Genomic DNA, 243,790 nt, shown 5'->3' with positions numbered 1-243,790 from the left:
GACTGTAAACCAGCTTGTATCCAGCCTTACCAATCTGTAGCACTTCAGTGGTGGTTAAATTAAATGTTTTATGCTTCAGCACTAAAAGTCGTTCTTCTGCTTCTTAAACCCGCTTCAGTGCTGGGTGGACACTGGTTCATGGAGTCCAACAACGAGACCCCGGTGGCATTCAGGATGTCACTTTTCAGCCAGATGCCCAGGAGCAAGAGGCGCTCAGAATTGAGACTGAATCTCAGCTACAAATTGGAATTTACATTAGCCAAGCCACAGCAGAGCAAAGGAGTCACCTCCTTCCATCAAAGAAGACTCTTGAACCTTGGTGAGGTTCCAGTTGTGGCTTGAGCAGGTTACCAAGCAGGAATATCATGTGTCTCCTGTCCTGGGGGCAGTGCAATGCTCTGTGGCAGAGCCTGGCTGAAGTTAGCACAGAACTTCAAAGCCTTGTCTACACTAGGGAATTTTACCCCAAAAGTGTTCACCTGAGCAATCACTGACTGTGCTGAACTGGCAGATTTAGGGTCGGGTTTTGAAAGGGGCCTAAATGAGTTCGGCACCCAAATCCCATTGAATTTCAATGGGAGTTTGGCACTGAACCCCCTTAGGCTATTTTGAAATTAGTTTAATTTACAGGGTGTTAAAAATGCCCAGAGGAGAGGCCACCAGAGCCTTGTCTACACTGTCTCCTACCATTGCTACTATCAGTTCAGCTGCAGAATTGTGTTGTAAAATTCCCTAATGTAGACACAGACTTAAGCGAGGTGAATCCTGGCAGTAAACTGTTAGGAAAGAATCTGAGAGAATTTCAGTACTTTTTCATACATGTATGGGCTTAGAAAAGACAGGTGATTTACACAGCGTACCCTGAAAGTAGCCTTGCTTTTGTTTTTGTACAACATTTGGAAACACATTCTGCACTTCAGGAAGAGACCAACAACACTTTGCACTTCTATAGCACGGCTCATCTGGGGACGCGAATAGCTTTGGAAACGCTACCGAAGCCTCAACATCTCAACGTGGCAGGTAAATATTACAATACCCTGTGTTATAAGTGGGGAAACTGATGCTTGGAGAGATTAAAGGTGATGGGCCACAGGGACAAAATTAGATGTGTGCATGTCTTTTTCTGCTTTTTTCTGTATAGAGGCCTGAAAAGCTTTTATTTTATTTTTTTGTTTTAAAAGGGATTTGTTTCTTCTTTCATTTTACCTTTGAAGTATTAGGAATACACCATCTTTTCTCCCTTGTTTTTGCTAGAGGACTCCTTCTAGCCCCTGTAGGAATGTCTAGCTCTGAATTGTAAGGAGTATTGGTCTTTAACAATGATATCTTTTCTCCCAACTGTTTGTCAGGCATTGGAGTTATAGGTGTTAACAAAAGAGAACAGTTTTAACTAAAAATCCCTTCCCCTCTCAGTTGTTCAGGTTTCAGTTCCTTGGTACTTGTGATGTTGTAATTTTGCTAGTTCTCCAGTCATTCATAGTCTTCCAGGAAAAATAGGGTAGACCAGACTGGAATATCTAATGTGTAAAAAACCAAGCAGTGAAAAGGAAACCTTTCATTCACAGGCTGCTTTTATTCATCGGAAAGGAGCAGGAAAGGGCACAAACCCAATTTTTCCCTTTTCTTGTCACCTTGACTGCCCAAGGTTACACAGCACATTAGTGACAGAGCCAGCAGTGGGCCCTCTGGGTGGGCCTGAGCCTGACCTCTCACTGGCGTAACTTGGGAGCAATTCAGTTGAATCCAGTAGGGTTACAGTGATGTAAGAAGAGAATCAATCCCTTGCGCTCTGTACGGTGTTTTCCAGCAGCTAGGAGTTACCTCCAGCTTCACAAACAAACATACAGGGCTGTCAGTTTGGAGGGAAGTCTCTTTTACAAAGCTGAGCAGGTTTTACCATAATAATGTCAGGAATGGCCCTCTTTGTAATCCCAGTGGACAGGACAGGCCACCCAGCTTTCAGCTGCAAATGAAGCAAATGGGGAAGTGTTTACAAAGAAAGCTTTGTCCCTGTCTGGCTTCACCCCCTGCCGTACTGCTGCCGCAGTTCCTTGAGCTGGACTCAGTGGGTCGGTTTAGGTTGGACGTTACGAAAAACGTCCTAACTGTCAGGGTGGTGAAGCACTGGAATAAATTGCCTAAGGCGGTTGTGGAATCTCCATCACTGGGGATTTTTAAGAGCAGGTTGGACAAACACCTGTCAGGGATGATCTAGATAATACTTAGTCCTGCCTTGAGTGCAGGGGACTGGACTAGATGAGGTCTCAAGGTCCCTTCCAGTCCTATGATTCTACTCACAGCCAGTGTTGGCAACTCACCCGTCTTGACTCCCATCTAGAAAGTGCTGAAAATGGCTTCCACTGCTCCTGAAGCTGGGCTGGAGCAAGTGCAGTTGGGCCAGGTGGTGCATGCTCTGTAATAGGGCTGTTAATGGTTTTGCTCTGCTTACTCTAGCAGTTAAGCCGTTCTCAACCCCAGCTGAGGGAGAGCCGGGGGCGCCGCTGCTGACAATGGTGATCAGCAATGGGCTATTTTCCAGGCGCGGGTGAACCCACCTTGTGTAAAGATTGCAGTTTGCACTGCTCTCTGCCCAATATAGTGAGACATGTAGGGCCCCACTGTCCACGGAGACACTGGGCTTCAGATCAAAAGAGTGTTTGGCAAATAGAGTAAGACCAAAGAGATGTGATTGTCAGGATTCTAAGATGGTTTTCAAATCATGTGGCATAGCACCAGAGCTGGCCTTGCGAGCTGGGGGCGCTGCCAGCTACGGAAGTAGAGACAAGGCCAAGACAAAGCGTGGATGCCAATGCCCCAGAACTTTGGGAAGCTCAGAAATGGAAGGCTCAGGCAGGCCCATTTCCAGCCAGAAAGGAGGGGATGCAGCAGAGTTATTTCCTTCCTTTGGTCCCATTGCCAGAGGGGGAATTTGGGCCCTCCTGTGGGTCGCTGAGTCAGATCTAATAACTGGACTATAAAGTACTTGACAGTGTCCCATCAGTGGCCTGGCCTATTAATCCTGTGGAGGGAGGGATATAGTCATGATACAGTTGATTGCCTTTCACCATCCCAGTGAAAGTTTACCATAGAGTGGAGAGGAGAGTCTTGCTTGGAGGAAGTGGTATCTCGTGGTTAGAGAGCACAGTGCTGGGAGTCAGGGATTCCTGTTCCATCGCTGCCCCTGACTCGGTGTCTCTCATATGGGGATGATGAATGCATGGCTCACCTGGGTGTTGGATGTGCACGTTATTTGTAAATGGGAGCTTTGCCCACGGAGAGGATTCTGAGCCAGTTATTTCTGGCTGTTTGCCGTCTGGGAATACTGCCATCCCAGATGTGGATCGTTTTCCAGGGCCAGTGTCAATAATGGCCGGTTCCCTTTAGGAAACATTGAGCTGCGGATGGAGAGCCAGGAGGCCCGCAGTGGTCACCAACCTGTCACTCGCGATCGGCTGGTCGATCCTAGGGACTCTCCCAGTCGATCACGATCTCTGGGAGTGTAGCAGGGCTGCCACTAAGGAAGCGGCTGCCAGGGGGGAGGAGGGGTCTCTGTGCGCTGCTCCTGCCCACGAGCACCGCCCCCGCACCTCCCATTGGCTGGAAACGGGGAACTATTGCCAATGGGAGCTTTGGGGGCTGTGCCTGCAGAGAGGGGCAGCACACAGCTGTCCCCCCCTGGGGCCGCAGAGGTGCATTGGCCCCTTCCGGGAGCGGTGTGGGGCAGGGGTAGGCAGGGAGCCTGCCTTAACCTTGCTGTGCTGCCAACCGGGAGCTCCCCACAATAAGTGCCACCTGGTGGGAGGCTGCACCCTGGCCCTGACCCCTGCTCCCAGAGCCTTCACCCCAACTCCCTGCCCCAGCCCTGACCCCTCCCCAGAACCAGCACCCTGCATCCTTCCTGCACCCTAACCCTCAGCCCTGACCTTAGAGCCCACACCCCTTCCTATACTCCAACACTCAGCCCCAGCCTGGAGCCCCCTCCTGCACACAAACACCCTCCCAGAACTTGCACCTCTCATCCCCTCCTGCACCCCAATCCTCTGCCCCAGGCTCATCCCAGAACCGCCTCCCACACTGCGAACCCCTTGGCCCCAGCCCAGAGCCCGCACCCCCTCCTGAACCCCAACCCCCTGCCCCAGCCTGGTGAAAGTGAGTTGGGGGCGGGGGCTGGAGTGGATGGTGCTTTTGGAAGGCGGGGGCTGGATCCTGGGTTGCCCTTAAATTAAAAAAATGATCTTAGGCGTAAAAGGGTTGGAGACCACTGCAGGAGGGGAATGAAACCTTCTCACTTGCTCCTCATAAGGCATGGGGAAAAGTCACTCAAGTGACTAGAAAAGGAGTACTTGTGGCACTTTAGAGACTAACCAATTTATTTGAGCAGAAGCTTTCGTGAGCTACAGCTCACTTCATTGGATGCATACCGTGGAAACTGCAGAAGACATTATATACACACAGAGACCATGAAACAATACCTCCTCCCACCCCACTCTCCTGCTGGTAATAGCTTATCTGTAAGGAGAGTGATCACTTTAGATAAGCTATTACCAGCAGGAGGGTGGGGTGGGAGGAGGTATTGTTTCATGGTCTCTGTGTATATAATGTCTTCTGCAGTTTCCACGGTATGCATCCGATGAAGTGAGCTGTAGCTCACGAAAGCTCATGCTCAAATAAATTGGTTAGTCTCTAAGGTGCCACAAGTACTCCTTTTCTTTTTGCAAATACAGACTAACACGGCTGTTACTCTGAAACCAATCAAGTGACTGATTGCAATGATGTACTGCCACCTGGTGGTCATATGGCACCTGTGGGAACCTCTGGGATTTAAAGGGAAACTCCACTGTAACCAGGGAGTCACGGTGATGTCTCCATAATTCAGGACACAACCATCGTTCCATTCTTGGGCATACTTGTGACCTTTCTTTCCTTTAAATTTTCTCCAAGCAAACTTCCTTAGGCCTGAAAATTCTAATGCAGAGCCTCAGGGCAGTATTAGTTGTTGTTTTTTTCCTTTGTTTTGAAATAATCTAGCCTAATCATTTTTTGAGATATAAAACTATAAAAACAAAGAGGTTTCCTGCATTGTCACAGGGTGTTTCTGGTCACTCGTTAGCTTCAAAATGGTTTCTGTTTTACAAGGTTAGTCTCGTTCAGACATTACCAAGCATTTGTGCCTTTTACAAGTTTGAACAAAGCAGTCTCAGGTTTGAAAAGAGATTCTGACTGCATCAAACTGAACTGAGAAATTAATCACTCTAAAGAGATTTATTCTTCTGCTTACTAATACAAACTGAGTGAAAGACTTGGCTTTCCGATTTAAAAAATAATACTGGAAAGCACTTCAGGATTGCAATATTGATATAAATTTGTTGAGTTAGTGTAATAGTTATTAAACCAAATAGTACTTGTCTGTCAAGAGCATTAAAACACTCTGATCTCTAATGAGAAAACTGATTTTTTTTCAGTCAGACACTATCCGTCTGGGCTGCAGAAGTAGTCAGTGCTGTCCTTAGCAAGACACTTTGATTCCATTCATGGAATGGAGATACTGATACAGAGACATAGATTTCTGAAATCTGTTTAGTAAATTCCTGTTATCAGTCTAGTTGCTATCTTTCTGCCATGAATTAGTAAAGATTTATTAGCTGTTCTGTTCAGGTTCTTATCCCTCACCTATTGCTGTGCAATCTGAGAATGTATGTAAGCTCGTTAGAGTTTTCCGTGGAAGAAACACTGCCATTTAGTACAGGAGAAGGTTTCCAGATACCAAAATGGGTGGCAGCATTGTTTAATGGACTGAGCACATGATTAGGCATTAGGAGCTTCTGATGTCTGATCCTGACTCTGTCACTGACTTGCTTTGTGACCTTGGAAATGTAATTTTCCGGTTGGTGCCTTCTCTGTTTATGAGGATAATATCTTCCTCCGGAGGTGTTTGAGAGTTAAGGTTTGTACAGGGTTTTGAAGATGTAAATCACTATATATAACTGCTAAGAATTTTGTTAGCTGAACCACTTTTGAGAAACTGTAGATCCTCTGAAAACTGCCTGTTGACTTCAGGGTAGGGGACATGTGTCACATTGATTTCCCTATATCATATAGCTGAACATATCCTGGTTTCTGTTATTCAGCTGCCTTTTAAATGTTAAATGAATGCCCCGAGAGGAGGGTGAGGTAGTATCTTCTATTGGACCAACTTCTGTTGGTGAAAGAGACAAGCTTTCATGCTTCAGGGTCTGGGTAGCTCATAAGCTTGTCTCTTTCACCAATAGAAGCTGGTCCAATAAAAGATATTACCCCACCCACCTTGTGTCTCTCATATCCTGGGACCAACATGGCTACCACAACAGTTCAAATAGTGAATGCCCTGATATGTTTCCAGAAGGAACTCTCTTCAGATGAAATGCAAAGCCAAGGTCCTGATTGTGATGAATGGAGCTGTTGGCAGGAAGAAGGTGAGAGAGGTGGTTAATTCTGCCACCTTAAATTCCCTTTGCAGTTTCAAGCAGACAACATTCTTTGGCTTCTTCAATTCCTGGCCCAGCCTGCCTGGTGTACAGGATGGCTGTGTGCTGCTGAACAGCTGCTGCTTTATAGTGGGAGGATAAGTGATCCCTGTGTGCTCGCAGATGGAAGCTGTGGATCATTAGAATCCTGTCATTGAGATCTGTACCTTGTCATTCCTAAAATCTAGTCCCAAGTATCAGTTTTGTCTCGAGTAAGGCTCTGGCTCCAGTGTTCTCATGTAGTGTCCATATTATGGTGTCCAGTTTCACCGTTGGGTGCTGAAATACCCTGCTCTAGGCATGTAAGTGGCAAAATGAGAACCCCAGCTTAGGTCTCCAGCTTGAATAATTGAGCTCTTCAGGGGAGGAACCCTCTGTGTTTTCTCATGTCCTGTAAAACAGCAGTTCTCAACAGGGGCGTCCGCAAACCCTTACAGGCTAAAACCCAGAGCCCGAGCCCCAGCACTTCCTGTGGGGTTGAAGCCAGGAGCCACAAGGTTGAAGCCCCGATACCCCCTACGGGGCTGAAGCCAGAAGCAGCTTGGCTGAATTCCAGAGCCCCGAGCCCCAGTGCTCCCCATGGGGCAGAAGCCCTGAGCCCACGGGCAGCGTTGGGAGGACACTGGGGTGTTGCGCCCCCCCCCCCAAAGCTACAGTGAAAAAACAGGGCAGCTCCACACACACCCCCGTCCACCACCTTCTCTCCTCATCCCCTGGCCAGGTTGGAGCCGGGAAGCCAGAGCTGGGCAATGCCAGACAGCTGCTGCTCTTTGGCTGGTGCTATGGCTGCTGTGCTATATGCTGTGGTGTTTCCTCATCTGCTGCTGGTGCAGGGAGTTGAAGCTGCTCCTCAGCTCCCAGCTGCCTTTGCTCACACAACCAGCCACCTGGACATGGGGACCCGGCTCCGTGGCAGAGCTCTTGGGGAACAGGGACCGCAGGAGAACCCTCCTGGCACACAGCCCCTAGCTACCCCCTCCCTGTACCCCGAGCTGCCCTCCTGCCCGCACACAGCCCTGAGCTACTCCCTTCCTGCACCCTGAGCTATCCCCCTGTCTGCACACAGCCCCTAGCTACTCCCTCCCTGCACCCTGAGCTGTTCTCAGACTTTGAGCTGAGCCTCCCACCTTTTAGTTATAATTTTTGGTTGCACACATGCTCCTCCCTCCCCCCCCAACCCAGACAGGTGGGTGGCCTGCTGAGGTGAGTCGGGGGTGGCGCTCCCTCCCCAGACCCCACTGTGCTGAGCTGGCTCAAGCCCCCTGGTCTCTGCCCACCCCAAATAGAAGTCAAACTACACCTGTGCCCGAGGGCCCCCCCCCCCCGACCCAGAGCCACCCCTCTCCCGCTGGGTCCTGGCGTTTTTACAGCCTGTTGTGGGGGCCCCCAGAAAGAATAAGGTTGAGACCCCCTGCTGTAAAAGATCTAAATAATCCCACCACAGTCATTCTGTGTGTAGAGCATGTAGGTTAATGCAAGGCAGCTTACGCAGATCTAACTCTGTAAGCCTCTGCACTACAACAGCTCCCACCGATGCGTACCGCCCACTACATGGACTTGAGAATGCCACCTGTGTGAGAGGCACAGTGGTTAGGGCGATGCAGCGGCTGGGTAGACGCTGCGTTATGTACATTGCCTCGAGGCAGTGAGCCCTGCACGCGGGGCTCCAGCTGTCAGTGCCCCGCATCCTCCTGGTGAGGGTGCGTGGTGCTGACAGGTGGGGGATTGCATGGACGTGAAACGTGGCTTTAATTATTGCAGGGCCTGGGTGTCAACTTAAGTGGATTTAATTTTGTAGTGCAGATGTGCCCAGTCCCATAGGTCTGATCAGTGTCCTCTGGGCTTCACATTTTAACACAATCCCAGATGCAAGACAACTTCAAGGGTTCCACTAGTGGGTTCCATGTCCACATTTCTGGTGGTGTCGTGTTTTGTTAATTTTAGACTGGGTCCTGTGAAGTACTGAGCACCCACAATTCCCTTTGAAGTCAGTGGCAGCTGATGGTGCTCAGGTCCTTGCAGGATCCAGCCCTTTAATACATTAATAAGAATTATTCAGGCGAATTTATTTGTATTCGGATGGGTGCCCAGTAGGTATTATAGTTTTGTATATGCACACTAACGTTTATTGTAGACTTGGGGCTAGATATGACCGTGAGTCTTTCATCAGACGATTTACCCTAGTTAAAAGGAGAAATTCTCTTCAGTGTCAGCAGATCAGAGATGTCATTGCTCAGGAGGTGAGCGAGATGAAGTAATGGTTTTGTGAATGGATAAAGCACCTAAGACACAAAACAAGAGCCACCTGGAGTCCATTGTAACCAAACAGCTTTTCCCTGTGAATGAACATCCGTTATGAAAAACAGCTGGGACTCAACAACTGTAGAACTCTGGACACACACACACACACACACACACACACACACACCCTTTACTGGCTGTAGCTGATCTGTGTCTACTTGAGTAATAGCAAATAAATGCACAAGTCAGACATTTCCTTCTTTTATTACAAGATCTATTTAACAGTAACACCGCGCTCTAGGCGAATTCTGCGGGATTCTCACATCTCTAGTGGTCACTGTCCCCCGGCCTTTGGTGTGACTGCCTTACAAGGAAGGGAGAGCATGGTGTGCTGGGTTGAACAGGGCGTGCCAGGAGTTCTAAATCTGCTTCTGCCACTGACTCACTATTATTAACTATTCCTTAGGGCCAAACTTTTAAAACCGTGTGCGCTCCCTTTTTGCTCCCCCCACCCCTCTGACTTGTGTGTGCACAGATCCTGGTTCTCTCGTACATGCAGGTAGGTAGGTCTTTGTACCAGTCAGGGCTGCTGCATGGATGCTGGAGCAGTCTGGGTCTGCATGAGTCAGGGGTGTGCAGAACTGCATACGTAATTCAGTGTTCATGCTTGTGAAAATCCAGCCCTATGTAATCTTTCTGTCTCAACCTTCCTGTCTGTGAAATGCACGGATGACAGTTACTGACTTTGGGAGAGTGGATTAGAGTCGATACTGATAATGTGCTGTGATGCTGCAGGTATGAAGTATGAAGCATGCCAAAAATCACTGAGCCGATGCCCTGTGCCGTGCCGTAGGGCTTAATTACTAGACCAAATGCAAGACTAAAAGTGGAAGATTTTTCAGAGCAGAGGAGCTGTCTTTCAATCGTCCTTGTGCAGAGCAGACAGGATGTGCAATGGCTGATGAGGTTCAGACCAGGAATTTGTTCTCTAAGGATACCCCAGGTATACCTCATTGCAAGGTGCTTTAGTTCTTGGTTAGGTTAATAACTTGTGCTGTGGGGGTTCTGGTTACAGAATGTTCCCATTCTGTGTGCAACAGAGTAAGCAGATGCTAAGGAGGTTAGCTGAGCAGATGGCTGCAATTGTTCTCCTTCGCACACCCACATTTGGCTTCCGGAGGGGATTCCCTCTGCCCTGCTGAAAGGGGGAAGATCAGCTTTGAATTAATCATCAGCTCCTGACCTGTGCAGCTGGTCTGGATATGAACCCTGGTGAAAAGTAAAGTTGGACCTGAGTTGTAATGGTTGAATCTGAACTTAACTTAAAGTTTGGAGCTGTTCATATCCAGGGTTTTGGTTTGGGCCTGTGGTGGTGGCCAGCTTACCAAATTAAGCTAAATTGATTTGTCAGGTGTAAACTGATGTGTGTCCACAGGAGAGGTTTGCACTAAATCAATTTAAAATCACACCATTATTAAACTGGGGCAACTTAATCCTGCAGATAAACCCTAATGTGCAGGGTGCAAGCGAAACTGCTGTGAGCCAGGTTTAAACTCTCCACAATAGGGATTTGGATCAGTGTAACTACAATGGTTTTTAAACTGGTTTAATTTAACTGGTACAACTTTGTGTATAGACAGGTCCTGAATTTAGAGACTCTTGCTCTGAATTTGGCCGTTAAGTCCAGCAGGGTTTATATCTGCATATCATTGGTTTATTTGCTCTCACGCTCTCTCTCTCTCTCGCCTTCTGCCAAATAAACTTCTGCTTTTATTGGATGTGGTGATCGTCAAGAAGGGGTCGCTGCTGCTGGCAAAAACTCTGAACCCACAGGCTGAATCAGTGCAGGAACAGAGCAATAGGGCAGTGCTGCTCTTACTGCTCCTTCCCCTAACACAGGGGTGGGCAAACTTTTTGGGCCGAGGGCCACATCGGGGTTGCGACACAATATGGAGGGCTGGGTAGGGAAGGCTGTGCCTCCCCAAACAGCCTGGTCCCCGCCCCCTATTTGCCCCCTCCCACTTCCTGCCCCCTGACTGCCCCCCTCAGAATCCCCAACCCATCCAACCCCTCCTGCTCCTTGTCCCCTGACCGCCCCCTCCTGGGACCCCTCAGGACCCCACCCCCATTCAACCCCCCTGTCCCCTGACTGCCCTGACCCCATCCACACCCCCGCCCCCTGACAGGCCACCCGGGACCCCCGACCAATCCATCCCCCCCACTCCTTGTCCCCTGACCTACCCCTCCTGGGACCCCCGTCGCTAACTTCCCCCCCCAGGACCCCACCCACTATCCAACCCCCCCTGCTCCATGTCTCCTGACAACCCCACTCTGAACCTCTGCCCCATCCAACCACCCCCTGTCCCCTGACTGCCCCGCAGTTGTCCCCCGGGACCTCCTGTCCCTTATCTAACGCCCACTCCCGTCGCCCCCTTACCATGCCACTCAGAGCGGCAAGACAGGCTTATTGGAAAGCCTGGGAGGTGGGCTGGTGCAAACAGCACTGCCTGTGTGGCGGCATGGCTGCGGGGGGAGGGGGGACAGCCTCCCTGGCCGGGAGCTCAGGGGCCAGGCAGGATGGTCCCGCAGGCCGTAGTTTGCCCTCCTCTGCCCTAACAGGAAGTTGTCTTGGGTCAGCATGTGCATAGAGAGAGACCGGCAAACTCCAGGGTAACCACTAACCGAGGCTAGTAGAAAGCATACATTTCTTAGGATCCTTTCTACAGCAGGCGGGCAGCTTGCCACTCCAGCAGACGGTCACAAGTTGTGGTCCCTTGCACCCAGTCTTGGCACAGTTCTGCTCGCTGTCAACCAAGCTCCCAACTCGGATACCGTTCCCAATTCTTCTGGAAGAGCTTTGAGCGTAGATAAATAATTTCACCTTAATACTACCAGTCAAAATAACCAAATCCTGGTGCAGCTGGTAGATGGTGCGTTTCTAGGATACGAGGGACACTAAATGGGGATAACCTGGGATTTGTGGCCTCACAAGAGGCTGGTGAATGTCTTTGCTTGTCCACCTGGACACAGGCTGTTCCCAGCCTTGTAGAATTAACTTCGTTTTTACGTAAGCGATGCCAGTGATTTCTGCCATAACGATGTTTCCAGGAGATTGTGTTCTTAAACTGACAGATGTTCCCAGCTGCTGTGTTTTAGTGAAATATTTATAATTTGCAAGGCAGGCTGGGTAGAGAATCAGGGCACTTTTCAGTGTCATTACAAGGAAGGGATTCAGCAGAGACATTTATCATCAAAACAGGAGCAGATGGAGAAATAGGCAGCCCATGTGGATTTATCTGGGAGGAATGGCTGATATGCAATTACCAGTTTTCAGAGCAGCAGCAGTGCAGGAAACAGCTGTATGTGTGGCTGTGATAGCATAATTCAAGCAGTAACTCTGGAGGAAAGGGCATTTCTTTATCTAGGAGCAGATAAAGATAACCGTATAATAAAGCATAGCTGTGAAGGCCTGGATATCTTAGGGGAGTGGTCATTATGAGATGTGGAGTCTTTCTAGTTACTAAAAAGAAAAGGAGTACTTGTGGCACCTTAGAGACTAACCAGTTTATTTGAGCATGAGCTTGAATCCAATGAAGTGAGCTGTAGCTCACGAACGCTTATGCTCAAATAAATTGGTTAGTCTCTAAGGTGCCACAAGTCCTCCTTTTCTTTTCGCAAATACAGACTAACAGGAATGCTACTCTTTCTAGTTACTAGTTCACTTGCTCAGATTTGTGGAAAATTAGTTTGTTGCTCCATCCAAGAGACCAACATCCATGTCACTAACGCAATTGGCATTATCTTTACAGATCAAGATTTAAATAGGATGGAGGATAGTACAAAAATCAAGGTGGGTAGATGAGCGGAATCTTTGATTCCAGACAAGAATGAAGTATATTGACAAAACAAGATGAGGACGCTCACGCTTCCACTGTCCATGGAGCTGTTCTAGGTATTGATGGTGGTGGTCAGTCCTGTTGCATGTTTTAACTTAATCTACAGGGGGAAATGATAAGCCAGGCTTTTGTGGGTGTTACCTCTGCAGAACAGGAGAGAGAAGTCTTGCTACATTATTTCTGAAGGAATAGATTGATAGACTTTAAGGCCAGAAAGGACCATTATGAACTTCTAGTCTGTAGTTCTGCATAGAACAGGCCATAGAATTCTGCCCAGCAATTCCTACATCAAGCCCATAACTTTTGTTGGTGCTATAACATGTCTTTTTAGAAAGACATCCTGGCTAGATTCAAGGGATGGAGAACTCACAACATCCCTTGGTAAATTAATTCCGTGGGTAATTACCCTCAAAGTTGTTAATGTGCCCCTCGTTTCTAGTCTGAACTTGTCTAAATTCAGTTTTCAGATACTGGATTTTGTTGTGCCTTTGTTTGTTAGATTAAAGAGCCCTCTGCTATCAAAAATCTTCTCCCTACATAGTTATTTATAGACCATTATCAAGTCACCTCTTAACCTTCAAACTAAATAGACTGAGCTTTTTTCTTTTTTAGCCTCTCACTATAAGACATGATTTCCAAACCTCTAATTACATAGCTTCTTTTCTGAACCCTTTTTGTCAACATCTTTGTTGAAGTGTGAGAACTAGACACTGTGCTAGTAGTCTTGCTAACAGAGAACACAGTGTTGGTAATACCACCTCCCTGCTCCTGCTTACACATTTAAGGGTGGTGGTAATTCTTTGTTGTTGCTAACCACTAGAAGCTTAGGTTGCATTGGTTATCCAGCTAAGTCCCTTTTAGAGTTGCTGCTGTCCAGCATACTCTCTCCAGTCATGTAAGTGTGACCCATTCTTTGTTTCTAGACATGCATTTGGCTGTATTTAGTAGATAATTTGTTCTAGTAAGCCCACCTTCCCAATCACTCGGCAGAACTGATCTGTCTGATTTACCACTCCCTCAACTGTTGTCGCCTGCAAACCTTACCAGCAATAATTTTAGCTTGGGGTTTGAACCTGTTTTGCCTTAAATATGCACAAGAGAGATGTTGTTCTGTTTGATACCAATAAGCATGTACTTATAAACACACGTCCACCTCTGAAATCCTCACAGTATTAGTTTGTCTGGGGACTCAGCTGAACAGAAAGCAAGTGTCTCTGGCCATGGGAGAGCAGGGAGGATGTCTGTCGGGGGTTAGGCCAATAGGACATAGAATCTCATGGCACTATAGAGAGATGAGTCCAGGAAGACAGTTTCCTACATGCCTAATCCATTAGCTTGCTCTCAAGAAAGGAGTTCTAGTAGAAGCTAGTCACCGGATTGTCTTACATCTATGTAATCACTAACAAAATAAACAACTCTGCCTTCTGCTGGAAAGGATGCAGTCGGTTAGGTTCAGTTGTGTTGGCTGAAGATATGCAAAGAGATGCATCTTACACTTGTTTGATTTGATAAATCCCATTTCTTGCATCCTAAGCCATATTCCTCCACTTAGATAAATAACAGAGGAAGACAATTGCTGGCAATAGCTGTATACTTAGGCCCTGGTCATGCCAGGAAAGAGACCCATTGCTAATGGCTGTCAGCAATGGATTTCTTTGAATCAGTTCTGCAGATATTTTAAATTGATGTACAGAGGGAAAAACTGTTCTCAGCACCATTATGGACAAGTTACACACAAGTATACTTTCTGTAATGGTATATATTGGTGCTGAAAAGTTTTGTCCTGTCTACACCATCAGTTACACCACTTACCTCATCAGTCTGAGTAGACTTGTTGCTGACATGTTTTCAGCAACAGATTAATTGCCTAGACAGAGACTTCAGACTCTGAGGAAACTTGAAATGCATGTGCATTAGCCCACCTTGGCTGTTAACACTATATAGCTCTAGGGCCCCCTTTCCCACATATACCACGTCTTTTCGTCAGTAATTTGTTTTCATACCCTTTTATGTAAATTAGAATCCCACAGCACATATCCGTTCCGGTCACTTGGGAGCAACCCATCGTGAGCACTATTGGACATGGAAGGTCAGGCAGCAGGAAGAGCAAACTTTGTATCTCCATCAGCTATTTCTTGATGATTGACACTCTGGATGTATTGACACATGGCCTTTACTCTTGACTAGCATCTTTCTTTGACTGATTTTATGTGAATGATGAAAATCACACTTCACCTGACTATCATGAGCATGGGGGCCTTACTGGAAGAGGCATTTTCTTATGATGAGAATTTGTGTTGCTGTGATATAGTTCCCCTGTTGAACAGCTTTTAGCTCCCAGGGGGTGTCTCAGTGCACCTTGCCTGGCACAGAGATTTGTGGAATTTTCACAGGGTCGGGAGCATTGAGAAACAGAAGTCCGGGGCAGGAAACACCTCACAGGGAAAGAGGAACACATTATTTTCATCTGAACGTTGGCAAAAGAGGTACGTAGCATGATCACAGGTCCATTAGGTTGTTTGGTGCTGAAATAGTAAGATACCAAGTTCACGTTTGTTGACCTGTATGAGGTTCGTGACTGGCACAGGAAACTTCAGATTGTTTGCCTACATGCTGCTTGGCTCTAGCCAGTGATGCAATGTTTGTTTTGTACATTTATTGATCATGAAAGTGAGAACTATTTAATAATATTCATTGCTACAGTTTCTCATGAGCTCTCTTTGATCATATTTAATAATTCTAAGGTCAGAAAGGACTGAGATCATCTAGTCTGACCTCCTGTATAACACAAGCCATGTAATTTCGCTGAAATAATTCCTGTTTGAATGTAGGAGGTTTTTTATAAAAAACCCCCTCTCTTGATTTTAAAAATTGCCAATGTTGAAGAATCCATCACAACCCTTGGTAAATTGATGTAATATGTAATTACTCTAATTGTTACATATTTACAACTTATTTCCCATCTGAATTTGTCTAGCTTCATCCTGCAGCTTTTGGATCTTATGCCTTTGTCTGCTAGTTTGAAGAACTCATTATCAAATATTTGTTCCCCATGTAGGTACTTCTAGGCTGTAAGTCAACCCTTAAACTTCTTCTCTTTGTGAAGCTAGTGGAGTATCACTATAATCCCCTCCAGTTTTTCAATATCCTCTTTGAATTGTGGACACCAGAACTGGACAGATTCCAGTAACAGTGGCACTAATGCCAAATAGAGGAAATACACCTTGAGAGTGACATTTATGCATTCAAGGATTGTATTAGCCCTTTAAAACCATAACATTGCACTGGGAGCTCATGTTTTTTCCAGAGTCACAGCTTCCTTGGATGGAGTCCCCCATTTTGTAAACATGGCTGAATTTTCTTACATTTATATTTGGCCATATTAAAACACATTATTTGCTTGTGCCCAGTTTAGAGCATGATCTGGATCACTTGGTATCTGTGACCTGTTCTCTTATTTACATCTCCCAAACTTTTTGTTATCTGAAAAGGTTGAGGGGGGTGGATTTTATTTTTCTCCATGTCATGGATAAAAATATTTAATAGCATAGAGCCAAGAACCAAACCTCCTTGATGATGGTTCCTGGTTACAATTACATTATGAAATCAGTCAGCCAATTTAATCCATTGAGTAAATGTGGTGTATCAGTCTAGTTTCTTAAATGTTGCATGTTACCAAGTCCAAATGCCTTGTGTGAATTCATTAACCATTCGCATTATCGTATGATGGGACGACATCATTTTCCCCCACCTCCCTTGTGCCACCCAGCAGATAGTTAAATGCACCTGTGAAACAAGTGTTCTCAGAGCTGCTACTCTATCTTCCCCCATGTCATGGTACAGTTCAGGTTTGACTAAACTGCTAATATTCTATTTTAGACTTATTTTTACTACCAAAATTCCATGGATGACTACATAAACATATGTTGAAGCATAAGGATCCAAAGTTAAGGTACTCACTGCACTTCTACTGCAGCCGGAGGAGGACAAAGGGGAACTTACTCCCAGCATCAGCTAACTAAGGTAATTAAAACCTGGACTGGTTGTTAATCAAAAACTGAGGAAAGCCTCTATCATATGGATGGTCTGTTCAAATATTACACTTGCTTATGGGAGCATCTTCAGCAGTCAAGGGCAACTGTTGCCACCATATGCTGCCAAGTTTTAAAAAAGTGTAACTATTGCTGTACACAGCATAAAACAGTTCATCCTTTACTAGGTTTAAGGAAGGCTGCTTATACAGGGAATACTCACTGATGGAGGAAAAGATTTGGACTGGCCCTTAAGGTATCAAGATGTCAGTAGTCCAGAGAGCCAATGAAAATGGTAAAGGAGAAAAGGCTATGGTTAGTGATGTTAAATGTGCTTATTTTCTTTTATGCTCTCTATTGAGGTAGAACCATCTCTAGCTTCTTGTTGAATGGGCCCAGAATAGTTATTCCTTAACTCTCTCCCTCACAACAGCCTACAGGGTGGGGGGGTAGATTATAGAACAGCGAATGCTGTCTCTCACATCTGGCAGGGGAAATAGTTTAAAACATAGACTTGGCCCTTCCCTTGCTGAAGTTTTCCAAGATCACTGGTGTAATTTACATGCCCTAATAATACTGGAGAAAGCTGTACAGACCACAGATAATGTTAAAAGTTTGTTTTTATTTAGACTGTACAAACAGGGCACTAATAACACTGGCTTGATATTGGGACCAGCACTATGAAATAAGTGGAGTAAGAAAATAAAAAGGCACTAGTCTTAAAAAGAGACACTCCATGTATTCTAAGAATATAATTCATTTAATACTGTTAATTTTACAGCACAAAAAATAAAACAAGCTATGATCCCCAAAATAAACTTTAAAAGCTTGCTTATTATTGCCTGAAGTTCATGGTCTTTAAATTACATACTGTTTTAATGTTTACACAGTGAAGAACTGTCTCAAATAGAAGGCCACCTTTCCCACTGCGAAAATTTCCTTTTCCCAGAACACATTTTAAATGAAAAAGTAAACAGAAAATGACAACTACACAGGAACACTTCTACTGGTCCCAAGAGGCTGTCGTTTTAGGCAGCTCTCACTTTTTCAAATGCAGATAGTTGGAAATGCTTGAAAACTTGACTATAAACAAAAAGCCCACTCATTCCCAGGATGTTAATACAATATAAAAAGTTAATTACAGGCACATGAAATGGCACAAAGAATGCATTTTTTTCCCTTTACAAATATAATCAGAGCCCCAACCCAAACAGGATATAGTCCCTTTATATCCCTCTATTTATTCCTGCCTGATCTGTAAACAATTATAAATTGAGTTAGTGCTTATCCAGTGATAGACACTGACCAGTATGAAAAGTTAAAATAAAAACTCTTCTAATCAGAGGCTTCAATGTATATACATGTGTACACCAGAGGAAAAGACAAACAGTAAACCTTTTATGATTAATGGTTTTGACAACACTGCTAGTTTGAAACCCAGACACCTACATAAATGTGGCACATAATCCACTTAATGGTGCATAGATTGAAGCCATCACTTGATAAAATTAAGTATATTTTATACTCCAAACAGCTACACTGACAGTTATCTATCAAGGAACTTTTGAAGATGGGCTGAAAAGCAACAGACGATCAAGAAACCAATCTTTGAAGGAGAAACACAAACTGATCAAATGCAGTCTCCAGAAAATAATGAAGACATTTTGATGTAATTTTAGTAAAAGAGGTGGTGTTAGACACAGGGAGCCATTTAAGTGGTCCAAAACTAGATTCACACTTTTTTAGGTATTCTTCTGTGCTTTCTTGTATTGACACTGGCTGAGATGTTTGCTTCTTTGGGGGAAGCACCAGATTAGTTTACCAGGACAGTGCTTACAGTGGTCCAGGTACACAGTATATGCAATGAGGGAGGGTGTAAGGAAATGCTTATTTTTGATAAATTTTCCAAATCAATCATGTTTAGGGATTTTTTTAAAAATGAAAAACTCTACAGTGATGACAGCTGTCAACAGCTAGGCCAGGGCCAAAATAAGATATCCTTATTGCAGACTGAGTTTAGTGCCATTTAAGTACAAGATAACTTTCAGTAGTATGAGCTTCATAACTTACAGTAGGGTCCAGACACAAACAGGGACACTCGCTTTCTAGAGCTGCATAACTGTTTCCATTGCAAAGAACGGTTATTGCCTACAGCACCACACACTTTTAGTCAATGCTACTCTATTTCACAGTAAGTTTGGTTGGCAGTAAAATGCTTTAAGAAGAGTTTCTCCAGACTGTCAGCCATTTGATGAGCACTACAGAATATTAACAGGTAAGCTGAGATGCTTTTCTAAAAATGAACAGTGGCTGCATTTTTTTTTTTAAACAAACATTCTTCAGTGCCTTTTTCAAGGCACTTCAATACACAGTTCAGAGCAACATATGCTTAGGGCTCAACAGCCCTAAAAGTATTTTTTTCATTTTATGTCAGAACATGTATTCTTTTAAGTGTTAATGTTTCACATAAGTTCCTCTAAATGCTGAAAGCAAAGTTTTGATTTCTGCATCTTTTGCTAAGCTTGAAGGCATCCTTAATACCTAAAGTGGATAAGAATACATTCTTCTGTAGGGAAGATATAAACAGAGCCTCCCAGGGGTTAAAAAAAGCATAATTTTACACATGTATTTTTGTTTATTTAAATTTTTAAATTCATTTAAAAAGAGGCAGGCAGAAGGTCATGGAGTTAGGCTCATCTGCACAAGTTGCTCTGTTTACCTATAAAAGTTTAAAGTGGTACAACCCCCTGGTATGGATGCAATTATACTGATAAGTTATGTCAGTATAAGGCACCTTTATTTCTTCATCCCCTCCCCCAAACCAGGTTGTACTAGTAAAACTGTTAAAAAAAACAAAAAACCTTATACTCCTCCTCAAGAGCTATACCAGTACAAAAGTCTGTAGACCAGGCTTAAGTGTTTCTCTTTTAAAGCTCATTTCTACAGTTCTAGTGCTTGCAAATCATCCAGGAACTTTTATATTTGCATTCAATATTCTGCAGAATTGGTTTTATGTATATGACAAAATGGGCTACCATTTACAATGTCAACTAAAGTTTTTATAAATGTCTTTACTTTAATCACACAAACTTTATTTCTAAGTCAACAGCAAGCTTAGAGTTGTATCAAATAGCTGCACAAGAGTTCCAATTATTGATCTATAAAGAGACTTGTTTTAACTATATTATCTTAGGACAAATTTGATCTCAAATTCAGGTCTTCCCTTCCTCAGCCAAAAAATTGCAGTTGTTTTGTTGTTGCTCTGGGTGGACAGTGATTCAAAAGTTTCATATTTGATCTGAGGATTAGAACTCCCCTCCTACTGAGTAAGTAAAACATGCTGTTCCTGAAAGCCTCAAACAGAAAAGATTATTTTCTTGCTCCTACTTATCTGCCTATATGGTTTGTCCTCTCCAGCTTAAGGGCCAAAATAGTTCTAGAAGTGATACTACAGTCTGGATGATGCAACTATGGTATGGTCAGCGTATGACTTCAGTGGTGTGCATTCCAAATGTGTATAAAAAGAACCATCAAACTGCAGCAAGCTAGAAAAATGGACAATGCTAGCAATGTGCCATTAACAGTCATCATCCCCACCTCAAATGATGCTTATCATAGCCAGAAAAATGAAGCAGCAGTGTAAGCTGGGCAACAGGAATCACTCATTTTCATCTGGGTTTTGAGGGTCAATTATTTTGACGTGCGTGAAAGGGAAGAGCCCTTTTCTGCCATTGACTTCACCTTCCCACTGACCATTTATATTCATCCTTGTAACCTTCACAATGTCTCCAACCTGCATAATAAAAAAAAAGTGTTACTACATTACAGGATTACAGTTGCTAGCATAAAGATATACAATCAAACTGGGGAGAAAGATTTAGAGAAAAATAGCTTGATTAATTTCAAAGTAAGTTACTCTAACTACAAGTTTTTGTAAGGTTTTACATTTATGTACACATTTCCCCCTCCCCTTCATTTTTCTCATGGGGCAAATTAACTGAATTATACAGGAACAACAATGTGTTCCTCTCAGTCTTTCCTCTGGGAGAGAGAGTGTGGTTTATTATTTACTTTAGGTGTACAACAGTATATTTAGCTTACACATACAGTGATACCTCTTTGAAATATAGACATTTCATTAATACTATGTTAGTTTTAATGAAATGTGATGTCTATATTTCAAAGGAATGCAGTATTCACACTGTTAAAGATTCCAACTCTAAGTAGGTCAGTGCTGTTAAACAAGGTTGAATTTCAGAGTTACAGGAAAAATCTTGATTCATTGTATGGTCACATTTATTTTAATTGCTTGAGGGGATGCAGTAGTCAGTTTTCTAAATCAATGCTACCTTTCCTATTAAAGAGAAAAAATACATTTGAAACTAATTCTTTTATCATTTATAAGAGCTAAAATAAAGATTCTAGCTTTTTTCACCATTTCTATCACTGCTATTTGTTAAAGAGCAGGAGCAATGTCAAGACAATGCCTTCCCTTCCTTTATGAAAATAACAAGAACTAAGGAACTTAATGCTAAATAAGCTGGAAGTTAGACTTTTTTGAAAAATGGATACTACCTATAGCTTAGAAAGAGCAGTGCATGAAGCAGAATACCCAGCATCTCTACTACCAACTAGTGTCAAAGTAAGTTGGCTAATATCTTTGAAATATTTCAAATGTTTTAAATACTTCAGAACATTCTCCCATTCAAACTTTACCCCCTGCCTTCCTGTTCTGTTCATAATTACATTGTATCAATATGGGAACTGCAGCAGATGCTTACTTTAACCTCTCTCTTAATGTAACATTTTAGCAGCTCATACAATTCAGTAGTGACACATGAATAGCCGGTGCCGGCTATACTGAATCCAGTCATGGAAAATTCACCACCTTCCTGAGTGAACATGGGGGCCAATTACAATTAATTTGTCAGAATCAAAGCTTTCATTTTAAAGAAAAGCTTCCAGCTGTAATGAATGAAGAACATTTTTTCAAAATTTTCACTGGTGCTGTCTTCCTAATTCTGCAGCCATCTTCAGTGTTTGCTTCTGCTGATGCTTATAGCTCTCCCAAACTACAAAAAAAAGTTGTCAGTTTTCCATTTTGCTTTTCCAAAGTTAGCAGCCATGAAATGGACAAGAATCCAGTTAATTTAACTCTGCTGCTACATGGGAAAGCAACAACTAGCAAAGGCAAACACCAGGTGGATATTAACTAGCAATTGGAAACCAAAAAGAATTTTGCAGGGAATAGAGGCAATCAGTAGAATGAGCAAGGTGCAAAATTGAGCTGCTTGAAAGAACAGTGAAACATTTCAAATTTTGTAACTTACAGGGTTTAAGTTTTTAATATAGTTAAAAAAACCCTCCAAACCTGACCAGCTCTATAGCTGGTTGAAAACCTGTTTTGTTTTAAACAAAAATGTAAATCAAAACGTAGACAATTGACTAGTTTAGTGTGGAATGGCAGAGAACACCATCCTCTGCCATGCTATGGGGAGAAAGTTTTCCAGATGTTAAGTATCACCTGCCCATCCAATGAAGAAACAGCAGCTAAATATTATACAAAGAGTGGTCACCAGGTGCACAGCTTTCCCTTGGTATTTAGTATTTTTTAACAAGTACTTACTAAATGTGGTATTCATAATTCTTTACCCTGTGCATTCCAGTGTATCAGCAAAATCACTAAGTAAATTGTATTTGGCCCTCAGTTTGTAAAAAAAAATCCTGTTCTAGCCTAGTCTCTTCTAATACCACAGTTTAGCCCCAGTCAGACTATTTAGACCAAGTTACCTAAAATGATTGTAATGTTTAAAACTGGTTCATCTAATCTAAAAACGATCTGTGCCAGCATCTTTAAATTGCAGCGAGGACATTGTTTTTACAGGTTTGTATGACACTCCATGTTTATGTCCGTGCTTATTGCTGTTGCAGTCTCTAGTCAAATAAGATTTTTATATCTTTTCAACAAAAGTGTCACATATAAAGAAAATTCCTAAGTATTTTTCACAAAGTTGAATTAGTACCAGATACCCTCAAGCCAGTTGTTTAAATGGACTATTTACGACCATTTGAATAAGACTACTAGGCATATTATTTGTATAAATGACTTGAAAGGCTATATGTAGCTGATGCTCTCTCTTTAAACTTTTATTAAAGGAGCCTTGCTTAAAGTACAATTTAAGTTACCTACAGCAGCAATCTCCTTGCAGCCATTATGAACATGTAAATGCTGAACGTTCTTCAGAAGCAACTTCTTAAAAAAAACTAGTAAACTGCTCTTTACATAGATACTTAAGTAAGCTTTATGCTGTACATAAAAATGTTAAGTTTTTCAACCCCTCCCTGCCGCTTCTAAGGGGAAATACCATAATATATCATAAGAGACTAGTTTAAAATAGGTAACCTTTCAAAAGAAATCAAAATCTCCTTCAAAATTTTACTCACTTATACCCATTTATTTCTCCCAGTTTAAAACGACTACCATTGACAGAAATGCAATTGTACATTTAATACTGACTTTGTTTAAAACAGACAGAGGTTTCAGGTAACAGTTTGCTGGAAATATTCAGCAACTATCATTGGGACTCATGAGTACAGTGGTTGGAGACTAGTGAAACATTTCCTATTTCTGCTCTGTTCAAATTTTCTGCAAGTCAGTTGAAAGCAATTTGCTGTTGTAGTACTTCATTTCCACCTTGTGTATTTCTCAGATTTATCAGACTGAATTTATTGTACTCCAAGCATGTGTACAGCATTTAGAACATTAGACAACAAAACCATATCAGACTAGACTAACAATTTAGGGACTCAAGGTTCTCCTACTCTCCACAGAAGAGAGACCTACCTCACCCTCACATAAGCTTTCTCAGACAGATATGCCTTACTGCCTGCCCCAAAGGTCGAATCCCCACCAGCTGGGAAGAAAATTGAAGAATTCCAGATTTTTACTAAGAATCTCCTGTCTCCATCTCCAAGATGTTTTAACTTAGGACTGATAGTTTGACAGCACTTTGGCTGATCAACTAGTGGGACACTAAGATTTAAACTATATATGGCTTTACTGACCACCACCAGCCCCATTTTAATTGCTCCTAGAATTGAACTGTTTTAGAGTAGCAGCTGTGTTAGTCTGTATTTGCGAAAAGAAAAGGAGTACTTGTGGCATCTTAGAGACTAACAAATTTATTTGAGCATAAGCTTTCGTGAGCTACAGCTCACTTCATCGGCTGCATACCACTGTAGCTCACGAAAGCTTATGCTCAAATAAATTTGTTAGTCTCTAAGGTGCCACAAGTACTCCTTTTCTTTTTAGAATTGAACTGGAAGCCAGTACAAATTATGGAGCAAAAAGGTATATGCAACAGAAGCTGGGGATGTAAATATTGGCAAAAAAGTTAACCAGTTAAACGATCACAATTATATAGTTTAACCTATTAACCAAGGTAGCGGGGGGGGGGGGGGGGGGGGGAGATGACGACACTAGCATGGCAGGGTCCCCGCTTCCTCCTGATGCAGGGACATTGGGGTTAACAGTTAACATTTGTTAACTGGTAAGCCTAATGCTTACCGTAACAGTTTAACCTTTTACCTCCCTAGCAGAAGCGTATTTGTATGCATCTGCATCAGCTGGAGTTTGGATGGTTTTAGCCCCACAGAGGGCACTACCATAATCAAATTTTGGATGTGACAAATACTCATTGAACAGTGACAACACTCTAGCTAACAACCTATTTCAGAACGATTTCCTCTTGCTCCAGCCCAGGTGACTTTTCCCAGAAAGGAAGATTAGAGACAAAACTGTCATGCTCAGCACCAGGAGACTACTAAAGTACTGGCCTAAAATGTATGTTTAGGAAGCTGCTGACAATTTACATAAATAAAAGGACCTAATGGCATGGTGCTAGATTTAAATAACCTGTCAGGGCATAGTTCTAAAATGCAGATTGTGCACTCAACTTGCATCATAGATCTCCAAAGCTCTTACACCCTAAAACCAACCAATTTAATCTGAAGCAGGTGAATTTTATCCATGAAGTGGTAAAACTCCTCACAACAAGAAAACAGTCAACCAAATTTGAGCACTGACAGCAAGGTGAATCCATTTTACCAATCTCCCAGAATATTTATCTGTATACAGTATGGAAGAACGCCACAACACCAATCACCTTTATCGCTTTGTCTGACTTCAAAAAAATTGTATTAAATCACATTCAGAATGTTATTTCTTCTATCTTGCAATAAAGGGCTGCTTAGTAGAGGAGTACTTAGTGTGTAAAATATGATCCTGCTAGTTCACCTTAAGTTTTCCAAACACATGCTCTACACCAAAGTTAATTTAACATGGATTTACTCCAAGAAATAGCTTTTAAGAAAAGTTCTAGTGGCCACAAGTTTCCTAACAAAACATGAACATTTCCTTTTCTTGAATACATTTCTGCTGAGCAGCACTGAAAGAAAAAAGGCTTTAGGAGAGTGGATGTAGAAGCGATGCACCAGAACTCACCACGTATTTCTAAAGAAGATGTTTAACAATTATTATTAGTAGAAGCTTCTGAACATCCTCTCATACTATATCTACAAAAGTAAAGCTGTTTCCTTCAGAAGATTTTATGAAAAGGATTCTGAAACAAGATTTTGAGCAGACATGTTAACGAATGTCAATGCAATGTCAAAAAGAAAAGGAGTACTTGTGGCACCCTGGAGACTAACCAATTTATCTGAGCATAAGCTTTCGTGAGCTACAGCTCACTTCATCAGTATGCATCCGATGAAGTGAGCTGTAGCTCACGAAAGCTTATGCTCAAATAAATTGGTTAGTCTCCAAGGTGCCACAAGTACTCCTTTTCTTTTTGCGAATACAGACTAACATGGCAGTTACTCTGAAAAATGCAATGTCAAGTCACTGTGGGATGTATTTTAGGAGTTTTATATTTTGTTTGAGAATTTAATATATAAACTTCCTATATCTGATTAGTCAGCATACTGAAAATGATTTAAAACAAAATGTTTGTGGAAAAATAAGGTCAACAATGGCAAATTATAGAGGTGTTTCAGATGTTCCCATGCTCTTCTGAATAAAAAACACTAGAGAACAAAATATTTGATCAGAAAGTAATTTAAGCCACTACTAAGGATGGTCATAATTAGGGCCTGGGACAGAGGGTGAGTGGAGGAAGTCAGGAGAATGAGCAAGGTTCAGAATACAGCTTAACCACAGGACAGTCAGAAAACCTGGGGGGTACATTTCCCAGCTCTGCCACAAACTTCTTTTATGACCTGGACAAGTCAGCTTCAAGACCTCATTATCCCCAATTCATAAAAAAAGGTCAATGCTTAGTTATCTCAGATGTTTTGAGGCTAACTTCATTTGCAAAGCATGTTAATATGTCTGGGAGGGAAGAGTAAAATATTGGACTCTTGAAATGAGAAATTCTTTAGAGGTACAGACATTTAGTCCCACCCAATGATAAAATTGGAATGTATTTTAAATTACGTTCCAGTTTCAGCATGAATTCAAAGCCCCAGGAAATATAGCTCTTGCAGTATGCTAGTCAAAGTGTTACTCATGTACTCTAGACTCTTCCATACCTGTGTTTTCCATTTGGAACTGATTCATGCATCATAAAAAGGGAAGAAGTTTGGTGAATATCATTTTATTTATAGAAAATGATAAGATTACATCCAAGTGAATTTTACAGCTACTCATTAACAATTTCATGAAGACACAAGTGATGTGTGTTTGGGGACAGGATTGACCATGGAACACAGGAGATGCAAATCATAACTGTAAATCAGTGGTTCACTGGTAGCTGACTAGGTCAATAGCTGTCAGAAATAATCAAATGACTGTTTGGAATCTATCTGGAGTTGGTAATCTCATTCCAATTCTTAACAGGCAGGTTGTCTGCCTCACAACCGGTAATTCTGCTGAGAGAATCACTGTTGGTGTACAATACTGAATGGATCATGAAGATTTGGCTACCCATTCAAAACCAGGCACAATATGGGGTTGAGAAGAGTATCTGAGGTCCAACTGAACCAGGAAAATAGTGGCTGGGGCTAAACTGCTGCAGTGAAGAGAGGTACAATCTGCAGCAAAGTCCAGCTAAGTGGAAGGAAGAAGCTGGTACTTTGTAGAGGTGGCAGTCATGCTAGGTCACTAGGGGCAGCAGGAGGGATGAAGGGAAGGGTGTCATTGGGAGATTAAAGGAGTCAACAGCAGGGAAATTATGCAAATATTTCCATGTTACATTGGGTGCCAAAGCTAAGGGACAGCAGAGGATGGTAGAGAAATGAGATGCCCAGGCCAAAGAATCTAGCCACTTGGACTAGGGGGCAAGACTGTCATCCATTAAAGTCTCTTCACACCAAGTAAAACCACCAAATTGGCATATAGGGGGCCTAAAAATGACATCCTACAGGAACAGAATTCCCCCAGTGCAGGGACTGAGGAAGACACCATAAGGTTATCTTCCAAGGATCTCTTTGCAATCCCAGTATAGGGAATTACAGTGGTGTACGAACAGCTAGGGAAAGGCTGCCCTGAAGTGGTAGGTGCAAAGGTGGCTTAAAGACCCCTTAGATTCCCCATCTCTTCCAAGGTACAGCACAGAATTTCAACCAGCATCTCCAGCACACCTACATCTTGGGGGAGAAGAGAAATGAAGAGACTCCCAATATAGCTAGATTAAAAATCTCATCCAGAAAAAGCTCTAGCAGTAAGCCAACAACTTTGACAAAGGCACTGAAGTGAGGATTTGGTACACCTCATCTAATAAGGAGACTGGAACAAAAAAATTGGCGCCAGGATTCCTATGATTAATATAGGATGTCTATGGGACTTGTCCTGGTGGTAGTCTCAAAATAAACACTTGGAACTTGTGTGTACGTGTGTAGCTTCAAGTATTATGTAAACAGATGTTGTAGATGTGATGTTTAAAATATTAAGCGTTTTAAATATCTTTACTTACACTGTTTTCTTCCACAAAGGAAATTTACCATTGCTGTATGAACATTAACGAAAAAAGTAGCCTAATTTTTGCCACTCACAGTTTTGTACATCATCATCAGGGGAATCTAACTACTGGCACATTTTGTCCTACTTGTGCCTCAATTTTCCTATACTATTAATTGTTTTCTTTGTAACCTAATTGTAACAAGCCCAAGAGAGAGAGTCTAGAAGTCAGTTATATAATTAAGGTCAACAGATATCTATTTTGGTGAAATAAATACTTCAGTGACATACTCAAAACTTTTCCACAGCTATACATTTGCAGTCAAATGCCACCTGAAAAATGAAATAAGCCACTTCTAAGCTGGTTATAAAGTAGGACTTGAAAAACTGCCCTCCACAGTGAACAGGAATCTTTCCTAAGAAAATGTCATCAAGTTTGCAAAATTTAAGCTTTCATTAAAAACAAAACAAAGCAAAAAACACACTTACGGGGAACTAACTCTTCTGATTGCAAAGATAACCTTCGTAATGTAAACGGTGTTAAACAATGCAGTGATGTCTCTTTAGAATTAAGATGACATTGCCACAGCAAAGAGTTCTGGCTGATGCTACTGGTAGATTGGGGCTACTATTGCTTTGGACGACCCTGTTGGGTGGGGAGGCTTTTGTTAGGAACATAGTACCCCAAGGATAGCTGCCACTCACAGAGGGCACTGTATTAGGCTACCCCCCCACTACCAAGGGACTCTGCCAAGTTAGTAGGTCCTCACCCCAATAAACAAAAAGAGCCTTCTGCCTGGGTTGCAGGAAGACCAGCACAAACTCGAGAGCCCTCTTCTGACATGGTAGGTAAGGGCCTCTTGATTCCTTAGGCAGCAGCTCCATTTCTGTGATGGGCTGAGGTCAGTCTAGTTCAGGACATGGGAACATCAGCGCCGAGTGTGGCTAACAGCATACATTTTATTTAAGGGGGTACCCAGCATTATCTGATCCAACAAGGGTATTTGGCACCATTAACTTGGTGGCAGAGAATTCAGCCAGGAGAGATGAAGCAAAGGAGGCACCCAACCAACAGGAGAGAGCACTGCTTTGGGTACTGGTGTATTTTGGCACAGTCAGGGCTTCATCCTCAGACTAGCAGGTGTCAAGTAAGTTTTTCAAGTCCTGATTATAAGCTCATGTAAATTTAAGACAACCAGTAGAAAGCCATGAAATCCCCAATATTGGGAAACCTAAGGTAGGATGTCCCTTACCCCCAAACTCCTTCCACCAGAGCTTCTGAAAATGTGTGTGGAGGGGAGTAGACCGGGGTGGGGGAATAGTCTTTTGGCTAAAACATAAGATTGAGGATAATAAAATTTGGGCTCTATGCCCAGTTCTTCCACAGAATTCCTATATATCCTTGGGTCTGTTTAAAAGCATCTCGCAGTCTGGACCTGGCCTGCAGGTTGCCTATTGACTACTCTGGCATTAAACTATGACCTTACAGGAACTATTATTTAGTTTATTGATATTAAACCTCTGCCTCTTCAAGGCCCTACATGTTTGGTCAGTGCTTCAGAGGTCCACCTAGGTCCTAGGGAAGCAGAATGAAGACCACAAAAGAATTCCTTGGTAAGTATATCCACTGGAAACACTGGAAAAGATAGTATAGTAGCTGCTGAGATTCTGTATGTAGATGTATGGAAGAGCTGCAGCCACTGTGACTATGAACAGAAGTTGAGCAGCCCCTCCTAACTTCACTTCAGAGGTCCCTGACAAGACACCATGTGACCCCCAATATTAATTCTTAGCTAAAACTGATGATTGGGCAGAAAGATCTCCCTCCCCAAAGAATTGACAAGGCAGAAGCAATGAAAGCGTGCACAAGAAGAAAAGACCACCTTTTAATCAGACTCCAGATATTTGGAGGTTCAACAATCGAGCCCCATTGGTCTGAGGCAGTTAATTCCACAGGAACAGTGGTGAGAGTCTGAAGTGACCACATAGCTAGAGTTACGGAAAAGAAAATTTAAAGTATATTTGGGCAAGTTATCACAGGTTCTCCCCACCCCTCCTTTTCGAGCTTCCATGGCATGCTCTTCCCACCCCAAACTAAGCCTCCTGCCTTGGTTTCAGAAGCAGGAGTAGCTCAGCAGGATGCAATTGTATATTGAACATGGCATTGAAAAATTGTTGCCTATATTATTTGCACAAATATGTTAGCGTAGGGCTTCTTGCAAATAGTGGGCCAATGGCTTTCCCCCCACTCCCAGAGTAGAATCCTTTGGTGCATTTTAATCTTTAGTCTCCTCACAAGAACACATCAAGAATCCTCTCCCTGCCAGTTAAGGTCCAATTTTTGACCCTGACAGTGTCACTTTATGCAGAAGGGACATTTAAATGAATAAAAGGTAGGAAAATTGTTAGACAACATTATTTTAAAAGGTATATAAAATTGCTGGGTCTGTAGACAGGAGGCATCTGCTTTAACAGCCTTAGTTTCTGCCATGTTTTTGAAGCAGAGCACCAATGAAGGTTCAGAAGAGTCTCCTTATGGAGACCATTACTTAATAAAAAGTTTACATACCTAAGAAGTCATATATATAATATCTTTGCTTGCTCTCTTCTTGCATTTTCTCCCTTATCTCCCCACTCCCTGCTGAAAGCAAGTGAGCCACAATTATACAACACTGCATTCAGCATTGCATTCTGTGACAATCCATTGCTTCCAGTGACATTTAGTGGATAGGTTTTTCAGCTTCATTCACATGAGATGTCAAGAACGGGACCTATGTTTAACTTTAGATAATGCGGTGTGGCCAGCCAGCATTGATGGCACCAAATTTACCACATCTAAAAAACACATTAACATGGTTTGTCCCTTTTCAGTGTTTTAAACTAGTTTAGCTATAACCATGCTTAAACATGGCTCACCAAACTATTCAGGGGCTACAAAGCATAGCCATAAATCATTTGTTCAACACACCATACCCAACATATTAGTTCTAATTATCTCTGGAGGATGCTAGAACTAGTTCTCCCAACCAGGATCACTAGTGTGGCCCTCCAGGATTCCCACTGCAAAACAAAGCTCAATGAGCACCACACATAGTTCAAGTGCAGGAGAATAGCCAAGCCAACCAGATTATTATTTCCTTTGCCACTGACAGAGGTGATGGACCCACATGTTTCCAGGGCAGGGTGTGCCCATCCCATTATTCTTACAAACACAACCTAGTAAACAATTCATATTATGGAAAAAGAAAAGAATCTGAATTAGGTACATCTTTTATATGTACTCTAGTCCCTTTCTAAAGGGAAGTGGTATGGATGAAGCAATTCTTTTTGTAGAGCTGTTATGGTATGAAGAAAGACCTTGTTCTCTCAGTTACTTGAGTTAGAGAGTCAGGCGAAGCCCAATCTACTCAAGACAACCACACAAATGAATGACTCAAATGAATTACATAATCAGGTTGCCAACATTTCAACTAAGTTGTGCTCTTATTTTATTAAATTAACTACTGAAAATGTTAGAAACATAGAACTTGATAAAAATCTTACCTCTAGTGCCAAGGCCGTCTTGTCATAAGCACATGGTACTCTTTTTTGAATAGCTTTGGCATAGACTGGTCCATTCTGTGTTGATGGCAGAGGGTTGATCACTGCTCCAGGTGTACTGGATACAGAGGGAAGGGGACTCGTGGTCTGAGGTTGAGCATAAGCGTGGGCAGGTTCTGGAATACCATAGCTGTTGGAATTCCTGTTCCCATGTTTCCCATGAGGGGATGATCTCACCAGCTTCTCTACATAAGGAACAGGGATCATCCCAACACGACCATCTTTGTTTCTGGCACTCCACCACTGGTCTTCAGGCTTCTCTACAATTACCAGTATCTCACCCTTTTTAAATGGCAGATCTTCAGCATCATTCCCAAGAAAGTCATAGAGAGTCCGAACATATTCCAGATTTTCTTCTGCAGTGGGAATGGTAGGGGCTGATCCAGATCCCATTGGTGGACTTGGATACCTGAATATTTAAATAATAAAACTTTTAATAGTAGATATTTACCTTATTCTGTATACTGGGTAACAAAATTTACTCTAATGTTAATGAATAGTCTATTGTTAAAAAGTGATAAAGAGATACTAAGAAATTCAGCTGTTACTAGATTACCAGTTTGATAGCACTTTGAAGCATTTAGTACGACTAGTGCTTACTTGAAGTCTCTAACTAAACAATGAGCTAAAAGCTATATACTGTGTAGTCTCTCAAGAACTCATTTTAAAAAGTCAAATTTTTCATGGAGGCTGGAGAAAAATGGATGAAGGATGTATGTTTTATCTTACTGATTCAATACAGCAAGGTACTTTATTATTTTAATTAACTTAGCACCTGGAAGTCCTAGACATTGTGCTACACACTATACAAACACAGCACAAAAAGACATTCCTGCTCCAAAGGCTTACAATCTAAGTATAAGAGAAGAGACAACAGATGGATATTGTCAAGTTTTTCATAGGCATCACAGCAAAGGAGATTTGAAGGTGAATAATGAGGTAGTTTCACAGAAGTGTGCGTGGCAACATAGGAGAAACAACAAAGGCATTTGTTTGAAAATTTAACAAGTAGGTAGCGGAGGCTTGCGACACAGGACAGAGGCAGGCATCCACAACTTGATATTGAATGAGAGAGGACAGGTAGGGTAGAGATTGACTGTGAAGGGCCTTGAAAGTGAATACAAGCAGCTTACATTTGTCATAAGAGAGAATGGGAAGCCAGTGGAGGAATACAAAAAGAGGGTGACATGGTCAGAGATAGACTTGAAAAATTAATTTATGGCAGCATCCTGAATGGCAACAAGCAGAGCAAGATTGCATTTATCAGGGCCAGAGAAAAGGATATTGCAGTAATCAACATGCAAGATGATGAGAACTTGGAAGAGAGTTTTAGTTGTGTGGATTGATAGAAAGGTTGTATTTTAGAGATGTAATGTAGAAAGAATATAGTCAGGATGTGAAGACCCAAAGAAGTCAGAGTTGAAGCTGACACCCAGGTTACAGGCCTAAGCAACAGGCAGACAGACTATTATCCACAGTGATCAAGAAAAGAGGTAACAGGAAGAGTTTGGGAGAAAAGATTAAGAACTCTGTTTTAACCATGTTTAGCTTGTGTTGGCAGCTGGACATCAGAAAGACAGGACAAGATTTTAGTTTGGACAGAAGGTGACAAGTCTGGAGTAGGGAGGTAGATCTGTCAGTCATCAGTATAAAGACAGTAGTTTAACTTGTGTTTGTGGATGAGATTACCCAGAGATAAAATGGTGTAGAATTAAATTCCACTGTAAAATAGTCTCAATTTGCTGGGTAACGCTAGATAAACTGTCCTTACAAAAAAGGAAATTTAAGACTTAAGTATGCATTCCTCTTTTTACACGTACAATAATCCTATAGTGCAAGGTTTGAAAAATCCACTCCTCCATCACAAGGTGGCAGCTTCCCTGGGCAAGTATGGTGATCTAGTGTCAGTTTCTACAGAATGTAAGTTATTTAAAATGAAAAAGTTTCTAGCTCATATGGTTGCAGACTCCAATCTTGCCTCTCTGACTGCTGCTTTAGAACTTTTCTTAACAGAGTGAAATTAAAAAGCCTGTTCAGATTATTGCCATTATGCAGAACTCTGTATGCAGCACTGAAACAGTCAAGAATCATGGCAGTTTTGTACTGTTACTGCGTGGGAAAGAGATGAGCAGAGGCAGGCAGTGGAGTTATTCAGGAAGACCCAAAATACAAAGAAAAGTAGCGGAGTGTCTCCAGCCCCCTTGCAGCAGCCTGAAAACCCTTGTGGGATATGGGGGTTGCAACAGAAGACAACCCAAGGCATAACTGCTGCTTCAACTGACCTAGCTTCACCCTTAGTACTTCAGAAACAGCAATAAAACTGTATTTAAAAATAAGCTCCCAGTAGCCTAGAACAGTGATTACTTTACAGCAAAAATAATCCGTACAAAACACACACTTTCTTTTGGTGCTCAGCAGTTGCCCCATTCCTTAAAAACGATGGAAAAGAAAAGTATACTAAAATTGAGAACATAAAGGTACCCCATTTAGGTAATTTTCATTTTATTTACTATTCTTCATTTTATTACTATGCCTTCACAGTTTGAGAACACTTCACAATCACACCTCACTACAGCCAACAATGCTAGTGTTTCTTTTGCCCATCATTGATATAGTACAGGTTAACTGGTATTAACAGGGGAAGCACTAATGTAGGCCAGAAATAGATTTACCATGTTGGCTAACCACAATGATAAGAACTTCTATGACTAGTCCATATTAATGCTTCCACTTATGCAGCTACATTGCTGCTATACCAACAGTGGGAAAAGTGCTGTAAAATACCACACACAGAATAAAGACAAGTTTACTGTTAAACTTGTCAAAGCTTAACCCATAACATTCTAGAGGGGGAAAAAAAAAAAAAAAAAAGACTACCCATCAATTTAACAAGCTATTCAGGAAAAAATCATATGGAACAATACTTGTTTAAAATGAACTACTGAAGTCAGAAAGGACAAAAAGAAAAAATACAATACTCTGATATAGTCAAGAGCAAGAGACCAGGTACACTTGCAATTACAGTCAAAACTTGCATCTGATTCAAAGCGTAAGTAACCAACAAACAGCTCAGAATAATCTGTTCACTTAATTGAGTAGAATTGTTAGTTCTTAAATGCAAAAATGCTCCTCTACATAAGTATTTTTAAGCTAAGGGTTGAGCTGATCACTAAGTATGCAACAAGCAGTTTTTTACATTGTTTTTTAAAATTAATAAAGGATGAATAGCATCTTCAAAACACGAGAACCCTGGAATAAGATATTCCACTAAAAAAAATTTGTACCAATGAGTTTACAAGGAGGGAAAAATAATACTATCACCTATTTCCAAGACCATGCAACTGGCTAGTCACGATGCTATCCGAGTCCTATACTACAAGAACACAAGTTGAGAAATGCTGCCGCTGAAAAAAAATTGGTTCCCACCCCATCCCATCGTCTCTTTAAAGAGAAAAGAACTTTAAGATCCTACCATCATGTCACTGAATTTCTACAGCTGTAAATTTTTAACACAAAGGCTGAATTAGGGTAACAATTTAGATAGTTTTGCTTATAGCGTATTTCCTCTTCCTAATCAATCCCATTTGTAGTATTACAACTACTGCTAGGAAGCTTGTCAGTTTGCGTTAACTTAGGGCCCAATTCTGCATTCTTTATGCAGGCAGAATTCCAATTGATTTCTATAGTTTTGCCTGCATCCTGAGTTTGTTCACTGAACTAAATCATCCCTATATGCTCAAGGCCAATAAAAAGATGGCAAATGAGTGAGTGGGTTTGCCTGTGATCAAGTTAGATGGCACCAAGGCCTCAAACGGGTAAAGAAACCAAATTAAATCACTAAAGCACATGACTGAGAATAGAGGCTTAACTTCTAGGAAAGCAATGCAGTATCCAAGTGGAGAAGAATTAAGATAAACAAAAGGACTGTGAAGGAATATCTGCAATAAGCCACAACCCTCCATTGATTGACAATGTGAGATACCAGGCAGTCCTGCTCAACTGCTCCTGCAAATGGGTAAGACCACCTGTTAATTACTAAGCAGCTGTCTTTTCTGCCAAAGCATGATCATTACTACTGAACATTTTTTAGCATTTAGTTTTAAAAATACCAAGTGATGCTGTTTCCACCAGGTCCCAGGCAAAACTATTCCACTGCTTAATAATTCTATCTGGAAGCTTTTCATGACAACAAGTTTTTCTACTCAGTAGAATTTTTTGACAAGCCTATTTGACCCTGAGCTTTGCATTTGACAACTAAGTTTGGAGCTAAATTTAAATTAAGTATCAGTCTAGCTGAAAAGGTTCTTTAAAAAACTGGGGTCACTAATAGGGAGACTTTAAACTGTCTAAATAAATCAAGTGAGCTAAATCTGGTTCTTAAAATACCATTTTGTTTAGCTTTTTAGTATTTTATTTTATTTTCATATAACATCTCAATAGTAGCTGTTTGTGCAGGATTCCAAAGACCTTAAAGCAGGGTGCTGAGAGACTGTATAAATTAAGGATAAAGAACAAGTTCCTCAATCATTTTCTAATGTAGTTTAGTGACACAGGCAAGTACAGTCCTGTGATGGATACAGGACAAAACATTAGCTGGCTGCAGAGTAAGTGATTAATTTCTTTAGCTCATATTCTATAACAGCATTTCCCAAAGTGTGGGGCATGAAAGGCACATACATTAAGATGGGTAGGCCTTTAACATCAGATTGTAGAACTAAGTGGGAAATGCATATATTTTATTTTATTGAATGGAAGGGGGCGGGGGGGTTCCTCAGCTTCTAAGAGTTTAGGAAATGCTGTCCTACATGCTAATGAACACTAAAATCAATGAGTTCACCATAGTCCAACTGAGTCTGTGCATGGGTTCTAAGCAGTTATACAAGTCCGTTGTAATTCACATCAGCACGAGGCACAGGCGTAGGGAGGAATATGGACCCAAGCACAGAGAGTACCACCTCTGCTGGATCTGAGGCAGGCAAGTACAGTCACTCACAGAACAGGCTGGATACAACCTACGACCACTTCCTCACTTAAGGCAATTGCAAGCACGAAGGTGAAGGGGTTGCAGGAGAGCTCCCAGGACGATGCGGCTATACGAGCATTCGGGCGGCGCACGAGTACTACACAGACACAGTCCCCGGGCGCGGGCTGGCCGAAGGGGGCACCTACCTGGGCGCGGGCTCGATGAGCGTGGTGGTGTCCAGGTAGTGGATCTTGTAGAACTCCAGCAGCGCCGGCAAGTGCTCGAACTCCTGGTCGCCGATCTTGAAGCGGCGGCTGGGCAGCGAGTTGATGATGTAGTGGGAGACCCGCGAGTTCTCGGACACCGACAGCACGTAGTCCCCCGGGCAGGTGGACGAGTCCCGCACCAGGAACATGCCGTGCCGCTGCCCCTGCAGCCGCGTCTGCGCCTCCGCCCGCGACAGCGGGCCCACGTACCAGCTGGAGCGGTCCGACGAGTCGAAGCGAGCGGCCGAGGACATGGCAACGGGCGGGGGAGCCCGAAGGCCCGGCCGGAGAGACCCGAAGAGAGAAACGCCTGGCCGGGGAAAGCCAAGCGACGGGAAGCCCGGGCGGGGGACCTAAGGGCACGGCCGGGAAAGGAATCCCTGTGGCCGGGCAGGCGGAGGCCCAGCGTGCAGCCGGGTGGGGCGGGAGCGGCGGTCGGGCCGCTGCTTCTCTCTCAGCGGCGGGGCGTGAGGGGCATCCTTCCCGCCTCGCTCTCCGGCCGGCAGCGGGGCCCGGGGGCGCGCGGAGCGGCGGCGGGCGCAGCCAGGCCCAGGGCGCTGGCGAGGGGCGGCTGCTGTGCCAACGCCGCAGTGAGGAAGCGAAAAACGCTCGGCTCGCGCTTTATCCTATGGGCTCCTGTCCCCAGAGCCAGAGCCAAAATGGCGGCCCGCGCCGGCTGAGGGAGGATTCCGGAGAACCCGCCCCGCGCAGGCGCTCTCCGCGCCTGGGCTCGCGCCCCCAGGGGCAGGGTGCAGCCTGCTGCTCCCCCCCACAGGAGGCATCTCCGGGCAGCGTGAGTCGGTTCGGAGATGCGGTGTCTGACGCGGAGCAGCCGCCCAGCCTGTCTGGCGGCGGGGAGGGGCCGGCTCCCCCGGGCTCTGCGCCTGCCGTGGCAGAAGGAGAAGCGTTCACGTCTCTGCCGCCCGAGCTCCCAGAGTCACGCCGAGCTCTCCCCCGCCCCTCAGCGGCCCGCAGCCGAGCGCGCGCCAGCCACCGCGCCGCGTCCTCGAGGGACTTTCATCCAATCACACCGCGCCCCTCCCGCCGCCCCGGCCAGTCTGCGCTTCGTGCCCGCCTGGTCTTCCAGGAGCTTCCAGGGGGACGGGCTCGCTGGGTTCAAATTAACGGCACATGTAGAAACATAGCGGGGCTGCCAGTGTGCGCCCCCCCTCACCTGGCCCTAAGCTAGGCTAGTCCCCCGTCCCCCCCACTCGCTATATTGCCTCCCTTCCTCCTCAGTCCCCATCCCATTTCCCGTGTTCCCCTCCCTGGGCACATCCCTCACAGGCTTCTGTCCCCACCTCAACCCCAAGCACCATCCTGCTTCCCTGCCTACCCCCTCACAGTTTCCTCCCCCCTTCTCTAGTGACTAGAGGTTTCCTCAGGAGACACTGGCTTCAGGCCTGTTAAGAACAATAGGAAGCCAGGGCTATCTTTGTTGAGGGCAGCCTCACTGCCATCTTGTCGGTGGTTAAAATAGTTTCCCTAGATTTTAGAGCCAGAAGGGGCTACTGTGATAATCTCATCTGATCTGTCTAACACATGGCAAAGAACTTCAAGCAGATCTTAAAATAGCCCATTTTCCTGCCCTTTCCTATTCCTCTTCTCAGCTGAAGCTTTTCAGAAAATAAAAACCCTTCCCCCCACCGCAATATTACCAACCTTCAAAAGCCAAGACTCAGGCCTCCCCAAACGTCAAGACTGATTTAAGTATTTTAAAACAAATTTTGGATTTGTTTATTGGCCTTCAGCTCTTTAAAGCATTCGCATTTGCAATATTTTCTTTAGAAAAAGAAATGAAATTTTTTAAATGAAGGCTGAGAGGCTAACATAGTAACATGACTCCATGAACTGGGGATTTTAGAAAAACACTGAATAGTGCAAGGATCACAAAAAAGTCATATAAGCAGGCAAAACAAGATCTGCTGTGTTCCTCCAAGAGGCAGGCACCCCTTGAAAACAGCTCCTCTTAGCAGCTCCCAACTCAAAGTGCCATTACTATGAGCCACAGAAACTTTCAACATCAAGGTGGTTCTAACAAAAGATAGGGCAAACCAGCCTGACTCATGACATTCTGCCTGAGGTTTGAATAGGAGCAAGAAGAGATTATTAACCAACCAGTATGTTCCCGCTTCAAGTGCAGCCTTTTCTCTCCACTTCCATAGTCCCAGCATATTGCTAGGTGCACCAGCTCCATGGGATTGGCCGCTTCACATTAACTAGACAGTTGTGATGGGCATGCTGGCCTAGCACAACCTCCTATTCTGCACAGTGACAGGAAGGCGCTGATACCAAAACAGAAGCCAGCCCTGGAGAATCCTTGACAGGATCCAAAAATGAGCCATTACAGTTACAGATAAACAAAAATTTAAACAAGTGCTGCCAACACTCACAAGTCTATGCTATTTTGCCTGGGGCTGGAGCCATGCCAGAAGGTTCAGCCCTCTAGTAAATTTCAGCTTTGCCAGAGGGCCAAACACCCCCACTCTAATTAGCTGCCTTCCCCCCTGACCCAACTCCTAGGGAAGAGCAGCTGTTGCAGAAGGCAGACAGAGCTCTTCCCCCTCCCCTTCCGAAGTCAAGAGAATTTTTTGGGTAGGGGATGGACCAGCTGACACCATTATTATTATTTGCATTACTCTAGCACAGAGGCTCTCAAACTTCACTGCACTAAGACCCACTTCCAACAACAAAAATTACTACACAACCTCAGGAGGAGGACTAAGACCTGAGCCTGCCTGAGCCCGTTGCCCCAAGCAGGGGACCCAAGGCCAAAGTCTGAGCCACACTGCCCCAGTGTAGGAGGGCCAAAACCCAGGGGCTTCAGCCCCAGGCAGGGAGCCTGTAGTCCCGCCACCCAGGGCTGAAGCTCTTGGGCTTCGACCCCGGCCCAAAGTGGTGGGGTCAAGCTTCAGCCCCAGCAAGTATAATGCCAGCCTTGGTGACCCCATTAAAACAGGGTCACGACCCATAGTTCGAGCAGCAGTTCTCAAACATCTAGAAGCAAGGAGAAAAGAAAGTCTGGCAACTGAGGACCTTGCTTACTCCTCTCCTGTGAAAAATGGGTTGGCCCTTGTGTTCCTCCCTATAATCAACATCCTCAGAACTGCGAAGAGGAGAGGGGAGTGAAGAACACCTGGAGCTGAAACAAAGGTGGGACTGGACGAACAGGCAGACATGGGGACCACAATTAGAATTTTGGGGAGACGCTGGAAACTCTATACCATCAGATAGATAGAGCTCCTGCAGCAGGAGCCAAAATTACCCTACTCAAATTTAGGAGAGTTGGAAACACTAATCAACACACACACACACGAGAGGGAGTTAAAAAAACCCAAAAGAGACCAAAAACACAATGTAATTCTTTTAAATCTGAAACATTTAAAATGAACAAAGACAGACTTGGGACAATAATTTTGTCGTTCCTACATTGGACCCTTTCTGCAGGACTCACTCCAACGTTAGTATCTTCTTTCTCTCTGAACCCTGCTCCTAAGAACTGGGTTACAACATCTGGCAATTTCACCAAGTGTTTATATCCTACATTGACAAATGGTGCAAAATTTAAAAGTCTGTGATGGGAAATGGGGTTTAAGTTTTAGACCCTTAACATTGTTCACATGGTTTAATATGGAAGATTTAAATCAGGCCTTATTTTAAAAAATATTGTCCAAGAAACGCACTTACAAGGAATGGCCAGATTGTGATATCAAGGTCACAGGTAAAATTGGAGATTTTATTGCAAATTAGACAGAATGTTTCTAGGTACCTAAGGTACAACTGTCAACTTGTAATCGTCCAGGAGGAATTCAAAGCTTACTATTCATACATATAGAATTGCCAGTTTTGTGTAACATGGGGATCATATGTGAAATCCAGAACCTTATTTCAAATATAGAATCACATAACACCTTTAATATGAAATCTTCCCAAAGTACACCACTAACTTTGTGTATTGGTAACACTTCACCAACCACAGAAATACAACCATATCTAGGATAGAAAACAACAGCTGTTTAACGGCGTACAGCAGCATTAACAGAAATGATTAGGCCTGGAAGTGAAAAATGCCATTTTGAAGCTGCCTATACATGCAAAAACATTTCCTACATTTCTAAAAAAAGTTACCTATGTGTCATGCTTCAACTCCTAATGGTTTAAGAGTTCACATTTGTCTATTCAGAATATTTGTTTTATTTATGTACGGATAGTTTAGGTTGGACTGAGAAGCTCATAAAATTGCCTTACACCATTTGAAGATGGGTTTAGTCCTCTCAGTGTGATACAGCTGAAATGGAGATCAGGGGGAAGGGATAGTTCAGTGGTTTGAGCATTGGCCTGCTAAACCCAGGGTTGTGAGCTCAATCCTTGAGGGGGCCATTTAGGGATCTGGGGCAAAAATTGGGGATTGGTCCCGCTTTGAGCAGCGGGTTGGACTAGATGACCTCCTGAGGTCCCTTCCAACCCTGATATTCTATAATTAAACACTATCACATGCTAAATATAATAATTTGTGTAGCTATAAATACTACTATTATATCAATACTTTTGAGACTTTGGGATGAAAAAGAATCAATGAAAGCTGTTTTACAAACATTAATAAATTAAGCTTCATCACTGTAAGGTAGGCAAGTATTAGTAGCCCCATTTAAACAAATGGAGAAAACAACAGAGAATTTAAGTGACTTGTCCAAGGCCACAACAATTTAGCGGTATAGCCTGGAACAGAAAAGACAGCAGTGAAGAGTTCCTATTAAAATTTTACTGGATGTTCTTCCCTTTGTTACAGTTTGATTTACTAGAAAGTAAATTTAGCAAGCCAATTATACAGAGACTGCTCCCGTTTTCTTTGGATACCACCAGGTTAAAAAAGGAACTGAAACAAAGCTGTCAACAGTAAACAGTAAATTTTATTATAACAATTTTTGGTCTAGGTAGTAACATCTTTACTTCGTACAAATGCTGAATGGCTGGGACAGGAACTATGCTACAATTTTAATACTGCAAATAACTGAACAAACTTCTAACTTGCTTCTTTGGAGGAGTTCCAGAGAACACAACTTCCCATACAAAGGAGGATTTAAAAATCTAACAGATTTTAAAGCAATTATAGGTTTCAGAGTAACAGCCGTGTTAGTCTGTATTCACAAAAAGGAGTACTTGTGGCACCTCAGAGACTAACCAATTTATTTGAGCATAAGCTTTCGTGAGCTACAGCTCACTTCATCCGATGAAGTGAGCTGTAGCTCATGAAAGCTTATGCTCAAATAAATTCGTTAGTCTCTAAGGTGCCACAAGTACTCCTTTTCTTAAAGCAATTATGTTCATCTGGTCTGACCTCCTGCATAAACACAGGCCATTGGACTTCCCTTTAAAATAACTCCTGCTTCAAGTCCAATAGCTGTGGCTAAACTAGAGCATATCTTTTTATAAAAGATCCAATCTGGATTTAAACAGAGATAGAGAGGGGATGACTTGTCCAAGATCAGCTAATAGAGCTGGGAGTTAAATCTATGCACTATTATAGCCCTACCACTGTTTGTTGTCTAGGCCTGTCAGCAGGGAGTGAGATGAAATTCACCATTTTGGCAGCAAACACTCAAAACACTTTGGTTTAAAGGAGAGTGGTTGGTTTTAGTTTTTGGTTTTTTTAAACTTTTAAAGTTTTGGTTTTCAGAGACTGAAAAGGGATATTTCAATTTTAAAAGTTGGATTTGGGGGGGGGGGTAAGAAGGGGGAAACAGTTCTTCTGAAACAAACACAGAAGCAGCAACAACCACTTCTCTTCCAAGTATGAACTTCTAAAATAGTTCTGTAAACAAATCCACTAACTGCAAATCCAGCCAAAATGCAAACTGTGGGGCCATAGGTTGTGTTAAGTAACTAGGACTTCAATGAAAGTACCATATAACATTTATGTTACCTACTTTAACATAACAGGAAATATTATTGTTGGGCTTTAGCAGCCTGATCGGCATGACAATACTTACAGTAAATGCATCCATAGGCTCCAGGCTCAGCATCTCCTTGATTTCAAAATCATCTTTTAAAAACCATCCAGTCTCTGTCTTATAGGAACGCGAACAACAGGATGATTAAATCAGCAGCAAAGAAGTTATAAAGGCAGTTCAGCTTCTGTAACAAAGATCCAAACTATTCACCATCCTTTCCTCAATCTTTCAAAGAAAAACTCTACTCTCACCAAGTCACCTCTTCGCTTTCCTGGATCCTACCATTAGCTCCCTCTTATTGCACCAAATGAGCTTGCCATCACCTTCAAGCCCAAATATAATCTTGACTCTGCCCACATCTGTGCTCTTCCTTCCTTCCTACACTCACCTTACTGCTGCCTGTGCATCTTTAGTCCATTCTGCGATTGGTGCCTTCTGTCATGCTACTTCCCACAACTGAACCAGCCTTCCCTTTCCCCCCCTCCACCAAGTATCCTCTTCTGCTTCCTTCAAATTCCTCTTGTAGGAATCCTCCCTCGCACATCTGCCTACTCTAGAATTACCCTTCGCTTCTCCCTGTGCAAGATCCTTTGCAGCCAATTGGAGGAGCCCATGCTTTTCCACATTGTGGGATTGGGCCCATACATTTCCTAGGATTTGAAAGGTACAGAGAAGAGTCTTCTGTGATGGATCATAAGTACTTGAACAACCACTTCCAATTCTGTATTTTCAACATGCTGCAGAGATAGGCATAAGCAAAGCTCTGTTCTTAGCTCATATAGCTTGTGACATGACACTCTGCTCTAGCTGCTATTACGATTACTGTGGCAATGATGGATTTCCTGATATTTTGAGACATCCTTAAAAATACGCAGAAAATGACACTGGGATTCCAAATGGAAATTCTATCTACGGAACTTCATTACTGCGCCAGATACAAATAGACAACCAATGAAGTAACCCAGTTATTATTCTACTAAGCCTTGTAATGTATCAATGAGACGAGCTTTTGTGATTTTAATCACTTGATGCTGATAGAAGTATTGCATTATACTTTTATTAGTCAGAACCATTTTTATAAATTTCCCCATTTCTGGATATTTCTTGTGCTACACCACTGTGTGTAATTATGAATGCACCTCCTTATTGCTCCAAGATACAAGGCTGGCATATTCAGGAAATCAGAGGAATCAAATTTAATCACTGACAACAGGGTCAAACTAAACAACAGAATCCTTACTAGTGCATGCCTTCCCATAGGAAGAGGCAAGGGCTTTTAAAGGCAGGGTTCCTATGCAGTTCCTGGGACACTGTTCTTGATAAGAAACAGCAATAATGATGAGAATATCAATCTGTCCTCTCCTGCAGTTTTTTTGTGAAAGATGCATTATTTCCAGTAAACCAAAGCTACAAAGGACTTTCCATGTTCTCTATTAGATAGCCCTCTGACTTTGAAACTGAGATTTCATTATGAACTCATTCATTTGGAAAGATGCACTTATAACTAAAGTAAACCACTGCTGAATGACTAGCTTGGGTGAAAGTACACTAAACTTCTGTTACCTACTAACACAAAACACACACAGATAAGATGGGTCACACAGTATTACTTTGGATCAGACACAGTATGCACAGCTAAAAAAGGAATCATCATGGACACTGACAAGCATGTTGTCAATCCTCAACATTAAAGAAATAATACCATCACAATATCTAATATGTTTACTTATGCACATGAAAGCTTAAGTCACCTGGCAACATCTAAAATCAGAACTTTTTACCAGCTGCTTCTTTAGCTCAGCTGAGGAACATTCATTTGGAACCTAGTATATTATTATCTCACCTTGACCTCTTCTGTGAAATCCAAGAATTAGTCTGGTTTCAGAGTAACAGCCGTGTTAGTCTGTATTCGCAAAAAGAAAAGGAGTACTTGTGGCACCTTAGAGACTAACCAATTTATTTGAGCATGAGCTTTCGTGAGCTACAGCTCACTTCATCGGATGCTGTAGCTCACGAAAGCTCATGCTCAAATAAATTGGTTAGTCTCTAAAGTGCCACAAGTACTCCTTTTCTTTTTAAGAATTAGTCTGAAGACCTGCTTATTTGCAAATTGTATGCATTGCCCTCTACTGGTATATACAGGTAAATAAAACATGCCTCCACAAGCCTCAAAGAATCATTAACCCCTTTCTATCATAAAAGAAGACAATAATATCACTTAAAAATACATATATAATTAGGATGCCACTGGTAATAATGCTTCTCCATTGAACAGAGAGTTTTTCAAAACTTATCACCTTACTTTACATTACGTCTGAACTTTAAGAGTAGAATTCTATAAGAAGATACTGTAGCAAACCAATTAAAATACAGCACTTATTGGTGCACAGCAGGCAAAATAACAAACAAAAGATCCACGTTTAACTTAGTCCCCTCATTTATTCAAAGCAGCTTTCTAGACACAGAATAAAGAGCCATTAATCTTCAATATTGAAGTTTGCCTATATTTTAAGAGTATGTGTAGGTGTTAGGTTCATTATCTCCTGAAAGGGCCTTTTCTGAACAGGCTCCTCTGTATGGTTTTCCTGGGTCTTCCTGCATAGCCCTCTTGCTTCATGTATTTAGCTGTATAGATCACCCATTTCAGGTTGCAGACAGGGCCACTGACCAGGCTTAGGTCTAGGAGATCAAGGACTCTCAGTTTAAAATGAGTAGAGCTGAAAATTCTGCTCTGACCCAGAAAGTTGATTAGTGTATTGAAAGAACTGCATGGGGGCCTCCTTAATCTTTTCTAGAAATCCTGTTTACCGACGTGGAATCTTCTAGAACTATTTTACAAGTCATCCGTTTCCTTTACAAAGATTCCCTACTTTAAGTTAATGTCCACTGGCTTCCTCCAGTTCTTTATAGTGCCAGTTCTAGGTTCAATCTCCAAAGCCTCTATGTGATGGCATACTTGACTAACATCACATCATTCCAATTGTCTCTTTGATTCTGTCCCTTCCCCTCCTTCCACTTTAACTAGGGTATTATTTTAACACCTGTTTCCTAATGAACTGATAGAATTGGTTACCCTGTGCCTATTTGAAAGCAGGGATTACAAAGTTTTTGGATGTCATAAAGCACTGGTTTCTATGGCAGCTGCTAAAATTATTAATTTAGCATCAAGAAAGCTGTTAAAATCAGAAGTAAATGATTTTACAAACTGCCAATTAATAAAAGGAATGCTCTGTTATACAATACGTGTTTCTTGCTCTGGTGGTCTACCATTGCTTTCCTGGCACTAATCTAGCAAGTCCGGATCCTTGGACCAAGGTCATTTTTAATCCCTTTAGGGTATTTCTATACTGCCCACGTTACAGTGCAGCCACGGCAGCGCTGTGACGTGGGCAGTGTAATCATGCTTTATCGCCAGTGGAGAGCTCTCCCGGATAAAAAATAACCGCCCTGAATGAGGGGTGGTAGCTTTATCGCTGGGAGCTGCGTCAAGCGCTGTCTATAGTGGCGCTTTTCAGTGTTAAAACTTTTGTTGCTCGGGGGGGGGGTGTTTTTTCACACCCCTGAACGACTAAAGCTTTAGCACCGAAAGTGGCAGTGTAGACACAACCGAAGTTACCCTTGATTGAGGTTTTTTTCCTTCTTCCCCTTATGCCATTGCAAAACAATCTCATCTCTTTTTCACTTTCTAAGCATATAAGTGAAGATAAAACAACAACATAACTGGGCCAAATTAGTTACTGGTGTAACTTCACTGACCATAATGAAGCAATGAATTTGGCCCTCCAAGTTTTAGATTACCACATTCTGGTGGGGGAAAAAAAACAATAACCAAAAAAAAATAATAAAAAGTTCCCACAAGGATTTATTATTTCATTTGTGAACAAATGGTATCTGTAAAAGTTCATCTGATTAAAGAGATTACCATAACCAGTACAAAGATCATTTTTCTAGAAGTCTTCCACCTTGTTGACAAAGCCTGCAGTATAGTAATTCAGAAGTGGGAGTCGGATCACAGTTTCTAAGCCTTTTATGAGGATGGCTGCATGCCCAGATGGGAGGAGGGTTTGAACCAACGTTCTTGCTGCGGTCACTGCTACAGCACTCACTCTCACTGTGTGACCTATACAGCGGACTGACAACTGCCACAGGCAGACACTTGGTTGTATCTTCCTGGCCATTAGATTTGATGCTGACAGGGTCATTACAGAGGAACAAGGAAGTGATTTCATGCTGGAAGTTTGAAGCAAAGGAGCTAGCCAAGCTAGGTCTTTTGTGCTTCTTCTGTCCATGCTGTGGGTTGAAAAGAGGCCCCTTCAAAGGGCAAAAACCTCTGCCTTTTTATTGAGAAAAAAAAAAAGAAAGTTCTTTGGTTGCTTTCACACTGCTGCTTTGTGACAAATAGAGAGAATGCAGAAGACCTTTTGTACAGAACGTTTAAGTTTCCAAATGTTTAAATATTGATTCAACGTATGTTATACCAAAGACATTAAAAAGTTTCTAAATAATTTCCCAAGCCTTAATTTTCTTCCCTCCCTGAAAAAAAAAAATCCTCGGGTCCTTAATCTTCACTTGAATTGTCAAATTCCTCCCAGTCTGACACACTCATAACCTCAGAGGCAAAGTCTGGGTGATGCTGTAGTCGCTCTGGGTTCCATTCTGGAGTCCACCTCTCTGTGTCCATTAGAATAGCCCTAGGCAGAGTGAGGACACAGGCAGCCAGCCCAGAAATATCATCCTCCAGCTGGGGACCTTCCTCCCAGCAGTCTCTCTCAGCTTCATAAATATGGACATAGTCCATCCGGATCCCTCGATTGTGGGATCTGCCCCCCAAGACATAGATTCTATTGGCTAAGACAGCAATACCTGGCTCTCCATGCCCTGCAGGTAGAGGGCATACATTTGTCCACTGATCAGTACTTGTGCTATAGCAGGCAACCTAAAAGAATATAAAGATGCAAGGTAACTTATTCCTTTAAAAAACATTTAAAATGTCTACATGTAATGGGTGTCTGCCATAGTGTACAATATTAATATTACATAATGGGTATTATGTGTAAATCTCAAAGATAAATCCCAACATTGCTAACTTTTTCACTGCTGATTCATTTTAGTAGAAATATCTAACAAATGTGTTTCTCACAAATTCTATGCCACTACAAATGCTAAAACTCAATTGCTCCCAATCGAGTGCCAACACCTTCCTCAAGACACTGTCTAGTTATGCATTGCAAATACCAAAGCACTTGACATATCAAAAAAATGAAAGTGTGGGGATAGTGTAAAATAAATTGAATTAAAATCAAAACTATTGGATAATAATTGACTTAATTTCATATTATTCATTTAAAAATACAACAACTTTTTTAGTTTTAATGAAGCTGCTGCAGAGTTTCTAGTCTGCCACACCAGAGTGCTACAGAATTTAGATTTGCCTTGCTGGAAAATACCCAGAGCACTTAGTTGCTATCACCAAGGCACCGCCCAGTTGGATGTTCACCACCCACCACTGATTTTTTCTAAATTACAAGAAGCCAAAAGGATTAAGAGTTTTAATGTTGGTGAAGTCAGAGAGAATGCATGCAGGGGTGGGAGGAGTAAGTAAAGCACTGCAATGTTTGTCAGTTAGACGGAGGAGAGGCAGTCCAATAGTTAGTGTGTGGCTGGTAGTTATGTTTTTATCTCAATGGGAGGAAGGTATGACGACACAATGTGAGTGTCATATGTCCGGGCAGGAAAGAAATAGCCATGACATCTTCTCACCTGGTGAACATCTCTCCTATAGCCAGAGTCATTGTTGCTACCTCCCATCACGTACAGCTTTCCCAGAAGTGCAGCCATCCCATGCCAGGCACGTCTGACTGGACCATCAGCTAAGCTGTCCCAGCGGTCAGCCCCTGGATCATAACAGTGTAGTTCCTTCAAATAATCATCTCCTCTCCTCCCACATGTAATATACATCTTTCCATCCAGTGCTGCTCCAGCATGTGCATACACCTACACCATCACAAAAGAAAAGGCACAGAGGGGAATGACAGTTTTCATTTTTTGTGTTTCCTCCAGTGTCAAGCACAGTAAGTAAGTATGGAATATATATCTCCTGGCAATACATGACATCAGAGATGGTATCTTCCTCTGATTACTTAGATGGCAACATTTGGAAGAATTCTGTGTATGCTGTTATTCCGTAGGTGTGAGGATCAGTCCTTGAACTGAAATTAAGTAGAATTTCTCTGACTCCTCCACAACTGCAGTGCCTTCATGTTTCTTAGTGCTCCTGAATTAGCACCTCTTCAATACCAGTGCTTTCCTCCCTTGCCTTTTTTGAAGCCCTGTGTAGAAATTAAGTCTTACAGAAGTTTTAGCAAGGTTATCAGAAAGGCAGAATAACCTAGTGGATAGAACTTGAGCAAGTCGTAAGACCTGGGTTCTATCCTCAGCACTGATTTGTTATTACTGACCTCAGGCAAGTCATTTCACCTGTCCGTGCCTCCATTCCCCACCTGTAAAATGGGAATAATACTTTCGTGTTTGTAAAGCGACTTGAGGTTTTCAGATAAGAAGCATTGTGAAGTGGTTTTATTTTGTATTGTTAACCTGCTACAAAACTTGTTATAGTAGGATTCAGCATACTTTCTTGAAAAGGTGAATTAGAATTTTACTTCTCTTTCCTAGCCAAAATTGTCATCAAGAACTTTTGCATGCAGTTTTTAATTACGTCCTCCTTGTTTTGTGACTGTCTCTTAGAGACCTAAAAACAACACTTCTTGGCTGGTTAAGTAGAAAACTTAGAAGGATAAATACTATGTAAGTGGCTGTTCAGTGACTTATCTCAAAAGAGCGCAGTGCTCTCAATTTAGTTCACCAAGAGCTGATGGTCACATCACATAAACCTCCACCACCAGCACCCTTGTTTGATGGTCATATCACAAACCTCCACCACTGGCACTTTTGCGTGCAGTCTCACAACAGTGGCCAAGGACTGAATGGGCCATAGAGACTGACTTACCCTATCACCCTAGAGGTGGTCCCTTCAGATCAGGGCTGAGACGGGGGAAGCTTGCACTACTGCTGCCCATGCTGTATCCATTCTGGGAATAAACAGAGGCCTTCATTCTCCAAGGCTATGAAGCAGGCACCTTTCACCAGCATGAAATTAAATTTTAATTTTTTTAAAAAACAATAATAAAGTTAACATTTACGGGGGGAAAACTAGTAAGAAAAGAGGAAGACAAGTATCTAATTTCAATGGGAGGTCATACGAACATTGTCCCTGGTACTCATACACTTAGGGATTTTTTCCCTCTCTGCCCATACCAGTTTTGGGCTTGATCCTGAGACATATTGAGCACCTGCAACTCTGACTAAAACTGATGGGACTTGTAGGTGCTCAGTACCTCTCCGGATCAGACCCTACATTATTTAGGAACTACTTTTCTTTGGAAAGTAGAATACAAACTTCCAACTTCTATGGAGCTGCCATTTGAGAACATACCTCTCAACCGTTCTCACAAAGAGGTATACTGGCTTAATATTACATCCAAACTAACCTCTGTCATGCACATAGGATGTTTACCTTGATGGTGTGCAAATGCAAAATTAATTTCTCAATATGACTTAATTTTTAAGGCCTAACATTTTGATTCAGTTAGAGAGAACATACACAAAGAAGCAGATCCAGTGATATTTTAAGCATCCGTCTTACTATATTTTGTCCCATACACAGAGGCCACTGACAGCCACAAGAATTTTTGCAGATTGAGAGGTATGCTTGAGAAAAGTAGCAAAAAGCATTTAGGAAAGATGACGGCAAATATTAAGGGAGCTTATTAGCGTTTGCTGGCATGTGCATTCCTTACCTCCTTCCTCAGCGGTGCCATGTATTCCCACGTGTTGGTTTTTGGATCATACCTCTCTACTTCCCTTAGGTCTTCATGATAATCTCGCCCTGCGACAGCATATATATATTTGTCCACAACACAGACACAGAGGTCAGCATGCTCTTGCTGCAGGGACTGGATCTGGAACCATTTGTTGTGTCGTGGGTCATACCTTGTAAGGGAATATGATCAAACTGGGTTACCAACACAAATCTACCACAGGGTACTGAGACGTGGACACTATCATTGCTGGAACATGGGTCAGCACCACATACATAGATTGAGACCAATGCATTCTCTTTGGCCCAAATTCAGCTTCGCTGTAAGGAGGTGCAATTCACTAGAGTGAAATTTGGCCATTCATATCAAAATATATTTATCAGCTAAGTTTTTATTGTATTTTGAAGGAGAATGCATAAGCAAATATTATCATGTTGTACACGTCTACTGTTTCCAGTATCCTTTGCACCACTGCCAGTCTACATACCATCAACCTTGTTAATTTGCAATCATTCCACAATGTAAAAATTGGCTAAAAATAGCACAAAGTTTGTACCTGGGAATTCGAGAGGCCAAGAAGGACATGAAAATTTGGAGCTTCTTTGATTTGTTCAGATATCTGCTGGTAAGAGGGTACTGTGACACTCTGCAACCTATATTCTTCATAGTGGTATGAATATAATGTAATTATGACAACATTATGATGCACTTTGTACAGAATGTGTCATGTGAGGTCTCATTGGAAAAGTTATGATTTGCTGAATAGGATTATCCTATTTGTATGCATGTATCATTTTTGTATCTGGAGTTATGAATATTGACTATGTATCTGTACTTCAAAGTGTGGTTACACCTGGTTGACACCCACTAGGCAAGATGCTTCCAGTCTAGACGGTATGAGAGGGGCCGTGTTAATCTGGATCTGTAAAAGCGGCAAAGAGTCCTGTGGCACCTTATAGACTAACAGATGTTTTGGAGCATAAACTTTTGTGGGTGAATATCCACTTCGTCAGACGAAGAACTGGGTATTCACCCACGAAAGCTTATGCTCCAATATGTCTGTTAGTCTATAAGGTGCCACAGGACTCTTTGGCAGTCTAGACAGCTGATTGTGAAGGGCCTATTCAAGGTAATGGGCCATTAAGGAAAACAATAGGCTTTGGGAGAAGCTTATCCCCCACCTGGTGAGCCTTCCTGAGAATGCTGCAGACAGCCTACAGATAAGGGCTGCTATGACTCAGCAAGGCATGCAAGGGCATATGACCAGACCATGAGATAATGAACTCCGTTTTGGTACCTGTATTTTTCCACAAACTGGGCTGCGAACTTAGCTTGGAACAAAGAATTCCTACCATATGGAAAGGCTATAAAAAGATGGGGAGGGACATCACTTCTGGGCCTCACTCTCCACACAAGAGCACACCTGATGAACAAAGACTGAACTGTGAGAGGTACTGGTCCCAGGTTAAAGGGATTCTAGCCTGTGTTTGGCAACTTGGTGGACTACTTGTATCATCAGTGAGGGTGAGATATTGCTGATTCAAATCCTATCTAGTATATTAGGCTTAGTTTGTGTTTTTGTCTAATTTTCCTAGGTAACCAGCTTTAATCAGTTTGTTATCACTTAAAATCTCTCTTTCTGTAGTTAATAAACGTGTTTTAAGTTTTATCATAACCACTGGGTTTCTGAGTGAAGTGTTTGGGAAAAATCTCAGCTTGGTTATAACACAGGCTTGTTGCATATCTTCCTCACAGCAAGAGTGGAGTGAACGCTATTAATGAGCTTGCACTATACAGATCCCTGTGCAGTGCAAGACAGTATAATTCTGGGTTTATACTCCAGTAGGGGTCCAAGGCTGGGGAGCTGGGAAATTGGCTGGTGCTTATATATATTAAATTCTTGAGTAGCTTAGGTAAAGCACTCAGGTAACTCAGTTGGGTGTCTGGCACCACCTGCTGTTGTGTTGGGTGATAACAGTCCCCGGAGAGGCTGGCTGCGTATCACCAGAGCAATGTGAGAAAGGCCAACCTAGCTGAATTGTTAGGGGGCACAGTGGTTCCAGACTGCACCCCAAGGGGTGACAACCCCTTCACCAAGGGAAGGTCATGCCTGACTAATCTAATCGCCTTCTATGATGAGATTACTGGTTCTGTGGATGAAGGGAAAGCAGTGGATGTATTGTTTCTTGACTTTAGCAAAGCTTTCGACACGGTCTCCCACAGTATTCTTGTCAGCAAGTTAAGGAAGTATGGGCTGGATGAACGCACTATAAGGTGGGTAGAAAGTTGGTTAGATTGTCGGGCTCAACGGGTAGTGATCAATGGTTCCATGTCTAGTTGGCAGCCGGTGTCAAGTGGAGTGCCCCAGGGGTCGGTCCTGGGGCCGGTTTTGTTCAATATCTTCATAAATGATCTGGAGGATGGTGTGGATTGCACTCTCAGCAAATTTGCGGATGATACTAAACTGGGAGGAGTGGTAGATACGCTGGAGGGCAGGGATAGGATACAGAGGGACCTAGACAAATTGGAGGATTGGGCCAAAAGAAATCTGATGAGGTTCAATAAGGGTAAGTGCAGAGTCCTGCACTTAGGACGGAAGAACCCAACGCACAGCTACAGACTAGGGACCGAATGGCTAGGCAGCAGTTCTGCGGAAAAGGACCTAGGGGTGACAGTGGACGAGAAGCTGGATATGAGCCAGCAGTGTGCCCTTGTTGCCAAGAAGGCCAATGGCATTTTGGGATGTATAAGTAGGGGCATAGCGAGCAGATCGAGGGACATAATCGTCCCCCTCTATTTGACATTGGTGAGGCCTCATCTGGAGTACTGTGTCCAGTTTTGGGCCCCACACTACAAGAAGGATGTGGATAAATTGGAGAGAGTCCAGCGAAGGGCAACAAAAATTATTAGGGGTCTGGAACACATGAGTTATGAGGAGAGGCTGAGGGAACTGGGATTGTTTAGTCTGCAGAAGAGAAGAATGAGGGGGGATTTGATAGCTGCTTTCAACTACCTGAGAGGTAGTTCCAGAGAGGATGGTTCTAGACTATTTAGTGGTGGAAGAGGACAGGACAAGGAGTAATCGTCTCAAGTTGCAGTGGGGGAGGTTTAGGTTGGATATTAGGAAAAACTTTTTCACTAGGAGGGTGGTGAAACACTGGAATGCGTTGCCTAGGGAGGTGGTGGAATCTCCTTCCTTAGAAGTTTTTAAGGTCAGGCTTGACAAAGCCCTGGCTGGGATGATTTAATTGGGTATGGGTCCTGCTTTTGAGCAGGGGGTTGGACTAGATGACCTCCCGAGGTCCCTTCCAACCCTGATATTCTATGATTCTATGAACCTATCACAGGTACTTCAACCTTTTCAAACTTTAGCTTTCACCCCCTAAATATCAATTCCAGATAAAATACTGAAATCTTAATTACAGGAGCAGCCTGAATGCAATGGCAGGAACTTAAATTCATCTTGCACGTGACAAACACAAGAACTGGACTAAAACCTATAAAAATCACTAGTTTGCAGACAAAAGGATGTTGTCAGACACAGGACTTGTAATACACCTGTTTAGCCACATAATGGGCATTAAAATCTAGAAAGAACGCCTGATCTCAATGGAACTTAAAAAAAACCCCAAAACTGTTACCAGGCTCAACTGTGATTTTCTAACTTAAATTTTAAGACTTTTTTTTACGTTATTTAGTTGTGCTTCAATCTTGGGAAGTAGCAGGATGCTCTTTAATGGCATTATACACACCAATTCAAAATAATCAACTGATGTTACAATTGTGTTTAAAGTGTTTCACAGCTGTGCTCCTTAAATCACTTGCCTTTTATATCAGATTCACATATACTACAACTTTGAATTTTTGATCATCCTAATTCATTGCTGCAGACAATCATTCTGACATTTCCCCTCTGTCTAAGAAGGGATGAAGAGTTCTCTCTTCAGAAACAGTTAACAAGCTTCCATTCCTGCCCTATTCAGGCAAACACACAAGACTTCACGCTTACATACAGTAGCACGGCTGACTTTGAAGCGCTCTACAAACATTAACCTAATAAAGCCTCACAACAACGCTACAGGGTGGTAAATATTATCCCCATTTTACAGATGAGAGAAATTAAGAAAATCAATCGAGGTAACAGAGGAAGTTTGTGTCAGAGCCAAGATCAGGACACAGGAGTTCCTGGCTCCCAGTCCCATGCTCAGAACTCAAGGATAATTTTACCACAACTCAACAGAGCTGTTGTGTAATGTTGCTACATTTGCTTTCCCCCTTGTGGTTGATTAGCAAATGAAACATGCACATACAGAAAGCTTCCTCCTTTACAATCAGGTTGGTCTTCCTTAGTCCTTGCAGTTTCTTTCAATGAGATCTCAGTACAATTCCCAACTTTTCTGGCCAGCTATCATGTGCACTGTGAAAGTGACTGCCCGACTCAGGGAATGGTAATTGGCTGGTAAAAAATAATGATGGCAGAAGTAGTCTCCTCTTACCTCCAACACCTGGACTCTGCTCGGAAACCTCGTACGTTGTTATCTCCCCCAATCAAGTATACAAAGTTGTTGAAAACAGCAATTCCTTGGTTGGACATTCTGGGGGCTAATGCAGCAGTAAAGTGCCTCCATTCTCCCAATATGGGGTTCAAGAACTTGGCTTGGTCACTGAGGGCTGTGGATGGAGTGGAGTGCATCCCTCCAAAGCCCACTACACAGTGGAACTCTGACCTCACCTGTGTCTGTGAGGTTTGAAGCATGGGCTGAAGACATTCATTCTTGTGGTACATTAGTGCATCGGCTACAGTCTCTCTTAATGGACATGGGCTTAATTTGTCATGGAGCCTTTGCAGGATCTGGAGCTCCATCAGGGGGAAGCGGACTGTTTCCAGTAGCTTAGGAGGCTCCATCAGTGAGACCTGATCTGTCTCTACCTGTTCTAGGGTGTAATGATACAGAAGCACCCCTTCATAAACCTCATTCTCACAGTTGACCTCCAAGAGGTTGCTGCTCAGTAGGGAGTAGACCTTCTCCAGGGGTAGCTGGCGGTATATCTCTGTCTTTGAGAAAGCTACAAAGTTCTTGAGAATGTAGGAGTCCAGCTGCTCGCTCAACTGATTCAAGTCAAAGAGGTCAGCTAATTTGTATACATCCAAGATGTTCTCCTCATCCACCCAGGACATGAGAAAATCACAACAGAACTTAATGACTTCTGGAATCTACAAGAGACAAAGCAGATTGTTTGTTTATTTCAGTAAAAAAAATTCTTCTCTTACACTGGAGAGACCAGAGTTATAGGAGTACGGAAGACCCAAGCTGAGGAAGTTGTAATAAATTGCAGGGAACACCTGTCACCAAGAAGGCTGACAGTGGTCTCTGGCTGTTATCAGTACTGCGTGGAAATAAAAACTGATAGATTAATGGAGTACTGTTGACCATAGCTTTCACCAAAGATGACGTGAATATGATCCAATGTGAGTTTGTAGATGAACAGAATATAGTTCTTCTGTTTCCAGACAGATTAACCAGTGTGCGAAAGGCAGACGCACAGAAAGGCACAACAGGATAGTAAATTGGGCTGTATCATTCAAATGTAGAGGAAACCTTTTGCAAGGAAAGCTAATGTATTTTATGTAGTTTACTGAGTACAATATGACATTGCTTCTGGACACCAGGAGATAGCAGGAAAGTTCTTTGCTATACATGACAAACTTCTGTTGACTCCACAAAGGTTAATAGAGTAAATATCTAGTGAGTATGTGATCTAATATCACAGCATGTACAGTGTAGGAAATAAAAGAAGCAAAAACTGTCTTCATGGCAAAACAAGAGCCACTGTAGTTGTATCAACTGGGATCGTAGTTCCACCCATAGTGGGTCTGTGAATCAGCCTTTATACTGTAGATGAGAGCCTGAGAGGCTGCAGCACCAAAACAGTTTCAGAAGAAGGAAGTTAGGTCCTTTAATGTAGATCATAATGTAGGAACTCTTAACAGAATCTCCCCTCAGGAGTCACTAAGCACATCGGGGAAGTCAACCACTATAAAAGAATCACACTCTGGATAAAATGATGAAAAATTATAAATAAAAATATAAAACTACTTATATAAACAACATATCCATCCATCCAAACCCAGTTTATACACATCTCTAGCTACTTACAAAGCCCTGGTCTACACTACAAACTTATGTTGGTATAACTACGTCACTCAGGAGTATGGAAAATCCACATGCCTTAGCAACATGCCTAACCCCCAGTGTAGACGGTGCTATGTCAACAGGAGGGCAGGGGGAGTAGCCCTTTCAGTAAGTGCTGCAGCTGCACCACTGCAAGTGTAGACAAGCCCTTACTCCACAGTTTAGAGCATTCAGAAAAAAGTTCTAGTCAAATCCATATATGTAGACAGAAAAGCCCCTGCCCCTTTACTCCTCCTCTATTGTGTTTGTTCACCTCTTCAACCTCTCCCATTTATTCCCCAGAGTGTCCCCATTCCTTATTTGTCCCATTCCTCCCTGTGTCTTCTTGCTCCATCTCCCAATTCCTCACCTGAAGTTGGCAGGCGGCAGTTAGCGTTTCTTGCACATTGTTCAGGCTGAGTTCCAGTTCAGAGGTGTATATGAAGTTCAGGATTTTACACATAGCATTGTAGGAGACTCCATGAATACGAATCTCTTCCTGTTCCATCTCTCTTAGACCACCAGCAAACATTCCTCTGCAGAAAGAAAAAAGGTACACGCTACACTGGAGACGTACCAAAGCTATGTACAGTTCAACCCAGCTTAGCCATATTGTTCTGGGGACATCCAAAACACTCGGTCAGATGGGTAACTGGACAGATAGCTTTGCAAAGCCTCCATGCCTGTTCCCAAATCCCGTACTCCAGGAAGTACGCTGAGAAAGCATTGCTCTTTCTACAAGCCATTACCCTCTGATCCCACTGAGGGTTACCAAAAGAAACTACACCATTTGCTCAAGAAACTCCCTGAAAAAGCACAAGAACAAATCCGCACAGACACACCCCTGGAACCTGGGGTATTCTATCTGCTACCCAAGATCCATAAACCTGGAAATCCTGGATGCCCCATCATCAGGCATTGGCACCCTGACAGCAGGGTCTGGCTATGTAGTGTTAGGATATAGATATTCAGGCCTGTCTGTAAAGGCCTATACTCTAAGAATTTAGGTGTATTCCTATCACTTGGCTAGTTATAGAGGTACAAAAGAAAGAATCAGAATCACTGTCTGCTGGTGTAAGGGCCTTCTCTTACTGTGACAGTCTGAGGCCCTGTTCTTAGGCTAAGGCCTTTGGCTAAGCAGCAGAGGCAGCCATAAGCTAGGAAGCAAACAGTCACATCCTCACATTCCAAACTAGTCACATTGAAATAAGGTGCTATTGGGCTGTTAGGCACTATCAGGACAGAATTGTATTCCCATCACCTCCAGAGAAAGGGAAGTGCCTAGAAAATGTAAAAGGAAACTTAGTTTGATAGCATCCTGTCTGGCAAGAACTCACTTATCAATAGCTGGGATGTGAAATCCTCACTTCTGTATTGTTTTGTCATTATAGTTCCCACTTTGCTATTGTTTGTCTGTATAATCTCTGTCTGGTTCTGTGATTGTTCCTGTGTGCTGTATAATTAATTTTGCTGGGTGTAAACTATTAAGGTGGTGGGATATAATTGGTTACATAATCATGTTACAATATGTTAGGATTGGTTAGTTAAATTTCAGGAAAATGATTGGTTAAGATATAGCTAAACTGAACTCAAGTTTTACTATATAGTCTGCAGTCAATCAGGAAGGGAGGGGATGGGTGTGTGGGTGGAGAGATGGGAACAGGGAATGGGGGTGTGGAAATTGGAATAATTTTTGCTAAAGAGGGGAAATGGGAATGGGGGTAAGGAAATTGGAATACTGTTTTGCTAAGGGCAGGAATGGGAACAGGGACACAGGTGTAAGGCTCTGTGGTGTCAGAGCTCGGAAGGAGGATACTAAGGAAGGAAACTGGAATCATGCTTGCTGGAAGTTCACCCCAATAAACATCGAATTCTTTGCACCTTTGGACTTCGGGTATTGTTGCTCTTTGTTCATGCGAGAAGGACCAGGGAAGGAAGTGGGTGAAGGAATAAGCCCCCCTAACATGTAGACCCCCTCCTCAGGCCCTACGCTACCACCACTCCCAGCTATTTTTGAGACACCACTGACTTCCTGAGGAAACTACAATCCATCAATGATCTTCCTGACACCACCATCCGGGCCACTATGGATGTAGAAGCCCTCTACACCAACATTCCACACAAAGATGGACTACAAGCCGTCAGGAACTGTATCCCCGATAACGTCACGGCAAACCTGGTGGCTGAACTTTGTGACTTTGTCCTCACCCATAACTATTTCACATTTGGGGACAATGTATACCTTCAGATCAGCGGCACTGCTATGGGTACCCACATGGTCCCACAGTATGCCAACATTTTTATGACTGATTTAGAACAACGCTTCCTCGGCTCTCGTCCCCTAATGCCCCTACTCTACTTGCGCTACATTGATGACATCTTCATCATTTGGACCCATGGAAAAGAAGACCTTGAGGAATTCCACCAGTATGTCAACAATTTCCGTCCCACCATCAACCTCAGCCTGGACCAGTCCACACAAGAGATCCACTTCCTGGACACTACGGTGCTAATAAGCGATGGTCACATAACCACCACCCTATACCGGAAACCTACTGACCGCTATGCCTACCTAAATGCCTCCAGCTTTCATCCAGACCACACCACACAATCCATTGTCTACAGCCAAGCTCTATGATACAACCACATTTGCTCCAACCCCGCAGACAGAGACAAACACCTACAAGATCTCTGTCAAGCATTCTTACAACTACAATACCCACCTGCTCAAGTGAAGAAACAGATGGACAGAGCCAGAAGAGTACCCAGAAGTCACCTACTACAGGACAGGCCCAACAAAGAAAATAACAGAACGCCACTAGTCATCACCGTCAGCCCCCAACTAAAACCTCTCCAACGCATCATCAAGGATCTACAACCTATCCTGAAGGACGACCCATCACTCTCACAGATCTTGGGAGACAGGCCAGTCCTTGCTTACAGACAGCCCCCCAACCTGAAGCAAATACTCACCAGCAACCACACAACAAAAACACTAACCCAGAAACCTATCCTTGCAACAAAGCCCATTGCCAACTGTGTCCACATAACTATTCAGGGGACGCCATCATAGGGCTTAATCACATCAGCCACACTATCAGAGGCTCGTTCACCTGCACATCTACCAATGTGATATATGCCATCATGTGCCAGCAATGCCCCTCTGCCATGTACATTGGTCAAACTGGACAGTCTCTACGTAAAAGAATAAATGGACACAAATCAGACGTCAAGAATTATAACATTCAAAAACCAGTCGGAGAACACTTCAGTCTCTTTGGTCACTCAATTATAGACCTAAAAGTGGCAATTCTTCAACAAAAAAACTTCAAAAACAGACTCTGACGAGAGACTGCTGAATTGGAATTAATTTGCAAACTGGATACAGTTAACTTAGTCTTGAATAGAGACTGGGAGTGGATGGGTCATTACACAAAGTAAAACTATTTTCCCATGTTTATTCCCTCCCTCACCCTCCACTGTTCCTCAGACATTCTTGTCAACTGCTGGAAATGGCCCACCTTGATTATCGCTACAAAAGGTTTTCCCCCCACCCCACCCTGCTCTCCTGCTGGTAATAGCTCACCTTAAGTGATCACTCTTGTTACAGTGTGTATGGAAACACCCATTGTTTCATGTTCTCCATGTATATAAATCTCCCCACTGTATTTTCCACTGAATGCATCCGAAGAAGTGAGCTGTAGCTCACGAAAGCTTATGCTCAAATAAATTTGTTAGTCTCTAAGGTGCCACAAGTACGACTTTTCTTTTTGTGAATACAGACTAACACTGCTGCTACTCTGAAACCTGTCAAAGGTTTTAGAGTTCATGTTATAAGCCTTTGTTTTTAAAGAAGTTTAAAATAGCCGTTGAAGTGTGCTAGCCTAATAACAGTGCTTTATTGCTACAAAGGACCCATGGATTCAGATGCCATTGTGTTCTCTTCCAAAAAGGGGTGGGGTGATAGAGAAGTGAGTGCACTCAGTTCAGCGGTGAACAAGCCCATTAAATGTCTACATTGCAGGTCTAACAGACTCTGAAACATGTTTAAGCCCAATTCCTCCTACCATCCACACAAAGCCCTCAGTCATGTGCCTATATGTTCTCAGCACATGCGTTTGATGGCTCATCCAGGGATACTGGTATAAGCCCTTGTCTCACTGTACCACACATCTCTGCCCTCCCACTTTGTGGCAAAGACACAGCTAAGGGTTCATGTGGCTAGATTCAGATTGAGACAGTCCATCAATGCTATCCCACAATTCCTGGGGCCTGTGTGTTCTGGCCTTTCTAATTCCCAAGCTCCTACTCACCTCCCATTCACCATAAGCAACCCCAGCTTCCAGAAATCAGAACATCAGAAATTTGTCAATGCAGTGACTGTGTGGACAGGGCATGGGGCATTCATACCACTGCAGTATGCACGCTCATAAGCAAGTTTGACAAGCACAGCTTTGCAGGCATGGATGGCTAGACACAGGTACACTATGCAGTGTAGACATACCCTTAGCTGCTAGGAAGGGAAAGGAGTGCTTCACATCATTCAGCTGCAACCTACCCCAAAGCAGTGTCGATGGGGTCTAAGGAAGTCCCATGCAATCCTTGTCTAGAAAGATGATGGCTGTTACATCAGGATTTGTGGGTTGAAGAAGTAGGAGGTGTTTGAAGGAGACAGAATCTTCAAGTGCACCATCAGGAATGCAAAGAAACCAATTTGCTCTAAATGTGCTCAGAGCTGAAATCTGGGAGTGTGTGTTTTGGATCAGTGTGGTATTACTCCAAATAAGACTGGTTAAAACAAAAAGGCTTGTCCCACTTTTGCGTGCCACTCACTAGAACTAATGTGGTTTTGGAACTGAAAACTTCCGGGACATTAAATCTATGATGCGAGACATGACTTTTCAGTATTTTTAATTTTTAGCAACTAAGGGCTGCTGCAACTCCCCTGAAAATCAATAGAAAGACTCCCATTGACTACATCAGGAGTTGGATTGCCCCTCCCAAGTTACATAAACAACAACAGCATGTAGGACCACTACTTCCCACAACATGTTTTATAACTTGCTATGTATTATGAAATTACTGTAACAGGCCAAATCTCATTGGTGCCAATAGAACTTTAACAGCTCTGTAAAATGACTGTGTCATACTTCTAACAAATGGGGCACGTATAAAACAGGGAACACTATGTTCCTCCAGCTACTATGGGTTCTGAGTGAAATGGAGGCACCTAGAAGCAAAACTCAATGTGGAGTAATGAGAGATTAGCTTTATTTTGAAAGTCATACAAAAGAAAAATAAAAAGAGACAAATTAAATATTTTAAATGCATTCAACGCATCTTAAGGGTCTGATTTTAAATGCACAAGGATAAGGATACTCCAAGATACGGCTCAATTTCTATTTCTTTCATTCCTCTGTGGGTAGGCCTCCAGATTGCAATAGGCAGGCATTAAAGTGTTCTGAATAAAGCCTGGTATGCCATATGCAACATAGTACAACTTGGGAAAGGACGAGGAGTCCCAGGGGAAGAAAGATGGAAGTACAGACACAATTTTTTTTTTTTCCTTGTTTGAATCATATTGAGAAAGATGCTGGTTACAGATTCACAGTGACACTGGACTCACCTGAAATAGTCACATGACGCAGCTAGAAGTATCCGATGAGCTTCAATAGGTTTCCCTTCCACTACCAGGACTACATCAAAAAGGATGCCACTATCTCGGAGAGCTACCAGGCCAGTGAGTAAGGACTGGGAGTGCTCTACACTGCGGTAAGTGTTGCTGGTGCACTGCTGGAGGGAGGGCTCCAGGGGAGTCTTGCATGGCTGAGTCAGCTCCTGATCCTCTGCCATCACAAGCAGAAATTCTCAGTACCTCACCAGTTATAGCAAGAGGAATTCTGTGAGACAACAAAAATAGCAAATGTTTGTGTTTGCTGATTAACAGCGTTTTATCTGTTATCACAATCAGCAAAACACACAAACCCTTAAGTACAATGGAGAGACCTTAAAACAGGGTTCTACCCCAATGAGATTATTTTGGATTTACACCAAGAGCAGAGTTTGGTGCAAAATGTCACTTTCATTTACCAAATTCCCAGCTGCACAGTGTTCTTAGATACCTTTGCTGTAACAGAAGCTGTAAATTGAGTCTCCATCTTTAGTTTACCAGAGTACATCAAAGGGCTTGTTTTGTTGTATTTTTTCTTGTCTTTGCCTTTTTACATTAGCTAAGCACATTTCCACAAATGCCCCTTCTTGGCCCAGGGCTAGGGTCCCTACACTCACGGCTAATCAAGGAAAGGAAGGCACTAAGGCATTTGGAGACCATACTGGCCTTTTACAACCTTGGCTATGAATGTTCAGTGCTGTGACAGCATGCTTTTGCTGTCAAAATTAGTAACCTTCTAGAAAAACAGCACTAAAGTAGGAATATAAAGACAACTTTCAGGAAGAACTGAACTTCTAAACAATTTCCAGTCTCTAGAATCAGTGGAACATTTGAAAGGGAGAAATCTCCATGATACAATATTGTCTAAACTACATTTACGCTCACAGCTCTATATTTTACTATATAGTATTCACTGCAAAGTTATGCTGAGAAAATGTTAAAGTTGCAAATTGCATAGCTAGGCAATCAAGAGTCAGGAAATGCCAAAGTTAAAACTGACCATACAACTTCAACTGTCTTGTGCAATACAACAGACATTAATTATCCAATCACAGACTACTCTCAGATGCAAATACATGTTCTTCCTACTCATAAACTGCAACACATATGCTCACATACCCACATTATGCTCATCATCATTTGTAGTATGCTGTAGAGATTATTCTTAGTACAAGTTCTGTTTTCTATATCAGAGGTTCTCAAACTGTGGTCCATGGATAGTGGTTCACCAGTGGTCCACAAGCTCAATTCAGGTGGTCTGCGGATAGTTCCCTCTAAGGTGCGCGCTTGGGCGGCTGCACACGAGAGAATGAAGGGCCACCCACCTAATTAGTGAAGCTGCACAGGCATGGCTCCACTAATTAGGTGTCTGGACCCTGGAGAAGACGCCATATAAAGTGAGGTGGTAGCCTTGGGGGTAATAGGCGGCAGGTGGGAGGGGACAGTTGGATGAGAAGGAGGGGGGTGAATTTGGGATACGCAGGGCTGCGGCAGCCAGAGAAAGAGACGACTTTCCCTGCTCCAGGGCAGCTGCTGGGGAGAGACAGCCCTCCTTCCCAGCCTCAGCTCTGTGGCGGGGGAGAGAGAGGGCACATCCGTCGCATTAGAAAGGTAAGACTACGGATATTAAAATATCAGCTGTGTGCTTTTATTTGTAGAACAAAAAAACGTTAATTATTACGAAGTGTTTTTTTTATATAGCGCTTTTATCCAAAGCGCTTTACAATAGTTAGCTAACGGTACAAACTAAATTTGGAAAGACCATTAAGTGGTCTGCCGAGACCCTCAGCAATTTTCAAGTGGTCCGTGGAAAAAAAAAAAAAGTTAGAGAACCACTGCTAGAGATCATGAGGAAAATCTTGGCTCCAACGAAGTTAATGGCAAAACTTCCACTGAATTTACTAGTGTTTACATTACTATGCGACTTTTCCCTTTTTGTGTGTGTGTGTCTCTCTCTCTCTGAACAGCAATATATTATTGTAATATAGTAGTTCACAAAATGTTTCTCAGAAACACACCATAATGGAGTTACCTTAAAAGTACGAATTTCTTAACAGTGGCTGTTGTACGGAGATGCTTGCCCAATATTTCTCTCTCATGTGACCTTTCCCCAAACTATAAAATTACCATATGATAGTTTGCACTGTGTTCTTGAGCGCTACCTTGTAGGCCACGCACTGGGCATTAATGCATAATAATGGAATTATAAATACAGAAAAAATGCTAAATAAGCAAAAAAGTCTTTCCAAAGCTTTTTCATAAGGCCTCAATGTATCTTTAAGAGTTCAACTGCTTCTGCTATTTATTCCTCCTTACAGGTCACGCTCGCCTGTTGTTTTTAACATTATAATTGTCACAGCTTCTACTTAGGATGTCACATGGATTCTGACAGACAGCGGCCACAGCTGAACTCTGGTATAAAAACAAGCACTTTTTTTTAACCATCTCTTTCATAAAAAAGATGAAAGAATGACAGAGAAAAGTTGAACTTAAAAAGGACCCTAAAGATTCTGTGAGACTGTGCAGGTTTTTAAGCAGTAGGTAATTTAATGCAATGGCTTTCAAATTCTGGTCCACTGAATGATATTTTGTTGGTGTGCAGGTAGCTATCTGGTCAAACGTTGCTTGCTCTCCCCTGTGTTTCCAACTGTTAAATCAGATTAAGACAGGTAAAAATACATAAATGCTTTCTCAATATTCCTTTTCCATTTAAGTCATTGCCGTATTTGCCACAAAGATATCATATAATTGTGAATGAGAGAAAGGTGTCCAGGAGACATTTAAGTTCTGGTCCACCCTTAAAAAATTTGAGAACCCATGATCTAATGGTTTAACTGCCATATGTGGATTCACTGGCACTACTGATACCAATTGCATCTGTTATAAAACATTACTTTCCTTCCCAAAGTAATTCCAGGCCCCAAAGATCTATTACAGGCTCTGTACTATCTTTTATGGGTTAGAAGAAAGGAGCTTTCTTGCAACAAAGTACCTATTCTTTCCAATAACAGGGCAGTTCCAGTTTCCTAATATCACTCCCAATGTCCAGTTCCTAATGTCAACCCACAGATTCCTAATTATGAAAAGGGTATTCCAGGTTACACAAGACTGAAAGATAGTTTCCCAGAAATCAATTTGGGTTCCAAACTAATCAGTTCATGTCCTTTCTCAGGTCAGGCAAGAAAGACAGGTAAAGTCAACTTCCAGTTTTACTCCCAAACTATCCCTTCTAGTTGCTACAATTATTGCTCACGTGGAACTGAAAACACCATCCCAACAGTCATCCCAATCTCAAGATACACGGTCCAAATAAGGCAGGACAGCATAGTTAGCAACCCTATTCCATGACTGCTTTGTCAGGACTCAGTGATGAAACTATAGTGGCCCTTGGGACCACGGGCTAGGTTAGTTTTGGAGCTAGACACTCAAAATAAGAACAGCACGGGGTCAGCAGTCTGACTAAAGAATCTTCTTTCCATTTAGAACAATGGAATCCAGTCTCTGCTCTACCAATAGAGCACTACAGGTGGGACGAAGATTTGACTTCTCAATGAGATTCCCTGCTATATACTGCGGCTTTGCTTTTCCTGACACCTGAAGGACAAGGCTGACCGCTCATTCACCTTTAACCTCTCTGCCTTGATCCTATTTGTGGTTGTAACAGTACTTCTAAAGCTGTGGGAACAGCCCTGCAGAAGACATTTTAGTTTCCAGCGGTCAATTAAAAGGGATCTCAGAATCACGAATGTAAATAACAGAAATGGGGCTGTAAGTGATCGTTTATTTGATCCTGGTTCCCACAGGCAAGACTAGACCGAACCAGTCCTGCTACTGGCTCCCACCAACGCTTTTGAGCGCTACTCGTTCCCTAGAGTCCCGGCTCCAGCGAAATAAGCCGCTGGGTTACACGCCGGCCGAGCGGGCGGACAGGGAAGGATCGCAAGGACAGCTGCACCCCACCTATTCGTGTGTGTCTCCCTCGCCACAAACACACCAAGATGGCTCTCCGACCGCGGCAGCCCCTTACCCAGCAAAGGATGAGGAGGACGGCGAGGGAGGGGACGCGCCAGAAGAAGCGGGCCTAAAATATCCGGGGTGGGCGGATTCCTTGCGCCCTGGGCAGCGCCTCCGTGTAGCCACCGGCACGGGCCAGCAGGCTGGTCAGTCGGGGACTCCGTTGCTGGACAGCGCCGCGGGCCGCTCACGGGCACCAAGCCTTACTCGGCGCCGGGGGGGCCGCACCCCGTGGCGGGGGCCAGGAGCGCGGGCGCCCGCCCCCGGGGAGGGGTGTCTCCCTATCGGTGGGGGCAGGGCGGCAGCTCAGTCGGGGGGAGCTAGTTGTCACTGGTTCTCCCCCCCCCCACCCCCGGCGGGGGCCTTGGAGCCAGCCCCCCCCGCCTGGAAAATCCGGGGAGGGCAGAGGGCGCCCCACTTGGACACAGCCCTGCAGTAACCTACCGGCAGCGGCGACCCCAGCCTCACGCCTGCGCCCCCCGCCCGCCTGCCTTCTTCCGGGTTCATCGTCGCACAACCATAGAGTCTGGCCAGAGCGCCCTTCCCACGTGATTGAACAGAGGGCTCCGCCCACAAGCCCCCCTTAAAGGGGCCCTCACCAATTTCCTCTCTCAGGCTGGCTGCGCATAGATCTGCCTGCTTGCAGAGCTATCGGGACATCTCTCATGTCTTTCGGATAGGCGTCTGGCACATTTGCCCTGCTTAATGCAGTGACCCGGTTCCATCCAAACATACACTTCATCCTAAAAGTGCTGCCAATGCTAACAGGTCAATGGCCAGCAAGAGAGAGAAATTTGGATGATATCTCCGAAATGAAGTATGATGCAGTGTTAAGTGCACCTACATGCACCATAACCCACTTCTTTCCCCCCCGAAGAGCTTTTATTACCGGTAACTTATTTGTAAACGGAGGCAAAGGGTGCAGTGAGTCACAGAAATCTTTCTACTACAAAACTATCAGTCCCTTGGCTCTGACAAACAATAACTTGCCAGCTGTGTAATGTATTTTATCTTCCTGCTCTATATTTTTCAGTGTATTTCCATTGTAAACATATTAGCATGCTGTTGTCCTCCATCCACAGTTTTCATAGCTTCTCCCTGTGTCCTACAGGTGACCAGGTCCACCACATTTTCACAGATGAACGATATGCGTGGCTGCTTATTTCAGAAAATCCACCACTGTGCACTGATGTGCAATTATTAGAGTGGGTTTATTGAGACTGAGGTGATCTACATCTCGAAGGGCTTCTCCATATGGGAGGTTTACTATACACTAATTTTAGTTTGTGCACATTGATTAAAATGACCTTGGTACACACAATACAATTCTTAAAGCATACTAACATGTCAGTTAATATATATCATATAATTTACTTTGAAAGTTAATTAATTGCATGTTGATTTAGTGTGCACTGTTTGTGTGAACACATTGCTTCATCATGCTAGCTTGGCACAGTACTCAACCTTTCCAGACTACTGTAACCCTTTCAGGAGTCTGATCTGTCTTGCATACCCCCATGTTTCACCTCACTTAAAAACTACTTGCTTACAAAATCAGACATAAATATACAAAAGTGTCACAGCACACGAGTACTGAAAAATCACTTACTTTCTCATTTTGTCTGTATGAAATTTTAGTTTGTACTGACTTTGCTAGTGCTTTTTATGTAGGCTGTTGTAAAACTTGGCAAATATCTAGATGAGTTGATGTACCCCCAGAAGAATTCTGTGTATCCTCAAGGATACACATACCCCTGGTTGAGGACCATTGGCTTGGCAGTCATCCAACTTGTATCCCACTGCCAATATTCCCTCTAATTTTTGACAGGCTGTGTGCGCAAAAAATTTCTTCTGTGCAAATATTTGAAGCTGAGTTCAAATTTGTGCACCATGAGGCAAATGTGCCCAAGTGACTAAAATGTGTATATATTTAAAAAGTTTTAATTTGCAATTTGTGTCGACTTATATGGGTTTTCAGATAGAGACATCATAAGTAAAAAACGAAAAACAACAGTTTGTGTTTTAAATTTAAAATTTTCCTAAAAAAATATATCAATAAATGATTATCAGCCAAGAATAAGATATGTAATTACAAATGCATTTTAATTTCCTTATTGGTCGAAATGTCAAAGACTGCTAAACTAACCTGACTGTTTTTCCCTGCAATCTTTTTCTTTTGCCCGTTCAATATAAACTCTGTCCAGATCTATCAATCCTCCATCCAGATGGTAACTCTTAGTACACATCAGCATGTCCAAATGATCTACTCGTAAATGATTCTGTAGTTTGTTTTTTAGAGTGTTCATTAAGTTAAAGCCACGCTCACACTCTGCACTTGATGCTAGGAATGTTCCTCCTATATCCGTCAACTTTGCAAGATCCTGAAACTGTTCATTCTGGTGAGCAAATGTCACCATATCTGGGAAACTTAAAACCAATTGGCTTTTGATTCTTTCAGCTACTGCAAACTTGAAGTCATTGTACTGACTGACTATAACAATCTCTTCAGCAAGGAAGTCTTTGTATTTTGAACATAGGGATTTGACAGATGACGCTTTAAGAAATCCAACTTCCAAACATTGTTCCACATTCTTCCTGTTGAAAATTCTCCTGAAGCTCTAGAATCTCGACAATATACACAAACCACTCCGTTGTCCTCATGATATATAAATATTTCACAAAGTTTAACAAGCATTACACTATGTGACTTCGGTGTAACCGTCTCTATAGTCTCATCCAGCCATCCAGATTTAAATGAAGTCGCTGTTCTTTTACGCTTTAGACCTCTAGACAGTGACATTTTGGAATTGATTTTTTTACCAGATTGGTTTATTTAAAATTAATACTTTTATTATATGGCTACTATTTCAATGCGCTTAACAGCATGACTCGACAAAAGGGCAAATGGGAGATCATACCGATCAGGATACCAGAAGTTTGTGCATAGCTCTGATCACGTCCATGCATCTGTGGCAAAAAAAACGTGGGAAAATGGTAAAACATCACAAATAAATGTATGAAGTCCAATGCCTTTGAAAGATTTCAATCACAGAAACAACACTTACCTTTGTTCATTTCTGGGAAATCTTTGCAGTTCCTTAGCAACTACAGCCAGGCATTTTGACTTATTTGCACGTACTTGAGTTTGTACACAGCCAAATGAATAGACTACAAGGAGATGTGTGGGTCCCGACCGTCCCGACGTGATCAACGTTCCACATTCAAAATGCTGGCAGGGAGGGGTATGATTCATTGCCCTCCTTTCCCCCCCTTGCCAGCTTTTAGAATCTTGCTGTGTTGATAGATGGCGGATGAACAATGTCAAAAGTGGCCTGTAAATAGGCTGACCAGATCGCAAGAGTGAAATATCAGGTCAAACTGGGCGAGTGGGGGGATGAGGGGGTAGCAAGAGAGCCACACAGCTCCCCTGCCCTGCACCCCCTGAACCCACTATGCCCAGAGCCTCCCCACAACTCTCCCCCCACATTTCCACCACAAATGCACAGTGCTGTGCACACCACCACCCCTGGCCAGCGACCCCCCGCCCACAGCCCGCCTACAGCTGCCCAGCACCCCACGCAGAACCCCCCACTTGCTAGTTTCCCAATACACACAGATTTCTCCTCCCTCCTTCCCTCCCAGTGCCCTTCCCCACACTCCCCCCACCACAACTAAACAATGCCCCACGCAGACCTCCACTGCCCAATGCTCTGACACACACAGATCTCCCCCACAGCCCAGCACCCCCCAACAGGCCCCTACTGCCTAGCATCCCAAAACACAGAAACCTCCCGCACTGCCCAGCGCCCTCCACACCCTCACAGCCCAGCACTCCAATCCAGACACTCACTCCATCACGCTCTGCCCCCTTCCTTGGCCGCACTCACCAGCCCTGCTGGGAGGTCTGTGGCTCCTAGGGTCAGAGTGGAGAGGTGGGGTGGGTGGTCTCCAGACTCTCCACGAGCTGTGCCTGCCTCAAGCGTGAGCTCTGTGGCTCCCATTGCCCGGGAAAAGCGCCAATGGGAGCTGCCGGAGCCGCGGAGCAGGGCTTGCAGGCATCGGCCGCGCGCAGAGACCCTAAGAGCCAGCAGGTCCCTCTGACTCCTAGGGTCGGGTGTGGGGGGGGGCAGAGGGCTCTCTGCCCACTGTCTGCACCTGCAAGCCCTGCCCCCGCAGCTCTGATTGGGCAGGAGGGAGCCAATGCAGCACACTGAGACCCCCTCCACCTCTGTGCCTAGCCACCGCCCGCACTGCAGGCTCCTGCCAGCGGGCAGGCGCACAGCCAGGAGCTGCCCCAGGAAGCGCCGCCATGTCAGCCCCAGGACTGTAGCAGTGATTGTGAGTGGTCCCCGATATCGGGACAAAGGGCGTCCCAACCAATGTGCGGTCGGGACGCGGGATAAATGTGTGCGTGGTGTTTCACCGTGTGCTTGGGGTTTAGGATCTGTGTGAGAGCGCGCACACACGCAGAGCTTAGAGGGAACAGTGCCCACTGCCCACACTGCTTTCCATGACACCAGGATCTATCGACTCTGTCTAGTCTTAATTATTGTAATAATCTCCTGTTTGGCCTCCCATTTCTAGTCTGATCAAAACGCTGCTACTTATGCCTTTTGAACATCTTCATTATCTTCCTTCCTTTTACAGCATCATATCAAGTTAGGCACAACTCCCTTAGTCTCCTGTGAAAACCTCACCCCTTACCTATAATTCTATGGTTCTAAGTTCCTCATAAAAAATCTATACTCATCACACTTTTCAGGATCAGTCCCTTAGTGTGAATGTAAGTAATTGCCACATAATTGAGAGATAAGATAGCTTATTAAGAAAGTAACATCAGTACAATATGAGAGAAACCCCTTACCAAATGAGGGAAATGGCAACTTGTGTATAGGGGTTTATAGTGCTAAGAAACTGGCACTTGGGAACATATAAGCACACAGCCTTGCTCTGCCCGTTCTCTCCCCTTGAGAAACCACAGCTGCTGCTGGACTAGAGCATCCCACCTACATGCCTGAATTGGGCCATTCCAGTGCTGCACTCAGCAGAGAGCGAAGTAATACTCACAGTCTCACAAAGGTGTGCTATCCAGTTTCACCTGTGTGGTTTTTTTGACTGCCTCATCACTTGTATTAATGTTTGTCTCACTGTCTGAAATTTCTGAAGCCCTAGACACTACAGTGACTGGTCCTATCCACATGTGTCTTACTCCAAAATGTGCTGCTGTTGCTAAGTGAACGACCAGCAAAGTGAGTACAATTTGGTTGACATTTCCCTTACCAAATATGCTCCTAGGTGTGCCATGTCCCACTCTACTGCCTCAAAGATTAATAATACAGTGTCTTATTTGAGTCAGAGAAATCCCACTACCGCTGTACCTCTAACTTGCCTGCCAGGGAATGTATTTTCATTTCCTTTTCCACATCTTTCTGTGTATTATAATTACAAACCTATTAACAAGCTTCTTCCTGCAGCTATAGCTCTGAAAGCTTTGTGTGGCTTCCTTTGTAATATGCAGGTGCCCATACTTGCCACATTATCACAAGTGCAACATGCATGGCTGCTTGTCTCAGAACATTTGTCATTGTAACTTGGTGTCAGTACAGTGAGTCTACTGACACTGTGATGATTACTCCCCACACTTTAAATTGGCTGTAAATGTCATCCTGATTCTGTTTGAGTCAACTGGAACTTGCATAACTAGATTTTTACTATGAAAAGTATGTGGAACCTGAACTATAGAAATACCACTGATTGCTGCTCCGTAGGAATGTTTCTTAATTGTTAGGTCATCCTTTGGTTCTTTCCTTATACTTTCATTTTCAGTTTTCAATTTAAATGAATTATAGATGTAAAAGTCATATGAAGAAAATAATTTCAATTAACCTGAAGAATTTCTTTCTCTTTAAATCTTTCTGAGGGGCACCTGGTCTGTCTCCATCTAGTCTTAATTTCTGTAACTAGCTTGTCTGGCTTCCATGTCTTTCACCTCTTCCTCCTGTAGTCTGTTAAAAAATGAGGCTGCCCAAAGTAAACTTCCTATCCCATCACTCCATCCCTGTTTCTTGAATCTTTTCATTAGCTACCTGTCTCTTACAGCACCCTATTAATTTTTTTCCTCATCTACATAAAGTCCTCCATAATCTTGCCCCATGTAGTAGACCTCTGCTCCACTTTGCCTGCTTCTGATGCCTTTACTAGATTTATTACTTTAGTCCTCTGTCTCTTCCCATTCTTAATTATGTGCCTCTTCAGGGTGGCCCCACTGATCTATTTAGCAAGGGGGCAAATATGTAGTGCTGTCTAATGCACAAAGTAAACAAACAAAAAAAGAAGTATGTTCCCCTCAGATCTAGCAGTTATAAGAATCATAAACTCTGGTTCTGCAAGCACTTATACAAATGCTAAATGCATGGAGATGAGTAAGAGGTGATGTTATTTGGAACTAAAGACCTGATCCTGTGCTTAACTTTAAGCACGTGTGTAGTTCTCGTGAATTTGGTGATACTACTCGTGCTTAAGCACAGGGGCCTATAGTAGGTACAAAATTGTCAAACAGAATAGTCTCCCATTGTTATTTTTGTAAATTAAAGCATTAAATTCTGAAGCCATTTAGGAGGGCAGCAGCGAAGGGGCAGGGCATGATAATGCCCTGCGGGACTTCACTCTGGCTTTTGGGAGAGAAAGCATTTAATAGACAGACTGGAGGCAATGCTGGCTGTAACCAAGGCCTCATCCGTGCAGGCTGCTCCGCCTGGGCAAGCCCTTACACCACCTGTGTGACGCCCCGCTGAAGTCAATGGAGCTGTGCATACCTGCAGGACGTGAGCTTCCTGGAGCCGCTTGTAGGGCTAAGGCCCAAGCCTCTCGTTCGCCCTTGAGGGACTGAAGACAAAATAAAATTCTCCTAGGAAACTGAATGCATCCGATGAAGTGGGCTGTAGCTCACGAAAGCGGATGCTCAAATAAATTGGTTAGTCTCTCAGGTGCCGCAAGCCCTCCTTTTCTCTTATCCTAGGAAACTGTGCGCACCCCTCAGCTGCCCAGAGCCCCGGGTGGGGCTGCAAGCCCCCCGGGGGCTGCCTCACTGCGGGACCAAGGCCGCCCTGGGGCCACGGGCTCTAAGCAGCGTCCCTTCCGGCGGAGTGCTGCTGAGCAGCCGGGACCGTCCTGCCCGGTGCGCGGTTACCTCTGAGCCGGCTCCACACACAGAACTACATCTCCCACTACGCATCGGGGGGCCGCATGTGACTGTGGAAGCAGCGGGACTACGTTTCCCAACATGCATCGGGGGAAGAACTGCTGGCGAGACCGAGGCCAAAGGAGACTTCATTTTCCAGCGCAGTCGCGCGCGCCCACTGCGCCGGAAGTTGATGTCACTTCCGGGTTAGCCTGTGGCGGATCGTCGTCAGCGGCGGAGGGAACCGCGGCGGCTGGGGTTGGTGGCGGCGGCGGCGGCGGCGGCAGCGGCAAGGGCGGGGATGGACGTGTCTGGGCAGGAGACCGATTGGCGCAGCACGAACTTCCGGCAGAAGCTGGTCAGCCAGATGTGAGTACGGGGCCCCGTGGGGACGCGGGGGCGGAGCAGCCTAGGCCGCAAACGCGCCCTGCTTCGGCTGCCCGCTGCCCGGGCAGGGAGACTGGCTGGCCGGCCACCCGTGACACTCCCCGCCCTGCAGCCGGAGCGTGCGGGGCCCGCTCCCCGCAGTCGCCTGTCTCTGGCGCTGGCAGGCCGCCGCGATGTCTCTCTCTCTCTCTCTCTCCCTCCCTCTCTCCTGCCGTGTTGCACCGCCCCCGTCCTGGTCGGCAGCCGCTTCCTGTGGGGGTGGCCGCAGGGGCGGCCTGCCTCCTTGCTGCCCGCTGGCAGCCTCTAGGGGTGGCGCGCCCCCGCTACCCCACCACTCTCTCTCCCCGCCAGCCCGGTGTGTCTCTGGAGCTGGCTTCCCTGCCCCCGCCTCAGTTATCCGGAGCCAGCCGACCACGCCGCTGCTCTTCTCCCCTGCCAGCGGTCTGTCCGGGGAGGGCGTAGTTCCCCCCACTTCCTTTCCCCACATCGGAGGAGGCTGGTCACGCTGCTTTTTCCCCTGAGCTCCTTTCCAGCCTCTTCTGTGGGCTCTGCTGATCATCCCGTGCGGCTTCCTGACCAACTGGGTAGCCTCTGGGGTTTCAGAACAATGTTAAATAAACCGCAGGCTGTGTGGGCCCTACGCTCTGCTCTGCTGTTTATGGGATGCAAATAATGTCAAACAGGCTTAACGTTTCTTTCAAGATGGTTAGATGTTTCACAATTTAACCACCTGGCCTCATTCCTGTAACCCTTGTTCCCGATCCTATTTTATTTGTTTTGGTCTTCATGGAGGTTCATGTCTGAATTTAGGTTATAAACTATTCAGGGCACGGAGTGGCTTTCTTTGTGCCTGTGAAGTGCCTCGCATGCTTTTTGGGTGCTCAGAGCTAATATGTTACACTTTTAGTTTGTTCTGTGAAGTCACTTGTCTTACACAAAGACAATCCGCAGGGGCAAGGAAACTTGGAGCTAATGCTCAAACTCTTTTTTTCTGTCCGTGCATGTCAATCTATAGCAGTCTTCTGTCAGTGGTATTTAAAAAATGGATGCTGATGAATATGTTCAAGAGAAACTTAAAATAACAGATTAAGTAAATGTATTAGTCTTGGCAAACAAAATCTTAATTAAAAATAAAATAGTTGTATAACAAGGAATGCCACTTAAACATTTAAAATTCTGGAAATTGGAAAATGGATAGTAATAAAAATACCCTCTAAGTTCATAGGCTAGTTTTGTGTTATCATTCTAAGCACTGACAGTTTTCCTCAGGTCCAAAACCTTTTGTGTTCTGCAAGTGATAGTGTTTCCCCTGAACTACATAACACATCTCAGACATAAAAGTAGCCATATATATTATTTTAATTTAAAAAAAATGCTTTTGCTGCTATTGGTAAATCATTATTATAGTGCTTTTATTGAGATTGGGTTCATGTGTCACATCTGAAATTACAGTTTGGCAGTTTGATCTTGTTGCAGTTAGAATAAAATAAGACTTGCCACAACCAGGGGTTATAATAGCCAGAGGTATGCTCGGTGTAATATATAGCAGCAGGGTTGGGAGTTGTTGCCTAGGAATGTTTTGAGGTCTGATCACGCATTGGTTCCTCTTCCTGTGCTTCCGTTTTCACCTTCAGTGACTCATAAGTAACTGAAATGTAAAGGAAATAATTAAAATAATTACTATGTAGATTTCCTTTGGAAAATGTTCTGTAACCATAGAAAGTGTTTAACAAGATCTTGCAAAATAGTCCTGAAAACTCACTAGTCCATGCACAAATCTTCTCGTTCACCTTTACAAGATGATGAAAATTAATGTTACTTGCCATTAACAAATATTCACACTATTAAGAATCATTTAAAATAAATTAAACTTGTATGAAAATATTCAAGTGACCCATCTTTAGACAGAGTCTCTAACCTAACTCTTGGATATGGTATAGCTGCGTAGGTGGTAAATGAGGCAGCTTCTGTTACTGCGACTCAAACATGGATTCACTCTATCAGTCTGATTTTAGGCATTTGCTGGAGATAGCCATGAAATGGTGGTATGGGCACAAGCAAAGCATCCATGCTAGTCTTGTTTCAATTATAAATAGCCTTGGATACTAGTGGCCACTAGGCTTTGCTGACTTTTCTGCAAAGCTTTTGGGAATGGATGTGAAGATGTTTCAGTATGTTTGTTCTTTGGAGAGCTCCAAAGGGTAGTAAGAGATGCTTATTCTTCCCTGCAGGGGGTTGTCTTGTGCAGGGTTCCATCTTATTTATGTGCATGTTTCAACTGGTAGGGGCAGTAGGGTTGTCAATGATGGATGACGCTTAGACCTTATGATTCTTTTTTATTAAACCTGGATTCTAGGTTCTTGTGATCTCCAACTGTTTGAGACAACTGGGGAAGTATATGGTAGAGAATGGCTTAGGCTCATTCTGATGGAAGCTGTGCTCTTAGGTACATGAAAATGTTAGAGGAGTGAGTGGGGGCTGAGAATGTCTTCTGTTTGAGGTGTGTATCCCACACTTGTCAGTGTGATTCAGTCTTTAGATTACTGTTGATCCATTGCTGTTCCTGGTCGTCAGCCGAGAATACCATGATGTGTCATTTTCCATCTATGGCTGCTCAGGAGGCTGAGACAGTTTCTCTGGTGTGTTTCTTGGTACTTGGATCCATGCCCTTGTAACAAGATTATTGCAGTGTGCTCAATTTGGGACAACCCTTGAAACCTTCAAAGCTTCACATAGGGCAGAATTGAATGGGATGAATGTGAACAGAATAGATAAGGGCTCTGCACAGGTGCCCTGTTTGGTTTAATTATATTCACTATTTCTACACTGTAAATACCTAGTTAGAAAGATGCCTGGTACTCATGGATTGCCTCTTGCTCTGTGTCTTCTCATAGGAGTTCTAATTCGTGGGATCCATTCTCACTGTAGATTCCTATCAGACTTCTATGGCCAGCGACAGGGTGTTCCCAGTAGAGAACTCACATCACTAGGCCCTTTACCCTTCAACAGTTTGCTCCAGTCTCGGGGTACTTAACAAAACTTATTTGCTTGCACTTTGTATTGGTCATTAATAATAGCAGCAGGTGATGCTATGGTGGTTGCTAGTAAAGAGTTGTTGAAAGTATATGTTTTATTGATTTAAGGTGCTTATTTTAGTATTATCACATAATATTTTTAAAAGTGCAGATATACAAAAATAATCTTAAATTGTTTACAGAGGGAAGGAAAAGTACTGATCCTTAAACTGTCAGCTGCAAAAACAAACTTATCAATGGGAGCCAGGTAATTGAAAAAGGTAAAATTGTCAGTAGGGAACAAAAAGCAGTAATATTTGCCTGTTAATTCACTAGGGCTTTACCAGTTACACTTACAGGGTGCTCATACCCAAAGGTATCTTTGGGTATATTATATGTTATAGTACATCTAAAATATCTGTTAAGAAAACATTAAGGTTGCAAAATCAAACACTCCAAAGTTAAGAAATGTCAGAATTAAGGGTGACTGTACAACTGGCAGCTAGATTCCACTCTCAGCACATTAAGTGCACCATAGTCCAGGCAGATGCTCCAACAAATGATGTAGATGAAGAGGACAAAGAGAGAGTCTATGCAGAATTGAACAACGTAATGAAAGAAATACCAAACCACAATCTTGTCTTGGTTATGGGAGATTTTAATGCCCAGATCAGAAATGACTGTTTCCTAACCTCTTCTTTCATCGGCCCACATACAACTGGAACAGTGACAGACAATGGCACAAGACTTCTTGTTTTTGGCACAAAATTCAATCTTAGCATCTGCAATTCTTTCTTCCAACATAAAAATGTACACAAAAAGACATGGATTTCACTAGATGACCTTACATAAAATGAGATCGACTATATCTGTGTAAGTCAGAGGTGGAAAACATCTGTGTCAGACACAAGTATTCAGAGGAGCCCATATAGGGAGCGATCACTACTTGCTGAAAGCAAACATCAAATTGAAGTTTAAAGTTCTCAAAAAGAAAGAAGACTCTGATTATTCAATACACAGAATTGTGTATTGAATACACAATACAATATTGCAGGATACGAAAAGAGTACCAGATAGAGGTCAAATACTGGTTTGAGGCCCTTAAAGATCTTGAAGAAAACGAAGTGGAAAAATACTGGAATCTTTCCAAAATAGCTATGCTAGAAGCAGCTGAAAAGATAATTGGTAGAAAGACAGGAAGCAATAAAGATCAGTGGAAGAAGAAACATGGAAAATTATAGACAAAAGAAAAAAACAAAAGGTTCTAGTGCTACAACATGCGACTGAAGAAACAAAACAAATCTACAGAACCTTGACAAAGCAGTAAAGAAACAATGCAAAAAAGATAAGCGGAATTGGATAGAAAATAAGACTAGTGAAGCTGAAGAAGCAGGGGAAAGAAACGATACAAGAACAGTCTACACGATCCTGAAACAGTTAACAGGATATGGATCAAAATTCACAAGTGTCCCAATGAAAGGGAAATCAGGAGAAATTTTGAAAAAAACAGGAGGAACAAGAAAATAAATGGGTGAAACACTTCAAAGAAGTGCTAAACCAACCAGAACCAATTGCAAGAATTTAACAATGATAAATAAACCATTAGACCTAGATATAGACGTATCTGATGTAAAAATCGAAGAAGTAAAAAGAAGCTGAAAAACAACAAGGCACCTGGATTGCACGACATTCATCCTGAGATGCTTAAATATGGAGGCAAAGATGTGGAATCAGTCATCTGTTCTCTGTGCAACAAAATATGGATGCAGGAGAATGTGCCGGAAGAATGGACCCTTGGTATCATCATCAAGTTACCAAAGAAAGGTGATCTAAACAATTGTTCAAATTGGAGGGGAGTATCTGTCACAGGAAAAGTATTAGCAGCAGTCCTCCTGAACAGAATGAAAGGAAAGATGAATACCATCCGACGTGAGCAACAATTTGGATTTAGACAAGGGAGATTGTGTACAGATGCTATTTTCACCCTGAAATGGATTATTGAGAACACAATTGAATTTCAAGGCAGTCTTACCATCACTTTTGTGGATTTTCAAAAGGCATTTGATAGTGTAAACAGAGAAACAATGTGGAAAATTGTGGAACAATATGGAATTCCAATAAAATTAATCAATATTATGAAGGCATTCTGTGTCAACTCAAAATGCTGCATTAAAATGGAAAAGGGGTTGAGTAAGCCATTCAGCATCAAGACAGGTGTAAGGCAGGGGTGCGTTCTGTCTCCTTTTTTTGTTTATGCTAGTCATCAACTATGGATTAAAACAATGCGACAGTGATACATATGGCCAAAAATGGAACAATTCAAGGCTATTTGGTCTAGACTTTGCAGATGACATAGCTCTTATTAATGAAGATGTCAACAGACTACAAAAATACAAAAACCAAGTGAAAAATAATGGAAAAGAAAGATTTAAGATACAATGCAAAGAAATGTAGAGTCATGTTAATGGGGACTACAGAGGCAGAAATCAAAACTGAAGAAGAGAAACTGGAGAAGGTGGACAATTTTATGTATCTTGGAAGTGCCATCAGCCAAGATGGTGCTTGTTCCGAGACAATAACAATTGGGAAGGCAAACATCTGGCAACTCAAAAACATCTCCCTCAAGACAAAACTGAATGTGTACAAAGCAATTGTTGTTGCCATCACAACGTATAGTGGTGAGACATGGCAACTTACCAAGATAGATAAGCAAAAGCTGGATGCATTTCATCACAGATGTTTGAGAAGAATATTGGGAATAACGTATAGAGATAGGAAGACGAATGAAGAAGTCAGAAAAATTACTAGACGAGGCACCCTCTCCCAAATCTATAAAAGAAGACATCAGTGGCTGGGACATGTGCTGAGAATGGAAAAAGAACGCTTACCAAATGCTGCCCTTGAATGAAAGCCAGAAAATGCAAGAAGAAAGACAGTGAATAACATGGAAACGAACAGTTCTGAACGACATCAAGCACCTCAACATGAAATGGGAAGATTTGGAGAGAAGGGCCGTTGACAGGCAAGGATGGCAGTTGTGGGTAGCCCAATGTGCAGCAAAGTATGGGATGGACTCAGGTCTAAGTAAGGTACAACCTTAATCTGGCCCCTTTGTGCATTATGATACAGACTTTATCCTCTGTCATTCAGCGAACTGGTTAGATGGTGGTCATTGAACAGGTAGGCTATTCAATATTTCTTTTTATCATCATTCATCCCGTGCATGATTTTCACACACTATCCAAACCCAGCTCTGAATACAGAATTAGTGCTGTCATTGTAGTATCTTAAATTCATTAGTGTTTGTAAAGAATTATCTTTACAACATCTATGTGAGGTGACTTCATCTTATCTCCATTTTAAAGTGTCAGCTAAATTTTGGTGTCAACTTTGAGAGCCAAGAGTCTGATTTTTCAAAGTAGTACTTTATATATTCAGAGCGGAGCTCTCATTGACCTCAGTTGCAGTTGTGAGTCCTCCGTACTTCTGCAAATCAGATCCCTGGTGTCTCAAGATGACTACCTAAAAAATGAACAGACTGTGGCCACCTGTGAACACCTTGGTTTGTGACTTGCAGAGTATCATGTATGAACTCTCTGGCAGAGGCAGGGATAGAATCTAATTCTTCGGGGTAGTATTCAGCTGCCTGACCCATGAGATCATCTTTTCTCTAATGCAGTGTCTCATTCACTACATATCTTCCACTTTCTCAGCAAATGAGTCAAGGGTCCTACAAATAAACAACTCATTTTCTACACAACCTTGATTTAATCCCTGAGTACTGTCCCACCTGTGCACTGAATGAAGCAGGGGTCCTATGGAAAAAATAGTGATTGTGAGAGATGGCAATTTCCCTGACAAATAGTATTAAATTAAGCTAAATCTTACTGAATCAAGTTTAAGTATCTTAGGAGTTCCTTGTATTAAAAATGCAAATATTAATGTATTAGTGTGGGCTTGTATGAAATGTCTCTGGAGGAAGACCTGAGTAAGGTAAACCAGGGAAAGTATTAGCAGCTTCACAGGACTATTTAACACAATGTGCCAGACAAGACTGAACTTTTAAAGTTAAGTGGGTTTTCCACTAAATCTCTAGGGAGAGGATATGCAAATGTACCCCATCCAGTTATGTAAGAATGTAGCCATTAGAAGCTTTGCCCTGAGGAGGAGACTTTTGTTTGCTGATCATCTGATATGTGAGGACAAGATCAGAGGCCCAAACTGTATAAAGGAGTGACTCACAGATTCATGGGGGTATTTGTTCTGAGCTAACAGCTGTTGTCAACTTGTAACCACAGGAAAACACACTTGGTGGGGTTTTACTCCTGCCAGAGCCCTTGCTGGAGTTGGGGTAATCTACGATAAGCTTATTAGCGTACATGTAGGCTCTTTTATTGTTTTAATATTTTCTCTGTAATGCTTTCACCTTAAGAATAAATGTGCTTGCTTTGGAAAACCTGTGTTGGACCTTAAATTGTGAGCAGTTACACAATTATGCCTCTGAGGAAAAAAACAAAGCAGGCCTGCTTGGGCAGTCTGACTTACTGTGGGGAACTGTGTAGCTTGGAAATATCTGGATCAGAAGGAATGAGGCACAGGTCTCTGTCCAAGCAAGGTGATGGCTGGGGAGCCAGAAGCCAGTGGGTGCCATTGGTGGATTACAGAAGGAACACAGGTGCAGATGCCCTGAACTGTGGCAGTGATTATGTAATTAGACTGTGTCATAATGTATACACACGAGGGTTGAATTACAGTTACATGCATGTGAGAATCAAAGACTAATTAGAGGGAGCTGGTCAAGCTTTTAGGTGTGTTGTGTTTAAATTATTTCAATATAGTGTAGTAAATTTAAGCCTCAATATAGGTTGTCGTCATTTCAAATTTAATTTTAAAATGAAATTTAAAAATCTATTAACAAAAAAACAAAACAGGTTTATCCACCTTGATCACAGCATGGTTCTCCCTTCCCACAAAGAGGAAAGTACCAGCTTTGGGGACACAGGTTAAGCAGCTGAGTGAGAGGATGCAGGAACAGTGCAGTGATCATAATAGTGACGATGTTTTTGAAAGGGAGGGATAGAGTTGAGGCAGTGCAAAAGAGGAAGGATTGTTCACTAGCTAGCATTTGGATCCTGGGAGACCTGGGTTCACTTCCCTGCTCCATGACAGACTTCCTGTGTGACCTAGGGCAAGTTACTTTGTAGTTCTGTCTTAATTCCCCATCTGCAAAAATGGGGCTAATATAGCATGCCCTATCTCACAGGGGTGTTATGAGGATAAATACATTAAATATCATGAGGTGCACTGATACTAGAGTGGTAGGGGCTATAGATGTATCATTGATGGATGTGGAAGTTTTGGGGGGAGAGACTGAAGTTCCCCAACAGCACCCACTGAATAGCTCCACTCTTCCCTGCACAATCCCAACACCTGTCACTGCTGCAACCTGCATATTCTCCCTTCCACTGTTCAGACATCTGTATCATTGCTCCAATGCCACCAACATGTTCTCTGTCATGCCATTGCATCAATGCCGCATGCTTTCCTTTGAGTCCTCCCACGCCAGCTCCATTCTCCTCTTAGTGATTCCATGCCCCTGGTAAGCTTGGAAGGACCATGGGGAGGTGCAAATGTGGTGGGGCTGTGAGCCAGATTGTGTCCTGTACCAGTTGGAGGGAAGAAGGGACAGGAGAGTGGAGATGCTGGGCGTGGTCTACACTTAAAATATATGTCAACAGCTACAGAGCTCAGGGGTGTGAAAAATCTACACTGAGTGCTGTATTTAGCTGTGCGTAACTAACTCCCAGTGTAGATGTAGTTAGGTCGACAAAAGAATGCTTCCATCAACCTAGCTACTGTCTCTTGGGAACATGCAGTTCTTATAGCAGTGGTTCTCAAACTCTGGGTCAAGACCCCAAAGTGAGTCGCTGGGGTCTGGAGCTGAAGATGTAGCCTGAGCTCTGCTGCTTGGGGCTTGGGCTCTGGCCACCCCCACCCAGGGTCATGTAGTAATTTTAGATGGCCGAAGGAGGTTGTAGTGCAATGAAGTTCGACGTCTGCTGTCATACGGCAATAGAAAAACCTCTTTGGTCACTATAGGCTGTATCTATCCTACAGGGCCATCTTTGCATAGCTACAGTCTCCGGAGTGTAGAAAAGGCCAAGATCTAGGCTTAGATTATGGGGAAGGGGCTCTGTGTGCAACTAGGAGGTTCAAAATGGTGTAAACTAGCTCATTCATCTCAATGCTATGTTCTTGTTCAGCTGAGAACACCCCAAGGAGATGAATACAATATGAAAAAATGGCTCTGAGATGTGTGGACTTCTCCATTCTTGTCAGTGTGTGTTTTCCTCCTTCTCCTCAGTGCCAGTGCTTGTGAACCTATGATATGCAGGTGGCATGCCTGTTCTGAGCTCCCAACCCAAAGGGCCCTCAGATACTGGCTCACAAAGGAGTGGGATAAGGGGAAGGGGCATGGCCCCCATATCCTGCTCATGGGAGACAGGGGCTCAGGCCTCCCAGAGGAGCAGCCCCCCCAACCCAGCTAACATGGGGAATAAGGAGAGGGGCTCAGACACTCCCCTACATCAGATCCTGTTTCACATGATAGTGGGGGGCAGGGACAGTGGTGTGGGGCTCCCCAGATTCCAGCACGCACAAAGGAGAGGAGAATGCAGGGTTGATGGGGGAGCCCCCACTCCCTCTACCACTCATCCCCAGGTCCTCCCTCCCAGAGTCCAACCCTTCTCACCCCCCCATCCTCTCCTGCCCTTGAACTCCCTTCCCTTTCTAAAGCCCCCTAATCCCTCCCTCCACACCTTCCTTACTCCCACACATTCACATTTCCCCTCACTGCTTCAACCATCCATATTCCTCATAAGTGTATGAAAAAAAATTAGAATCTAAAAATGTTATCAGGAGCTCATGTTAGGGTGTTGTGTATGAGGAACACCCTGACTTTAAACAAACTGAGGTCCATTGTTCAGGAAACATGACTGTATTATCCTAACTCTTTGATCTTCCTTAGAGTGAATCAAAGCTAATAGATTAATCATTGCTGGTGCTGTGCTATAATAAATTGGGGCCTTATCTTACTGAAGAGGCATGGAGAGGTTCAGGCCTTAGCATGTTTGGTATTGTGCTCAGGTCTAGCCGCTTTCACTTGCTGAAAAGACCCCATCCTAAACAACCCTTACATTTAGTAATGGAATAAATGAGAATTCCATACCAATCTATGGATAGGATCCTCTGAGAAATTGGAGCTGTTTAAAATATAGAGGAACCTGGCAAGAAACAGATGCTGGCCAGCCTGAGAGAAGTTGGAGAGGAACAAAGTCAGGCCTGGTCTACATTACAGAGTTAAGTTGGCATAAGGCAGCTTACCTTGACCTAACTCTGTAAGCGTCTACATTAAAATGTTGCCCACTATCTAAGTCTGTTGCCCACTACATTGACTTAATAACTCCACCTCCATGAGAGGCGTAGTGCTTAAGACGCAGTGTTCGTGTAGACATTGTATTACTCACATCGCCTGTTGGCTATCAGCCCCCCTCCCCCCATGGGGCTTACAGTCAGAGGAGGGTTGCCCCTGCCGCTCGGGGGCTCACTGCCAGAGCATGCTGCCCCTATTTCTGTGGTTATGAATCCAGAGCAGGTGAGGCTTGCACCACTTCCGTTTTTTACAAAAAAGCTTAACCACCCAGCCCATCAATAATGTACTGAATTTATAAAGCTTCAAGTATATACAATATTTATATTCCAGTAACGTTCAAAGTGCGTGCTCAGGATTGGCTGCTATTGACTGGGTGTTGTATAAACCTCATGTGAATACATGGGCCCTGCTTCAAAGGGTTAGTAATCAAAGGAGGCAGGTGATGTCGGAAAGGTGGAAAGAGGGGAACAATCAATGTCCCAAGTTAGTGTCTTTAAATGGCACTGGGCTAAAAGTAGCATGGAAGCCTCATGGCAACCTCCATAGCATGGAAGATGTTTATTTTGGGCCTCTGACAGGAGAAGATGGTCTCCTATGCACCTTGAAATGGAATCAGTTGCTGAATCTCATACCATCTCTGTCTGATGGGAGGTATTTCTTAGTTTCTTCCTTTCTAGCAAGGAGGTAAATGTCTAATTAGAGGAGGAGACTCCTATTGATGTGCTGGCTACCTGGCTATCTGCTATTGACGTTAATCAGATTGTGCATGTAAATCAGTGGAATTGGTTTCCTTTATGTTTTATGTATGCATGTATTTGTCAGTTATTCATTGGTGAAAAGTTGCCATCCATCTGTTCCCTAGGTAGGGAACGGGGTTTCAGCTGCCCTCTGTTAATGTCCTTCGTGAGTTCTGTGTCTTGTTTTGCAGTGATGAGGCCATGAGGAAGGCCGGTGTAGCCCACAATAAATCCAGCAAAGATATGGAGAATCATGTTTTTATGAAGGCCAAAACTCGGGTAAGGCACTTCCATGTATTTCCAATTGTGTGTGTCTTGGTCTGTTGTGAGTAGATGCATTTGGAAACCTGGTGTATCTAGTTGTCTAGCAACATCTGGCCAGGACACCTGCATAAACTATGTTAAATTTATACAGGAGCATTTAATGATGAGGGGGGAGCCAAAGTGCTTTGCACACTCCACAAAAAACAATGTGAAGTGAAATGTTTGGCAAAGACAATATGGTAAATTCCTATTATCACAAAAGATACAACAGGCCCTCCAGTGACCGTGAAGAACACAGGAGTGAGGTTTATAAGGTCTCATCAACCAACATGCAATTAACTGCATGGAACTCGCTTTATCTACAGCTTAGCTTGACTTGTGCTTAATTACATAGAATCATAGAATATCAGGGTTGGAAGGGACCTCAGGAGGTCATCTAGTCCAACCCCCTGCTCAAAGCAGGACCAATCCCCAATTTTTGCCCCAGATCCCTAAATGGCCCCCTCAAGGATTGAACTCACAACCCTGGGTTTAGCAGGCCAATGGTCAAACCACTGAGCTATCCCTCCCCCCATGGTTCAGGAGTGTGGATTTTTCACACCCCAAGCAATGTAGCTGGATTGACTTCACTTTTGAGTGTAGATCTGACTTAAGTAAAGGCGCTGGGTTGATCTATGCTGAAAACTTTTATTTGCATAGCTACAGCTTTCGAATGTGAAAAATTCATCCCACTGAGAGACATAGCTATGCCAACCTAACCCCTGGTGTAGACAGCACTACCGCTTCTCGAGGAGGTAAATTAATTACAGCAATGGGCATGGGCAGTGCGTCTAATAGGCAGGGGAAGGCTGTGCCTACCCAAACAGCCCCACATGGCCCTGCCCACACTCTGTACAGAGGCCCCCTCCTGCTGCTGGTTGGCCCCAGCCCAGGCAGGCTGCTCCTTTCCCGGGAAGGGAAGCCTGCTGGGACTATGGTGGCTGGAATTTGAGGTAGCTGTGGCTACCCGCTGCTGGGGGGGCCCCAGCACTGGGGCCATGCCATCCAGCACTCCAGGGCTGGAGGGGACAGGGGTCCGCGCGCCGCCTACCAATCTGGGGGGGGGGCTGCTTTCTGCCCACCCACCCAATGCTCTGGGGGGGCTGGGAGGGGCTGTGTGCCGCCTGCCTGGTGCTCTGGGGGGCCACCCGCCCGGTGCTCAGTTGGCTGGGGGAAAGGGGTCGTGCGCAGCTCACCCACCTGGTGCTCTGGGGTTGGGGGGCATAGGGGGGTTGGTAGCTGCAGGAGAGGGGGGATTTGGGTTGGGGAGAGGGTCCTCAGCTGGAAGGGGTGAGCCAGGCCAGGGGCTGGCCTCCCTGAGCCTGTGGTTCACCCACCACCCATGGCAATGGGAGAACCCCTCCTGTTGCTGTAGTCAGTGTCTACACTTAAAATGCCACAGTGGCACAGCTGCAGTTGTGCAACTATAGCACTTCAGGTGCAGACATAGCCTTTCTTGGTCTATAAACACATATAGGGTACTACTGGTATGTAGCTGTACTGGCAGTTGTCTACCTCTTCTACCCAGCATTTGCTGTTTCTGCTTCTGTCCTGCACAGTTAAGCACAATGACCTTTTCTTTAGAAAATACCCCGCCCATTTCAGTTCCTGAGCACATCATGAACTGTTATGAAAAGCATACCGGTCCTGAAGGAGGAGGGCCCCTTCTGTTACACGGTGGGAGTGGCAGTGTGAGGAACGGAAACAGTGAGTCATGGAGTGTGTTGCTTCCCCATTCTGTGCTAAGCTGTTTCTTGTTTTCAACTTTAGGAGGAATATCTTTCTCTTGTGGCCAGACTTATTATCCATTTTCGAGACATTCGTAAGTAATCCATGTATTTATTTGTTATAGAAGTTCTAGAAGTGCTAGCTTTCTGGGTGGCTTGAGTCTGCTAGTTCTGACTGGCATTCTCCAAGAGTTGCTTCAGTAGTTTCTGCTGCTGGATATGTGCCCAGCTCTTGAATGTGTAATATTCTTTACAATATCTGTCTAGAACTGAAGAACCCACTAGAAAGTTCTTGATATCTCCACTTTTCATTGCACCAAATGTTTTCTCTGAGGTCATCCTCCCTCTCCATTTCCATCACAACCAGAATGCTGTGAAGACAAATTGGCTGAGCTTCATTTCTTTGTTCTGCTTTGATTTGCAAATGAATTAAAAAGCATTCAGTTATGCAATATTAAAGTACATTTTATCCTCAGCATGGAATCCTGAATTAGGGTATCTGCCCTTCTGTTTAGTGTTATTCCTCCAGAAATAAGTCTCTGGAATGGAACAAACAGTCTCAAAGTGCTTAATGAGTCTTCCTAGGTGTGGAAATACTGGAGGAAGCCACCTGTCATACACTGCACCAGGAAGTGTATAGAGGAGCTGCCTCAGATGCTTGTCCCATTCTGTAGAAAATTTCACAAAGCAAGCATTAATCTTGACGCCTGGGAGTGAAATCTGACTTGCAGAGCTCTTACACTGGCAGAACCGTGTGGGATGTTGCTGGCAATGATTGACATTACAGAGCATGTCTGCAGCAGCATTCCATGGCCAGCTGGGATGCTAAGTTCCTGATCAGGAAGTAACCTAGGAGCTCTCTAGCTTGCTGCCTAGGGTAGGGAATGTGGGTAAAATGTTTGGAGGCACTTTGGCATGGGGCTAACTAATGGGAAGCAATTCTTTGCGCTATTAATGCATTGGTTGTTGGGAATAACAGTTTAAATTGCTGTTCAACAAAATGCAGCAAAATTTATAACTTGTGTATGTATTCACTCTTATTTTCTAGACAATAAGAAATCTCAGGCTTCGGTCAGTGGTAAGAACATTTTTTCAGACTAAATGAAAAATTGTCAGTATTTTTGGTGGCATATGAAGTGGGGAGGGAGGGCTTACTGCCGACTTGCAGCAAAGGAGGGCAACTTAAATTCTTAATAAATCATACTGTGGTGAGGAGGAAAGTTCTAGTGAGCCTTCTAGACTCTTCACATATGGATGTTGTGTGGAACACTCATTTGATTCCACCTCTGTACTGTGTGTTGGTGCTAAATATTATTAAACCTATTCAACAAATGCCAGTGTTGTGAATTGGACTGTCCAGCAGGAAGTAGCTGAGTTCCTCCTTGCTTACCTTCTTGCAGTTCTCATTGGTGTATGAGCTTGATACCTGTTCTGCATTACAAGACTATGGAGTAGTCCTGTCAGCAGAAACTATGTCCTGGTGGACTCTGCATGTGACTGAAGGAATCTCCTCTATAACTGTGTTAATCCCCCTGTAAGAGAGTATAAGGTGAGGCAGCAATTATCTGTTGCCACCTCGTCCCAGCACGGATTAAAGATGTGCTGCACAATATATGTTAATGCCAGTACTCTGGAGTGCTCTAAAGTTATGTCCTCTTTGATCTTTACACTTAAGGAGGAAGGCACATATTACATACTTGATGAACACCAGTATAATAATGTTCCTGAAATGCTTGTAATTCTCTCTCCTTCAGAAGTCTGTTTGCAGTTCCTTTCCCCTTGCCCCAGACCCCAGATTATCAGCCTCTTTCTGACTGAGGAGTGCTGATCATGGGTATTTGAGAAGTGTGTGGTGAAGCTTCAGTGTGCAGTCTAGAGGAAGTATATTGCAAGGTACTTCGTCAGGCTGAACACCTGGTCTCCTGAGCACTCCCACTCCTTAACCTGGGACGGAAGGGGCCTAACTTGGATCCATCACATCAGTGTGCTCTTATTTCCTGGATTCCCATGCAGTAGCACAAAGCTCTGCTGATAGCATGCTGAGCCTGCCAAGTCTTGCCTTTGTACCTGGATATCTGTTTAGAGTAGAGGTGACTGATTATTTCCCTTTTGCTAATATATATTTAGTGTTTTGCATATTTAAAGTAGCGTGACCAGATGTCTCGATTTTATAGGGACAGTCCCAATTTTTGGGTCTTTTTCTTATATAGGCTCCTATTACCCACCACTCCCTGTCCCGATTTTTCACACTTGCTGTCTGGTCACCCTAATTTAAAGCATTTCACAAATCTCTAACTAATCCTCAAACGCTGCTGTCCCCAGTTTATGGGTGGAAAAATGGAGACAGACTTATGTAAAGCCGCTGAGTCAGTGGCAGAATTGTGATTGTAGAACTCAGGGTGGACTCTTAATCCCATGCTGAGTCCACTAGGCCAAAACTTTCTTGTGGCTCCACAGCACAGAGAACAATTTCAGTGGACAGGTCTTCATCTTGTTCTCTTAGTAATGATGTTGTATTCACAGATCCTATGAATGCACTGCAGAATCTAACAGGCGGCCCCCCAGCAGGAGCAGCTGGAATGGGCATGGCTTCACGAGCTCAAGGAGCACCAATGGGTGGGATAAGTGGACTTGGGCCAATGGGCCAGCAGATGAGCCTTCCAGGGCAGCAGCCTCCTGGAACCTCTGGGATGGCCCCCCATGGTATGTCTGGCGTCTCTGCAGCTACTCAACAGAGTAAGTATTCACTATGCTCTCGTCCACTGAAATTAAGTCAGTTTAGGGTTCCAGTGCAGAGCCATTTTCTAGGCTGAAAGGAAGAGAAAGTTACAGAATATTCCCTAGGTCTGTTTTTATTTCTCCTGCCAGGAGGATTGGGGATTATGGTGCATCTCACCCTTTGTCATTGATGTGGGAAACACAGATATGAATCGGGGAGCAAAGGGAGGGTTTGCCTTCAAATACCTCTATCCCCACTATAAATGTCCTCGCTGTGCTTGTATGCAGTGTTATAGCTGTGTTGGTTGCAGAATATTAGAGAGACAAGGTGGGTGAGGTGATATCTTTTATTGGACCGACTCTTCTTCAGCTATTTGAAAGCTTGTCTCTCACCAACAGAAGTTGGTCCAATAAAAGTTATTACCTCGCCCACCTCGTCTCTCATGTCTATACTTAAAATTTGTGGCTTTCCACTTGCTACTTGGTTTTGGACTCATTTGCAACTGCGTTTGAGACTGAGGTGGCGTATTCTGAGCAAGAATCTGGCTCTGACTAGTAGACTCCTTCCTCTCAAAATATTTTAGTTCTTGAACATCCTTAGTGTTTTGGTTCTACCTGCCTTGCATTTTATATCCCCTCATATTGTGGCCTTGTTCTGACAGATAGCTGCTGGATGAGGCTCCTTTCAGAGCCCATTCGAACAGCTCCTCCTTTGACCGAAGAGTTCTTTGTGGAACAATGTGTGAGACCTTTCCTTTCTGTTCCCCTCAGGGCATGAATGAGCCCACCCTCCTCCTCCTCCTCCTCCCTGCGGTTCTTAAGCTGTTCAGTTAGATTGCAGAGTCGGCCAAAGAGCTGAGGCTTAGACGTAAGAGTGATGAGAAATGCCAGGATGATACGAATAACGAGCGTTGTTTAAATGTATATAATGTATACCTGGAAATGGGAGGTTATAATGGCTTTTATGCAATTGCTCCTAGCACAAATGTGGGCTATAAGGTGAGACCCTGGGGTATCTTACGTTTCTGGTCAGAAGAGTTGGTTTGAGCTCCCCAGTCTTGCCTGTCGGATGGCTGGCTAGAGGCCGGTCACGCTGTACAAACACGTTCTGACTTTCAGCCCAGCTCCAGCTGCAACAGATGGCGGCGCAGCAGCAGCAGCAGCAATTTCAGCAGCAGCAGGCTGCTTTGCAGCAGCAGCAGCAGCAGCAGTTCCAGGCACAGCAGTCAGCCATGCAGCAGCAGTTCCAGGTCCAGCAGCAGCAGCAGGCGGCGGCGGCGGCAGCAGCTGCGCAGCAGCAGCAGCAGCAGCTGCAGGCAGCCCAGCAGCAGCAGCAGCAGCACATGCTCAAACTGCAGATGCAGCAACAAAATCAGCAACAGGTAACGAACAGCGAAGCGGTCGCAGGGTGGGCAGCCTGCTCTCAGCCGCTTGTCAAGTGGAGCCATTCCAGAGCTCCGGCTTACCGAGCACTATTACGTGTCGGCCCTCCGCACTAAGGGATTAACATGCTTCTGCTTGTGGGTAAGGCATCATCTTGGGCTGGTCGAGTTCGTTGGCAGCAATGTGCTCTATCCGAGAGAAGACTGATCTTTCCTAGCAAGAAAGAAGCTACGAATTTTGTGCCCTTCTTGTTTGAGTCTAAGAGTCAGGGTGATGTTTGTCTGCTTCGGAGAAGGTCAGGGATGCAGGAGGGGATGGGAGTGGACACCCGACTCTCCTCCCTCCCCCGAGTTTCCTCTAGAAATAGTAACTGTTTTGTCTCAGTTGTGTGAATTACCCATTTGTCACTTAAAAAAATATTGCGGTACAGAAATATGAGGCATGCCTAAAGATGATGTATGCAAGTAGAAGAGGTTGATGCTGTCCTGTTCTTGTGTAGGTAAATGGTGATGCTGACATTAGCTTGATGACAGTTTGGAGAAGTGTGTTGTGATCTTTTATGCCAGAGAAGCTAGAGGGCTGGGTACCTTCACCTTGAAACTCTCTGTTAGTGGTAGCAGATGACTTTGTGCCCGTCTGGAGAGGGAAATTAGAATATAAACTGCATGCAGGTGAGTTGTTTGAAGCCTGAGGCTGGCTTGACGGGTAGGCCTGTTCATTTGGGCTAAATGCTTTAACTCAGTATGATGAGTCGGTGTGCTGCCTGCAGGCCATTGGCTTTCTTTCTAATACTAAAGACACTGTTGCATTGCTGGAAACTTGAGCATCCCGGCTTTTCCTGTTTTAGATGCAGCAGCAGCAGCAACAACTACAGCGAATTGCTCAAATGCAGTTACAGCAGCAGGCAGCTCAGGCTATGCAGGTGCAGCAGCAGCAGCAGCAGCAGCAGCAAATACCACAGCAACAGATACAGCAGCCGCCGTCTCAGCAAGTCATGCAACAGCAGATGCAACAGATGCAGCAGCAGCAGCAGCAGGTTGCTCAGGCCCAACAGTCTCAGCTTCCACCACAGTCACAGCCCCAGCCCATGGTCTCTCAGGGACAGGCAATCTCAGGACAGATCCCTAGTCAGGTCATGTCTGTACCTTTTACCCAGCAGCAGTTAAAAGCCATGCAGGTAAGTGTGTTAAAGACCCAAAACAAATGGTTGTGTATTCCATGAGCCTCTAGGGAAATAGAAAGTCCTCATTGATAAATAAGCCTTGTTAGTGCTAATAGCAGAGATGTGAAATATTGTAACCTGTTAAGAGGTTAGCTGTTAACCTAGTGCTTGCATAACAATGCTAACCACTAACTTGTGTTGCTTTATTGCTTGCCAGCACAGCATAGTGCTTTGCTAAAATCCCAAGGTTTTGTAGCTAGTCTATGAAATCTTTTGGTATGCTGGATAGAGAAGCTAGTGTTTGAGATTCAGTTCCTTTGTTGCTATTGGTGGGACAAGGAGATGAGTGAGATCTTGTTTTATATAGGTATAACATTACATTCTGGTGAATGCTGATTTTGCTAGAACATGAGCAAACTTAATTAAATGCCCTAATACATGTGTGTACACGTCAGCCCTCTCACGCTACTGCAGCGTGAGACCCCTTTGGCATTGCTTCTGCTACTACACTGAAAGGGGTTGGAACCTCAGTGGGTTGGGGAAGGTGCAACAATGACAGCCAAATCTGCCCCTGCTGACTGTATTGTTAGGGTTGAACTAGTCGGGGATGATTGTCACTTGATGCAACTTCTCTTAAAATAGCAGTTCGTAGGTTGAGGACAGGGTAATTTTGATTTTTGTGATTTTCATGGTGGATCTCCTAGTATCGCTTCAGTCTGAGTCAGCTAATGCTGTTAATGGTGCAGATTTTCTTACTGTTGGCTTACTGTTCAGTGCTATGGAAACTGACCTAGTGAGGGCTTAGTGAGAGTGCTGTGCATTACTAAGCAGGAGATCTAAGTTTTAATTGTGAGCTCTACTCTACTTCACCCTTGGCCTTATTGAAGGTTGGGACTTGGTAGCTAATCTAGGAGTAGCTTACATGTGTCGCACTTCTGCAACAGTTACAGAGTGATGCACAATTCTAACCAGCTGTCGCATGCAAGCATCTAATATTGTGTACTTGAGTGAAATTAACAAAGCTAATGGTTTGTCATGGCACAGTCCAAGTGGCCCTTGAGTCTGCCTGTAGGAATGCCAGTGCAGAGAAGATGCCACAAGGAAAAGTCAGTGTTAGAGGTGTAGCACTGGGGAGGCTGATTCAAAGCCAGCTGCTCGTGTTCATGAAGTGAGTCATACACTAGTCCAGTGTAAATGCATAGCCGACAGTCTTGTTTGCTCATAACTGAAGGAGTTAGTAAGATGGTTGATCTAAATGCTGTGGAAAGGTGACATCCACCCTAACCAGTTACTCCTGCTTACCCCCTTCTTTCTTCAAATATTCAAGGTAAGAGCTCAACTGGTGCAGCAGCAGCAGGCAGCGGCGGCAGTCCAAGCAGCTCAGGCCCAGGCTGCTCAGATGGGAGCTTCAGGGCAGGTAAGGGCCCATGGAGCCAGTGTCACTAGGGCAGGCCTGTAGCAAGTGCATGCTAAAACTGAGCATGGAGATGGATTTTTGGTAGCTTTCTGAGGAGGGATTTGACATCAGTTGTCCTTACGAAGGTGGTATGGGTGATTATGCACTGTTTCCCTTTTGCTGTGGGTCAGAGGCAGGATTTCATTGACACCTTCTTTGTGCATGCTTGTCCCTAGTAGGTCAGATACTGCTGCCTGGAGTGACCTAGCAGTGCACGTTAAGACTGTCTACTGTAGTCATGCGATAGGTCTAGCTGTTCCTGGAGTGTTTCACTTCTATTTCCATAACACTTTCTTAGGAGACTGCCTTGTCATATGAACTTCTCTCTGCTATGAACTGGTGACTGCTGGTCTATACTCAGATGCGATCTCCCTTCCATCTCCCAAACACAAAAGTATTAGTGGAGGTATTGACGTTCCCCCCCCCCACTTTTCTCTGTTCCATCATTTCCTCTCCCCTCTCATTGAGTAAAATGGACAGTAGATATAAATAGCTCTCGTTTTGAATGTTAACTCTCAAGATAAATGGCACATGTAAATGAGTCACATATGAAGTGCTGGATGAAGGCTTGTTGTCCGGTGCACAATTCAATTTTTTTTAACTAGCAGTACGCTCTAGCGTCAGACTATGCTCCCGTATGTGCCCAGCACCAAGGCTAGATGGGGAAGACTTGGGCTTGAGTTGAACCATACTTCCGATCCTCCCTAAGGGTCTCATATAATGCTTAGTGCCTTTCATTCGTAGTCTTTTACTAACAGGGGTAAGTATAATTATGGACGTTTTTCAGGGGGGAAACTGAGGTACATAGGTGAAGTGACTTGTCCAGGATCAGTCAGTGGCACATTTGGGAATAGAATCCAGTTCTCCTGACTCCCTGTGCACTATGTCATGCTGCGTCCAGTGAAAAAGTAATGGCCTAGACATCCTGCACCCCTTCAGTGTTTAAAGTTTGTGTGCAGTGTGAATTATAACAATTGGTGGTTCTTCTCACCTGTATCCCTGAGGATCTGTACTAGGAATAGTGGCCTAAGATAACCCAAAGCTACTTCTCTTATTGATGCTGAAGTTCTGCAAGGCCATTACATTCTGTTTCTATACTGGGCATTTTATATTTCTTACATTATGTTCACACCAGATGAAAGATGAGCAATGGTAAGTACAGTGGCAGTGACAAGAACCCATTCATTACAGTTTAAACATGTGCTTTTACAACTATTCTTTTTGTTTTGTTTTGTGAATAATCTCCAGGTGGGAGCTACAGGGAGTTAGGGTGGCTAGCAGGACAGCTGTCATGTCATTAATTTAGTGTTGCTGTCCAGCAAGTGGGTTGTGTTTATATGGGGGCATTCTACTTCTTGCCCTGTTAAGTGAATTTCCCCATACAGGTTGCTTAATACCACAGTGCATCTGGAAAGCTTCTGGTGATGGTGGTTGACAGCTGGTTTTGCATCACAGCTACATTACCATGTGGGATATAAACTAAGGTATAACTCAGTGTCTGTCACAAATTAGAGCTGCTGAAAGCTTTCTAAACTCCACTGGCAGGTTTATTCACTAAACTCCATGTAGGTCCATACTGATACAAGGTAAATCAATTAAAATTCAATTAATTCTCTTCTGTCCAATAACTAAACATGTTTTTTGTACTTTGTGTAATAGTGTTTTATATAGTAAAATGTTTAGTTTTGAGAATATGGAAGTGTACAATGTCAATACAGTTCTGGACATCAGAGCATTGATTGGATTTTCTTGGGTTTATAAAGAACAGCTTCTTTTGGAGAGTAAATGTTACCTCCTATTACTTTTATTCCATTAACACCACTTCCTTAAAATTTTCTGTAAAGCTTCCTTGAATTCTAGATTCTATTCTGAGGAAGTTTTATTATAAGCCTACCCTATCATAACACTTGCCTCATTATATATGAGTTTTATGTCCTGTGGTTGTCAAATGGTCTGGGAGTCTGGATCAATGCTGCTATTATTATTATTTGTATTATCATAGCACCTAGGAGCACCAGTATGTTTGTGTCCTTTTCATTTAAGTCTCTGTTCAGCGTCTTTGGGTACAACTAAAATCATTCCTAAATCCTAACGTGGATGAAGTGTGGAAGCAAGAATTTGACTTTTCTCTGAAGTTGTCATAGTGATTTTGTTCACACACGAGCATTCTGCTGCTTATGTACCAACCTTTTATGAGACTGTAACTGTGCTCAGATTGAGCAGATGAATGAAGTAAGCAGTGTCCTAATGACCAGAGGCTACATAAGATCACTCTGGAAACCACACAAAGATGAATGATGACCTGAACTTAAGTTTAAAGTTTAAGCCATTCTGTTCTGCTTTAACTTATTCCAGATGCTCAGAATGCAGATTTGCTTGTTGCTCTTTGAAAGCCAAGGAGCTAGCCTGGTAATCCCAATGTGATGCTAACTTGGGTATTTGGGAATTCTGAATCCTCAAACGAAGGAATCAGACTTCATCTGGAGCAAATCTGGGTTTTTTTTAAGACTCAAGTTCTTATGTCCTGACTGACTGATACTAACAAATCATGGGATTTATATCTTAGGGGAAGAATCCTTTCTTTATTCCCCTCTTCTTTTAGGATGGATTCTCTCCCTTCTCCCAAACTAATTTGTCCTGATTTTCACAGTGAGGGTATTTCAAACATAGTTTGTTTTGCCTCCAGTATCAGTTTTTCTCCAGAAGCCCCAGAGCAGGGTCACTGGAGCAGCAATGTCTTCCCATTTTTATACAATAAGTCTTGTAAATGTGGTGCTGATGTCCTGTAATTGCTTGCACAAAGCAACAGTAGTCTCTTGAACTCCTTCCCCTCCCTCACATACCAAAGGGGCAGGGGACCCTACTCGCTGGAAATATTGTAATGAACTTTTTGAACACCTGGAAAGGTAGCAAAGGGCAAATTCCTTATTCGAAGGTCATGGAATTGGTATAATTCTAACAGCATATTTCCTTCCTCTCCAGCAGCACATGCTTAAAAAAACAAACTAAACCAAAACAAACGGCCCAGCAGCTGTAAGCCTTTGAATCAGAGTTTGTTCTGTTGCTTCATGGTTAGCCAGACTCCTTAACAGTGAATCTGCATCTAATTTCATTGACTCTGGAAGAGATCTCTAATACACTCACTCTGGTGGTATGGCATGAGAAACAGGACCAAGATGGTACATGCGGTTCAGCATGGCATCCATGGGTTTTCACATACATTACCGGACCCTCATGTGTGCACATGTGAGTCGTGGGATGGGCGGACTAGGCTTTGAGGGACATGTACTCTGCCAGCACTTCCCTTTTTGTTAGGGTCGTGTTCCTCCAGCTCCTCTGTTGACGCTGTAGCTATTCACTGCACTCTGTAGCATCCACCTGCGCTTTGTGCCAGTGCTCGGCGGTTTGCTTGTGACGGCTGCTGCATGCTGTGTTTGTACACGCGCATGTGCGTGGGGCGTCTGAAGTTCTCTCGTTTGTTTACCTTCTGAAATCCTGTCTCTGACATCCCTCACTTCCTGGATGGAAAGAGACCCCATTGCTCTGATGTTGTGAACTAACAGCTGTGCTGAATTTGATGCTGGTTTTTCATCAGTTATTGCTTTCCTTTCTCAGTCTTGCTGTGTTGTAATTTAATTTGATTTATTTTAACAATTGTAAGCACATGCATTCTCTGACTCTCTAGAGACATGTTGCTGGCTGCTTCAACCCATTGACACAGAACACTAAGCAAGAATGCCCACAGTCATTCAAATAAAAGGAGACTTCTTTCACACCTGGATTAGTTAGGTCCTTCTAGCAACAATTAGTAGTGTGCAGATTAGAGAAAGGGGACTTGGAGCTCTCTAGCTGTCATAGAAGTGAAAAGCAATGAAAAGGAGCTCTTCCTAATTGATACGCACAAATGTGCCAAATTCCCTGAATCCCAGTAGCAGAATGTGCCACAATATGCTAATTTTTCACTTGTTGTATCAGACTTCTGATCGATAGCACATTCTGTGTAATTACAGCATTTAAAGCAATTTAAAAAAAACTATGGTTTCTAGACCCAACAGGAGATTTGAATGTTCTGGGACCAGGAGTAGCTCACCCCTAGGACTACTTCTAAAAATAAATCCATTCTACCACTGACCCCTGAAATCTGTTCTAAGCAGTGTTTATATTCCAGCTGATTCTTCCGAGTCCTTATAACTGAAACCAAGTAAAGAGATGAACATTCCTGAGGGAAGGCTACTTTATTGAAGTTAGTACTTTAGTACTTAATTGAAGTTAGTGGCCCTGAGGGCTATTTATTTAGCAGAAGGGATGGGTGTTCACCGAAAGGGAACTCAAACTTTAGTTTTGACCGTACGTTTCACCTATTCTGGGGATTGCAGGAGGAAGGACGGAGTATTTTATCTAAACCATAGAAGTCCTTTCTGTTGGAAGTCTCTTTTTTGGAGTCATACTGCCATAGGTTGGTTGGTTCTGAAGTCTTGTTCACTAAATCACAGGCTTCGTTGGAGGATTCTTATCAGCAGTTACTGTTGAAATGTCCGTCAATTCCATTAATGTGGAAAGATACAATGGTACAAATATTGCTGTGAGTTTCAAATCCTCAGATGAATCCATAGCATGGTAGAGGACATCAGAAACCAAAACTTGTGACAATATATGATTGAAGAAGCTTGTATAAAGCATTCTTGATAAGTCTTAGAGCCGTTAATTCCAATATTAAATTAGAAATTCAAGATGTCAGGCAAAATTTGGGAAACCCTTTCAACCAAATTATACTTCTGTATAATTGGCCTTTTCCATATACTTGAATCTACATATCACCCCACACAATATTTAGAGTTCGCTAGATGCCCTCTACAAATGGAGATATAGGGTATATGAAGCAGGGGGTTGGATCCATAAACTAGCTTATAAGGCTTATCTGGAGAAAAGTTCACTTGAGTCTCATACCGGAGGTTGCATGTGCTTCTCATCCTGCCAGTGCACTGCATTTCTTGTTTTGCGATTACTTTTGTCTGTTGTCCCTCTGTCCTCAAAGATGATCACCGCAACTATGGCCAGAGGTGGGATGCAAATAAGACCACGGTTCCCGCCTACCACCGCTGTATCTGCCACGCCTCCAAGCTCCATTCCTTTGGGCGGACAGCAAATGCCACAGGTATTTACTGAGTCAAAGTGCATTGTGTCAGGAATTGTACAAGGCATTCAGTACTTGGGTTATATTTAGTGCTCATCAAATTAAAAGAAGTTCACTTTTATCTTCATCAAAATACTACGTTCAGATAATTGCTCTTAGCCACTCGTAGTGTTGGGCTGTATTTTTTTAGCAGGACTGTCCAAAGTGTACCCTTCTCCCTTAAATGGAAGCTTTTTGAGAGCTTGAGGTATTGAATAAAGCTTTGAAAAAGTAACACAGTTCACATTATTTGAATGTTTAAAAATTCCATGTTCATATCTGGTTCAGGTCTCAAATGAATCAAATTTTCTGGTCTCTGCTTAATCTTTGCACATATCACAAAACCACTGCATGGCTAGTCTTTGCTCAGGAGAGGCCCCAGGACTCATATATGAAGTGTCATGGGCCAGGAGTGCAGGGCATTGGCTGAGTTGTGTTGGGAATCTTGCCTGACACCTCCCCATGCTATGCATTGCTCTAGCTAGTGTTAGTCCCTCTTTCATGAACAATAAACTTGGCCAATTTCAGTTTCAGTTGATGATTAGGACATGGTGCAGGAGATATGGAGCTAAATGAAATGTCCCTGAACTGAAGAAAAAAATGTTACTACTTTAAGCTCCTAGTAAAGCTGCAAATTATGAACAATCTTTGAATAAAATAAAACACATGATTATGCACCCAAATTACAGTTCTGGATTTCTGCTGCATTTCCTACCCCTCTTTCACTCAGGAAATTGTCCATGTTCTGCCAGTCCTTTCAAAAATATGAAGCAGGAGTCAGCATAGCTGCACTTTGTCTGTGGACCTACCTCAGTGAAAAGGCTGACAGGGCCCTATTCTACATTTGGAAATGTGTTGGATCAGAATATGCCACAGGTTCTGGGTCTATTACAGGAGTGGGTGGGTGAGGTTCTGTGGTCCCTTCTGATCTCTAAGTGTGAGTCTATTATACCTGCCATAACAGAACAGGCCCAGCACTAGCTTTTCTCGCATTTGTATTTCACTTGCGCGGTATGTGCCATCTCAGGAATGAACAGGGAAAACTAGAAGGAAGCAGAAAAGGAGTTTAGTGCCCCTCTACTTATTAGCATTGCCACAATAACAAAGTCCTTCCTCAGCTCTATGAATTGGTTATGAAATCCTCATGCACTACTGTTCTGTAGTGCTCAGCCCTGGGTGAATCTTTTGATTTAAAGCTATCTCATGCAGTGACAGTGACGTGGAGATCAACTCTTCCTGCTGCTCATCCCAGTGCTTGATTGGCTTTGCATGTATAATGAGGGACTCCCTGGGCCTCATGAGCTGCATGTCTTATATGTTCACACTGTCACCTTCACAGCTCATACCTGCCCAGCAGCTCCAGTTTCCATATTGCTTTCTCCTGTTAATGGATGACAAAAGACTTCTGCCATCCTCCCAGTATTGTGTTTTGAGTTTCTTTTGCTAGCAGGCCTTGGAGCTCTGGGAGTATCTGAGATCATAAATCCTGAGTCCTTTGCACGGTGTATTTATTGCTGCTGAAGTGTCGCACTTAGTAGCTACACTTCGTGTTAAAGTAAGGTGTTGGCCAAAGTGGCCTGTGCGGCAGAAAGAGGCAGTGGCCAGAAATACACCACAGGCTCTGGCATATTTATTCAATGCCATTTTTTTCTGGTTGGAACTGGAAAATTCTTTTAATCCTGCTAATTATTCTGTAGTTGGAATTACTTGAGTCAAAGAAGAATTTCCGTAGGCGATGCTACACTGCTAGCCCTGAGTCTCTCATCCATCCAGTCTGTCAGTCCAGCTGCCTGTTCTGTATATTGACCTCTTAGTGCTGTTGTACCAGTGGTTGTTGGGAAGCCTTAACTCTTGACATCAAATGAATTAAGTGCAGATTGTAAGAGTCAATTTCATGAAAATTATGTCCTGTAATATTGGAAAACTGGGGAATCGTAGGCCAGTGAAAGAGGGAAATGTGCACATGTGGCACCAGTTGGAATGAAAATAGCTCCTGGAAAATGTAGTGGGATGAATGGACCATCAGTTAGCAGGGGATGGGAAGAATGTTTTAAAAACTAAATTGACTTGGGTAGGTGTTTGAGTAAAACCAGTCCCCCAAAATTCAATTCAGATTGCAGAGAAATATATAGTTCTGCTTGTCCCATGGATGCTGTGGTTTTGGTCTGTACCCTAGAGAAATGCTTCAATAATGTTGTTTGTTGGATGTGTCGCCATTATCTTGTCTTCAGACATGTTTCTGCTGGGTAGAGCAGCAGTAGAAAATAGCTTATGGCTAGGGCTGTTGATTCATCACAGTTAACTCATGCAATTAACTCAAAAAAATTAATCACGATTTAAAAAATTAATTGCAATTAATCACACTGTTAAACAATAGAATACCAATTGAAATGTATTAAATATTTTTGGATTTTTTCTACATTTTCAAATATATTGATTTCAATTACAACACAGAATACAAAGTGTACACTGCTTACTTTATATAATTTTGATTACAAATATTTGCACTGTGATAAATGATAAACAAAAAATAGTATTTTTCAATTCACCTCATACAAGTACTGTAGTACAATTTCTTTATTGTGAAAGTGTAACTCACAAATGTAGATTTTTTTTTGTTACATAACTTCACTCAAAAACAAAACAATCTAAAACTTCAGAGCCTACAAGTCCACTAATGCTGATGCTTGTTTAAAATTTAAAAAAAAGTATTAATTAAATTTGTGACTGAACTCCTTGGGGGAGAATTGTATGTCTCCTGTTCTGTTTTACCCGCATTCTGCCATATAGTTCATGTTATAGCAGTCTTGGATGATGACCCAGCACTTGTTTGTTTTAAGAACATTCTCACAGCAGATTTGACAAAATGCAAAGAAGGTACCAGTGTGAGATTTCTAAAGATAGCTACAGCACTCGACCCAAGGTTTAAGAATCTGAAGTGCTGTCCAAAATCTGAGGGGGACAAGGTATGGCACATGCTTTCAGAAGTCTTAAAAGAGCAACACTCAGATGCAGAAACTACAGAACCTGAACCACAAAAAAAGAAAATCAACCTTCTGCTGGTGGCATCTGACTCAAAAGATGAAAATGAACGTGCGTCAGTCCATTCTGCTTTGGATCGTTACCGAGCAGAAACCATCATCGATGCATGTCCTCTGGAATGGTGGTTGAAGCATTAAGGGACATACGAATCTTTAGCGCATCTAGCACGTAAATATCTTGCGACGTCAGCTACAATAGTGCCATGAGAATGCCTGTTCTCACTTTCAGGTGATATCGTAAACAAGAAGCGGGCAGCATTATCTCCTGCAAATTGTAACCAAACTTGTTTGTCTGAGCAATTGGCTGAAATAAGACTGAGTGGACTTGTAGGCGCTAAAGTTTTACATTGTTTTATTTTTGAATGCAGTTAGTTGTTTGTACATAGTTCTACATATGTAAGTTGAACTTTCATGATAGAGAGATTGCACTAAGTACTTGTATTAGGTGAATTTAAAAATGCTATTTTTGTTTTTTATAGTGCAAATATTTGTAATAAAAAAAAATATAAAGTGAGCATTGTACACTTTGTATTCTGTGTTGTAATTGAAATCAATATATTTGAAAATGTAGAAAACATCCCAAAATATTTAAATATGGTATTCTGTTATTGTTTAATAGCACGATTAATCATGATTAATTTTTTTAATCGCTTGACAGCCCTAGTTATGGCTGTAGCTGGTTATTGGTAGTCTGCATAAGTCTATCTACTTGATCTCAATAATTGAAAGATCAATTTGGTGATGGTGCTAAATTTAAGAAACTTGGTGTCATATTTGATAACACCTTTTCCAAGAAAGGACCAAATATGGACTTGGTATAAAAATATTGGGTGTCCAGGCTGTGCTTTCGATTTATCCTACATGACAGAAGAGCAGCATGTGCCCCTGTCACCACAAGACTTGATTGTCTCTTTGCAGAGTAGCTTCTGGATCTTGCTAAGAATGCAGCTGCACTGTTAATTGCTGGTAGGGCTTAGGACTCAACAATTTCATGGCTATTGAACTTGCCACCAAATTCAGAACTGAGCTCCATTTTTTTTAAACTTTAATCTAAAAAAAGTTGGTCTTCTAGCCCTTGTGACTGAAGTGCTATGAAGCATGAACTGAATGTCAGTGGGGTCTCGCTAAGTCTAAAACAATAACCAAGAGGAGTGAGCTTCCCTATTTACCTCATTTGGGTTGACTCTGAAGCCTACTGATGGTAATTTAAATGTCAGATTAAATAGTTCTTTTCTATTTTAATAATGTTTAGCCGAGTGTTTCTGCTAAAATAAGAGCCAGTGTACTAATCCCAAATTGTCTGCTACATATTCTTTGGTGTCAAAATCTCCAGCTTCCCCTTCTGATCTGCTACAATCTCCAGTAGCCTTGACTGCTACAATGCCCTTATGAAATGTTGGTACAAAAATTTTGAGCACACTGGAAATATAGGAATAAAGTAAAACTGAATGTAATATCAAATTAATAGACTGGATACAGATCCAACTGCAAATATGAAAACCTGTTTGTTAAGCTTATTGTTTCTGCAGAATTTTCAGTCTTGCCACCAAAGCAGGGGCCCTTGGTGACAAACTTAAATCCAGCTTGCTACAGGGTACACAGGGTTTTGTTCACTGGCTTAAGCATTAAAAAATATAAGTATTGTTAGGTAACTGATTGCTAGAGTTTTCCTTTAGGTCAAAAGTATTTTTACTACTTCGTGAGATTCCCTTAAAGAACATGGCAGGATTATGTGCAACAGCGGGTAGCTTGGATTTGCTGGAGTCTTGCTGGGTGCAAACTGTCAAAACCTAAAGTCCAATTGAGCTGGACTTCACAGAGCTAGTCTGAGCCAGTTGTAAAGATCATATCCTGGAAACTGAGGTTTTGTTTATTGTGTAATCTAATCCTACTCCCTGGGAATAGTGCAGTGTAGGAGTCAGAAGAGTACAAATGTATAAGATGGCCTCTGCTAGGGGAAGATTCGTGAAGCACCAAAGCAGCCTTGGGAAAGGAAGTAATGAGATAACTAAAACTTTGGTGGGGATGGACTGAAGAGGTTGGTGCTCAGCACAAGCCTGACCTGCATCTCCTAATACTCTACTCTCAGCAGAGGGATTGCTGCCAAAAAGGAGGCAGGAGCTTGTTATACAGGAGGTCAGACTAGAAGACGGCCTTGGAATATATGAAACTGTCATAACCACACTGAGTGTCAAGCACCTGACTGCAGCCTCCCCACTTGACTCCTGCAGGGGGTGCAGGCTGGTTTTAAAAGAGGGAACGTGCTCTGTGGATGCTCATACCCAGTGGTGAGCTGGAGCCGGTTTGCACCGGTTCACGCGAACCGGTTGTTAAATTTTGAAGCCGGTTTAGAAGCGGTTGTTAAAGGGGTGGGCAAACTGCGGCTCGCGTCCTGCCTGAGCTCTCGGCTGCGGAGGCTCCTCTGTGAATTTTTACTCACCCGGTGGCACTCTGAGCCTTCGGTGGCGGGTCCTTCACTCGCTTTGGGCCTTCGGCGGCACTTCGGTGGCAGGTCCTTCAGTGCCGCCGAAGACCCGGAGCGACTGAAGGATGTGCCACCGAAGTGCCGCCGAAGACTCGTAGCGACTGAAGGAACCGGTTCTTCAGCTTCTGGCAACTCATCACTGCTCATACCTTGTGGGAATGGGTAGTGCTATGAAAGGAAACAGGATATAAGCATTAATTTAGTTTGCCATTGTGTAGTAGGGGCACTGTACAGTGTGTATTCAATCTTTTAAAGAGAAGGATCCCATACATTGGAGATGAGGGTCTGGTCCTGAGCTAGGAGCACTGCAGATGCAGTCCTTTGCTCTTCAACAGCTCACGCTATTTGATGTGCTCTGAAGGGATACATGCCAAGAAGAGAGGACCTGTGCACTGGGGCAGACTAGGAGTTAAAGCAGGGGGGACTCTCTGAAACGTTTTTCTTCTTCCTCCACTTGAGCTCTTGGGGCACAAAAGTTCCATGGGAGGCAGAATTACGCCATTTAATTCCAAGCATCGTTCTTCAGCTGCTGGGAAGAGAGCGACTGGCAAATATTCCCCTCCCATGAAAACCAGTGAGCACAGCTTATTATGGAGAAAAGCATCTGGAAAGAGAAGTCTTGAAACCATGTATTAAAGTCATGGGGGAGTGGGTGGGAAAGGAATGGTGTTACTGAAAGTAGAAATGAGACCATAACATGTTACATTGCCATGAACCTTAAGCTATACCTTAGTGGATGATCAACTAGAGCAGGGATTCTCAAACTTTTGTACTGGTGACCCCTTTCACATAGCAAGCCTCTGAGTATTCTCCCCCTCCATCAATTGAAAAAACTTTTTAATATATTGAACACCATTATAAATTCTGGAAGCAAAGTGGGGTTTGGGGTGGAGGCTGACAGCTCGCGACCCCCTGAGGGGTCCCGATCCCGTTTGAGAACCCCTGAACTAGCGTGTCTGTTGGTTCAGAGAGGCCCTGGATTTCAATCTAGCTAGATCATTTGGGTTCATTTCTTTTTCTTGCCTAGAATCTCAGTCCCTTCAGTTTTGCTCTTGTCTTTTCTCTGCTATTTTGCTGTGCCCTGTCTGCTGGCTGAGGGGGGCACTCTACTAAAATCTGACTCACTGGAACACCACATGTAGGATTATAGTAACCTGCACGTTATGGCTCATTGTCAGCAGCATAAGAGGTAGAAGAGAATGTAGAGGACAGCCAGTTAGTAAAAGTTTAACTCTTCCTGTACCCTTAAGATGTGTTGTTCCAGGCCAAGGATACCTTGTGATTCTCTGGGTGCATAGGGTAGATCATGCCATGCTTCCTATGTTTGCTGCGTTCATTATGGCCTGTGACAGTAGTGGGCTGGCTCTGAATTAGTGAGGGAAAGGAGCAAATCTACAGAGCACCTGAAGTGTTTGGAAAATAGAATGATCTGGAGGATGGTGTGGATTGCACCCTCAGCAAGTTTGCAGGTGACACTAAACTGGGAGGAGAGGTAGATACACTGGAGGGTAGGGATAGGATACAGAGGGACCTAGACAAATTAGAGGATTGGGCCAAAAGAAATCTGATGAGGTTCAACAAGGACAAGTGCAGAGTCCTGCCCTTAGGACGGAAGAATCCCATGCGCCGCGACAGACTAGGGACCGAATGGCTCGGCAGCAGTTCTGCAAAAAAGGACCTAGGGGTTACAGTGGACGAGAAGCTGGATATGAGTCAACAGTGTGCCCTTGTTGCCAAGAAGGCCAATGGCATTTTGGGATGTATAAGTAGGGGCATTGCCAGCAGCCCCACACTACAAGAAGGATGTGGAAAAATTAGAAAATGTCCAGCGGAGGGCAACAAAAATGATTAGGGGACTGGATCACATGACTTCTGAGGAGAGGCTGAGGGAACTGGGATTGTTTAGTCTGCAGAAGAGAAGAATGAGGGGGGATTTGATAGCTGCTTTCAACTACCTGAAAGGGGGTTCCAAAGAGGATGGACCTAGACTGTTCTCAGTGGTAGCTGATGACAGAACAAGGAGTAATGGTCTCAAGTTGCAGTGTGGGAGGTTTAGGTTGGATAGTAGGAAAAACTTTTTCACTAGGAGGGTGGTGAAACATTGGAATGCGTGACCTAGGGAGGTGGTGGAATCTCCTTGCTTTGAGGTTTTTAAGGTCAGGCTTGACAAAGCCCTGGCTGGGATGATTTAGTTGGGGATTGGTCCTGCTTTGAGCAGGGGGTTGGACTAGATGACCTCCTGAGGTCCCTTCCAACCCTGATATTCTATGATTCTGTGAAAGGAATTTTTGTGGTCTTTGCTTTCCACATGGTAGAAATTAAGTTGGCTGATTATCAAGATCCCATTAGAAGACTCATGGTAAATTCATGGGATACTGTGATGTCATGAGGTGCTGTCTTGTAGACTAGCTCAAATCACCTTTGTTTATCTGAGTTAACACCACAAAATTATAGGAATAAGTTGTTTTATTTCAATCCGCGTCCCTTAATTTTATCTCTTTGATCGCAAGTTGAAGAATAAACTTTATTGTACACAGAATTTCTCCTCTGAAGGGTTGTAGATTTGAAGTCATTGTGGCTTCTTAGAAGACTCTCCCCAGCTTGAGCTTTCTGTCCTTTGGGTTTATGCAACCCCATCCAATCTCTAAAACCAAAATAACTTCCCCTTTCCTCACCCCATCCCAACCACTTGAAAACTTTTCTGGCTCCTCCAGGCTTTCCAATTTGAATATCAAGAGTCTTATATTTCACTCTCCATACATTGTCCTTTCCTTCCCCCTCCTCCTAAAGAAAAGTGATTTGGATGCAGTAGCCAAAAAATAAGAAAAGCGTTTGAAGAATATAAATTGAAAGCAAAAATAAGGAAGGGTTCTTTCACCGTGGTCATAAATTCTCAAGCCAGTCCTCCATGACCTTGTTTACTGTAGTTATAATAAAGGAAATGATAGTTCAGATGAAACACTTGCTATTGTAATCTAAGGAGGAACTCAATAACTGACTCCAAAATAATGCTCATTTTTTGGAGTTTTACCTGTTAGTTAAATCTTGGTGTGAAACATTTCCCCTGAGTACCTCAAGAAAGAAATGCGAGGTACTGGCAGTGATCTCTTTATGGAGGAGTTTAGGAAACTAACACTTTCTGTTTCTTATAGAGTCCAGAGGCTGCTCTTCTCCATAGCCAAAGCCTTTTTAGATTGGTTCCCATTATCAGCTCTCTTCTTTGTTGAATGTATTCTTTCCCGTTTCAGGTCAGCCAGAGCAGCATTACCATGATGTCATCTCCCTCACCTGTCCAGCAAGCGCAGACACCCCAGTCAATGCCACCACCTCCTCAGCCACAGCCATCACCTCAACCAGGGCAGCCAACTTCTCAGCCAAACTCGAATGTCAGGTGAGCCAGAATGTGACCACCTGAGGTGAGTGGCAGCCGCAGATGCTCTCACCAGATGGTGATGAACATGAATGGAGGTTAAACCAAAGTTGTCACAGATGCCTATCCTGGTGCGCTTTCTAGTGGGGAGTCCAACCCTCGTGATGCAGTGAGGTTGACATTGCATGGATTGGGACCTTCAGTAGCACAGCTCTTGGGCTGTCATGTCATAGGAACCTGGAGGAGTCATGCTCATGTTGCTATCCCCTCCCCATTCACCTTCTCTGAGGCTACTCTGTGTTTAGCCACATACAGATACTCCCCTAACTATTGTGGCTTAATGGAAGGTGAGTTAAAGGATTGAATGGGATGTCAGAAGCAGAAGGCCATGGCCCCTAAATCCAAGGCTTCTGCTTGGTTTCCAGAGAAAGGCCCCATCATGCTCCTGGGTTGATGGAGGAGTTATTCAGAGACCTCTGGAGTTAAAGACCTACTAACAAAATTCCGTCTTGCTAGAGTGAGTCTCCCACTAAGTCAAAATTCAGTGGTGTTAGCTTTGGAATCTTTACTGAATGCTGTAATCAGACCTTTCTGGCAGGGATTCTGAATCTTTACCTTGCACGAGTGTTGTTGAAACTGACAAAAAGCTGGGTCAGGCTTAGATTGTAAGCTGTCTGGGGGAAAGACCTGTTCGTGCTGCAGCTAGCGGCACAATGGGCCTGAGCAGTACAGTGACATAAGGGTGGGATTTTCCAAACCGTTCAGCATTGGCCTAACCTTGCTTCCGTCAAAATCCATGAGATTTTTACCAGGAACTTCCCTGGGAGCAGAGCTAGGTCAATGCCGAGCACTTTTGTAAATCCCACTCCCGTGCAGCTGGGTGGAATACACGCTCAAAGACAGTAGCCATCAGTGGGGTTTGCAGAATGCTGCAGCAGCACTCAGTAGAACATACCTGCTCAGACTAACCATTTCTTCTGCTAGCTTCTTACAGGCCACTTTGTCTTCATATTAAGTGTTGAGTTGACTTTCATTTCCATTCTTCAGCTCCGGCCCAGCCCCATCTCCCAGCAGCTTCCTCCCCAGTCCATCTCCTCAACCATCCCAGAGCCCAGCAGCTGCACGAACACCACAGAACTTTAGTGTCCCATCTCCAGGTCCTTTAAACACTCCAGGTAACTCCTATGGTCATCAGTAAGAACTGTACTGCGGAGCATGATCCAGTGATGCATCTTAGTAACTAAAACATACAGAGAGAAATCTGAGGCTGCATAGTTATGCCGTTGGCTCTACGGTGCTCTACCAGTGAGTAGTATTTCAGTGGTGGACTTGCCATCTGCGCTACATGTGCAGCAAGGAGAATATTCGAGTTTTGGAATTGTCTGATCTCATCTTTTTTTGTCATTGAATTACATGAGGGTTTTCATAATTTTCTGACAAAACCAAAATGGTAACCAGAAGGGGATGTAAAGGTCTGTTGACTCTGGGGTTTCATGCAGCTGGAAATCGCTAGCAACAGTTCATAAGCCAATGTCCTGCTTTGCCTGACCCCTCCTGACATGTGGTATATAATCTTCACCTTTTTGCCTGGTGCAGGAAATCCAAACTCTGTCATGAGTCCAGCGAGCTCCAGCCAGTCTGAAGAGCAGCAGTACCTGGAGAAACTCAAACAGCTGTCAAAGTACATCGAGCCACTTCGGAGGATGATCAATAAGATTGATAAAAATGAAGGTGTGGCCCCTCGTATTTTACTGTACGGTTCTCCCTGTCTGCCTGTGTACTGCTCTTTTAGGGGTTCTGGCGGACTAAGCCTGTCTATTGTTTTCCTTGCTCATGGTTGCAAAAACTTAACTCTGAAGCATGACAACATTTTCATCTCCAAATCCCTTTCTTTCAGGACCTCTCTTTTTCTTTACTATATCTAAACTTTTTTGGATACAGACTCTACCTCATGAAAAGATGGAGAATCACAGGTCTTTGCTACTTTCTCCTTAGATGGGTCATGTTTTCAGTTTTCCCAGCCTCCGGTTTTTGTGTTAATGACTGCAGAGCTGGAAGCTCTGCCTGCAATGAGTGCATTTCTCACTAGTCCTTTTTATTTTATTTCAGATAGGAAGAAGGACCTGAGTAAGATGAAGAGCCTCTTGGATATCCTGACTGATCCTTCAAAACGGTAACGTCCTTTTCTGTTTAGCTTGTGCGAGCACCTCCCCAGTGAACTCTCTTCCTCCCAAACCCACTGTCAGGAATATGAGAGAATACATAGGCTACCATGGAGTCCCAGATGAGGAGTGGTGTCCCAGACATTAGTCTATCATCTTGCGGCAACATGTAGTATCTAGACAGTTCTTAACTCTAATCTGAATTTCCTTGTTTTTGAAGACCCTCAATGTTGTTGTTTCACTAACTTTCTTTTATGTTGAGAAATCATGGTGGGCAAGAGGTTTAAATTTCAGAACCCTTTTTTTGCTGATTCATTCTGTGTTGCAACTTCTTTCTAAGAAGTTGTGCAAAATCCTGCCAAAAGATTTTACAATGTGGTGTCCCCTAAGACGCAGTATGGGATCTTTTGTGCACACAGTTTCATAGAAAGCTATTCAGTAAACTGATAAGTCAGGTGTGTTTTCTTCGCTGTAATACAGTCTATTTGAGCTAGTTGAAATGATTGGAGAAATCCACCTGGGTTAACTTCATTTTGCTGAAAACAGTCAGCTCTGTTTCACTTAGACATTGTGGTATTCATTCTTTCTTTCTCTATTAAAGTCCCTCCTTAATGTGCCCTTCAGCAAAGCCATTCAAGGATCCACGTAAGTTATTTAAAAAATCTAAGCATTGGACCTTTATTTGCCAGAATGTTAGGTTTGAACCATGTGATCTAACTTAGAATTTAAGTTCCCTGAGGCAGAGCTACAGTTCCTGTTTTGAACAGCATCCAAGCATATCAGCACTGAAATAATGTGGACGGGAGGCTCAGATATCACAAAGTCCTCATCTTGGACAGCAGAGCAAATTGGGCTAATTCTTTCCTCTTCCTTTTCAGATGCCCTCTGAAGACTCTACAGAAATGTGAAATTGCTCTGGAGAAGCTCAAGAATGACATGGCTGTGGTAAGCAATGGGGTTTACTTTTCATCTTACTGGAGAGTAAGGCTGGCAGTGAATTCCACAGAGGGCACCAGTTTGGCAGAATTTTCCCATCTCTTTGTGTTCACAGTGCTGGACTGAGCAAGTAAACAGAAAACTGGTTAAACACTGGGCCATTCAGCAGGAATGTCCTCGTGTATACCTCTTAAAAATTATTCTGCTTACTGAACTTTCAAGTATTCATGCTTTGTACAAGCACCTAGGAATGGATCCTTGTTCTTGTCTTTAGCAGATGTCACCAAGACAGGATTTCTACATGAAAGATACTGACAGTGTCAGTTTTATTTACTATGGGCTTGTCTACATGGGGACAGTCAGGAAAATTAATCCCAATTATTTAAAGGTGTGAATGCAAAATAGATTAGTTAAACTGCATTAAACCCCTGTATGGACCTTCTCATTCAGAATTAAAGTGCTCTTAATTTCATTTAGCGTAATTCACTTTCAAAATTTAATTATGAATGAGTGTATCCATATATAGCTGTTTGATACAATTTAACCAATCCATTTCAAATTCACAGTTAATTTGAATTTACTTTACTGCGGGTATACGCGGGGATACTGAGGAAGTGTTTCTAGAGTAACACAAAACAGAGGTTAGAGGGATTCTTAAATGTATTGGAAATACTGTAGTGCAAGTTTGCATAATGAATCAAGGTGTCTCGTACAGACTATTTGTGACTGACAGCACATAAAATAAGATGTGCTTCTTTGTGCTTTAGCCCACGCCACCACCTCCACCAGTGCCCCCTACCAAACAGCAGTACTTGTGCCAGCCACTTTTGGATGCTGTCTTGGCAAACATTCGTTCACCAGTCTTCAACCATTCCCTCTACCGTACCTTTGTGCCAGCTATGACTGCGATACATGGCCCTCCAATCACGTATGTATCATTGGCCTTCTGTCTGTTGTCTTAAGAAAAATTAATTGTTTGGTTGAAACGTTGGAAGGATGGGCTGGCGTGATGGATATGTGCATGTTTCCTTGTCATCTGTAAAGTACTTGAGAAATCAATTTTGTTTGAAAAACGTGGACTTGGCATAACATGGTGCCCACTCTGAGTCCCTTTGTGGGTGTATTTTACGCAGGGCCCAGATGGCTTCCCCTCGAAAGCGTAAATACGAAGAGGATGAAAGGCAGACCATACCAAATGTATTACAAGGAGAAGTCGCAAGATTAAATCCTAAATTCCTGGTGAATCTGGATCCCTCCCATTGCAGTAATAATGGCACAGTCCACCTCATATGCAAGCTAGGTAAGCTAAAAAGAAATTAAGACTGTTTTCAAGAGGTGTTGATTTATTTTCTTGTGAATATGTACTGCTGTAAATCTTGCCAGCCTATAATTTCATCATGGTTTTTCTTTAGCTCGCCACAGTTGTGGCAATGCATAATGTACCCCAGATCAAGTAGCTAGATGTTTAAACCACTTACAGCTTTTTTTAGAAAGTGGGGAAATTATCTTAAAGCTAAATTATTCTCCACACCCCACCCCACCCCCCCAATCCCCAGTATCATGGTGTTGCTACTAAAAGAAGGCAGTATTATAGGCTGGTCTCTGAGTAAAATGCTGCTTTTTTAAGCTGAAATATGAGCAGTTTTTGTTGCTCCATGTGTGCATTTAATTGGTTCCCTAAATTGGGATCCAAGCAAACTCTCCAGGTAATCTGAATTCCTGATAGTATGAAGTGGCCTATTTATAAACATAACTACATTTCTCTCTCCTTGTATTTCAAGAAACTTGCTGTCTGGGATGTGAGAAATAAATTGGACTTGTCGGTAATTGTTGCCACTGTGGAAGAATCCCAAGAGTGAAACAGTACAGTATTTAATTGTACAACTGGATCTTGTTAGATTTCTGCTCCGCAGATGAAAAATTCTGCCTCTTGCACTGATGGGTGCAGCTTGCTGATGATAATTCTTCACCCTTAGCTCAAGCTCTGCTGGTGTTAGAAAATGGTTTAATGCCTAGTGTAGTCAGGACAAAAGTTTTCAGCACCCTAAAACATGATATTGGGACATTGAGGAATGGGGCCTGTCTAATTGTATTGAAAATGTTTTCCCAGCTGCACCAGCAGTTGTCACAGCTGGTGGTGTGAATGGGGAAGTGTGTGTAAGTCTTTGCCCTTCTCTCTCAACCAAGCAAGAATAGAGTATACCTTCATAGGAACTTGTTTTGCCCTTGGACAGAAAAAGGTAAAGTGGGTTCATTTTAGTGTGTACCAGACAAAACATGGGAAAGCTCTGGTCCTGGCTTACATGTGTAGTATGAACAGTACCTAGACATTTCATATTTAGGAAACCAAACTCAAATGAAGTACACCTCATGAAAGACGGAGACTGGTGAGATGCGTGGGGTGTGTTGTGGAGCTGGGAGTTCCAGATTGAGCTTCCAGCAAGCAGAGGCCATTTTTAAAGTGAGCTTTTCAGAAATGAAGACTCATAGCCATGGTTCCTCTTAAAGATTAGATCTAGTCCCTCCCTGTCCATTTCAGTATGTAATGTACAGACGTAGGGAAAACACCACACACAACTTACTTTGATGTCCTGATGGAAAATATCTTTTGTTAAAGTAAATGTGTTTGAATTCTAGATGACAAGAACCTTCCAAATGTCCCGCCATTACAGCTCAGTGTTCCAGCTGACTATCCAGATCAGAGCCCTCTGTGGATAGACAACTCTCGACAATATGGTATGGGGACAATAGGATAGCATCACTTTAAAAAGTGAGGGATCAATTTGTGATATTCAGTTGTGCAACTGTGTTTATCTGGGCTGTCTCCTTTTTCTTTTCCAGCAGCCAATCCCTTCTTGCAGTCAGTGTATCAGTACATGACATCAAAATTGCTGCAGCTTCCAGACAAGCATTCAGTCACAGCACTCTTAAACACCTGGGCACAAAGTATCCGTCAAGCCTGCCTCTCTGCTGCATAACTTCCTCCCCTTGTGAAATCATGAAGCAAAGAAGTTGGGTCTCGGCAGCTGGCCTCTCCCACGGCCACTGGAAGAATAACAGGCATTTTGGGAGGGAACTTCAGAAGAAAAAGCCTTATACTGTTTTGTTTCTAGGTGCCAGGTTCAATAGGGAACCTGGTGTTAGATTTAGATTTCATGCTTTTATCTTCTGCCTTTGTGGACTTTGCCAGCATTTTCACATATACAGAACATGTATATATGGTTCTTGAGACTGATGTATTAGGAGGGGCTTTTATTGTCTTCTTAGAGAAGAAATTATTTGTAGACTTCCATCAGGGAGTCTGAATGGTATAGAAGGGAGAGGGGAGAATGTCCTAATTTGCTTCAGACTTTGCCTGATGCCAGTATTCCTCACACTCTGTATGTTGTGTGACTTGATATTGCCCCAAGAATAAATTAGCTGCAGCTAGAATGTGCTCACAAACTTCCCTATGGTTGCAGGAGTCTGGTAATTTAATTTGGAGAAAGGGGAGAAATCGGGGCCTTTTTAGGGCATCCCTAATGCGTCAGATTAATCTGAATAATTATGTTTAGGAGGAAAACCAACCATAGGAAAATTTTTATAGCTTATTTTAAACACTACTTTGTATAAACGGTTTTTGGTTAGCACGGACCATGCATTTCTCACTCTTAGAAAGTCGGATGATCTGAAGGCGGGGTATTCAGTGTGCATGCTAACTGATTTCCCTGTGAGCTCCAAGTGTGTGTGCAGGGAAAATCAATTGATTGAATCATAGCAGCACTGTAAATGAATCCAGCAGGCTGCAGCTACTTATCTGCATTTATATTTACCAGGGGAATTGTATCTTACCTGGCATTTCTCTTGGGTGCTGGCTTCTTTGGGGAGTGATGCAACTCATGGGAAGTGTTTGCATATCCCACTCGCATCTATTTGTTTAAGAAAACTGAACACAGCTCAGGTCTAAGACTGACAATTGACCTTGCGTGCCTCGGGCACCGAGGGACACCCACCTGTAAAAGTATTACTGGTCATCTAAATTAGGATCAGAAGACTGATATCAGCTGCTGTGTTGTGAGGCAATGCAAATGAAGCCACTTGCCATAAGTAACTGGTTCCATACACAATGTGATTACATTTCAATCTGCCCTATCTTTGTAGTTCATTCACTCTTAATTCCTGGGTGTAAGGGAATTTCAGTGTCTCAAGTATTTCCATCACACCCTGCTCCATCCCCCAGTATTGTGCAACAGTCCCTGACAAGTAGCTGGACTCTTACAGTGGTGTCAAGAAATTGCTGTGACCTCTGTAAATCTGTGTGGTGTCATCGGTTTTAGGATGTTTTAAAATGTGGGTACTTAGTAAGCACTGATTGAGGCAGCCGAGTGGTATCAATATTTTGTACATGAACTAATGCATTATCTGTTTGTTTTATCGTAATAAATTTATTATTATTCCTGTGTTTGAAACTAACCTACTATCATTCCAATGTTAGTCCTTGGGCAACGGCTCTGCAGTGACCAAAGGCGGGTGCTTACTTCAGATATCCTATCAGGAGCCGAAATCTCTGCACCCAGAAGTGAGGGAGGAAAAATCACATATGGCACTACATTAGTTATCCTATGCTGCAGAATAGCAGCCAAGTTCATCATCAGCTGGAGGAGAGGTTCAAAAGATTGCTAAGGGAAATGTTATATAGAGGTGAAAGTTTTTTAATTTAGATCTAGCCCAGATCATTACTAACTTAATACCATTAGATGGGTGTCCAGGTGCTTTTGTAAAATGAGCTAGTGGACAGATGTTCATATCATAAAAGCTAACATCTCAGTTTGTTTCCCTGTTGTGCAGTCAGGTGAGAAGACAAGAATTGAACACACACACACCCCACCACCCCTTTTTAGATATTTTTAAGGAGCCTATCACTGTGGTGTTGACAATTGTAGGTCTGCTCCCTTGGAGATAAGGTTGTGATGCAGATCAGGAGCCTGGTATAGGGAATCTTGCATACTTGCTGCACATACAACATTCGTTTTCAGAGCAGTCAACCCACTATGTTGTTGTGAGTTGAATGGAAACTAGCCCATAGCAAAGATGAAACAATGGAATGTTACAGATTCTGAGTAAAGAGTGTGCAGCCTAGAACAGAGTAATATCTGAGCCCCCCATAGTTTCAACTGCCCTTCTGCTGCTGATCAGTGGGTCCTATACCTGCATTCAAAAAAAAATTCTGATACGACTACTGTAAATTCAGCTCCGTTCCCATCTAGCAGCTGTGCAGAGCTGTGAAATCTTGTCCTGCCAGGTAACATGACGTAGTATGTGGCTTCCAGCCTTTCCACTGATGGATTAGCAGTGATCTAGTGTTATCTGTAAAACTGTGCAGCCCATACCTGCATAAAAATAAATGTATGCTGCTTGTAAATAATCTCTGCCGGACTAGAGAAGTTTGTGGGACACTGCATTGACCTGATTAAAAGTGATAAGCATCCAATTTCCTAAACAGTAATCTCTTACAGGCTTTCATCATTAAGTTAACTCATCAAATATACATCCTGAAGAAATAAGGGAAACCACAGAAGGAATGAGGCAAAGCTGCAACAATAGATGCATAAGCTCTTTGTTCCTGAATAGAAGACACGGTGATTTCGTAATTAGTTTTTACTTGAAGTGGGGAGATAATAGCAGCAAACCAATCTAAGCTGAACCTACAATGTAAACTCAAACATATACTGGGAGTGCTGTAGCTACTGGAACGCTTTTAAGGAGAAGAGATCTGGAATGCAGTTGCTGAACAACCAGACTAAAGCACAGTCCGACGAAGACGGCTTCTTTGAATAGCTTGAGTTCTCTTCTGTCTCTCGGCAAAACTGTTTCCCAGTGTTTGCTTCAGTGCTGGCAGAACTGCCCTTTCAGCAGCTGGCAGTGGAGTTATAATCAAACTGGAGATAAGAGTTGGAGACAGAGGAATGATTGGCAATGTGATGATTTTAAATCACTTTCTCTTTACCAAGGTCTACCAGATTAGGGTCACCTTCCACATTAGTCACCCCAGTGATTCTACATGATGGATGGACTAACCTCTGCAGTGCTCTGTCCCACTGATTTAAATTTCTGTAGTAAGAACTCTCCCTAGCCTTCAGAGTGCTTAACAAATTATTTTTCTAGTAAAGTGAGGAAAAGATGACTTTCAGTGCAGTTTCATGGGATGGAAGTGTGTGTGGAGCCCTTCTGGTAGTGAGTACCCCGTCACCATTAGGAGGCATAGCAGCTTTTTTGATAAGTCCCTCAGATAGATATTTCCCCATCTGTAAAATGAAGGTATTGATACTGACCTTTGTAAAATGCTTTGAGATCAACAGATGAAAAGCGCTATTATTTTAAGTGTGAATGGCTCGTTATCTGCCAAGTCCAAGTCCAGGATTCTGTTTTCCTGTTACACTGAGTGCATGAAGCTGGGTTTCTTGCTTTGCTTTTACTAGCTGACATCACATGTTATAGGAGAGACTAGTCCTGTTTTCGGGGGCTAATAAGCAGCTAAAGGAGGGACCTGATTTTTTTTCAGTACAAAAAACTAAACTTCCCTATTTCATGAAAGAAGTGAGATCCTACAGTTTAACTTGCAGAAAAACCTTAATAAACACTTCACTTCAACTTTTAAAGAAACATAGCTGTATCTGTCACCTGTGTTTTGTAAATAGTGTTTGTGTTGTGTTTGCAGCATCTGCATGAAAAGATGTATTAAGGGGGAGAGTTTAGAATCTTTATTCCTCCTATTAGCTCACAGGTGGGGAACTTTGTTAATTGGCTCTGTTATCTTGACAGCATTTTGGCATGGAGGAATGGAGAAAGCCCATCCACAGGATGAATCCTGGGCTGAGCTTTTGCCTTCTTAAAAGGGCTTGTATGACTTATTGTATACTTGTTTGTGTACTTTGAAGATGGCAATAATCATAGTCTAACCCAATGATTTGTCTTTTCTTGTTCAAATGACTGGGTAAGATCAGAGTATTGCTTTCCTATTTCCCTTTTATGCAGTCCTCACAAAATAGAGTACTGCTTTTAAATCCTATTGCAATCTAAAATTCAAATTGCTGTGTGACTGATTCCTCTGTGGCAATGGAAAAGTTACATGTGTGTAATCTCATTATGGATAGAACTTGGCCTTGCATTCAGATCTTAACAAATAATTCTGAGGTGGATGCCAGAAAATCTTAATCCATTCTTCCTTCAGCACTGCAGAGCCACCCTAGCTAATGGCACTAAAATGTTATTAGCAGACTTGACTCTGAAAATATAAAAGGAAGGTCTGAGTAAAGATGATGACTGGCTATTTTTCACAGTGGAACCACACTTTAATGTCCTGCCTCCTTGAGAGAGGTTTTTGTTGCCTCTGACTTAGCATACATATAGGATGTTGCTGAGCTCTGTGATCCTTGGAGAAAAGTGAGTGTCCCAAGGGACTACATCAGCATCAGATGTTTGACAGAGAAGCCACAGGAGGCAATACAGTCCCTATTACCTGAGTCCTGTGTGTAGAACTCTGTGAAAAAGAGGCTGGTAGTGTGAACATGCAAAAGCAACCCTCAAAGAATTAGTGATTAAAACACTTTGTGCAGCTTCCTCTGTGGCTATAGTAAGGCACTGAAAATAAGCTAGATAGCTGCAGTGATCTCATCTGAAATCTGACTATCTCCTGAGCAGGGCATATGGATTGATCTTTAGGCAATCATGACCTTAAGTGGGGAGAGGCTTGTGGCTGATGATAAAGTTGAAGGTGAGATGGGGAGAGGGGGGAAACCAGTAATAGGCTTGTTTTTAACTTCATGATTAATACTTAATTGCTAAAGGTATCACATGCTTGACTCAACAGCTGATTACATTACAGATGTACTAGCATGGGCTTTTTCATGAAGTGTCTTAATCTCTAAAGAAAGTAGAAGTACTTACCATTTCTTAGATGTATCTTTTAGCATTTTGGGTAATCGTGAAACTTCTTGATTCCTAAATCAAAAAAATATTTGCAGATATGATACCTTGGCTACTTCACTCTATAGCATAGTAGCAGAGCATTGATTGATTGTGCTGGCCCTGTGTAACCTGGATTTGAAAACAACATAATAAATCTTGCGGCATATGAATGTTGAACCTAGAGAACAGGAGAAGCTGCACCACCACAGAATCTGGACAGGGCAGTCGTACAGAATGATCTAGCTTATGTGATAAGCTGGGCCCATTCAATCAAAATGCATCTTAACACAGCCAAGTGCATAGTTATACATCTAGGAACAAAGAATGTAAGCCATACCTATGGGGATTGTATCCTAGAAAGCAATTACTCTGAAAAGGAGTTAGAGGTCATACAATTCAACATGGGGTCCCAGTGCAATGCTGTGGAAGATGGCTACAGTGCAATCTTTGGATGTATAAATGGGATTAGATGGCATTGATGAGATATACTGGCATAGTATGTATAGTTCTGGTGTCTGTGAAATAATTGGGAGTGCAGGAAGGAGCCAGTGTATAAATACCTTCACACAGAAAAAATACCGGATACTAAAGGGCTCTTTAATTTAGCAGAGAAAGGCATAACAAGAACCAAAGGCTGGAATCTGAAGTCAGACAAATTTTGTTACAGTGAGGATGATTAACCATTGGAACCAACTACCCAGGGAAGTGGTAGATTCTCCATATGTTGATGCCTTTCTGGAAGACATGTTTTAGTCAAACAAGTTACTGGATTCAATATAGGGGTAATATGGTGAAGTTTAATGGCTTCTGGTATTCAGGCTAGATGATCTTTTGGTACCTTCTGCACCCCTTGTTAGTTGGCTGCTCCAAATGCTACTCCTACAGACCTACTACCCTTCTAGAGTTTTAACTGGAGAACTGTTGTGGCAATAGTACGGGGGATGGGTAAAAGGTAAGGGAAATCTGTGTAACTCATGATTTTTTTGTTGCCCTTGTAATCTCTTGTCTAGACAGCAACAGTTCTTGCCCTGAAGAGCTTACAATATATTTATATACCACCTACTACAATACAGCCCTAAACCCAAAGGGGGTCTGTAAACAGTACCACAATATAAATAAAATCATATTACTTAAAATAAACATAAGCCTTCAAACCATGAATCCCTCTGAATCTTTCAGAAATGCCCATATGTCTGACTTTCAGTTGGATTGAGTAGTCTGTTAACCAGGTGTCTCAACTCCTCGTAGGATGATATCTTAAATGATTGTAAGTGCTCTGAAAGAACAAACTGACAACCTTGTCTACCTGCACCCTAAGTTTATGGACACTTATCTCCTGTTAGGTTAGTGCTGTTAACAACTGTGTGCAGTAGTCTTGTTATAATACAGGATTTTGCTGCTTGTGTGTAGAGGTATATTAAGGCAGATATCGTTTAAATCCTCTCAATTCACATTAACAGATCGCATTCTGGAAAGTTTGAGAGGGGTAGAGGTGGCTCAAAGATAAATCACAAGGGAAAGTTAAGGAAGGAAGCCCTACAAAGTCAAAGCTCGCTAATGACCTCTATATAGGCACCTTGCATATGGCCTCTATTCTGCAAATTCACTCCAATAGAAAGTAGAAAGGGAACTAGCGAACTCAGCTACAATCTGTCTAATACCCGAGCCTTGAACCATAACTCAGAACAGCTTAGCTTACCCAATCTGGCTGGCTAGCAGATAGTCTTCAGGAATCCTTTTGTTCTTGTGGATGTCCTCCAGATACGATTTCAAATACATCAGCTGAAGGACAGAGAGGAGAAAATAACCTTTCTGCTTGCCTCTGAAAATCTATTTCCTATTTCGTCACCACAAATTTACTGTATCTTAAAAGCTGCGAATAAGGTAGACTGAGCTGGGGTCAACAGCCTCACCTCTTGTGCCTGAATGTGGTTGATGTTCCATAGCTGGTGAATGACAATCTCACACTCTTCCAGTGTAGGTGGTTTTCGGATGTGGGAGGGGAGAACATTTACCAGGAAAGGGTTGGAGGAGGCTGGTGGTACCTGAGTGTGCCCAGATCTAATCTGGCTTGGCAGTGAAAGTACTGGAGATGTAATTCTATCAGAGACTTCTCTGTCCTCTCTAGATCACAATTAAGGAATAAAAGAATCACAAGGGAAATGGATTAAATGTCTAAATATTTATTGCATTTACCTTGCCAAAACATTTGTCAAACATTGATTAAGACTCTCAAGAGCGTGGTGGTACAGGTAGGTATTCTACTTATTTCACAAGTGGGAAATGAAGGAAACATGGCAGGTCCAGGAATCTTAACTCTACAAGATCACATCCTTCTCTGTAGCTAAACTACTTTCTGTGTCCTCTGTCTAGAATGGTGCATGGCAGTACACTTTATGCCTGAGTTTTTCCTTTGAATTAATTAGCACTTCTATGCCCACTACAATCACAGAATCATAGAATATCAGGGTTGGAAGGGACCTCAGGGGGTCATCTAGTCCAACCCCCTGCTCAAAGCAGGACCAATCCCCAATTAAATACATAATGACAACTCAATTGAAAACTTTACCCCCAAAGAGCTTCTTAAGTACCCCTGCTAGAATCAGTTGCTCACTGTAATTTATTCTTAACCCTCATAAATTTGTATTTTACATTACTTATATTTCTAAGATATGCAAGGTGCACGTGCACCATCAGTGGGATCCACATGGTCAAAGACTCAAAAAAGAACACACACAGCCCAGAAACCTCAAATGAGCTGCCTACAATTGCTGTATTCGGATAGCTTGCTCATACCTAGAAAAAACCTCCTCTTGTGGCTTCTCCACCTTTGGACAGGGAGGCTCTGGTTCCCCTTGTACCACGTTGATCACCTGTTCTTCTGTATTCAGTTTTTGCTTTTTGGGCTGGTCCATCAGCTGCCTGTTTGTCAGTGAATACCTAGAAACTGCAACAGCAGCAGCTGTTAGACAAAATATGAAGGGGAGAGGGAAGGGGGATGGGTGTGCACGCATTACAGGCCAGGCCAGAGACCTAACAGCTTGCAGATACAAGTTTTAAGTACCCTTATCTCCACAGTAGTTCAAGGTATTCCATGCTCTTAGGCTTTATTTTGTGAGCTATTGAACAGCTTCATTGTAGTTTAGCTTATTTTAATCCTTTAACACAGTGTCAAGAAATCCTACTTTACTATGTTAGCACTAACAACCATAAATTAGAAGCAGCCCAAACGTAGGCTTTGCTCTCCCAATTTCTTAGCAACTCAGTCATAATGTAAAAGGGATTATAAATGTGTGTGCAAGCACACATGATCCAAATAAGTGGAAAACAGTTATACTAGGACTCCTGATCATCATCAAGAGCCGTAAGAAGAGAGATTTGAAACAAATCTGATAGGTATTCAGACTTTTACATTGTTGCCTGTTTCTATATCTAGGCCTAGATATTTTCATTTAATAATAATTTATCTTCCCCTCCTCTAATATATGCAGTTACTAGTCCTGCTACCCCGAAAGTTAAATCTTGCAGTTTTAAGCTATCTTACCTGCTGAACCTTGCCTTGAAAGCAACTTGTCAAACAAGGTGGGAGTTAAATTATCACCTGCAAAGAAGAATAAGTGATGAATTGGGCATTATGATCATAGAACTGACCAGCGAAGAGGCTATATTATCCTCAGTTTAGAATAGGAAACACAGGTAAACTATTTAAAGTCTGCAGAGCCAAGGCTCTCTACATGCAGGATTGCTGAGAGCAGCCTGCAATGTAACTGTTTCCCATAGCACCAGAACAGCTCCTTGGTTTAACCAAGTGGGAGTGTTTTCTGCACTCAACATGGAACACAATGTGATCACAAAGACCTGGATAAAATCACTGAAGGTTGATCTATAAAAGGGAGGGATGCTCAGGGGCAAGGTTAAGCAACTAGGAACACTGAAGACTGACTGCTGCTTATTGGTGGAGTTTGTCCACCCGTGGTCACAGTAGTTGACTATTGCAAGGTACGCCTGGAATCCTGACTGCACTTGTATACTCAGGTAGTAGTGGTGGCTCATTCAGTTCTCTGCAGTTAACTTAGAGGCTGCAGCCTTTCTTTACTAAAACTGATCTCACTATGATCAGCCATGTTTTTTGTCCCCTCTCATCTGGACAACTTCCATCTACTACTTTGGCATACCTTGGAAGCTTCGGCTAAGGCAGAATGTGAGATATCCTATTTGCTTACGTATGAATCAGCAGAAGCATATTAACGTGCAGTGAAATACACCAGTCCCCATCTGCTTCTGAATGAAGTTCAACATGCTTTTTAATCTATAGAGGTTCCGGACAATGATTTTCTAGTCATAGGTCCAGCATTTAAAGTCCTCCAGATGAATGTTGAAGGGTTGTCTTCTGCCAAGCAGGAACTTATTGATGTTCTGGCAAAAGAAGTTCTAGCTGACATTATTTGTTTACAAGAAAATCTCATCATGCTGAATGAAGCACATTGGTTTAAGATAATTGGTTACAATGTTGTCACCATCTTCATGCAAAACATGGTTGAGCCACGTACACCCACAGTGATATATCAGATGTTGTCCATGTTGAATATTCACCTTTTCGTGACACAATTAAAGTTGGTGGGTTTCAAATCACGAATGTATAAGCCACTGGGTGAAACATGGACTCCACATGTTCTCCCAAGGCTTAAGCATGCAGCCGCGTATGTTGGCGACTTTACTAATCATCACAGCAAGTGGGGTTATGCGACTGCAGACCCAAATGGTGAACAACTGTTGGAGTGGGCAACAAATAATGATCTTGCATTGGTCCATGACCCTAAGCAGTATGGTACCTTCCATTCCACATGCTGGAATAGGAACTACTGCCCAGATCTGTGCTGGGTCATATCGTTTGCCAATCACGCATTAGCCAGCGGCGTGTACTGTACTTAATGATTTTCCACATAGCCAATGCTGTCCTCCTTTGATTCAGATGGGAATGCGTCCTCCATCTGCCAACTATAAGGAGTGTACCAAAGCCTAGATGGAACTTCTGGAAGGCACATTGGGGCTCCTTTACAGAGTATTTAAAATGGATCGTCGTAACCATCCCATTAACCATCTCCAAGGAAGATGCAAACCGTTGTTTCTGTTGTCCTTTTTAAAGCTGCAAGTGCAACAATTCCACGTGGCTTCCAACCAGTGTACATTCCATGTTTGAATGAGGGTGTGCAGACTTGCTGATGCAGTTTGAGCAGTCAGGTGATCCGGAGATTGCAGACCATCTTACGGAATCATTGGATGCCGCTTACTGGACTCAAAGAGAGGAAGCGACAGTGGTGCTTGACTTTACGTGGTCAAGCCGGAAGAGCTGGAGTTTAATTCGTTAACTAGGTGCGGCTCAAATGCCCATGTACACAAAGCAGGTCAGCAGTTACTCCAAATCAGAGTGCCAGTCATCTGTTGAGGTTGCCAAAGCTCCTGGTGACAGAGTTGTCAAATGCCAGGTACGTGACAAATGGCAACATTTCCTAAGAAGTAATCCTGCCGATAGTAGGATGGAGCCATTCACTAGTCTGGAATTGGATAAAATGCTGAACGATTTAAAAACCGGTTCATCTCCTGCATATGATAGATTGCACCTGAATTCATGAAAACATCTGGGTCCTCACGCTCAGGAATGGCTTGTTCAGTTTTTCAACAGACTTCTGCAGGAATCCAGACTGCCTAGAATCTGGTGCCAAGTGAAGGTCATTGTCTTGCTGAAATCTGGGAAAGATCCACATTTGCCTTCAAGCCACAGACCAATTTCACTTCTGAGCATCTGTTTTAAGGTGCTTGAGTATCTGATTTCACAAAGAAGGCATAAGTGGAAGGCATGCTGGGACCAGAGCAGGCTGTTTTTTGCTGTGGTACTAGTACATGTGATCAAGTAATCGAAAATGGCTTCCAACATCAGCTGAAGACTGTTCAGTTTTTCTTGAACTGACCACGGCATACGATACGGTTTGCACATTGGCCTTTTGGTGAAATTGTCCAGAACTATGCCAAGTTGGTTTGTATGTGCAATGGCTCTGTTTTTGAGAAATCACCATTTCCATGTGCATATTGGTGATAGAACAAGTACTTGGATGCACCAGAAGAATTGGCTCCCGCAAGGATCAGTATTATCTCCTACATTATTCAACTTATATTCGAATGACCTACCATATACCGGCTCTTGTAAGTTTGTTTATGCAGACAATATATGTCTCGGCACTCAGTCACACTCCTTTGACATACTTGAAAGTGTTTTGAATGAAAATATGTACACAGTCTTCAGTCGCCAGAGAGCTAGAACATTTCCGCATTGCAGAGGGGAGGCGACACTTCCAAGATTCTCTCTCAGGACTGGGAAATGGACAAAGCACCAAGGCAAAATGTTTATTAATAATAAAATTAATAAGGGGAGACAAAGGGACTTCTAGGGGATAAGACACTTACTAGATCATCCTACTTCTAGAACAGTAAAAGCATAGCCTACCTTTTAGCTGCAGCGACTGATTCATTATGAGTTTATAATGAAGCTCTGTAATCAAATGAGAACACAATTTTTAGTTTGAGCTCTCTCCATACCCCCTTAACTTCCCTTTTCCCATTGTAGAATAAAGCGAGGCTTGCTCCTAGAGAATGTCACTCACATCAGCTTTCAATATTTCTGATAGACTGAAATTTTTTTCATTAAAAATGTACAATAAACATATGGGCTCAAAGGGTGAGGGAGTAACCGTAATGTGAAACCTAAGAGTGGATATTATTTAAATAATATTGGGAAGGAGGTAGAGAGTGGAAGTAGAGTTACAGAAGACAAATTTTTTCAGTAGTTTTAAGACAAGTATGCACACAGAAGTATAGCATAACTCAGGTCACACTGAATGAAACCAGTTTGTGTATTCTGCACTATGAACAAGGGTTTATAACTAGCCCAAACATCTAGCTCAGGAGTGGGGCAAACTTTTTGGCCTGAGGGCCACATCTGAGTATAGAAATTGTACGGAAGGCCATGAATGCTCATGAAATTGGGGTTGGGGTATGGGCTCTGGGGTGGGGCCAGAAATTATTTCAGGAGGGGGCTCCTTGCTGGGGGGTATGCGGGCTCTGGCTGGGGATGAAGGGCTTGGGGTGTAGGAGGGTGCTCCGGGCTGGGGGGAACGTGGGCTCTGGCTGGGGATGCAGGGCAGGTGGTTGGGTTGCAGGGGAGGGGGATGGCACAGGGGTGCAGGCTCTAGGTGGCACTTACCTCAAGCAGCTCCCGAAGCAGCAGCATGTCCTCCTCCTGCTCCTACGCGGAGGTGCAGCCAGACAGCTCTGCAGCACACTGTCACAGCCGTACACACCGCCCCCACAGCTCCCATTGGCTGGGAACCACAGCCAATGGGAGCTGCATGGGTGGCACATGGGGCAGTGTGCAAAGTGGAGCCCCCTGGCTGGCCCTATGCGTAGGAGCCAAAGGGGGCACATGCTGCTGCCTCCAGGAGCCACCAGAGCAGGGCAAACCCCAGATGCCATTCCCCAGCGGGAGCTCGAGGGCCAGATTAAAACAGCTGGGGGGCTGGATGTGGCCTGTGGGCCGTAGTTTGCCTACCCCTGATCTAGCTACTTTAAGCTCTAAAGAATGTACTGATGTTACCATGAATGTAAAGTATTTTTTTGTTGTCCAGGTACAAGCTTTGAACTGTTTTGTCAATTTTCTCATGGTTGGATTTCTTGTAAACCAGCTGTGCTCAAAATTAACCAGTCTGTCATACTGACACTTTTTGCCTACATCTCTTATTGACAAAATACCCCAACCCTGATCTGGAGAAACAATCAACAAGACAGGGGCCACATTCTCTCTACAAAGATTCAGTCAATAGCTTCTCTCAAGGATGACAAGAATGCTAATTTAAATGGTATTTTTGTAATGTGAACACTTGTCCAGCAGAAACTAAACTTGAGATCACACCAGCTGATTTCAGATGTACTACTATATATCTATCCCCCGGTAAACTGAAATGGTGGCCTACTAGGTGTGAAAGACTAATTTCATTACCTTTCCCCAAGTTATCCAGTCCCCTATGCCTTTTCAGGCTTTGGAGTCCGTAACTGACCAGATTTGTCTTTGAGCTTTTGTTAGCCTCACAGTCAAAATCATTAGAATTCCCTTCTTATATCCCCTGTTATAGTCTAAGTGTTGGGAAATATTTTCTAACAGTTTCAAAACAAAACTCTTGTGAAAAGGATAAGGAATGGTAGGCCTAAGCAAGTGGCATCAGGGATCTCTTTAAAGAGATGACACGGAAGAAGAAATGTGGGGATGCAAAAGCAAAACCTACATGCATTGTAATTAATTCATAACTTAGCATGTTGAGGAAAAAGATATCAAAGATTTCTCGACTTGCAGTGACAACTCTCCAATCTCTCATCTAGTGCCTCTAGAATCTACACAAAGTTGTATATGGAAAGTCACCTCACCTTTGTTTTCCCTTTTGAGATATTCAATTTCCTCATGAAGCTTCCTTAGGGTCTCAGCATGCTGCTGTTGTAGGAACTTCAGGCTTCTCTCCAAGTCCATGACTAGTTTATGTGAGTCTTTGTTCCAGACTTCAACAGACTGGGACTGAGAGAGAGGCTGAGGCCCCTCGTTATTCTGGATGCCAAGTTGAAGATGGCTTGATTTATCCAGTCCTACTCTTGACCACTGTGGTAGGTTCCCCAGCGGAGGCAAACTGGTATTGTACATCCCCAAAGGTCCTGATACAAAAGTTGTTTTCAGACTAGGGTTATGTGGGCAGCCTACAGCTTCTCAGTAAAGTAGCTGAGGAAATGCCACTGAAGTTGAACAAGGGTCAGTGACCACGTTTAATGTGCTTCAGTCTCTATGAGGTCAGGCCTTGTATGTACCTTGTGCCCCTGGCATGCAAATGCGCCTTTACTATGACCCTGGCATCATGGGTTTGGGGGGTGTCTCCTCAGGACTTGGCTCTGACACTGGGCTTGTGTTCACTGTCTCTGATGGAGGGAGTGGACTATGGCTCTGTGTGCCTCTGCTCTACGTAACTTGCCCTCACAGGGGAATGGGGATGGGGCAGGTATCACTACCCAAAGCCTCCCCACGGTCACCAGCCATTTCTGCACATGACCCTCAAATTTACAGCTGCCAACCTAGAATGTGGGGGTGGGGGGAAGAGAACAAGAATGTGAGCTTAGTAAGCACGGAGCCAGCAGGCTGGAACTTGCCCCCCCCTTCACACCCCACACACCCAGCTCAGCTCCCCCTCCTTCCCCCTCCCCTCTCAGCCCACCACATACACATCCTGGGCTCAGCCACCCCCACACATATACACCCTTGGGCCCAGCCAACCCCCGACCTCTCGCCCCACGCTAAGGCTCAGACACCCCCCCCGACCTCAGCCAGCCTCGCACCCGTAGCCCCAGTTTCGAACCCACCAGCTCCTCCCCCCAAAAGCCCGCTGGTAGACGTAGCCTTGCCCCCCCTCCCCCTCCACGCGGCCTGGGCTCCTCTTTCCGCCCCGCTCTCCTCAGGCCCGGCGCCTGCTGTCAACGTTCCCATGGAGACAGGAGCACACCACAACGCCGGAGCGGGCGCCGCCCCTCTCAGAATGGTCTCGTCCGAGGGGTGCGGTGGAGGGGCTCTGCCCCTGCCCCCGCGGCAGGGTGGTACCACCCACCTGGGACAAGGCCGGCGCTGGGCTCCTGCTGCCTAGCCCAGGCGCGGCCCGTTGGGGGAGGGGATGCGCAGGGGCTCGGGTCCCGTTCCGAGACGCTTAGACAGACAGAGCCTCTTACCTGACAGTCGGGGCCTGGGGCTTGCAGAGAAGGGAGGCCAGGGGCTGCTAGACCCATCCTCAGCCCCTGGCACTGCCAACCCCCCCCCCCCCCCGCCGCAGTCTGCCTCCTGCAGGCTGCAAGCCACAGAACCTCACCCATCATCCATTCCTGTAGCAGGCCCATAACCTCGGGCTGAGTTACTGAAGTCCTCAAATCTTGATTTAATGACTTCAAGTTACAGAGACTCTCATTCAAACCAGCACGTGACCCACGCTGCACCCTGCAAAGGAAGGTTAAAAAAAAAAAAAAAAAAGCCCAGGCTCTCTGCCAATCTGACTTGGGGGGAAATTCCTTCCAAACCTCAAGCATGATGATCAGTTAGAATCTGATGATATGGGCGAGAGCCACCAGCCAGACACCTGGGAAATAATTCTCTGTAGTAACTCAGAGCCCTCCCCCATCTCTGGCCATAGGAGATATCGGCTAATAGCAGTTGCAGATGGCCTTATGCCATTAGAGGCAATCTCCTTTATAAATTTATCAAGCTCAGTCTTAAAACAAGTTAGTTCTAGGACTGCCTTCCAACTGTAGGGGAGGGAGAGGACAGACTGACTGGGACTTCACTCCTCTGATGGTTAGAAACCAATCTTCACTATTGTCTGCCCATTACATCACTGGTAGCTGCCCTGCCCTCCCTGGCTAAGAATGGCAGTATTTGAGAGCATAGGGATCAATGCTGCCTTGACAGGGAAAAGGACCAGACCTCCCAAAGGCTTTTCTGCATTAGCTTATGGTGCAAGAAAGTTTACATTTCTTATTCTGCTTTTGCCCTAAAGCTTCTCCTCTTCCGTACCACTTTTAAAGATGTGTTAGTGAATTTCATGCTCAGCAGTAAAAGCGCAGTGCTTGCTACACAAAGCTATATGCACCAGTACTGTGTTAGTCCAAGTCACCTGGTGCAGAAGCCAGCAATCATGTGACAATATGATTTGAATGTGACAATGGACAAGTGTTATTTATACAGGCTCGTAGGTGGGTAAAATCCTTTACAGATAAAATGAGAAGTGACAAATCTCTGCCCAGAGGATATTATGTGGTACCTTACATCTCACTACTGCAAGGTGTATTTAATCCTTTATCCCACAAGTGCCACAACGGCACCTGACAGCAGTGTATTTCAGGGGAGAGCGCGTTAAACTAACTGATTCCTTAAACATATTTTCTGTTTAAACAAAGAAGCTCAGTTTACTTTGGTTTAGTTGGTGACTCTTTTCTAAAGTAGTTTGTTGCTAGGAAGGTAGCACATTTGTAAAAAATGAAACGTGAGCGATTTTGAACCCAGGGCTACAGATCAGAGGCCTGAACATACTTCCTTTATGCCATCTACCAGAACAAATTGCGGTACTAGAAAGAAACTGACAAAATCTTACTAAAAATAAATGCATAATACAGTACTCACTATTTCACTTACACACACTGCAACACAGTCCTGCTCAAAAAGGTTTAACACAAAACACACTAGGAGACTTTGCTTTAAAAATAAATCAAGCGAGCACTTTAATTTACATACACGGTTTCAAAAGAAGAAACTTGTACCACAAAGAGAAATTTGATTGAACAAGATGAGTGAAAGGTTCACTGGATTTGGTAAACATAAGTTGGAAATGCAGTTATCAGGAAACATGGAAAGTTCCTCATTTTGAAAAGACAGGGACCAGTGAAGACAACAAGTAAGTATTGGTTCAGAAAAGGGAATGCAGAGTTAGTCCCTGTGCTAGGCTATGGGATTTCAGCTGCCAGCTCCTCTACCTTTCCTGGTACTTTGAAATATTTATAATGCAATTTTTTTGCAAATCAAAGCAATCATACGTATCTGGCAACAAGATGCAGCTCCCCTCTCCTGTTTCTGAGCCAAACCATTATTACCAATTTCCCCCAGTTTTCTGGTAATTTAAGCCAAAAACTTGTTTATGCTAATCATGTCATTTTTGTCCTACTGATTTTTTGGGATTCAGCTTTGTGGCCAGAACTCATGATTTGTGGCTACTATTGCCTTTGTGACCCTGAAACCCCCCTCCCCAGCAACATGATATAAAACCTGCAGAAAGCAGCTCAAAATGGCCAATTCCCAAATTAAGTGGAAAAAGTAAAAAGCTGCAATATGGATAGATTGCCAAATGTAGAGCTGTTTTTATGTGTAGTTTCCCATAGCTACTTTGGGCTGTTCATTTCAGCTCCACAACTATTGGAGGTTGTTCCCCAAACCACAAGCAGTGTCTCTCATTCCGCACATTCAGTAAACTGTATAGAAAAGACAGTTTATCAAAAGAGAATTTACACAGATTACAGCGGTTTCTCCAACCACAAACCCATCCCTCTGGCTCAACTTTAATACAAAAAACACACTTAAAAGTTTTGAAGTGATCCTTTGCCGAAGCCTTTTAATCACGAAGCACTGTACTTTTATCCTTAAAAAGTTTGTTTTACAATGTACACTGAAGGGAAAAATTAGTGTTGATGAGGTTTCCACCTTTCAGTGAAGAAAGTCATTACTACTGCATAAAGAAGATACCCAAGGAGAATAATGAATGTGCAGGCCAGTGGTCCAATGCAGAACCAAGATGCAATGAAGTACATCATGAACAAAGAAAGAAGAGTCCTGTAGCTAGCCAGAAATCTCAGACTGATCCTTGGTCGCCGAGAACGTCCTGATCTTTGTTTCAGTGCTGGGCTGTGCCTGCCCTTCTCTGCAAGGAATGGGTTGGTAAGATGATAGCGACACAAGCTGCCAATAAAGTCTTCCCTGGAGCAGAGAATCTCCATTTGATCAGCAAACTAAGGTATGAAAAACAAAGTCAGTAACAGAACAAGAAAAATGTAAACAAAAATTAAAATGTGGATTTTAAGTTCACACTGAAAAATTGTTGCTTTTATGTTTTGGTTTGTATTAAGGGGACCAGAAAGGATATAGCAATTATAACTCAAAACTCATATGTCTTTCAAAAGTTAGAATTGTTCCAACACAAATTTACATCTGTACTGTAGTAATTCTGCTCATTTACTATTAGTGGTACAAAGCGCTAAACCAACAGAAGGAAATCTGGAACAACAGTGGTCATGCCATTCATATGTACTCAGAAGTGTATACATATTATGTCAGGATATAAGTGGAGAAAGGACTAACCATCAGGTTGCAAGACAGAGCTTAAAGGAGTGAGAGGCAGGAGGAGGAAGGAATAAAAGGGCTTGGTTGGATTAACCCTTTTCCGGCTTATTTTGACAACTAGGGGAACAGAGTGTTCTTTCATTATGCTAATATGATCCTGCGAAAGATATTCGTTCTACCTCATCTACCATGAACAATACATTTCAGTGTACTGTTTCTGATTTGGAGAGACTGTTGTGACATTTACAACTCTTGAGCAATAGGGAAAAAACATGATTCCAGGCTGGAAGAAGAACCCTATGGAATATTTGCAAACTCATGCCGAAATCCCGTTAATGGTGAGAGTACAAAGCAAGTGTGTAAGTTGCACATTGACACAGGTCAGAGGGAGAATAGGAATATGCAATTGGAAAAAAGAAAGAAGACTTCTCATTGCACTTACCCTTTGATTAATTGCTGAGGATAACTGGAACAACAGTCGCACTAGAGTGGCATTTTCATAACTTCTAATGGGCTGAAGGTCAGTATCTCCCTGGTACTCGATCTCAAACCGCCGTAAGCCATTTATGATCTAGGAACAGGAAAGGAAATAACATACTTTATAGCTCAAATTTGAATTGCATTTGAACTGGTATCTCTCCTCCCATCCCTGACAAGCTAACTATTTCTTTTGCTGTAGAGGCATACACTCTGCTTTCTAGAAGTATTGGACTGGAAGCTTTTCTCTCTTACCTGATACCTGCCAAGAGGCGTAAGAATTAGTCCATCCTCACTCTCAATGCAGTCTGGAAGTTGCTTCTTTCCATTCTCATCCTGAGCTGCTCCACAATTCATCATCATTTGGGTCAGCTGCGCTTCATTCAACTAGTCAAAAAGCACAATTTCTTCATAATTATTTAGTTTTACCACCTTTTTCTGTTCCACCTATTTCCCCATTCACCAGCTCCTGTGCAGCCCCTGAGAACCACATAGCCAATGACTGACAACAGAACAGGTACTGAAAACAACCCATTTACCAGTCTACAACAGAACTTTAAAAAAAACAAAAAAAAGGCAACTAAATTCCTAATTGTTTTCAGAAGGTGGCAAGCCCTGGCAGACAGAAGTATTATTCACTCAGTACATCCTAGTCTTCCCATAGCTGTTGCTTAGCTCTGTCTTCTCCCAGCCATATGCAAGCAAACTTGTGTAAAATCTCTTTGCTTCCTTTCAGCTTAATGAAAGAAGATACTAGAAGATGGCTGCTTCTATTAGCTTTATCACTTTTGCATTTCTACAGCATTTTACATTAGAAAATCTCAAAGTGCTTTAAAAACATTAAGCCATAAAATGCCCCTTGGTAAGTAGGAAAAATATGGGATTATTCTAAGTGGCTACTTATTGTTGGTACCTAGTTTAACATGGCTTGGGACCAGTGTTCCCTCTAATTTTTTATGTCCATGTGCAGAATGAATTTTGTTATGTGCATCACTATGAAGGTGATGTGTCTCATATTGGTGCACATAACAAAATTCATGTGATGGAGGTGGGGATGAAGGGTTCAGACTGTGGGAGGGGGCTTGGGGCTGAGGTGCGGGTGTGTGGGAGGGCTTTGGGGTGGGGATGAGGGGTTTGGGGTGTGGAAGGGGTCTCAGGGCTAGGGCAGAGGGTTGGGGTGTAGGGGGATGAGGGCTCTGGCAAGGGGTGCAGGCTCTGGGGTGGGGCTGGGGATGAGGGGTTCAGGGTGTGGGGAGGGGTCAGGGTTGGATGCAGGGGGTGAGGGCTCTGGCTAGGATTGAAGGCTCTGGGGTGGGGCTGGGGATGAGGGGTTCAGAGTGTGGGGAGGGGTCAGGGCTGGGACTGAGGGTTGGGTGCAGGGGATGAGGGCTCTGGCTAGGGTTGAAGGCTCTGGGGTGGAGCTGGGGATGAGGGGTTTGGGGTGCAGGCTGCCCCAGGGCTGCAGTGTGGAGAGAGGACTCCCCTCAGCCCTCTCTCACTGCAACAGCTCGGGGCCAGGGGAGAGGTGCCTCTCCCCAGCCACGGCAGCTCCGGCGGGGCTGGGCTGGGCCGATGGAAGGGCTCCTTTCCCCGGCAGCTCTGGTGGGCCTTGGCCAGGCAGGTCTGCACTGAGGGAGTGAGACCTCTCCCCACCGCAGCCCTGAGCCCCTGCGCAGGGCTTAATACACAGCTGCGTAGCCATGCGGGTTAGAGGGACCTTAACCTGGGATTGATATTTTCAAGTACACAGCACCCGCAACTTTAGCAATAGTCAAGAGGTTTACAGGCATTCAGCACCCCTGGGGAAAAAAAAAAAAAGAATCCTAAAGTGTCTCAAGATGGGCACCAAAAATTGAGGTACTCAAACTGAGTGTCCACTTTTGAAAATTTTGGCCTACATGACTTGCCAATGATCACACTGCAAGTAAGTGAGAAAGCTGGAAGTAGACTGCAGAAATCCTGACTACCATTCATGCTACTTCCCAGTGACAGCACTTGGAAAGAAGTTACCTACCCGAAAGATCTGGCATAGGTACTCCTGTGCCTTCTCCAAATATTCATCTGTTTTCTTGATGCTGTCTTGCCCAATTTCATCTAGGTCATTGCCTGTATAGGAACCATTCATGTCAGACGGGCTGAACCTAAACCAGGATAGGAAGGACTGACTAGCCATGGTCTCTGCAGAGTGGTCTGATATGGATTTTGCCGTTTGCTTGGCCTGGCCTATTAACTGGGCCAATCTTAATACCTGAAAAATAAAAGACAGGAGGATGACTAAATAAAGCAATAGAATAAAGGACACAAGTCAGTAGTAAGCACCAGCATGTGAATACAAGTCTGCCTGGTGACGTATCAGTCAGAACAGAATCAGCACATTCGTTCCCTTAGCTGACATGGACTTGTACTGGTAGTAGTTATGTGCTCCAGCTCCAATAGAGTAAAGGAAGTCACTGCAGCTGGGGCAATCAGAGGAATGCGAGTAACCCCTCAGTTTCCTTTGAGATGCATCTTCCTTCAGTTCACTAGTCTGCTGCTTAGGGAGAGACCCTCTCCCTTTGTTACACCGTTTTTAACTGGCTTGCTGCTGGGTATTGATTATTAACATTATGAATCAGAAATACACACACAGTCATTGTTGAGAGATGAAACAAGTACATGCCCATAGCAGACTGCTCCAAAGCTGCAAACCCAGTCCACCCCACCCTTCAAGACTGGAAAGCAGTCTGTACATTTCTATTTTCGTACTTGTTATGGACCCTTCAAACAGATTCTATAACCATCACCAACTCCTGATTCACCCCCTACTTTTAAAGAGCTAAAATTTCTCCCCCCGTACATGATGGAGCAGATGTTCAGTATGGAGACATACCCCTCACAACAGCAATAAAGGGGCTTACACAGAGCAAGTAAGCAAGGTCATTGCTTACCAAATTCCTGACTTCTGGACCAAACATCTGCTTGTACTGGGAGTCCTGTCCTTCCAAGCAGTAAACATGACTCTTCACCTTAAATGAGGCATCTGTGATTGCTGGAGGCCATGATGACAAGAAGCTCCCACCAAGAGTGGGGGTCATGAAAATTCGGTGTTGACGGTGAGGGATAACAAGTTCTGGCTCCAGGAATAACTGCTCCCCTAGAATTTGGGATAAGATGATGCGGGGTGGAGAAGACTAGATTACACCTTCCTTCTGATTTGGGGATCTAGCAATAAAATTTTTTAATCACTCATTGTAACAAGGTTGTGAGGTTATTTGGGGGGAGGAGAGGGAGGGCAGGGCCCTAGTTATTACTTCAAGTTTTTCACTGAATCTTCACTCATACAGCAGAAAGAGCTTTCACAATTACAATGGTGCATCTAAATCTATATAGACATAGTACTTCTAGGCCATGATTGCTTGTTGGAAAGGATATTATGGTCCTCATACCTGCCCAGCTGAGCATGTTCCAGCACCTGAAATTTTTGTTGCTTGCCTAAACCCTCCTGTGCGCTGCCGGCCCCCGCCCACTGTAGCCCAGTACACTCAACATGCAGCTTTCACGACACTTTGAACTGATATCTAGAATTTGGAGTGCAAGTTCTTCCTGACTAGCCATCTTGCTGAAGTCTGAGTAAATATAAATTTCTGTAGGGCATTACAAAGTTTTAATTCTGAGTTAATTAATAACCAAACACCACAAACAATAAGGAGATTGTAAAACACAAGGAGTTTCTGTTTACTAAAAATACCCAGCATCGTGTTCTTTTTATGTTAGTTAGAACAAATCGGAATCAGTGAGACTGATGAATGGAAATTAGAAAAAAAAATAAAGAAAAATATATATATATATGAAACCAATACTGTAAATAGAAGCAAAGACATCAGGTCTCTGAACTTCAATGTCACATAAGGCAGACACCGAATCCTCCAATTCATATTTCTGCATGCTTCTGAGGCAAAAGCGTTGCTATGGGACAGACCAGGGCAGAAGACTGCAAGGAGGCAACATGGCATTCAGTTACCTTTCTGGATCATTTCAGCTAGGTTGGGCTGAGCAAAGACCTTGGCTACTCGGAACACCATCAGGGCATTTTTAGCGCTGACCAAATCGGTGCGGAGAGCTCGGTTCAGAAAGCCTACAAATAGCTTGGTATACATCAGTAAGTTCTCTTGAATGAAGGGAGCCCTGTCAAAGTAACAGTGGATTTGTGAATACAGCTATTAAAATAAGGAGTAAGTATATTCAGTCTTCTACCAAGTAAATAATCCCATAGAATATATTTTAGACCATCAACTGGAATGATCTCATCCTTTCCATTTCACACACACATAAAAAAATGTTCCTCCTTACTCTAGCGTTTTTAGGTACCAGTAACAATCTATGACTTTGCGCTGGCAGATATCTAGTTGCATAGATGTGCAATGGGAGGACTTCAGAGGCAAGCTGAAGCCTGAAGTGTGGTTTCTATCAAAAGCACTGACTTCACTGCCTCCTGCACAAGTATCCAGGGACCAGAGAAACTGATGCCGCCTCTTTATGAAACCCACCCTCACTGCTGAATGGATTGTGCCACTACAGATCTTAGGGAAGGAGGAGGTGCCTCAGAACAGCTGGTAAAGTCAACACACAGTCTACTTGTGGAACTCATTGACAGGGGATGTTGTAAAGGTCAAAACTATAACAGGGGTAAAAAAAGAAGAACGAGATAAATTCATGGAGGATAATCTATAAGCCAAGATGGTCAGGGATGCAAAACCATGCTCTGGATGTCCCTAGCCACTGATTGCCAGAAGCTGGGAGTGGACGACAGGATCACTCAATGACTGCCTGTTCTGTTCATTCCCTCTGAAGCACCTGGCATTGGCCACTGTCAGAAGACAGGATACTGGGCTAGATGGACCACGGTCTGACCCAGCATGGCTGTTCTTATGACCCAGGATTTTGGACGCAGCACAATGCAATGAGCAGTGTAGTTTGTAATGTTGGAGTCACCTGGGGGGGACTTGTCAATATAGCTTTAAGCCAAAGAAATATTTTTACCCATGTCAGGGTGACAGATATGCCATCTTTGTTCTTCCTCAGCAGGAAGGCCAGTCTGGCACCTGCTGTATGAAGCAAACTACTTAGAGTAACATGTCAGGAGGAACTGAATGGGGTAAACTAGGAAAGTAGATCTCAACCTTTTCCATTCTGTGACCCCACCTCATGATAAAGAAAGAGGGTGCTTGGGTCACAATTCCACAGTTCAGTATCCATGAACTAGATGCTTACAAGGAACAACATTTAAAACTCTGCCTTCAAGATTTCATATGCAAAATTCTAACGGTTAATAGATGCCATCTGCTGAAGTCAGGATTGGAGTGACCTGCAGATTCTGCTCAGGAATAACCCTACGTTTACCATTTCTCTGATACACTGCGAGGCTGAGGCTCTGAACTCTGAAGTGGTTTCTCAGGAGCATATCTCCAGGGCTGCACGTAGCTTAACCACATCTCCAGGACCTGAAGCAAAACCACAACAACATAAAAATCAATTCAATTGAAGAAGGAAGATTTTGCTTGTTTGTTTTGCTAAGTCCCTTGGACAATGACACCCACTTTCTTAATGCCAACAAAAGGCTTAAGGAATGAAAATATCTTGCAGAAGTCTCAGCCCTGAAGAACAAGACCATGTGCCCTTGCATCAGAGCTGAAGAGAACTAAATGCTTAGTAAAAATCCATTAACAAAACATTTTAGGAAATGCCTGGTTTTACTGAACAAGCAGCTCACCCTCTACAATAACAGTTAGATGAAAGCGTGCTCAGGTGGCTGCCATGGAATTGAAGATGCATCCACCAATCAAGCTGATGTACCAGTACTGGTGTATGCAGTGTTGGGCCCAGGATATTAGAGACAAGGTGGGTGAGATATCATCTTTTATTGACCAACCTCTGTTGGTGAGAGAGATAAGCTTTAAAGCTTACACAGTGCTCTTCTTCAGGTCCAGGAAATGTACTTAGGCCAGGTCTACACTACAGAGTTAGGTCAACATAACTGTAAGTATCTGCAGATTTACAGCATTGCTCCCGCCGATGTAAGTCCTCCACTATACCGATCAGTGGCAGAGTCTGGTGCTGCTTTGACTTGGTGTGTCCTGGTCTGTGGGGAGCTTGCTTCTAACGATGAGCTTTGAGAGGTTGGGAGGGTTGTTTGAAGGCTAGGAGAGGGGGTTCAGGAAAGATTTCTTTCAGGATGAGGTCCTCATCAAGCGTGGGTTGTAGCTGTTTGATGATACCCCGTATGGGTTCCAGTGTGGGGTGGTAGGAAACAACTATGGGTATGCGGTTGGAGGGGAGTTTATTTCTGTATTGAAATAGGTTCTCTAGAGGTATTTGGGTGGTCTGTTCTATGATGGGATCTACTTCTCTGGTGAAGTGTGGTTATTTAGTATGGCAGTTTTGAGCGTGTTAAGGTGTATATCCTGGACTTTCTCCTCAGAGCATATTCTGTGAGTGCCTGACTGCAGACAACAGATTTCTTGGTGTGTTTGAGATGGTTGCTGCATCTATAAAAGTAGGCAAGGTGATCTGTGGGAAGTTGTGGTGAAAAATCTATAAGGGAGTGTCTGTCTGGAGGATGAAAATATCATTGATGTATCTCAGATACATTGGTTTCATGGCGCATTTGTCCAGAAAGTCTTCAAGGTGGTCCATGAAGAGGCTGGCATATTGGGGAGCCATCCTAGTACCCCTGGCTGTTCTGGGTTTGAACAAACTGTAAAATTGTTATGGGCGAGGATGAAATGGATGAGTTCAGCAATGTGTTTAGTTTGGATATCTGCGGTTTCTCCATTGTTTTGTAAATATTTGAAGCAGGCAGCAATGCCATCATTGTGAGGAATGTTGGTGTATAGTGAAGTGACATCCCTGCTGGCAAGGATGGTGTTCTGAGGGAGGTTGTTAATATTGCAGAGTTTGTGGAAGAGGTCGGTTGCGTCTTGGAGGAACCTGGCCCTTTGCTTGGTGAGTGGTTTGAGGATGGTTTCTATAAGTCCCAATATTCCTTCCGTGCGAGTGCTGTGGCCAGATATGATGGGTCTGCCTGGGCTCCCTTGTGTATCTTGGGAAACACGTAGAAGGTCCCTGGGGTGGGTTCTTGGGTGATGAGTTTGTAGAGTTTCTCTTGGGAGTTGTTTGGGGAAGGATTTGATGATATTCTTAAATTCCTGGGTAAATTGTGGTGCGGAGTCTTCTTTGAGTTCTTATAACAGGTGGTGTCGGAGAGTTGTTGGTTGGCCACGTTAATGTAGTCATCATGGTTGAGGACTATGCTATTATTCTGACATTTAATATCATTCACTGAAGCACCATATAGTCTAGTGAGACACATGGAGGATGGGCTGAATAGTGTTTTGTGTTAATGCTTTTTCAGTCCTTCTTCTCCAATACAGCAGTGGGCACTCACACAAGAAACTACTAGGCAACAGGGGGTGAAATCTTGACCCCACTGAAGTCCGTGACAACCTTGACTTCAGTTCAGTTAAGATTTCACTCCTAGAGGCTTCCCAGTGGTGTATTCTGTCCTATCTGCCAAACATGGCAACATAACTGACCCAGCCATGTCACTTCCCCCAAGGAGGAGGAATGTATATTTAAAACATTTTGATATAAGAAATTAAAGCCGTATTTCTTCTCCCAGTCTGGTTAGTTACAACAAGATTAGAGTATATTATTAGATAGGACAAATTTATCCATAAACATACAGATTCTCTGTGGTAAGAATAGCTTGTTCTCAACCAGTACTCATTTCCATAAAGGGAAAGAGAAACGAACCACCACCACATAGTTTCACCAGTATCTAATACCTTGACTACACTTCATTTCTAACTCTAGTCTTAATAAATGTTTATTTCCCTCCCCCTGAGGAAAAAAATCATGAACAGGGAACAGTTCTACAAAAACAGTAGTTTTATCACTGCAGCTGGCTCAGTGTTTTATTAACAAACTCTGATTTTGTCTGGACTCAGCAGAAATAAAGGCTGGTACATACAGCTCTGAAAGAGGCATCCAAAGGCCAGTGGCCAAAACAATGCTGCAGGAAGATATAGAGCTTCTGCTGGACAAACCGAGGAATCACAACTCTGCAATGAGATTCAGACACAAAGACACTTGTATAAACAAATAATAGATGATAAAGTAATATCTCAAACATTTAATACAGACGTAACAAGTTTTGATAGCTTCTTTCTCAGCTGAAGGAGGAGCCGATGATTTGAACATGTCTGAAAAGTTCTAATAGTGATGCACACAACCTGCTATTCCAGGGCCAAATGCAACCCAAGTGCCTCTAAGAAAGCTGCCCAGTGTTCTCAGCTGAAATTTCTTTCTGGTGCAGTTTCAGTAACACAACTTTTCTCTACTGATCTGCACATGTCCTTTGCAGAGATATGCAGAGAAATTATTTCTGCACCAGTCTGACTGCTCTTCTAAACTTGCTTCAACTTCCCTCTGTTCTCAGAACAAATACTAGGACCTCTAAAGCAGTCTGATCCCCTCCTCCTTTTCTAAAAAAGCTGAAGCATTTTCCATTGTGGATACATTGTGGATTGGGAGCAACTACTTCCTTCTTCCCTATTCTGATCTGGACTCCAGCCCAAAGTGCATGAGGAGTATAAAAGTGGGCTCTCTCATCCTCCTAATAATGCAATTTCAAGCTCTCAACAAAAGCAAAACTGCCAAGGTATGTATTAATTAGTGCTTTGTATGCCTGAAAGGCAGTTTGACAGTATACCTACCTCTTGAATTCCTCCAGTGGGCTGGCTGTATGGGAATGGGCTGAGGGCGAGAGTGGCTCTGGTTTCAGGCTGTTGGCAAAAGCATGTAGATGCTTCACGAGCAGTCTTATCACTAACACATGCTCTTCTGTAGGTTTAAATGACTCCTAGATTTAAAGCAATAGGCAGAAAGATAAGTTTTGCTTGTTAACGCGCTATGAGGGAGCTCAGCACAAAGATATTTTCACATCAGAAATTTAAACAGGAGTGTCCCTACCTGTTTAGTTCTGTGCCACCCAATTTGAACAAATTATCTCCCCAAGAGAACAAGTTGTATCACAGCTCTGCCTTCAACAGCTCACTAACAAATTTTCCACTCCATGCATCTGATGGAGTGGGTTCTAGCCCATGAAAGCTTGTGCCCAAATAAATGTGTTAGTCTCTAAGGTGCCACAAGGACCCCTCGTTGTTTTAACAAATACCTGTGAGGCTTCTTTTAGTCACTGTGATTACAGGAGAAAGGGGTTTACAGTCTATCTTTTTGTTTCAAGTTATAGTAACCCCCTAGAGAGTAATAACAGAAATTAGTTTTACTTTAACTTACCCCCTCTAAGGAAAAAATAAGAATATCCATTATTTTATTTATTATTATTATTATTGTCTGTTGTTGGTAACAAAACAGAATCATTATTATGCTCTCAGCTCACTCTCTACTAAGCCTTCCTTCTTATGTGCGTGTTCTTTTGCCTCCTAAAAAAGAAAAATTCTACAGAAGTTATGGAAAGAGTAATATTTGCTTCTGTTGCTCATGTCCTGAATGATCCTGTTGCACTTAACATCAGTATAAGTATTTTTTGGGTTTTTTTTGGAAGGGGTGGTCATTCAATTTTTTTACTGGAAGTGTGGGAGATTGGAAGATCTTTTTCATGCAAGGAACATGGAGGGGTGAGTGTGGGCCAGTTTGGTATTGCTACCAGAAGAGTGAGCATATGGAGGAATGGGGAGATGCTATAGGGAGAGAAAAAGGGAGTCAGATATCAGTGTACCCCTTCCCCACTACTGCAGAGCCCAGGAGCACACACCAGCTCTACTGGTGTTCTAACCTGCCTTAGAAACAGTAAACTAATCTCAATCCACCACTAAGGGCTGTTTGTGGGAGATCAAGGATAGCCAAACACAAGTACCACAGCAACAAAAACAAGTGTGATGGAGGGTTGCACTGAGCTGCATGTGTTATCAGCAGCTGTGAAAGGAGATTCTTGGATGCTATAATGAAGCTGTGTTCAGGTGAAACTTCAGGGCTGCACAGTTTGACTACTTGGGACAGGTTGTTTTGGTTTATTAGGAAACTACTTCTTATCTTTTAATTGTGTTTAACTGTGTGTGAGCAATTCAGAACAATTCTTGGTGCTGCGATGACACTTTAAAGCCCTTCCTACTTGCAAGGGCTGTGGGGAAGCAGCTAACAATTTTCATGTGCTTAAACAGTTCTGAAAATTTTCTTTACGTAGCTAGGTTCCCTCTTGGAAAAGGCTCAACTCCTGACTGCTGGCAGGCGATGAAGGGCCTCTGTCTGCAGCAGTGCAGTTGGATGCATCTATGCCTTCTCTAAGGCCATGTCTGCACTACCTGCTGGATCAGCGGGTAGTGATCAACCTATTGGGGATCGACTTATCGTGTCTAGTGTAGAAACGATAAATCGATCCCCGATCGCTCTGGTGTCGACTCCAGAACTCCACCAGGGCGAGAGGCGGAAGCGGAGTTGACAGGGGAGTGGCGGCCGTCGATCCTGTGCTACGAGGACGCGAAGTAAGCGATTCTAAGTCGATCTAAGATACGTCGACTTCAGCTATGCTATTCTCATAGCTGAAGCTGCGTATCTTAGATCGATATCCCCCCCAGTGTAGACCATGCCTAAGGGAGGGAAGGCCCTATTACTAGGATTAATGAAGACTCCATTTGTATTCCTGCCAGTGTCCATCACCATGGACGTGAGGCTACAAAAGGGGTCACACCAGTTGAGAGGTGGCTGCAAGCCAGTTAGTCTATATAAAGTCTGAAGGAGAAAATACCTAACAAAGACCTCGTAGGTAGGCTCTTTCTGGTGCTATGAACTTAGACCAAGATTTTCAGAAGTGGCTAGTGATTTTGAGTGCCCACCTTGAGACCCTTATAGTCTGATTTTCACATATTGCTGAGCACCCACTTTCTGAACATCCAAGCCCCTTTAAGGAACCTCAAACTGGGCACCCAAAATCACTAGTCACTTTTGAAAATCTTGGCCATTGACTACCTCCAAGAAAGCATTCTATGTTGTTTTATATAAGTCTTCAACTGTTTGTATGATTGCATTTAACTCCATTGTTCATTTTTACACTAACAAATCCTGTCACTTAAAAGCTATTTGACTAGCTAATTTCCTCATAACCTGGATCACCAGCATCACAAGCATTGTTCTTTAAAGCTAAAAGGCAGCTTCTGTTCTCCCCACGCTTTCCAAAAGCTTTTGACCTCCAGCCCTAATCTACAGGAATGTTCACACGATCATTCCTCCCTTTACCCAGAAAGGTGGAGAAAAATACATATTTCACATAAGTTTAAGAACAATACTATGGACTGGCATGATGATTTAAGGCTATAAAACAATGAGCCGGGTAGCAGATTCTTATTTTCCTTCTTAAGCAGTATGTTGAGTAATAGTAAAAGTGTTCATGCCGCCTATGCAGAAGCAGAGGACTAAGTGGTTAAGGCAGGGAGAACTCATACCAACATTAACTTGGCTTTATGGACTCTGCCTCACCAAGTGAGTAAAGGGCTGAAATATGGAGATGAACCCAGGAATCTGTTCCAACAGGAATGCCTTTGCAGACATGTCCTGAATAATCTGCAAATGTGCAACCCACATATCCCTTTGTGAAGTTAGGCAATCAAGCTCAGGCTGCCAATATTAATTTAACCCTGTCAGCTGTTTCTCACTGGAAGTGCAGAACGATTGTTTACATGTTACCTACCTCTCTCATTGGGGTACAGCCATGCAATCTCTGATCTCCTCTTCCCTGCAAAATTCATTTAAAGGAGCAGAACATGACAGACAGAATTCTGTCATTAGCAAAGCAAGTTGTTGGGCCAAGGAGATATTAGCACAGTGTCAAATTTTTCCCTTTAAATCCATTAAAAGAGATGCATCTCTTAAAATGGGGATCCCAATTGGTCCTTCTAATATGTGCTAGTCATCTAACATCCTTTTTCAAGGTGTTCATCAGTATCTCTCAGTATCTGCTGCACCTAGCTTTACCAAATGTTGTTTCAGTGGAACTAATCTCTGAATCATCTTGCAAACCTGCTGTACAGCTGCCTTTTCTGCTAGTGCCAATTAATACACTTTGCAGATTATATGATGAAACAAGATTTTTGAAAAAGAAACAAAATGAAAAGATGGCAATACTTGGTATGCGTGGAGGGCCTGGTAGCCGGATTGGGCAGGACTACTGTGGTGTGTACTGGAGATACTGAGTCGGTAGTGGAGAACCTCCAGCTGAGAGACAACAGAAACAAAAAGGAAGGAAAAAGGGAGAGAAAAGAGCAAGAGAAAAAAAAAAAAAGAAACAGTGAGAATGATCCAGAGAACGGGTTGTGGGGGGAAAAAATGGAAGTCACAAATACAGTCAGTGACAACACATCACAGCAGCTGCAGGCACAGTATCCTCTTCTCCTTTTGGTAATCAGTTGCTTGATTGCACAGGTACCTTGACCCTCATTAAGTTGGGAAAGTAATTGACAGGACATTGTTGTTGGGTTCACAATTAACATTAGTGGGTTGGGGGGAAGCTCTGAGTGAGTCGTCTCTGTGTCTGCCTCTACCACAGAAGCAGCAGGCTTGTAACCATGACCTGACAAGCATAGAGACACACAGCTTCCGCCAAACACATTGAGGAAATCTTAGGCTCATGAAACTAAGTCCAACCTCTCCACTTGAAACCAGCTAAACTGCAGGACAGAATAGCTGAATATAACGATTAACACGTGGGATGCTTTGATGTGGGGCAAAACCAATAATTTTTCTGGAAACACTTACTTGCAAACTAGTATTATGAAAGCTACTGTAAAGCTATCCCGTAGCCTGCAGTGCACTGGCAGACCAAGGTTTGGGATTCTTGCTGGTGTGCCAGTGAGAATCAGAGGAGCCAGTACGGGGACATATCTTGCCCCAGGGACATGGAGGGGGAAAAGGGAAAGGGTTGATTTCATCACTGTGAGCCTCTCCAATTAACTGTAATATTGACAATCACCAGATAGGAGTCTGCATGCTCCATGATTTGTTTTTCTAGTTAAAGGCCAAATACTATTGATGGGAATTCAAATTTGTGGAAAGTTAATAGGTCTCAAAGACCGAATGGCCTCTACTATTGGGGGGGAAGGGGGGGCGGGCTGGGGAAACACCCAACCAAACAAAAAGACAAGCTTGTTGTAGAGATGGCATGCTGAAATAAAAACACGGCCATTAAAGTTCTAGGCGAGTGCCGAGATCTTCCCAAGTCTCAACCACACTCCTCCTTGGACAGGAAACATTTTCTAAAACTAATCAATATAGTGGTGAAGAGGATACTGTAGCCACATTGACATGTATGGAATAAATTAAAAAAATCAAAACAAAATGTACACCTAAACAGAGACCCAAATCAACAATATCAGACATCTAAACTAACTCTCCGTCTCACGCCTCCTCTAAGTTTATCTGTTCCTTTCTCCTCTATTTTCAATTCAGTTTTATTCTGCTTTGCTTCGACACTGCTAAGAGAGTGCTAGCAATGCCACTGCAAGGTCCCCAACAGCAGAGCCCATCTTCTGCGATGGTAATTAACTCCCCTCCCATTTGCTGCAGCAAGATCTAGACACCTGAAGAGTGCCACACATGCAATTATTACTGGGATCTGTGATCCCTGGCAATGTAAGAACAACAGGCTTTACACAGAACCCTGTTAGATACTGGCCCCTTAAAATAAATCAAATCATGACAAAAGCAGAAGCTAAAAGGAAACAGATACTGCAAACCTGGCCCCCATTGAGCAGCTGCAAAACAGACAGAGGAAAGGAGAGTACAACAGAAAAGAAGAAATATGAAATTGAATCAAGTTGAATTAATGGTGGGGAGTCATTAAACCCACCATGATAACAGGCTCACTCCACATTTGGGAGCAATTTCAAGCAGAGTAATCACAAGGGAAAGTAATTCTTCTTGAAGCAAACTCTCTACTGGCTCCTCCCCATACCTCAGCCCCACCCCTTTATTACTGAAGTAAAAGGTTTTCTTAGTGACATGAATCATTCTTAAGATCTGCCCGTTTCTTCCGACAATTCAGAGGGGCAATGGGAAATGACACAGCTGGGACTCAGCATAGCATTCCCAGATAACCCATGTTTTTCTGCTGCGGGAAGACGCACCAAGTTCTGTGGAATGCCATCCCATCCCCGCACTTTACAGGAGAGTTTGTAGCTAGAGACTTAAAATAGCACATTTAAAATCATGACTGGGCCCAAGTTCTGAGACCTTCTATGGCACTGACCATCCCTCTGCTCCACACATGCAAAAAGGTAAACGGAAACAGGGGAAGATACGTGGTCATTATTCACTTTACTTTTGCAAGTTCTAGTTTCTTGCTCACATCTGAATGACTGATAAGCTTCACTAGTTTTTTTTCAAACTCATCCAGATAATACTCTGGTCAGTTAAGTACTCACTGCTTGAGAGAGAGTGCTGTCTCCACACCTTCCAAAGTCTTACATCTCAGAGTTCTGGAGGAGAGTACCTTTTTGGATGGGGATGCCACTTCCCTGCCCTTGTTTTCTATCACAGAATATCAAGGTTGGAAGGGACCTCAGGAGGTCATCTAGTCCAACACCCTGCTCAAAGCAGGACCAATCCCCAATTTTTGCCCCAGCTCCCTAAATGGCCCCCTCAAGGATTGAACTCACAACCCTGGGTTTAGAAGGCCAATGCTCAAACCACTGAGCTATCCCTCTCCCACCCAAAAGCAGGAGGATTTCATTTGTCTACATGCCCATGACTAGTAATTCTTGGGAAATAATCAGGGACAGAAGTAGAAAACCATCAGGCAGCCACAGCCTCAATCCTCCCCAATCAGTGCATCTGGGTAGGAGCCTATGGTGGCAAAACTCCTTTAGGCGCTACCCATGCATTTCCACAGTGTAAGTCACACTGTTTGATGAGCACTAAGAAATCATCATCGTCGTCGTCGTCGTCATCAGCCTGGATGCTGCTATAACATTAGAAGACAGTGTCTCAGCTACAGAGGGTGAACAGAGGAGAGAAGTTTAAAGCGATGCATTATTTTTTTTACCTAAACATAAAGCTGCATGCACAAAGACTATGCAGACAGAGAACAAAGGTACTTAAAAGCAAAGCCTTTCCATCATCAGTGCATAGCCACGCTGCTGGGGTTCCTGAGTGGAGACCTACCATCTTTATTGCAGTTTGAGCTCAAATCATTTTTTGGAATAAAAACAGACAAACTCACCACAATTAGATCTTCAACATTCTTCCCTAAAAAAATATTTGTTTTATAACCTGATGAAGTGAAGGATCAGAATTTCCCAGTCAAGCAACTCTCATCTTACTCCTTCACACATTAACAAGCCTTTAGTAACTTTTGCATTTCTTCCCCCACTGGGAATCCTAAGAATCATCAGTCCCAGGGCATTTTTCCAAATTCCCTCAAATCTCAGCGCTCCCAACTCTTCTGATACCAGGTTCCCCTTTAAGCACATCAGTTTTATTCTTGAACAGCTAGAACAAATGGCTTGTAATCAATGTAATATCTTATTTAAGTAAGATCCTATAAGAGATCCCAAAGTTACATATACACAGAAAGCACTTCAGCCACCACTGAAATGCAGCGCACATTTAACAATGCCAGTTTCTGGGACAGGAAATATAGACTCCTTAACCAATTAAAACTATAAAGACAGTTTATGAAAACCCATTGAAATTGGATTTAGGCTAAAATCTTTGCTCTTGAAAAACATGCCACTGGATCTTCAAATGACTAACTCCTCAGTAACGCTATCAGCTGCAGAAACCAAATTTAGGTCTCGTGTGGCCATGTTGACATTTTTGTGTGGGATTTTAACAGGGCATTTTGTACTGAAGTCTTACCAATAGTTACTGATCTAATTACTATGAGTAGCATTGATTGTTATGACCATTCCACAACGTCAACTTTATATATATTTAGCTATTGCAACAAAGGCAAATGCAGATGACACAGGCATCTTCACATCTTTTCATCACTGCAGCTTAGAAGCTCTGAGGTATGCTTTTAAGAACACTCCTTTGTAACCATCCACTTAAAAGTTCTCCATAAGATGGGAAGTGATAAAGGTTCACCCCAAGATAAGAAGCCAACAAGCAAGACACACCCACAAATGAAGCACAAGCTATTACCTTGACATGAGGGGACTGCATTTTCTGATACATTTCCAGTGAGTAATGGTGAAGCCACATTTCAACAAAAACCTGCAAAACAACAAATGTTTTCTCAGCTAGAGGAAAAGAGGGAAGATCCAGGAATAGCCAGCCACAATCTGCCTCTGACTGGCCAAATTGAAGCCTGTTGTACATCACTCAACAAAAGACTAAGTTATACTTGTAAAATAGTGTAAAGCATGTACTTAGAGACGGTTCACTTTTTACAGACTTCGTTCTTTCCAAGTTCACCTTTACTAAATTTTTACATTTAGTGAGATAAGTGTGATCCGCATAGTATAATACTATCCCAAAGTATTATTTCACAATATCTGCAATCACACATCCATATAATTACACTGCATGTTGCGGTTATGAGGCCAAAACTTCTCACAGTTACACACCTACAAACTCATCTACTGTGTTTCAATGTGGTTCCACAGGTGCAAGAGCACTTTCCACCCCACCAAGGTATATGTTTTCTTTTCTCAATATTTTTAAGGCCCATTATGTTTCTGCCATTACTTGCATTATCACTGAACACACTCTCTCTCTCTATTTGTTCTTAGGAGACTATTATACAATAGAAGTCAAAACACCTTGTATAAATACAAGAAAAGTAACAAGACAAGCAACAGCTACCATATAGATCATAAAGTCAGAGGAATTGTAAACACAGTTCTGAAACATTGAAAGAAGAGTTCCTCCTTTAGCTCACCCAGCAGAACACTCACCTGAGTGTTAGCCTGTATCCGCAAAAAGAACAGGACGACTTGTGGCACCTTAGAGACTAACAAATTTATTTGAGCATAAGCTTTTGTGGGCTACAGCCCATTTCATCAGATGCATGCAGTGGAAAATACAGTAGGACGATTTTATATACACAGAGAACATGAAACAATGGGTGTTACCATACACACTGTAATGAGAGTGATCAGGTAAGGTGAGCTATTACCAGTAGGAGAGAAAAAAAACCTTTTGTAGTGATAATCAAGATGGGCCATTTCCAGCAGTTGACAAGAAGGGGTGAGGAACAGTAGGGGGGAAAAATAAACATGGGGAAATAGTTTTACTTTGTGTAATGACACATCCACTCCCAGTCTTTATTCAAGCTTAAGTTAATTGTATCAAGTTAGCAAATTAATTCCAATTCAGCAGTCTCTCGTTGGAGTCTGTTTTTGAAGTTTTTTTGTTGTAATATTGAGACTTTTAGGTCTATAATCAAGTGACAAGAGAGATTGAAGTGTTCTCTGACTGGATTTTGAATCATATAATTCTTGACGTCTGATTTGTGTACATTTATTCTTTTACGTAGAGACTGTCCGGTTTGGCCAATGTACATGGCCGAGGGGCACTGCTGGCACATGATGGCATATATCACATTGGTAGATGTGCTCAAATAAATTTTTTTAGTCTTATGCTCAAATAAATTTGTTAGTCTCTAAGGTGCCACAAGTACTCCTGTTCTTTTTTCTGGGAATACCAGTGATCCAAGTTTAGTGGCTTTAATTTATTAACTGGCATGTCTGTTTAATAAGAATGTGTGTGTGTGTGTCTCTCTCTCTCAAGGGAGATGGGAAAAGGCTGCAGGTGAACAACATAACAGGCACATCACACATTTCCTATAAGTATTACTTATCCATCCCTGAATTCAAATACCTTAGCAGAATAACCTATTCTTTTTTACTCTTCCATCTGTTTTCATTTCCCTTCCAACTTGCTTTAAGAATAAAAGCCCTAATGATCAGTTTAATCCTTTAGAGTATAAGAGCCTTGAAGCAAAACCTAATATAAGGCTAAGTTTCTTTAGGCCAAGATACGTCAATTCCAGTAAAATATTCAATTATATGTTAATCAAGAGAGAGAGTGGTGAGCAAAGCATGTGCGGGAGATGCAGGCACAGACTTCAGTGGATGACTCCCCAACACTGCTGCTTTATTATTTAGATTGCGAAAGCACCCAAAATGTGTTAGACATCATCCCTGATTGGAAGAACTTACAGTCTACACAAAGACCTTGGTGTGGCAATGGAAGGAAGCATTTTAATTTTTTTTCCTACTACCTGTCTGATGACTGGAGTGAGGGGGAGGAAATGAACAAGAACCGCGTCACTTACACTCAACCAAAGAGCAGCTTTATTTGAAAGAGACATTATCATGATCACTATACCACAAAATAAAGCTACACTGACAGCTTATTTTATTTTATTTTTTGAGAAGAGATGAGATCCTTATCTCCTGAATTCTAGGAATTATTTTTAAAAATTGATTCTTGCTTGTTGTCTAAACTTAGGTCTAATTTAGCATGCGATTCCCCATAATATTGTTAATACTTTGGATAGAAGTCATCACAGAAATGCAAATAACTCAGAACATTTGTGAATTAATTCTCATAACCACCTGTAAGATAGGTATTATCCCCCAAACTGAGGTGCAGAGATTAAGTGTCTTGCCCAGAGACACACAGCAAGTTTGTGGCAGAGCCAGGAATAAACCTACAAACTCCCAACTCCCAGTCCTGTGTTTTATTCATTAGTCACAAGATCATCCTTCCCCATAAACATCCTGCGTACACACTATTACACTGTACAATCAATATTTCAGTTTAGCACTGGGGCAAGATATCAGGTTTTGAATAAATTCTTAGTTCCTCATATTTCTCTCCCTAAATAAGGAGCGACTTATTCTGGTGTAAGTTGGATGAGACTCAGGCCCCTGAAATCCAAAGAGTGACAACTATTGCTTAACAACTTAGCAGTGCCTTTTTATCTTATGTTTCTTTATATTATGTTAATAGAAAACAACAGCTGCACTGCTCAGTTCCATTAACAGACTGCAAGGTAGAAAGGAATGGAAAAGAAAGCGGATCTTTAGTTAGGAAAAAAGAGATTTACCTGCAAATAAGCTTTTTCAGCCATTCTAACTTTAAAAATATAAGAAAATAAATCAGACTCACTTTAAGCACTGTTTCTGATCTCCAGATCTCTTGGGAAGCAGGATCAGCATTCACTGAAGGCTGATGGGCAATGTGCCGTTTCAGTAGACTAGTGTGGTGTATGCCATAAGAAGTGAAAGGCACTGCTGGGGATCTTTAAAGAGAAGTTTATATAAATACCGAAGTCAATGGGCCTCTGTACAGGGACAGAGGTCATAGATTGTAACCACAAGGACATAAAGAAACTGAATAAGAGTTTGTGCTAAATAAAGCTACGTAATTAGAATTTTAAAAATTAAGCAAGAGGTTGCAATTACTAGCCACAGCATTAGTAAGTGTCCCGTGCCTATTTTCATTTATTATTTTAAATGTCACTATGCAAACCACACACTACATTCTGCAGTACACTATTTAATTTAGCCTGTCTCCTATTCAACTTTACTGTGAGGTTAGGCCTTCATTAGGCAGCTAAATCATTAACAGACTTTATTAATCCAGTTTAAGGTTGAAGAAAGCCTGAGAGAGAGCTTTTGGAAGGCACTCAAAATGCCATTGTTAAAAAAAGCCACAACAATATATATTTGAGTAAATAAACATTTTTGATGATAAAAATAATACATAAAAATACCAAATTCAGAATTATCTTTACAAAAATTATACATTCCCACTCATCCCAGATGAGTAAGATACCAGCTTTATCCCTATTAATCATTGTAGATTTTGTGCATGTGCTGGTAAATTTTCATGTCCATTTTGCAAGGCTAATTGAAGAGCATAAGTTAAAACTACACAGAGGCTCAAAAAACTTTAGTAAGAGGTTGAAATTCTTTCCTCAGGTCCTTCCCAGTTTGTGGCTCAATAAAATCAACATATATAGTTATGCATAGTCTGCCACCTAAACTTTGATAACCCTTTTGTACGCTGGATAGTAAAATAAAAAATTCTACCCAGGCTTTGTATACCAGATCAAGTAAGAAACCCACAACAAATGGTAGCTTGCAAGGAAACACTGACGCATTCTTAACTAGGACATGGAAGTTTATAGCAGCAGAGACTGAAGCTGGCAACGTCAAAAAGTTAAAACAGAAGATACTGTTTGCCAAAATTGTCTGGAGTCAGCAAAATTGTTAGAATGTGAGAAGTTCCTTCAGCTACAGCCAAGACCAATTCAGTTTCTCCCTGACTGCACGGCATATGCATTAAATGGTACAAGCCACTCCTGGGTGGATGGTGAGTGTGTCCCACACTAGTCACAGCAGGAGCCATAATTAGTGGTATTGAATGAAAAAAATCCAACAGCTACAAACCACATTTATAACTCATCTCTGGCTCCACTACTAAAGGCCAGCAAACTTTCAGGAGAAAAGTTTCTCAGCTTTCAGTGACCCCTGTATTATATCCTCCATTGTAAGACTATTATACAGGTACAATCATGTTTATTTTATGTATGCATATACACACAATATAAAAATGGTGGCATTTTCTTACAATATCTGGGGTGAGAACTCATAATTGAAGCAAGCCAGTTTTTGTGAGCACTGCCCATGCAGTCTAGCACGGATAACGCAAATTTACCAAGTTATTACCTAGGAGCAGGTGAAGGGATGCCCCCGCCAGGATTGGAAGAAGGTGGAGGAAGAACACTTCCTTCTGTAGGAAGGAACCATTTCAGGTATGTGTCCACCAGACTGAAGTAAGCGCTGTTTGAAGGGCTGACATGATGGGTGGTAGGAGAGTTCTGGAATATATACACACACCATATAGCTACAATAAGTAAATACACACACTGTTACAATAAGTCACTGGGAACAGGGATTTCAGGACCTGATAAATCTCATTCTGGGTCTGATGCAGGAATTACTGGATGAAATTCTATGGCCTGTGTTATGCAAGAAATCAAACTGGATGTTCATAGTGTTCTATTCTAGCTTTAAAGATCTGCATTTTCATGAGCTCTTCTGCAATGATTCAGTGTATTGAATCACACTTCACATCTGACAGCAACATTAGAGACTGCTAAAAACAAGGGAAGTTTGGTGCGCAGTATAAGACTGCCATGTGTATTGTTTGTACAACAAAGTACGAAAGATGATCAACATGCTCAGCAGGTATAAAGTAAGAGTGCACAGAAAGCTGAAGTTTCTATACCTCATTCATCCTCAGCCACCAACGATGGAATGCAGCACTGAGAAGAGGAAGATGTGTACCATTATATAGATGTGTATAATCACTGCCTATGTTTTCATCATATCAAATGGTATTTACAAGCAACAGGTGCAAGATTTAGTTTAACTAGGTGCTTGCATTTAGACAAGATGGAAGCTTTCAAAGTGCAGTGAAGAAATGGTTTGCTAGAATGATGCCACTTTAAAGGGAAAAAAGGATAAAATTTACTTACCCTTTGTGTGATAAGGCTTATTGCAAAGTAAAACATGTAATATTCAAAAGGATCTGGAGAGACAGAGTCAAGGATACAATAAGTACAGCTTATTGGAAACATGATATGAACTTATTGGCCTTTTAAATCTTCAGTATCTCAGTGCTAGTTTTAGAAGACTTTCTAGAGCTCAACAGCAAGTTCAGGTTTGATCTCTTGCTCTCTTCCCAGGTGTTTATTACACACTGTCAAGTAGTTTAGGTTTTTTCTCCATACCAGACAAACAACCTAGAAATATTTATGAAACATAAGGGCTGAAATCCCGGGCCCACTGAAGTCAATGGGAGTTTTGCCATCAACTTCGATGAGGCCAGAATATCATCCTAGAAGTTTTCACACATTCAAGATTTCAATGGATGACAAGTTTAAGTCTAAACATTCCTCTACTGTGATGGCAATCTGAACATAGCAGCATTGGACTAAGGCACATCACTGTACAGCTAAGTACAGTAAGCAAACAGCAGAAATGGATCTTGATTTCTCAGTTTTAGTCACTTAAAATATTAAAAGGAATTAAAAAATGTAAACCCTTCAATTGTCAAAAGGATACTGAGGGCCAAGTTCGAGCCCAGGCCTCCAGATGGAGGGAACTGGACTTTGTTGTGGTATAGTGAGCATTCTGGTAGGACTCGTTCTTGCATTGAAGCCTTCACAGGGCCCTGAAAAGAGAGGGAGTAATGAGATACCTACCAGACTACTAAGAATATGTGAATGAGTTTTTGAGGATGTATTCTTGTATTGGACTGTAAAAAGATGACTGGTTCTTTGTTCTAGACTGTGGCTATTTGGTTGCAATGGAAAAGTTATTTCATGAAGCTTCCATGGAAAACCTGTTTTCCTACAACCATAAAGTGTTATGTTCCATAACCAGGATGATAGTTAATCTTCATTAAACTTACAGAAATGAAGCATCTGAGAGATATGAGATGTTGTTAGAGGTGGGGATGCTTTCCAACAAGTTTGGAAGAGAAGTTTTAAACTCCATCCATTGGTAATCAAGACAAAAATAGTCTAGTGCCTATTTTGGCAGCCAAATAATAAAAAAGAGAAGTGAAATTTCTTAGTTGAACAGCACAAAAGTTGCTGATAGTAACATAAACTAACAGCACAACTTCTTAAAAAATCCATCATGACAATGAATGCTCTGCCTCTAACAGCCCTCTGAAACAATCAACAATCTAGAAATCCCATCTCCAGAGCCTGCTATGCTATGAAACAGTAATTCAAATACTACAGTGGCAGGTCCTATGCTGAACCCAGAGTATCTGAGTAAGTAACATTCCAATGGGTGCAACACCAAAATAATTTTCTCTTACATAACCTTTAACAGTTACTTACTGGAAGATAGGAGACTGGAAATTCATATCTGTACTCCTCAGCTTGGAGTTTGTAAACCAGCTTCATCATCGGGCCACTGTAAGCAAGGATGAGGAAAAACAGTGAGCATCTTTTTTTTTTTGGCCCCTTTTGTAGATGAATGTTTACACACGAGGAAACGTGTCAAATACTAGTTTATTAATTCACCATGAATTTTCCACTGCTCTAAAGTTGGCACATTTACCTGGGATCCAGGAAATCCAGCGCAATAGCATACTCTGTAGGATTCACTCTTCCATGCAAACAGCGAAGATTCCAACCTATGATAATGCCATCCAAACTACCAAAAATATTCTCCACTAGCCATGGGAAGATGGCATGCAGTTCCTACAGGAAAACAACCAGAAAAAGGGTTGGAGTCATAATAGATAAATAAAATTTTAAAAAAAGAAAGATTGCTGTTCAGGTGTAGATTCTTTGTCTGAAGAGTCTTAATTTCAGACATCTGAATGCAAGAAATATTTTCCACCAACTACACTCAAAATATGCATAATTTTTTTTATTTCCAGGGCACACTTCTATGTGCAGAACATTCAGTGGAAATAATTTAAAGAAATTTAAATGCAAACATATATTCCACCCCCCTTGATGTGAAGTTAGACTCTGCCTGTTTTCTAATTCCTTGATTCCCATCATTTTACAGACTGAACATAAGAACGGCCATAATGGGTCAGACCAAAGGTTCATCTAGCCCAATACCCTGTCTTCCAATAGTGGTCAATGCCAGGTGCTTCAGAGGGAATGAACAGAACAGGTAATCATCAAGTGATCCATCCCGTGTTGCCTATACCCAGCTTCTGGCAAACAGAGGCTAGGGATACTTCAGAGCATGGTTTTGCATCCTTGCCCATCCTGGCTAATAGCCACTGATGGACCTATCCTCCATGAACTTCTCTAATTCTTTAATGAATCCTGTTACAGTCTTGGCCTTCACAATATCCTGTGGCAAAGAATTCCACACACTGACTGTGCATTGTGTGAAGAAATACTTCCTTTTGTTTGTTTTAAACCTGCTACCTATTAATTTCATTTGGTGACCCCTAGATAACAGTTCCTTATTTACTTTCTCCACATCAATCATGATTTTATAGATCTTTATCATATCCCCCCCCAGTCGTCTCTTTTCCAAGCTGAAAAGTCCCAGTCTTATTAATCTCTCCTCATATGGAAGCTGTTCCATACTCTTAATCATTTTTGTTGCCCTTTTCTGTACCTTTTCCAATTCCAGTGTATCTTTTTTGAGATGGGGTAAGCAGATCTGCACATCATATTGTTACCATAAAAGTTTTCAATTTAGAGTGATTAAGGTAGCAGAAAACCTCATTCTTTATCCCTAGACTACTATGTTCCAACTCAACTGGTTAGTATCAGTCATGTGTCACATCTTAAAATATTAGTGTCCTCATATTTGGCATTTCAGTAGAGAATGAAAAGTATGATTAAGAATGTGATCAATTAAAAATTTGGAGTTTTGTAACTACTGGAAAAGTTAGGTAACTTTTGGGAAACTACTGAACTCATAAAACTTCACATAAGAATCTTAAAACTCTTTACAAAGGCCAGAATAAAGAGAAATATTTTTAAAATAATATTTTTATAACTCCACTGAGGCATAGCTTGGACTACATTCAATGAAAGGTAGCTGTACCTTGGCAGGAAAATCTTCAATGACTATCTCCAGATCATGACACCTCTGAGCAAAGGGCTTGTTCATGCAATCTGCCTTCAAACTGGCCTGTTATGGACAGAAACTGAAATCAGATCACTTCTTCAAGAGAAAGTAAAAAGGGCAACACTTACAAAGATCTTGGCAGAGAATTCTCTAGTTACAGTGTTAAATATTGCTCTTGTGAAAAAGCAATGGGCTGTCATTGTTTCCATCATAAGATTTACTCTAAACATAAGTATTTTTTAACTCAAGACAAATCTCAGATACAGGTTTTTTTACCTACTTGGATCTACATTACAAGTTTTAAATTAAAGAGCAAGTACTCAATTTGTGACCATTTAAGTTCTATGAAAATAAGACTACATGACATTTAGAATGGTCAACACACACTAGAGTATTTGAGAAAAGGAGCTGGAAATTTCTCAGTGCATTTCCACAGAATGCTTTCAGATTTTATGCTATACATTCTGCTTATAGATAAATTGTCAGGAATTAATATGTGGAGGATTAAATTTTCAAGTGATTATTTGGCAATTCATTAGTCAAAAGCAATATCACCACAAGACTTTCCTAACCTATAACCATCTGTACTGGCACTTACCAATAGGAAGCTAGGCTGTTGTAAGTGAGGGACAGCCATAACTGTCTTTCTACAATACCCCAAAGGAAGTGTGATCTCAGGAAACCACTGGAAAGAAAAGAGATAGAAACATCTAAGTGAATATTAAAATCTCATGTTATAACACTGCTACAACTCACTTTCTGATATATTCATGTTTATGCATGAAAACAGGCAAAATGCATGTTTATTATGTCTATGTGAGCTGGAGTAAACCAAGGCAGATCCCTGACAAAGGTGACTACGCTATAATTTCCCCAAAGTTGATAACACTGCACATTCGCATAGAAATAATACAGTCTTTTCCAAATAAACATAACTTGGGGGTTGGGGGAAGGATGCAAAAAGAGCCTTTGTTTAATTAGACTGCAGCCAATGCAGGGGCACAAAACCATCTCTAGGGGACACAACCTGTATGGCATGGACTGTATGGCGTGTTTATGGAAGCATCAGTCCAGCAAGAGAAAGAAGACACTATCCAGATGTGAGATTGTCTCCAAATAGCTCATGCTATAGCTCCCGCTGAGATGGTGGCTGCTGACACAGGGAACACAAGCACATTACCACCAGTTTCAGAGTAGCAGCCGGGTTCGTCTGTATTCGCAAAAAGAAAAGGAGCACTTGGGGCACCTTAGAGACTAACCAGCTCACTTCATCGGATGCATCCGATGAAGTGAGCTGTAGCTCACAAAAGCTTATACTCAAATAAATTGGTTAGTCTCTAAGGTGCCACTAGTACTCCTTTTCACATTACCACCAGCGGCTGAAGGGACCAAGAGAGACAGGATCCTGGAAGGTTTTATGTTTGTCGGGGAGTGGTGGGGCTGAGACCCCCTCCAGGGGGCTGGATATTGGGGGCCGGATATTGGGAGCCCTGCTTACAGCCTCTCCCCCCGGGACTGAGACCCTATCCAGGGGGCTGGATATTGGGGGCCCAGATTACAGCCTCCCCCTAGGACTCAGACCTCTCCAGAGGGCTGGATACTGGGGGTGCTGCTCACAGTCTCCCCCTAAGGCTGAGACCCCCTCCATGGGGCTAGATATTGGGGGCACTGCATACAGCCTCCCCCTTGGGGCTCAGACCCCTCCAGGGGGCTGGATACTAGGGGCACTGCTTACAGCCTTCCCCTTGGGGCTCAGACCCCTCCAGGGGGCTGGATACTGGGGGCGCTGTTTACAGCCTCCCACTTGGGGCTCAGACCCCTCCAGGGGGACGGATACTGGGGGCACTGCTTACAGCCTCCCCGCTTGGGGCTCAGACCCCTCCAGGGGGATGGATACTGGGGGCACTGCTCACAGCCTCCCCGCTTGGGGCTCAGACCCCTTCAGGGGGATGGATACTGGGGACGCTGCTCACAGCCTCCCCCTAAGGCTGAGACCCCCTCCAGGGGGCTGGATATTGCGGGCACTGCTTACAGCCTCCCCCTTAGGGCTCAGACCCCTCCAGGGGGCTGGATACTGGGGGCACTGCTCACAGCCTCCCCCTTGGGGCTCAGACCCCTCCAGGGGGCTGGATACTGGGGGCGCTGCTTACAGCCTCCCCCTAGGGCTCAGACCCCTCCAGGGGGATGGATACTGGGGGCGCTGCTCACAGCCTCCCGCTAGGGCTCAGACCCCTCCAGGGGGATGGATACTGGGGGCGCTGCTCACAGCCTCCCCCTAGGGCTCAGACCCCTCCAGGGGGATAGATACTGGGGGCGCTGCTCACAGCCTCCCGCTAGGGCTCAGACCCCTCCAGGGGGCTGGATACTGGGGGCGCTGCTTACAGCCTCCCCCTAGGGCTCAGACCCCTCCAGGGGGATGGATACTGGGGGCGCTGCTCACAGCCTCCCGCTAGGGCTCAGACCCCTCCAGGGGGCTGGATACTGGGGGCGCTGCTTACAGCCTCCCGCTAGGGCTCAGACCCCTCCAGGGGGATGGATACTGGGGGCGCTGCTTACAGCCTCCCGCTAGGGCTCAGACCCCTCCAGGGGGATGGATACTGGGGGCGCTGCTCACAGCCTCCTCCTAAGGCTGAGACCCCTCCAGGGGGATGGATACTGGGGGCGCTGCTCACAGCCTCCCCCTAGGGCTCAGACCCCTCCAGGGGGATGGATACTGGGGGCGCTGCTCACAGCCTCCCCCTAGGGCTCAGACCCCTCCAGGGGGATGGATACTGGGGGCGCTGCTTACAGCCTCCCCCTAGGGCTCAGACCCCTCCAGGGGGATGGATACTGGGGGCGCTGCTTACAGCCTCCCCCTAGGGCTCAGACCCCTCCAGGGGGATGGATACTGGGGGCGCTGCTTACAGCCTCCCCCTAGGGCTCAGACCCCTCCAGGGGGATGGATACTGGGGGCGCTGCTCACAGCCTCCCCCTTGGGGCTCAGACCCCTCCAGGGGGATGGATACTGGGGGCGCTGCTTACAGCCTCCCCCTAGGGCTCAGACCCCTCCAGGGGGATGGATACTGGGGGCGCTGCTCACAGCCTCCCGCTAGGGCTCAGACCCCTCCAGGGGGATGGATACTGGGGGCGCTGCTTACAGCCTCCCGCTAGGGCTCAGACCCCTCCAGGGGGATGGATACTGGGGGCGCTGCTCACAGCCTCCCGCTAGGGCTCAGACCCCTCCAGGGGGATGGATACTGGGGGCGCTGCTCACAGCCTCCCGCTAGGGCTCAGACCCCTCCAGGGGGATGGATACTGGGGGCGCTGCTTACAGCCTCCCCCTAGGGCTCAGACCCCTCCAGGGGGATGGATACTGGGGGCGCTGCTTACAGCCTCCCCCTAGGGCTCAGACCCCTCCAGGGGGATGGATACTGGGGGCGCTGCTCACAGCCTCCCCCTAGGGCTCAGACCCCTCCAGGGGGATGGATACTGGGGGCGCTGCTTACAGCCTCCCCCTAGGGCTCAGACCCCTCCAGGGGGATGGATACTGGGGGCGCTGCTTACAGCCTCCCCCTAGGGCTCAGACCCCTCCAGGGGGATGGATACTGGGGGCGCTGCTCACAGCCTCCCGCTAGGGCTCAGACCCCTCCAGGGGGATGGATACTGGGGGCGCTGCTCACAGCCTCCCGCTAGGGCTCAGACCCCTCCAGCCCCGCCCCCAATCTCCAGCCCGTTCTCCCGGGAGCCGGACCCCGGCGGGAGGGAGGGGGCGTCTCCCCACCTCGAGCGGGGGCCTCTAGCAGCAAGGAGCGGGAGCACATGCCCCCCGCCCCCACCTACAGCTTCCTGCCCCGCGGCCCAAGGGGCCCCTCACCTCGCCCCGCTGCCCCGTCCCGCGCTCTACCGCCCCAGACCATTTTCAATCCGCCGCCGCTCCCTCCTCCCCTCGGGACCGGCGCTGTCGTTAGACGTCATCCCCCTCTCGGCGCGTTGCAGTGACGCACTCTCCCCCCCCTCCCAAGCTGGTTGGCGGGCGGGAAAGCCGCCGGCGGCGCGAATGCCAGGGCCTGGCCTCGCCGTGCGCGTGGCTGCTGCCTGCGTCACGGGGCTCCCCTGCCCCCAGGGCCTGCCGCGCCGCCCTGGGGGTGAGCCGGGGCCCCCGGCCGCGCCTCCGAGCGCCCCCAGCGGAGACGGCGGAGGCAGCCTGCGAGCCAGGCCTTCCCCGCGGGCGGGAGCCGGGGCTGCTCTTTGTCTCAGGGTAGGGCCTGCAGGCCAGGGCCCCATCGTGCCAGGCCCTGAACGGCCCCCTCAGAGCTGCAGGGCCCTGGTGGTCCCCCCGGCGGTGCTGCCTGCCGCCCGCACCCTGGGGGCGGCTCTTTGCGGCAGAGACAGACCAGAGCTCCACAATCCCGAGCCAGGCTGCCAAACCCTGAAGTGGGTTTAAAACTGAGTTGGGAGGTTTTTATTTACCGTCTGGCGTTTGAGCCTTTAGGTTACAGTCGGATCATATTTTTAACTTCTCTTCAACGGTGAGAGCTAGGAGCAATGTTTGTTTGTTTGTTTAATGGAAGCTGAGATTCTTCCATAATCACTTCACTCCAGAAACTGAGGCTTTAAGAAAAATACTATCTATCTTAGGGGTGGGCAAACTACCACCCATTGGGCCGCTTTTATCTGGCCCTCGAGCTCCTGCTGGGGAGCAAAGTCTGGGACTTGCCCTGCTCCAGCTGGGGAGCAGAGTCAGGGTCCGCTCCACGCAGCTCCCGGAAACAGTGACACGGCCCTCTCCAGCTCCTAGGTGTAGGGGCGGCCAGGGGGCTCCGCTCTGCACACTGCCTCCGACCCTGTAGCTCCCATTGGGTGGGAACCACAGCCAATGGGAGCTGCAGGGGCTGTGCCTGCAGTTGGGGCAGGGTGCGGAACCACCTGGTTATGCCTCTGCATAGAAGCTGGAGAGGGTACATGCAGCTACTTCCTGGAGCCGGTTGAGGTAAGCACCGCCCAGAGCCTGCACCCCGAGCCTCTCCCTGTGCCCCAGCCCTGATCCTTCCACCCTCCGAACCCCTCAATCCCAGCCTAGAGCACCCTTCTGCACCCCAAATCCCCAGCCCCACCCCAGAGCCTACACCCCCAGTCAGAGCCCTTGCCCCACCCCCCTGCCCCCAGCCCTGATCCCCCTCTGAACCTCTTGGACCTAGCCTGGAGCACCCTCATGCACCCAAGACCCCTCATCCCCAGAGCCCGCACCCCCAGCCAGAGCCCCCTCCTGCACCCTGAACTCCTGATTTCTGGCCCCACCCCAGAGCCCACATTCCCTCCCGCACCCCAACCCCAATTTTGTGAGCAGTCATGGCCTGTCATACAATTTCTATTCCCAGATGTGGTCCTCTGGCCAAAAAGTTTGCCCATCCCGATCTATCTTCAGGACTCAATGAAATCACAAGAGTTGGCAACACTGTAATTGCAGCCACCATATCTCTCCTTCAGTCTGTAAAACTGCTCATTTTTCATGAAAACAAGCAAACCTAAATACCTGGGGGATTCTAAATGTGTGAAATCAAATGCACTTTGATAAAACCACTTCTACAGAGACATAATTAGCATTAACACCATTTTTTATCACTAATGAAGAGTTTGCATTTAATTGCTAGCTGAGGCAGAGAGCTTCAAGGAGGACAGGTTTGATCTCCTGCACGGTCGACATCAACTTTGAGGGCATCCTCTTTGAGGAGAAATTCATGGTTGTCCTTTCAGAGTAACAGCTGTGTTAGTCTGTATTCGCAAAAAGAAAAGGAGTACTTGTGTCACCTTAGAGACTAACCAATTTATTTGAGCATAAGCTTTTGTGAGTTACAGCTCACTTCATCGGATGCAGACTGTGGAAAGTGTAGAAGATCTTTTTATACACACAAAGCATGAAAAAATACCTCCCCCCAGGAGAGTGGGGTGGGAGGAGGTATTTTTTCATGCTTTGTGTGTATAAAAAGATCTTCTACACTTTCCACAGTATGCATCCGATGAAGTGAGCTGTAGCTCACGAAAGCTTATGCTCAAATAGATTGGTTAGTCTCTAAGGTGCCACAAGTACTCCTTTTCTTTTTATGGTTGTCCTTGAATCTAATGCCATCAACATGATGATTGACTTCACCAAGATCAACAGCTGTGGGATGCTGATGGACCTATTGAGAGGCACCTCTTTCCCATTGGCTACCAGTGAGTACCCCACACACTCCCTGCTTCTGGGATGAGGAGAGGGGAAGGTCAAACAGACGGGGGAGTGAGAACTTCACAGGGACCGTGCTGGATTCAGGATGGGCAGATTCTGCCTTGTGGCAAACCTGTATGATGGCTCCAGGGGGGTCAGAAACTTGTAGAGTTTTTCCCATCAGATCTGGTCTATATAGCTTCTACTCGAAGGACATTTCCTTTCCTCTGCCTCCCTGGATCTCATCAGGGATGGAGGAGGGAGGGAGCAGGGCCTGGAGGGGGCTAAGGAGGCAGATGTGGTTCAAACTCAGCATATAATTAACAAATTGAATCAATGTGACAATGAATGAGAAAAGAAGACATTTTTAAATTGCTGATATACCAAAGCTGGGACTCTGTGAATTAAACAAAAGAAATTGGGAATTCCCATTGATGGGAAGAAATTTTGATATAATTAGCATTTGTGAAACTTGGTGGGATGATTTGTGTGATTGGACTGTTAAAATCACTGGTAATAAACTGTTCAGGAAAGATAGAGAGGGCAAAGAGGTGGGAGGTATGCTACATGAAAGACACCATTACCTGTTTTAGAGTTATTGATAACTCAGAACTACTGGATCTTGGATGTGTGTGCATTTATGTGCTAACTAACAAAGCCCAAGAGGGGGTATTGGTGGGGTGTCTGTTACAAACCACACCGGAGGAAACTATGAGTTACATCTTAAGCATCTATCTGTAATGTGTGCAAAGAAAAACTGTGTTGTTATGGGTAACTTCAGGAAGATATGTGCAGGAGGACTCATGGAGACAGTACTAAAACATCATTAGAGGTTCTAAAAATTATTGGTAAGTTCCTAACACAAAAGTTATTGCCCCAAACCTAATGTAACTATATTGTGGAACTCCTTGTGTTGGATAAAGATAAATTAATCACTGAACCGAAAGTTGATGATTGCAGAGGGATCAATGATCGTGACCTGATTATATTCAATATGGGCAAACAGAGAACAGTCCCAGCCAGTTTGTTTATATATATATATATACACATACACACACACACACACACACACACTCAGTGCTTCAAAAGGGATAATTTTCCAAATTTGATGAAAATTATGAGTGAAATTGGTATAAAATTAAAACTGAAAAATGTGAATGAAAAGTGGGAGTTCTTTAGGAAGGGTTTATTAGATGACTTAAAAAGACAAAGTTCCATTTGGCTAAAAGCCCATCCTGGTTCAGTGGTGAAGTGAAGGCAGCAATATCTAATATATGGAAAAAAGGAGAAACAGGTACCAATCAATATAAATTAGAAGTTATGAATTGTAGAAAATTGATAAGGGAAGCTAAATGCATCAGGAAAAAATATGACTGGCTAAAGACAATAAGGAGCTTTTAATGTATATTAGGAACAGAATTAATCCTAGCAATGCTATAGGCCCATAATTAGATGGAGATGGTAAGATTGTTAACAATGTTAAGAAAAGGCAGAAGTGTACAATAAATATTTCTGTTCTGTATTTGGAAAGAAACAAGATGGTGCATTCATATCACATGAGGATGATAGAGTACATCCCAGTGCATTAGTAACTAAGGAGAATGTTAAGCAACATCTTAAAGGGATTAACATTTTTGAGTCAGCAAACCTGCCTAATTTGTATCCAGGAGTCCTAAAAGAATTGGCTTAGGAGGTCTCTGGCCTGCTTATGTTAATTTTTAATGGAGTACTGGGGAAATTCTGGAAGACTAGAAGAGTGCTCATGTTGTGCCAGTATTCAAAAAGGACAAGTGGGATGACTTGGGTCTGCACTGGGATGATGGGTAAGGTTAACCTAACAAACTCTGGGCAAAATAATGTAAAAGTTAATATGTGTTAAGGAAAAGTTAGCACATGTGACTCCATTTTGGTTTGGGGCCCACCATTGTTTAAATGCCAGCACATCATACACCAGGAGGAGTAATTCTTAGATATTGAATTCCTGTGAAAATCCTCCTCCTTGTTTCCAGCCTGCCTTGACTCCCAGTATCTGGTTTTTGTTAGTCTCTAACTCCCTGTCTTTTGGCCTTGATGTGAGGCCTCCCATCCTGATAATAAAAGTTACTGATGCATAGCTTTAGGACCATGCTGTGTAATTAACATACTGGTATAGCAGGAGGAATGCACCAAGCAGGGATAAGTGGTAGATAAGACAAGGGTTTGTTTATTGGCTAAGGTTTCCGATGCACGAGGGCAACATGCTTTGCTAAAAGGTATATAACCTTTGTATAATTTGCATTCAGGGTCCCCTCCTGGCTAGCAGGGGGGCACCACGCTCGAGCGTAATAAACTTAGTGTCTTTTGGGAACTCTGTAGTCGTGGACTTTGTTTCTGTGCCTCAGCCTAGATTCGAACTGTGCGTGACCTATCAGGTATAATTCGCAGCACTGGTGTGCGTGTCCTATCAGGTATAATTCGCAGCATTTGTGTGCGTGTCCTACCGGGTGTAATTCGTAGCACTTGTGTGCGTGTCCTACCGGGTGTAATTCGTAGCACTTGTGTGTGTGTCCTACCGGGTGTAATTCGTAACAGTTTTGGCGACCACGAAGGGACACTAGGCTCGCCCCAACAAGCGAGACTACACTCCTCCTCTCGGACAGCTCCAGCCGGCACAGGGTGAGTTCACCTTTGAGAACTCCGAGGAGGGGGGGGTGTGAGCCGTCGCTTAGGCGATAAGGTGGCACATTTTGTGTTCTTTTGGTAGCCCATTATGGGTTCTGGGCAGAGTGTAAGTAAGGGGACCCCTTTAGCTGAAATTCTTGAGAATTGGGGGAATATCTCTGGCACCCATGGGTTAGGCAGAAAGAAAGCTGTTATTTTATGTAAGGTTGAGTGGCCAGCACTAACAACTCAAACATCTGTTGAATGGCCACCGGATGGGTCCTTTGCTGGGGATACATTAACAACGCTTAGAAGAAGGCTGGAGGACAAAGCTCCAGCCCAAATGGATTATTGGTATGTATGGGACAACTGGGCTTATGCGCGTGCGAAAGGATGTCCTCTTTCCTCCTCCTTTTCCTATCTATCTCAGGGGTCTTCAGCCCCGCTCTGTGCTATGCCTGTTTCTTCTCCTCCCCGGCCTGTTTCTGCCCCTCCCCCGGCTTACCCTCGGCTTTCTGACTTATGCCTATCATCTCCTTGCTCGCCACCCCCCTGCCCGTGCGGGCCCACCATTGACCCACCGGTTACTCTGCAAGCTCCCCTCATTCAGCAACCCCTTGTTACTCATAATACGGACGGAAGTGAACAGTTTGCTTTTCCCTATGTTCACCGCCCTTTTGGCCCAGGCGATTTAGTAACATGGCAACAGCAGGTGCCTCGCCTGCGTGACGATCCAGAGAAGGTTCTGCAAACCATTCGGTCTGTATTTACCGCATTTAATCCTACATGGGGAGATGTCCAGGTAATCCTGGACACACTTTTTACCCCTGACGAAAAATATTCCATTCTGGATGCTAATAGGCATTGGGCAGGGGAGGATAGTACCCGGGCTTCTTGGCCCCTGACTGATCCCAATTGGAATCCTAATGTGCCTACTCAAATGGGCCTTTTAAAGGCAGGTAGAAACGGCCTTTTAGAAGCTGTACGTAAAGCTGGTAGTAAAACGGCTAACTGGTCTAAAATTCATGAATGTCAGCAAGAGCTTACTGAGCACCCCTCCGCCTTTTTGGCCCGGTTGTCCAAGCAAGTTCGTGTATATGGGGGCGGTATAAACCCTGAGGCAGAGGAAAACCGTCCTATGATGGTCTCCTTTTATGTTAATCAGGCAGCATCAAATATAAAAAAATATTTTTCTAAGCATGTGCCCGATTGGCCAGGAAAACCCCTCCAGGAGGTTGTCCGCCTGGCCACCTTTGTGTTTAACGGCAGGGACGAGGAAAAAGCACAGGAAAAACGTAAACAAAAGAAGGAGAAAGTAAGTATGTTAGCTGCTGCCTTGCAGGCTCCTTCGGGAAACCAGCATTGGCGAAGGCGCGGAGAGATGAGGGGAAGGGGGCATGGATGGGGGACAGGAGGAGGGGAAGGTTGGGATAGAATAAGGGAGGGGAATTGTAATTATTGTAAACAACCAGGGCACTGGAGGAGGGAGTGTCCCCTGCTTCCCCAAGGGGCTCCTTGAAAGAGCCAGGTAGAGGCTAATCCTTCTTTTCCCCCTAACGCCCCCCAGAACCTTGTTAACCCCCAGTGACTAGAGGCGGAGGTTTTGGGGACTTTGGGAGAGTTGGAATGGGACTTGGGATTACAGTCACAAATTTATTTAAAGGTTGGGGAACACCTTGTGCCTTTTCTAGTAGATACTGGGGCCACTCTCTCCACTTTAACTTTTGTTCCGGGCTCTCTGTCCGATACCAAGGTTTGGGTGCAGGGTATAGAAGGTAATCCCTGCCCGGCCCCTTTATCCTACCCTGTCCCTATCGAGCTTGGTTCTTTAAAGCTATCACGTAGATTTGTTGTAATGCCGGAGGGCCCCGCAAACCTCCTCGGGCGGGATGTGCTGGGCAAATTGGGGACACATATATATTGCGCCCCCAAGGGGCTCCGCATGTCCGTCCCGGACTCGGCGGTTGCTTCTCTTATGACATCGGTTACACCTATTCCTGGTGTCCCTTCTGAATTGTCCAGTGTTCCCCACGCTTTGTGGAGCACAAATCCTACTGATGTGGGTCTTCTTAAATCAGCAGTTCCAGTGAGTCTGAAAACGGGGCGGACCGCCTCCGTCCGTAAAACAATACCCCTTGCCGAGGGAGGCGGAAGAAGGCATCTCACTCCTTATTGACAGTTATTTAACTCAGGGGGTTTTAGTCCCTTGCAGTTCGCCCTGTAATACTCCCATTCTTCCAGTAAGGAAGCCTAAACCGGGACCAAACGGGCGTCCAGTCTATCGACTTGTTCAGGATCTTCGGGCTATAAATGGTTATGTTATAGCCCCCCATCCAGTTGTCCCTGATCCAAGCACTATTCTAACGCTAATTCCTCAGTCAGCCACTTGCTTTACTGTCATAGATTTGTGTGCAGCATTTTTCAGTATTCCTTTGCACCCTGATTCTCAATATTTATTCGCATTTACCTGGAAGGGTCAGCAGCTAACATGGACGCGTCTTCCCCAGGGGTTCTCAGGATCCCCTACTATTTTTTCCCGAATTCTCACCGAGGATTTAAAAGACATTGTTTTGCCTAGTTCGTCTGTCCTGGTTCAGTATGTGGATGATTTGCTAATCGCTGCCTCAGATTATAACGCATGTTTAATTGACTCTGTTGTTTTGCGTACTGCATTAGCTAATAAGGGTCATCGTGCTTCCCCATCCAAGTTGCAGCTGTGCCTAAATCAGGTAATTTATTTGGGTTTTGTAATTAGACCTGGGGAGCGCTTACTATCCCCTGATAGGGTGCGGGCAATCCAGGATTACCCACGTCCGACTACAAAAAAGCAGTTACGGGCTTTCCTGGGGGCTGCGGGGTTCTGTCGACCCTGGGTTGTGGCTTTCGGAGAATTGGTAAAACCGTTAGTTCAAGCTACTACAACACTGACCCTCGATCCTGTCTCCTGGACCCCGGAAATGAAAAATGCTTTTAAATCCGTCAAAAAGGCTCTGATCTCTGCGCCCGCCTTGGAATTCCTGGATTACGGTAAACCATTTTCTCTTTTCACTCATGAACGGCAGGGAGTGGCTAGCGGCGTCCTTTTGCAATACCTGGGGGGTCGCCCACGCCCCGTAGCCTATTATTCAGTACAACTGGACCCTGTGATTCAGGGCTCTGTCTCCTGTGTACGGTCTGTTGCTGCTGCTGCTGTCATGGTTGAACGGTCACGACCTATTGTTTTGGGGCACCCTCTGACTGTCTGGGTCCCTCATGAGGTTGAAATTCTTTTAAAACAGCATTCTACACAGGCATTGTCTCCACAGCGGGCTCATAAATATGAGCTAATCCTGTTGGCCGCTGACAACGTTACTTTACGCCGCTGTAACATCCTCAATCCAGCCACAATGCTACCCCTCCCAGAGGACGGTACCCCTCACCATGTATGCATGGATGTCGTCGCGCAGAATGGTAAGCCCCGCCCGGATTTAGCGGACTCCCCTTTAGTAGAGCCCGATTTACTTCTTTTCACAGATGGGTCCTCGTACTATTTAAATGGCCACCGGGTCTCGGGCTATTCGGTTACCTCTCAGGCAGACGTTATCGAGGCTGCCCCCCTACCACCTTCCTTCAGCGCCCAGGGTGCAGAGTTACACGCGCTTACCAGGGCTTGCTTATTGTCTTCAGGAAAAACTGTTACCATTTATACAGACTCTAAGTATGCTTTTGGGGTTTGTCATGCTACAGGCCAGCTCTGGAAGCAACGAGGATTTTTAACCTCCTCAGGCACAAAAATCGCTAATGGCCCTCTAATCTCTGCCCTTTTGGAAGCTATTCAGGCCCCTCGTCAGGTGGCGGTGGTTCATTGTTATGCGCACAGGCAGTCTAACAGTGTTGTATCTCAGGGCAATGCATTAGCTGATTCAGCCGCAAAGGCTGAAGCTCTACAGTTCTTGGCTCCTGCCCTACTTGCCTGGCCTTCTCTGCTAAGACTCGGCTCGATGCCAACTCAAAAGGGGGAGACCCTGGGCAAACTTCCCGTTTTAGCGCTTGCAGATGGACTACGCAGAAATGCCCAAATGCTCAGGGTTTCACCACCTCCTTGTTATAGTGGACCAACTTTCCGGATGGCCTGAAGCAATACCAACCAGAAAGGCAGATGCAAGATCTGTGGTCAAGTTCTTAATGAAAGACATTGTACCCAGGTTTGGTGTCCCTGAAGTCATTGATTCAGATCAGGGCTCACACTACTGCAAAGATTTTGGAGGAACTGTACCGGTGCTTGGGGATTATTCGACAATTACACACCCCGTACCACCCCCAGTCTGCAGGTCAGGTGGAGCGCATGAACCGAACAATAAAGACAATGGTAGCAAAGTTTTGTAAGGAAACTGGACTTAAGTGGCCAGAGGCCTTGCCTATAGTTTTATGGCATATAAGACGAACGCCACGCATGCCCCTAGGCCTGTCCCCATTTGAGGTACTGTTTGGGAGACCAGCTTTGGTCCCGGGAACTTACGTTCCTGTACATGCTAGCCTCTTGGATGGAAATGAAACTTTGGCCAGATATGTTGCTAGACTGCAAAAGGAGCTGACTGACAACCAGTCTGAAGCTCAGTTGTTTCAAACTGCCCCCTTAGGGTTACAAGTTCATTCCTTTAAGCCAGGGGATTGGGTAATGGTAAAAAAGATCCCCCGCACCGACCCCCTGGAACCCCGATGGGAGGGGCCGTACCAGGTTCTGTTATGTACTTATTCTGCTTTAAAAGTTGCAGGTAAAGGTTCCTGGATTCACCATAGCTACGTCAAGTTGGCAACAGAACCCCCACCTGACCCTGGCGAGCCAGCAGACGAGCCACTTCACGAATGAACACTACAACCAACCCATGGACTGAGCTTTCCAGCTACTGGGACCTTCATAGCCCACCAGGACTTTTTGTGTTCCTGTTTATTGGACTTACATTGGGGGTAGTGTTTTTTGTATGGTACAGGGGAGGATGTCGACATTGGTATGGTTTGCCTGGGGGATCCTCTCCCTATTCCCAAGTCCAGTACAAGGATGGGAGGGCAATAGCTTTTTAAATTTAACCCGTGCTATCAAACAGGGTGTAAATCGAACGCAGTGTTGGATTTGTATTCATACCCCCACATATTTAGGTCAGGGAGTCCCGTTGGTAGGGGTACCTATCCCCCTTAATCGAACGCTCCAAACCAAGCTATGGGCAAACACTACATTTAATTGAAATGTTACAATCCAAATATGGTCTATTGATATGGTGGCCCAGGGTAATTATGCTTTATGTGTGTCACGACGTAAGGGCATAGAAAATACAGTTTTTGTAGGGAATTTTGTAGGGTGCAAGGACACCACCCAAATCAGCTCTGGTGCGGGAGGCCCCTCTACCTACTCCAGAACCCCGTGGCCAGTCCCCGAGGGGTCTGGCTGGTATTGGTTATGCAATCACACAGCCTATAAGGTTCTCCCAGCAGGATGGTGTGGTACATGTACCTTAGGGGCTATAGTACCCGCCGTGACAGTACACCAGACCCTGACCCGGGGAGAGATCCGCAATCTAGTATGGAGGGACCGACGAAGTATTCCTTTAAACCCCCTTTCTTATCGGCCCAAAGGCTTTCACTCCTTTGTGCGTTGGTTTTTGCCATGGTTGGGAGTAAGCGAGCTGGAAAAAGCTATAGTTAACATTTCAGCTGCTTTGGAACTAATGGCAAATGCTACTGCAGATGCTCTCTCTGCCCTTCAAATTGAAGTCACCCAGCTATCCCAAACTACATTGCAAAACCGCCTAGCCCTGGATTATCTCCTTGCAAATCAGGGTGGGGTTTGTGCTCTGGTCAATTCAAGCTGTTGCGTATTTGTAAATCAGCATCATAGGGTGGAAACTGACATCCACATCCTCAAGCAACAGGCAGCCCTATTCCACCACATCAGCCTCAACACTACCAGCGCCGGATTCCAGGAGGTCTGGGACTGGCTCACCTCATGGCTACCGGATGTGGGGACTTGGGGACGGCGTATTTTGTATTTACTTTTTTTGATTGTTATTGTTTTTGCGTTATTTTTTGTATGCCTACAATGCTGCAGTATATGCTGTTGGCAGTTGCTAACCCTGCAGCGCGGTTACTCAGCCCCGATATAGCTTATTGACGTACAAAAAAAAAAAAGGGAGGACTGTTAAGGAAAAGTTAGCACATGTGACTCCATTTTGGTTTGGGGCCCACCATTGTTTAAATGCCAGCACATCATACACCAGGAGGAGTAATCCTTAGATATCGAATCCCTGTGAAAATCCTCCTCCTTGTCTCCAGCCTGCCTTGACTCCCAGTATCTGGTTTTTGTCAGTCTCTAACTCCCTGTCTCTTGGCCTTGATGTGAGGCCTCCCATCCTGATAATAAAAGTTACTGATGCATAGCTTTAGGACCATGCTGTGTAATTAACATACTGGTATAGCAGGAGGAATGCACCAAGCAGGGATAAGTGGTAGATAAGACAAGGGTTTGTTTATTGGCTAAGGTTTCCGATGCACGAGGGCAACATGCTTTGCTAAAAGGTATATAACCTTTGTATAATTTGCATTCAGGGTCCCCTCCTGGCTAGCAGGGGGGCACCACGCTCGAGCGTAATAAACTTAGTGTCTTTTGGGAACTCTGCAGTTGTGGACTTTGTTTCTGTGCCTCAGCCTAGATTCGAACTGTGCGTGACCTATCAGGTATAATTTGCAGCACTGGTGTGCGTGTCCTATCAGGTATAATTCGCAGCACTGGTGTGCGTGTCCTATCAGGTGTAATTCGTAGCACTTGTGTGCGTGTCCTACCGGGTATAATTCGTAGCACTTGTGTGCGTGTCCTACCGGGTGTAATTCGTAGCACTTGTGTGCGTGTCCTACCAGGTGTAATTCGTAACATATGGGATTCAACTGATACAGAATTAAGGATAAGAATGTAATTAATGCCAATCAACATAGTTTTATGAAGGATATGTCTTGTCAGTCAAACCTGATTTCATTCTTTGATGAGATCTCAAGTTTGATAAGTACATTACATTTATATAGGTTTCAGAGTAACAGCCGTGTTAGTCTGTATTCGCAAAAAGAAAAGGAGTACTTGTGGCACCTTAGAGACTAACCAATTTATTAGAGCATAAGCTTTCGTGAGCTACAGCTCACTTCATCAGATGCATATCGTGGAAACTGCAGCAGACTTTATATATGCACAGAGAATATGAACCAATACCTCCTCCCACCCCACTGTCCTGCTGGTAATAGCTTATCTAAAGTGATCATCAGGTGGGCCATTTCCAGCACAAATCCAGGTTTTCTCACCCTCCACCCCCCCACACAAATTCACTCTCCTGCTGGTGATAGCCCATCCAAAGTGACAACTCTTTACACAATGTGCATGACAATCAAGTTGGGCTATTTCCTGCACAAATCCAGGTTTTCTCACATCCCCCCCACCCCCATACACACACAAACTCACTCTCCTGCTGGTAATAGCTCATCCAAACTGACCACTCTTCAAGTTAAAATCCAAGTTAAACCAGAACATCGGGGGGGGGGGGGTAGGAAAAAACAAGAGGAAACAGGCTACCTTGCATAATGACTTAGCCACTCCAAGTCTCTATTTAAGCCTAAATTAATAGTATCCAATTTGCAAATGAATTCCAATTCAGCAGTTTCTCGCTGGAGTCTGGATTTGAAGTTTTTTTGTTTTAAGATAGCGACCTTCATGTCTGTGATTGCGTGACCAGAGAGATTGAAGTGTTCTCTGACTGGTTTATGAATGTTATAATTCTTGACATCTGATTTGTGTCCATTTATTCTTTTACGTAGAGATTGTCCAGTTTGACCAATGTACATGGCAGAGGGGCATTGCTGGCACATGATGGCATATATCACATTGGTGGATGTGCAGGTGAACGAGCCTCTGATAGTGTGGCTGATGTTATTAGGCCCTGTGATGGTGTCCCCTGAATAGATATGTGGGCACAATTGGCAACGGGCTTTGTTGCAAGGATAAGTTCCTGGGTTAGTGGTTCTGTTGTGTGGTATGTGGTTGTTGGTGAGTATTTGCTTCAGGTTGCGGGGCTGTCTGTAGCTAGCTTTTAAGACTTATGTAAGGTGTCTAAGTACCACATGATAGTCTGATTTAAAAATTAGCAAAATATAGTAGCAATAAAGAACATGTTAAATGGATTAAAAACTGGCTAAGTAGCAGGTGTTTTTATGGAAGATATGCTTTAATCAAACGCAAAACACTAGGCTCAGTGCAAGGATAACTGGGAGAGATTCTCTGGCCTGTGTTATAGAGGAGATCAGGCTAGATGATCTAATGATCCCTTCTGACCTTAAACTCTATGAATCTATGATTAAAATTAACATTGATGCAATATTTAAAATCTCATTAGTCTAATTTAGAAAGAGATATAAATGGAACGTAATTGTAACATAGGCCATGATCCTGCCAATACTCATGCTCATAAGCAATTTTACACAAGTGAGTAGTCCCAGTGAGTTTAATGGGACTACTCACATGTGTAAAATTACTTAATATGTGCATAAATGTTTGCAGGAGTAGGGACGTAATTATCACACCATTTGATGTCTCTCTAGCTCTTTCCATTCTGTGACTTTTTTTAGCCACAAAGGTCACTGAAATGTAGTCACCTCTGAAGGCAGGGCACCAGCTGGTAAACAACACACTCCACAGCAGTGTGGGAAGAGGTTATATTTGGTCAGCAACACCAGGGCAAACCCCTTCTTTGAATGGGGAGGAGACATATCCTCCTGAATATGGCCTAATGCTGTCAGTGACCAAATTGGGCATGGGGAAAGATGGTAGTATAGGTGACTATGCCAGATTTCCATTTGCTACTGCTACCATTTTAAAAACAGGAGGTGAAAACCATCCATCCCTTCTCCCCCAGCCCTGCAGTTCAAGTACTGATTGTAAATGAACCTGAGAGCTGAGCTTGCTTCAGTGCACTGAGGGTATGTCTACACTACGAAATTAGGTCAAATTTATAGAAGTCGGTTTTTTAGAAATCGGTTTTATATATTCGAGTGTGTGTGTCCCCACAGAAAATGCTCTAAGTGCATTAACTCGGCGGAGCGCTTCCACAGTACTGACGCTAGCGTCGACTTCCGGAGCGTTGCACTGTGGGTAGCTATCCCACAGTTCCCGCAGTCTCCGCTGCCCATTGGAATTCTGGGTTGATATCCCAATGCCTGATGGGGCTAAAACATTGTCGCGGGTGGTTCTGGGTACATATCGTCAGGCCCCCGTTCCCTCCCTCCCTCCGTGAAAGCAAGGGCAGACAATCATTTCGCGCCTTTTTTCCTGAGTTACCTGTGCAGACGCCATACCACGGCAAGCATGGAGCCCGCTCAGGTAACCGTCACCCTATGTCTCCTGGGTGCTGGCAGACGCGGTACGGCATTGCTACACAGTAGCAGCAACCCCTTGCCTTGTGGCAGCAGACGGTACAGTACGACTGGTAGCCGTCATTGTCATGTCTGAGGTGCTCCTGGTCGCCTCTGTGAGGTCGATCAGGAGCGCCTGGGCAGACATGGGCGCAGGGACTAAATTTGGAGTGACTTGAGCAGGTCATTCTCTTTAGTCCTGCAGTCAGTCCTATTGAACCGTCTTATGGTGAGCGGGCAGGCGATACGGACTGCTAGCAGACATACTGTACCATCTTCTGCCGAGCAGCCATGAGATGTGGATGGCATGCAGTCCTTCTGCACCGTCTGCTGCCAGCCAAAGATGTAAAAGATAGATGGAGTGGATCAAAACAAGAAATAGACCAGATTTGCTTCCCCCCCTCCCCTGTCTAGGGGACTCATTCTTCTAAATCACACTGCAGTCACTTACAGAGAAGGTGCAGCGAGGTAAATCTAGCCATGTATCAATCAGAGGCCAGGCTAACCTTCTTGTTCCAATAACGACAATAACTTAGGTGCACCATTTCTTATTGGAACCCTCCGTGAAGTCCTGCCTGAAATACTCCTTGATGTAAAGCCACCCCCTTTGTTGATTTTAGCTCCCTGAAGCCAACCCTGTAAGCGCCCCTCCCAGCGTCAGAGCAATGGCAAACAATCGGGCATCTGAGAGTGCTGTCCAGAGCACTCACAATGGAGCACTCTGATGGGGCTAAAACATTGTCGCGGGTGGTTCTGGGTACGTGTCGTCAGGCCCCCGTTCCCTCCCTCCCTCCGTGAAAGCAAGGGCAGACAATCGTTTCGCGCCTTTTTTCATGAGTTACCTGTGCAGACACCATACCACGGCAAGCATGGAGCCAGCTCAGGTAACCGTCACCCTATGTCTCCTGGGTGCTGGCAGACGCGGTACGGCTTTGCTGCACAGTAGCAGCAACCCATTGCCTTCTGGCAGCAGACGGTGCAATACGACTGGTAGTCGTCCTCGTCGTGTCCGAGGTGCTCCTGGCCACGTCGGCTGGGAGCGCCTGGGCAGACATGGGCGCAGGGACTAAATTTGGAGTGACTTGACCAGGTCATTCTCTTTAGTCCTGCAGTCCTATTGAACCGTCTTATGGTGAGCGGGCAGGCGATACGGACTGCTAGCAGTCGTACTGTACCATCTTCTGCCAGGCAGGCAAGAGATGAGGATTGCTAGCAGTTGTAGTGTACCATCTTATGCCAGGCAGGCAAGAGATGAAGATGGCTAGCAGTTGTACTGTACCATCTTCTGCCAAGCAGCCATGAGATGTGGATGGCATGCAGTCCTTCTGCACCGTCTGCTGCCAGCCAAAGATGTAAAAGATAGATGGAGTGGGTCAGAACAAGAAATAGACCAGATTTGTTTTGTACTCATTTTCCTCCTCCCCTGTCTAGATCACACTGCAGTCACTCACAGAGAAGGTGCAGCGAGGTAAATCTAGCCATGTATCAATCAGAGGCCAGGCTAACCTCCTTGTTCCAATAACAACGATAACTTAGGTGCACCATTTCTTATTGGAACCCTCCGTGCAGTCCTGCCTGAAATACTCCTTGATGTACAGGCACACCCTTTGTTGATTTTAGCTCCCTGAAGCCAACCCTGTAAGCCGTGTCGTCAGTCGCCCCTCCCTCCGTCAGAGCAACGGCAGACAATCATTCCGCGCCTTTTTTCTGTGCGGACGCCATACCAAGGCAAGCATGGAGGCCGCTGAGCTCATTTTGGCAATTAGGAGCACATCAACCACCACACGCATTATCCAGCAGTATATGCAGCACCAGAACATGGCAACGCGATACCGGGCGAGGAGGCGACGTCAGCGCGGTCCCGTGAGTGATCAGGACATGGACACAGATTTCTCTGAAAGCATGGGCCCTGACAATGCATGCATCATGGTGCTAATGGGGCAGGTTCATGCTGTGGAACGCCGATTCTGGGCTCGGGAAACAAGCACAGACTGGTGGGACCGCATAGTGTTGCAGGTCTGGGACGATTCCCAGTGGCTGCGAAACTTTCGCATGCGTAAGGGCACTTTCATGGAACTTTGTGACTTGCTTTCCCCTGCCCTGAAGCGCATGAATACCAGGATGAGAGCAGCCCTCACAGTTGAGAAGTGAGTGGCGATAGCCCTGTGGAAGCTTGCAACGCCAGACAGCTACCGGTCAGTTGGGAATCAATTTGGAGTGGGCAAATCTACTGTGGGGGCTGCTGTTATGCAAGTAGCTCACGCAATCAAAGATCTGCTGATATCAAGGGTAGTGACCCTGGGAAATGTGCAGGTCATAGTGGATGGCTTTGCTGCAATGGGATTCCCTAACTGTGGTGGGGCTATAGACGGAACCCATATCCCTATCTTGGCACCGGAGCACCAAGCCGCCGAGTACATAAACCGCAAGGGGTACTTTTCGATAGTGCTGCAAGCTCTGGTGGATCACAAGGGACGTTTCACCAACATCAACGTGGGATGGCCGGGAAAGGTGCATGATGCTCGCATCTTCAGGAACTCTGGTCTGTTTCAAAAGCTGCAGGAAGGGACTTTATTCCCAGACCAGAAAATAACTGTTGGGGATGTTGAAATGCCTATATGTATCCTTGGGGACCCAGCCTACCCCTTAATGCCATGGCTCATGAAGCCTTACACAGGCAGCCTGGACAGTAGTCAGGAGCTGTTCAACTACAGGCTGAGCAAGTGCAGAATGGTGGTAGAATGTGCATTTGGACGTTTAAAGGCGCGCTGGCGCAGTTTACTGACTCGCTTAGACCTCAGCGAAACCAATATTCCCACTGTTATTACTGCTTGCTGTGTGCTCCGTAATATCTGTGAGAGTAAGGGGGAGACGTTTATGGCGGGGTGGGAGGCTGAGGCAAATTGCCTAGCTGCTGGTTACGCGCAGCCAGACACCAGGGCGGTTAGAAGAGCACAGGAGGGCGCGGTACGCATCAGAGAAGCTTTGAAAACCAGTTTCATGACTGGCCAAGCTATGGTGTGAAAGTTCTGTTTGTTTCTCCTTGATGAAACCCCCCGTCCCTTGGTTCACTCTACTTCCCTGTAAGCTAACCACCCTCCCCTCCTCCCTTTAATCATCGCTTGCAGAGGCAATAAAGTCATTGCTGCTTCACAGTCATGCATTCGTTATTCATTCATCACACAAATAGGGAGATGACTACCAAGGTATCCCAGGAGGGGTGGTGGAGGAGGGAAGGAAAATGCCACACAGCACTTTAAGCACAGCACTTTAAAAGTTTACAACTTTAAAATTTATTGAATGACAGCCTTCTTTTTTTGGGGCAATCCTCTGTGGTGGAGTGGCTGGTTGGCCGGAGGCCCCCCCACCGCGTTCTTGGGCGTCTGGGTGTGGAGGCTATGGAACTTGGGGAGGAGGGCGGTTGGTTACAGAGGGGCTGCAGTGGCAGTCTGTGCTCCAGCTGCCTTTGCTGCAGCTCAACCATACACTGGAGCATTCTGGTTTGGTCCTGCAGCAGCCTCAGCATTGAATCCTGCCTCCTCTCATCACGCTGCCGCCACATTTGAGCTTCAGCCCTCTCTTCAGCCCGCCACTTACTCTCTTCAGCCCGCCACTTACTCTCTTCAGCCCTCCACCTTTCCTCCCGGTCATTTTCTGCTTTCCTGCACTCTGACATTATTTGCCTCCACGCATTCGTCTGTGCTCTGTCAGTGTGGGAGGACAGCATGAGCTCGGAGAACATTTCATCGCGAGTGCGTTTTTTTTTCTTTCTAAGCTTCACTAGCCTCTGGGAAGGAGAAGATCCTGTGATCATTGAAACACATGCAGCTGGTGGAGAAAAAAAAAGGGACAGCGGTATTTAAAAAGACACATTTTATAAAACAGTCGCTACACTCTTTCAGGGTAAACCTTGCTGTTAACATTACATACATAGCACATGTGCTTTCGTTACAAGGTCACATTTTGCCTCCTCCCACCGCGTGACTACCCCCTCAACCTTCCCCCCTCCCTGTGGCTAACAGCGGGGAACATTTCTGTTCAGCCACAGGCAAACAGCCCAGCAGGAACGGGCACCTCTGAGTGTCCCTGAAGAAAAGCACTCTATTTCAACCAGGTGACCATGAATTATATCTCACTCTCCTGAGGATAACACAGAGAGATAAAGAACGGATTTTGGTTGAATGCCAGCAAACATACACTGCAATGCTTTGTTCTACAGTGATTCCTGAGTACGTGTTACTGGCCTGGAGTGGTAAAGTGTCCTACCATGAAGGACGAAATAAGGCTGCCCTCCCCAGAAACCTTTTGCAAAGGCTTTAGGACTACATCTAGGAGAACCGCAAATGCCAGGGCAAAGTAATCCTTTCACATGCTTGCTTTTAAACCATGTATAGCATTTTAAAAGTTACACTCACCAGAGGTCCCTTCTCCGCCTGCTGGGTCCAGGAGGCAGCCTTGGGTGGGTTCGGGGGGTACTGGCTCCAGGTCTAGGGTGAGAAACAGTTCCTGGCTGTCGGGAAAACCGGTTTCTCCGCTTGCTTGCTGTGAGCTATCTACAACCTCCTCCTCATCATCATCTTCTTCGTCCCCAAAACCTGCTTCCGTATTGCCTCCATCTCCATTGAAGGAGTCAAACAACACGGCTGGGGTAGTGGTGGCTGAACCCCCTAAAATGGCATGCAGCTCATCATAGAAGCGGCATGTTTGGGGCTCTGACCCAGAGCGGCTGTTCGCCTCTCTGGTTTTCTGGTAGGCTTGCCTCAGCTCCTTCAGTTTCACGCGGCACTGCTTCGGGTCCCTGTTATGGCCTCTGTCCTTCATGCCCTGGGAGATTTTCACAAAGGTTTTGGCATTTCGAAAACTGGAACGGAGTTCTGATAGCACGGATTCCTCTCCCCAAACAGCGATCAGATCCCGTACCTCCCGTTCGGTCCATGCTGGAGCTCTTTTGCGATTCTGGGACTCCATCATGGTCACCTGTGCTGATGAGCTCTGCATGGTCACCTGCAGCTTGCCACGCTGGCCAAACAGGAAATGAGATTCTAAAGTTTGCGGTTCTTTTCCTGTCTACCTGGCCAGTGCATCTGAGTTGAGAGTGCTGTGCAGAGCGGTCATAATGGAGCACTCTGGGATAGCTCCCGGAGGCCAATACCATCGAATTGTGTCCACAGTACCCCAAATTCGAGCCGGGAACGTCGATTTAAGCGCTAATCCACTTGTCAGGGGTGGAGTAAGGAAATCGATTTTAAGAGCCCTTTAAGTCGAAATAAAGGGCTTCACTGTGTGGACGGGTGCAGGTTTAAATCGATTTAACGTTGCTAAATTCGACCTAAAGTCCTAGTGTAGACCAGGGCTGAGACTCTGAAAACAAAATCAGAATGAGGGAGATGCTGCTTCCACAGGTATGTTTATAAAGGGAGAAATTGTTTCTAATCTGGTGGTGCGGAAACAGTTGCTCTCATTAGTGGAAGTCAAGAGCCACATTGGTATCCACCAGAGAAAAAACGAAAGGTGGGTACAAAAACTGGAAGTGAATGTGAGAAAAATACAGTAGTAACTGAAATCATAGATTAGTAAAAATTTTAGTCTAAGGAGGAGATTTTTCTCAAATATGTGGAGGCAAAAGGCCAATCAGCATCTAAAAAAACAGCTAATGAAAAGGCAGCAAAATAGAATAACTAAAGAAAGTAACAACTGTACAGTACTGGCTGTTTCCCAACCTCTGACAGCCCCAGGTAGAACTCTTTTTTTATCTTCCATGTTCTGTGGACAGTTTCACATGTCTGAGGCAGACCTGTCAATCTGTTGTTCTTATTCCTTTTCTTTTTTACGTCTTATGTTTCACATTGTACATTTCATTCAGAAACATCAGTTATTTTCATAAAAAGAAAAGGAGGACTTGTGGCACCTTAGAGACTAACAAATTTATTAGAGCATAAGCTTTCGTGAGCTACAGCACTCAAACTGGTCATGGGATGATAAGAGGCTGCTTTGGTATAGACAAGCGTGTGATTGAATATAAGTGTTCATGCTACATTTCAAATAAATGGAAATTTTCTCATCAATTATATAAAAATAAAAATTCCTAGATTGATGGAAGGATATTTTTCATTTTATAGTAATGCATTTGAAAGTGGAGATTACTAGTGGTTGAGTGTGAAAGCTTTCTTTAAGGTTATTTCCTCTTGGTGGTGATAAAGAGCTACAGTAGAATCTCAAAAAAAGAAAAGTTTCAGAGTAGCAGCCCTGTTAGTCTCTATTCGCAAAAAGAAAAGGAGTTCTTGTGGCACCGTAGAGACTAACAAATTTATTAGAGCATAAGCTTTCGTGAGCTACAGCCCACTTCATCAGAGTTACGAACACCAGAAATATGAACTGACTAGTCAATCGCACACCCCATTTGGAACCAGATGTACACAGTCAGGCAGCAGCAGAGATGGGGAGGGAGGAAATAAAAGCAAGTACAGTATTGTGTTAAATGTATGCTGCTTTAAAAAAGGAAAAGTTTAAACATTTTTTGACAAGGTGAGGAAACTGTCTGTGCTTGTTTCATTTAAATTAAGGTGGTTAAAAGCAGCATTTCTCTTCTGCATAGTAAAGTTTCAAAGCTATGTTAAGTCAATGTTCAGCTGTAAACTTTTGAAAGAACAACCATAATGTTTTGTTCAGAGTTGTGAACATTTCAGTGTTATGGACAACCTCCATTCCCAAGGTGTTTGTAACTCTGAGGTTCTACTGTATCTTCATAGTTTCATCTGGAGGAGTGGGGATTTCCCTAAGGCCCCCCCAAAAAAATTTCCCTAACACCCCGCCGGTTACACACAGTGTTGCCAATTTAAATTGAAACATTAATACACACTTTAAAAGCATATACAGTATATGAGAAAATACTTGTACCTGAGAAAGCATAATGGGTTTGAAAAGTATGAAGAAAGACTAGCTTCCTCATGCAGCTGTTATTTATGACAATGTCAGTATATTTGGTTTGGCTATATTGGCCTACCTAATAATTTCAAATTATGATTTGTAAGCAAGGTCTGACTGAGCTCTCCCCTGGCAGCTACTGATGACTCAGTGGTGGGTGGAAAGGCTTCAGGACCAGACTGTATTTACATGAACTCACCTACTCTGCCTAGGTATCCAGCAGACAGAGCTGTGCTGCCCAAGTGTTCAATTTTGGCTGATGCTGGGTTACAGATCACTGTCTGAGGACAACACCATCATCACCCCGAGCGCAAGGGGCATGCTGGAGAGCACCCTGAAGGCAGCCATCCACTCGCTGTACATAGAAGCCTTGAAGCGTAAGTCGGACCAGGGAAAAGCCTTCGAACTGACCAGCAAGTGGGACGCCAGCAACCACTTCCTCACCAGGGGCGGCTTCGCCGACTGGTGGTACGTCCACCGTGCCCGGCTCAACTGCATCCCGTTCAACAGAGCCGTCCGCCACGGGAACCGAGACAAGCGTTGCAGGAAGTGCAGCTACTCCAACGAGACCCTTCCCCACGTCCTGTGCAGCTGCAAGCCCCACTCCAGAGCCTGGCAGCTGCGCCACAATGCCATCCAGAACCGCCTGGTGAAAGCCATCGCACCGTGCCTGGGGGCGGTCACCGTGAACTGCGCCATCCCCGGTACCGACAGCCCGCTGCGACCCGACGTGGTCATCACCAACGAGGCCCAGAAAAAGATCATCCTCATTGACATCACAGTCCCCTTCGAGAACAGGACCCTGGCCTTCCGAGAAGCCTGAGCTCGGAAACGGGAAAAATATGCCTCTCTGGCCGACACCCTGAGAGCGAAGGGCTACGAGGTGCAGCTAGATGCCCTGATCGTCGGAGCCCTGGGCACTTGGGACCTCTGCAACGAGCATGTGCTGCAAACCTGCGGGATCGGTAGACACTACGCATGGCTCATGCGGCGCCTCATGGTCTCGGACACCATCCGATGGTCCAGGGACATCTACATAGAGCACATCACCGGCCACCGACAGTACCAGGAGGAGTGAGCTGGTACGACATTGTGCATCCACTGTGGGAAAGGGACTGAGAGGCTTTCCCCATTGGACCGTATGAACTAGAACCATAAACCCACTGAACATTAAATCCCACCAAATGAGGGTAGACCCATCCACACCATCGTATCCGCTCACTATACTCTGCACCTGAACGTAGCCGTTATATGGATAACTTACCCCCATATCTCAATGTCTGTACTCTGACCGGTTAAACTTTTACCCCCGGTCGGGGAGATTGCAGATTATTATGTAATCCTTACTCCATCAGCTCCTAAACCGAATTTCGCACGCCTTGATAATCTGTACCTTATTCCCTGACAACCAGAAACCTCTATGCTTGAACTCTGTACCGTTTTTTATTTCAACATTATCTTAATAAAATTATTAAATGTGGGGGTCATGAAATGTTGTTATCCTTATTGTATGAGTAAAGGGCAGCAGACCTGTACTCAGCCTGCCTGAATGAGGGGGTCTTCCTCAGTACTTAGTTTGTGCTAGCGCTTGCCAGGGCCAAGCCCCAGCACCTCTAGGCTTGTCAGTTCATAGCCCTGGGACCCCTGGGCTTGTCACATCAGTTATGAAAGTAACAAACTTGTTTGAGCCCCGGCAGCAGTTTCATTACAAATTAAGCACTGGTCATCCTCAACTTCACTTGCTGAGCAGGAGGTTTGGATGCCAGATCCTAGTGAAAAGAGAGAGGGTGGGATACAGGTGTTTTGCTGTGGGGTGGGCTCTGCCTAAGAGTCACAGGCACTATTTGACCTGCTCCTCTCTCCTGTTTAGAGATAGCTGATTAGGCTCCATAGAGAGTCTTTTGGTTGGTTAAGTGGCCACTGGAGCTGAAATCACTGATAATCAGTTCTAACTGCTTAGACCTGCTGTGGGACAGTGTTTCTGTGGAAGAGGCTGCCCAGCCTGTACTAGCAGCGAGGTTCCCCCACTGAGAGCTAAAATCACTGAGAGCCGGTGGAACCTCGAGAGACTGACTCACAGAGGTCACAGTGGCAGGTGGCAGCAGAAGGTGACAGTGCAGGGCCATTGGGATGGAGTGGTAGAGTGAACAGTGGCATGAAAAACAACAGCAGCCAGAGCATATGTTTTAATGACTTTGCTCCAGAATACTAGATTTGTGACTGGGAAACTTGTATAAATATATATTTCCTAGTAGGCCAAGATTTTTAAAATGCATGATTTGCCCAGGTCGTTATCTCACATCATCGCTATCTCAAGAGGTCGTTGTCTTGGGGAGTTTCTGTACTAAACTTTTTTATTATAATTATTTTTTATGTAAGAACGCCATATTGGGTCAGATCAATGGTCCATCTAGCCCAGCCTCCTGTCTTCCGACAGTGAATGTTCCAGGTGCTTCAGAGGGAATGAACAGAACAGGTAATCATTAAGTGATCCACCCCCGTTGTCCACTCCCAGCTTCTGGCAGACAGAGGCCAGGGATACTTGGAACAAGGTGCTGCATCTCTGCCCATCCTGGCTAATAGCTATTGATGAACCTAACCTCCATGAACTTATCTAGTTCTTTTTTGAACCCTGTTATAATTTTGGCCTTCACAACATCCCTGGCAAAAAGTTCCACGGGTGACTGTGCGTTGTGTGAAGAAATACTTCCTTTTGTTTGTTTTAAACTTGCTGCCTATTAATTTCATTGGGTCACCCCTAGTTCTTGTGTTAAGTGAAGGGGTAAATGACACTTCCTTATTCATTTTCTCCACATCAGTCAAGATTTTATAAGCCTCTATCATATCCCCTCTTAGTTGTCTCTTTTCCAAGCTGAAAAGTCCCAGTCTTTTTAATCTCTCCTCATATGGAATCTGTTCCCTACCCCTAATAGTTTTTGTTTCCCTTTTCTGTCCCTTTTCCAATTCCAATATATCTTTTTTGAGATGTGGTGACCAGAACTGCACGCAGTATTCAAGGTGTGGGCTTACCATGGATTTATATAGTAAAAGTGGGGGAGCTTGGTTTGCCAGACAGATCAACTAAGCCAATACTGACAACCTATATGAAAAGGCTGCAAAATACCATGCCTCCGGACTGCATCAACATACAGAAAACCTTATTATCCAGTCACTGTCAAAGCCAATTTTAGAAGAACTTAATGAGGCTGTTAAAAATGCTGGAAACACAACTCAGTTTATGTGAACCAACATGGCTGTTGCATCATACTTTCTATTTAAGCAAGAGGTACCCCACACTATAAAGTGGAGGCGAATGTTAAGTGCATTGTCATTGTTAATCCTGAAGTTGGACACTGGTTTCAAACAAGACCAGCAGATGTTCGCTATCTTCCTGAAAAAACTCAGCTGCCTCTCTAGAAGCATGTGGTGCAACAGTGAAAGACTTAGCCGTTGAAAAAGTGAAGAACTCTCTCACCATATTCAAAATATATGCATACATGGCTGGTGAATGCACCAATACAAATAGGCATCAAGTATTAAGTCATTGCATACGTTATCTTGATGTTCGTGGTAGGCCAGTAGATGCATTCTAGATGTTCAGGTTATAGAAGACACATCAGCTGCATCTATGACATCTTAGAAGAGTTAAATGCTTGTAAACTGAACCCCAGACAGATGGCTGCCTGTGCATTTGGTGGAGCTACAAACTTCTCTGAAAGACATAGTGGAGTAAAAGCTTTCCTCAGAGAAAACTGTAACCCTAATCTCTCCTATACACACTGCAGAGGCCATGTATTCCAGCTAGTGCTAGTAGAGGCTACAGAATCTTCAAAAGACATTAAAAAGCCATAAATGTAATGGCTTCTTATACTCTTCAGCAAGAGCCCAAAAGGACTGAATGTCTTGGAAACAAATAGAAGAAACACTGGGATTGAAGTTCAAATTAGTCCAACCTGGGAAAACCCGCTGGCTTTCTCATGAGCGATTTTTGGCTGTTGTCTGAAAATTACTGCAACCCTTATTACTGGCTTTGGAAAGTATCCACCAAGATAGGACAGATCTAAGTAGCAAGACTGGTGGACAACTTTTGTTACTAAGTTTAGAGAAGACTGTCGCCATTTTCTCTCTTGTAAGTCTACTGTTGAAACCACTTGGGTCATTAAACAATGTCATCCAGGCATCTGCTACAACAGTAGTACATCTTTGTCCAGTAATAGAAGCTACGCTTGGATCAATCAGAGATATCTATTGAAAATGTACTGGAAGAAGAAAAGAGTTCAGTCCAGAAGTTGACTAATGAAGGTACTTACTTTGACTCCTTAAGTGAAGAGGACAAGAAGGGTTTGTTAAGCCAGCTAAAAAAAGTACACAGACTTGATTCTTACAAATCTACAGTAGCGATTTCTGGATTCTACTCAACATCCACGTAGCTTTTACAGATGCCTGTCTTATAAAACCCCTACAGTTGAGTGGAGTGAGGCACTACGGGCAGTGGGGTTGCTATGTGATTGGGACAGAATAAAAAATTTTGAGCACAAAGTGGAATATCATATGACAAACGAAGATTTAACTTCAACTTCTTTATCATCACTAGTGGTTCGATCCAGTCTTTGTACTATGTTTCCTGGAATGAAAGAAGTAGGAATCTATCTCTTGCTGCTCCCAGTCACAACAGCTACAGTTGAGCATTCTTTTTCCTCATTGAATAGAATTTTGTGTTCTGAAAGAAGTCGCTTTCTGCCTGATCATGAGCATATCATGAAGGACTGGCAGTACCGGACACACAAGAAGACGCCAAAGAGTGCAAAATTACAACAAGAAACCAAGAAGGATGTCGATGTAGTGCTTCATAGTAGGCTTGAGTAGCCAACTTTAATTTCTGTGATGATTTTAAAACATGATTTAAATCTTAATAAAATGGTCATGAAACATTTTTCAGTTTTTACTATGGTGCCATACAGCCCACCGATGCCCTCACAGTCTCAACCCTTGTTGGCCTTCAGACCTCTCCCCCCACCCCCGAATATTCCAACACCCACCCTAATTTCAATTCTTGGGGAAAACACTGATTTCTGCCATGTTTGCTAGTTTATGCTGCAAGTTTTGTAATGCGTTTAGGCAGTGATGGATGTACTATGCTGGAGATTAAGGAAATGACCTTAGTCTAGCTTTGTTGTCAGTGGGTTATAAAATTAGTTGGAGACAGGAAAAAGCAGGAAAGCTATGTTCTAAATGATTCGTGTCTGGATGACTAAGTGGAAGAAGAACAATTGACGGGACTTCTGGGAATGGCTCAGTCAACACATTTGTAATTGAGTTAGTAATAGAACTTCATGGTGTGAAATTTGTTAGATCACTGGTTTTTAATAAAATATGTGGGGGAGGGAATAGTAAAGAGGCATCTATAATGAGGCTTTGCATTTATAGGGTCTGATGCTGCTCCCATTAAAGTAAATGGCCAAACTCCCATTGATTTCAGTAGGACTGGCATCAGGCCTATATAGTTTTTTTCTTGAAATCTCAAAGTTAGATAAGGATGATTTTGTTTTTACAGAAGGGGAAACTGAGGCACTGAGTGGTTAAAGTCATTTCCCCATGTCACTCAGAGCCAGGTCTCCTGACTCCCATTCCTTTGTCGTATTCACTACTACAGCTCTCTCTGAACAAGGGTAACAACAAACAGCTCTGCATTTTTTTTCTTGTAGGGATTCTCCTGAGCTGGCAGGCTGTTGGAGGTAGAGGTTCAGCTGTTCATTATCAGCTAGAATTCCATCTTGATAAGCTGAATTCTTGTTTAATTGTCTTGGTCTGCTGTGTTAATCCTCACCCCTCTCTCGTATTGGGCAAAGAAATCCACAACATGAACTGACAGTGATATGAACCCTATGTTGACGTAGTTTCACAGGCAAGTCAACATTTTATCATGTAGGCACATTCATATTGTCCTAGTTCAGCGGATCTCAAACTATGGGGCAGGTCTCCCAAGGGAACTAGGGTAACGTGTCAAGGGAGGCATGAGTTGTATGTGCCTTTTTATGTTTTTGTTTTTATTTTTTAAGAGCTCTGGCTGTCAGCCGTGGGTGGCTGGAGCTCAAGCAGAAGGGCTGTGCGCCATGGGTGGCGCGTGAACTACGATCTGGGGGAGGCTTGCCCCCAGTCCCACTCCTTCTGAGCCCCGAAGCGCTGGGAGGGCAGGCGGCTTAGCCCCAGCCCTGGAGCTTCAGGAGGGCCCCAGCTTGAGCCCTAACCGGGGCCACAACACAGGGACAGGGGAACTAGCAGGAAAGGGTCTGGGGGCAGAGTGTGGACAAGGGCCACACCTGGCTTTTTGGGGAGGCACAGCCTCCGATACCCACAACCCATGCCGTGCACACTTGGGAGGCAGGGATAAAAGGGACAGCCAGAGTCCCGCCACTTGGGCTCTCGTTCTTCTCTGCCCCCAGTCCCTCACCTGGAGACAGCAGAGCTCTGGCTGTCAGCCCCATGGAGGCAGCAGCAGTGCAGAGGTAAGAGTGGCAGTGGGGTGCTATGTCTGCTGGGAAGTGATATTGGTGAATATCACTTTTCACAGTGCCATCCTCATTTCCGTGCTGCTGCTGGACGGTGGTATATGTACTTAGGGGGAAAGAGTGTAAACCCCTATGAACAAAAAGAAGGGGAGCCCAATCAAATAAGTTTGAGAATCACTGTCCTCCTTTAATCTGGAGCTCACACTGCCACATTACAGTATTATATTTAGTGATTTTTTTTTAGTTAATATATTTTATAAAAAAATCTTTGATCCACTTACGGTCTACTTCTGCATTTCCACTTCTTACTGGAAGTTTTGGGTATGCAAGGATTGGTGCTATAGTCCTGACACTCCCCATTTAAAGAAGCTGTGCATGGCTTAAGGAGCTGAAGGTTTAAGGTATTTTAACTGATACCATATTTTCATCTGTTCCGGTAAGTAAAGGTGAGGATATCATAAACAATGGCGAACTCTGGCAAGTAGATTTCTTTGGCTGGAGAATTGTTTGGATGTTAGTACAGCAAAGACGGGTGAACGAGTTTAGAGAATATCCAGTCTGCTCGGCATTGATGGGAATGAGTCCCGATGGGTATGTAATGAGCATTACTGCTGGAACAAAAGTAAAGCAGCTCTGGAGAAAGGGGAATTCCTAGCTCATTGAAACTATTTCTCACTTAAAGCGAAAAGTCTCCTCCTTAGAGCTTGACAGCTCATACTGAATCCAGTATTGTACTCTCCCTAACACTCACCAATCTGCCAAGTGTGTTAGTCAAAGTTTAACATAGAAAAAAGAAAAGGAGTACTTGTGGCACCTTAGAGACTAACCAATTTATTTGAGCATGAGCTTTCGTGAGCTACAGCTCACTTCATCGGATGCATCGGATGCTGTAGCTCAGGAAAGCTCATGCTCAAATAAATTGGTTAGTCTCTAAGGTGCCACAAGTACTCCTTTTCTTTTTGCAAAGACAGACTAACACGGCTGTTACTCTGTAACATAGAAAAGGAAAGCAAAGCATCAGAATGGGGATCTTCTATGTGGATCTGAGAGGAAAGCTTTGCATGTAGTGTATTTAACTGTTTCTCTTCTGAACAACACACCAACCACAGCCAATATATGGGTTAATCCGTTGCAGACGGATGTATTTACCTAGTCCTGGACCCTAATGTTAGTATATTATCCCTCTGGTTCACTCCTTGCTATTCACTTTTAAGCTGCCCATTGTTTGTTAGATATGGGTTTCTCCAACTTTTTCCTAGTCTGGACCAATTTTTCAATACAAAGGTAGACTGATGGGCATCCACCCTGTTCCTCGGGTGGGGGGGAGAGATAGCTCAGTGGTTTGAGCATTGGTCTGCTAAACCTAGGGTTGTGAGTTTGATCCTTGAGGGGGGCATTTAGGAGTCTGGGGAAGAAATAGGGGATTGGTCCTGCTTTGAGCAGGGGGTTGGACTAGATGACCTCCTGAGGTCCCTTCCAACCCTGATATTCTATGATTCTGTGAATCTCATGGACCATTTCCCTTCCCAGGACTAATCGTATGACACTCCTGTGGCACTTACAGCAATTGCTTATATGGAAAAATAATATTTAGGAAAGTATTGAAAGTATTTCTTGCTGTATTTGAATGGGGTTTAGCAGCTGGAAATGAGGAGTAGCAGCTAGCATGATAGTGATAATCATCTTTCCTTGGACCACCAGCATGCGCTCCACGGGCCATCCATCAGTGGTACACAGACCACAATCTGGCAACCTCCATATGAAAGTATAGCACTAGAAATGATTAAAATTAAGGTTGAGAAGGCATTTCCATGATAAACCCAAATTGGTTAGTCTCTAAGGTGCCACAAGTACTCCTTTTCTTTTTGCGAATACAGACTAACACGGCTGTTACTCTGAAACCCATATTTCCAGGTTTCATTTGCAGATTTCCTAGATCTGTAGCCAACTATTTCCCACCAGCACTCCATCCATTTCTCTAAGGTGCTGAGCTAGTTACACTGTCACACTTACAACAGTTAGTTCCTTACACTTCACCTTGAAACATGCACAAGACTCATTAATGCCTGTTTCTAGGATTATATCTGGAATGCAGTGGTTTAAGAACGTAGGTAATGTAACTATCAAAATCAGTAGCCGAACAGCCATTGACTTAAGTGTCCCAAAAGCAACTAATGCTGAGATTCCTGTTTTGGCCCAGAATTAATGGCCCAGATGCTGCCATCCAGGCTGAACAAATGCAGTTGTTCTACACTAGAAGAAACCTTTGTGTCGTCTTCAGTCCCATCAGGTATGTCCTGGTGACACAGGTGAGGACAAATCAAGGACTGGAAAGATTTTTATTATCTGATGTTGAAAATTAAAGACAGTCAAATTCATCCCTGTTGTAATTCCACTGACTTCAGTGACATTATAACAGGGCGGAATCTGGCCTATTATATGTATCCTGAGTTTGGGAATGGTCGGTGATATATAATTCATGTTCCATTGTAGAATATTGTTCTTGATAATGGGCCCAGTCCTCTGCATGGGGTGGGCCCATTTTGTGAGGGTATTCTTCATATTCCAAGAGGCCTTCCTCTATAGCAGTGTTTCCCAAACTTGGGACACCGCTTGTTCAGGGAAAGCCCCTGGCAGGCCGGGCCAATTTGTTTACCTGTCGCGTCCGCAGGTTCGGCTGATTGCGTCTCTCACTGGCCGTGGTTCGCTGTTCTCGGCCAATGGGGGCTGCAGGAAGCGGTGCTGGCTGCCCTTCCCACAGCCCCCATTGGCCTGGAGCAGCAAACTGCTGCCAGTGGGAGCCGTGATCAGCCGAACCTGCGGATGCAGCAGGTAAACAAACAGGCCCAGCCCACCAGGAGCTTTCCCTGAACAAGCTGCATCCCAAGTTTGGGAAACACTACTCTATAGTATATGAGGCTATTCTGTTCCTCACAACCAGGGTCTGTGCACCCCAGTTCTGCATCTGCTGGAGTAGCTGCGGAATTGCATCCTTGGACCCCATTCGCAGAGTCAGCTTCTCTAGCAGAATGGAACATTTTAAAGGAATATTATTCCAGCTCATTTCTAATGCTAGAAACTCCTTTAATAAAACAAACAAAAAAATTCTCTCTGATCTAAAATAGTTGCTTCAACTCATCAGGTTTGTGACAGGCAATGTGAAATGATCTAAAAGCAATCAGGTGGTGCTACATCTGAGACAGCGTCTTTTGGAGGGGCTGCTGAGATGCCCATGCCACAGACGGTAGTGGGAGAGCAGAGCATACACCTGAACAGAACAGCCCTGCATGGGTTACTGTTCTAAGTACGGCAACCCTGTTCCAAGCAACCTAAAGAAGAGACAAAAGGGCAAGAAATAGACTATTTTTTTCTGCTGGGATTTTTTAAAAACATTTTTTAAAATACTTAATTTCTACTAACAAATTTACAAAAATTATATTTTTGTCAACTTTCAACAGAGATGGCCTTAGGATGTTAGACTACACACTAGTTTTAAAGTATGGTTGCAGAATTGCCAAACCCATGTGTTCCCCAAAATCACAACAGACTTAAAAATAATGAGATTTTAGAAAATAATATATTTTGGGCCTTTATTTGCTTTCTGGATTTTGAGCCATTACGATTGCTGTTTTCAAGCTTTTGTACAGAAACATGAGGACTAGACTATTTTAAGGAAAGCTGGGATTTTTACATAAATCACATGGCTCCTGAAGCTTTAAGAAAAATTCCAAATGTCATGATAAAATTGTGTGAATTGGCAGGACTGTATGTAGTGACCTTAATATGTCTGACAAGGAGATAACCCAAAGCCTGGATCCAAGTTTGGCTCTGGTTTTGACATGAAATTTTGTTCCTGAAGCCCTGCTCTGATTTTTGCTGTACTAAAATACAGGGTTTTTTTTTTTAACCCCACAGATATAAAGGAGCATTTCATATATCATTATCAGGTACAATTGACAGGAGAGCTGTACTTTAGCTGTCCAGTTTAACAAGTCTAGAGAACCATCTTGTTCCATTTCCTGATTATGACTGATGACTAAAAGGGAAAATAACACCACCAGCTGATAGTTGCTGGTTTCTCACAGAATTGTGTAGATTTCCAAAATAAGAGATTGTTGCCCTAAGTAAGATAAGCATTGACTCAGTGCAACGCTTTGTCAGACAGAGATTCCTAGGCCTGAATTTGATGTCAGTTTCACTAGTTTTCAGGGTAGCTCTGTTAACTTAACTGGCATTTTTCCTTATTTGGGCTGCAGTCCTGTAATTGGATCTGTTGAGGGGTACCCTGTGGCTACATGGAGCCCCACGGACAGTGGCGGATTAGCCACTGCGCCAACAGAGCCCGTGCCCAGGGCCCCCCAGCCAATTGGGGGCCCCAGAAAAAATCCGCTGCAGGAGATGGAAACCTGGGGCCGTGGGCAGGGGAAGCCCTTCTGCCCCGACCCCACTCTGCAGCAGCAGTGCCAGGCGGGGGAAGCCCCAGTGTGCCCTCTGTCCCCGGCAGAAGCTGTGAAACAGGGGAATCCCTCCCTTCCTCCCGCCCCAGCACCAGCGGCCACTGCCCCCATCCTCACCAGAAGCTGAGGGATGGGGGAAGCCCCCATCCCAACGGTTCTCTAGACCAGTGCTACTCAAAGTGGTGGTCTGCAGACTGGTGCCGGTCCGTGAGCCATCAGCTGCCGGTCTGCATGCACATTGGAAAAAAAAATTGCTGGTCCCCCACTAGCTAGCTTGAGAAGCACTGCTCTAGACCCCATCCCTGGCAGAAGCCATGGGAAAAGGGAACACCTCCAAAGTGGCCCCCGACCACATCCCTGGCAGAAGCCAAGGGACTGGGGAACTCCCTCCCGCCGAAGTAGCCCCCGACTCTGTCCCTTGCAGAAGCCAAGGAATGGGGAAAGGTCCCCTCAGTGACCCCCATCCCTGGCAGAAGCCGAGGGATGGGGACCGAAGTTGGGGGCAAGGGAGAAAGGAGCAAAAGGGGTTGCACGGCTGCAGTGGAATGGTGGGACCCTGGGTGGAACAGGAGTGGCCACAGGGAAGGGGCAGAAAGGGGTGGAGCAGTGGGCCAGGCTGCAGGCGGAAGGTGTGGAATGGGGGTGAGGCCGCAGGCAGAAACGGTGGGGAGGGAGCCCCCCACTTGTTGTGGCCCAGGGCCCCAGGAAACCATAATCCACCTCTTCCAACAGACTTCAGTGGGTTCCATGCAAGCGCCAGGGCAGATCCTTGTGCCTGCATGGATCCCATGGCAGTTTCAGGGCTTTAACGTGTGGAAACTGAATCAGGCCCAATGAGTCTGTAATCAACATCACTAGTTAGGGAGAGTCAGTTCCCGTGTTCAGTGGAGCTTTCGGTTCACTTAATTTGTTTCACGGACAGCAAAATACAGCACGCTATGATGGAAGGGCAGTTCCATAAACATCATTCCTTGCCAGAAGCGTATTCAGCAATTATGATTGAGATTGTTCTCGCTCTGAGTCTGAAAAGCAACTTTTGAACATACAGCGTTGTTGTGTGTGGTTTTCTTCAGTGATTCTAGACATCCATCATTATGGCATGTACATCCTAAGGATGTTTTAACCTCCCGGTGCTTTGATAACTTTACTTTTGCCAATAGTACTGTCATAAATATAAAGGGAAGGGTAAACACCTTTAAAATCCCTCCTGGCCAGTGGAAAAACCCTTTCACCTGTAAAGGGTTAAGAAGCTAGGATAACCTCGCTGGCACCTGACCAAAATGACCAATGAGGAGACAAGTTACTTTCAAAGCTGGAGGGGCGGAAAAACAAAGGGTCTGTCTATCTGTATGATGTTTTTGCCAGGGACAGAACAGGAATGGAGTCTTAGAACTTAGTAAGTAAGCTAGCTAGATATGCGTTAGATTATGATTTCTTTAAATGGCTGAGGAAATAAGCTGTGCTGAAAGGAATGGATATTCCTGTCTTTGTGTCTTTTTGTAACTTAAGGTTTTGCCTAGAGGGATTCTCTATGTTTTGAATCTAATTACCCTGTAAGGTATTTACCCATCCTGATTTTACAGAGGTGATTCTTTTTACTTCTGTTAAAATTCTTCTTTTCAGAAACTGAATGCTTTTTCATTGTTCTTAAGATCTAAGGGTTTGGGTCTGTGGTCACCTATGCAAATTGGTGAGGATTTTTACCAAACCTTCCCCAGGAAGTGGGGTGCAAGGGTTGGGAGGATTTTGGGGGGAAAAACGTTTCCAAACAACTCTTTCCCAGTAACCAGTTAAACGTTTGGTGGTGGCAGCGAAAGTCCAAGGGCAAAGGGTAAAGTAGTTTGTACCTTGGGGAAGTTTTAACCTAAGCTGCTAAAAGTAAGCTAAGGAGGTTTTCATGCAGGTCCCGACATCTGTACCCTAGAGTTCAGAGTGGGGAAGGAACCTTGACAAGTACCGAGTAAATAGAGCTCTCAGCTGTTTAATAAAACAAAAGACTGTTTTAAAAATGTCTAAAGGAAGGGTATAAAATCAGAGCGTTAACATGGACTGAGTGGGATTCATTTAGCTGGGAGTAGACTCCAATAGGGTATTTCATGTTATTTTTACCTTTTTAATTGTCTCTGACAGTTGTTATGGGTTTTTTAAGAGCTGTGATTATATTTTCTGATGCCCAATAACATGAATAAGTCTGTTCGGAAAGATCCCTTCTGTGTACGCCACTTATCTGTAAAGCAGAATGGGTTCCTCCTCTCCCACTAATGGCACTCTACCAAACTCACTTGCATCTTCTAGCAGCTCAGCTGCTGACTTCTCGGTCAATTACTCATGAGAGAAACTCGCTTTTAGGTCATTCTGTGTTCAGATTTTGATTGCCAAGATGGGCCAACTCAAAATAAAATAAATACTTGGGTCATTTCCTGTGAGGGGAGGATGGAAAGTCCTGAACACTTGTGAATCCATCCTATAAACCACATAGAATCTGTGTGAAAGGGAAACTTCTAATCCCAGCATATTTGTAGAGCCCATGAAAGATAAATGAATGAGCATCAGGGTAGAAAAGGATGGGGATCTTTGCTCACTGAAGTCATTGGCAAAATTCCCATTGACTGTGGTGTAGGGTGACCATTTTGGCTGGGACAGTCCCTTTTTTAAGCCCTGTCCCGGCTGTCACGATTTTTTCCCCTCCAAAAGTGGGCATTTGTCCTGTTTGCTCTTGCCGACTTAATCTGTTGACAAATGTCCACTTTTGTCAAAAAAGCTGGTTGCAGTGCAGAGGAACATGGGGGGGCGGGGGGGCGAGCAGAGACGCCAGCCCTGTGCAGGGGGGAGGCAGCATTCACACATGCAGGGGGATGGCAGGCTTCCAGCAACTGGAAACAGCCTCACGCAGGGGGCTAGCAGGCTTCCAGTTACCAGAAACAGCCTCTTGGGGGGGCCCTCAGGCAAGCAGCTGGGGGTGTCCCATTTTCCCTTTGGGAAATATGTCACCCTACGTCTCAATGCTGTACCACTGAAGAGAGCAGGGTGATCAAACCACCATAGCAGAGGTGCCTACAGAGGGCAACATTCTCAAGGTTCTTATTTTAAAGCGATTTGCCTAAGGGACATTTATGATAAAGCCCAAAGAAGCTAGATGCTCGGGGAAGTGAGGCCTAGCACAATAGCTGCTACTGTGTCTATTAAAAGTGGAAACAAGGACAGCACGCTTGGCTTCGTGGAGTGGCTTACATTGCTCTGTAGGCACCCTACTAGATGATGTAGGAGAGTTGCTGCTGATCTCTGAAAAGGAGACACTCCCTCTAGTCCTGATTCAGTATTGCAACCCTATGGATTAAAAAATCATGAGACACTTAAAAACTATGAAACTGGCTTCAAAATTATGAAATTTATCAAAAATAATAAATGTTGGGTGCTTTTTATTTGTCTTTTGGTTTCTGGGCCTTTGGGGGTACTCTCGGGTCATATTTTCAAGCTTTTCTCTGCCGCCATGAGGCCAAGAAATGTCCTGTTTTAAAATGAAAGCTGGGATTCTGACAATCATCTGATTTCAGGTACTTTAAGAAAAAGACTATATGTCACAGAGCTCATGAGAATTGGCACCACAGTAATGATGAGCTGAAAGAATCCATAAGGGTGGGGGGAGAAAGGAGAGTGTTTGGAAAAACAGCAGGTTCGTAGGGCTCCAGAATCCTTCCTCTACCAGGGATAATGTGGAAACAGCTACGCAGCCTCCAATGAGGCTATGAGTAAAATATCAGATGTAAGCATGTGTGTTTTAGGAACAAGCATCAGCAACAGGGATGCTTGATGCAAATTGGAAAATTGTAGTCAGGCCTCACTCACCTTGAGTTTTATGTTTGTGGGCTACAGTCTGCTGATTTAATCCTGCCTCCCTTTTCTGATAGCCTTTTGGAGTCAACTGCTGCTCCTGAAGATGCATCACTGCAGTTTGAGTCTTAGTCTTGTACTGCTTCAGCTTTGAGATAGAAAACACGCATGAGAGTATCTGCTGTTATAGGCTGGAGAGTTGTGTTGCGTCAACTGAGGCCTAAAAGTTATCTGATTGATCTGATCTCTAATTTTAATTATTTTTGAAAGTGTGTCCTTTTCCCCCACCCCCTTAAGAAATAATGGGGAATGGATCAAGACAAGTGGTATTTTACAGCATGACAGCAGCAGGAAATTTGCAGCTGTGTCCTTAATGCTGTTTTCATTACACTGTTTTGAATATATCATATTTACTATTATCTGTTATTTCCTCGTTTCTTGTGTTTTTAAAATGCTCAAACCTATATATAAAGTTTAAAACTAAAATCAAGACTTACCTTGTATCTATGTCCATTTTATGACTGCATGAGACTGTGTATTAGATACCCATACTGTGTTAAAATGAAATTAGGGGGTCCATTTTTGACATGGAGCCAACTATCTATTAATCGGAGAGATTACAAATCTGGCATGTTTCGAAATGTATTCAGACTCCTTCAGCAAAGAAACCTTTTTAGAACAGTGATGATCTTACTCAGGGCCAAATTTTCTGCTGGTTTAAACTAAACCAGCTGCCAATGGTTCCATGGGGCCATTGCAGCAGAAAGGATCGCCATAGTGCATGGATGCTCTGCCACATCCCCGTTCTCCCAAGAACTCGCTGGTGGCCTGGGAAGGATGGCATAGAGCCAATTACACTAATTCATTACCACCCAAGGATAATCTACACACAGGGGAAGTTCTCTACTGCCAGATTTGCCACATTTTAGTCTGCTTTGTACCAGGAGACCAGTGCAAAGCAGGTATCTCCGGGTTAAGGACCTGCCCTCAATCTTTAACTCATTGGGGCAAGTTATTTTTATTTTTATTATTATCAATTATTATTACTTTATATTGCAGTACAACTCGAAGGCCACAATGAGAATCATGGCCATATTGTATGAGACATTGGACAAACAGGGTAGAATTTTTCTGGAGAATTTGTGGCAAAATCCATGAAACTTCTTGTATTAAGTGATTTTTAAGTATCTTTGTCATCACTTTTCTAGGGACCTGAGGTCTTGGTGGATTCACCATCACTTTCCATTTTTTAAGTCAAGACTGGGTATCTTTCTGAGAGATTATGCTGTATCTCAAACAGAAGCTGTGGGCTTGGTGCAAAGGTTACTTGATGAGCCTTATTGGCCGGTGTTATGCAGAGTCACACTAGATGATCATAATGGTCCCTTGTGGCCTTGAAATGTATGAATCTCAAAGAAGACATGGTCCCTGCCTCGAAGAGTCTACAATCTGAATTGAAAGAAGGGATTGTACAAACCAGGGATTGTAAAACAATAGCGGGAATGAGGGGAGGCGGCATGAGGGTGACCGTGATGAGATCTTGATGTTCCATAGGTTAGCTATGTGCACAGCATGATGGCTCCAAATTATAGTTTGTTTGTTTAAATTAATAAGACTGTGTGGCAGCATAGACGAAAGAGCAGAGCTGTTGGCAAGAGAAATGCACACCAGAGTCAGTGGATGCATGCCACTGACGGTGGGTACCTTAAGAACATAAGAGCAGCCATACTGGGCCAGACGAATGGTCCATCTAGCCCAGTATCCTGTCTTCCGACAGTGGCCAATGCCAAGTGCTTCAGAGGGAATTAACGGAACAGGCAGTCATCGAGTGAGCCATCCCATTGTCCGCTCCCAGCTTCTGGCAACAATTGCTACTAAAGACTGAATTTTGTTATGAGATTATCTTCCCTGGAGAGTATGTGGGTTTGTTTCCAGAGTGAATGCAGACTCAAGAAGGTCAGTTCTCAAAGAAACACCAGTACTCTTTCCCATATGCACTAGTCATTATTGTGTTCTCTAGTCTTTCGATAGGGTGTCACCTACAGATTCTGAATGCACCTGCATATCATCACTGCTTGTCGCACTATCCCCCAGGCCAGTAAGTTCACTCCTTGCAGTGACTCCCAGTCAGGCACTCATAATGAACAAAATTCTGCACTGCAATAAACTAGTGCAGCCATTTACAACAGAGAATTGGCCCACAGGGTTTAGTATTATATACATTTACATAGCATTCCATGTGTTGGACTCTACTGCATTTCTGATCACTTGCATGCCACATCTCTTCTGTTGCTTTTTGGAGACTCCTTGGGGGGGTCTTTCCTGTGTGAATTCTGTCAGTTCAGAAATGCAGACACAGTTCCAAAGCTGAAGGCAAAGGATGAGAACTAATATGTCTGGAAGTAATATTGCTCTTGGCTGTATCACAGAAAAGTCAGTGCTTGATTACTATTTATGTGAACATTTGGTATGAATTTAATTGCCGTTTAATTCAGCTTCAGTGAGACTTCTTAACGTTGTAAGATAACAGTGCTTCCGTGGGGGATGGATGAGATATCTGTGGTATTCTAATGTTATAGCATCATACTGTGGTCACTGTAGCATAAGATTATTGACCGCTATGGTAACGTACAATAGACTGTGTGATCAGTGAGTAAGTAAAGCCCATTTGTGTTGTTAGCACCTGCCTTCATTGTATCCATAGCTATTTCCTTGTTTTTATTTCCCTTGTTTTAATTCTCCCATGAGTTTCTGTTTCTGGGGTTACAATAAATACAGTTGATAAGATTCAGCCATCACACACCTTGTAATCCTATTTGAAGTCAGTGGAATCTAACATCAGGATTATGATGATGTCGTGGGGGGTAAGAGAGGTGAGCGGTGAACACCAAGTTATTTTATCTCCAAATTGCTAGGAAGCTGTCAGCTAAGAACAAGAAATTGTCCGCCAAATCTTAATAATTTTCTCTTTTCATGCCAATTCAGGGATTCGGCCCCCTTCATAACTATTTTAATCACATGGGGCTCTTACTGTGCTGTAGGGGACACCACATTTAAAAACAAGCAAAATACAATTATTAATAATGAATATTTCATAACTTTAAAAAAGGTAAGAGGGAAAAGAATAAAACAAAATCAAAATACAAGCAAGAAGAAACAGTGGTTGCTTCAGTCACAATCTCTTTCTGTGGAGAGCTTTCAACAGAGATTATTTCTTAAGAGTGGGTCAGTCCCTGGTGAGCTCACTCTTCTCTTGGTGAATTAAGACCAAAATATATTATCTCCCCAACTCAATAGTGAGTCCTGTCTCAATATATCATCGAGAGCTGAAGCCGTTTATAGATTGGCAAGAGAATTTTGTTCAGTTGTGGTGAATTCTGTTTGGCTTATAATGGAGACCTAAACAATGTACAAATAGGCAGAAGTAAGTGGTCTTAACTAAGTCCTGTGAAAATTAAGTACGTAACTCAGTTACTGAAAAGACGCTATGTGAGAGTTAGTTACTCATTTGAAATACCAATGTTTCTTATGAACCCATCAACTCCATTTAAAAAATGGTCTTCAATCAGGTTAATTAATGAATATTAAGCATCTTAAATTCAAATTAAATCCCACTGTTTCTCATTGTTTACCAAACGTAATTAAAAAGAAAAGGAGTACTTGTGGCACCTTAGAGACTAACAAATTTATTTGAGCATAAGCTTTCGTGAGCTACAGCTCACTTCATCAGATGTATTAGTGGAAAATACAGTGGGGAGATTTATATACACAGAGAACATGAAACAATGGGTGTTACCAGCGGGGAGAAGGGGGGACCTTTTGTAGTGATAATCAAGGTGGGCCATTTCCAGCAGTTGACAAGAAAGTCCGAGGAACAGTGTGGCTGATGTGATTAGGCCCTATGATGGTGTCCCCTGAAGAGATAAGTGGACACAGTTGGCAAAGGGCTTTGTTACAAGGATAGGTTCCTGGGTTAGTGGTTCCGTTGTGTGGTGTTGGATAATGTCATAGCAAACCTGGTGGCTGAACTTTGTGACTTTGTCCTCACCCATAACTATTTTACATTTGGGGACAATGTATACCTTCAAATCAGCAGCACTGCTGTGGGTACCTGCATGGCTCCACAGTATGCCAACATTTTTATGGCTGACTTAGAACAACGCTTCTTCAGCTCTTGTCCCCTAATGCCCCTACTCTACTTGCGCTACATTGATGACATCTTCATCATCTGGACCCATAGAAAAGAAGCCCTTGAGGAATTCCACCATGATTTCAACAATTTCCATCCCACCATCAACCTCAGCCTGGTCCAGTCCACACAAGAGATCCACTTCCTGGACACTACGGTGCTAATAAGTGATGGTCACATAAACACCACCCTATACCGGAAACCTACTGACTGCTATACCTACCTACATGCCTCCAGCTTTCATCCAGACCACACCACATGATCCATTGTCTACAGCCAAGCTCTACGATACAACCGCATTTGCTCCAACCCCTCAGACAAACACCTGCAAGATCTCTATCAAGCATTCTTACAACTACAGTACGCACCTGCTGAAGTGAAGAAACAGATGGACAGAGCCAGAAGAGTACCCAGAAGTTACCTACTACAGGACAAGCCCAATAAAGAAAATAACAGAACACCACTAGCCATCACCTTCAGCCCCCAACTAAAACCTCTCCAACGCATCATCAAGGATCTACAACCTATCCTGAAGGACGACTCATCGTTCTCCCAGATCTTGGGAGACAGGCCAGTCCTTGCTTACAGACAGCCCCCCAACCTGAAGCAAATGCTTATCAGCAACCACACACCACACCGCAGAAATTAACCCAGGAACCTATCCTTGCAACAAAGCCCGTTGCCAACTGTGTCCACATATCTATTTAGGGGTCACCATCATAATGCCTAATCACATCAGCCACACTGTCAGAGGCTCGTTCACCTGCACATCTACCAATGTGATATATGCCATCATGTGCCAGCAATGCCCCTCTGCCATGTACATTGGCCAAACCGGATAGTCTCTACGTAACAGAATAAATGGACACAAATCAGACGTCAAGAATTATAACATTCAAAAACCAGTCAGAGAACACTTCAATCTCTTTGGTCACTCGATTACAGACCTAAAAGTGGCAATTCTTCAACAAAAAACTTCAAAAACAGATTCCAACAAGAGACTGCTGAATTGGAATTAATTTGCTAACTTGATACAATTAACTTAAGCTTGAATAAAGACTGGGAGTGGATGGGTCATTACACAAAGTAAAGCTATTTCCCCATGTTTATTCCCACCCCCCACTGTTTCTCAGACCTTCTTGTCAACTGCTGGAAATGGCCCACCTTGATTATCACTACTAAAGGTGCCCCCGGCCCCCACTCTCCTGGTAATAGCTCACCTTACCTGATCACTCTTGTTACAGTGTGTATGGTAACACCCCTTGTTTAATGTTCTCTGTGTATATAAATCTCCTCACTGCATTTTCCACTGAATGCATCCAATTAAGTGAGCTGTAGCTCACAAAAGCTTATGCTCAAATAAATTTATTAGTCTCTAAGATGCCACAAGTACTCCTTTTCTTTTTGCGGATACAGACTAACACGGCTGCTACTCTGAAACCAAACTTAATTAGTTTCCACAAGTACACACTGTGACAGATCTTGCAGTTCTATGCAATATCTTTGTGGACCATATTGTATTACATTTGAGTATCACTGTGGCTCAGGGATTGTGTGCCACTCCAGATGGGAGGGTTATCACAGCTCCTCCAGGAACAGAAAGCAGTGGGGGGTGATAAGGTGGAATCGGATTATAAACACTTCCAGAGTGGCATTACCCCCTCGGGAGGCTTGCATATACTGGTTCGTATTGGGTTTTCCAGAGACCAACAGACAAAAAAGCGCTTTTGATATAAAAAGACTGTGGTTAAACTTATTCTGGGCCTTCTTTCTGATCCAGCAGAAGGACATGACCTTCTGTCCAAGGGGGGGACCAACTGTTGTGGAAGGATTGGAAAGTCTTTGGCTTACTAGGGCTTGTGCTAGCCCTCACTTGGGGTTGGTTGGTAGGGGAGCGTCTCCTAGTGGTCAGGGCTTAGGCCTGTGATATGCAGGGGAATTGTTGGTAATAGAGCCAGGGCCCTCCCACTCCACCAGACTCTGATCCAGGGCCCTTTGAGGGCCATCAGTGCTCTGACAACCAGAGATGCTTAAGGTGGCCTCCACGGGTCACTTCCTACCACCTCCCTGCATCTGGGGTAAGGCAGTGTGAGGGTTGTCTGCTCACTACAAAGCTTCTGGCAGCTGCATGTAGTGAGGTCATTCTCCTTTTCTCTCAGATGGCAACTGCCTCCTCTTGTGGTATGGCCCAGCATCCCAGGGCCAGCTCAGTCCACGGGCTTTCCCCTCCTGGGCTGGTCCAAACGGCAAGGGGATCAATCAAGTCCAGCATTCATGTGCAAGGGAGTGTTTCTTTCCCAGGGTATCCTGCAGCAGGCCCTTCCTTCTCTCAGGGAGGGACCTTTGGGCAGTTGTTTAGGGAGAGATTCTGCCTTCCCTCAGCTCTGCTCTCCTCCCTGGGCCTGATCTGCCCCAAAACGAGCTTCTCCCCTGTCTTTTAACTCCTCCTCCAGTTGGCACATTTGTTATAGGTGCAGCGTGGCAGGGCTGGCAGAGCCCAGAGTATTTCCTTGTTGCTCAGTGTGGGATTTGTATACCCTGTCACAGGGCCCTGTAAGACTGATGGGTGACTAATGGTGTGTGTTTAAATCTGTTTATAGTTTTTATATGCTTTCTCTGTAATGTTTTTTTTTTAATTACCAAGGCATACTGGCTTGCTGGGGATAACATAGTGTAAAGCAGGAATCTGTGCAGCCTTAAAAAAAACCCAGTCAGAAGGAAATGGGACAGTGGTCCCTGCCCAAAGACAGGTGATGGCTGGGGACTCCTGGAGTTGACCACAGAGTGGGGGTATGCAGATGCAGTTTCCCTGAAACTGAGAAACACAGTCTGAACAATAAGAAAAGGAGTACTTATGGCACCTTAGAGACTAACCAGTTTATTTGAGCATAAGCTTTCGTGAGCTACAGCTCACTTCACAGCATCCGATGAAGTGAGCTGTAGCTCACGAAAGCTTATGCTCAAATAAATTGGTTAGTCTCTAAGGTGCCACAAATCCTCCTTTTCTTTTTTGCGAAGACAGACTAACATGGCTGCTACTCTGAAACCAGTCTGAACAAACTGGTGTTTAACAGGAGAAAATATTAGTGCCTTAAATCACAATAGTATTTCAATATCCCAATAAGACTATTACAAGAACAATTTAAATCCAGTCCCTTGATGCTGCTTTTGAAAACCTCATCTTGCCAAGGACGTTAATGGCTCAATGATGTCATGTTGTAGAAGCAGCAATGGACTGGGAGGTTGTATTTCCTTGATATTGTGTGGTGGCTTCTTTGTTCGTTGTTGTCTTAGCTGTTTTCTTGCTCCTGTTTGCTTGCTTGGAAGAGATGAGATGAACAGATGACACTGAGATGAGTTCTGAGAGCTGGTATCTCAGTTCAGAGATACTGAGTTTCTGTGGTTGCACTGAAGGTAGAAGATGAACCTTTTCCAGTGGTTTGGCTAGATCTAAAGGTGACAGTGGCTAATATTTTCATGGGCTCAGCACCCTTCTGGGATGTCTTTGTAGTATTTTCAGCTCATGCATATGCAATCTTACTAAAGCATATTCAGCAAGGTTGTAATTCTTCTACAGGTTTATGGTTCTATAGCTTTTGTCTTTGTGATGGAAAATTCTTGGAATGTCTTTAAAGGTAGAATTTTAAACTCTTTATTTATGTTTATTTTCTGAGATATCCTTTCACTGCCATCAGGGTTTAAAAGGAGTTGAAATTCTGTGTCAGGGCAGTCCAAACATTCTATTTTCTCTGTAAAAGTCTTTCAGCTTTTAAAATAGTTTTTTAAAATGTACATGATTCTTAAAGGTTTCAGAGGAACAGCCGTGTTAGTCTGTATTCACAAAAAGAAAAGGAGTACTTGTGGCACCTTAGAGACTAACCAATTTATTTGAGCATGAGCTTTCGTGAGCTACAGCTCACTTCATCAGATGTTTACCGTGGAAACTGCAGACCTAACCTATCTGGACTGTCCAGGAGACGGCTAGACAGTGCAGAGACATGTTTTTTGAGGGAAATCCATGACTGGGAGTGTATTGGAGGCAGTTTCCACGGTAAACATCTGATGAAGTGAGCTGTAGCTCACGAAAGCTCATGCTCAAATAAATTGGTTAGTCTCTAAGGTGCCACAAGTACTCCTTTTCTTTTTATGATTCTTAAAGATAATCTTTAAACTTAAATGGTCATTAAAGAAGGTATCATCTTTCCTTAATAATTTTTGTTGTGTTCCTGAGTATGGTAAGGGAGTTACTTAAGCGTTGTCAGGTAACTAATTAATTTCCAAATTGATATAAATATTTTAGTACTCAAATGGCTTCTTTATAAGTAACCACTTGTAGCAAGGTCATTTGATTCCATATTGGTACATAAAACATCTCACTAGTCACATAACAGTGATATCAGGAAGTTATTGAATTGGATGCTTGAATTTATATACAAAATGTTTACAAAGGAACATCACAAAAAGAGCTTGTAGCATCTTAAGCATTTACAGAATAAGCAAAGGCTTTTACCTTGAAGTGGAAACCTGAGGTTAGAAGTAACCAACAATTTCCCAAGTATACATGTTTTCCTAAAAGTGGAATGAATGAAGACTTTAGAGCACTTCTTATTGAAATTGATTTCATTTGTAATACTTCTAGATTTCTTTGTGTTGATTTAAAACTGTTTTTTTCTTTGAAGAGACAAGGGGGAGTGAAGGGGTATGACATTCTGGGGTGCAATCTGGACCAGTGTCATCACCTGTCCTTCAACCTGGGATGCCTCACAATGTTTTACTGCTGTGGCTCCCAATCTGGGCTCCTCACAAGCAGCCAAACAGCATACAGGTCATTCCCTGAATGTCTGTATATAGCCACAAGCCTGGTCCAGCAGCCTGTCAGCAAACCCTAGCCACACTCTGGCTTACAGCAGCTTTGGTTACAACATGCACGGTGACTCCAATACACTCCCAGTCATGGATTTCCCTCAAAAAACATGTCTCTGCACTGTCTAGCCGTCTCCTGGACAGTCCAGATAGGTTAGGTCTGTTGCTCCTCTAAGGGGATCAAAATACAATAGCTTGCCACTTTAAATGGAGTTACCCACACAGTTCACAACACTGGATTAGTTTTGATTAAAGAATAAAACAAGTTTATTTAGCTACAAAGAGAGAGGTTTTAAGTGAGTATAAGTATTATGGCATTAAAATCAGAAATGATTACAAGAAGAAGAACAATAAAATTCTTCTCAGTATTAAACATAACAAACTAGACTTGTTTCAGAGTAGCAGCCGTGTTAGTCTGTATTTGCAAAAAGAAAAGGAGTACTTGTGGCACCTTAGAGAATAAATTTGTTAGTCTCTAAGGTGCCACAAGTACTCCTTTTCTTTTTGCGAAACTAGACTTAGTTCAAGATGAAATTCTTACCACAGGTTTTCTGTACATTGCTGACCAAGTTTCAAGTCCAACAGCTGTTTATTTTGTCTGCTTAGCTGAAAAGAGAGAGATAGACGGAGAGTGATAACTTAAGGTGTTTTTGCCCTTGTCTAGTTCGGGTTTCAGAGTAGCAGCCGTGTTAGTCTGTATTCGCAGAAAGAAAAGGAGTACTTGTGGCACCTCAGAGACTAACCAATTTATTTGAGCATAAGCTTTCGTGAGCTACAGCTCACTTCATCGGATGCATTCAGTGGAAAATACAGTGGGGAGATTTATATACATAGAGAACACGAAACAATGGGTGTTACCATACACACTGTAATGAGAGTGATCACTTAAGGTGAGCTATTACCAGGAGGAGAGCGGGGGGGGGGTGGGGGGTGTGTGGAAGGGGGGGCACCTTTTATAATGATAATCAAGGTGGGCCATTTCTAGCAGTTGACAAGAACGTCTGAGGAACAGGACACTAAACTACTGCATGCTACAAGGGGCCACAACAGTGGTTCCCTTAACCCACCCAGCAATATTGTTAATCTATCCAACTCTACTCTTAGCCCAGCAGAAGAATCTGGCCTATCTCGGGGCCTCTCCTTCTGTTCCTCCACCGCCACGAACATGATACAGTTCTGTGGTGACCTAGAATCCTATTTTCGACGTCTCCGACTCAAGGAATATTTCCAACACACCTCTGAACTACATACTAATGCACAGAGACCTTCCTACCAAGACTAGAAAAAGAAGGATTCTGGATGGACTCCTCCTGAAGGTCGAAACAACAGACTGGACTTCTACATAGAGTGCTTCTGCCGACGTGCACGGGCTGAAATTGTGGAAAAGCAGCATCACTTGCCCCATAACCTAAGCCATGCAGAACACAATGCCATCCACAGCCTCAGAAACAACTCTGACATCATAATCAAAAAGGCTGACAAAGGAGGGGCTGTCGTCATCATGAATAGTTCGGAATATGAACAAGAGGCTGCTGGCAGCTCTCCACCACCACTGCTGAATTGGAATTAATTTGCTAACTGGATACAATTAACTTAGGCTTGAATAGAGACTGGGCATGGATGGGTCATTACACAAAGTAAAACTATTTCCCCATGTTTATTTCCCCCACCCCCACCCCCCACCGTTCCTCAGATGTTCTTGTCAACTGCTGGAAATGGCCCACCTTGATTATCACTACAAAATGTGTTCCCCCCCCCCACCCCCCACCCCGGCTGCTGGTAATAGCTCACCTTAAGGGATCACTCTCTTTACAGAGTGTATGGTAACGCCCATTGTTTCGTGTTGTCTATGTATATAAATCTCCCCACTGTATTTTCCACTGAATGCATCCGATGAAGTGAGCTGTAGCTCACGAAAGCTTATGCTCTAATAAATTGGTTAGTCTCTAAGGTGCCACAAGTCCTCCTTTTCTTTTTGCGAATACAGACTAACACGGCTGTTACTCTGAAACCTTCCCTAGATAAAGTTCTTTACAGCTGAAAGCAAGGAGACAGGAAGTCTTGTGGGGAAGAGGTGTTAGCTGTTGTTTGCTAAGATGCAGATCTATTTATTCCTGACCCCTTTCCTTGTCAAAGAATGGCCACTTGATAGGTGATGGCCCATTACATTTGATGACACCTGTCTAGAGGTGTCAACTTGTCTTTTGTCTTTGAGAAACAGGTTTGCCTATCTTTCAGACTTGTCTGGTAAACACACTTCAGTCATGATTTCAGGTTATGTTCATAACTTTACATATAATACAATATAATATATTTCACCATGATGTTGTTGGGCAGCAAGTTATTAGTTTTTAAAAGATACAAGGCATACTTTGTACAAAGACTATTACAGTAGTGTGTAGGGTATGAATACAGGAGTATATTCTGACACAAGGGACAATAAGAGGCTCTTAGTTTGTCTGATGTACCTGCACATCACTTCTCTTTGCAATATCTTAGAATATCTTCACATCCTTTTACAATGAGGAGGGGTATTGAACTTCTGTTCCTCATTTGCCTTTTAACAATTGAAGACTCCAACCAAACACTTTATGCAAGGCAAAAATTGACATAACTAAGAGGTATCTCTTCCTAACATAATATAAAATGTGATAAGTACAGTTTTATATCCTGGGGGGTATCATTCTTCTTGACTCTGCTCATGCCTGTCAGCTGAGGATCTGGCCCAGTAGTCTGTCTTAGGCCTTGTCTACATTACAAAGTTTTGTTGGTAGAAGCTGCCTTTTGCCAACAAAACAGGGGAGGTGTACACACGACAAAGCTTCTTTTGGTGGCAAAACAAAATCACCTCGACAAGAGGCATAAAGCTTTTTATGACAAAGCCTCAGTGTAGACATTGTGCATCAACTTCGAGAAAGGGACCGAGAGACTTTTTCCATTGGAACATATGAACTGGAACCATAAACTCACTGAACATTAAATCTCACCAAATGAGGGTAAATCCATTCTCATCATCGTATCCACTCATTATACTCCACACCTGAACATAACCGTTATATGAACAACATACCCTCATATCTCAATGTCTGTACTTTGATCCATTAACCTTTTACCCCGAATTGAGGATATTGCAGATTATGTATTCCTTACGCCAGCTAATCCTAAACCGAACTTCGCACCCCTTGATAATCTGTACGTTATTCCCTGATAAGCAGAAACTTCTATGCTTAAACTCTGTACCATTTTCTTTTTATTTTAACATCATCTGAATAAAATTTTTAAAGCTGCTGTTTGTTATTCGACATAACTGGCTTCCCCCAGTATCCTACAATGCCTGCCATGACCGTTCTGCTCACCGTTTTGATCTCTGCTACCCTGCAGGCATGTGCCCCTCCCCTTTCAAAGCTCCTGGAAGTATCTTGACAGCTGAGCAAGCTGCTCTGCTCTGGGAACAAAGAACAAATCATTAGAGTGGAATGCTGCTGTTCTCCCCAGCACTAGGAACACAGCAACAGGCGGACTGCTGCTGCAGGGAGCAGGTAGGGACCGACCGCTGTGCTACTTTGACATTCCTCCGCTTGGAGAGCTCACAGAGCTCCTCAGGATGCTGCTCCCAGCAGCTGAGGAGGCTGTGGGAGAACTCGGAGGGAATCACAGAACCATAGGTAGGTAGAGCGGGTTGCTTTGGGAGAGACTGCTGTGCTGAGCAGAACCAGGGTCTGAGATGGAGGGGGTGTCCCCCTCCCCCTGCCTCAGGATAGGTCGGTCAGCCTGCTGTTCCCACACCACTTTCCTCTCCCTCCCCCTCCCCCTTCAGTTGAAAAGCGGTTGACAATTTACTAGAATACTGGAATGATGGGATTGAGAAACCTGCATCATGTGATGCTGTACTTGCCCCATGAGGCACTGCAAACCCTGCAGCCAGTTACACAATGAAATAGCTACCCACTGTGCACTGCTCTCTGTCGATGCAAGAGCTGCTAGTGTGGATGCATAGTGTGGACATGCAACAGCAGTTTAATTAAAGCACTGTAGGTAAAGCGCATAACTTTTGGTGACAAAATTTTGTAGCGTAGACAAGGCCTTAGTGGTACAACAAGGTCATCCACTCTCAAGCTTCTTGCTCCCTAGACATTGCCTTTCTTGGTTGGAGACACGCTTCTCTCTCCTTCCTGAGCAGGGTATTGCCAAACTGAACAGTTCCCTGCTTCATTGTGTTATTCCCAGCAAAAGACAGTCTGTCTAAGTAACCCTATTTTTTTGTCTCTTTGGAGACTAATAACAGTGTAACTGCCTACAGTTACCACATAGTTCTTTAAAAGCAAGCATATTTTATTCTTAAGGTAAAAGCATTACAGAGAAAACATATTAAAAACAATAAAAGAACCTACACACATGCAAATGAAGCTAAGCAGAGATCACCCCAACTTTAACATGGGCTCTGACTGGAGCAGTCCTTCAAAACCCCGGAAAAGGGCCTTGACTGTGGTCACAAATTCATAGCACCCTCAGCTCAGAACTAGCCCACTCATGAAAGTTTAGTCCCTTCTTTACCTTTCAGGGGTCTTTGATCTGGAGTTTCCAGGAGCAGATAATCATTAGATAATGGATTTCCTCCCAAGTACCTCCTAGGAAACTCACATCACATGTATTGTCCCAAACAGTTCTGTCTGGACTCCTTGGTTCCATTCTTGAGTCTGCCATTGACTTGCCATGAAGCCATGGGCAAGTCACTCAGATCTTGCTATGCCTCTGCTTTGTTAATATGGATAATTAGGTTTCTCTGCAGTCCAAAGCCCTATGTACTCTGTGGTAAGCTGCACCTAAAATCTGTGGCAAGGCCACTGGAATCTGCGGCTTTTGGTGGAAATTCTTCAGCAGCTTCAGATCAATTTTGAAAATGGAGAATGGAATGGAATTTGAAAATGGACACTATCTGTAAAGCTGACCATTTTATGATTAAAGATGACCATTTCATTTCATTGATATTATCACTGTTATACATTGCAACAAATCTTTCACAAAACGTATCATGTAAGGTGTCAGTGAAAAAGCTACAATTTATCCATGTATTATCTTTGGATCTAAAGTTATGAGTGTTGGCTATACAGTACATTTGTATCTCCAACCTGTGTTTTGTTCCTGAGTGACGTCCACTGGATAGAATTTACATTAGGGCTAGGCAGCTATGTATTGATGGCCCATCAAGGACGCCCAGCTCTAAAATGGGCCATTGAAGAAACTCGTCCTATCCAGATAGCTCTTCCTGAGGATGGCTCAGACAGCCTGGAGCCATTGACTACCCACTGTGATTCAGCAAAACATGTAGGGGCATGTAATATACTCATGTGACCCTGGACTCCATCTTGGCTGGTAACTTTCCACAGACAGGGGCTGTGATCTTTGTTTGGGACAGTACATTTCCATGCACGTGGCAGAGGATCTACAAAGACACCTGAAACACCTCCATTTTGCCTCTTTCCTGCTATAATTCTCTGGACTGTGGATTTACAACTAAAAGGAGCATCTTGAACTATGGACTGAAGACCTGCCAATCTTTTAGAAGTTACCAGAGAGACTTTACAAGCTAGCCATCTATTCCATCACTGCTACAAACCTGATATAAGGACTTTGCAATCATTTGTATACATATGATCTATTGACCATTTATAACGGTCTTCTTTTATTATTAACTCTTTAGTTAGTTTACTAAAGATTGGCTGACCGTGTGATATTTGGGTAAAATCTGAGATTCATATTGCCCTTGGGATGTGTGTCTGATGCTTTGCGATTAGAAAGAACCTCACATATGGTGAAATGGGTTTTCAATAACCTCTCACTGTATTAGATTGGGTGGGAGCCAAGGACTGGAATTCCTAAAGGGGACTAAATTATGTGTTTGGCTTCTAGTTAACCAGTGTAGTACTGCAGAAGTTCTTTTGTTATTGGATTGGTGAATCTAATTATAGAGTAAACCACCAACTTTAGGAATTGTCTGTGCAATTTCTTGCAGTCTGCCCTGAGTGTGGCATTTTCAGTGTAGCCCTTCCAGGTACCTGATCACACTATCATCAGCACTGCATACCCTGTATCAATTATTTTGATGTTTGGTTTCTTTACACTGCCTCCATATATTTGGTTTTCAGTATGCCACAGATGGTTATCTTTAGGTTTTAGACTGAACTACCGATTAAGATAAATGGAGCAGTTCTCAGAGTTATGATTCAGGCTGTCTGCGGACTCAGGAAGATAACACTGCATACTCAGGTTTTCAAGATTTTCTTCACAGCCATGAAGGCTGGGAGCATAATTTTGTTACAGTGAAAGCTGTGTTCTGGAGCATGTTTCTGTGTGAAGAGGTGAATTCCATGACCACAGAATTGTGGAATACATGGGGTTCTGCCAACAGTAACTCAGAGACATGTCTGGAGGGACCAGTTAATGGTTGTAGAGTGATGTGAGGTTTTTGGACAAAAGGTGCCTGAGAAATGCAGAGTATTAATACGAGTTTGACTAGGCCAAGAAATGTAGGGCCAGGCTACGGGAGCCCCTTCTCCCTTGCTGAAGTCTCCCCTGCACAGGGGACAACCATACTCTAGCTACAAAGCACTGGGCAGCACAATGTGGGGAGGACAGTGATCCCTGTCTGCTGTGCTCCAGAGAAGGTATGTCCCTGGCCCCTGAACACTGGCAAGTGCCTGCAGTGCTATGTTGGTGGTGAGGCCTGTGAATCTTCCTCTGCACAGATCCACCAGCTATTTCCCCAAACATTTTTTGGGAAGATATGGGTCGGGAGGATGATACCAACTCTGCTGAGGTTATTTGAGCTCTCAGCTCCATAGCCATAGGGAAGATTTCTCAACTAACCCGGGGGCTTATGAATTAAAGTGCTCTGCTACAGATAGAGCTGCCAACAGTCCCTTTTTACAAGGGACGTCTCATATTTTTTCATCTCTGTACAACAAGTTCGGGAGTTGTTGAGTGCTGAAAAAAGCAGCGAGAAATAGCCCTGGCGAATGTAGGTGATTACTGCTTATAAATTATTATCAATCCTAATAATGATGATAATACTGGGGGAAAGGGGTGCTAAGAAAACAGCGCCTTATTTTTGAAATATAATGTTGGCAACCCAAGCTACAGATGACACATTACTGTTGCTCCTAACACAGTCCAGACCAGGTCATAGAGTATCCCTCAAATCCCATTAGCAGAGAGGATAAAGCATGGCCGAATTTGGGGAGGAATAGATAATTTTTCCCTTAGTACTGCACAGGTTGACGATCTGCAGGGTGATTGAACACAACTCCCACAATGTTACCATCATATCTAGACAGAGATTAAGTTAATTCCATCCTCATATTGGACCCTGCCATTAAATTGTAATCAGTATTGCACAGAGCTCCTGTGGGGATTAGAATTTCCCCACTGAACTTCCTTGTTTTTGAAACCCCTAATCTTTCCTGTTTTTGACAACTGCTCCCTAATTCCCAGAAGTCTGTTGCACTTTGTAGCCTTTGTAATATGTTTCACATAGCTAACTTGCTTATTTTACTTATACCCCTGTTTCTTCAGTTCCTTGGACCTTTACTCAGCTGCTTAACCATAGTCATTTGCATTGCTTCACCCCACTCAGCCATTTGTAGTTTTGCTCTAGCCCATTCCCAGGATATTATATTACATTTCCTTTATTTCTAGTAAGAAAGTGATTGCTGACTCAACTCATCACAGTTCGCTCTTCTTTCACTGTCAGTATGAAGCCAACACTGCAGCATGATTATGGAAGGTTTTGAATTGCTGGAGGTGCTGCCTTTTGAATTTGGCATACGTTCCAGGTCCCGTCCACATATGGTCATTTAAGAGCTCCTGGCAACTTTTTGTAAGAGTAGGGCTAATAAAACGAGTGTCCTGGTCACATTCCAGTTCTGTTGGGTGCCTTCTGACTAGTTAAAATTCCCCAGATAGTTACCATTGTGAATTCAAGTCTCCTACCTAAATTTACTCACAGTATTTTTCTTCATTTCCTGTCCTGTATTGTGTAGTGTTGCTGTGTTCTTTTAAACAGATATTCTCCAGTGGTGGATGCATTTCAGTAGTAGGTGAAGGGAACTGTATAATCCCTAACCCACAGAGAGGGTGTGATACTTGGTTCGCTAGGGTTACAAAGGTCTCTCATACCATCTTCCAATTTTACACCTGCTGTTAGATTCCAGAGACAAATGACGGGTCCTAATAGACGGATTGATTGTTTTTTGGGTGTTGTCAGATGCAGATACTTAGGGCTTGTCTACACTGGCACTTTACAGCGCTGCAACTTTCTCACTCGGGGGTTTGAAAAAACACCCCCCTGAGCGCTGCAAGTTTCAGCGCTGTAACATGTCAGTATAGACAGTGCACCAGCGCTGGAAGCTGCGCCCCTCGTGGAGGTGGGTTTTTTAGAGCGCTGGGAGAGCTCTCTCCCAGCGCTATGCCACAACTGCACAAGCCAGTGAAGATGTGCCCTTAGTGGTGGGGTTTTCAGAAGCAATCAGGATTGGTCTAACTCTGCTCCCAGTGGAGTCAAAAGCAGTTTTGCCGTTGTTTCCTATGGGAGCCGAGTTAGACCACTGCTGAGCACTTTTGAAAATCCCAATCCTAGAGGCCTGCACAGTTGCTTCCATAATCAAACTAAAGCACAAAACTGGAGACCACCTCGGAAGTACCTTGTAAAGTGCTTTGAGATCTTTAGTTTGGCAGGCAGTGGAGAATTGCAAAGTGTCCATCTAACCCCAGTGCCCTTTCTGATACAAGATTGCACTGAGTGTCCCTTTCTGATATTCTAGCCAGCATAGTGTTCATCCCACAGGTCACCACTTGTCCATTGCCATTTCTTTTAATTTTTGTAATTTAAATATTAAAGTTATATTAGTGCTGGTCATAGATGTCAGAGTAATAACCCTACAAAGTGAAAACCTGTTCATTCATGTAATGGGTGCATCTCAGGAAGTGACAACTCAAGCTTCCCCATAATGTCCTGCTAATGTAAATACTCCAACCTTGACCTGATGTGCACAACTTTCTAGAGAGGAAGAGATAGAGTGTCATCTCAATGGCCCAGTCAGCCCTGGGTCTCTAAGGTGAGAATGCCAACAAAGGGGCCTATTGTTGTACCAATAAAATAAAAACCAGCAGGATCTTATTAAAGGGAAAAAGGCAAAATACCACATTTACTGTGAATACAGAAAGAATCATAGTAAGCAGTTAGTTATAGTTATAACATTCCATTCAATCTCATATTTATTCACACATTCATTCATACAAACATACACACACACACACACAGGTTCTGCAAGGTTGTTATCATAGTTACCAGCCTTAGAGTTGCTCATGCCAAGCCACTGGCCAGGTGGCCTGGACATGAGGAGAGAGCAGGGCCTTGTCAGATGCTCATCTGATGCTCCTGGAAGTTGGTTTGCAGAATCAGACCCCAAAGTTCTCACTTTTTAGAGTCTATTTTTATCAGAATTTCTTCCTATGCCAGTCTGTGGGAATTGCTTCATCATGCTGTTGCTGAATCAATCGCAGATAGCACATTCCTGACGGCTCCAAGATGTTATCTTGTTCTTTGGTTCTCCCATTCTTGAGGCTGTTGGGTGGATTCCAGTCTGCCCTCCGGGGGGTCCTCTGGTTATTTCCACTTGACACCTTCTTCAGCCGATGGACACTGGATTCTTGGGCTGGCACCTCCCTGATCATTCAGTTATTATCCACACCAAGCATCCATCCACATACATCCTCTATCTCTATTTTAATCACAATTGTTAATACAACAAAAGGGCGGGGAGTCTCTGGGTGCTGTTTCTGTTGTTAGAGTATTGCTTTGAGTCTCTCTCTCTGTGAATTGCTTTGAGAACAGACTCTGTCTTAGAATGTACTAACACAATTAGCAGCTTGCAAGTTTCACACATAGAGGGAGAGAAAGTACCAAAAACCAAGAGACCTCTTAATTAGTAATACCCTGGAATTTAAACTATGGAGAATCAAATTCATTTGTGATTTTAATACAGAACTTCTTTAATATGTTCCAGCACTATTGCTGCCAAGCCAACTGTGACAACTGTGACTAGTGTTAATTGTCTGGACCCCTGCCTGGTAGGAGATTTACTGAGCTCTTCAGTCATTTTATACATCATACTGTTGAACACCCATACATCTAAGAAAGCTGCAGGGAGCTAAACAACATGCAAAACAAGTTTAGGCCAAGTTTTTTTGCCGAAAGTTATACCACATTTATTAAAGTGCTTTAATTAAACCCCTGTTGCATGTCCACACTGTGCTCCTTGTGTTGCTGGAGCTCTTGCAACGACAAGGAGAACAGCGCACTGTGGGTAGCTATCCCACTGTGCAACTGGTGGCAGGGTGCTTTGGGAAGGGTTTGCAATGCCTCATGGGGCAGGTACAGCATCACATGATGAAGGTTTCTCAATCCCATTGTTCCATGGGCATCCTACTAGATTGCCAGCTGCTTTTCGACTGAAGTCGGGGGGAGGGAGAGTGTGTGACAGGGAGCATGTGTGTATGGCAGGGGGACAGACAGTACACACACACACACACACATATATTTATATCCACCCCTGCCTGCCTGCCTCTGTGTTCATAGTGTGGGAGACAGCAGGAGTGTTCCAAGGTAATGACTGGCTCTCTGTTTCCCGGAGCAGAGCAGCACTGCGCGGCACACCGGCTGTCAGAATGGAGTTTTGAAAGGGGAGAGGTGCATCCTGCAGGGCTGCAGAGTTCACAACAATGAGCAGAGTGGTCACCGCAGGCCTTGTGGGACACCTCCGGAGGCCACTTACAGCGAGAAAAGCAAGCAATACACTGGCACTATGGCGAGAAAAATTTTGCGCGAAAAGCCTTTTCACTCTCATCAAGGTAGGGTGACCAGATAGCCAGGGTGAAAAATCGGGCCGGAGGCTGGGGGATAAGCGGCACCTATATAAGACAGCGCCCCAAATATTGGGACTGTCACTATAAAATCGGGACATTTGGTCACTCTACCTCAAGGTGGTTTTATTACAGTGCTGCAACTGAGGAGTTTTGTCTCAAAAAGTGACTTTGCAGTGTGTACACCTCTGCGGTTTCATCGCTAAAAGCTGCCTTTTAGTGAAAATACTTGACAGTGTAGACAAGGCCTTAGTGTCTGCTTCCATTTAAGATGCATCAATGGAAGCTGCATTGCGTGTGCAGTAGCTGCTGAGTACAGCCTAGGCCAAATGAGAGTACGCTCTATCACATTCCCCAGCACTTTTTAATGAGTGCTTTTAATGAGACAAATGCATACACAGTGGCATGATTCTGATTCCCATTGCATCAGAGAATTAATTCTCTTGACTTCAGCAGAGGTAACTGGGATTTACATCATTATTAAAGAGATCAGAATCTGCCTTCAGCATGCTGGTAGGTCATAGGAAATGGAGCTCATCAATCCATTTGTAAACTGTGATTTGATATGATTCTGTATATAAATGTTCTCAGCTCTTCTAACACAGTGTGCTCACATCACCTGTCTGACACGGATTTACTGGCCAAGACAACCCACAACCTAAGGCATCTGCAGTTATTAAATCAATTCATAAAATTCTCTTCTTTAGCATCCTTCTCTAGGAGTGATTTAGGACCAAGTACATAGAGTGCTTAGCAATTAGATTTGTTTTCTCCTGATGCGCATCCTTTCAGTTTTGTTAGTAATTCTGCATAATAAACACCAGCTGAAGTGTTTGGTCATCATAATTAAACTCAAACAAAACCTAGTTTGGGGATTTTTTTAGCAGTCAGCAGTTCATCAAAATCTGGTCTTTCTTTTAGGCTTTCTTTCCCAATCTCCCCTCCCCCATTCCTAAATTCCTCTGGGGCTTAGTCTTTGCTAAGAGTCGCTCTGGAGAGCAGCCACAAAGAGTTGAGAAAAAATGCAAGTTCCCCTCTGCAGTTTATCTGGTCAAAGGGCCCTTCATAGCACAGACAGTGCCCCTGCTCTCACAGCAGTCCCCTTAGTTCCATATGTCCCTTTAGGACTTTTATTCAGATTTCTCACAGTTCATCCCCCAGAGAAGCAAAGGATTGGCATGTTGCAGAGATGTTTGTTGGAAGGGAGAAGGTTAGAGGATTTTAGTGGAGGCCTGTGTTGTGTAGCGAGCTGACAGGACTGCTGTCAGGGATGAGCTTATTGCCCTGGACTCACTATGCACAGTGCAGGGGGCGCAGCAGGCTGGATGACAGGTTGACAGTACATTGAGGCCACTCAAATTGCGAGGGTGCTGTGTTTGGTTCAGGTCCTCTGAGGCAGTAAATGTGGCTAGTCCTGGTGTTCTCAAGTGGAGGCTCACCCCTTTTTTCTCACTGTTAATCTGCTGCCCCCTCCATCCAGTCACAGCTGAGCCTCTTCAAATGTCCCGGGACTGGATTAAAGGAGGTCTGAGGTGACCTAGTGCAGAAGACACTCAGAGCAAATGACCAACCAAGGGCCAGATCTTCAGCTCCGCTCCAGGAAAGGAGTGCTTGGAGGTGACGAGGTCCCACTGGTGGGTAAATTTAAACCAGTTTTACTCCCTTCCCCCACACCAGATCCAGTGGCTGATCCTCTGAAGTCAGAGTAGCCTCTGGTAAAGCGCTTTTCAGGTAACAGGGTGAAATATTAACATTAATAAACTATTGATTGAAGTGAATTATTTAACTGTGTTAGGGCTTGCCTACGTGAACATTTAGTTGGTTTTAAAATGGGTTGTCAATCTATCCTGCACTAGCCTGCCACCTCTGTCAGTTTTCAGAGTAACAGCCGTTTTAGTCTTTATTTGCAAAAAGAAAAGGAGTACTTGTGGCACCTTAGAGACTAACCAATTTATTTGAGCATAAGCTTTCGTGAGCTACAGCTCACTTCATCGGATTCATACTGTGGAAAGTGTAGAAGATCTTTTATACACACAAAGCATGAAAAAACACCTCCCCCCACCCCACTCTCCTGCTGGTAATAGCTTATCTAAAGTGATCACTCTCCTTACAATGTGTATGATAATCAAGTTGGGCCATTTCCAGCACAAATCCAGGTTTTCTCACACCCCCCCCCACACAAACCCACTCTCCTGCTGGTAATAGCTTATCTAAAGTGACCACTCTCCTTACAATGTGTATGATAATCAAGGTGGGCCATTTCCAGCACAAATCCAGGGTTTAACAAGAACGTCTGGGGGGGGGGTAGGAAAAAACAAGGGGAAATAGGTTACCTTGGATAATGACTTAGCCACTCCCAGTCTCTATTCAAGCCTAAGTTAATTGTATCCAATTTGCAAATGATTTCCAATTCAACAGTTTCTCGCTGGAGTCTGGATTTGAAGTTTTTTTGTTGTAATATTGCAACTTTCATGTCTGTAATCGCGTGACCAGAGAGATTGAAGTGTTCTCCAACTGGTTTATGAATGTTATAATTCTTGACATCTGATTTGTGTCCATTTATTCTTTTATGTAGAGACTGTCCAGTTTGACCAATGTACATAGCAGAGGGGCATTGCTGGCACATGATGGCATATATCACATTGGTGGATGTGCAGGTGAACGAGCCTCTGATAGTGTGGCTGATGTTATTAGGCCCTGTGATGGTGTCCCCTGAATAGATATGTGGGCACAGTTGGCAACGGGCTTTGTTGCAAGGATAGGTTCCTGGGTTAGTGGTTCTGTTGTGTGGTATGTGGTTGTTGGTGAGTATTTGCTTCAGGTTGGGGGGCTGTCTGTAGGCAAGGACTGGCCTGTCTCCCAAGATCTGGGAGAGTGTTGGGTCATCCTTCAGGATAGGTTGTAGATCCTTAATAATGCGTTGGAGGGGTTTTAGTTGGGGGCTGAAGGTGACGGCTAGTGGCATTCTGTTATTTTCTTTGTTAGGCCTGTCCTGTAGTAGGTGACTTCTGGGAACTCTTCTGGCTCTATCAGTCTGTTTCTTCACTTCCGCAGGTGGGTACTGTAGTTGTAAGAATGCTTGATAGAGATCTTGTAGGTGTTTGTCTCTGTCTGAGGGGTTGAAGCAAACGCGGTTGTATCGCAGAGCTTGGCTGTAGATGATGGATTGTGTGGTGTGGTCAGGGTGAAAGCTGGAGGCATGTAGGTAGGAATAACGGTCAGTAGGTTTCCAGTATAGGGTGGTGTTTATGTGACCATCGTTTATTAGCACTGTAGTGTCCAGGAAGTGGATCTCTTGTGTGGACTGGTCCAGGCTGAGGTTGATGGTGGGATGGAAATTGTTGAAATCATGGTGGAATTCCTCAAGGTCTTCTTTTCCATGGGTCCAGATGATGAAGATGTCATCAATATAGCGCAAGTAGAGTAGGGGCATTAGGGGACAAGAGCTGAGGAAGCGTTGTTCTAAGTCAGCCATGAAAATGTTGGCATACTGTGGGGCCATGCGGGTACCCATAGCAGTGCCGCTGATCTGAAGGTATACATTGTCCCCAAATGTGAAATAGTTATGGGTAAGGACAAAGTCACAAAGTTCAGCCACCAGGTTAGCCGTGACATTATCGGGGATAGCGTTCTTGACGACTTGTAGTCCATCTTTGTGTGGAATGTTGGTGAAGAGGGCTCCTACATCCATAGTGGCCAGGATGGTGTTATCAGGAAGATCACCGATGGATTGCAGTTTCCTCAGGAAGTCAGTGGTGTCTTGAAGGTAGCCGGGAGTGCTGGTAGTGTAGGGCCTGAGGCGGGAGTCTACATAGCCAGACAATCCTGCTGTCAGGGTGCCACTGCCTGAGCTGATGGGGCGCCCAGGATTTCCAGGTTTATGGATCTTGGGTAGTAGATAGAATATCCCAGGTCGGGGTTCCAGGGGTGTGTCTGTGCGGATTTGATCTTGTGCTTTTTCAGGGAGTTTCTTGAGCAAATGTTGTAGTTTCTTTTGGTAACTCTCAGTGGGATCAGAGGGTAATGGCTTGTAGAAAGTGGTGTTGGAGAGCTGCCAAGCAGCCTCTTGTTCATATTCCGACCTATTCATGATGACAACAGTACTCCTTTTCTTTCCACCTCTGTCAGTGTGGATCCTGCTGAGACATGTCAACAGTTCATTAGAGCACTTTGGTTTAATCCAGGGGTGGCCAACCTGAGCTGAGAAGGAGCCAGAATTTACCAATGTACATTGCCAAAGAGCCACAGTAATATGTCAGCAGCCCCTGATCAACTCTCCCCCACACACCCTGCTCCAAGCGCCTCCTGCCTACCAGCAGCCCCACCAATCAGCATCTCCCCCTCCCTCCCCGCACCTCTCGATCAGCTGTTTCATGCAGGAGGCTTTGGGGCACGGGGGGAGGAGCGAGGGCATGGCAGGCTCGGGAGGGGGCAGGAAGGGGTGGAGTGGGGGCAGGGCCTGTGGCAGAGCCAGGGGTTGAGCAGTGAGCACCCCCTGGTACATTGGAAAGCTGGTGCCTGTAGCTCCAGCCCCGGAGTCGGTGCCTAAAGAGCCGCATCTTAACTTCTGAGGAGCCGCATGTGGCCCCAGAGCCACAGGTTGGCCACCCCGATCTAATCAAAAGAGGACTTGATCAAAGCACCCTAACAAACAGTTAGTGTACATCAGCAGAGTTCACCCAGACAAGGGGCAGGCTTCTGCAAACTAATGTTCATGTAGACAAGCTCTTATTGTCATTTTGCTGTTTTATGATTTTAAACAATACCTAAAAAAAAAAGATTTAAAACAATCCAGTGTCATGTCCTTTTAAAAAAACAGAAAGCTTTTCTCAGCATTCTGGAATGAAAATTGGAAACATCTTCAGAAGAACAATAAATATTGCCATAGTTGGATCTATTATGTAGAGGAGACTGAAAGAGGATCAAGAGAAAAAAAGACAAATATCCTCCAGTTGAAGCAGTGTAGATCGGCTGTGAGGTAAAATTTTTAATTATTTCCATGCGTTGTTTACAGGGCTGTCCCTAGACATTTTAGTGTCCTACGCAGCCCCCCCGCGGGCAGGAGGAGGGCTGGCCCCAAGCCTCTGAAGGGGGAGGGGAGCGTTCCCAGGCCTCCGTGGGGGGGAGGGGGAGGCGTGGGCGTGGGGGGCAGGGGGGAAAGCGCATGGACCAGGTGGGAGTGGATATTCTGGGAGCGGGATTAAAAAAATAGTCCCACAAAGGGCTCTACTTGGGAGCCCCAACTGGGATAGACACAGGTGTGACCACTGTACAACTGTCCCAAGCTGATACCCTGGGGCAGTTAAATAGCTGCTTCTGCTTGAATCTTGAAGATGACCATGCTATTGTGTTAGTTTAGCAGCTTTGAGTGGCATATACAATTAGGAGGAGGGCTACATTGACTTTCCTTTGATTTCATTTTTCCTGAGCGTCAGACCCAAAGCCTGATTCTCATCTCACTTTTGGACCAGTGGTACGACAGTGTGCTTCCAGTGACTTCAGGTGAGTTACTCCTGATTTATGCTGGTGCTGGAAGAAAAGTAGGCCTGGGTGTCCTATTCCTTGACCACGAATGTGATGACTTAAGGAGCAAGCCAGTGTAATATTTAGCCTTATGGGGTGCCGAGGTGGAAAAGGCACTGACATAGTTCCCCTCCGCCCATCCTCCCAAGGGATCTGACTTTGAAGAGTGGAGGAGAACAGAAGTCTAGAACTTGCTGTTTCCTCTCCTTCAAAAATCTATGTAGACCTGTGAGTTGATCATGCCAGCTTCGTACAAATAACCCAAGTGGCCGGTCTCCCACTGAGATGAATTGACCTATATGTACACTACGTTGCTTTTGGGATATGGCGGTCCCGCCATGTGTGATTGATCTCTTCTGTACTGGCTGAGCTAATGGAACTGTTCTGCTATTTTCCCAGTAGTAGGGAGGGATTCAGGTTTCAAACTTTCCCCTTGGCTGGCTGAATGGCTCAGGGAGTTGGCTCTAGAGCATTTTGCTGCCTACTTGGTTCTAATCCAGCCAAGGCATGTTGTGGTGAATGATTGGTTAGTAAACTGAAGGCTAAAGTATAACTCCTATTTCTGGTAGAACTGCTGTTAAATAGCTTGAAGAAAGGCCAATATTGGGTTCTGTGGGTATGGCCCACCAGAAGCAATGCTTAGTATTGTTTGAGTAGCAGCCGTGTTAGTCTGTATTCGCAAAAAGAAAAGGAGTACTAGTGGCACCTTAGAGACTAACCAATTTATTTGAGCATGAGCTTTCGTGATGCATCCGATGAAGTGAGCTGTAGCTCACGAAAGCTTATGCTCAAATAAATTGGTTAGTCTCTAAGGTGCCACTAGTACTCCTGCTCAGTATTGTGTTTTCCTATCAAGTTGGCATGACACAATTCAGATCTATGGGAAATGGCAGTAAGTGAACTGTGTTGTTTAAGATTATCAAAAACATTTCCTTTTTCCTTATCCTCTCTGTAATTAGAATCTTTCTCCTTTATGTCTCTAACATAATGCTGAGCACATTGTTCTTGCTTGAGTGTCGTTGGGTGTGTGTATTTTAATAATCATCTTGCAATCATGCAGTTCCGTATTCCATTAGCACAGTTCACCTGCCTAAGTACTTATCTGAGTATCCAAATGCGAGATCTGGGCATTCAGTTTATTCACATTTGAAACTTGTGGCAGCCAGTGAGTTTGCTGCTAACACTGACACATCTGCATTTTCTTCTCCTTTAAATTGAAAGTGACTAGTTTATTATGAGCTTCACCACAGCATTGCAGAGAAATTCAGCAGCTGCCATCCCAGGGAACAGTGGGGAAAGCAGGCACGTTCCTCCATCTTTAAACAGAACTTACAGTATAGAAAACAGGGTAAGAATAATTCTTCATTAACACACAAAATCTCACCCTGGGCCACTCTCAGAAAAATGCTCACCATGCCTCTAGCACTTCTTAGGCCTTGTCTACACTGGCAAGTTTCTGCGCATTTAAGCAGCTTTCTGCATTTTAACTCCCGAGGTGTACACATTGCCAAGCCACTGAGTGCTTAGTTGCAGCACTGTAAAAAAACCACCCCAACGAGAGACATGCAGCTTTCTGCCCCGGGGGTACAGCGCTGCAGTCCAATGTAGACGCCCTGGTCGATTACAGCACTGCAGTTGGCCTCCGGGAGGTGTCCCATAATGCCTGTTTTTGCCTTTTTGGTCATCGGTTTGGACTTCACTGCCCTGCCCGCAGGTGACCAAGCGTGAGCCCCTCCCCATGAATTCCTTGGGAATTTTGAAAGTCCTCTTCCTGTTTGCTCAGTGATGCATGCAGTGATCTCAGCGCATCTTTCCAGCTGGCCAGGTGCCTGACTCCACGCACCAGGCGATCCCCTGCATGGAGCAATGCTGAGCTGCTGGACCTCATCAGCATCTGGGGAGAGGAGGCTGCCAGTCCCAGCTGCGCTCCAGATGTAGGAATTATGATACTTATGGACAGATTTCACGATGCATGACAGAAAGGGGCCACGACTAGGAAACACTGCAGTGCAGGGTCAAAGTGAAGGAGCTGCAGAATGCCTACCACAAGGCGCAGGAGGCAAACTGCCACTCCAGTGCTGCGCCCATAAGCTGCTGGTTCTACAAAGAGCTGGATGCGATACTCGACCGTGACCTCACCTCCACTGCGAAGGCCCCTGTGGATACTTTGGTGTCTCGTGTGCCAGTCAAGAGTGGACCGAGCCAGGAGGAGGAAATCTTAGACGAGGATCGGGAAGGTGACCCAGAGGCAGAGGACGACTTGTAGGTCAGAGATGCATGCAGCCAGAAGCTCTTCTCTACCCTGGAGGAGGCTAGCCAGTCACAGCTGTCAGATGTTGGTGAAGCGCAAACAGGAGAGGAGGCCTCTGGTAAGCGGATTTGATTTTGGGAATCGCTGAAGCGAGTTGTTGGGAGTAGGAGGGTTGCAGAATGCAGGCTTGTGTCTGGATGATGCATGTACCACCACATGCCTCGTCTGAGCGGCGGAACAGGTGTTGATTGACTCCCTCACTTCATGGGAATCTCCGTCAGAGATCTCCAGGAAACTCGCATCGAGATACTGGGCAATCTGATGCCGCAGGTTCTTTGGCAGAGCTGCTTTGTTTCTTGCCCCATTAACTGTAACTTCCCCGCACCACTCTGCTGTCACTGGGGGAGGGGAGACCATTGCTGCACACAGGCAAGCCACGTAGGGCCCAGGGTGGAAGCCGCAGTCTTGGAGAAGACCCTCCCTTGATTCCCTGTTCACCCTCAGCAGTGAGATATCTTCCATAACGAAGATAGCCTGTGGAAAATGTCGACTTTCCCACTCCGAACTGGTTAGCGACTGATCGGTAGCAGTCAGAAGTAGCCAGCTTCCAAAGTGCAATCACCACACGCTTCTCCAATGGCAGGGCAGCTCTCCTTCTCGTGTCCTTGCACTGCAGGGCTGGGGCAAGCTCATCACCCAGGCCCATGAATGTGGCTTTCCTCATCCAAAAGTTCTGCAGCCACTGCTCATCATCCCAGATGTGCATAAAGATGTGATGCCACCACTCAGTGTTTGTTTCTTGAGCCCAAAAGCAGTGCTCCACTGTGGTCAGCACCTCCGTGAATGCCAAAAGCAATCTCGTGTCATAGCTAGTACGCGTGGTGAGATCAATGTCGCACTCCTCTTGCCTTTGTAGTTTAAGGAATACCTCCACTGCCACTCGTGACGTGTTAGAGCGAGCAGCATACTGGTCAACAGTTCAGGATCCATTCCTGCAGACCAAAGAGGCAGAGCGCACAATACACAAACTGTTGAAAGATAGCGCCAAATGCTGATGGAAGCACAGGGATTGCTGGGATGTGAAGCAATGCATCACAAGGTGTTGGGACAGGACCCAGGATGCCTCGAAACCCCCTCCACCTTCCCACAACTCTTAGCAGCAGAAGAGGAAGAGATGCTCTGTGGGATAGCTGCCCAGAGTGCACCGCTCCGAATACCGCTGCAAGTGCCACAAGTGTGAACACACTATTGCTCAGGCAGCTGACAGTGTGAACACACAACAGCAGTTTCACTTCAGCGCTCTCTGAGCTGTAACTCTGCCAATGTAGACCTACCCTTAGACATTAACTGACTGATTCCCCACAACACTCCTTCAAGGCAGGCCACTATTACTACTCCCATTTTACAGATGGGGAAACTGAGGCAGAGCAAAAGTCAGTGACTTGGTCAAGGCCATATAGTGAGTGAGTAGCAGGGCTGAGATTTAACTCAGGAGTTCCTATCCCCTGTCCCATATTCAGACTAGGAGAGCATGCTGGCACAAGATCAGTTTCTCTTTAAAACAAAGTCTATGAAATAGCTGAGAGAGGACGTACTCTTTTAAGTAGTGAGCTGTTGTGGGAAAGTGGGTAACCATGTAGTTAAGGCAAAATTCCAAAGGCAGATTGTGCAAGAAATTGAAAGCATAAACCACTCTCTTGAAGATCCTGCACCAGTGGGGATTTTCAAAGTAAAACACAAGTGAAAGAAAAAAAGCCAAGAAAACAAAACCCAAAACCGAACTAATTTTCCTTGACCATCTGGTCAAGGAAGCAATGTTTTCTTGTATTCTTGCATAAGACTGAGGCTATTTCTTGCTTTCTGCCAGGGCCCGCATGGTAGGCCAATACACAGCAATGTGATTACTCCCTGATAGCTGGAAAGAAAGAAGAAAGCTTTCCATTATTAGCTTATTCTGCTCTTATTTGTACTGGGATGTGCAGATAGCTGTTTACTGGAATTCTGAGAAACACAGGATCTAGCTAGCTAGTTAAATGGTGATAGCTAGCTGTCATAATTTCCAGGCAAATTAGGCCTGTATGGTGAAGTCCCTAGCAGACTTAATTAATCTTTCTTCCCTAGCAGAGGAGATTCTGTTTGCACTCTATTTGGGTGGTTGTGTGGATTTTTTCAATGGAGCTTGTTGATTTACATCATTCAAGGATCTGGCCCAGCATTTAAAGAGAAGATCATCCTAACAAGTAAGGGGGGAGAATTGAGGAAGGAGGAAGTGATGGGAGAGAAGAGGTGGAAGTTCATATTTGGAAGGAAGGCAGTTTGCACAGCATGGCTTTATTCTAAACTCAGTAGTGCTGATTGCTTGGTTTGTGTTTGAGCTGCAGCTCATGGGTGGAGAATCCGGGTGTACCGTGAACAAAGAAGTTGTAAGCAGAGGTGGGCTAAAACCAGAACCATTGATCCAACCACCTTGCCTCACACCCGTAACACTGTTTTCTTAAAAGAGAACAAACCCTCTAGTTGTGTGCACCTCAACCAGAGGGGTGGATGGATGTCACTTGACTCTCCAGTGTATCAATCGGGAAATGGGCTGGGAATCCTGAATGGAATGGTCTTCTGATTCCATTTTGCTATTGTAGATTTTGCCAATTTCCCCTTCTCAGAATGAACCACGCCAGTAGGAAAAGTCTTAGGGTGTGTCCACCCTGCACCTGGGAGCTTGCCTCCAGCCTGGGTATTTGGACACATGCTAGCTCCACCTAAGCTAGCATACTAAAAATAGCAGCATGGATGTCGTACACGGGCAATGGCACAGACTAGCCATCCAAGCACAAGACCACTTGACCCCCTGGGTCTGAGCGAGGGTCGCTAGTCCATGCTTCTAGAACATCCACAGTGCTATTTTGAGCACACTGGTTCCAGTGAAGCTAGCACGTATGTCCACATCAGCTGGGAGGCACACGCCCAGCTGCAGTACAGACCTACACGTGTAGGCCCAGGCTGTAAAGCCCCAGCATGAGCTGCAGGGAAGGGTAGGCTTTGCATCTCTGAAGGCTCCTTCTCCTCTCCCTGGAACCTGTTGCTCATGCCCAATGAAATCTTCCCTACAATAGATTTTGAAACAAATGCTGGACCCATGCCTTAATCCTGACTCATTGTCTTCACTAGAAGGGTAGGCTGACTAAGCACTTTGGGACTGAGCTCACTGTGAGTCAGCAGCATGTTTACCTGTGAATTCCTGGAAGAATTTACTCATTTGAAAATCCTCTTTTGGGGGAATATCTCAAAAATTCCCTCCTTGCTCCATTATCCAGAGTGAGGCTGAGCTTGCCATCAGATGGACTATAAGGAGAAATGTCTCTTTTGCTTCTATATTCTAGTAACTCTCATTAGGGAGTTTTTAGAACTACACCGAATGTGTGTAATCTTTGCAGATACAGCTGGTCCCTGCGTGCAAATCATTATCAGCCCTGAACAGCACAGTGAGCTAAACTTCACAAAGCCCATAGCACAAGTTTTTCAGCCTGGCTTTCCAAGCGTGACAGAAAAAGAGGGGTTTCCTGAAGGCTCTACGTCCTGAAACCGCCTCTTGCTCCTGTGAGTGCCCCTTTAATCCATATGGGCAGGCCCTGTTCTAAGTTCCCTATAAGCTGCGTGGCCACATGGCCGTGCAGCACCCTATTTAGCGCCACACAGGCATTCAGGGAACCTGCCCAGCCAGGACCTTTCGTGGGAGGGGCGTCCTTCTTCTGGCCCCTCCCTAGCCCCGGACCTGCCATGGCCGGTGGAGAGGAGCCCCTCTCGCCGCCCCAACCTAGCCCAACCCACAACCTGCTGCAGCAGGTCTGGGGCTGAGTTGGGGTTGGGAGAGGGGCAGCCCAAACCCAGCCCCAGCCCGGACCTGTCGCAGCTGGGGGAGGAGCGCCTATCCTGCGGCCCCAGCCCCGAAGCTGCTGCTGCAAGGAGAGGCACCTCTCCCCCCAGCCCAGGTGTTGCTGCGGGGAGAGAGAGCTGGGTAGAGTCCTCTCTCCCCACCGGAGCACCCTCCTGCACCCAAACCCCTCATCCCCAGCCCCACCCTAGAGCCCACACCCTCAGCTGGAGCCCTCACCCCGCCACACACACCAACCCGCTGCCCACCCCTGAGCCCCTCATCCCTGGCCCCATCCCAGAGCCTTCATTCTCCGCGCCCCCCCCCCCGCACCCGAACCCTCTGCCCTAGCCCTGAGCCCCCTCCCACACTTCGAACCCCTCGGCCCCACCCCCACCACATGAATTTTGTTATGTGCACCAATATGAAGGTGATGTGTCACACATCATCTCCATATTGGTGCACATAACAAAATTCATTCCTCACGTATGTGAGAAAAATTAGAGGGAACACTGGCCCTGTTGCTTTCTGAGTGAACATCTGGCTAATTCCTGGGCCTGGAAAAGACACAAACCAAGTCTATTCCTGGTGCCGAGGAGTCTGAAAACCCTTTCTTCACTCCCAAGTCCATCAGGGGGTTGGGAGGTAACCCAGGGCCGCCCACTCCACTGGGTTCCAGCTCAGGGCCCCTCGAACTAGATAAGGAGGATCAGGGTTCTTCGACTCTGACAGTGCCTTGAGCTCCCTCCTACCTTCCTCTGGATCTCGGCAGGCTTTCCAGCCTGTCAATCAGTCAGTCCCCTCCTGGGCTATTGACTCTGCTGTGGCTGTTTAGTCGTGTGCTGGCAGGAGCTCCTTTCTCCAGCCTGTTCACTCCTCTATTAGCCATCTTGCCCTTCTGCTTCCCAGCCTTCTTATCCTCCCAGCTTTCAAGAGACTGTCAATCAGCAGCGTGAGGTACATATATCCCATGACACCATTTCTCTGCTGGAAGCCAACATAAGGTCTATCCATTACTGAAGCCACATGGAAATCCCTGGAAGATTGCTAAATTATAAAGCTGTCTTCCCATTGTTAAGCAGTTTGGGGCAGGGTCAGTCTTTATTTCTATGCCTTGTACTGGTCTGAACACAGTGTCAGCACTTTACAGATACTAATAATGAATAAAGCAGTCCGATTGGGAAAAACATATAAATGATACTTTTGGGGGAATTCTGCCCCACTGTACATGTGGAGAATTTATGTCCCCTGCAGATTTCTTTGTTTCCCTGCAGAAAAATGATTTTCTGACAGGGAAGCAAAGGGAAGCCACAAGAGCGGTCATGCGACCCTCCCCAGCAGTATGTTTCAGGTGCGCAGGGCAGCCGGCAGAGAGGTAAATCACTGTGAGGGAGACCCGCCTGGTGGCTCCTACCCTGCGCCAGGCTCAGCTGCTAGTCCTGGCTGGGCTGGGGAGGACAGGACTTCTTCTTCCCCTGCACAGCATCCAGGACCGTGTTAGACCCACCCCCAGATTCCTCCCCAGCTGTAGGAAGCTCTGCAAACTCCACCCCACCCCTCCTGCGCTTCCTGCACCCATTGCTCCTCAGCTGCAGGGGGAGGGATCACTGTACAGGGAGCTGGTCCCCACATCCGCCCAACCCCCGTGCAGACAGACCCCTCAAACCCAGACCCTCCCACCAAGTGTCACCCACCCCCTGCACCCAGAACCCCCCCAATGAGCCCCATTCCCCCTGCATCTGGACCACCCCAATGAGCTGCACACACCTGGATCTCCATGGTACTGAGCCCCAACCAGTTGCACCTGGATCCCCACCTCACTCAGCCCCACTCCCCTAGCATCTGGACCCCACAACTGAGCCCCAACCACCTTCACTTGGACCCCTCTGCAGAGTCCCATTACTGTTGAACCCAGAACCTCCCGACAAGCCCCTGTGCATCCAGATCCCCCCCCCCACCTGGATCCCCCACTGAGCCACCCGCACCCAGATTGCCCCACACAGAACCTTCTCAACCCACACCTGGATTCCTCCCATACTAAGCCCCTCCACACTTGGATCCTGCCTTGCTGAGCCTGCCTGCCCACACCTGGTGCACCTGGCATGGAGGGGCAGGGCCCTGGGGTGTTTCTGGGGCAGGCCTGGTCCTTGCACTATGTCAGGGTTGGGTGCAGCCTCACCGTTGAGTCCGTGTCCTGGGGGAAGCTGCAGGGTGATCTCCCACCTCTTTTCAGCCAGTGGCCTGTGCTGCCCAATGCCATGCTGGAGCCTCCACGTTTATTGGACAAATAAAATTTGCAGAATTTTGCATAACTTTAAAGTATTATGCACAGAATTTTTATATTTTTTTTGGCGCAGAATGCCCTCAGGAGTAAATAACTGAACATTAATACAACATCCGAAATCATGGCCAGAAAGATTCCAGAGCTTAATTTTTTGTGATCATCATTGCACTGAGTGTGGTTACAAGTAATTTCCTATGCAGTTTTCCACTGTATTGTTCTTTGGACATGTTGTGATACATGCTTTGATGTTGATAATAGAACAGAATTTGAGTCAGTCATTTCTCAGTGCCTGTTTGACAAATAAGGAAATACTGCTGGGAAAGAGAGGGGTCAAAGGCCTCTGTGCAGGGAGAGGGGCTGATGAACTCCTGTAGCGCATACAGTAAGTTCTCTTATTGTAGAATGGCTTTCCAGGGGACAAGGGTGGAGTTAATGCAAATTCCCCAACTCTGCTTATGAAAAAAACTGGCCTTTTTGAAGCTACGCCCTGAGGAGGGGGTGATTGCCTGCTGATTTACTGTTACAGAACCAGGTTCTAAGGCCTGAGTTGCATAAAGAAACAGCTGATCTACCCCGTCTTCTTTCTGGTTCCTGATCTAAAGACTAGCAGGAACTTGTAACTATGAGGAAAACCCAGCTGTAGGTTTTGAAGGACTGACACCTACCAGAGCCCTAAATTGGAGTTGGCAATGATCTCTGCTAAGCTTTTTAGCATGCGTACAGGTTCTTTTATTGTTTTAATTTTCTCTCTGTAATGTTTTTACTTTCAGAACAAATGTGCTTGCTTAGAAAGAGCTGTGTAATAACTTATAACTGCAGGCAATACACTGGTCATAGCCCTTGCAAAAAGGCAAAATGCAGGTGCTGGCCTTTCTAGGCAATCTCGGTTGCTGGGATTCTATGCATCTGATGAAGTGAGCTGTAGCTCACGAAAGCTTATGCTCAAATAAATTGGTTAGTCTCTAAGGTGCCACAAGTACTCCTTTTCTTTTTGGGATTATCAGTGTAAATCAGAGAGCTATGCAGCCTTAAAATCCCTGGCCAGGAGGGAGTGAAACATGTCTCTCTGTACAGGAGAGATGATGGCTGGGATCCGGAAGCCTAAAGTGAGTCTCCTTGATGAACTAATTTAGAACCCCATCATTTTATATGTATAGTTGGGATGTTTTCCAACGTGCATTACTTTGCATTTATCAACATTGAATTTCAACAGCCATTTTGTTGCCCAGTCACCCAGTTTTGTGAGATCCCTTTTGTAACTCTTTGCAGTCAGCTTTGGACTTAACTATCTTGAGTAGTTTTGTATCATCTGCAAATTTTACCACCTCACTGTTTACGCCTTTTTCCAGATCGTTTATGAATACGTTGAACAGCACTGGTCCCAGTACAGACCCCTGGGGGACACACCTATTTACCTCTCCATTCTGAAAACTGACCATTTATACCTACCCTTTGTTTCCTCTCTTTCAACCAGTTATTGATCATGAGAGGACCTTCCCTCTTATCTGCCTACTTTGCTTAACAGCCTTTGGTGAGAGACCTTGTCAAACGTTTACTGAAAGTCCAAGTACAATAGTTTTGTTCACTACTGTACCTCTTGAACCTAATTTAGCCAATGCAAAGTTCAGATAAAGTTCACTGTAGGTACTTCTGGGTGGGAGACAAGCCCCTTCTTTGTTCTATGGCTTCATAATTTGCGGTCATTGCCATAATTGTTCTAATGAGTTTTTGTCTTTAAGAAAACATGTCCTGCTGGATTCGTTCCAAAATCCAATTAAAGAGTTAACGGTGAAATTACAAGGTTCCACTAATCTAATCTGGAGTATGGCTGCACTGTTGAGATTAGAGGTAAAGTGTTGGTGCTGTTCTGGAAACCGCCTGGTTATCTTCAAGAAATATAATACTTTAAAATAAATTAATGAACCTCATCCCTGTGCAGTGGGGCAGCTCAAGGCCTATGCACTGCTAAATCTCATTTAAGCCTTATTTTGAGGGTTTACACTGATCCTCTGAAAAAGAGAGAATTTCATCCAAATGAGAACAAAGGATCAACAGTTTGGCTGTCTCACCACAACTTTTTGTTGGGACTCCTCCTACAGACGCTGGCCATAAATTAGCGTGGAGTCAACCCCAGGAGAAGTTCCAGAACAACTGTGTTTTGATGCTTCCAAGTTAATGCCCTACTTCATTTCCTTATTCTTTTACTCTTGGTCTCCTTTTTATTTTTAACCATGAAATATGTAATGGTCTGTATGGTTGTATGGTGCCTAGCACAACTCGGCTGGAATATATTTGGGCCTCTAGGGAGTAAAAATAATAAAATGTAGATCAGTTGGCTACATAATCCCGAACTGGAAAGCAGCCTGCAGTAGGAGGAGAGACTGAGAGATAAGCCCTTCTATCAGAGGCCTGGGATGAGGCCTCAGCTAAAGGAGTGGGCAAAGCTTTGCCGATATAAAGCACAGTTAGCAAAACTCAGGCAGCAAGCAAACCTCAGGCTCTGCCTGCTTGCAAGCTCACAGAGTCCGGCAAGAACAGGGCTGATGTTGCAGAAACGCATATTCCTAAGGAGTGCTAAGCACAGAGCACTCCCGCAAGAGTATGCATCCCGATATCAAGTAGTACCCCAAGGTTCCCCAAGGATAACAGGAACACAATGACTCCTCCTGAAAGATAAGGTCAGGATAACAGTATGTAATAAAAATGTTTTGATCAAACCAACATGTACAAGGCGATGGGTAATAACTAGCCACGTCAGGGCTACGTCGGGGGGCAATGACTAACTATGTCAGAGGCAGTACGTAACTTGTTTGTATCAGGGTATAAAGATGTATCTCAGAGGGAGTATCTTTGTCCAGCCGAGGGGGAAATGGAAAGTACTGCCGTTCACTGAGCTGTGTCCATTGTCATGGGCATACATGTCTTAGTAGCCTCGTAGAGTCTGCCAGGTGCTGTTACTATGCTTTGTCGACAATAAACCTGGCCTGGTGCCTTTGTACCTTAATGGATCTTGTGGTCATAGGGCTGTTCGCTTGAGGTCTGCTGTGCCGGCTGTCTGCACAGAGTTTGGGCAGCACACAGGGAGAATACATACACGCAGGCGAATATCTAACCACACAGCCATGTTGTTTCACAAGGCTGGTACACCACTCAAAACCTTTGGTTTGAGGATGTAAGTGAGTAGTGCATCAGCTGCACACTGTCTGCCTGCACAGGAGTGTATTTTACACACAGGAGCCTAGGTCTCTTAACGTACAGTTTCTGTAGTTTCCTTTTTCTGATGACAATGACAAGAAGTACTGTTGGGCCTTGTATGTTCAGAGACCAGGCATACATATACCTCCACTTATCTCCTACTCATATCCCTCAAAGAGGTAAACCAAGCTGAGCAACAGAAAATTATGATGGGTTTCATCTCCCTTTCTTTTTACATGCTGAAAGACCGTACAGGAACAGCATTTTCTCAGATGGAGCCGAGCCAGGTTTCTTACCTTCAGCTAGAACAGTATCACTTGCTTCCCTGAACCTAATCCCTTTCCTTTTAAAGGTGGGAGGGACGTCAGCATTAAGACCCCGATTTGGGAAAAAACTTTACATGTGGTCAACAGACCCACTGACTTCAGTAGCACCTAAGCATGTGCTTAAAATTAAGAACATGCTTAACTCTTTTCCTGTATCAGGGTCTATATTTGGTGAACATGTGTTTTATCACACAGGCTAAGAATCAATACAAGAAAGTGAGACATGAGCAGAAAATTCTTCATCACTATTTAAAAAATTTCTGGGAACTCATTTTTCACACCTCATTTTTAATGTATACAAAACCTCATACCTTTGCACACAAAATTCAGTACAGCCCACATGTGTGCAAAGGAAGTTTATATGCACACAGCTATGTTTTTGCATATCCAAAAATTAAATGCAAGAAAATGCACACTCAAAGACCTAGGTGAAAAGAAAGTACCCCCAAAAATTTGCCCCCCTGAAACTATGAGCACAATTGTAGAGACCGCAGTTAGTCACTGTTGCAAGTGTCCTTACATGCCTCTTGAGCTCATGTAACTTAATTATATTAGAAACAACTGGAGTCCCATAATTAGAAATATGTTTTCCCTGGAAGGGGAAAAGAACAGTGTAAGAATATATACAATTTAGTTTCTCATTTCATGATGATTGGGACCTTTCCCAGAATCTTTAAACCAGAGTAAACTTGATTTAGAGCTGTCTCATTTGTCCAAGACTATCACTGTAATTGTTTATTATAGTAACAGAATTGTAGATATGCGTGGTTCTCTGCCGACAAATACAAACAAGAGACAAGCCTGACCTTACGGCTGTTACAATGCAGTTTAGACAGTGTAAAGCCAAAGAAGAGGGAAAGAGAGAGATTGTCATATAAAGTAATGAGAATTTGCATTGCTGAAGTTTGACATGTGTGGTCTTGTCATTTCAGGACTGTTATCTATTTAAGTTGCTTTATTTAAAGACAGTAGAGTCGGGGGGTGGGGGGATTGGTTATTGGACAAAGGCCCATTGAAACTAACTTTATGTTCTGAATAGCTGTACTTGGCTGTCTGTTCAGTGATACTCTGTCAGCCTCTCCCGCACTCCACCCCACCCCAATGTCCACTCCTATTTAAGATTTGGGACTGCAAAAGAGTAGGTCTGGGGGAAATGCAACACTTGAAAATCTAAAATCCCTTGCATACCTCTGGAAAGCTCAGCTGCTTTTTGTCTCTGATTCTCATCACTGTTTTCAAATACTCCCTGGAATGTTGCCATGCAGAGCAGAGGAGCTGGCATCACAAAGAGGAGGGTGGGGTGCTCTGTGCTTTTATCAGATACAAACTATCTGATAAAAGCACAGAGCATCCCACCCTCCTCTTTGTTATCCCTTTAAAAAACTATCCACAGTTTCAGAGGTGTTTGCAAGTGGAGCAAAGGAAGTTAATGATACAAGGTGAATTCCTGAGATTTCAAATGGACTGAGGGCTTGTCTACACTGGCACTTTACAGCGCTGCAACTTTCTCGCTCAGGATTGTGAAAAAACACACACCCGCTGAGCGCAGCAAGTTTCAGCGCTGTAAAGCACCAGTGTAGACAGTGCACCCACGCCGGGACCCCACCTCCTCCTGGGACCTTCCCATCCCTCTCACTGCTGATGGGTTTTTTGTTTGACTCTCTCCTCCAGTTGTTGTTTTTTAATAAAAGAATGGTGTTGGTTTGAAAGCAATCTTTATTATATTAATTGAAAGCAACAGACAGTTCTGTTAAACCTTCATATTGCATCGTCTGCACCAATCACAATCACCTCCTAGCATTACAAGCACTGCATTCCCGAGCATCCTTGATCCATATGGCCCCACACTGCATGTAACTGGAATATGCTTTATGCAAAAGGTCTAGGATGACCAGATGTCCTGATTTTATAGGGACAGTCCCGATATTTGGGGTTTTTTCTTATATAGGGTCCTATTACCCCCCACCCCCTGTCCTGATTTTTCACGCTTGCTGTCTGGTCACCCTAAAAAGGTCTCTTGTAAGGTATAATTACAAAGCTAATAATCTACTGCAGTGGTCTCCAAAGTGGGGTGCGCCAGAGGATCCCAGGGGGTGCGCGGCGGGAGGAGCGCCGACGGATGGCACTCCACTATTTTCTTTCTTCAGCAGCAGCTCTGCATGCCTGTGGCAGGTCTTCCCTCCTTCTTTTTTCGGCAGCACGCCTGTGGTAAATCTCCCCCTCTCCTTTTTTCGGCAGCACCGTGGGGGTGCGCGATCCTTGTATCTGACGCTAGAAATATGAAGTATAACTCTGAGGTCCTATTGTAACTATGCAAAGTGTGGGCCATTAATGGTGGCTTAGAATCTTGATGGCTCCCATTGAATAGGACAATTGGTTGTGAATGGGTTTATTTACCTGCAAGCCTTCCTGTGTATGTGTGGGCCAGCCCCTGGGTAATGAAGAATGAGGTCTCACAGGACATGTGACCATGTCACATGATACTGGAATCCATCTTAAATCTGGTACATTTCTATTTAGAAGGGGAGGTGGGGACACAGTGAGACAAAAGATTCCTGCTTTGTGCCAAAGCTATAAAAGGGGGTGGAACAGAACAAAGAGGAGCCAGCCATGAGAAAACCCCTAGTTTCCACCTAAGATGTCTGCTGGAACTAACAAGGACTGTACCAGGGGAAAGGATTGGGCCCAGACTTGGAAGGAGTCTAGTCTGTGAAAGAAGTTTATTGGAACATCTCTGAGGGTGAGATATTACCTGTAATCAGTTTCTTAATGAATTAGGCTTAGACTTGCAGGATGGTCTTACCTAACTCGTGTTTCCCATGGAGAATGATGATGTATTCATGGCAGTTCTGTCACATGAGTCCTGACCTCACTGAATTGAATCCAAATTGTATCTTCAGTGACACCAATCTTACCTGGGTAGAGTTTTGGTAATCCTGAAAGTTTATTTTGCGAGTGTGTGATTCAGCTCCAGCGCTTCAATGTGGCTTGTGTAGTGTAGAAAGTCTCATGGAGATACTGTGCTCTAAAAAAACCACCTCCATGAGGGGCATAGCAACAAGCCAGTGAAGATGTGCCCTGAAAGGCTACAGTTAGGCCCTGTCTGCAGTGGCAAGTTTCTGCGCAGTAAAGCAGCTTTCTGCGCTGTAACTCCCGAGGTGTACACACTGCCAAGCCACTTAGCGCTTATCTACACTGGCACTTTACAACGTTGCAACTTTCTCGCTCAGGGGTGTGAAAAAACACACCTGAATGCAGCAAGTTTCAGCACTGTAAAGCACCAATGTAGACAGTGCACTGGAGGTCAGACATGCAGTGCAGTGATGGGGATTGAACTGAGGGCCTTGAGGCTGTTATACTTTGAAACAAGTTTCCATAAGTCAAGATTTAGCATCTGATCAGACAAATGAGTCCCTAGGTTGCTGGGTTCAAGTCTCTAACAGGAGAAGATATTAGTTAATAGGGGAATTTGCATAGGGATTATGTCAGGAGGTTGGGAGTCATGACTTGTGGATTTTAATATTGGTTCTGCTGCAGTCTTGGATAGGGGCACCGTGAGGCTTAAGTAATGAAGGTAACGCACGTTGCAATTCTTACCTGAAAGGAGCCACATGAATGTGAAGTATTATAACAGGAGATTGTTTTGTTACATTTTATTTCCAGCCTATGAAGATCTTTGCTCATACTTACAGAGAAACCATATTCCGTAGCCCTTCCCTTCGCAGGTATTGTATTATCCTTCTGAGCCCATGCAAATAGTGCAAATATACAGTGAAAATCCACCATTTTTTCCACTTCACGTTTATCTCCTTTTGCTAACCTGTATTCCCCTTTTCACACCTCTGCTACAAGTGAGGCCCTGCAGCATATTAACTCCAGGCCTGCACAGGCTCATTTGCAAAATGTTCAAGTGCCTGATACATTTTGGTAGGTTGTTCAATTAAAACGTTGATGTTTAAAATCTTAGCCATATGTTGTTCCCCCTAGATCAGCATATGGAGAGGACCCTCCTCAGTTGGATCCTCCCCCCTTCTGAGTGGAATGGGGGCCACTGGGGACCAGAGCCATTGTACAAGGGTATGGGCCTCCTTAATATACCCTGTGAATGGCAAGATTTGGGGCAGACCTTTTCTGCGTAGCAACAACTACTTGACAAGACAAATGTGAGGGGATCTGCTTTTGGATATTTCCCTCCTGTCTCCCCCATCCTGTGGATTTGTTCTTGATAGGGATGGACTGAGGCCTTGTACTTTTCCTTGCAAACTGTATCACTATCTTGCAATTTTTTAAGACGTTTTAGAGGCTTGTTATTTGCAACCGCTACCACAGCGGTGCCTCTATATGTCCATGGAAAGTTAGGTAGGGTTATGGAGGAAAGTGCAGGTCCTCACTGTTCTTTATTCCATTCATAGACCACCATTAACACAGGTACTGATGTGGCAAAAGAATCTTCACATGGAAACCTTTACTCCTGTTCAGAACTCCACTGTAGTTAATGAGAGTGCAGGCTACTCAGCACCCCGCCAGGTACTCAGCACCCCGCAACGTCAGGCCCTTAAGGTTCTGTTCATTCCTTTACTGAATGAAAGATGTGTATGCTACAGGATTTGTATAACTAAGCCCTGGTCTACATTAGGAGTTTAGGTCGAATTTAGCAGCGTTAAATCAATGTAAACCTGCACCCGTCCACACGATGAAGCCCTTTATTTCGACTTAAAGGGCTCTTAAAATCGATTTCCTTACTCCACCTCTGACAAGTGGATTAGCGCTTAAATCAGCCTTGCCGGGTCAAATTTGGGGTACTGTGGACACAATTCGACGGTATTGGCCTCCGGGAGCTATCCCAGAGTGCTCCATTGTGACCGCTCTGGACAGCACTCTCAACTCAGATGCACTGGCCAGGTAGACAGGAAAAGAACCGCGAACTTTTGAATCTCATTTCCTGTTTGGCCAGCGTGGCAAGCTGCAGGTGACCATGCAGAGCTCATCAGCAGAGGTGACCATGATGGAGTCCCAGAATCGCCAAAGAGCTCCAGCATGGACTGAACGGGAGGTACGGGATCTGATCGCTATATGGGGAGAGGAATCCGTGCTATCAGAACTCCGTTCCAGTTTTCGAAATGCCAAAACCTTTGTCAAAATCTCCCAAGGCATGAAGGACAGAGGCCATAACAGGGACCCGAAGCAGTGCCGCGTGAAACTTAAGGAGCTGAGGCAAGCCTACCAGAAAACCAGAGAGGCGAACGGCCGCTCCGGGTCAGAGCCCCAAACATGCCGCTTCTATGATGAGCTGCATGCCATTTTAGGGGGTTCAGCCACCACTACCCCAGCCGTGTTGTTTGACTCCTTCAATGGAGATGGAGGCAACACGGAAGCAGGTTTTGGGGACGAAGAAGATGATGATGATGATGAGGTTGTAGATAGCTCACAGCGAGCAAGCGGAGAAACCGGTTTTCCCAACAGCCAGGAACTGTTTCTCACCCTGGACCTGGAACCAGTACCACCCGAACCCACCCAAGGCTGCTTCCTGGACCCGGCAGGCGGAGAAGGGACCTCCGGTGAGTGTACCTTTTAAAATGCTGTACATGGTTTAAAAGCAAGCATGTGAAAGGATTAATTTGCCCTGGCATTCGCGGCTCTCCTAGATGTACTCCCAAAGCCTTTGCAAAAGGTTTCTGGGGAGGGCAGCCTTATTGCATCCTTCATGGTAGGACACTTTACCACTCCAGACCAGTAACACATACTCGGGAATCATTGTACAACAAAGCATTGCAGTGTATGTTTGCTGGCGTTCAAACAACATCCATTCTTTATCTCTCTGTGTTATCCTCAGGAGAGTGAGATATCATTCATGGTCACCTGGTTGAAATAGGGTGCTTTTCTTCAGGGGACATTCAGAGGAGCCCGTTCCTGCTGGGCTGTTTGCCTGCTGCTGAACAGAAATGTTCCCCGCTGTTAGCCACGGCTACTTGCATCACAGCAGCCCCAACAGTAGATTTGCCCACTCCAAAATGATTCCCAACTGACTGGTAGTTGTCTGGCGTTGCAAGCTTCCACAGGGTATCGCCACTCACTTCTCAACTGTGAGGACTGCTCTCATCTTGGTATTCATGCACTTCAGGGCAGGGGAAAGCAAGTCACAAAGTTCCATGAAAGTGCCCTTACACATGCAAAAGTTTTGTAGCCACTGGGAATCGTCCCAGACCTGCAACACTGTGCGGTCCCACCAGTCTGTGCTTGTTTCCCGAGCCCAGAATCAGCGTTCCACAGCATGAACCTGCCCCATTAGCACCATGATGCATGCATTGGCAGGGCCCATGCTTTCAGAGAAATCTGTGTCCATGTCCTGATCACTCACGTGACCGTGCTGACATCGCCTCCTCGCCCGGTATCAAATCCGGCACAAATCCGGTTCTGGTCCTGCATATACTGCGTGTGGTGTTTAATGTGCTCCTAATTGCCAAAGTGAGCTGAGCGGCCTCCATGCTTGCCTTGGTATGGCGTCCGCACAGAAAAAAGGCACAGAACGATTATCTGCCATTGCTCTGACGGAGGGAGGGGCGACTGATGACATGGCTTACAGGGTTGGCTTCAGGGAGCTAAAGTCAACAAAGGGGGTGGCTTTACATCAAGGAGTATTTCAGGCAGGACTTCACGGAGGGTTCCAATAAGAAATGGTGCACCTAAGTTATTGTTCTTATTGGAACAAGGAGGTTAGTCTGGCCTCTGATTCATACATGGCTAGATTTACCTCGCTGCACCTTCTCTGCGAGTGACTGCAGTGTGACCTGGAGGAATGAGTCCCCTAGACAGGGGAGGGGGGAAGCAAATGAGTCCAAAACAAATCTGGTCTATTTCTTGTTTTGATCCACTCCATCTATCTTTTACATCTTTGGCTGGCAGCAGACGGTGCAGAAGGACTGCATGCCATCCACATCTCATGGCTGCCCGGCAGAAGATGATGCAATAGGACTGCCAGCAATCCATATCACCTGCCTGCTCACCATAAGACGGTTCAATAGGACTGACTGCAGGACTAAAGAGAATGACCTGGTCAAGTCACTCCAAATTTAGTCCCTGCGCCCATGTCTGCCCAGGCGCTCCTGGCCGACGTGGCCAGGAGCACCTCGGAAATGACGATGATGGCTACCAGTCGTACTGTACCGTCTGCTGCCACAAGGCAAGGGGTTGCTGCTACTGTGTAGCAATGAAGTACCACGTCTGCCAGCACCCAGGAGACATAGGGTGACGGTTACCTGAGCGGGCTCCATGCTTGCCGTGGTATGGCGTCTGCTAACTCAGGAAAAAAGGTGCAAAATGATTGTCTGCCCTTGCTTTCACGGAGGGAGGGAGGGAACGGGGGGCCTGACTATATGTACCCATAACCACCCGCGACAATGTTTTAGCCCCATCAGAGTGCTCCATTGTGACTGCTCTGGACAGCACTCTCAACTCAGATGCACGATTGTTTGCCGTTGCTCTGATGCAGGGAGGGGCGACTGAGGACACGGCTTACAGGGTTGGCTTCAGGGAGCTAAAATCAGCAAAGGGGGTGGCTTTACATCAAGGAGTATTTCAGGCAGGACTTCACGGAGGGTTCCAATAAGAAATGCACCTAAGTTATTTGTTCTTATTGGAACAAGGAGGTTAGTCTGGCCTCTGATTCATACATGGCTAGATTTACCTTGCTGCACCTTTTCTGTGAGTGACTGCAGTGTGACCTAGAGGAATGAGTCCCCTGGACAGGGGAAGGGAGGAAGCAAATGAGTCCAAAACAAATCTGGTCTATTTCTTGTTTTGATCCACTCCATCTATCTTTTACATCTTTGGCTGGCAGCAGATGGTGCAGAAGGACTGCAAGCCATCCACATCTCATGGCTGCTCGGCAGAAGACGGTGCAATACAACTGCTAGCCATCCTCATCTCTTGCCTGCCCGGCAGAAGATGGTGCAATATGACTGCTATCCATCCTCATTTCTTGCCTGCCCGGCAGAAGATGATACAGTATGACTGCTAGCAATCTGTATCGCCTGCCTGCTCACCATAAGACGGTTGGATGGCCAGGAGCACCTCGGACACGACGATGACGGCTACCAGTCGTATTGCACCGTCTGCTGCCAGAAGGCAATGGGTTGCTGCTACTGTGTAGCAATGCCGTACCGCGTCTGCCAGCACCCAGGAGACATACAGTGATGGTTACCTGAGCGGGCTCCATGCTTGCCGTGGTATGGCGTCTGCACAGGTAACTCAGGAGAAAAGGAGCGAAACGATTGTCTGCCCTTACTTTCATGGAGGGAGGGAGGGAACGGGGGCCTGACGATATGTACCCAGAACCACCCGCGACAATGTTTTAGCCCCATCAGGCATTGGGATCTCAAGCCAGAATTTCAATGGGCTGCGGAGACTGCAGGAACTCTGGGTTAGCTACCCACAGTGCAACGCTCCAGAAGTCGACTCTAGCCTCGGTACTGTGGAAGCGCTCTGCCGAGTTAATGCACTTCATGCACTTAGAGCATTTTCTGTGGGGACACACACAGTCGAATATATAAAACCAATTTCTAAAAAACCGACTTCTATAAATTCGACCTAATTCCGTAGTGTAGACATACCCTAAAGAACATTACCTATTGCCCTCTGGAGTCCTTCCCACTTCTTACCCACCCCCTGGATCACCAGAGCAGGGTTGCCTTTCTCATAAAACAGATGGTTTCAGAGAGAGGCAAACTGAAAAGCTGCCATTTGAAAAGAGACTCATTAAGGGAGAAAGAATTTTCATGGAAACTAGATTAGCATGTCAGGGATATATTTGTATCTCAGTTAAAATTACACTGAGCTTGCCAGAGTTCTTAGTCCAAAATACTGCTGCTGGAAGGAGCAAGGAAAGTATTTCCAACACTCAGACCAGCTGCCTTTGTGACTAGCATGAGCTGATGTTGGCTCCCCCAGAACCCGCACCTTCTCTATAGTGCCTCCTAGAGGTTGGGATTGGAACAGCTACCACTGCGTGTCGTGTGTGAGCTCCCCATATTCAGCATTCTTACACAATTCCCTATAGTCTTTAAGCTCCTTCTTAGCCAGTTGCTCCTGCACCATTCCCTGTAGAGTCTTCTTTTGGGAGAGGTTTGGACAGGAGTAGCTGTGAGCTTCCCCACAACCCATTCAATGTTGAGACAGTTGTTGGAAAACCCCAACACTGAAGTACACATGCATGGATAACCTCCTTCAATGTCTTCTCAAAAACAAAACAAACCCACTAACAAGATGAGTCCTTTATCAGGGACGTGACATCTTGTTCAGGTAATTATGTGGAGTAGAACTCCTCAGCAAAGAGGTTATAGACTCCAAGGTGTAGGAATGAACTACATGCTGTCCTACAATGGAAAATATGATAAATATTTACCACCAGGATGTATTCATAGACGAGGTGTTCTATTCTTATCAGTTTTAATAACACTCGGCAATTATATATCACTTTGCATTCTCAAAGACCTTCACAAACATCAGCTAATTAATCTTTACAGTGCCCATGTGAAGGAAAATTTACTGTGAGAAGTCAAGTATTGGATGGTCTTGGATCCTGCACTCT

The 243,790-nt window shown here is 44.3% G+C and overlaps 8 protein-coding genes and 2 long non-coding RNA genes across 35 annotated transcripts; 3 read left to right on the top strand and 7 right to left on the bottom strand.

Annotated features, from left to right (window-relative positions):
* Positions 1-17,273: 17,273 nt before the first annotated feature.
* Positions 17,274-37,403, bottom strand: CRKL (CRK like proto-oncogene, adaptor protein). Its single transcript, XM_073312263.2, has 3 exons — positions 36,395-37,403; positions 31,169-31,634; positions 17,274-20,464 (listed from the first exon to the last, which is right to left on the bottom strand). The coding sequence occupies exons 1-3, from the start codon at positions 36,706-36,708 to the stop codon at positions 20,330-20,332; spliced, it is 915 nt and encodes a 304-aa protein (XP_073168364.1). The 5' UTR covers positions 36,709-37,403; the 3' UTR covers positions 17,274-20,329.
* An 8,841-nt stretch (positions 37,404-46,244) lies between these two features.
* On the bottom strand, positions 46,245-73,485 carry KLHL22 (kelch like family member 22). Of its 8 annotated transcripts, none has more exons than XM_073312352.2 (8): positions 66,585-66,751; positions 63,246-63,421; positions 62,082-62,355; positions 56,826-56,991; positions 54,779-55,497; positions 50,262-50,454; positions 48,166-48,399; positions 46,245-47,341 (listed from the first exon to the last, which is right to left on the bottom strand). In XM_073312352.2, the coding sequence occupies exons 3-8, from the start codon at positions 62,306-62,308 to the stop codon at positions 46,964-46,966; spliced, it is 1,917 nt and encodes a 638-aa protein (XP_073168453.1). In that variant the 5' UTR covers positions 62,309-62,355; positions 63,246-63,421; positions 66,585-66,751; the 3' UTR covers positions 46,245-46,963. The 8 variants fall into 8 exon arrangements, with proteins under 8 accessions (XP_073168453.1, XP_073168454.1, XP_073168456.1 ...); XM_073312353.2 differs by lacking the exon at positions 66,585-66,751 and adding an exon at positions 66,154-66,557; XM_073312355.2 differs by lacking the exons at positions 63,246-63,421; positions 66,585-66,751 and adding an exon at positions 72,956-73,485.
* Positions 73,486-73,530: 45 nt separating this feature from the next.
* MED15 (mediator complex subunit 15) lies at positions 73,531-115,258 on the top strand. 8 transcript variants are annotated; one of them, XR_012155002.2, is made up of 18 exons: positions 73,531-73,689; positions 85,082-85,169; positions 86,964-87,015; positions 87,969-87,998; positions 89,444-89,656; positions 90,758-91,020; positions 91,869-92,198; positions 93,511-93,600; positions 98,675-98,794; positions 107,587-107,729; positions 108,756-108,883; positions 109,305-109,439; positions 109,818-109,881; positions 110,749-110,815; positions 111,574-111,734; positions 111,940-112,106; positions 112,588-112,669; positions 113,444-113,529. XR_012155002.2 is itself a non-coding variant. In XM_073312344.2 (18 exons), the coding sequence occupies exons 1-18, from the start codon at positions 73,622-73,624 to the stop codon at positions 113,782-113,784; spliced, it is 2,352 nt and encodes a 783-aa protein (XP_073168445.2). In that variant the 5' UTR covers positions 73,531-73,621; the 3' UTR covers positions 113,785-115,258. The 8 variants fall into 8 exon arrangements, 7 of the variants coding, with proteins under 7 accessions (XP_073168445.2, XP_073168444.2, XP_073168446.2 ...); XM_073312344.2 differs by lacking the exon at positions 112,588-112,669 and adding an exon at positions 113,651-115,258 and having other exon boundaries at positions 113,444-113,542; XM_073312343.2 differs by lacking the exon at positions 112,588-112,669 and adding an exon at positions 113,648-115,258 and having other exon boundaries at positions 113,444-113,542.
* CCDC74B (coiled-coil domain containing 74B) lies at positions 75,143-128,698 on the bottom strand. Of its 3 annotated transcripts, XM_073312362.2 has the most exons (10): positions 128,561-128,698; positions 127,655-127,915; positions 127,226-127,504; positions 125,256-125,300; positions 122,298-122,354; positions 121,550-121,700; positions 120,667-120,877; positions 120,453-120,535; positions 118,733-118,786; positions 114,641-116,724 (listed from the first exon to the last, which is right to left on the bottom strand). In XM_073312362.2, the coding sequence occupies exons 2-10, from the start codon at positions 127,668-127,670 to the stop codon at positions 116,586-116,588; spliced, it is 1,035 nt and encodes a 344-aa protein (XP_073168463.1). In that variant the 5' UTR covers positions 127,671-127,915; positions 128,561-128,698; the 3' UTR covers positions 114,641-116,585. The 3 variants fall into 3 exon arrangements, with proteins under 3 accessions (XP_078705051.1, XP_073168463.1, XP_073168465.1); XM_078848925.1 differs by lacking the exons at positions 114,641-116,724; positions 128,561-128,698 and adding an exon at positions 75,143-75,355 and having other exon boundaries at positions 127,655-127,967; XM_073312364.2 differs by lacking the exon at positions 128,561-128,698 and having other exon boundaries at positions 127,226-127,967.
* A 2,257-nt stretch (positions 128,699-130,955) lies between these two features.
* Positions 130,956-160,771, bottom strand: SMPD4 (sphingomyelin phosphodiesterase 4). 5 transcript variants are annotated; one of them, XM_073313297.1, is made up of 21 exons: positions 160,674-160,771; positions 157,419-157,505; positions 156,797-156,883; positions 155,333-155,475; positions 155,110-155,185; positions 154,322-154,430; positions 153,733-153,785; positions 152,921-153,072; positions 151,356-151,488; positions 148,380-148,451; positions 144,363-144,452; positions 143,929-143,973; positions 140,939-141,084; positions 140,194-140,284; positions 137,565-137,665; positions 136,186-136,349; positions 135,113-135,318; positions 134,200-134,433; positions 132,441-132,572; positions 132,151-132,279; positions 130,956-131,377 (listed from the first exon to the last, which is right to left on the bottom strand). In XM_073313297.1, exons 2-21 carry the CDS (start codon positions 157,455-157,457, stop codon positions 131,051-131,053), a joined length of 2,529 nt encoding a protein of 842 aa, XP_073169398.1. In that variant the 5' UTR covers positions 157,458-157,505; positions 160,674-160,771; the 3' UTR covers positions 130,956-131,050. The 5 variants fall into 5 exon arrangements, with proteins under 5 accessions (XP_073169398.1, XP_073169396.1, XP_073169397.1 ...); XM_073313295.1 differs by having other exon boundaries at positions 160,714-160,766; XM_073313296.2 differs by lacking the exon at positions 143,929-143,973 and having other exon boundaries at positions 160,714-160,765.
* A 58-nt stretch (positions 160,772-160,829) lies between these two features.
* Positions 160,830-172,288, top strand: LOC140898827 (uncharacterized). The gene is made up of 2 exons (XR_012155116.2): positions 160,830-161,328; positions 162,952-172,288. It is a non-coding gene; the product is annotated as an uncharacterized LOC140898827 (long non-coding RNA).
* Positions 172,289-178,246: 5,958 nt separating this feature from the next.
* LOC140899000 (uncharacterized) lies at positions 178,247-180,463 on the bottom strand. Its single transcript, XM_073313712.2, has 2 exons — positions 179,480-180,463; positions 178,247-178,892 (listed from the first exon to the last, which is right to left on the bottom strand). Exons 1-2 carry the CDS (start codon positions 180,060-180,062, stop codon positions 178,351-178,353), a joined length of 1,125 nt encoding a protein of 374 aa, XP_073169813.1. The 5' UTR covers positions 180,063-180,463; the 3' UTR covers positions 178,247-178,350.
* A 490-nt stretch (positions 180,464-180,953) lies between these two features.
* LOC144929485 (uncharacterized) lies at positions 180,954-183,515 on the top strand. Of its 3 annotated transcripts, none has more exons than XM_078848961.1 (2): positions 180,954-181,589; positions 182,262-183,515. In XM_078848961.1, exons 1-2 carry the CDS (start codon positions 181,543-181,545, stop codon positions 182,809-182,811), a joined length of 597 nt encoding a protein of 198 aa, XP_078705087.1. In that variant the 5' UTR covers positions 180,954-181,542; the 3' UTR covers positions 182,812-183,515. The 3 variants fall into 3 exon arrangements, with proteins under 3 accessions (XP_078705087.1, XP_078705089.1, XP_078705088.1); XM_078848963.1 differs by having other exon boundaries at positions 180,955-181,521; positions 182,201-183,514; XM_078848962.1 differs by having other exon boundaries at positions 180,956-181,589; positions 182,201-183,514.
* Positions 183,516-191,609: 8,094 nt separating this feature from the next.
* LOC144929483 (uncharacterized) lies at positions 191,610-200,447 on the bottom strand. The gene is made up of 4 exons (XR_013634722.1): positions 199,589-200,447; positions 196,801-196,933; positions 196,186-196,281; positions 191,610-191,826 (listed from the first exon to the last, which is right to left on the bottom strand). It is a non-coding gene; the product is annotated as an uncharacterized LOC144929483 (long non-coding RNA).
* An 18,245-nt stretch (positions 200,448-218,692) lies between these two features.
* LOC144929482 (uncharacterized) lies at positions 218,693-229,351 on the bottom strand. 4 transcript variants are annotated; one of them, XM_078848932.1, is made up of 2 exons: positions 229,152-229,351; positions 218,693-220,957 (listed from the first exon to the last, which is right to left on the bottom strand). In XM_078848932.1, the coding sequence occupies exon 2, from the start codon at positions 220,845-220,847 to the stop codon at positions 219,087-219,089; it is 1,761 nt and encodes a 586-aa protein (XP_078705058.1). In that variant the 5' UTR covers positions 220,848-220,957; positions 229,152-229,351; the 3' UTR covers positions 218,693-219,086. The 4 variants fall into 4 exon arrangements, with proteins under 4 accessions (XP_078705058.1, XP_078705060.1, XP_078705059.1 ...); XM_078848934.1 differs by having other exon boundaries at positions 218,693-220,896; XM_078848933.1 differs by having other exon boundaries at positions 218,693-220,893.
* Between the last annotated feature and the right edge of the window lie 14,439 nt (positions 229,352-243,790).

Source organism: Lepidochelys kempii, chromosome 15 (assembly GCF_965140285.1).
Source record: "Lepidochelys kempii isolate rLepKem1 chromosome 15, rLepKem1.hap1, whole genome shotgun sequence".
NCBI classification, from domain to species: Eukaryota; Metazoa; Chordata; order Testudines; family Cheloniidae; genus Lepidochelys; species Lepidochelys kempii.
Note: the sequence above shows the minus strand (reverse complement) of the source record. Positions and strands in the feature narration are given on the sequence as shown.

Excerpts from the sequence above, each read along its gene's own strand:
- LOC140899000 (XM_073313712.2), bottom strand. The coding sequence starts at position 180,062 with ATGCAGAGCTCATCAGCACAGGTGACCATGATGGAGTCCCAGAATCGC. Across the intron at positions 178,893-179,479 it reads AGGCGGAGAAGGGACCTCTG|CTGCATGTGTTTCAATGATC; the intron begins GTGAGTGTAACT and ends TTTCTCCACCAG.
- CRKL (XM_073312263.2), bottom strand. The coding sequence starts at position 36,708 with ATGTCCTCGGCCGCTCGCTTCGACTCGTCGGACCGCTCCAGCTGGTAC. Across the intron at positions 31,635-36,394 it reads CTCATCGAGCCCGCGCCCAG|GTATCCAAGTCCACCAATGG; the intron begins GTAGGTGCCCCC and ends TTAAATATTCAG. Across the intron at positions 20,465-31,168 it reads AGACGGCCTTGGCACTAGAG|GTTGGAGACATTGTGAAGGT; the intron begins GTAAGATTTTTA and ends TTTATTATGCAG.
- LOC144929482 (XM_078848932.1), bottom strand. The coding sequence starts at position 220,847 with ATGAATAGGTCGGAATATGAACAAGAGGCTGCTTGGCAGCTCTCCAAC.
- SMPD4 (XM_073313295.1), bottom strand. Across the intron at positions 137,666-140,193 it reads TGGATGCCTCTTTCAGAGCT|GTCCTGGAGATGTGGTTAAG; the intron begins GTATGTACCAGC and ends GTTTTGCTTCAG. Across the intron at positions 136,350-137,564 it reads CGCAGTGTATCAGAGAAATG|GGCTCCCTTCATTCAAGAGA; the intron begins GTAAACGTAGGG and ends TTACTTTGACAG.
- CCDC74B (XM_073312362.2), bottom strand. Across the intron at positions 122,355-125,255 it reads TCAGTCGCTGCAGCTAAAAG|GTGATAATTTAACTCCCACC; the intron begins GTAGGCTATGCT and ends TCTTCTTTGCAG. Across the intron at positions 120,536-120,666 it reads ACCACATTCAGGCACAAGAG|CTGATGTATTTGAAATCGTA; the intron begins GTGAGGCTGTTG and ends TCTGTCCTTCAG.
- KLHL22 (XM_073312355.2), bottom strand. The coding sequence starts at position 62,308 with ATGGCAGAGGATCAGGAGCTGACTCAGCCATGCAAGACTCCCCTGGAG. Across the intron at positions 56,992-62,081 it reads GCGTCATGTGACTATTTCAG|AGGAATGTTTGCTGGTGGTC; the intron begins GTGAGTCCAGTG and ends TTCTTTCTGCAG. Across the intron at positions 48,400-50,261 it reads TGGCACCGCTGAGGAAGGAG|GTGTATGCACATGCTGGAGC; the intron begins GTAAGGAATGCA and ends GTGATGGTGTAG.
- LOC144929485 (XM_078848961.1), top strand. The coding sequence starts at position 181,543 with ATGTATGCTGCTTTAAAAAAGGAAAAGTTTAAACATTTTTTGACAAG. Across the intron at positions 181,590-182,261 it reads TTTAAACATTTTTTGACAAG|ATCACTGTCTGAGGACAACA; the intron begins GTGAGGAAACTG and ends GCTGGGTTACAG.
- MED15 (XM_073312343.2), top strand. The coding sequence starts at position 73,622 with ATGGACGTGTCTGGGCAGGAGACCGATTGGCGCAGCACGAACTTCCGG. Across the intron at positions 109,882-110,748 it reads CTGACTGATCCTTCAAAACG|ATGCCCTCTGAAGACTCTAC; the intron begins GTAACGTCCTTT and ends CTTCCTTTTCAG. Across the intron at positions 113,543-113,647 it reads AGACAACTCTCGACAATATG|CAGCCAATCCCTTCTTGCAG; the intron begins GTATGGGGACAA and ends TTTCTTTTCCAG.